This window comes from Coloeus monedula (genome assembly GCF_965178545.1).
Source record: "Coloeus monedula genome assembly, chromosome: 3".
In the NCBI taxonomy this organism is placed as follows: Eukaryota; Metazoa; Chordata; class Aves; order Passeriformes; family Corvidae; genus Coloeus; species Coloeus monedula.
This window is the reverse complement of record NC_138783.1, coordinates 61,411,229-61,699,445: the sequence shown is the minus strand read 5'-3', so window position 1 is coordinate 61,699,445 and position 288,217 is coordinate 61,411,229. Positions and strand designations below refer to the sequence as shown.

Genomic DNA, 288,217 nt, shown 5'->3' with positions numbered 1-288,217 from the left:
TAACCAAAAGTTAAAGCATGCTATTAAGGACATCATCCAAATGCCTCTTAAACACTGACAGGCTTGGGGCATTGACCACTTCTCTAGGAAGCCTGTTACAGTGTTTGACCATCCTCTCATGAAGAAACGCTTCCTAATCCAGTTTGAACCTCCTGTGATGCAGGTTTGAACCATTCCTTTCTGTCCTATCATTGGGTCTGAGGGAGAAGCAATCAGAACATCCCTCTCCACTTCCCCTTCTCAGGAAGCTGCTCCGGAGAGCAGAGGTCACCCCTCAGCCTCCTTTACTCCAAACTAGACAAACCCGAAGTCCTCAGCTGCTCCTCATAGGCAGCACACAAGGCACACAAGTATTGTGTTCAAAGTTCAGATTAAGTGTTAATATATGACCAGAGTTGAAATTACTATGTGTGTATGTGTGTATACCAGAAGGACAACACAGAAAACAGCAAGAGAATTAAGTCACAGAGCAATCCAAAGGAGAGAACTCAGAGTAAAATGTTATCAGGTGAAAGATGTGTCTCCTGTTTCCTATTTTCCACCGTATTCAGGAAAATAGGATTTCATGTACATTTTTCAAAAATAAACAAGATTACAACAAAGACATTTCTGATTGCAAAATCAATTTCAGGGGAAAATAAAACAATCTGAAAGGTCTCAAACTGCTTAACTTCTCAAGCTATATCTCTATGGAATAGTGTCTTGCTATTCTTCTTATTATAGACCTGTAAGAGAAAAGAAGGGTGTTATTTCCAAAACGTTATAGTTTGTGAGTTACAAACTGAAGGAAAAACAAAAATATATTTGTGAGGCAATGAAGGATTATTGCACATTCATTTAAAGCCAAAACATACAGTTTGTAATTTAAAAGTAAATCATTCTATATTTAAATGTTACATTTTTCTTATGAAGTGATTTACCCAAGCAAAACAGCAATGCTGATTTGTCATAAGAAAGCCATTTTGCCATACAGAAATGGAATATTTTTCAGTTATTTTGATCATTCTGTGATATAGCTATTTCTTCTTACATTATTATTTTTTAACTGTTAAAAATAATCCTGTCAGTGGTAAAGGAATAGAACAACTTTTCAAAGTTTACATTTCTGTTCTTATGAAGACAACATGTTCAGAAACAAAAACCAAAAACTGCCCAATCTCCTAATGCTAAAACAGGAAGTGTTCTGGACATTCTGCTAGAACATGGGGAGGAAGCTTTGGTCCTTGCTCTGAAGGTCGCTGGTGTTTTTAAACAAATATGGTTTAATGTGAAGCATTCCTGTTCAAGAAGCCTTGTCTGGAAATCGGCAATCTCTTCTCTCTTGGGTGATTCCTTTATCCACAAGCCTTTATTTAGGCTTTGCTTCTCCACTTTTCCACATGGTCCTTGTATGCTGAGCTATACAACAGTGCATAAATCATGATGTGATTGTGTCTGAAAATCAGGGTATATTGAGGGGATGGCTCGAGTCAAAGGAATGGCTGCCAATGTGGGGATTGCAGTGGAGCATGAAGTGACAGGCAGCAACGCACCACCACCAAATTAGAGTGTGTAAGGGATTAGACCAAGTTGGAATGGATGGCTGTGGGCAATATAGATGAATTTTAGCCTCATTTAAAAAGGGTTTAGCAAGACTGGATTCTTTCTGATCATGTCAGCATCCTTCAGATGTACCTATTGATGTCGATAGTCGCTGCCTTCTTCCCACAGAAAAAAATCTGTCTACTATTTGCTGTACAATAACAACAGCCAAAAAGCAGGAGTGCCCCCAAAAGGCCAGGTGATGAGGTGTGTGTCTTAGAGGCATTTCCAAGGCAGATTAACACTCCTGGAGTAAAACTGGCCCAGTTTTGACAAAGATTTTTCCTATGGAGTGTGGCGATGCAGCAGCCACAGTGAACAAACAGTTGCAATACAGGAAAATAACACTGAAACATCATCATTCAAATGTCACCAAGACAAATATCCCCTGATTTGGCAGCCAGAGACCACAGAGCTCTAGGTATGCTGTAGCAATTCTTTGGGACTTCTGGCAGTGGTAGGAAACAGCTCTCACCTTTCTCTCAAGAAAAAAATTACCACTGCAACTCCCAAGGCAACAGCTCCCAAGCTTTCTGAGAGTGAGAAAATCTGTCTCTTTACATCTGCTCTTCCGGCTTTGCCCATCAGAGGTTTCCTTTTGCATCAATGATGAAAGGTAGGAATGACATCTAGGTGTTCTGAGGTCTGTTTGGAGCCCCTCACCCCCTCCAGCACAGACATCTTTCTCGCCTCGCATCACTTCACTGTAAGTAAATGCAGGGACTCCACTTTTCAAACACCACAAAGATGTGAAAGAAAGAGCCTGAGTGTGGACCTATGTTTGTCAATCAGTGGAACAGATCACAGCACTGCTTAGGAATGACAACATTCAGGCTTGAATTACTGCGCACTTTTGAAGAATCTTCTAATCAAAATTAACTGTATCCAACAAGCAAAAATTTGGTTTCTTTCTTATTGTACAGTAAATCACTACAAGCTTTTATTCAGCATCTAAAACTGAAATGGAGTTCGGTTTCAAATGCAAGACTGTAATGAAAAAAAAACCCAGAGATATTCTTTGTGAAGACTGACAAATTTCAAAGAATGCGAAGTTCAAATATTCCAAATATGCAATTACATAAACTATTTCATTTTGCAATAAAGCCCAGTAAAACATTAAATTTTTAATGCTCCTTTACCATAGAATATACAAATCAACTTTTACAAGTCTACATCTTCCAACAATAGACAGCACTACAAATTCCTACATTCACCACAACATTAAATAATGTTATAGCATTTTAACATTTGCAAAACTAATCATAACTGCCTAAGTAATATATGATGATCAACTTAGCTCTAAAACACGTACATAGATTTTTTTTCTCACAGCAAAATGGAAAGTTACGATAGAAGGAGCAACATCTCAAAAATATTTTACTACTTACACTGATTTATCTGAACTCAGAACTAGGAAAATATTCCACTATTAATTACAATGGTGTAAATCACAATGTTCAGTGTCAAAGAATAAAATGTTTCTGTTTATTAGCATCCATAAGCACAAAGCCTGTTGTGTATTTATAGGAACAATAGTCTGAATTTTATGTTTCATTTAAAAATTAGCAAAGTAATTTTAGGCACAGGTGTTCCTTAGAAAAGTACAAAAGTTACTTTTAAATGGACACAAAGCTTGTTGATGTTTATTTGTGCAATAGGAACATGCCTGCTGCCTCAGGAGAGGAACCACAGGGGTTTTTCCTCACAGAACGGAGCCTCAGGAGCTGCTCATCACGAGGAGTACTGCAAAGACAGCTCGGTATCTGAGAGTGCTGCTGTAGCAGAGGAGGGATCTGGACTGTGGCATGCACACCTTAACACAGCCCCCGGTTAGACAAGCAGGCTGTTAGTTAGCAACCACAGAAGGCTATTAATCCTTGTATAAGGTGATATATACACTACACTCCCTGTGCTCTTCAGCAAGGTGAAGGTAGGATTGAAATCAGCTGATCAGCAGCTGGTGGGAGAAGAATAGGCACAGATTTTATACATCTGAAGTAATGTATAAAACTGAACAGAACAAAGAGGACAATTTACTTATGACATTTACAGATTCATGCATTAGCAAATCACAAATCAGTCTTCTTGTGCCTGTGATTTCCACCACAGAACAACTCCTTACTAGTATGTGGGTTATTGAAGTGTCTTCAGCAGACCAAAAGAAAAGGAGGAGAGGTACAGGAATGTGAACTTCACATCAAAGTAGATATTCATGCTCATATGAATGTGCAGGCGTAAGAGAGGTGTAAGAGGTGTAAGGAGAACACAGGGATGACTGACCTCTGTCTAAACTGGAACAGGCCACTCCACAGTCTACTTGCCATCAAATATCTTCCTTACTATAGATCAGCATTGGCTCAGATCATCACCATCATTACAGAGCACTATAAGGAAACCCATTTTTTAAAGATTTTAGGCAATAAAAAGATAACTTCAGAAATAGGAAAAGGAGTGAGGGAGCAGTGTCTGCTTTGGCATTAGTGGTAGCTACAGATTCAAGTTACTTTTGCCATTATCCCCTCATTCACCCATTACCAAAACACATGGTTGTGCATCACTAGTTAGCAACTGTTGAACCTCAGTGACAGTCTCTGGGAGGGAAATGCTATCAGGTAAGTCAGGGAGCCCTGCATGCACCTCTGAAATGTAGTCCTCTGTCTCCAAGTAATCAGGATATTCTGTTCCATGTACTGTGGCAAATCTCCAAGCATCACGCAGGGCTGAACTTTAGATGAAATTGGCATATTTGAAACAGCCGGGCTAAGTCAGTCTCATTGTTTGGATCAACCATTTCTAAACAGACCTTAGAAATAACCATTCAATTTCTCGTTTAATATCTTCATTTTTAATTGGCTTGATGCATTCTTTATATGCATTGAAATTCTAGTATACTAGCTCCCGTGGGAAAATAGTACTCAGCAATTTGAATTTGTTAGCTGCTCTGAACATAGGGGACCTGATTCTCATTTATGTTACAGTCACTTTATATTGCTCAGGCAGTAAATTGCATTTACACCCAGTAAATGAGCAACTGGAGTAGTGTAAAGTAACTTTAGCATGAATGAGAATTAGGCCCAAAGCCTTCCTAAATTTTTGTAGCAACTCTGTTATTCATCTCAATTGGTGAGATAGGGACTGATTGACAAACAAATAGCAACACAGTATTGCCTAGTTTGGAAAGAGAATTGAGCCAGGGATTAGAAAGCCCCAATTCAGTGAAGAAAATCAGACTGGCTATTAATGATGCCATGATGATTTTTTGCCTTTTCTTTTATACCCCTGTTGCACCTTTTTACAACTCTGTATTCCTAATGCTTTTTGCCTACATTCTTGGACTTGTTTCTTAAGCTAGGAGACTAAACATTTTAGAAGCTTCATAGTTAGGGATCAGTGTGCCCCAGACCCCAAGGTCCTCTCCAGAACACATTCTGTAAACTAAGATAGAACCATCCAGGGGAAGGTTCCTTGGGGAGGGGAGCTCACTTGAGCCTCTCATTGGGGAATCTTTGATAGATATGCTAATTAGTAAGATCTATAATGTTACACCAGATCCTTTGGGGTGTGCACTGCAGTGGGCATTGGGGTGCATTCGACCTGGACGTAGTGCACCTAAGGATCCTTATAATAAATACCAAGGTAAAATCCCTTTTCCCCTTCTAACCATGTTTGACTCTTGATTTTAAGATCAAGAAAAGGCATCATTAAAAGCCTGAAGTCCAACAAAGCACTAAGGCCAGATGGTTTCAGCATACATTTTTACAATCAGCTAAGTATAAAAGATGAAATAGCTCCCCTGCTGGTTAAAGTATTTCAAAATTATTTACAGATGGGAATTAATGTTAATGAGTCGTGTAGCTAACTCCCTACATACCATGCTGAAAATTTACCACCCTCAAGTTTAGTCCCAGCCAATGCACCAGAAAGTTTCATCATTTGAAAATGAAAATAGATTTTCCTTGTTTTACCACGTACAACTAACCACTTCAATTTCACATCTAAGAGGTTTAAACAAAAGTAGGATCATGAGGGACAGAGCTAATACCAGAAACGTCCTCAACATGAAGATTATTTTAATTGTAAATTCCCACGGCTGGAAGAGTTACTCATAAAATACAGCAAGCACCACGAGTGTGCTATGGAGAGGACTGATTTTAAAGATATATGCAAGAGTGGTTCAGGGGAATACGGAGCTCTCTCTCTGGGTGAGTGACTCAGAGGCATGTTAGGTCAAAATATAGATTTCACCATTTGATGCTCCCATGGGGCAGCCACTCACATGATAAAAGTGCTAATGGGCCACTTAACTGCACGTGTCAGTGAAACACTGAGAATATTCTCCTCTTTTTATCTGAACATATGTGTTGTTTGCATACACAATTTATTAGATCTAACCCAATCAAGAATTTTTAATAAATAATAAAGAAAACAGAAAACTCCCCCACTGTGGACTTTAGTCAGCTTACATTAATGCAGATTTTCTCCTGTGTACAAATTCAAAATCAAGCTTTTGCCTCACTAAGTGGCACAGGTGAAGTAGACTGGAACCTGAATGAGCAGTTTTAGATTTCTCTCCTCTACACAGATAAAAATCTCCCTAATCATTGCACTCCCTTAACAGACTCATTTCTCTGAGGTACACTAGCTTACCATTTGATCTCTCTTATCTCATTAAAAAGCAAACAATTTAAAAATACTCCTTGATCAAGGTCCTTTCAATTGCTCATTTTACAAATAGGGATAATCCAAAATGAATGAGACCAAGAATAAATTTCTGCTATTAGTCATATGTAATTACAGTCAGACAAATGATACCTTTTCATTTTAAGATTGCATTCAGGATCTGGGTTAGCATGGGAGGTTAACACAGCACTCAACTTTCAGCTTTTCCTTTGTTTCACTTTGACTTTAATTACATTTATTTGGCCTGTAATAGCAACTGACCTAACCACTTCTGTATATGAAGAAACTACTATTAGACACATTATTTCAATAGTCTGGGTTTAGAGGAAGATGAAGACAGGTACAGCTTCTGCAGAGATCATTAAATGATAAACCTTTAGCCCTGCTGAGAGAAAACAAACAAAAATGCTCAACAGCTAGAGAAACAGGTTTTAGAAACACATGTTCAGAAAAGGTAAGAGGTTTCCTTATGTTAAGGTCATTCCTTGAACAACCCTCTCCTGACTTTCCCTTCATTCAATTATTTTCCTTTTCAAATCCTTCTTCAGCCTACTCAAATAGCCAATGCTGAAATATGTTTGATGCTCTCCAATACAGGACAGCTGTGGATTTTCTTTTTTTTAGCTCCAGCAGTGCCTAAAGTGCAAAAACCATCCCCCCCCACCCCCCCACCCCACCCCCCCCCCAAAAAAAAAAAAACCCAAACAAAAAACCAACAACAAAACTGAAAACAAAAGCAAAGGGTCATTGCTGAAGGAAACTGGAGTTACTTTTGGAGGGAACCCCTCATCACGAGGACTTGTGGCAGCTCTGCTCTGTAGCAGGTTCCCACCATTCCCATGACTTTGCATGGGCTGCTCAGTGACCGACAGCAGCACTGCAGGAGGTGCTGGTGAGTGCCAAGTAGCACTGTCGGACTAATTATAGTCCAAATCAGCAAAGTTCAGCTAACAGCTGATTCCCTTGTAGTACATTCACTTGTTAGTAATAAGGACTGTCACTGAAAGCCTGGGGGCAATTTTCTACAACCCAGTTTATTATCCAGATCATGAGAGGTAATTCCTGATGGCACCAGCATGCACAGAGCTGGCAGTCATCTGGCACTAACTGCAAGGAATCAACACGTGCCACGCCTTGTGCACAATACATAAAGGCACACTTCTCAGAGATATCCACTGCCTGTCAGTAACGTACCCTGTCATTAATTCTTATTGCCCAAGTTAATGATAACAAACTCATACTAGCTATTGGGAAAAGTCCATTTCTACATCTATCTTTTCCGTGCAACTTAGCTTAAATATCCACTCTGCCCTTGCAAGAACCCCCCTAGAATACTGTGTCCAAATCTGGAGTCCTCAGTACATGAAAGATGTGGACCTGTTAGAGAGAGTTCAGAGGAAGGCCACAAAATTCGTCAGAGGGCTGGAGTATCTCTACTATGAGTATAGGCTGAGAGAGCTGAGGCTGTTCAGCCTGGAGAAGAGAATGCTCTGTGGAGACCTTATAGCACCTCCCAGTACCTGAAGGGTATTCTGAAAAAGAGGGACTGTGAGTTTTCACACAGGCAGGTTTTGATGGGACAAGGGGAGATGGTTTTAATTGTTTTAAACTAAAAGAAGAGGGATTTAGATTAGATGTGAGGAAGGAATTCTCTGCTTTGGGGGTGGTGAGGCAGTGGAACAGGTTGGCCAAAGAAGCTGTGGATGCCCCATCTCTGGAAGTGTTCAAGGCCAGGTTGGATTGATCCCTGAGAGACCTGACTTGGTGGAAGGTGCCCCTGCCCATGGCAGGATGTTGGGTGTAGGTGATCTTTAAGGTTCCTTCCAACATAAACTGTTCTATGATTCTGTGATTCTGGTTCTATGTACTACTGTCATCTCAGCAGCGACAATATATTGTCTATTTTCATGTGAGAGGGGATTTTCCCCAAAGCCATCTGAGTATACTCTTTGTCTGCTGATACCTTATTTTTCACTGAAAACTTTTTCTCTTCTCCCTGGACTGAGAATTCCTTTCTCTCAGTTCCTTTTTGAAGATTTTCATTAAAAGGATGAGAAATAATGGGTACACAAATACTATAGCTGATATATTTCAGTCTTGACATGCTGAAACAGATAGAGTTTGAAAGAACAAATTACTCTCTACAGTTTTCCTTATTGCATGTTAGGAGAAATTTAGATTGCTATATAAAGATTTAACAAACACATTAAGATGTAAAGACCATTACTTATTAAACTAAAACTGTGATAATGCAACAAACAAATTAAAAATACTGTTGCAAATAAATCAGCAAGTTGATGGTTATTTGATTTAGATTATCAAATTATTCCAACTATGAGTCAAACCCAGTTGTGAGGCTGAGACAAGAAAAAAGTGGGATTGTTTTTTCTAGTCCTGTATTGGGAAAGAAATTGGGTTTGTGTCTCAGTTTAATACAACTATTTTGTTCCCATTTTTTCCATAGTAATAGGGATTTTCTAACAGCGATTCAACTGTCATGACTGCTTTCACGGAGTTATGCATAGACTGGATATTCTCAAGCAAGTACAGAGCCCAAATGAGCTTCCTTAGATACATTTTCACTGCTGTTTTCCCTTTTCCTTAAATGTCATAATTGTTCTAGTAGCTATTCTTTTGCTTTTCTTATTACCTTCCCTATTGCACATAACAACATAAAAACTAAGCAACAGAAATAAAAGAGTGTTTACTGTGACAGGTTTCTACACAACAGTTGCTCCAGAAAGCACTTCTGTAACTTTGACAGCACTTACTCACATAAAAGACCAATTTGGGAGCTCATTTTAAGGTTTCAGAAAGTATTATCAGAAGTGTTTTTTTCACAAGCACATAAATTCATTCTTTGTGCTTTCATGAGCTGGCAGGACACGAAAAAAGTATTCCCTTAACACAAGGCAGGAAAAAAAAGAAATAGGATACACTTTCACTTCTTGACCTGCAGATCTTTGATGGATACAGGGGCTGCATAGAATAGCTGATACAGTATCTTGCTTAGTTTTTTGACACCTGCATCCACCTAATGGAAAGCAGAGGATTTGTCATCTGTCACACCCAGCTCAGACAGTTCTTGCCTGCTCTTGCAGAGTGTGCAGTATCCAAGACGAGGGTGGGACACTTCTTTTATCTGCTGTGTGTCCACCTTAGGTGTGCCTTCCATCACCCCTGGAGGTGATTCTCACATGCAGTCCTTGATAACAGCAGCAGGCTTCTTAAATATCGGATTAAATAGCACAACCTTAATACTGGGCTGCATGGCCTACGTACAGTTAATATAATCCAGTCATATTTCCCACTTGATAGGCTATAGGGCTGAGATCTCTAGAGGGTCACTAAGCCACCCAGCAACCACCCTTGGAAAAATTCTCTCTTTGATCTGGCAATGAGGTAAGCTCCAAAAATACTACAGCTGAATTCTCTATTATCTGGGGTAAATCAAGACAAACTAATGTCAATCCCCCAAAATGTGATTAGTAGGAAATACATTGCTGGGATACTGAAGAAGCACCACTGAAGTCAGCCAGCATTCAGCATGAGATGGAGCTGAGAACAGAAGAGACTCAGACTCCTTGCTGTGCCCTGTAGCACCCTCTGATCAATGGTTTCTGGCACACGGCTGCAGATCTGAGCTGGCTCTATCTGCTCCCAAAGTGCTGCTGAGGGAGTTAATAAGCCTCCTGGAATTCACTGCCCTGGGAGGAATGATGCAAAGGCATGAGGTTGGCTCTGTGGTGCTCAGCAGGGTGCTGGGACTGAGCCAGAGCAAATGAGCCCGGCTGATCTGCTGAGGGACAGTTAATTGCCTCTGAAACAGGCACCCCAGGACTCTCGGTTCACTCTAAGGAGCAGGCTGAGGCTTGTAGGAGTCATGAATTGATCAATCAGCCACGGAGAAGTAGCTAAAACTGCTTTTGACTTACTGATGCTGACCCTGGAAGCAGTGCAGTTGTGTTCATGCAATGCTCTGTCTGAAGCAACAGCCTCTGCACAGAGCCAGCTCCTGTGCCCCACTCTCCCTGTCGGAGTAACCACCAGCTGGACATTCACCCACTTAACCTCCTGAGCATTAAGTGTATCTTGCATGCAAACCCCAGGCACAGGAGGAGTGTTTCTACCTTCTCTTAACAAATAAACCATATTTGAATCAATTTTTAAAATGACTAATGACCTTGTGAACACTCATACTCATTCATCTTTTTATCAAGAGATGCCAAGTCATATATCCTTGCATGAAGGGAAATTAGGAAAATGTGTTGTAAGATTTTATCAAGAAGTATTTTCATGATCTGCCCAGCAGAAACTGCTTCTACACCTTCTTACACTAAATTCTATTTAACATCACTTAAATGTAAGGTATTTCTTTAACAGACAGTTTTCCCTCCACTCCTCATGGTCTCTCTAGCACTTGCATTTACTGCAACTGCTGGTAGCAAATTTAATAGAAATGCTGGCAGCGTTTTTTCAGCAGAAAGACACTTGCTGCAAGATTCCTCTTCCCTGTTTCCTTTCCACCTTTTCTTCTTATTGAAGAGGATGGCAATTTAGTATTTTCCCCCATGCCTTGCAGTTCCTTCTCTAGGCCACCTGCTGGATGTTATCACACCACTATTACCTCTATGACATTGATTTCTGATGAATCTGCCTTAAAAACTGTGACTACAGTTCTGTTAGATGGGAGTCATTCCACACCTGCAGTCTCATTGACATGAAATTCAATTAATTTTGCATTATGATCAGAAACATAAAATAGATTTGATTTTGCAGAAAGCTGACATTTCAGCCAGGAGAGATGTATATTATACTGATTTATGTGATTAGGGAAAAACACTGTGAGGTGTTTTTCCATTATGGTACCCATCTGCAAGAGAGAGATTCCTATTTATATGAGCAGAGGGAAAGTGCTTTGACCTAGGAATGAAGTAACTTGATTGGCCCCTCTTGCCATTGCTCTGCTGTATGTCTGTATATCTCAGAAAGCTCATTGTGTAGCTAAACCTCAGACCTTCCCTTAGAAAGCTGCCAACTGTCACCTCCCAATTCATCATGAAGTGGCACTGCACACTAACTCTTAGCTAACGTTTTGTCAGAGCTTGACAAAATCACTTTCTTTCAGGAGCCCCACTTGCTCAGGCAGAGTCCTCCTGGAATGAATGTGCAAACAGGATTTTGGATATTTGCTAGGAGGACTAAAGAGTATTCAAACTCTGCTGATAGCCTGGGAAAATGAACCCTGTGGTCATATAATAGGGATGTTTCCCTCTCCAGTTTCTTTTAGAGAATGTGTTGTTTAAGTTATGCATCTCTTGGGTAACTCTTAATTAAAAAAAGTATAATCAGTCAGTGATAGCATCATATACTAACAACAGACATTGCTGTCATTGGGGGATATATTTTTGGATGTGTTTTATATGTCTGCATCTGGATTTTCTTATTCACTATGCCATGAGATGTAAATTACTTCACTTTAAAAAGAATAGCACATATTTTAAGAAATTTAATCCAAAGATAAAGATTTAAAAGTTTTCCTCAAGCCAGAATTATTAAAAAATGAATACTTTGAATCTAGAGCTCTTCATTTATTTTAGGACTTCAGTTTTTTCAGTCACCTGTCAAACATAACTATTAAAAATGACAACATATTAAAAAAGAAAAGTTTGGAAACAAGTTTGTTTGATATGGCAAATAGTTCTTGGCAGTGAAGGAAAGAAGCTGTGATGTGAGCAGTCATCTTATTTTTGCTTGTTGTAATAAATGCCAACCTACAGATGGAATTCAAGCAGTAATTCAAGACTATTAAATTATCTACTTTAAAAAATGAATCAAGTGAGTCCTCCCTTTTTAAATGCTGTGAAAAAGAAATCATGGTTTTTTTAAACTTGCCAGTAGAAAAGGGGATAAGCGGGAAGTACAATTGATCTCATCTAAAATCTTACCGTTGAGAACATTTATTATGGCATAAGGCAGAAAGGGAGAGAGGCTTATAAATGAGATCCAACTGTCTCTCCAGATGCATTTTGCTGAAAGACTATTCAGAGTGAACCTTTATAACTTGAATTTGGAAAGCATAAGCCATGCTAAAATAATCTAAGCTGATATACTCATTTGTAACAAAATGAATGTGACACATCATGGCTATGACAATATGCAATTTCACCCTGAGAATTCGGTTTTCAGAGGTGATTTAATTTTCTTTAAAACATTATTGAAAACTACAAGACATGGATTAGAATAAATATCCTTGTCCCATATGGGTATTAATTTTGACAATGTTCACCCTACAACTAAAATACAATAGGAAAACCCACTATTTGCTAAGTCATCTATGGAAAGGGTTGGTACATAATTATCTAAATGCTCAGTAGGATTATTACTGTAATGTTTAAAGACTCTGAGCAGAAGATAGGATAAAGGTTAGGAAAATTAGATGACTTATAAATGCTTCATTAAATATTTTTTCATGCATTAACATAACCCAGAAGAAGGACGCTAAGTCAACCTACCACTCTGTGAAGTTTGTACATACAGTGTAAGACATGGTAGAGTCAGACTGCAGTAAGAGGTATGTCCATGGTATGGAGCTGTTTGATAAATGCTGTTGCAGTGTTTGTCTTAGTCCCTAAACTGTGCCTACTAAAGTCATTGGGAATTTTTTACTGCACCTAGAGGCAAAGAATAAGGCCTAGATTCTTTACATTTGCTTTTACAATTTGCTTGATATTCTCAAACACAGTGCCGTGCTCCCTGCAATCCTGTGTGTATTCAAATGCACACAGACATGCTCGCTATTAAGACCTAGATGTGGGATTGAATTGCCTGCCTCCACACCCACATGTCTACCAGAATGAGTTGCTGTGCACCTCTCATGTCTCAGGACGTACAGCCTTCATTATCCAAGCTGCATTAAAATCACAGCTCCAACATTGATCTAGCAAAGCGTTTAGTCCTGTGCCGGCTTTAAGCATGAAAGTAGTCCTGGTGAGTTAATGGTGCTCCTCACGTGATTGAACTTGAGCATGTGCTTAATTGCTTAATTTGGGGCCAGAGCACCGAGAACGCTGTGGGACGGAGCTGTGGGCAGGGGAATGTGCTCTGCTAAGGCACACAGGTAGTAATGGCTTGGTTCAAAACTCTTTATTTCCAACAGGCAAAAACTTTGAAGAAGCCAAAAGTTTTTGCGGTTGTTTGAAAGGATCATCATAGCTCAAAATTCAAGGCAATAGGGGGAGCAAGGTGGCAGTACGGACTGGATATAAAACAGAAAAAAATAGGATCAGAAAGAACAAGAAGATTATGAGATATAGAAAAATGTCAAAACTAATAAGAGGAGATTTCAGCTACCCAGACACACAGGAACAGGGACACAATGAGAGAAATAAATCAAGCAACAGTCATGTACTATATCCTCAATGTATTAAAAGGTGGCAAAAAAAGACGAAAGTTCTTACTTTCAACAGTGCAGCTGTTAGGAGACAGAGGTGGAGGACTCACTAATGACCATAATCCAGTTGGATTCATTACTGCAGACTGAACCTACAAGAGGAATAAAAAACCTCCAAGGACTTTGAACGTAGAAGAATGGGGAAGTGCTGGAGGCAATCCAGTGGGTTAAGCGTCTAATGGGAGGTGTGGGAGGAGGGAAGGACAACGGAGGAAATGGAAACTGTTCACAAAGCAATTACAGCATATCCAAGGGTGATACGTATTATCCAACAATATGTACACGAGGATGAGAAATAACCATAGCAAATAAAAACAGGATTGAGAAAAAGATATTGAGAGATAAATAAAAAGGATACATAAGCAGTGTAAAATTTCAGGTGCAGAGGGAGAACAGAAAATTTATACAATTAATTTAAGATCAATGAGCACAAAGATACAAAAAGTGCAAGCAGATAATGAAATTAAATTAGAAATAGGGTGATATCAGAATATATCCCTAGCAGATGTAACAAAAACTCTGCAAAGAAAGCAGAGGGTTTTCAGGGTGAAACCAAAGCAGCATGATACCATGCACTGGTTCAAGCCACATTCGTCATGGCTGAGCTTCCCATTCCTGAAAGGTTTAAAACAATTGGAAACACTTGTTTTTAGACAAAGTTTTCTCCATTTACTACACTCTGGGAGAAAGACAATCCTGCTATCCCCATCTCACAGCCACCTTTCCCAGTTCATCCCAGGTGAGTGAAAGGTATTGTGGCAACACATCATCCTTAGCAGACACTGCAAGATCCTCGGGCAGTTGCTTCTTTCACTGCCATTCCACCTCCATATTTCACAAACTGGAAATTAGAAATTACAAGAGGCACTGGGTTTGAAGAGATATTTACAGTTCTAGAAGGACTCATTTGTACTTTCAGGCCAGTTCAAGCAGTAAGATGGGAAACATACCTCAAGTGTAATTTTGGGTGTAATTTTTGGATAGACAGTTTGCCTGGGCCAAAAACATCCCAAGAAGCATCCTGAAAAGTTATAACTACATAAAGTTAAGCTACCATGCCAGAGAGTGTTCCCCTCTATTACGTCAGACTGTTGACATGGGCCCTTGTGAAGAACATTCTTCTAAGGAACACTTCTCTTTCTGTCTTCCCACTAACAGCTGAGAAAGTCTATGCAAATCTTCCTCCCCAAGCTGGTCCTTGGCCTCTTCCCTTCTCCATCCCCCAGCTAACAATCTAAGCTCATACTACCAAAATAAGGCAAGGTGGGGTGGTTCAGGTCAGAGGACTTTTACTCTCTTGGCGGTGTTATAGCTTACAGCATTAACAACTTACATTACAACATTAACAACTACCACCTTTCACATCTACTTGATAAAGTCTTACAGGACTTTATTAACCCATTTCCCAGGAATGGAGCAATTGGCTTTTGAGCTGCCCAAAGTGGTGTTCCTAGGGCCAACCTTTCCTATGTGTTTTCTCCATGGCAACATATTTTTGTCAGAAAGCTATGGCTGTAATTTTAAAACAACTGGAAAAAGAAACAAAACAATACACCAATAGCCAGCAAAAGCACACTACCTCTAATCAGTGAAGTCACTCTAATCACCTTAATCAGTGAAGTCCACAATAGAAAGTCTTTTGCTAAAAGCAGAAGACTACATCTCCTAATTTACTCCTGTATTTGAACCATAGTAATACATTGCACAGGACAGTGTTGTTAATCACTTCTGTTTAGATGTCTCATTTTGTGAGCAAATTTTATCACATTTTTTTCATTCAAGATTCTGTACTGTTTTGGAAAGAAAAATGCAACGCAGCCAAAGCCAGTAACAACAACGTTAAATGACAGGTGGCCATTGCTATACAGTTTGAGGAACTGGTCTGGTCAATCAAATGTTGTATTTGGAAACAACAGATAGGAGGGCAGGTACTTCCTTATCACCATTTGTAGTGGAACTGCAGCTCCAGTTCTGTTTGAGATGGCACAGCACACAGTGGGATACAGAAATAAAATAGTCAGAGAAGCTGCTTAAAGCCACAAGAGAAAGCATGGACTGGTTTGACAAAGATACAAAAAGCTCTTGATATTCATGAGATTCAGTAAGCACTGATATAAAACTTCTTCTGATACTTAACCCTTTATGGTTGTTTTTATTCTCACTGTAGTATGTGCTCACACTCCTGTGAGCTATTGGAGAAAAAGATGAGAACCATGTACACCAGATATCATAAGGTACCACTTCCCCTGCATGGTATAGCGCACTTAATTCCCTCATGACAGCTCCTAAAATGATGAAATATGTAAAATACATATCTAATACTTGGACATTTTTATTAGACTTGTTTAGTATTTTTCACAATATCAAAGTTGCAAAAACAGATTTCATGTGCTCAGACATCTCTGAGTTCACTCTGTTCTTTCAGAAAAATAAGCATTTATCTCAGATTAGAGTTTTCTTTATGACAAAACAAAACCTGAAAACAACACAACTCTCTTCATTTAAAATCCCAGTGTTAAGAAGAAATACAATCATGTCCTTTATTGATGGTTATACTAAATTACTTTGTTCTTTTGCTTACACATAAAATGTTAACCGCAGTTGAACACATCAAGCTATCTAATGTATAGAGAAGCTGTTGCTCTTTATACAGCTTTCACATGAAAAATATACACATTTAATAGTATAGCTTAGCTCTATTAATGTCACTTAATCAGCACAAAATACATTTGACTAGAGATACCTCTGTCTCTTGTGATGTGAGCCTAGAAACCAGTGTATGTATGGCTCGTCCTTTTTAATTCCAGTCAGTAGCACACCTACTGTATATAAATGTGTCTTGATTTTATTTGCTTTCAAGTTCTGCATCAGTGAGAATCTTCAATAACGGAAGTAAAGCACTTAAAGCTCTGCTCCCCTCTGCACCTTTCAGCAATAAATGAATAAGACCCCAGTTCTAAAGGTAAGGCTAACCCTTTGCTCTAGAAGGGAGACCTTATTTCAGTAATGTTTCACACAGATCAAGTTAAAGGGTAAAGGTTTAAATTACTAACTACAATAACTTGTCTTTTTTTTTCTTGCACCAGTCTCTTTTTTTCCCCCACAAAATATTTTGAATTTCAGAACATGGAAAACCAGGACATTTGACATAAACTTTTCATTTGGGGTTTTTTTTAAACAGCTGAATATACACTTTATGTTTTCAGAACAACAGTAAAGGAATTTGAAAAAAAATACTTTGCTAAAACTGTAATTAAAAAAAAAGATCTTTCCTAAAAGCTTTTTTAGATGAACTAAATTGTACTGGACATATATAAATAAAAAAGAGCAAAGAAGAACATGAACATATATTACTAGTGTAATTCATCAAAAACAGTTGACACTTCAATCTAATCCAGAAATGAAAACACAGAACTTTATAGAGTTATAGGAAGTAAGCAATTTAAGCGTACCATGGCACAAGGTCATCTAACAATGAAGACAGGAAGATGCTCTCTTTTTATTTGCTCTCCTTCACTCCTTTAATCCTTCTGAATCTATCAAGTACAGATTAATATAAATCTTTTTAACAGCCAGAGGTGATCTTGAAATCAGATAATTAATAGTAGTGGTTCAAGTTTTGTATAACAAGTCTATCTTTTTATTTTAATATAAAATGAAAGGGTACTTTATGTAACTAAACTATCGCTCTGGGAAAGGGGTTTTTATCCATAATAAAGTAATGTAGGTCTTAACTAATTAGTTCATCATTTTAAAATGTAATTTTTGGGTAAAACTCACTGAAATTGTTCATCTTCCTTAAAAGGGTGCTGATGTGGAAAAAAACAATTCTCAGAATACACTCACCACTGCTCATTCAAAACACTCACTTGCCGAGTCATTCTCCACATAGTTCAGAGCTAAATGTATGAAGCCAAGGAAATGCACTCAATTTGCTTTGAAAGTAAACCTCCAAGGCAATTTCATAAGCAAAAATCATATTCATGTCATACAGATACTGTGGTTTAGTTTATGATTCCAATTTGGCCCGGAGAGCTTTCAATACTCTAGAAAAAATACTTCACCAATCTATATGTAAATACTTCAGTAAAACCACTGAACAGTGATCAAGTTCAGTATTAATGTCACAAATTAAAGATGGCATCTGAAAACGTACTGTCTAGAAGAATGATCAGAGCTCACGCTGAAGAATAATCTGTGTTTTCAGCAGCCTATAAGCACCATGGAAAAAAAACGTGGTGTTGCAGTCATTAAGTTACAGTGTTATATAAAAAGAATACACTAAATACTGAAATACAGCCAGTGGTTTGGTGGCAGCAGGGTGGGTAGCAGGCAATCACCTGGAAATGCCAGCCTAAAGAAACTCATGGTAGGACTAGCAAACCTATGTTGTACAGTTCAAATTGGCAAATAAATATACTTTATGGGCTTGCATTTCTATTATACACTATTAAAGAAGAAAAAATTAACCAAGTAACCCAAATAAGCTCTCAATTTCTAACTATTTGGTTGTCTCAATGAAAGTGTGTTTATTTAAGCAGATGCAATGGCACATTTGTTTGCCCCAGGGGAGAGTGGGAAGAATTAGCCAAATATCCTGTTGAAGTCCTATCAAGAGGCAAAGAAGGAGGAAGGCACAACCTCCTACTGGAGGAAGGCACAACCATTCCCATACTTTCCAATGGTTTAGGGGTTTTGTAGCTCCAAGACACATTTACTGTCACTTGTTTACACCACTGCCCACCTCCACGTAGGCCTGCATTGCCCTGGGACTCAGCTTTCACACAGCAGCATGGAGAAAAGCCAGCTGGAAGGGGAAAGTCTCTCAACTGTTCTTGCTCCTGCTTCTCTCCCTTGGCTTCACTGTCTTATTTTGAGTCTTCTGGATGTGGGACACAGGTTCAGGCAGTATAACTCCTCAAAGCAGTCACTAAGTTGGCATGTAGGTTAGCTACAAGACATATGGGGCAGGATTCAGGTCCAGACCATAGATACCTAAATAGAGGTGACCACCTATGCACCAGATACACAAGGTCTCACTTCAGATAACAAAGGTTAATTTGGTGCCCACAGAAAGCTGCTCAGTTTCATTTTAGATGGATGCCCTAAGGTCTCAAAGACATCAGCCAAAGGTTAGCAGATGAATACAGAACTTACAGAAGATCCTCAATTGCAACTGGTATCAGTAATAGCAACTGGCATTAGAGCAGTATCCTACAGGTCTCAAACGACACTACAGGGCCACAGCAATGTCACATTTCCCTGCCTTTCTTTTATAAACCTTGTCACTGCACAACCTATTGCCTAAACTCTATTACAGAAATAGCATAAACAGAAGAAGAAATCGTTCATCCATCCACAATTCCTCATTGCTGGACCTTGTTGGACCAACCCAGCATAAAGAGCAGGAAGCATCTGAGACAAGTACTGTCTGGCAAGGCAATTTTCAGACAGAAATTCATAAGGGAAAGGAGGGTGCTCCACTTTTTAGCGCAAGGTAATTCCAAAATGGTTTTAAATTGCAAGGTGCTAAGAGTCAGAGACATTCTCCTGGAGAGATGAGCTGCCACATCTCTCACTGCAGTGTCAGCATGGAGGTGGGCACACAGGGAAGCGCTCTGGGCAGCTCTGCCATTTCAAACAGACAGGACAGGACAACTCTGCAGCAACAACCAAGAACAAAAACTTAACAGACAAAAGTAAATGATGAAAAAAACATTTTTCTGTTGCTTTTCTTAACGTGCATTAATGAATTAGATATTCCTCTAAATGCTGTTGTGTCTAGGCATTAGATATCTGCTGATTTTTGGTATGATGCATGAAAGAACTGAACTGGAGGAAGAGGCCATCAGAGCGTTCTGACCCATTTTTAAGAGTTATTCTGTATGCTGTGAACGACATGGGATTTGGCATGCAGTTAGCCTGAGAGGAAAGTAGGAAAATGGCTACTGCAAAGCCAGAGGGGTAAAGAGTAGCATAAAAGCCAATGAATATATGCAAAGAAAGATATGAAGGTTGCTGAGAAAGGAAATCTAAACTTGATGTGAAAGTCTAGTGTCAGATATCATGATAATTAAGCAATTCCTAGGAGACTGAAAATCTGCAGGAACCAACTTGCCTTGCTTGAATACAGTCAGTATAGGAGATCTCCTTTGGATCAGAACCAATCAGCTGCAACCTTTTCTCTGCTTACTCCCTATTTCCCATGCGGCAAAGGAAAGGTAACAAAACACAGCTCAGAAGGTAAAACAGTTTTCACCCACAAATACAAAGAGAAAGGAAGCCTGGTGTAGTCATTCTGTGATGTGGGTGAAGAGGTCTCTTCTCTCCCAAAATTTGTATCTGATAAACAAAAACAGGAGACATGACAGCAAGGAAGCACACTAAAGGTACTCACCACAAAGCACAAATTCTATTTACAATTATATTGTAACTGCTTTTAGCTGACTTCAATCCTTCCCAACTGGAATTCACCCAAACAATACATTACAGTACAAAATATTTTATAGATGTTATCTAGAACAGGAAATTGTGGCACCTACCCATGGCCAGTGTGCAAGGTATGTGCAACAGGGAGGACCATTTGTCCTCATGAAAATGATTTAATGATTTGATGTCAATATGTTGTAATAGTCTATGATACTGCAATTTTGTAATACTTTAAACAATGCCCCAGATTTGCCTATGGTTCCAGATGTTCATTTTTAACTCACTATTTTATAACAGTACAAAGGGAGTTTAACTTGTCAAGTGGCTGGCAAAGCTGAAAATGAAATATCGTAAGAAAATATGTCAGAGGTAGACCTTTTTGACCCAAACTTCTCTTTGGTCAGCAGAACAATTTGTCTCACCAGTCACTGTATGGGCTGCATCAGTCGTATAGCTGATGTTTTTTCTGGACTTGCATCAAACAATCTCAGCACATTGATCAGGATATTCTTAAATCTCTGTGCTTTCATGCTAAATCCAAGCGTTTCCTTTTCATGTGCACTCAACAAATAGACATTCATAACCTCAGAACATAAAAATATGATGGATTTTATCTTGAAGGACCTAGAATAATTAAATGCAACCAACTTGTTTCTGGTTTCTGAAAGGTTTCCCTTCAGCTCTGCCTCAAGGATGTGACATATTTGCTGTTTTTCTCAGTTTTCATTTCTTTAGCTTTGTCAGGGAAAGCAATGCTGCTATACATCACACAAAATAGTGATACAGTAGGGAGAGATGAGTGACAAAATCCAGCAGAGAAAAAGAGTTCAAATAAAAGTTTTCATATCTTAATCCCTACAGGATTTTGCCAATAACATAAAAAATGTTAAGACTTGGCAGATACTATTAACCAGGATTTGCTTTCCTTAAAGAATAGAAAAAAATTTCTTACCTCAGAAAAGGATGAGCAGTCAACAAAAAAACCTCATCATCATTAGGAATGCAAATTCAGGGTAAATTTATCCAATGACTTTACTGAAGAAAAACTGCAGAAGTCAAAGTCTGGAAGCGAAAGATCCAAAATCCATACTGCTGTCCACTGTTCATTTTTTACATGCATTTTATTTCACCCTATGCATCCATGTAATTCTGTGGTATCTGCCATCACTGTATCCAAGAACCTCCTAAGCACTTAAAATCCATTTTTTTTTCATTTCCCTGCTTGTAGAAATAGTTTGACTCTTTTATGCTCCTACATATATGACAATTTAGAACAATTAGGTGAAGGACCTCTTTTTAAATGTTCTGTTCTAAACACAATAATCTGCATGGGTAGTGTCTTGGAAGAGTGGCAAGTACAGGGTGCTCTCAGGTGACCTTGGCAGCACCAGGCCAGCCTGGCGAGCAAGGGCCTGGCAGCACAAGGCACAGCTAACACAAACACCACCATATTGGCTCATTCCGAATCCGTGCTTCCCAGTAATCCCAAATAATTTCAAACTGTGAGTGCAAACAACTGCAGGAGAATGAGCTATTTACACACACATCCCCCACAGGGAAAAAGACTACAAACTGTTACTGTTCTTTAGGAATTAATTATGGCTGTTTTGTTTTTCTCATCTCCATCAAATAGCAATATTATTTATCGTGTCATTTGATTCATGGTTGTGCTTGTCAAGTCCAGGCAGATGCCCAAGCTAATAAAAATTCCAACTAACAAGTAGAATATACACAATATCAGTTTTTAAAAGCTAGACACTCTTCCTTCGGAATAATTGCTCTGCTCAAGATCTCATTTTGATAGGCTACAATAGCTGAATAAACAAAACTAACTAGATTAAAATTTGATCATGCAGACACCACTAGATCATGATTACATTCTTCAGTGAAGGAAGGATTGTTTTAAAGAAAAATATGAAGACATATCAGATACAAAACCCCATATGAAGTAAAAACTATCTGTAAATACAAAGTAAATACTTTTACAAAACAGCAGAGAGATCCATTTAATCATTGGCATATAGCTGCTTCTGTAAATCCTGGGTAAGTTAAGATCATAAAATCAATTAAATTATATTACTGCTAATATCCCAGTTCCCATCGTTATTTCTGATATTCCAATTTCTAACTGTCAGCCACATTGAAATTCAAGGATACATACGTGGCATCCACACTCAGCTCTTATCGCTGAATACTGGCATTTGAAGCTTGGTCCTTTTTGTCATCAGAAGATGGAAAAGCCTATGGAGACCAAAGATAAAGAGATACTGCTAAGAAGATGGAGCCTCTGGATAACTGAATGAGGGGACAAAAGCAGTGTAAGGATTATGTTGATAATAGATCTCAGCCAGATGTTCACTGACTTTTTCTGCCTTTTAAAAGCAGTGAAGCTTGCCTAAGTGAGACATTTTCAATAGTACTACTGTACCTTGGGGATTCTGAATAAAATTGCTGCTTGCAAATGTTGTGTACTTGAGGTTTTTTTCCCCTAAGAATGACAAATTTAATAGTTACCCATTTTTATTTCTAGCCTGTATTTCATATTTTGTTAGGTTTCTTACAACTACTTTTCATCTACTACAGCAGTCTATATGTACAACCAACTGTCCCTTGCCAGGAGGAGAATGAAGCATCTTCAACCCCAGTTTCCTGCTTTGCTGGGATTCAGAGACATCATCATGAATAAACATACTACCCTGATGGGAAGTATTGAGCTCAAAATGGTAAAGAAAATCTGGGGTTCATCACAGTTCATAGAAAAAAAAAAAAAATAGTTGAGTGCAATATTCACAGAACCCTGTGCAGGGAACAGAGCAAAAATGGTGCTATTTAAAGAACAGACTGCACTCTACACAGTGTCAACGCTTGCCTGTTGATACTTGCTGTGACACACCACATCTTGTTTTTGTTGACCACCTAGACATATAAAATGGCTTTCTTTATGTGGAAGACAGGGCTTCCTGGGAGCACAGAGGCCTCTCTAGAAGCTTTGTTTTCCACTCATTTCCTTCATTGTATAGGAATGTTCATCCTATTTTGTTCCACTGGTGTTTGGATGTGTCCTGCTTCCACTCATTCAAAGCATTAACTTTTTTTCTCTCAAAACAGCATTCAGATTTCCTCCCAAATCAGAGATGCTGTCCCCAATTATCTTCAACCTGTTGGAATTCAGCAGATGAAACTGCCAGTATATCTGCAACTCAGCACTGCTGAGGCTACATCTGGACCATTGAGATCCCCAGTGCAAGATGGAGATTTGCTGGAGTGAGTCCAGTGAAAGAAAACAAGTAAGTTTAAGGGACTGGAGCATCTTTCATAGAGGATATGTTGGGAGAGACAGGACTGTTTAGCCCAGCGAAGAGAATGATCAGAAGAGTGTTACCAATGTATTTAAATACCTGATGGATGGAAATAAAGATGAGAGACAGGTTCTTCTCCATAGTGACTAAGAAGAGGCAATGGCACAAGATGAAACACATGAAGTTACATTGGAACACAAGACAACACTTTTTTTTTTTACTGTGAGCATGATCAGAAACTGGCATAGGTGGCCAAGAGAAATTATGAGGTCTCCATCTGAGCAGATATCTACACTGTGCCTGGGCACAGACCTGGGCAACTTGCTATAGCTGCCCCTGCCCTGAGCTGGTGATTGAACAGGATGATCTCGAGAGGTCCCTTCCTACCACAACTATTCTGTGACTCTGTGAATCAGTCAAGATTCTTGTTACAGACTCACAAGAGAACTGACATTGAACTAAATTAAGAGTTTTACAAAAATACGGAAAATGTTTATCTGAAATTCTATATTGTCTATATTTTTTACATACAGTAACTGACATCAACAGACATGCAACTCTTGTGTGTAAAGGCCTATGCATGACAGATAAAACCAGCTAAACTAGATGTGAGTCCCTTTTTCCTATATAGGCATCAGTATTTTTACCAGATATCCTAAATACTTTTCTTAAAATTGGGTTCTATCAAATAGAAGCTATTTATCTCTTTCATAAGGTTAGGCAAATAATCCATTCAGAATTAACATGCAGCATCTATCCCCAAGAATATTTTGTAGGAAATTATTTTAAAATAAGATTCAAATCTTTATAATTAAGAAGGGCAAATATATTAGTAAGAATAAAGAGATACATTTCTAATCTCCAAGTTATACTAATTACTCTGTGATTTTTGTAATTTACTTCAGAAGCAGCAGAACAATGCAGTTTTCTTCACATGCATGACCATCCTTCTCATTTATGTGCTTGACACATTGCAACTGGATATTTATTCTTACAGCAAACTTTAATGGCATTGAGATTGTAAGTGCGTATCTTTCATTTAAATAAATTCACACTTTTTAAACCACAATGTTTATAAATGTTTTTCTTTACAAATAACATTTATAGAACTCTCAAAACTCAGCCTATTATTGTTTGAAATATTTGTTAGATACATAATTACAGGAGATTAAGGGGATGACTTTGCTTCAGACAAAACTTCGTTATTTCCTTTTTGTCTTTGCTTTTTTTTGTCCACATGCTAAATATCATATACATTTGAACCCTGTAGTTAACAGACTCATCAAATACATTTTTACATCTAGGAGAGAACTGTATGAATTCAGTTTGTTACTGCCTCTCTTCACTCAGCTAACATAAGGAAGAACCACTTGATAACACCAGAGCTGTGCAATCATGGCTATTGCACAGTGTGTGTACAGCACACTGAGACTCTCCCTGTGCTCAGGTGAGGGATTAGACAGGGCATGCCCAGATTAGACAGTGCAGCAGCCAGCAGAGAGTCCTAAGGTAGCTCAAAACGAGATGAGGGCAAGTGACTTGCTAACACAGCCTCACTGCTTTAAATAAGCAGCTCCTTTGTAGTAGGTACGGGAGCTCTACGGGCTCCCTGTTTCCCTGTTTTTCACCCGGAACAGGTTCTAGCACCTCTCATACTACCCTACCAGATGCTGACAGGCGCATCTTGGAAAATGAGTCACAGCTTGAGACAGGAAAGAGGAATTTTCCCAGGGACCTGCAGGTGGCAGAGCAAGGAATTCTGTGGGGCTGCGGGCAGGGGAATTGAACAGCAGTGGGGCAGTGGGGAGGGATAAGCCGTGAAAGCAAGCTGGCGAGAAAGAAGAAACCCATGGGTGTCAGGAATCCTTTCAGACTTGAGTGAAACTGTGACAGTCATGAAACTTCGGCATTTTCTTTTTGCACTTTGTTCCTAACTTCAACCACTGCCTTCTGAGCGCTGTCCTACTCCCCATCTTTGTCGTTTGTCTTTTGTGTGCCTTCACTGTGCTACTTTTACAGGCTCCCCAATAGCATGTCCTCCTCAAATGCACTATTAAAAAAAAAAAAAAAAAAGGGAAAAGAAGCACAGTTCCTATGCCGCTACTTCCTAAAACTTACCAAAATCCCATGTCAATAAGCTCACACAGATTTCCATATTTGATGTCCACAATTCCCTTGGCTTTAGTAACTCTCCATTTCATATCCCCAAAACCACACCTATGTACTGAAGCAGCTGACTGATTTGCACTATTATGAGGAAACATGATTTGAAACTTTTCAAATGTAACTGATCTGGTGTAAAGATAGAAATATTGGAAAGCTTTTTCCTGTGAGGACTCACAACACTGTAGGCTACATTCTATCAGCAATACCAGTTTCCTGCAGTCAGAGTCAGAAACCTTCACTACAGTCACAGCTAATAGGCAGTATTTCTTCACACTGAAGGAGTACACAATTCTGCTTCTTAAAAGTACAGAGTGCAAGGGATGGTGGAAAGAAAAAGAAACCTCAATAAAGGAATACATTCTATATTCTTTGTCACAGAACTTCAGCACATGTGCCAGTGCCAAGAGCCACATCAGAACAGGATGCACAATATACACTAGGTTCAGAAATACATACTGGAACAGGAAATATGTTGCCCTGGCATAGCAGCCCTCATCTGTGTATGCTTTTTCCAATCACATGAATATAAGGGACTAGAGCAGCTTCTGCCTCCACTAATAATCTAAGCTCAGTGTCTTTTCAGACAGTGTCAGTAGAAGAGATTGACCTGATACCAATCAAGCAGTGTCTTTGAAGTAGGCTGAGCTCTGCCTGTTTTGTTTCACAGAGGCTTATAAGACAACACTGACCAGTAACAGCTTTTGTCTCATTCTGGCTGCATAGAGCAAAGTAGCAAAGGTGACAATATTTATGTCACTCAAGACATCAGTGTTTGTGGGCTTACTTTACTCATCTTCTCGAAATCCTCATTGATCTTATGTCATTGCCTCAGAAAGTCAATAGGCCATTGCTAGTCAGAACAAATAGCAATTGCACCTAAAAACAATTAATCTTGTGAGTGTCTTAAAATGCCTTGGGAATCATGGCTAAGTCGAACATTAAAAACAAAGAGGGTTCATCTGAATTGCAATGGCATCATTAATTAGTATCAATAGCTTGTATTAATTCTTATTAATAAAATAATTGTACTTCTCCTAAGTGGCTAAGCATTTTGTCAATAGCAAGATAAAAGACATTTACTAAGGGGCATATTCTGGCACATTTTTACCTGAAATATTTTCTTCCTTAAGTCTGTATTTGTGATATTGCTGATTGTTTAACAAAATACCTTCAACTCACTATCTATTACACTCACTACATATCATTTACTCACTGCATAATTATGAAGAATAACAAGGAGGTGCCACTTTACAGACTATAGATACTTAATGCCTGTGGTGCTACTGCAAGGGAAGTAACTTTGCATATCTTTTAGACAGAGCAAAAAGTTATGGATAGTCAATCAGTGACAGAACTAGAGACCATGTCTAATTCTGTCTTGTAGGTGTGGTGGGTCAGCAGTGGTTAACAGCCAAACTCCCATCCAGCTGCTCACTCAGCCCTCTGCTCAGCTGGACAGGGGAGGAAATATGATGAGAAAGCTCATGGGTTGAGATGAGGACGGGAAAATTGCCCCCCAGTTACTGACATAGGCAAAACAGATTTGACTTGTGGAAAATTAATTCAATGTTTTAACAATTGAATAGAATGGTAAGAAACAAAGACAAAACTAAAAACACCTGCCCCCCTCCCAAACCTGCCTTTTTCCCAGGCTCCACATCAGTCCTTCATTCCCAGCTCCTCTCCCTCCTCCTCCTCCTAGCATGATACAGAGGATAGGGAGTGGAGATTGAAGACAGTCCATAGGAGCCCCACTGCATGACTCCTTCCTCCTCACACTTTTCCCATGCCCCACCATGGCCTCCTCCAGGGGCTGCAGGAGAACCTCTGCTCCTGTTCTGGGGCACCTCTCTCCCTCCTCCTTCTCTCATTTTGGTGTCTTCAGGGCTGTTTCTCTCATGTTTTCCCCTTTATCCTCACTGCATGTGCAGCATTTTACCTGTTTTAAAGTATCTTCTCCCTAAGATGCCACTCCCTTGGCTGCAGGGCCCAGAACCGGCTGTGTCCAGGATGCAGCAGCCCTGGACACTCCTTGCAGTGGCTGCCCTGCAGCCCCTGCTGCCAGCAGCCCACCACAGACACCCAGTACAGAATGACACCAGCGTACGTGACAGGCATCTCTACTCAAGTGTAAAGGAGAGAATCAGTCTCCCAGCTCCCATTCCCTGCATGACCCATGGTGTCCAATAGTTCAGATACAAGAACAACAGAAGAGGGATTGAAAATGCAAAGCCTGCTCCACATAGATTCAGAGCCCTCTCCTTAAAATACCCTTCTTGGAGGGTCATCCTATCTCTACCTCTTTTTCTTTAACATCAAAACTTTTAGGAGGGTTGGATTTATTTTCTTGCTCCAATACTTCTAGCTAAACTGAAGTAGAAACATAGCTATGGTTCACACAAATTGACGAGCAGTAGATGCCCCGGGCTGATTCCACAGGCCCACACGTGGCAAGAGTCAACCTGGAACCATGTATGGACCAGACGAGTTCTATCCTGTGGAGAGCAGCACCCCTCTAACACTTTTCAGCTGGTGAGGATGGCTCTGCCTCCACTGGGAGCTATGGTGTAGACCCACACTTCTCTCCAAGTGTATGCTCTCTTCGAGTATCATGCTTTGCCAGGGCTGGTGCTAGCCTGTTTGCTACCACACTTACTCTGGGAGAAAATCAAGACTTAGGAAGTTTTTCCTAGTTGTTGTAAACTTCTGGTGGAAATGAACCCCAGTAGACCAAAGGTAAGATGTCCATCTGATGGAGACCACCCTATCACAAAACCCACCTTGCCATGTTCTCCTGCTGAACATGAAACACTTTTATATCTATGACTACAGGAAATAGCTTTTCAATCTCTGTGGCTCAGGTGCTTGTTCAGGTTCTTCCTCCTTCAGTTAATTCTCCGCATTTTGAATTTCTTCATTCTGCCCCTCACCCCACACCTGATTCTTACCAACTGTTCTACTACTTAACTTTTGTAATTAATTTTACAGAATGAAAAACTGCAAAAACCAGCTCAGAATCAGGAGATTTGCAACAACTGACTATGCTTATTACCTACAGAACTATAAATGCCCAAAGAAGATAAAATTCTCATCATAATAATGAAGAAAATGCGAGAGAATGTAATTTTAAAATTCCAGTACTTATTAACTAAACAATTCAAATGGGGGAATTGAAATTTACATGAAATAATTAGAAATACTAAGTATTCTTGAAACTCTCAAAATACATTTTAAGTGCAAAAAGTTCATGCATCCCCATGCAATATTACTATGAAAAAATGGTTTCAATATTAAAATCCTATCACTGCAATGCATATGTCATTTTTGTTGCTGTAATATAGATTTTTACAATGATCAATTCCCAATTATTAGCCTGAAAAGCATCTCAACAGACAGAAATAGAGATGAATACCTCATTGCTATAGAGCCAACATCAAGTACTTTAGTAATTTTTTTCCTTTTCTTTCAAAGGAGGAAATTAAACCTCTGCTTATAAGATTTAGTGGTCCTTCAAAAAACAAAGGCATTACAATGAGTGACACATGATCAAAAAAAGTGTATTTGGAGTGTCAGAGCAGTTAATAAGCTGTTGGACTTTGAGATATTAAAACAATAAATTTAAGATACAAATTCATGAACAAAAAGAGCTGTGAAGTGGTAGGCAAGTGCTCTATAGCATTCCATTTATTTGCTTTATGACAGTGAATCCATGTATATTACAATTCAAATCAAAATCCATAATGGAGACAGAGGGAAAAAAGGTGGGGGAGTGGGACCCTGTTTTAGGGGACAAACTGTAAGAGGGATCAGATAAAGTGAGGAAGAGAAAAAATGGAATTAAAGTGTCAGACTTCACCTTCATCATTTTACTTCTATCTTCCCTTATCTTACTGATTTGTATTTAACTGCTGGGGTAAGGATTAATCTTTCAACTTTGAATACATAAAATCCACCAACTATTTTTGTTACTTATTCTTGCATGTAAAAATCATGTAAACAGCACAAGATTAGCGAGTTATGTTGCTTACATTATAAAAATCAGCCACATGGCATTGTGTTTTCCCAATTCATTATTATTACACAGAGTCACAGATTATCACACTGGGAAATGCTATTGAAAAATCATAAACCAAAAAAAATCCAGAGGAAAATGTCATGTAAAGCTTTAAGAGACATGGATTTCTGGTGGATAAAAAGCTGGGCAGGGGTCAGCAATGTGCATTTGCAGCCCAGGAAGCCAACTGCACCCTGGGCCTCATCAAAAGGAGTGTGGCCACCAGGTCGAAGGAGGTGATTCTGCCCCTCTGCTATATCCTCATGAAGCCTCACCTGGAGAACCATGTCCAAATCTGGGGCAGAGGAAAGACATGGACCTGTTGGAGCAGAACCAGAGGAGGGGCATGAAGGACCTCTCCTATGAAGACAGGCTGAGTGAGTTCAGTTGAGGTTGTTCAGTTGGGAGAAGACTCTGGAAAGACCTCACTACAGCTTTTCAGTACTTAAAGGAGTTCATCAAAAAGGTGGAGAGCAACTTTTCACACAGGCAGACAGCAACAGGACAAGGGAGAATGGTTTTAAACTAAAATAGGAGAGATTTAGGTTAAATGTCAGAAGGAAATTCCCTACTGTGATGGTGGTGAGGCATAAGAACAGGCTGCCCAGAGAAGTTGTAGATGTCCCATCCATGGAAGTGTTTCAAGGCTAGGATGATGAACTAGGGCTAGGGACTATGAACAACCTGGTCCAGTAGTTGGTATCCCTGACCATAGCTGGGGAGTTGAAACTAGATGATCTTTAAGGTCCCTTCCAACCCAAATCATTTTATACTATGATATGGGCAATTTTTTGCATGAAAACTTTCAAACTATCAAAACAATGTTCATCAACCAAACCAGCAAGGTTCTAAAATGCAAGCTGTCCAACAGTTTTCACAAATGTGTAGACTTCATAGTTAAAGAAATAAATCTTTGGAGGAATTAAGGAATGTTAGTGAGCTGAATTTGCAAGTGTTACCTAGAAGAATCCCTTCTAGGGGGGCTGAGATAGTGAGAGAAAACACAAAGCCCTTTTTTGAAAAATTTTCAAGTAAATAATGAATCTAGGTATCATTACAGATTAGAAGAAATCTATGAGGGAGAATAACCAAGGCAATAGAAAAGAAAATGCACTAAAAAGTTAAACATGTTTGCTGAAAAAAAAAAAAAAAGGCAGTCAATTCCAAACCCTTCCTTTTATGCAACTGTATCTTTAATGCCAGAGATCCTTCCAGCAACACAGCAAGATGAAGAAGGCACTACGATCTGTGTTGACCATGCGAAATATACATTGCTTTAGAACCTGGACTAGGAGTAAGATCAATTAATGGGTGACAAACACACCTCAGCAATGAAGATCACAGAACTCAACTGTATAACACTGCCTCAGAAAAGGACTTCAAATTTTCTTCTTCGTCTTTGGGATTACAAGTGCAGGCTATCTGCAGTCTTTCTAATAAATAAAGCATCAAACAGAACACAATGAAAAGTAAATGGGTCAATTGCTGTGTGAGGTCAAAAAACCAGCTTTACCCATTGACTTAAACAGTATTGCACTGGGTGCAAATTAGGATTAGTATTTGAATAATTCTGTACCAGACAGTCAATTTGTATGATGAAAATAGAACTCGCCTACTCAATACTCTATTTACAATTGCAAATGAAGGATGAGATTGATAAATCATCCAATTTCTGCCAACTTCTACACAAATAAGTTACCTATAGGCCAGAATTAATTTGTTGCAATGACATTGCAAGGTCAGGTGTCCCAAGGAAGCAGTGTGCTAACCCCTCCACAAAGGGATGATGGCAGTCATTTATTTGTCCTCTTTGGGCTCAGAACTGATGTCTTTAGCAACTTTTTTTGACATGAAGAGGTGATGGTAGGTCATATGAGAAGGTTCTGAACCAGCAATTTTATAGTGACCTGCATACTGAATGGAGAAGAGCAGTAGTTGCATTCCCAGTATTACTGCTGGTTCAAAGACTGTGAAAATGGAATTTAGAGAGCAAATTTGCATCCCTGCATAATCTCTCATGCCAGGCTGTTGTAGGGAATAGGTGAATATAAAACTCCTATCTGCATTCTTCATATGTAATTTTAACATACTCTTTTCACCTGGGAAGTTTGGCTCAATGAATCACTTGTCTTATCTAAACTCTTCTGCCTTAAAAGTTTGATGAAGGAGTATGAAAAACTACAAAATCTCTCTGTGGGAAGAGGAAAAGCAAAACAAAAAGTTAAAGAAGAACTAAGCTCTTCCTTAGCTACTGCCAAGTATCAAATTAGTTTCTGTTCATTTGAAGACTCACTTTGTATTAACTTTTCTTCTGACATTATAGGAAACAGAACTTGCCTGAGGCTTCATCCTTTAAAGACTGTTTCTGAGATGTTCTGTAATTGTTGGTTGTCATGAGGTTGCCTTGCTCTTGGATCACAGTTTGTGAAGAGAAAAATCTGAACAAACATATTATTTTTAAAACCACGATGGTACAGGATAGCAAAATGTCATTCATGTCCCATTTCTGCATAGTGATCTTTTCTCTGCATTCGTGAGATATATACATAATGGTATGCTTAAAGGGAAAAATGTGTTTGAAAGAAAAAGACCCTGTTCAACAGTTTAAAATGCAAAACAAATCCTATTTACCAGAAAAAGAAATCCATATCAATGCCTATGATTCTCCTCGCCTCCAGATTGTGATGGAAAAAATGAGGCAGTTAAAACAAAAACAGAAAGTTGTTTTTAAGTTTGCTTGGAGCACTGAGATGGAAGGACACTAGAGTATAACTTAACAATTAATCCTGATTCTGTTCCTTATTGGACACACTGGCAAGTCAGTGAGGATCTGTTCATATAGCTCTTAACTGAATTTATGACTGGGTAATGAAATTGTTGACCCTGAATGCAGGTGTTTCTAAACAGTGCAGAGGAGCAACTGTTAGTAACCATGAACAGTAATCTTAGAAAACCATATTTCACACTGTGGGGAAAAAAAAAAAAAAGAAGTATGAGATTTACTCTGTACCTGTCACAAACATAAAAGTTAAAAGGAAGCAATATTAAAGTAAGTGCTCAGGTTCTGTCTCTATTCAATGGAGAGAAGCGTGGCCTTCAAAAAACTTCTAAAGGGAAATTTCAGGCACCTAATTCTGGTGTCTAAGTGCAAACACCCTTATCCTTCTTTATCTTGGCATTTTTTTTCCTGCTACTTTGGTGAGAAAGAAAGCCCTTTGTCATTACATCTCTGGAGACTGCTGGGAGTATAAAGGCCAAGGAAGTGATTGAGTTCCCATCCCTGGAGGTCTTTAAAAGACATGTAGATGCTTAGGGATGGTTTAGTGGTGGACTCGGGTGGGACTCGATCTTTAGGATCTTTTCCAGTATAAACAATTCTGTATTACATAGGTCATTGGTCATTACATAGGTATTGAAGGCAGGACCTTGTAACTCAGTTGCATAGTTTGAGAGATCTAAGAAGAGGAAGGCTGGAGGCTTTTTCTGCAGGAGGACATCCTAAGACAAACTGATCCATATACTTACTTACCATCCTTCTAGGAACATTTTCTCCAGAAACACATTCTCTGGTGAGCACCTATGGAACTGCATGACAGAACACTAATACAAACACAAACAAATAGTTGCAGCTGCAAATACAGTCTTGAACAGAACTTTTTATCTTCTTCCCACTGGAACAACCAACCAACTAACCAAATGTGCAGGTACCAGATAGGCCATGTCACTCCTTGGGCTTCAAACCACAGCAAACTCACAGCTGTGTTACTGACTCCTTTAGGCAGTTAGGGAACAATATTTTTGTGAGTAGTGCCAGAGTTTCCTCACTTAGAAGATGGTATATTACTATGTATCAGATATCTGACATAACTGATGAAATATTGAGGTATGGCTTTAGCTATCTTGCAGAATTAAGACCAATGAGTCTGAAAGTCATTCCTTTATGAGAGCTGTTAGGCCAGTAAATATTATGAAACATATAATTTGTTTTTATAAAAGCAGACCTCTATGACTGAAAAAAAAATAACTCTAAGTCTTGTATGTTTTAAATCCTAAGTAAGTTATTTGGGAAAGCACGTTTGAGAATGCAAGAACTTGTGCAATATCATGTCACTTTTCAAATTACAAGTTACGAATTTATGCTGCACGGTTAAACAATTTTTGTAGCTTTTCAGCCTGCCAGTACAAAGTGCTAGTTATACATGACATAATGAAGTCATACAAGACAGAAATGAATTATTCATGAAACAGGTTATACTTATTCTGAAAAATTTTGCATTTATTATTTTTCACGTATTATTCTATATAGCTGGAAAGAAAACCTGGGAACAAAATGGGTGGGAGGTCTTCACAGACAAAGAACCCCAGACGCACAAACTTTTCTAACTGTTACAATTTCTCAAACTGTTGCAGGTCAATCTCACCCCGTTAAATCCAGGTCTAATAATCTGCTGCTGTTAGGGGCGGATATAATGACAAAGTAGTCTCTTAGCGTGTTTGAGATGGATAAAACAGCAAAATACACTCAGAACCTGATGCAAGAACTTGAAAAAAGGAACACAATAGATTTTTTTCTCAGAGCTGCTGTGTAGGATAAAGAGCACCTACTGAACCTAACCTTCACTCTTGAACCTTATCATCATATTTTCTTCATCCTTCAAATGATACATTAATTAGGTGTGTCTTTAAATTATTATAAAAGTAAAAGAATATGAAATAAGTTACTCCAAAATTACTTTGCTTGGTGAAATGGTATTTTTAAGGTGAGCAAACAATAAATTTACCTTTTTCATATAATGTCAAAATTTATTATTTTTCATTATTGAAAGTAAGAGGTCTTTTTTCAATACAGGTGACTCTTCAATGACTTCTGTGCATGCATTCTTGCTCTCTTCCTGAATAATGTTTCATTTATAAAACAAAAAAAAAGAACTGTTTTATGAATTCAGTTATGACAATGGAGGAAAGAATGAGCAAAGCAGAATGTTAAAAGTAGAAAAAATTTCCTTGCAATTGGCAAGGCACTACAAATACACCTAGTGCACTTGTAAGTATGGGGATTGTTCTCTGTGATGAACAAAAATGCATAAAGCAATTCAGTCCTTCACAGGCCTGGATTTTGTCTTCTTTGATATGAACACTGAGACAAGTGTTTGGAGTGCTATTCCTGATAAGAAATAAAATGTAGTAGGAGAAGGCATTTGAACAGTGCAGGGATAGTCACACTTGTAATGATTAAACACAGTTTCATACAGAGTAATTTCAAAAGCAAAATCATTACAAAGGGAAGAAAATATACTTTAAAAAGAGCTTTATCTGACATGGCAGCACTATTCTAATGTTAGTAACATATGCTAGTTTCATAGTCTCTGTTTTGATTGTTTATGCAATCAACTATGTGTGCCAGGGTCCTAATAACTGCAAAGCTAAGCATCCCATGTCTCTGCCTTCTTGTCCTTTTTCGTTCTCATTGATATTCTCAATTTTTAAAAGTTTTGCTGTTACTGTGTTTACTTTTAACTTCCAAAGAGGAGGATCATGGATGTGTAGAAAGCAAGTGTGGCAAGGTTAACCTTAGCAGACTGAGAGGAAAGTATGGAAAGACAACAAACTGCGGATTTTTAAGGACCCCAGAGGACTAGGACACCACTCTAGGAAACAGGAAATTCAATGCGGGCTTGTTTCAAAGTTTTCTGAATCACTTTGCTCTTTTCATCCAATGTAATCGTATGCTAGAGATCTGCACAGTAAGATCACAGAGAAAAACCTCCATGCAACAGGACAGATAGGGCTGGAAAACAGCTCTGCAGAGAAGGACCAGCAGGGAAGCTATCTTGGTGCCCGTAAGTTCAATGTGAGACAGCCGTGTACCCTGTTGTGGCAAAGGTTAACCACATACTGGGCTGCACTAGCAAAAGCTTAGCCAGCAGGTCAACAAAGTCGATTATTTCTCTTTATTCAGCACTATGGAGGCTGCATTTGAAACACAGTGATCAGGTCAGGGCTCCCCCAGATGAGATACGTTGTCAAAATAAACTCCAACAGGACATAAGGAAAAAATTATTTCCAAAGGTGGATTAAGAACTGGAAACAGCCTGTCCAAAGGGGTTTTGTCATTTTCACCATGGAAACATTAAAAATCCAACTGGGGAAGGCCGTGAGCCACTTCAATGACCACTGAAGTGCTCTGCTATTATCAGGAGTTGGGACTAGATAACCTTCGGGGACTCTTCCTGAATTACGCTATGAACTATTAGGAAACCCATTTTCCTAGTTATCCACAAAGCAATTAAAATGTCATAATTCTGCTGTCATTTTTATGTAGCACAGGCCAGCTAAATAAAGAGATCCATTATGGTTCCCTTGCTCAGCCATTCATTTCCATCCTTATATTAACTCCTCACTTGTGCCAACATAGAAGGCAGTAAACTAGGCAGAAAAACTTGTCCAAGTCAAAAATGGAATATTTCTTTTCCTTGCTCCTCTGCCCTCACCTCTCTTTGTCCAGCACAGCTGTTTATGTGGGCACAGCAGCAGGAAAAGTAATCCAGGGAAGGCCAAATGCCTCTTTGTCAGCTTCAGGAGTTTAAAGTGATGGTTAAACTACAGCATAAATTTCTCTAGCTTATTCACAGCCAATGCCCTTCAGCTCTCTTGTAATAAACTGTTTCTGTGGGTATAATCTCTCCTTGTGGTTTCTGCTCAGTTAGTTCACCTCAGGCAGTAAGCTGTGACCTCTGTGGCATGTTACATCTGCTATGTGATATTAACCACATCAGAAGCCAAACTTTTTAAAAATGTCAAATAATTTTTCATCCCTCATTTCTTAATTCCTTATTTACAGGGCACTAAGGCCCTTATGTGCCCTAGAGGGTTTCCAGCTTTATTAACTACAACATTATGACAAGATTCAAACCCACTGAAAGTAATTTATGATTAACTTTTTTTTCCTTTAAGTGGAAGAACCTAAAAAGACTAGTCACTGAAAATACACCTCTTAATCTTGGTAGTCTATGTCTCCATAAGTATAATACCTTTGTAACTTTAAAGGACAGTGTGAGGAAAAAAAAAATGTTAGTTTTGGGGAGTATCCAGCTAAAGCAGTGTAACATAGACATAATGTTAAGCTGTTACAAGTGCTCACCAGTTCCAGCAGCTCCAGGCCTGGGGATTCCTCCCGCCTGGCCACTGGAGCCCAGCCCAGGGGACCCAGGGTCTCTGTCCAGGCTGAGGGACAAGGCTGATGCCTTCCTCTTTGAAGGTTCAACCAGCAGCAAAGCTGAGTACATATCCCAGAGACAGACAGACACACACTCATGTGGACACACACATTCACAGAGGACACCAACACAGCCAGTCACACAGAGAGCCACAGACAAGGTACTGCCCCCAGCGGCTCCCACATTCAGGACTCACACCAGACAGAGGCAGAGGCAGAATGTCACTAGTGCAGGACACACAACAGGTTCTTGGAATCACAGAATGGTTACGGTTGGAAGGGACATCTGGAAATCATCTAATCCAAGCCCCCACTAAAGCAGGTTCACCTTACAGCAGGTTGCAGAGGATCATGTCCAGGCAGTTTTTGAATATCTCTGGGGAAGGAGAACCCCACAACCTCTCTGGGCACCATGTTCCAGTGCTCTGTCACCCTCACAGTGAAGAAGTTTTTCCTCATATTCAGATGGAACTTTCTGTGTTGTAGTTTCTTTCTGTTCCTCCTTGTTCTGTTGCTGGGAACCACCCAGAAGAGCTTGGCTCTTTCCTCCTTACACCCTTCCTTAAAATATTTATATACATTGATAAGATCTGCCCTCTGTCATCTCTTCTCCAGGCTAAACAGCACCAGCTCCCTCAGCCTTTCCTCGTAAGATAGATGCTCCAGGCCCTTAACCATGTTAACCTCCATTGCTGGACCCTCTCCAGTCTCTCTTGTACTAAGGAGCCCAGAACTGGACACAGCACTCTACATGTGGTCTCACCAGGGCTGCGTAGAGAGGCAGGATCACCTCCCTTGGCCTGATGGCAATGTTCTTCCTAATGCAGCCCAGGATACAATCAGCCTTCTTGGCCCCCAGGACACACTGCTGGCTCATGGACAGCTTGTTGTCCACCAGGACCCCCAGGTCCTTCTCCACAGAGCTGCCTTCCAGAAGATCAGCCCCCAGCTGGTACTGGGGCATGGGGTAATTCCTCTCCATGGGCAGGACCCTGCACTTACCTTTGCTGGACTTCATTGAGTTCTTCTCTGCCCAACTCTCCACTCCAGGTCCCACTGAATGGCAGAACAGCTTTCTGGTCTGTCAGCCACTCCTCCCAGTTCTGTATCATCTGCAAACTTGCTGAGGGTGTGCTCTGTCCCTTCATCCAAGTCTTTGATGAATAAGTAGAACAAGCCTGGACCCAGTACTGACTGCTGCTAAACTACAGGCCTTCAGCTAGGCTCTGTCGCTGATCACAGCGCTCTGAGAGCCACCACTCAGCCAGTTCTCAACCCCCTTCACTGTCCGCTCGTCAAACACTTCCTTAGCTGTGCACAAGCACACACACATTTATGGATCCCCTGAGCACTTGCATGGCCCTTCTGGCCACCTGGCACCCCTTCCCACATCGCATCCCCCTTATTCATCCCACAGGTCCCTGACTAACTGGCTGGTCCCACTGGATCCTCACTGCACACATGAAGAACTCACACACTTGTCCCATGGGCATCCCACACTCACAGGTTCCCCCAAATACCAGCACAGACCTTCTGCCCACCTGATAACCCTGCCTGGACCCAGGGCCTCCTACTCCCCAGCTGGTTCACCTTGGAGTTTGCTGGTGACTACACATGCATACCCTCCACATGCACATGTGGTTTGGGGCAGGTATGGCACTTAGAACTGGAGTCTTTACTTACCCACAAATTGAGTGTGCAGCTGCTGAGAAGTCATTTGAGCTACTTTAGTCCTCAGTTCCTTTTCTCCAAGGCAGTGGTGAGCCCTCCTACATCACTGTGCTGTTCTAAAGTTTTGATGTTGTCAGACATTTAAATAATAAGGCCTAAAAAAAAAAAAAGGCAGTATCTTGATGAATATACAGAACAAAAGCTCCCTTCAAAGCAAAAGGAAGATTAAAAAACCTCACTAAAGAGGTTCATAGCAGAAAAGAGGAGGAGGGAATTCCTTTTACCCATCCTCTGTCAGGTGCCCACATTAGCAGAACATCACAGAGGTAAAAGGGAATCAACCTTCATGATGTTCAGAAGGCAATTTATGTTATGTGTCATTAATTTTTAGAGGCATTTCATCAGCTATGTCTACAACGAGAAGCCTTCCCTGGTCCAGGCATTCACTGACTATCACAGCTAGACTGCACACACAGACCAACCCTTCACCTACCACTGGTACTCAAAGAAAAGGAATGTGCTTTTGGGGAGGACAGACACAGCACATTTCAGTTATTCCCTTACCTAGAAAGCTAGGAATGATATTAAAATGAACCGCACTACAGAGGTGTAAACACAGCCTTCGTGACTGGTTTTTACAGCCTCCACTTGCTTTTTTAGAGTCACCGTGGATCTGTATCTGAGCAAAAACTGAATTGGGTCCTATATCCCACTCCAGTAATGTATTCATAGCCTTCACATTTAGAAAAACTAAGAAAACAAAATACTTCTAAGAACTTCTATTCTTAGTCTATGAAGCCTTGGTCTATGCACAAAGCTAAGCCTAAACTAGGATTACCGAGAAAATCACACAGACCACCTGCCTCTGAAGAAGATGAGATCACACAAAATCACAGAATCATAGAACGGTTGGGGTTGGAAGGGGCCCACTGGAGGTCATCTAGTCCAACCTTCCTGTTCAGGCAGGGTCCCCTAGAGCTTGTTACTCAGGATTGTGTCTAGATGATTCTTGACTTTCTCCATGAGGGAGACTCCCCAGCCTCTCTGGGCAATCTTTTCCAGTGCTCAGTCACCTGCACATTAAAAAAGGTTTGAATTCATATTCAAGTGGAACTTTCTGCTCATTGCCTCTTGTCCTGTTGCCTGGCACCACTGAGAAGAGCCTGGCTCCATCCTCTTGACGCCCTCCCTTCAGATACACACCTGATAGGCCTGGCTCTTAACCCTTCTCTAGCTCCCTTCTCATGACTGCTGTTGGCTGACTGTTCAGTCTGGTCTCTGCTTGTGAGTTGTCTACGATTTCCCTTCCTCTTGAAAGAGTTTTAAGAACTGCCTCATGAAAGGACAGGGGGCCTTGGTGATTAGCCTCCTTACTTAGCCAGTATGTCTCTCCAAATAGGAAGACAATTGACAAATAGGACTCCCCACTGTGGCTGCTACATAGTGACTACCTGTCATTAAAAGTGTCTCAGAAGCTTTTAATAAACTCAGACAAAAAAATCTTTACAGTGGCTGGTGTCTCAGAAGGCACAATGAGATTTATTAAGAATTTCTGCAGACTTTAGACACCTTGGTGTTCATGCAGTACTCAGATATATTCCCATACGGATTTATGATAATTTCCATTCAACCTAGCCCTTTGTCAAGGAAAAAAAAAATTTTTTCTCTTTGAGAAATAAAACTTCACATTTCCTTACCATGTAATATAATTAAATATTATTTGTTTCTTAAGAGTGTTAAGGTTGGACATGTCCTCCCAGGAGGTACCTCTGTTAAGATTATACACCTACACCCAACACTAATCAGCTCCACAGACTTTTAAAACATGTCACTTGGCTAACATTGAAGGCTGTAAAGGAGAACAAATCAACCCAAAAACCCACTTCATAGTCTCAGCCACCTGACAGTGCATATATGTACAGACAGATTTAAAGTTTTTAAGATTGTTCTTAGACTTTTTAAACTGCATTGGTAGTCTTCACTTCCTTTTTTACTGCTTTCAGCTAATTTTCTGCTGAACACTAAGAGTAAGCAGGTGTAGTAAGAAGAAACAGAAGAGGGCTCACAAAACAAATGGACTACCTTTTACAAAATTAGGCATAATCTGGTGTGTATGTCTAAATTATGCATACAGAAACTAAGAGAAGGTAACAGACTGTGTGCAACACTAATACCTGACTTGTACTGCACAGCAGGTATTTGATTCATGAATTTACTGCATATTTCAAATTTTGAGTGCCTAGTTTTGATATTTTATATATATCCATTTACTACAACAAGTAACAGTAATGAGTGAATCACTTTTACTCCTGTTGTATATTTAAAGGGTACTTATCCAAGCAAAACAGACAGACATTTGGACAACAGGAAAATGGCTGGTTTAGCTCCTTTCTATTCTATCTAGAGACATGTATTCCATAATGCAACAACAGAAGCTACAAAAACCAGTTAACACACTGGAGTATGAAGTGTTTTCTGCAAGGAAAAAAAGAAAACTCACAGACAGCTTGTTTATGACTAGAAGAGTGTAAACACACATCTATTTTATTTAACTTGCTAATCCTCTGACACAACTTGTCATGTGTTTGATCAGCAGGCTTCTTGTTCATCTTCCACCATAGAAGTATCTCGGCTTTCCTTGGGGGTATTGACAGCTGGCAGCAATCACAGCCATCTAACTGCCAGTATCTCATTTAAAGGGAATGACATTCAGCTACAGAACTGAAAATTGCTTTAATTCACTGTATTGTACTGCACATCTCAATGAAAAAAATGCAAACTCTCTTGGGAATTGAGACATTTAGACCCTTGTTTCTGGGAAGGGCTTTGTTCATTAATCAGTACTTCAGAGGTGAGCAGTGCATGACATCACTTGTTCTTGAGCAGGCCTCAGGTATAAGGCAGCTATGTCTATCATAATCCAATTTGGATATGTTGTCTTCAAGTTAAACATTAGGAAGCAATCTTCTTCAGAATTAATGTAATTGGATTATTTGTGGCCTTTCAAACAAAGGCAGCATATTTTTCAGCAAATCACACTTTCAGAATAAATCAGTCCACCTATCTGGCTTTTCAGCTCATTTATGGCAAGTCAAGTATAAGTTATCCTATAATGTGCTAGAGTGCTGAACTAGAGTCCCACGTAACTTCCTTCTATCCTGTCTTCTCCGATTCTCAAAGAAGGAAAGTCCAGCCAAAAATGTTTTTAATGACAGAGATGGAAGTTGAAAGAACTTTTCTTAAAATTTCAAGTGGTGTCAAGCTTTCTCAGCATCTTGTCCTGACTTTGAAAAATGTTAGGAGCTTAGTCTCCTAACCCACTATATATTAAATATCCTGTAACTACCAAGGGACAATTCCCAGCTTGTCTCAGTGTCAGGTTTTGATATAGCACAACTCCCTAGAAAAGTTAAAAGGACAAACTGAATGTCCCATGACTCTAGAGAACTTCATATATTGCTGTACTGATGGACTAATGGGAACCAGTGATGGGACTGGCACAATCTTTTTCTATGTCATCACTTGTATCTTCTGCAGAGTGGGGTCAATTTTGCTTCTTACTCAGTATGTTAGTCACTGTCCTGGTTACCAGAATATGAGCAGGTCTGTATCAAAATTTCAACCCATGCATGTCTCTATCATATGCCTATCATCTTTCTTGTCCTTCAAGTCTGTAGTTTCAGAGCATTGTAGGCTCCTTAAGCATAAATTGGTCGTCCTGAATTCAGTTCTCAGGAAATGCTAGCTATGTCATGCTTTTATATATTATTTCTGAATCTTCAGCTGTGTAATCCAGTTTCCAATTTCAATCAGGGTTTTTATCAGATGTTTCTTCTTTCCTGACATTTTATACATTTGGCTTCTGCATCACTAACAGATTCTTATATATTTTCCTAAACTGACTATTGCATCAGTTAAAGCCTACGTAAATCAAGAGTAGAGAGATTAAAAAATGTCATTAGCGAAGCCGTTTATTATTTTCCCCTTGGGGTGACATCAGATACAGAACCCTTGCAGCTTAAAACTGATCGAAGGTATATACTGCAGCAGATCGCCCATCTGGTGTGACTTCAGAATATTAAAATCTTCTGCAGGCTATCAGCGCAAGGACCAGTCAAAATCTTTGCAATTGCCCAGACATCTTATTTCACACTGCACAGATTTGTGTGATCTCCAATTAAGATGTTCAGAATCACCATTATTAGCTTGTGATGAATGTTGATCATATCACCCAACCACAAGAGTTCTGCATTTCAGCTGTAACTGTCCAGCTAATATGCAGTTACTGACACAAGGTTTTGTCTGTGATCCAAAATACTACAGAAAATCAAGAACTGTCATTTACAGAGTGTGAAATCAAACAACCTTCTAGACTCTGTTGAACACTGTCACTGTAGATTAACGTGATACAACTCCTAAGTGATTGCAAAGCCAGGATTTACGTAAGATTGAATCTGAATTAATATGGCTTGTATAAACTCCCAGTATAAAAGAAATGGTTATACAATGCACCTTTGGTTCTAGATACACAGATAATTTTCCAGTATTCCACCTAAAACATAAATTGACAATTACATCCATCCCCACCTCCCTCTCACAAGCCATACTAATAGACATAGGGATAAAACATTCGATTATGAGATTGTGCACATGTACAGTTCAAAGCTAGAAAATACCACAAGTCCGAAAACTCTATAGAACAATGTCATTCATAAAGTATGGATTATTTACTAAATATGGTGAATGTTTAGAAATGACAACAGGTACTTAGTTACTTCTAGTACTATTCAAAGAGTGGAAAGTTAGGTACGGAAAGCAAGCAGTGTTTTTTCTGATATATCTGTTCTGGCAAATTTTCTCATGTAAACACAGGCAGAAAGTAAAAGAGAAAGTCTAGAAATCAAATAGAGTTTAGGTGTTCTAGTCTTCGCATGTTAACATAAGTATCAAGCAGCTCTGTGTATTAATCAAGATGTTTATTATTGTAAAATGCCAGAGCTGTTTTGAATGAAAAAAAAGCAATGTCCCAAAAGCTTGCTGTCTCTGTAGAAGACAGACAGGAGATACAGACTAAATCAGGAGCAACACCCAACAGTGAGAAATGCTGCATTTAATTCTTCATTTCTGTGGGCAGATTGGCAAAGGAGAATTCTAAAGAAAGATTTAAAAAATAGCAATTAAGTTGTTTGTAGATGCTTACATATGACTTCTTCATAGACTGAATCCCATCTGGTGAGAAGGCACAAAGGTACCTGTTTAGAAAGCTAACAAATTAATGATAGGACTGCTGTCATATACTGATTAGAGAGCTAATTTCTTCATATTACAAAAGTTTCCAAGGCTGAATGTGAAGTTCTGCAAGTGAGAAAAAACCTCCAATATATTGTAGCAGAAAAGAGGAAAAAAAAAAAGACTAAACAGAAAGCTGGAAAAGATTTTGCCAAGAAAATGTGTTAGAACACTTAGGTTACTAGCAGCATTAATTCTTTTAATCACCATCCAAGTAATTCTGTACAACAGGAGAGTATATTTGCAACTTAACACTTCCCGCAGTTTTTGAAGTAGTTTAATATCCATAATGATAACAGCCTGCAGCAAAAGGAATAAGGGAACTAGTCATTAAACCTTTAAGGGAAAAAAAAAATCTGTCTTCAGTTTTCAGACTATCAAAAACTATTTTCAAAGACATACAGATTACCTTGAAAACGTGATTATTCAAAATGTTATTCTCTCAGGATCACAAGAGAATTTTATTGTTAATTCCAAGGAGTCATTAACATTGCTATTTAAATATATCTGTGATTCAGAATTAATATGAATATGTATAATAACATCTATTGAAAGGGAGTGAATTTATTGACTGAAAATTGCTGAAATCCCCAGAACAGTTTGAAAGAATGAGATTTACCTCACCTGCCTTCAGCATTTAAATGTACTCTTCTGGCCTAAACCAGGTATCAAAGCATCTTCTATAGTCAGCGAAGACATAAGAAGGCTCTCCAGAGGTTCTTCTTTCCATTTGTTTTAAATTCATATTTTAAGAGTGGATGAACTGCCTTTTGCAGATGTTAGTTTTTCTTCACTAGATAAAAGTGACAACTTCAGTTAAGTGCTAACTCCTTAATCATAGAAAGAGCCTATCTTAGTTCTTTAGTGATTATATTGTCCTTAGCCAGAGAGTATGGATCTCCCCCACACATAAATGCTACAAAACTCCCACATATTTTATTTTACAGAACCATAGTACTTGTAAATACTTTCTCATTTCAGTTATATTGTCACTTGTTCCCAGCCTCATTAATGACTTGTAACATGAAGAGCCACAGAAAAGTCACACCACCTAAGCAGGACTTGGAGTGATCATTACAGAGACAAGGAGTCTTAGAATGAGTAACACCGTTGTTGGGGAAGGGGAGGGTGGGTGAGTCAAGCTCATGATACGCCTAAGCAGTGCAGTTTATTTGGGACAGGTACATTCCGATGCCCAGTTCTCAGCAACATTCCACACATAAGCCTGCCTGCTGCTTTTGCTGATGAGCTCTTTGCCCTGCTCTTGCTCCTGTGCATTCTGTTCTTTCCAAAATAATCTTTCTTGGTGCTCATTTCCTGCAAAGAGTGAAAAAGAGTTGACTGCTACACCACTTTTAATCACGTATACTTTGAACCACCTTCAGGGCAACATTCTTCCTTTTTCCATGCTGTAGTTCACATAAAGAAAGCTGTTTTAAAGTATGTATCATCCACCCAAATGCTGTAGCTGGATTATCACAGCTTGGCTGCCTTTATTAATCTCCCAGCATCCTGCAAGACTGTGCAGATCTTCATATTCCCTCTCTTTCAATGGGACAAAAAGAGGTCTTTGTTGGTGCTTTTCTAGATGGAAAACCTGCATCTGTCCAACGTCCGGATTTGAAGCTCACAAAACACATAGCAAATAACAATTTTATGAGCACTTAGTGGGGTATACGATTGACTTCTTGGTGACTTCCTGCTTGACTTTAAAATCTTGTCAAAGGCTATCGTAACTTCTTCAAGGAGATTTCCTCTTCATTGGTACCAGCATGACTTTTCAATACAAGGGGAAATGAACTCATGAATGAAAATGAATATAGTTTTGTAGATGGATGGGGATAAGGAATTACATTACTTTTCAGAGACTAATGGGCACACACAAAATACTTTTGGAATTTTTTTTCTCTCAGGTTAATGGTGGTTGTAAAAGTACCAAACAAAGCTCTTGAGCCTCATGAGGTTATTCATGGGATGCAAACACATGATGGATTCCTGTGTGTATCACACTGTAGGTGCTAAAAAAGCTGGCAGAGAAATTTTCCTATTTTTTACAGCAGCTTGTGAAAGTCTCCTTTCTCACACAAGCTAGCTGTCAACAGTGTAGAGGGTTTTCTACACCAAGACTTTATCTCACAGGTGCAAACTTGTTATGCACAGTCTTGTTTTCCACACTGAAGAACATATTTGAAATGGGTGTCATAGCATTCAGCCAATCACACTGGGAGGTGTATGGTCAAGCACCCAATAATATTATATCACTCTTGCAAACAAAGCTATATAAACGAGTCTGTAATTAATTAAATAATCCCATTTATCCTGGACTTGGACTTCTGTGTCATTTTTCTCACTGTCCCCACAGACAGCAGCGACATCACACCATGGAAAAGAAGACAGCCTTTCACTCTGCCTGATATGAACCTATGGGGAGAAGTAAGATTGGGTGGTGAGCTGTAAAACCTGCCTGCAGAGGCACATGGCAGCACAAAGGAGCACACGGTGGCGCAGAGAAGCTTGTCTCCACTGGACCCTGGGGGGAGGAGGTGTCACAGGGCAGACCCCTATGGAGAGGAGCCTGCTGGGAGCTGATGGACAGGTGAACAGCGAGTGATCATCCCACAGAAGGAAGTGTGCTGCTGATGTGGCAACACAGGATAGGTCATGTAGTGAGGATCACCATGTAAGGAAATACTGTGCCTTGGAAAAGTGTATAAAACCAGCTCATTCCTTTGAATAAGCGATTCAGATTCCCTGCCGGTCTGGGTCTGTGATTCAATCGCCGACATGAACCCTGTTGATCTCACTCTGTATGTGACTCCCAAACTTCACGTCTCATCACTGTGGAAACACCCAATCATCACTAGACCCTTCTTCAGGAACTGTTCCTGACCCTAACCGTTGGCCTGACTTCTTCAGACCTGCTTCATCATCACAAAGTCACCTGACAGTCTGGACTATTGGTAAAACCTGACTATCACCTCTGGACTGGTCTTTCTTGCCTCGGTTGCCGTCAGTGGGATGGGCCCTGGCTAGCAAGACCCTTGTCCTGCTGGCCATGGTATCTTCCTCAGCACCACATCCCTTAGGGAAAGCTGGTGCTCACCGTGCCCTGACACTTAAACAGGGGCTGAGATTCTGCTCTCCCTAAATTTTCCATTTATAAGGTAACAGAAACTGTCAACTGGCCTCTACTTTCCTTGCAAATACACCTTGGTTTAATAAGTCTCCATTCTGGTTAGATTGTCGTACAATGAACCAAAGCCATCTTGAGACTCTATTGCCTATGGCCAGCTGAGGAGAAATCCTGTAATTGTTACGATACAATTTCTTACACTTGCCTCCCTCCCCTCAAACACATACCTGAGAGCTAATTGCATCCCTAGGTCCTACAGGATAACCTCTGTATCACAATCCAACATAATCATCTCTCCGTTTCTGCAGAAATGCGTTGTAAAAATAAGTGAAAGCATTCACTTTCCTTAACCAACAGCTTTCATTTATTATAACATAAGTCAAGGAAGATGGAAACTTATGAACTTCGTTCTGATTCACACTGTCATAAAACTGCCACTTAAGGAACTTCCTAGAAAAAAACCCTAAGCTTAGCTGTGCTGCACTGGAAGAGTACTTGTGATGCAGAGTACACCCTCCAATTACACTTTTCATCTTCCTATGACAAGAGATGAAGATACTATTTAACATAAGAAAGGCAGTGCATTGCACTCTGTAGAAATTTAGGACTATGCGTGTTAAAGAGACATTAAAAATCAGGTTGTCTGTTGAAACTTGCCAAGGAACAGAGGATCAAAAAATAACATGATGTTTGGATAGCAAGAGAGTGATGTCTGCTACCCATAAAATTGCTGTTTATGTTTCATATTGAATGTATTTCAGAAATTTCCCCAAATGATATAGATTGTTTTTTTAAAACAAGAGGAAGCATTTTTCTTAATCTACATGTACGTACTTACTGTATCTGAAAATTAAGTTGCAGTAAGCATAATATGATTATATCCACTACTCTTCAAAGAGGAAAAATTAGACTGAGAAACTTAAAGATGGATTAGAATAAGAAAATCAGCCAAAGAGAAATAAAACCTATATAAACAAATTATAGTCAATTTTGAGACTTCACAATACATAAACGACTCATAAAAAGCATTATATATGCACATACATATACGTGTTTATCTCTCTTTTCCCCTCCCTCTCTCTCTTAAAATGATACATCTGTCAAAAGAAAATAAGGGATTTCTGAAAGCAAACTGTATCATGCCCTAGTAGAAAGTAATAAAAATTATCACAAGGAAATATGAAAGACAGAATCTTAGAAGGAAATTTGGAAAGTGAATCATAAAAAAAATACAGAAGTATATTAAAAAAGGAAAGCTATGAGGAATTTGGAGAGTTATCAGAAAGTAATGGAAGATAATTACATCTCAGAATTCTGACAGAAAGCTTAAAATCTTTGCAGAGAATGCCCTGAAAAAATCACTAAGCTTGATCACACTCCTATGGACCCTTATATTAACAAAAAAACTTCATCATGATTTTATCCTTTGAAAACATATTTATTTTCTCTTGGGCAAAATTAACTGTTTGCAATAATTTTACTAGGAACGCTTAATAGTGTAACAGTAGAACAGACAAGGTTTGAACAGCTCATTTAATTCTTTAGGCGGCTCTGAAAATCCCACACGAAGTATAAAATTATGTAACACAGCCTTTATTGTGCCCCATGACACTCAGACCATTTACAATTTATATCACCTGCCAGGCTTGGCCTAGTCACTTCAACTAAAGTTAGAACTGAAGATAATTTGGCCCATAATTAAGTTACAAACCTGAACTTTACAATAATGTAGTATGCAATGTATCCTAAATAGTGCCACAAATCACATCTCAAATACCCTCATAAAGATCAATTTGATGAACTGTGTAATGGACTTCTTTACTGATTTTTTCTCATCTAGGCAGTATCTTGAAGGAGGTATATTAGATTTCCTCAGCTGAATTAGAGGCTAGCCTAAAATATTTTGTGAGAAATTATTAGCAACACGTAATCCACAATAAATAGATGAAGCAAACTACTTTCCTACTTCTTAAATCTTCATCCTTTACAGAGTGACTTTGAAAGCTTCAAGAAGGAAAATGGTGCTATTTAGACCACAACTACTTCTGAAAGTCCTTAAGTTCTAACTAGAAAAGAGAGAAAATGAATCCATTGCATGTAAAATTTTGTTTGAAATTTCAAAAAGATATGACTGATATATCGAAAACAGGATTGTGACATACACTGTCCTCAGGGATGCCTCAGTTGTCTGTTCATTCTGGAGTAAAGACAGCTATACAGCCGTACCTACAGGATCTGCTAAAACCAGCAGGATCTTGCTTTGTTGTTTTCTTCAGTAACAACTCTCGTGTAATACGAAAAAAGGCGTAGAAGTATTTTAGACACAACTCTCAGTAGAAACTTCATTTCAGCTGGAGTCCTTTAATTACATCTTTTTTAAGTGCCTGGAAATTACTACCATGCAAACCTGAAGAATAGCCCTGAAGTTCTTTGTGCTTCTCTAAAATCTAAGTATTTTTTCTAACTGTTGCAAGATACATATTCCATTGACACTTAGCACTGATACCATTGTGCAAATGTGACTGTCCAAGACTCCTAGCAATAAATAACTGGGATGGAAATCAAGGATATTCTGGTTTCCAAAAGTATTTCTGCTGGTAACAGAAAAGAATTACAAGAAATACGACCATAATACTTTTCTGAAATACAACCATAGTACTTCTTTTTTATAAGACAGGGAAGAAAGGAACTGTTTTTAGAAGACTCTAGAACAGATACTTTTAAGAAACACGAAATATATGTGCCAAGAGAGGTCTGATGAGTTCAGCTTTACTAACACTATGATCCAAATAGCTCAGAGCTGCTTGTCTTTACAGACAATTTGACATACCCGGGAAGACAGTGTTTTCTTTAATTATCTGTCCTGTCATAAATCCCTCTCTACTTCCACCTAAAATATTAAAAACAATATACAAATATTAACTAGCACACACTACTTGTCTGCCAGGGTGCCAGTGAATGATGGCAAACAATTGTTTCGAGTACTTCCAACTGTACGTAGCATGCTGGGCAGTCAAGTCAGATGAGAGCAAGAGCAGGGCTTTAAAAGAGATGCATCATAAGATAAGGATACATTCTTAAAGCACCACATCAGAAAAATGATCTTGTTACCAAAAAAGAGCCCAGGGAATACCAAATAAAAATTACCTTTTTTTAGCATTGTCTTGGTTTAAGACAATTTAAAGAAGTGCACTCTCTAAAATGAGTTACCTCCCCTCAATTTCAATAAATCTCTTTCCACCAATAAGGAACAAATATAAGTGAAAAAATAACAATTTACTAACACGCAAGACAGCAACAGGCAAAAAATAACAGTGAAAAATCACTAGACAGAAAATTGCTAAATCTCACCAACCCCAGGGGAACAAAGAAAAACCCAAAATGTTTCCAAATGTCTTCCAAGACGGTGACCCCCACTGCCGACCGCGTGTAGGGAGACAAAGGGAGAATGGCGTCATGTTACACCCCAGTCCCTTAATTCCAGGGTTTAAACAAGGTTCTTTTGCTCTGGGTAGACACAAAGGGGAAAATCCCAACCAGATATTCTCAAGAGGGAAAAAACACACAAAAGTTTACTGGCAAACTACAGGAAATTAAGGAATATTGGCAAAAGAGTAAATGCATCACTTATCACAGCATATACTTAGCCCACAAAACACAGAAAACCTTTAAAAATACTCGATGTTATGTTCTGTGAGAAGAGAGTTAGAAGAAGAAAAAAGAGAGAAAAACAGAAAGATAGGAAAGATAAAGGAAAACAGACATAGCTCCCAACTCCTGGGTTGCAGCGATATAAAACTCCAAAGTGAAAGCAGGGCTACAGGACAACGGGCTTGCCTTGCGGTCAGGCTCCTAAAAACCTTGGCCCATCCTGGGCCCTCCTCCCAGGTGGCACTTACGGTCTCTCGGTCACTCAGGGGCTCTGACTGACGGACACTGCGGGGCGGGGGCGGTATGGGGGCAGGGCACCACTCACCACCGCAGGGTCTGACCCACCGCCTACCACACAGTCTAAGCTTCCCCAAATGTCTTGAAACAGATCACTTTTTCCAGTCTCTGACAGCCCACCACCGGTGATCGCGTAGTCTGGGGAAAAAAAAGGGACGAGCTGGTGGCAAAAAGACCTCTCCCAGGAAGGTAAGAGCTTAGGCAGCAGCTCTAGCGGCCGATGAGGAGTGCGGGTCAGCTGCGCTGGCTCCTCCTGCTGCCCACTGGGTTCTGCTGGTGTTGGTGCTGCTGTCTGCCCGCCACGCGTGTGCAGCGGCAGAGAGAAGCGGTCTGTCCGCACCAACGCGGGGTGACCCAGCCCCAGGAACTGGCTCACTTTGCAAAGTTCACTCCGAAACAGTTTTTGATTGCGAAATGCAGTTTTTCTGAGTGGCTACTATTGCAAGCCCAGAAAAACAAACAGAAAACCAAACAAGCAAAAAAGCCAACTGCCCAAAACAGCCGCCTCTGAAGCAGAGCCTCTACCTTCACCAAACATTTCCAGGCAAAAGAGCAGGTTGGCTCAGGTGCCTCAACCTTGTAAAAGGACCAGAACCTCCCAACTGCCCTTCCAGTTCTTGCCATGCTGGGTCTTAAAAAGACAGCAGCAAGTCTGGGGCACAGATAGATATGGAATACAATAACATTCTGGGTTACCCATGACAAGAATTTAGCCTATACTCAGTTCTCAGAATCCCTTTAAACAGATTCAGAACAAACAGAAGTTATCTTGATCATGATCGCAAAGGAAAAAATCAATCCTTTATGAAAACGATTAAAACCAAAACTCCTTTTTGTCACATTTTAGTAGACTTAATAATTCTGTAGCTTTTTACAACTAAGTTCATAACCATAACCATATATCAGAAAACACCTAATACATTTTTCCCTTGTAAGAACTTAAGGTTAGTGCCATATTAGTCAGCAAATTTTCAGTTCCTTCTGTTATCTGATTATCATGATCTTCTGGCATAGTTTTAGCTATGGGTTTTAATTTTTTGTAGTGTCTGCTAGAAACAGAACGTAGAGATGACATATACTACTACAGTGGCAGTGACACTAAGTGACAATCAAATTATGTGCAAAAAAGCCAAAATAATTCTGTTTGTTTTACAGGGAAAAAACTAAAGCAAATTTTCTTCAATAAAACTTTGTTACTTGAACAGAGTATGAATTTTCTCATAACTGTAACATAAATTTGTTCATTTATTAGCATGATAAACTGGCTAACAGCCACGTTCCTTAGTAAACTTAATAGGCTAGATTAGATGAACAACTTGAGATTTTATCTACCCATTATCTTAATAATGGAATAATATGTTTTGTGAACCACCCATGCTGTGAAAATTAAGTAAGATCTTATCCACAGGTTACATTTAAGGATATTACATTGCAATACATTTAAAATATTAATGAGTGTTGTTGCAATATAAAAATACAACTGTTAAAGATTTTCTCAGATAAAACAAGCATCAATTGCCTCTATAAGACATGAGGACAAGCCATGTTTTTCCAATGTAATTTTTATTGGCATTATGAGTTAACAATCAGGTATCTTTTTGTAACTCCTTTGAATAAGATGTTGGGAAAGGTAGAAGATACATATTCAGTTGGTACAACTTACAAATAGCTATGCAAGTTTGAGGGATTTGGGCTAGAATTGCCTGTTTGGGGCTTTTCATGGGAGAAAGAAGAAGCCATTTTCCTGAAAAGACGTGCCATTTGCTTGCCTCTGCCAGGCCACAGGAGCTGTGGCTAAGAAGGTTTTCCTTGTTAGTATACTTAAATAGGGTAGTATTAAATTTGTATGCTTGCTTTGTAAAAACAACAACATTGCTGACAAAATCCTTCATAATTTTTATGTGACAGTTCAAAAGGCTGGACCTCATGAAAGAACAGTTAATTGATTGTCTTATCTTCTTCTCATAGGAAGGAACTAGGTGCCTTCAAAGGAAATCTGGACAACTGCCTAAACACAGTCAAAGGCCAGCTTTGAAATACTTTGCCCAGGAATGTATTTGAAAAACTGCCTCCCTGGAACAAGGAATATTAGGAGGTTATTCTTTTGGTTTTTTAAGTCCTGAGTCACAGTATATTTAAAAAAAAAAAAAAAAAGAGAGAGAGATGGAGCAGAATGTTAAGAGCATAAATAAACCCATCAATCTAAAGGACTACTTTTGCAAATATCCATGGTTAACTTTACACACTCACTTTGTCTCAGACTTTTATATTTGAAAACTTCTCATTCCAGAACAAAAATAATGCAAAATGACCAAGCTATTTGCATGCCCCAGACAATATGCATGCTATGACTAAGTAGAATCTCTGCACAATTTTAGTATTACTGATGCATTTCTTTCTCATGATTTTTTTCCTCTGTCATGATTAATCTTGGTAAACTGAGCTGTTGCAAGAGTGTATTTGTTCTGTGAAACACCTAACGAGCACAAGAGGGGTAGTATAAAATAATAATAATAGATCAAAAGTACCAACATTTACTTTCGGCTTAGTAAAACTGTCTGATAAATTATTCCCTTCAGTGTTTCTCTGTTATTGCAACACAGTACCTTGAAAGTGATATATTGGCACAAGCCAGTGTGTACCACAGTGCAATTAGGAAGTCCATTTAAACAGCTTTATCATACACACACATAGCCTGATTAATTTTCTAATCAAATGTTCCAGAAAATCTTTAACCATGACATTAAACAGTGTTCTGCTAATTATACTCTCCACAAAGAATTCCAATAATAAATTTACAAAACATCTATAGAAAGGTGCCAAAGGATGAACAGTATAACATATACAAATAATTACGGCATCTACCCTGCGTGGCCCCAAAGTTCCCTCACCCTGCAAAGGTTGAGTCTGGGGCTGAATTCTGCTATGTTTCACCAGAACTCTGTATATTGGCAGATGTTACATTTTGTAGGTCACTGCCTGTGTAAGTCATGGTGAAGGACTGCATGACAGAAGAGAAAAGAATTTTTTCTGATTTAGGAAATACTCTGGAGATATAAATGCTGAGTGTTAGCTTTCCTTTTCTTAATGATCCCTAACACTGAGATTTGGAAATTGATTTTCCCCTACATAAGTCTCCAGTTTGCATCATTATTCTAACTACTCTTAATTTAAAATAAAGATAAATGCAAGGTATTGATTGTAGTAATGAGAATTCAATTGCCTTGTAAACCATACGCAATTTGCTAATTTACAACATAATGAAATCTCTATTTATGTATTTCCCCATAAACCACAGAGTCTTGCAGGTCTTTCAGTGATGGAAAACAACAGATTGCATTAAACAAATGCAGACTGTAGGTACACCTGTTCTTTTGGCCTTGGCAGCACAGTTAACAGCTCCTCCACACAGACAGTCCATCACAAAACAGAAACACGGACACAGGAGGATGATGGAAACACTGCCACTGTTTTGGATAGGGATTATGTCTTTTCTCTGTCATTCTGCTTTCTTAGCCCAATATCACCAAGACGGTATAAAAGTAATATGAGAAGTATAATTATATATAATATATATGTATATGTAAGTGTACGTATATATGTATATATTGCTCTCTACAAATACCAGGACAGAGGTTCTAGTGGAGGTGGGGGCCGGTCTCTACTGTGACTGCAGTGACAGGACCAGAGGAAATGGCCTTAAACTGAGACAGGGGAGATTCAGATTAGATATTAGAAAATTTTTTCACTGTTCAGATGGTCAGGCATTGGAATAGGTTGCTTGGGGAGGTGATGGAGTCACCAACCTTGGAGGTGTTTAAGAGGTGTCTGGATCTGGTGCTGGGTGATTTGGATTATTGGACCGGATGATCCTAAAGGTCTCTTCCAAACCCGATGTTTCTACGATTCTATATAATAATATATAGTTACATATGAAAGTCAGTACTCTAATTATATAAAAAGGTCACATAGAAATAGATGAACCACTTTCCACCTGTCAAACAGGGGCTTGAGGAATGGAATCGGAATCTTTAACAAAGCCACTTGTTGGAAATCGCCATCTTAGGCCAAACAGGTGAGGCACCCGCCCCGTGTTCAGACGCTGAACAGAGGGGATCCAGAAAAGACAGATTTGCAGGGTAAGGAAACAAACTGTCCCTTCCTGGGTGTGTGTGTGTACCTCGGAGGCGGCGGTACCTCATCCCGGCGGGATTGTCCCGTTCCCTGCGGGTGTCGCCCCCGCGCTGCCCGCTGGCACGCGCGCTCCGGCGCTCGCGGCGGGTCAGGGCGGGGCGGGCCGCGGGGCCGCGAGCGGACAGCGGGGCCCGGCGCGCGCCGCTGCCCCAGCGGAGGCGGGCACAGCTCCCGCCAACCGGGAGGCGCCGCTGCCGCCGCGCGGGCGCGGATTGGCCGTGGCGGGCGCGGGGGGCGGCGCCGGCAGTGGCGGGACTGTTCGGACGGCGGGACGTTACCGGCTCCGCCAGCCGCGGCCGTTGGGAGCGCGCGGCCGCGCGCGGCTCGGGCGTGGCGGGATTAGGGGCTTCTCCTCGCTAAATCCTGCGCTGCGGTGAGGCTGCGGCTTTAGCGCTGAGCCCCGCTCCTCCCCCCGCGGCGCCCTGCCTGGCCGAGCCCAGCTAAGCCGCGCTAATCGCAGGCGCCCAGCTCGGCCGGGGCGCCGGGCCTGGGCCCGGTCGCGGGCAGCGCTCCCCCCTGCCCATCTCCCTTTCTCGCCCGTGCGCGGCCATGGAACCGCCGCGGCCGCGTTACTGTGCCTCGTCCTCGCCACCGGGTCGTGGCGGGCGGGAGAACAAGGGGCTCCGTCGGAAGGGCCCGCCGGGGACCGGGAGCGCTGCGGGCCCCGAGGAGGCGGCGGACAGCAGGAAGCCCAAATTCGTAAGTACGAGCCGGTGCCGCGGCGGGGGTGCCCGAAGAGTGGGGCCTGCCAGGCCTGTGCCGAGGGGGCCCGGCCGTGCGGTGACACCCCCGTGTCCCCCCGCCGCCGTCCTCTCCAGGGCCAGTCACTGCCCCGACACCGGGGCACCGAGTGCGAATACGTGGCGCCGTCAGGTTCAGCTGGGCTTCGAAGGCTGATCCCGCTTGCTCCAGCTCGCCTCTTGCTTGCCCGCGTGAAAGGATGCAGCAAGTTTTCAGGTCTCTTCCGAAAGCTTCTTCACAAACCTTCATTGCCTTACTTGCTGCGTGACAGCTATAGGCGCAAGGGGAGTAGAACAGACTTCCAGCTCTAAAACGGTGTTACTTTTAATAGGACTGCGGTGGTTTTTTGTTTGGTTTTTTTTTTTTTTTTATTTAGTGATATAAAGTCTACAGGGAAAAACCAGGTCTTTGAATTTAAAGGACATAGTTCTCTGTAGGCTTGCTTTTACAAGCTTTTGGCTAGTACACCAAGGAATTGGGAATCTTGAGACGGCTTATAATTGTTCACAAGATAATGTGTCTGTAAGATGTGCTCTAACTAAAGAGTATTCAGAAATAACCAGTTTGTGTTTGAACGTCATGAAAATTCCAAGCATTAGAGCTGGGACCAACATATATTCTACAGGCCTTGTATCCACAGAATCAGTTGGGTTGGAAAAGACCTCTGGAATCATCAGGTCTAATCGGTGACTGAACACCACCATGTCAACTAGACCATGGCACCAAGTGCTACATCCTTAAAGAAAAGAAAGACACCAAGTGTCTTTCCTTAAACCCTTCCAGGGATGGTGACTACACCGCCTCCCTGGGCAGCCCATTCCAAGGTCTAATCACCCTTTCTGTGAAGAAATTCCACATAATGTCCAACCTAAACCTCCCCGGTGCAGTTTGAGATTGTGTCCTCTTATCCTGTTGCTGGCTGCCTGGGAGAAGGGTCTGACCTCTGCCTGGACACAGCCTCCTTTCAGGGAGTTGTATCCAGCAGTATCTGCCACATGCAGAGGAGATGCAGCCCATGCTCATATTTAGGTGATGCACGTTGGTCTTTGTTCAGTGGTCTCTGAGCCCACCTACTCTAAAATGTATTTATTATGTAATTACAAAAGAGATGCCATAATACTTACATTAGACTCTTTATTCTAAGGTGTATTTGTGTAATATTCAATACTTGAATGTCTGGCACTTGTGCACAGGTTCAAAAAAGTTAGCCAATAAGCAGTATCAAACAGGCTGGCCAGACCTGTTCTGGAAGGTGACAGCTTGCTCCTGGAATATTCCTGTTTGCTGCAATCTTTTTGTATTGTGGCTGCAGAGATTGCTGTTTGAACCATGTCCCTGTGCCTTTTTCTACCTGTTAGAATGGGCGTATATGAAACTGTGACCAAGAGCTATATGCTTGGCTTCGTAAATGGCTGTGTGTCTACTGGGGACATGTGTTTTAGTCATGCAGGTGACATGGCTGGACATGTGTAAGGCCCAAAAAACCTCACTTGGTGAGGCTTTTGAAAGGGCTTATGGTTGTTCCTGTACTCTGAGTTAGATGCCTGGGAGAAATACCAACAAGATATCCTCAAGAGGTCAAAACAACAAAAAAGACATTATTGACAACCTCAGAAGATCAAAGAACTTTGGCGAAAGGTTTAGTGCGACATTCTGTCAACATAAAGCACTTCTCAAAGCATTAACTTAGCCCATTTGACTTGGCAAACTTTAAGCCCGTTTGATTTTGAGATACTCAAAAATTCCAAGAACAGGGAATTAGAAGAACAAAGAAAGAAAACCAGAAAAGATATAGAAAAGGACACATATAGCTACCAGCTCCTGGGTTCCAGTAGTGTTCAGCTGACAGAAATGCCAAGAGGAGTTGGGGTCAAGACGTGCTTGCCTTGTGTTCAGCTTTAAATATGCCTTGACCTTCCTGGGCCCTTCCCCAAGGTGAGACCTCTGTTCATTTGGCCACTCAGGAGCTGGGTTTGGGACTCCAGAGGCAGGTGTGGAGCATTGCCTCAGCTATGGCAGGGATTGGCCGCCACTGTGGGGCTGGGATACAGGCGCCAGGAGTGGGGGTGTGTGCGGAGCAGGGCATCACCTCACTAGGGCAAGGCCGAACCTGCCCCTTTACCCACATGTGTGCACCCCAAAATGTCTTGGGACTCCAGATCTTCCCAGTCTCTCACAACATGCTTTATCATATGATCTGTGAGGAGAAACATATGATCTGTGTGGCCTGGCCATTGTAGAAGATTGAATAGTGTTGTTGGTGTATAACTTGAGGGTTGGATTATTCCTTTTGTGAGTGAGAGACATGGATTTTTGTGTTTGAGACTGACAAGAGCTCTGAGTCAAGAGGTTTTACTTATTACCGATACGTTAACTGCCCAGTTCTTATGCAGTTAAAATAATTGTAGTGGTTTTCATTTTTTCCTCTCACATTATGTGTTAAAACAGAAGTAGTGTGTTGCCATCATGTTCAGTTTTGCTAACCATGTGTTAAAATGGCAGTACGGTAGTTTATAGGGATTGGACTACTGACAGAAATGTGATAAAAGCCATTGAGGCTTTTTTACTTAGATGAAATCTCATCTTTTCAGTGAGAGAAGAGCTTTTCTTTGGTGCAGGGGAGCTTGTTTGGCACATATCTAGGCTTCCTAGGCTGTGCAAGGGTGATTTTGATAATGTTTTGATATAGGCATCAGATGACTTGTTTTTTTGAGGTCATGGTGTTGAGGTCACAGCTACAGAAAATAAAGGGGGTCGAATTTGGGGTTCTGACTCAATTTTATAGGGTATATAATCTTGTAGGTAGGTGTGGGTTTTGATAATTTTTTTTTTTGGCCTCTTCCTGTTCACCTGCCCAGTTTCTCTTTAAACAGGGATAGATGAGAATGTCCTTAATTCATGAGAATGCTTTGTCAAACTGTAATTTTCAAAAGAGTTTCACCCTAGACGATAGTCCTATTTTTCATCTTTAAATAATCTCTTAAAGCAAAGATTTTATCCTTCGGTGTTGATAAGGACTGAAGAATTATGGATTGAACGTGGATTGTGTATTCTAGGTGTGCCATTAACTCACTGGGTGACCTTATTGCTCTCTACAACTGCCTGAAAGGAGGCTGTAGTGAGGTGGGGGTCAGTGGCCTCTCCCTAGTAGCAAGTGACAGGGCAAGAGTTCAGGGCCTCAAGTTGTGCCAGGGGGGTTTAGATTGGGTGTTAGGTAAACTTTCTTCACTGAAACGGTGGTCAAGCACTGGAAGAGGCTGCCCAGGGAAGTCTCATAAGATGTTTAAAAGATGTGTAGATGTGGCACTTAAGGTCGTGGTTTAGTGATGGGCTTGGCAGTGTTTGGGTTGTGGATGGGGCTTGATGATCTTAGAGGTATCTTCCAACTTGACTTGTTTGCATCTAACTCTTCCTGTAATACGTCTTCAGTGTAATTTTATTAGTTAAGTTAGTTTTGTGTCAGAATGTGTAAAGCCTGCCTCTCACCCCTTTGGGCTCTCTGTAATCCAGTCTTAGATTTAGCCTGTGCCCTTTTCTGTGTTTGGAACACTTAGAGTGCCATACCTCATGTTATCTCAGTTATGTTTCTGTCTGTTGTACGTTTGTCAAATTAAATTAGCTGTTAGATTTATTGACCTCAAGTAATACAGATTATGTGCATGTAATATTTCTCAGTGTGCAAGGCTTGAAAAGAAGTTCCAGTCAATGCAACATATTGATCTGTCATAGCAGATATGCTAATCTGAAAATTAATTTGATTCCCTGACAAACCTTGAGGTGAAATTGGATTGCTGGTTGATAAAGGTGACATCATTAACATGTACCTCCTTTTAAATTTTTTTTTCCCTTCTAAAGAATTTTTTTTTAACTGAGGAAAATACTGTTTTTTAAAACCCACTGCATTTGAGGGGTGGAGAGGGGAGAAAGAGGTGTTGGAATCAACCACTACAACTGTTTAGTGCTGTCAAATGAGACCTTGAAGGACTCTTTCTGAATAAACTAGCTTCTCAGAAGAAGTGAATGAGTTTTAAGCCTCAGTTGTCTCGGTTCTTTTGCAGAATAATTTTAAATATATTTTTTAAAGGAGTGGTGGTTCATTTTGAAGCACATAACAGCGTGACTTTGTTCAGCAGGACTTTGTTCAAGTTTTTAGAAGAGTGGGAGTTTTAAAAGGGTAAAAAATTTTCTGTGGTACTCTGGTACTTCAGCTTATTAAAAGCTTGTGCATCTACTCTTGTGGTTTAGGACCTTGTAAAAAGAGGAAATCTACTGAAGGATGGCAGATACTATACCTGTTCTCTATGTATACATTGGGCAAGAAGCTTCTGAAATCTGCTGGGGCAGGGTGGGGTAAAAAGCAGTTGTTTTCCTCTTCCTCTCCTTGATTCCCTCCTCGCCTTAGAAATGTTTGGAAATCATTACAGTGAGTGCTAGATTATGTGACTTTCAACTGCACTTTACTGATACTACATCTTACAGACACTAGTCCTCAAAAGATCAACTTCAATTTCTAGCTCAAATTAGAGGTGTTTCTATTAATTTCAGTATACCATTGACCTGACTTCAGTGACTTTCAGGTTACGTTTTTGATTAAGTTCTTTATGAAATTTATGAGTCAAGAAGGGTTTCTTGTTTACACCAATCTGTTAAAAATAGACAAATTAACAGTTGCATTTAACAGTGTCTATAAATCAAAGAAAGATGTAGTTAAGAGGAAAAGCACTTCCATTTCTCTGGCATAGAGTAGAAAGGTAAGACCAATCTGTGTCAATATCTTTAATTACAAAGTGACTGAATTATTGCTGCAGTTATGCTGCAGTGTAAGACCTTGAATCTAAATTAGTCTTTTAAAGAAATGATTGCTGAACAGATGTTACCTAAAACACTTCATCGCAGCTTTGTAAAATTGTAAATTCTTCATGCTGTTATTTTTGTTGGCATGAATTAACACTGTGGGTTATGATATTAAATTTTAGTGCTGTGTTCTAGCACTTTGTTATATGGTCTTACCTGTAAGCACCAATTTTGAGTTTAACTCATCAATGCGTAAAGAATATCACTGTGTAGAACCTGTCATGTTAAGATAGTTTTGCCCCTGATTGCTTTCCAGATTGCTTTCCAAGCAGCAGAGAGAGAGTGTGTGATAAAGCCATTATCTAAATGCTGAAGTAGTAGATTGGAAATTAAAAGCAAGAAATGCTGTGCAGTTTGTAAATTGTGCTTTCAGACTGAGGTAGCAAAATTACTGAGGGAATATTGTTACAAAGGAAATCCTAAAGTAATAGCATTCACTGTAATCATCCAATTAACTTTTCTCTGAGTCTACAGGTTTCCTTCAGTCTTTGATTCTGTCTTCTACTTGTGTTTCTGCTGGAGAATATTCTTTGGGGAAAAAACCAGCTAGTGTTGAATCTTTTTTTGGTGTTAAAATTAGTGCCAATGTGTTCTTGCTCACTTTCGAATTTACAAAGGTGGAGAGGGGATTATGTGATTGCATGTACATCCCTAGTCTTTGTCTTATTTCAGCATTCAGGCATAAGCTGGCTGGGTCTTCTAAAACTCACCTTGCTTAAGCCCTCCTTTTTTCCATTTCTTTTTTTCTTTTCTTACAGCCACATGCAGACTGGAAGCTCTTTGTAATGTATCAAAGAACCTCTACACGTGCATGGTGTTTTGGAGGGGGGTGTTTTATGTGGATTCGTTTCGTAGTTTTCATCTGCAAAAAAGGCAAAAATGAAGATTGCAAAAGATCTGGACTGTGAATTTTTAATGTTTTTGTAAATTGAAGTGCTTCAAGGTGGTGAAGGACATGCATGTTGAAATTGTTTAGTTGGCTGACATCCTGTTACTTTGCATGCCTAAAACCCCTCTCATATTGGCAGGGGTGTATGGCAGGATGCTTGTCTGTCTTCTACTTCCATTCCAAATCATATTTTGTTGGTCTCTCTGTCATACTAGCAATGTCCATCCCTGCCAGGCATGATCTGAGTTCAAGCACCAAACATTGTGTTTAAACAATCTGCTTTCATTCAGAAAGTTAGATGAGCAACATCGTTTTGTGCTTATGCCACAGTTAAAAGACCACTTGTGGAGAATGTAGATGCTGCCTCTTCTGGTAGAGTGCCAAAACTCTTAGATGATACAGACTATACTCAGTATTGTACTAGGGTAGTCTTTGCTGGTTCCAGGCCACACTGACCTGTAGTGCTGGTGGAAAAAATGCTGAAGACATGAAATCAGAGTCCCATGTGAGGTGTCATTCTGAATTCTGATCCTGTTTGCCTGAACTGCTTGTACCACATCTAGAGAGAGTGTAGTCCGTAAATATGCATATGCAAAGATAGGGAAATAGATGTAATGACACAAAAGATCAGACTAGTACTGTTGATCCAATTAAGTGGGATTTGTCATTGCTTTGCTTTGCTTCACTGTCTCTACCTGGACTTGACTGTGGTAATTATATAGGCAATGCCTCAAGTTACTAAATTCCATCTTGCAGATGAACTTCAAGTATGTGCTGCTGTTTGAATCTGCAGTATAAGATCATAATCTTGTGTATGACTGTAAGATTCTTTGCTGTGAATATATATGAAGCCAAATAGTATTTGGCTTCGTTTAGCTGGGTGGTGTGAAAGTTGCATCACGCATGGCTTCATCATGTGTGACCTTTCCAAGAGATACAGTACTCTTTCTGTCTCAGGAGCAGTCGTCTTGTTGCTGTGCTTGTGTTGTGAAACTCAGCCCTTATATCCTGTACCTTTCGGCTTCTGTTTAAGGCTCTCACTATCCTTGGAATTTTTGAGCTCGGGCTTTTGCCAGCTCATCAAGAACACTGTACCATATGTGGCATGTGTGTATATCCCTCTGTCTTATGACACTGGTTATTTAACAGTATACCTGAGGGACATCATCTCCCATAGGGGTAATTCTGTCAGATTGCTTCCTTTCTTCAAAAATTATACACCTATGCATTTGTTTTTCATTGGACTTAGCTTTAAGCAACCTGCTTCTACTCAATTGCAAAACAAAATGACCTCTTCCTCCATGTCCCAGACTAAAAACTAAGTTACCTTGAAGAGTGCAATTTTAAAATTTAGTTTTTTATAAAAGTGTATAGCTGAAGACTAAGCAATGGTGTTACTTCTACTTTTCTAACTATAGGTGCTACTGATAAATCTGTCCTTCTGAACTGTCCTAATTAACTCTTTAATATCTTCATGCTTTTGTATCTCTCTGACTAGAAAACATAATGTCAGCATATTTAAAATATTGATAATTTGTTTTTCAGTTTTGCATATCTACTTTCTACATCATAGCTAGAGGAATACCTGTACATAGCTGCTATGCTTTCAAAGCAGTAATTTTGTTATTGTGGAGTAGTTCATGGAAGGCGCAAAATAGCATGTAAATATTTTCATCCATTGCAAAGCAGTATTCTGTAAATTTACTTAATGTTTTTAGCACTGACTGAATGTTACAGGAATATTTCTTAAGCCATATTTATTTACTTGCTGGCCTATGTTTAAGGCAATGTGTTCACTTGAGCAGAATGTGTCTTTTGTGAACTGATATATCTGAGCCTGAAAATAGAAATGTGTCCCTGTGGTAGTACACCACTCCAGCTTTTACCTTGTCTTTACCTGATTCCCAGTCTAGTTATTTTTCCTCTTACTAGAAATGTGTTTTGTTTGGCCTGTCAAGAATAAAAATATGCTCTTGTTCTTGAGTTACAGCACTCCTCTAAATGTAATGCCATTAAAAGATCCAGTGTGGTAAGTTTCTTTGTTGTTAAGACCACATGTAATGTTTCACATCTCTGTATCCTTGAATACTATAGAAGACCAATAAAGCTGTCAACTGATTTTACTTTCTACAGCCTTGTCAGAAGAGAAGGACTTGGTGAGGGAGAGGGAAAAAAAATAACCCCAGTACTTATGTTTTAACCAACTCCTCTGACTGGGAAGCATTATAACATAAAGTTCACTACATAAGTCTTTAGAGATGTCTTACAGCAAGTCATTCAGCCTTTTAATATTGGAGTGCTGAAAGAGCTGAACATTAGGTTGTAGTTCGCATGGAGTTTCTTCTCCTTTATAAAGAAAGTCTCTAAATACATCACCAGTGTTGATATTTAGTCAAACTAGACTCCACAAACTTCTATGAAAGAAACGCTGGTATTTTTAGACTCCCGTACTCCAGGTATCCAGTAAGACGAACACTTTGAGAGAAGACTCATATCTGTATATCAAGTTTGTTATACCATTATGGTGTCCTTAATTGGTTGTGTGGTAATGTTTTTTCACTAATTAGTCAGATGACATGCATCAGTGAGGTATTCTGATCTACAAAATGGGAAATGTTTCACCCTTTATCATAGTAAATTGCATTGCTGAATTTCGCAACTTAAATGAAAAGTAAGGTACTGGCTTGATCTATCCCACTAACTTCTGTCTTCTTCGAGGAACAAAACCTGAATCTGAAATTGCCTGGTTACCTGCATGATGACAGTGTCTTGTATGGAGGAGTTGCAAAACATCCAACATCTGTTCTTAAGTGGAAATTAACCTGATGTTGTTGCTTCCCTGCATTTTTTTAGTAACAGGAGTGTACATTAATTTGACATGAGTCTTGAATTTCCACTCAAAGCTTAGAATGCAGGTTGTTTTCATTCTAAGCAGATTATGTAATCTCCTGCCATGTTAGAGGAGCTCCTGATGGTATTTGTGCCTTGCTTAAGGCTTAGTGATTTAAGTCATCTGTATGAAAAAGGAATACATTTTTGTGTTCTTCACTACCTAGTTGCAGTGTCAGACCATATGTTAGTATTTTCTCTTGTAGTTTAGCTCACTTAAGGATAGAAGTATTATACCAAACCTTGCTAAATGCAAAGTCATGAGCTTTTGCAAATGACACCAGTTAACACTTTTACTGTCTTTGTAGCTATTTAGCAGAATGGGAAAAACAAGTAATAAAACCCAGTTCTATAGCAGTGTGTGGGGCAAAAGTGTGATCTACACCTGTGGCCGGAGAACACCAGTTAGAAGACTGGGATACAGATCTTCAGTTTCCTGGCTGGACTGGAAGATTTTCACTTAGTTGTAGTTTTCATTTATTACAAATCCTCACCTATCAGAGCATGGAATGGAATTATAAAGGTTCAGTAGTGACCTAGCTCCTTTTTAAACAATTTTTTTTTTTGATAGTAGAACTTAGTGTGTCACTGAATAATGTGTTTCCTTGCACCTCCTTTGATTTTTAACTTCATAACCATTCATCAGACACTTCTTCCTCAGTTTCTTGACACTATTCAGACTAGACCTCTTGTGTCATAATACTTGATTTAACACAAATTGTTCTTTAATTCTGAGGTATGAGCCAGGGAAGATGTCAGAAGTACTGATCATAGAATCATTAAGGTTGGAAGCCTCTGAGATTGTTATCATTAACCTAGCACCACCACTTCCACTGCCAAACCCAAGTGCTACATCTCTGCATGTCTTTTGAACACTTACAGGGATGCTGATTCCATCACTTCCCTGGGCAGCCTGTTCCAATGCCTTGCTTCCCTTTCAGTGAATAAATTTTTCCTAATACCCAAGCTAACCTCCACTGGTGCAACTAGAGGCCATTTCCTCTTGTCCTATTGCTTGTTAACTGGGAGAAGAGACCAACCTGCACCTTGCTGTAACCTCCTTTCAGGTTGTTGTAGAGAGTGATAGCCAATTATTGTTGACTTGGTGAAGAGTTTCCAAATCTGGTTAATTAGGATATAGTCACTGACAGTTGCTATAGCTGTTGCCAAGCTGTGCACACCAGGCAGAGAGGGGAGTCTTAAGGAAAGGGTAAGAACCTGTCTCACTAAGTATGTGACTTCACATTCTTGACATTTCCCTGTCTAGTCTGTTCTCAGCCTCTTCATAGAAACAATACATGGGATCCCTGCAATGCTGACTCATCAGTCGCCAATGATCTGTGCTGCTCTTTGGTTTTATGCAAGAGCTGTATGTCCTAGCACATGCTGTGTTTGTAAATGTGCAGTGGAGAGCAAATGTTGGTCCAGGAACTGCTGTTTTGAGTGATCTACAGATTCGTTGGATATTACTATTATTAAATGCTTAGTTCAGTTTCTGCTCACAGCTTTGTGCTCTGCTTGCCACAGAGGCATTGCATGAGACTATTCAACAGTGTGAGTAGTTTGAGTGTTGCAGCTTGACAGATAGTTTTGAACTTCTGAGGAGCTCTGTGCTCTTCTGCTGAGTTTGAAATCTCTGGATGATTTGTTGTTGGTGTCCCCCCAGGTGTCTTGAGAAGACACATGTCTAGTAGCTGAATTATGTGCAGGTCAACTGTATATTTAGCTATAGAATATAATTTAGTTATGAAATACAATAAAACACAACTTGTTTCAAGCTATGCTTGGTTCATATTCTTCTGATACTCTGTTGGAGGATCAAATGGAAGATTTTTTAAATCTGTATAACTTGCTGTGCATTGTAAACCAGGAAGGTACAACTTGCTGAGAAACTTGCTTTATTTCAAGTGTCGAGATTTAACTTGCATGTGATTTTGAATAAAAGTAGCTATAACTGAGCTTTTCTTTTTTTTTTTTTTTTTAACTGCACAATTTTGACATGACTGCTTTCCTGTTTGATTTACAGCATTTAAATATCAAGACACTGACAGATGATGTGGTAAGACAACTTAAGTTTTGCTTTGGCTATGCTAAGCAAATAACCTTACTGCTAATGCAATAGAAATAACCTTACTGATACAAGAAACTATCTTAACTTTGAAGATAATTTAGTTAATTGGCAAAGTCTCACTGAACTGGTAATTATCTGTAACGTAATCAGTACGAGTAGCAAAAATGTATGGATGGCTTTGAAGTATGCTGTAATCACAGCTAAATGAGCCTGACACAGGTAATTGTGCCAATCTACATGCAGTATAGTTAAGATATCTGTGATTGCATGTTTAATATTAAAGTTACTTAGGCTGCATGGCTAGCTTAAAATAACATGTTTAACAAAGTAACATTTACTTGTGAAACTCATTAATGCTTGTTCAAACAAGGTTAAGTATATTCAATGTCATGCTTAACAATGTGTTTCTCAAGTTTGATCAGAGATGAGGTTCTGTATGTGACCACAAACCAGATTTTTTTCTTGCTCTTGAAGTTACCTATTTCACTGCCTGTACTGTTCTGTTGTAGGTAATAATATTTTTTCTTAAAATACATGATTTTACAAAGTCTTTGAATTTGCCTAGAAAGTAATGTTTTGTCATCACCCAAAGATCAGCTGTTACAACTTCAGTGTTATACAGAGTTCTTGATGAAGTATTTCTGTGTGTAACTGGGAGCTGAAGTGCAGAGAGATGGATGCTGGACAGTGCAACACATACTGAGAAACATGGCAGTTTGCCAGCTTGGGAACCAGCAGCCAGGTTATGTGGATTAGGTGTACAAACTTAGTAGTGTTGAGCATATTGCCTCTGCCTGTCTTTCCTAGTTTGACTTAAGTCATCTGTTTCTATTTCTTTAGCAGAGCTTCATTGGATGGAAGTTGTTATTAAGAAATTTGAGTCTGACTGGCTGATAATACAAGTTTGATTGTATAAACTTGTGTTTATCTTAAAGAGCTAAGGAAATGCTATCAGCCCTCTGAAAGCAAAAGTGTTTTTTGGTAACTAGAAAACAAGTTTTGATAGTGTCATGTAAGGGTTATAGTTGGGGTGCACAAGGTATTGTGGTTTGTTTTTGTGAGATGCTTTTTTTTCCAGTTAAAGAGGCTAGACTGCTGCCTTATTGCACTTGTCCAACTTGTAATTGTAGCCCCAAGAAGTCAGTGGGTTTATTGTGGATTTTTAGGATAAAGACAAAAAGCCTGTCAGCTCTATAGTAAAAAAACTTTTCCCCAACTCCTTAAATTTCTCAGAGTATAGCAAACATCCCTTAAGAGAGTAATGAAACCTCTTTTGCAGAGTAGTACCAAGTTGTTTATATTAGCTATTTAGTAAAAGGCTAACAGTAAAAAAAATTACAACACTGCAACATTTGAGATCTTTTAAATAGTTTTAAAGGTGGATATTCTGTTTACTTGCAACATCATCTTGGAATGAGGGTATGCTTTCAAATGGACACTTTTTATCCCTCTATTTCAGTTTTCTGTTGATTTACTCTTTCTGTGTCTGATTCTGGGACAAGGACAAAATTTGTAGTAAGAGAAGATAAAGAAATTGAAGGTTGAAGATTACTTGATTTTGTAGCTTTCAATGAAATAATATATTTCCTTCTCGTGGGCAATCATTTGCATGTTAACTTACTGCTGCATTATGCTTTATAAATTATTTATGTTTTATTACACCCAACCCATTTCTTATAAATACAGTGTTGTGTGTCGGTGACCAGGAATTTTTTTTGTTTTTAAATTCAGGTATGTTAGCAACATGTTGAGAATCTAAAATGCAGACTGCATTTCAGTATTTAAATTGTATTATTTGTGAGATGCTGACGAATTGTCTACTTTTAGTGTCAAATCCTCATTAAATTCAGGAACACCTTGCTTTTTACACATGCTTCTTTTAGCTTGTTTGTTTACTAACTGCAAAGATGGCAGTCGCATTCTTGCTCCACAGAGGAGTGGAAAGCAGGTACCTGAGACGTCAAATTATCTCTCTCATGTGCTCCACATTCCAAGAATCACAGAATCATCAATGTTGGAAGACACCTTCAAGATCGTGTAGTTCTACTGTCAGCATAGCACCACCATAATCGCCCCTAAACCGTATCAAGTGCCGCATCCAGATACCTCTTGAATGCTTCCAGAGATGGTTAGTCTATAATGCTCCTGGGCACCTTATTCTAATGCCTAACCACTCTTCCAGTGAATTTTTTTTTTTTCTGATGTCCAATCTGAACCTCCCCGGGTGCAACTTAAGGCCATTTCCTCCCATCCTTCCACTTGAGATGGCAGAAGAGGCCACCTCCCACCTTGCTAAAACTTCGTTTCAGGCATTTGTAGAGAGCAGTGAGCTCCCCCTGAGCCTCTTCTCCAACATAAACAGCCCCAGCTCCCTCAGCTGCTCCTCATAGGACTTACATTCTAGACCCTTCGCCTGCTGCATTGCCCTTCTCTGGACACACTCCAGTGCCTCAATGCTTTTCTTGTAGCGAGGGGCCCAAAACTGAACACAGGATTCAAGGTGCAGCCTCACCAGAGCATCACCGGGGGAATGGTCACTGCCCTGGTCCTGCTGGCCACACTATTTCTGATACAGGCCAGGATGCCATTGGCCTTCTTGTCCACCTGAGCACAGCTGGCTCACGTTCATCCACTGTCAACCAGCACCCCCAGGTCCTTTTCTACTGGGACATTTTCCAGCCACCCTGACCCCAGCCTGTAGTGCTGCAAGGGGTTTTGTTCAGGATATGGCACTTGGCCTTATTGAACATCAGGCCACTCTTCTCAGCCCACTGTCTTGGGGTGACTTTACGATGTATATCCCATATCGCTGCCCTATGCCCAGAAATTAACTTTGTGCCTTTCTATGCCTCTAAATTGAGCCTGGGAGGGGGAAGGAAAAACTGAGCAAAACTTTTTCAAAGCAGTTTGCAGCTTGTTCAAGGTCACACAGAGATAGCAACTTTTGCCCAGCTGCAGCAGGGGAGCAAGGAAGCATCCAGCTTACTTTTTCCCCGAGTCAGTTTTTTGGGCAGTTGTTCAGCTGCTTTTTCTCCAGAGAGAGACTGAGAGTTGAATTTTTCCTTCCCTGGAATTTTGGATTTTCTCCCTTTTCTACTGGACTGCTTGATTGCTTTAATATCAGAGCACATCGGGAGGACTTTCCACCGGGCACAGAGGGACTGGCCCTGGGCCAAGCCCCAGCTCCGAGGAGACCAAAGGGAGGACTCTAACACTTTCCCAGGTTTTTTCTCCACAGCAAGAGATTTTATTATTTAGCATTATTATCCTTTTCCTGTGTGTTTAAGTAAATAGCTTTTATCTCTTTCACTTTCTGTCGAGAAAAATTTATTTTCCCCGAACCTGGTGGGGCAGGGGCGGTGACCTGCCTTCTCTCAGAGGATATATTTCTAAATTTGGCCAAACCGGAACACCCACTTATCTAGCCTGTCCAGATTCCTCTGCAGAGCCTTCCTGCCCTCCAACAGATCAACAGTTGTCACCCAACTTGGTGTAATCTGCAAGCTGACTGAGAGGGCACTTAACCCCTTTATCCAGATCATTGATGAAGATGTTAAGCAGGACTGGCCCCAATACTGAGCCTTGGGGAACCCCACTTGTGACTGGCTACCAACTTGATGTAGCACCACCATTCACTACAACTCCCTGGATTCGTCCATCCAAACAGTTTTTCACCCAGCAAAGAATGCACCTGTCCAAGCCATGAGCAGCCAGTTTCTCCAGGAGAATGCTGTGGGAAATGGTGCGAAGTGCTTTAGTGAAGTCTAGGGAGGCACCATCCACAGCCTTTCCCTCATCCACTGAGTGGGTCGAATGGTCATAGAAGATCACGTTGGTCAAGAAGGACCTGCCTTTCCCAAACCCGTGGTAGCTGGGCCTGAATGCCCTGGTGGTCCTGTACATTCTGTGTGATGTCACTCAGGATGATCTGTTCCATGACTTCTGCTGGTACCTAGATTAATTTGACAGGCCTGTGGTTCCTTGGATCATCTTTCCAATCCTTCTTTTAGGTGGGCCTTATATTTTCTAATTTCCAGTCAACTGGAACTTCTCCAGATCATCAGAACTGCTGGTAAATATTTGAAAGTGTGTTGGGTGAGCTCTTTAACCAGCTCCCTCATTATTCTCTGGTGCATCCCATCCAGGCCCCTAGACTTGTGGGTGTCTGATTTGCAGAGCAGATTACTAACCATTTCCTCCTGAGTTATGGGGGCTTCACTTGGCTCCCCATCAGTAACTTGCATCTCTGGGAGTTGAGTTTCCTGAGCACAACTGGTTTTGATATTAAAGACTGAGGTTAAGAAGGTGTTAAATACCTCAGCCTTTTTGTCATCCCCGGACATGATGCTACCCTCTGCGAGCAGCAAAGGATGGAGCCCTACTTTTCTGGCAATGTATTTATTGAGACTTTTGTTGTCTCTAACAACAGTGGTCAAATTAAGTTCCAGTTTGGCTTTGACTCTTCTACTTTTTCTCCTAACATAACCTTTCAACATCCTTGTAGTCCCCCCAGGTTATCTGATCCTCCTTCTGGAGGTGATACACTTTTCTTCTTTTTTCTTTTTTCCTCTCCTCTTTGCCCTGAGTTTCAGCCTAAGTTCTCTGTTTAGCCAGGCTGGTCTTTTTCTCCTCTGGCTTGTCTTACGGCATATGGGGACAACTTGCTTCTATATCTTTAAAATTTCCTTCTTAAAGTATGTCCAGCTTTCCTACTTCTTTACCCTTCAGAATTGACTCCCAAGGGACTCTGTCAGTCCATGTCCTAAAAAGGCTAAAGTTTGCCTGCCAGAAGTCTGAAATGACAGTTCTGCTGGTGCCTATTCTTACTTTATTCAGAATTGACAACTTTATCAATTTTGTGCTCGTTGTGCCCAAAATGGCCGCCGTGCACCAAATCACCCACCACTCCTCTGGTCACAAACAACAGATTTGTTGGAACAGCTCCTCTGGTAGCCTGGGAGGGGATTCACCTGCCGCCTGGGCAGGGCCCTACCTGCATTTTCCCTGTCTCTTAGGTCCCCTCCTGCCTGTTGGGGAGAGGATCTTCCACTTCCTGAGATGCAGTTTGCTGGCATGCCAGCCTCAGCATTGGCAGAGAGAGAGAGCGTGAGAGTAAGACTCAGAAAGGTTTACAAAACCTGCATATTAACAGAATTTTATTAAAAGGTATCTTATGAAGACAAAAATGAAAAGCATACTGAAATTCCTTATAGCATAAAATTAGACTGATTGCATAGCAACTGCTTTAAAGATTAGAAAGGCTGTATAATTTTCAGTATATAGAGAAATAAGATTCAGAGTGAAATATTGTCTGCCCATTTAGGATGTGATTGTGCACATGCCTAAATTCTATAAATTTTAGATTGGTAAAATAATCTCTGAGATTTGAGCGTATTAGGAATAAGAAGTCATTTTATCAAAGGGATTCTTCTGTGTATCTCGGTTTATCCAAGTCTTGCTCTTCCTATAAGCTCTACTGCTAGAAGTGGAATTTCTCACATATTAAGAAGTTAATCTTGTAGAGCAATTTTACTGTCAAAGAAAGAATATATTTTTTAATCTTCTGGAGCTTCAAGGAGGAAAAAATATGTTAAGAGGTCTTTGACTCAGAGTCATTGAAAGTAACTTCTTTGATCTTCTGAGAAGTATTTCTGCTGGTAAGTGGGTTGCTTTAAGTTCTGAAGATACTGGAATAAATTGTTGCAACCCAGTTCGTTGTGTCTGTTTCCTATCCAGTAGGAATAGTAATTACTTCAGGTGAAGACACAGGATTTGTTCCACTTTGTATTCTTCTTTTGTTCCTTCCTATATTGTTAATGTTCCTCTAAGTTTTGTTGCGTGTCAGCATCAGGGTTTTACAGCATGACTGAGCTGGTGGCTTCTGTGACTAAAATGACTGGCAAAATGTCTGGGAGACTGAGCTATGCTGCAGTGCTTGAGCAGATTTTTCAGATGTGAAAATGTGTTTACTGAGTATATAAATAGCAGGCAGTTAAAAATGTGAACTTGAAAATAAAGGGTGGCTGCACTTTTTGTCCTACATGTCTATAAGGCAGAGTGAGAAGAACACCTGGAGAAAGAGCAAAAGCTGTAAGCAGTACTCTTGGCTTTATGCCTTCACTCAGGAAAAGAATATTTTGTACTTGTATAATTTCATATCAGAACTCTGCTAATAGATTCTGCTTAGTGATCACCATCAGTGTCTTGATGGTCTATATATATATATATATGTGAGTGTGTTTCTTTATGAGAATGGGAGTGGAAGAAAGAAATCTGTTCAGTACTTCTAGTAACATATTTTAGGTTAAAACATAATAATTCTGTGGTGCTATGTCTTCATAATGAGGTATCAGAAGTTGTGTACTCAGAAAGACAACCTATGGGGAAGATACCTTCCTACATCTTTCTTCCCTCCTCCTTTCATTCCTTTTCCTCCAGGCTGATTACAGTAGCCTTTGAGAACTTTCAAGATGCTGAACATCCTTTGAATACCCTTGAAACCAACCTGATCCTTTTTCTGGGGGCCAGAATGTTGCTGCATATGGTTCAGGTGTTGTTTAAGATCAGAGTCTTAATTAAGAACATCACCCATACATTTGCCCAAAAGCTGGATAGTTTGGGGTGGAGTAGTGTGTGGGACTTTATGGGCCAGTACCTAGGGCAGTGGTCTGTGTTTGCACTTTACCCATAGCAGGTGGGTAATCCAGAAAAACTAGTAAAAGTTTTGGCCTTGGAAAAGGTGTGCTGGCAACCCAGGAGGGCCCAAACCACTGCAGTGTATTGGTGCCTGGCCCAGGCCTACCAAGACATGTCCAGGACTGCAGAGTGCCCTCAGGAGGGAAAGAAGGTCTCTGAATCTGACAGTGGGACACCAGGCCCTACAGCTGCTCCAACCACGGTGACAGACACTGTGGTTAGTTCAACCCTGATGATGAGCACTGCCGCTGAAGCAGAGAAACAACATGGGGTGGTGTTACTTGCCCCTGTACACAAGCAGAAGAAACGTATATGAAAGTCATCCTTCAAAAAAGCTTTAGCAAAAGCTGTCAAGGAGATCAAGGAGGTTGGAGAGGGTGGAGATGATGAAGAAGCAGGGCCATCACAAGGGCCATTTTCAGTGGTATTACCAAGACCATCACTTACAGTGATACTGAATGAGTTTTTATACATGCAAGTGCTGGATTTCATTTTTGAGGAATTTCTTAATATAGGAATAGGTGATTTGATGTGTTAATTAAGGGGGAGATGAGGGAGGCAGGGTGGCAGTGAAGTGACACCTTTCACTCCTGCCTGCATAGCAGCTCTGTTAGGAGGTGATGTCTTGATAAGCTGCAGCACCAACAATTAGTCTAGCAGTAACTGATCCATTAATTCCTGCATTATCAAGTGTGTAAGTTCAATATATGCCATTTTCTTACAGAGAATGGTATAAGAAGTCATCACTAAGATCAAAATGAGAGCACAAATAGATTTACTTTCTAGGGACCTGATCAGAAAGGGTGATGAGCCGGAAAGTTTGTATTTTGGATCGGTGTGTGACTTTGATTTTTCAGGGCCGTGGTGTGGGCATAAAATCACTTTCTTATTTCTTGGCCTCTCAGTGGAATAGTAGTGGGTCTATGAAATAAACAAATGAAACTTGGCCATCTATCCTCTATGGTTGCTTCATTTTGGCTCATACAGATATTATTCTTATTGTCCTAGAGCACTCTTCCTGTATGCATCTATATGTATTAATTGGTAAAAGAAATACCAAAAAATAGAAGAGATACAAGGTTGAACTTGCTTTAAACTATAGTGAAACTTTGTATCAAAGCTAAGCTTAGGTATAGCCTGTTGGTTAGCCTGATTTAAAATGGTTTGGTGTAACATGGAAGATTATTGAACTTTTTTTTTGTTATTTCCTCTTCTATGCACTTGGATTGCCAGCAGCATCAGTGGTAGATTTCATTACATCCAAGCAATGAAATTTCTATTCTTTCTGTAGAGTGCTTTCTGTGGACCATGAAATTATTCACCTGTATGGAATACTGAGAAGTATTAACTTTTCTGAAGCACTATCAATGTATAATTCAAAAGGGAAGAATATCTGGAATATCCACACTGTACTGCTGTGCAAGTCTTGTTGTGAATTCCCTTTTATTAATGTATGGGAATCTTCTTTTTAGACTGCATTGTTATAAATTATTTAAACTGATTAGTTTGACACGTGTTTAAATGTGCTTATAATCCCATTATCTCAATTTGTCTTACATGTTCTGCCTGATCAAATATATTCTAAGATGTGCTTTCCTCCTCTAGGATGAGTGGTGTAGGATTTGGTGAATATGGGGAATATGAACATTATAGCATAATGTATAATGATGGAAAACATCTACTATAGATTCAAGAGAAGTTAAGGCAAAAATATAAACTAAAAACGGGAACAAGTGACATACCTCTTTTCAAGGAGGAATAGGCTCTTTTCCCTGAATAAGGGCTGTCTGTTTCTGGTGGACCTCTGGGGCTGCATGGGGTATTTCATGATGAATCTGCCTGGCCAGAGCTGCTCTTGCTGCTGCTGTGTGGAGCAGGAGATGGAAGAGGAAGCACTTGGGGAGCACAGACTGTAAAGAAGGGACTGAGATTTTATAGGAGATACTGGAAAAGGAATTTAGGGCACAGCTGTCTTAAACCTGATTTGTTCTCTGTTCATTGATTCAAGGGCTGAAATCTGTTATTTCAGCCCGAGTGTCTTCCCTCTACACCTGCTTCAAGTCTGCACATGAACCATCTGCAAATACAATGGCTTGTGTCTTACGTTATGCATTTTATAGTGACAATGTGGGGGCATGGAGAAGCTACTGGCTAACATTCTTTGGAGCAGGTGTGCTGCCTTTCATCAGTGCTCTGTGAAAGGCATTGCTTGAAAAGAAAAATCTCATATAATGGGATTTTTTTACAATTCCAGTCTAGTCACTTCAGTTCAAAGTCTGGCTTCATCCCCCCATGCTTACTGTAGACTTCTGATTTTAAAAGCAGGAAGGGAAATTGCTTTCTAGTCAAGATGTAAGATGGTTTTTGCCACTGATGACTCTCCACTTCCAGTGATGTTAGCCTCCCTTATGCTTTTGTTGCATTCTTCTTCTTCCTGGGTCTTGCCTATGTAATTATTCCTGTAGAGTATGCTCTTCCTCATTGCCTGCTGGTTTGATGTGACACAGAAGGGCCCCATCATCCATGCTGAGCTCTTTTGTGTTTATGCTATATTAACTTTCTGCTTTTGCATGTTCTATCACCATCTGTGAGTGGCTTACAATCTATTTCTCTGTTCCAAAAACTGTTTCTTTTCAGTTTTGAGCAGGAAGAATTAAAGTCTTTATATTTTCCCTCTAAACCTCTCTTCATGGATGTCTGATAGTCAATTCTTGCTCTGACTAGAGTGGAACACTTGTACCCAATTTTTGCTACTGATTTCCTTTGCTCTCTCTGATCTTAATTCCACAGATGCTATAATAATTTTACTTGTCATTTAGTTTGGTAACTGATGTACTTGTCTCAAGATACTTATCTTAAAGATATATTGAAGCCTCAGAATATTTTTGCATAGCATTCCAAGATAGAAGTCTGTTGATGTGGTTGAAATCTTGTCCAAAATCTCTTATGCATCAAATGTTTCTGTAACTTTCTTTTGTGTTGACAAGTGTGATTTTGCTGTTCATATCTGTTCAAAAGGGTGCTACAAAGATGATGAAGATGTAGTGCATCTCATTATGTGTCAGCTGCTTTTGGGTTCTGTTGATTCTTGTCCATGTACCTTAAAACACACAAACTCTAGCACTGAAAATGTGTGAAGTTTCACTTAGTAACTTTTGATCAAAAAGTTGATAAATACCTAACCAGGTAAAAATCCCACTACCCAAACCACATTTCCAAAGAAGGTTTTTGGCTATTGAGAGGCTAAAGAAATCCAGAGCTATTGACGTGTGCTGGGGATTAGTCATAAGGATCATTCATGAAATCATAAATGTACCCTATGTAACTTTAATAGAGGAATCAATGGTTTTGCCAAAATGAATTTCTTAATAACTGGAACAAAGGCACTAAATTTTGTATAACATGATGCAAATAAGAAAATAAATAGAACCATGTCTTAGTTATGCTAACTTGTCTTTTAATAAAAAGTAGTTTCTTTGCATATCTATATATTCTATAGCCACGTTAGGAGTACAGCTGTTTCTGAGTAACTAAAACCACTGTAAAACTAAGCTTTTGGTAAATAAGCCTGCTTTCTCGTATTCTACATGTAACGCTTGGAAAGAATTCTTCATAAATTGGTTTTGTAGATATCTATTCCTCCAAACTTTCTGTAAAATTCTGATGTTCTGCATGATTTCTCTCTAATGTAATGGGATTCTGGTCGGTTAACTCCAGTGCTAGGCAACTGACCGTCATATGTATCTTTAGGAAAACCCTTTAGAATAAGGCAGTTAAATAACAGGTAAGCTACCACAGAAAAATAAGGATGTTTAACTTCCAAGAGCACCCATCTTAATAAGGGGTACATGGAATGGAAGCAGCATGTGATATGTTATACCTTTTGTGTTTTCAGTTGGATAGATTTGCCAGTATAAGAATTCCTAAAAGTAAGAAAGAAAGACCTCCTCTGCCACATATGAAGCAGTCACATTCTACAGATTGGTCATCCACACCCATGGACCCAGAGGATTTTGCTCCAAAACCACTGTCAGAAAGAGAAATCATAGCACTGTTTGAAAAAATGATGGTAAGAGTCTCACACTTTCTTTTACTTAAAGAATGACAACATGGCTAAGTGATAGGTGGAGCGCATATTCTTCACTGCATGTGTTCTAATCTTTACCTGAATTGCTAATGTTATTGTTGTTAGTTGTAATTATGTGGTTATTAGGGTTTTTCTCAGGAAATAAAGTATTGGAATTATTTTTTTCAATCTTTTGCTCCAAGTGTATTTAAAATAGAATTTACAAGCAAGCTTGTGCAACACATTTTGAGGAGGAACAAGAAATGGGGGATCTTTCTTCCTTTCAAGATTATCTAAAACCTTTACAAAGAGATTTTATGCCTTCAAATGTCACAGCTACATTTAGTTCTGAATTTATATGCCATGTCACTCTTGTACAAAAAAAGAGACTTGCCTCTAAAGCAGCATTTGTCTGCAAATTTGCTTCTTTCCTTAGCTGGCATTGTTAGTGCACAAAGAACAGTCACAAAGATCGCGTGGCATTGGTAGCACCTCAATAGGTTGAGCTTTTTGTCGTGATGATGACATTTTGGGCAATTGAAAACTAAACACGGAATGGCCATGAGAGAAGAGTGACGGAAATCTGAAGAGCACAAGAGAACATTAACAAGGAGAATGATGCCTAGATTATTATTTCTTTCTCTGCCTCACAGCAAGTAACAAGTAACTCTTGAAACACAAAGGGACTACCAGGGACTGGCATGTGGAGAAAATGAAATGCACTGTGAGAGAAGTACCTTTGTGGAATTTGTACTTCCTAGTACTCAGTGATGGTAGCTTAGTTTTGAAGAAGGTTTTGTAGAAAGAACTATAACTGAGAGATAACATTCAGGATTGTCATGGTTAAATTGGTGAATGAAAGGAATAATTAACTGTGTTACCAACTTTTGTATTTATATATGTTGCCAAATGGTTCATTTTTCTTCGTGTACTTTGATATCTTGCTTCTGTTAGAAGTTTCACTGTAAATGATAGTTGCTCAAATGTTAGGAAATGGGAGAATTTTTTTAATAAAACTTGAAGGTGTGCCTCCTTCCACATACCCCTGCATTTAGATTGTATTTCTCTGTCATCCTGCAGACATTCTGGTATAGGATAGTCTGTGATGTTATACTATGGCGTAAATAAATGGAAATTTTCAGTAAATCCTCAGAAACCTACTACTGCATGTCTAGATAAATATAAATGCTTATATCCATGGATCCTGAAATAATTAATTCCAATTTTAAAGCTATGTTGTGAAAATATGTTAAAGTAGTGATGACATCTGGATAATTTGAAGGCTTTTCTAGTTTAGTTGAATAACAAAGTACTTAAACTTGTATTTGATAAGCTACTTTATCAGTGTTGTTTTATCTATAACATGTACCACAGAAAGGATTTTTTAGATTATCCATGTGTGAATGGGCTGGAATAATGCTGGTTTAGTCACAGTAGATTACGTAGCTAATTATATATTGTAGCCTCTAGTTTGCTGTTCTGATCAAATTAAGTGATTTTAGAGGGGTGGATTGGTGAACAATTTGAATGTTGTAGCCAGACTTCTAGAACTAATTTTGCACAAAAAAAAAAAAAAAAATTCAATGTGTTAGTACTGAAGGGAGAAGTTTTTAAAGTCTGAGGGTTTACTGAATGTCTACATTATACTTGGGGTTTTCCTGGATGCATATGGCTTCCTTCTTCCAGTATTTTATGTCTTGTGTATTTTTCATGGGAAAAATTATGAAAGAACTCATAAAACCAGACAGTTAAAGATAATAATTAACTGTTATTTAGCTCCTTTTATTTTTGTTAGTGCTATTAGGAAAATATACATGTGAAATGATGTATTCTTTTTTTCCAAAGAGGTATTGCTGACCTATAGAATATATTTCAATTATTTAAGAAATAAAAGGATGGAGATTAAATATTTTATTAACTAAGCAGTATCTGTTGTGCCCATTGTGTCACTGAATACTTCTAATCTGTATAAATTAATTGTTTTAATGATGTTTCATTTGTTAAAAACAAGAACAAAGAAATTACTTTTTACTGCACACACAGACACAATAGTTCCCATAAATTAACCTGCTGTTTTATCTAGGCTTATGGAATACAGTTTGTGTTGACAGGTTTCTTAATTCTTGGATTTTTTTTTTTTTTGTATTTAGAAGTTAGATACTTTTATTTAAGTTTAGAAGCTACTTTCGAGAAAAGATAAAAGAGCAAGTTTGAAGGAAACTGCTTTAAATAGAAGAATGAACTTTGCAATACCTACTTGATAATGTGAAAAGGTTGTTTTTTTACTTTAGGTTAAGTTCAAAATTAACCCTATCCCAGCTGAAACCAGGACAGGGGTCAAGCATTTTCTGCAATAACTTCTTGGATTATAATATAATAATATTATAATAGCTTGGATTTATAGAAAAGTGTAAATGTTTCTAGGAACTGTGCTTGACTCTGTTCTTTTCAGCATGAAAGCTATTGACAGACAAGAAAACTTAGGTTTTGGTGCAGTGTAAATTCTAAGGCTTGTCTGTGCTGTTTGTCTTTGATTTCTGACTAGGTGAAATAACTTTGATATCAGGACGGTTACGCAGTGATTTTGTAGCATTGCTCCTGCCAAAGCTGGTGGGGATTCACCTCATGAGTCTCAGCTGAAAATAACTGCAGTAATTCTTGCTAAGCTTGGGTAATGCACATAGTAATGTTGTATGTGCTTTATACATGTGTGCCAAAATTGTTAATTGTTCCCTAAAACTTTTTGTTTTCCTTTTTCCTTTTATTCTTTAACCTACACCATTATAGGAAATGTCATTTCTCACAGATGTGCAACTGATTATAGTGACCAGGGCATTTCTTGGCTAGAGCAGTAGAACTCCCTGTGTCAGAAATGTTAGTGACATTCAGAAGTGTCACTTGTGGGGTTTTGAGTGTAGGTCTCTCTCTGCTCTTTTTGACCTCTGGATTTATGTTGGAGTGAATGAATTATGACGGGGTTTTGATAGTAGTTGGAGGTGTTGTTTTAATCTTTAAGGATTTGGGCTTCGCTTATTGCAAAGGTGATTATTAATTTGTGAACTACTTTCAGTGCAAACCACATTCTGCTGCCTAAGATGAAGCATTTGGGAATGGAGGAAGAGAATTATGGAATAAATTAAAATTTGAAATGGAAATTAAAAATATGCAAAATACTGATTTGAGTACATTTATAAATGTTTTGGGAAGTATTAAACAATCCTTTTCTGTAGTTTGGTGCATGTGTATGAGAAACTGTAGGTCTTTTCTAAGAAGAGAAAAATGGTTGTGATGCACTTGTTAATCCCAGCACAGTTGACTGTTATTTTTTTTTTTTCAGTCTGAGTTCAGAGGGAATATGGATAATGGTTTTTATGGTTTTGATTAACATCTTATGAAAAGTTGTTTGCCTAACAGCATTCAGTTGTCTAAGTTCGGTATTTTTGTATCTTTATTCTTTATTTTATTTAAGTCAGTCTCTTATATTTAAATAATTCTGTTGCTGTATGACATTTAAGACTGTTTTTTCCTTTTTTTTCCTCTCCCATTCTAGGAAGATATGAATTTAAATGAAGACAAGAAGATGCCATTGAGAGAAAAGGATTTTAATACCAAAAAAGAAATGGTGATGCAATATATTAGCACTGCTTCTAAGTGTGTAAGTAAATGACTAAAAGCTTACATTGTTTCCTGTTGGACAGAAAAAGTGATTCATACATGTTACATTCCTTTGACTAACTTCTGTTTCTCACAGTGTCCTTTAATAAAGTTTGTGTCTGTCTTATTATTTTACAAGATACAGTGGCAGATGGTCACTTGAAATGTGTCTTCTATACACAAACCAGCATGTCTTTTTGGTAAAGGTAGGTCTAAGAGTGGAGAGGGAAAGATTCAGCAAAAACTTATTGCAAAATCTGGTGTGAATCTTTTTCTTTTCTAGCACTGTTTAAAAGAATTCCTCAACTGGTGAGCCTTTTTCATGCCTGACTTAACATAGAATTCGTGTTTGATGCTACGTAATAGCTGATAATGAAAATGTTGTGCACAAAATCAGTTATTGTCCATATTTTACCTATAGAGATAATGACTGGTTGTTTTAAAGCAGTGCAAGGAGTTGTATGTAAGTGCCAGATTAAGGATGCAGTTGGCATAAGAAAAACGGCTTAGTTTTTGCAGAGTAGGAACTCCCTCCCGTGCTAAAGGCTGCATGGCTAATCCTGTCCTCAGATATTCTGAGTGTTTTAGAATTCATATGTTTGAATCTTTGACTTTCACTGCTGTATGTGACTAGAGATAACAGTAAAAATTGCCTGTATGCAATTTTACCTAAACACTGAGAAAATAAAACATTAAGTATAGTAATTTAACTGAGATATTTATCTTACTGTCTACTTCAAATGATGTACCTTATTAGTGTAATGCTCTAGCACTTTTAGGAAGCTAGGTATGCCTAGTGCAGGACTGAACTTCCTGGAGATTATTTAAGATTAGTTCGTCAAAGCTACTAGTCCTTCTACAGCATAACAGGACCTTAATATCAGAAGATTGGGTCTAGCTTGTTTTTAATTTTTAGAGATATTGCATGGGAAATCAAAAAACTTCAGACTAGTAAATCCTACAACATTCTTAAAGTTTATCTACTCAAAATAGTATATGAGGGTTTATATATCATTGACACTCCTAGCCTCCATATGTATTTTAAGACCTCAGTTTTTTGATCTAAAAAGCAATGTAATAATAGGACATGACTGGCTTTGCAGAGTTGCTGCATTCACATCTGTTGCTGGAATTGTAGCATACTGATGGTGGTGATGTTAAGGCTCTCTGTCAAGAGAAAGGTTTTCATGTTTTTGCTTCTTGGCACTTAAGACTTGCAAAGAACTGAAATGTGTATAACAGAGTAGGTCTCATTGATCCTTCTTTTTGAGTGCCATTTGCAATTTTTGTTTTGTCTTTGGATGTCATCACACTTGTGTTTTGGCAATGGAGCTTCTTGCTCTATGCCCAACTCTGTATAAGGTACTTTGTTGAAGAGGACAGGTCTCCTCCCCCAGGGCAGTGATTTGTTCCCACACACTGTTGTCTTGTGTGTTTTCCTAAAGCCCCCAACAGCATTTTCTCCTTTCTGTTCCCTTCCTCTGCTGCTAGCCCACGTATTCCCCTTTCTGCAGTGGGAGATGACTAAAGACCAATCCATGCAAGGAAACTTGTCTTTCCTGAACTCTCTTTCTGCAGTTGTGTCCTTACTGGAAGTGACATGCACCTGTTTTGTACTGGGAGAAGCTGTTTCTTTGAGGCACAGGTTCAGTACTTTGATATGGTAGTGCTGCAGATGATTTCAGATTAGTGCTGGAGTTACTGGGATGGGAAATTCCTTTCCTTGCCATTGAAAACTCTTTGTTCCTGGCATGCTCTTTTCATTCCTCGAGTTTGTTGTACTGCCTGAGTGCCTTCTGAGTCTAGAGAGAATAGTGCACTGCACTCCAAGGGTACTTGGCTAACTTTTGGTGTACCTTGCCACATGAAAGTGTCATACTTTTTCAGAACAGTTGAAATGCCATGTAGCACCTGACTACTGTGTGCAACTAATCCTGTCTCAGGCCTCTTTCTAGGAGTGATACTGCAGTAACTTCTTTTGATAGTTCATACTTCTTGAACTTTAAGGAGATGGGTACTAAGATATTTTGCCTTGGGAAAGATACCCTCATTCACAACTGTTTTGGAGAGGACTGAACATTTTTTTATCATTGACCACAGCGTCAGGATTTCTCTTTCTGAGAAGTGCACAACTCCTTTCCAATAATCACAAAACACACCTCTTTGCATAGTAATACTTGCAGAAAAGGAAAGTTTTGAAAATAAATTTCCATGTCAAGTGGAAATAAAAGCAGCATTGCTATCATGTTACTGTACCATAGGTTTTGCTGTTTTACATGTTCAAAACACACAAACTGGGTTTTTAAAGTGAGTTTTCTTTTCAAGATTTTGTTTTTGTTGTTCACATTGCTCCCTTGTAATGTTTTAACTAGATTAATTAATGCTGACTTCATGCTGCATCTGCTCACAGACCAGTTGTTTTTCAGTTGAGCAATTAAGTTTCTGGAGGCACTGATGCCTCAAGGTATTCCCTCTTTCTCAGTTAACTTGAACATTCTGAACTTAAGCAGCTTTTCCCATGCTGAAATACAGCTAATATAATCAGTTGCACAATTAGTACCAAATGCAGCTCTTATTTTATTTAAGCACTGGCAGATGTATCATATTCTTGTTATGTTGCAGAACTTTGGCATAACTATGAGTAAGTGGTACTTGGCACTGAGGTAGTTTGTTGTACAGACATTCACAGTTTACTGGTTCTTTTGCGTAGGGTAGTGTTCCAGTGGGGAACTGAGTCTGAAACGGGATGACTGGTTACTCTGTGGATGTTGATGTGAGCCTCCACTGCTTGTGACGCTGTTTTTGGACGGGTCACATGAGGCTTTCTGAAATGTCATTCTGGTGAATTCCTCTAGTCTGGCTGGGCTCTTGTCCCATGTGACCTTTGCACTTCACACATTGCTATTGAATATATTAAATTCCTTTCAAAATATCTTCTTACCATCTTAACTCTATGTCCTGTCCATATGACTGTCCTATATGACTGTGCATCAAAAGAAAGCAGTTTTACTGACAACTTATAAGTATTTTGATTGCATCAGTTTTGTCAATTTTACAGCAGGAACTGCTGGGAGAAGTCACTGGAAATGACAGATTCTCCACACAGGATATTAATCCATATGCTTAGGCATACAAGTAGTGCTTATCAAGCAGTCTATGCACATCAGGAGCTGCCAGCAGAATTTCTGAGACTTTTTGAAATTTCCAACTCTCTTGTAACATTTAGTTAAATACTTTGTGATGAAGGCTGCTGGGGGTTTGTTTGGTCATTTTGTTTCTAGTCAGTCTGTTATCTCATCTATGCAGAGTCCGGCTAGAAAGATCCATGAAAGAAAACTGAAAATACTGAGTTTCTTTTTGTTTGTGGGAAGATTTATTGTTAAGGATTTTTTAAAATTTTCTTGGGGTTTCCTTGATCTGTCTTTCAGATTCTCACCTCAACCCTCATCCCTTGCTGTACATCTCATCTACTTTTTTTTGTGGAACAGAGTTATTGGAAGTTTCCCTCATACTTAAGCAAGTAGGGATCTCCATCAATTCAGAGGCATGTTCGGAATTATATCCATGTACTACATGTGATGTTTCAAAACACAGCATGAGATGCTATATTTTTGGGATGATTCCTGACAACAGGTGTTTTTTTGTTTGTTTGTTTTTTGGTTTTTTTTTGGTGTCTGGATCTGTTATCAAGTCCAAGGAAATATAGTTGGAGTAGAGACTTCTGTAGCCCCCAGCGTTCCATTGTCACAGAGTCATAGAATAGAAAGAGACTGGAAAAGACCTCTGGAGATAGTCTCATCCAACTTCTTATCTATTCCATTTTTAGTATCTGTGATAGAGGAGACTATATAGTCTGCCTGAGCAACTTGTTCCAGTACTTGACCAGCCTCATGCTTAAAAAAACAGAGGGAGGAGGGGGAAACTTTGTGTTTGTCTTATGTTTAACCAATTCCCTATATTTCAGTTTGTGCTTCTTGTCCTTTCACTGACAGGGTTCCCCTGAGCCTTCTCTTCCTGGGGCTAAACAATCTCAGTTCTACTAGCCTCTTTGTGTACTACAGATTCTCTTGTAATTGTGTATACAGCCCTTTCTGGACTCATTCCAGTATGTCCATGTCTCTCATGCTGGGAAGTAAGGAACTGGAAAGAATTCTCCAGATGTCTCACCACTGCTGAGCTGAGGGGAAGGGTCATCTCCCTCAGCCAGATGGTGATGTGCTTACCTGTGATCAACTTGTCATCCATCACAACCCCTATTTTCCTACAAGCCTACATCCCAGCTGGTAGCCCCAACACATGTTGGTGTGATGCCTTTTCCTGGTCTTAAAATCAAGAGTCAAACATGGTTAGAAGGGAAAAAGGGATTTTACCTCGGTATTTATTTTAAGGATCCTTAGGTGCACTATGTCCAGGTCGAATGCACTGAAGTGCACACGCAGTGCACACCCCACAAAGATCTGGTGTAACATTGTAGGTTTTCCTAATTAGCATATCTATCAAAAATTCCCCAATGAGAGGCTCAAGTGAGCCCCCCTCCCCAAGGAGCCTTCCCCTGGATGGTTCTATCTTGGTTTACAGAATGTGCTCTGGAGAGGACCTTGGGGTCTGGGGCACACTGATCCCTACCTACGAAGCTTCTAAAATGTTTAGTCTCCTAGCTTAAGAAACAAGGCCAAGAATGTAGGCAAAAAGCATTAGGAATACAGAAGCTGTAAAAAGGTATAAAAGGGGTATAAAAGAAAAGGCAAAAAATCATCATGGCATCAGTGCATAGGATTATTCCTTCTCAGGTTCAAGATTTACAGTTTTCTGTTGTGGAACTTCCTGAAATTCCTCTGCCCGTTTTTCCTGTCTGTTGGTGTCCCTCTGAATGGCAGGTCAGCAGCCTGGTCTGTCAACCATGCTTCCCAGCTTTTAACTTCACTTCTTTGCTAGAAACTATTTAATCATCTTCTAATTCACAGAAGAAAAGATAATTTCTCAATATTTCCTGAGGATCTAACAAAGGGAGAAAACATCATCTGCATGAAGCTATCTATAATAATATAATGAGACTACCTCACTATTAACAGTGAAAAATTTCAAGTTGTTATTGTATTGTAAGTCTAATTCTCTTCAATTCCTGACTTAAGCCACTAGTTAATCAAGAATTATTTATTAAATCTCTTTGTGCAACATGACAATTGTGCTTCTGTTTTCGAAAAAAGGAGTCTTGCAATGAAATAACTCAAATCTTATACCTGCTTTTTTGTGTTTAGATATGTCTTGTAGAAAATATATCTGTCCTTCATGTGAAATGGGTATTAAGTGGACAAGACATCTTATTTTTTAACGTCTACATGAATGTCTACTTCTGCAAGAGCAGAAGTTACTGCAGTAACACACTGAGTGTTCTGGTGTGCTGCTTCTTTGCTTTGTATTCTTGTGTGACTTCAGTCACCCTTCTGAACCTGTGATCTCTTCAGAGGATCTCAGAACTGGGTTTTTCTTCTGTTGAATATTGAATATTAAGATGTTTGCAATGCATAAACAAAATCTATTCACTACAAAAATTTTATTTCACTGAGCATACGTGATAAATTTGTACAGTTGATGCCTGCTGCTTTGTCTACTGATTATAAATGTGTTCATAAAATGACCAAATTTAGTCAGGATTTGGCAAATAACTGATAGGCATCAGTTACAAGTTTACAGGTCTACATTATATATTTTTCAAGGAACAGAAATGGTTAGCCATTAATAATCTATTTAAATTCTATATGCACCAAATGAAAAACAAATGTATTTTCTGTGTTTCAGGGAAGTCTCAAGAACAGTAGGAAGATTTCTCCCCAAGAATTTATTCAGGATTTAAAATCTGGGTCAACGGATGAAAGACTAGTCACTTGCTTAGAATCTCTCCGTGTGTCCTTGACTAGTAATCCTGTCAGGTAACATCATTAACACATATTGAAGAGATTAATCATATTCTAATTTCTTAATGGATTAAAATTAATGGATATGTAGATGTACATGTTTCAAGGTTTTCCAGTTAATGAGTGTATGCATTAGTGAATGATTGCAACTTTTTTTTTATCATTGATTATGTATCCTCTGTAGGTCTATTATTTTTAATAGAGTTGGCTGGTCTATGCAAGGTAATATTAAGAGAAGGTAAATTAAATATGGTGCAGAAGCAGGTCCCTTTGTTATCTGGTGCTAAGTAGTCATTTTTTTTGCATTTGTATTTTTGAAATATTTCTAACTCTTTGGTCTTCTAACTTATTTTTGTCGGGGTGATAAATAACAGGAGTTAGGCACCTTGGTGTAAGTTTGTTCACCAGAGAAGACTTACATTTTTAATTGACTCCTTCTGTCCAGTGTACTTAAAGCTTTCTTTCTTCCTGCCTTCTGGTATTTTTTTCTGTATGTGTAGGGTTTATCTCTACAGAAGAAAGCACAACCTTTGTTTACCTGTGTTTTATTGAAGAAAGGTTAACTCTTCAGCAATCACTGATCAGTCTTAATTTTCATTTGTTCTGTGCAGCTTGGTTTGTGAATGCTGACTTTATTTTATGAAGTTGTATTTTTTCCTGTTCTAGTCTATTTGCATCCTTTTGTTTTAGAGTTTAGAGTTACCATTTTAAGACAATGATTGAACACATGATTTGGGGAAACTCTTTGGGTTGTAGTTGAAAATAATGCAAATGAAATGTTGGGACATGATTAGAAAGGGATTGCGCATCTTTTTTTCTCTGTGTCTGTCTTGGCAGAGTGGCTGATGTCGGTCTTCTCTGTGGGTATTTGCTTCTTTCCTTCTATTAATTTGTTTCTGAATTGGATTGTCTTTTCTTATTTAGAATATGTCATGGTTCATATGGGAGGAAACATGCTTTACAGTAGCCTGACTTATTCTGATGAAGGGTTTTACGGAAGATGTAATTCCTCCCTGAATGGGAAACTACTTTTAGATAAAAAATTGCTTCCCCTTCTTAAAAAAGACCCCAACAACCCACAGCCTGAACTTTGCTTGTTGGTATATGCTTGGAGAGAGAAATACAACATCTATGAAATGTGTGACATTCTGTTTAGAGCACTCTATTCTCTCTGTTCTTGATACGAGTGGATAGTTTCATCTTTTTGTATGTCATTCCCTTTGCTGCTTCTTTCCTACACATCAGGAGAGAAGTTAACTTCCCCTTCCCCAAAAAACCAAAACAAACCAAGGCCTGTGATCCTGGTGAGGTGCTAGTTAATGGATGTGTGGCCTAAGAATATGTCTGAATTAGAGAGCCTAGAATTGGAAATAGAGTGACTATGGCTTACAAAAACACCAGAGAAGAGGTATTTGAATAGACAGCTGTTTAATAAACAATCTCTACTACTTGTCCATGAATGTGTTTTAGTCTACAAATCAAAAGAAAGATCACAACCATTAGAACATATATGTTCTGAAACGGTCTTCTGGTGTATTTAGTGGTGCTGAAAAAGTAGTGTTTGCATAGACCTCACTAGACTTAAAGAGAGCATTTTAAAATAGCCTTATTAAAAACCGTAAGTTCTTATGTATGGTTTATATGTAAAAGCAAAAGTAGAACAGCAACACACTGTTTTTCATACTAAATGTTTGTGGAGTAAACATTTTGAAACAATATTTCTAACATGTAGCAACAGTTGATGTTTTTTGGATGCAGATATTGATGACCTTGATTTTCCTGCCAGTAGCCAGATCTTTGAGTAAGAACTTGCTTTGACACAAAAATGCTGACCTCTGGTCCAGCTGCTATAAATCCACGATTATTTAGACTTCAGCTTTGTGTGATATGGACAATGAGAAATAATGGATGAAACTTTGGGATTTTATTTTGTGCATATATATTAAGAAAGGATGAAGGTATTAATACTGAATTTAGCCTGTCATTGTGTATTTTGACAATATAAAATTTAGGGTTGGGTTTTTTTCTGATTTTTCAGTTCCTGTACTTTAATCAACTTAACTGTTAAATCTTGTTGACATTTCAGTTTCTAATTCAAGAAGTGGTTCTACAATGTTGTTTTCAATTAGTTTTTGTTGCAAAATATATTGTTAGTTCACAGAGAAGATCTGAATCAAATGATGCTGAGTAGTTTGATCCCTGGTACTTAGAAACAGGTGTTGAAATCTATGGCTTACTGCAAAAAGCTGTGTTTATTTCCCATTGCTATAAAAAGAAAGCCTCAAAAAGGACAGTCTTGGTGACTAATCTTCGGGTAAATAATTTAGGTGTTTTGACCTCACAGTTGCCAGCACAGTTCATCAAGTGGTCAAGTGATCTAGCTGTACATAGCATTACAGGTAACTAGTTATCTGCAACTATTTCTTCTCCTTTTGTATAATAGTTGCGAGAGATTGAATTTCATTAAGAGGACATTTTTAATACATTGAAAACAGAGGCACTGATAACTTAGTATTTCATCAGAATGACAAAAAAGTGAGTGTTTTCTTTGGGTAGTGTAAGTAGATTTTGTTCTCTTATAGAAGCAGAGGTAAGGGCAGTAAGAATACATCAATATTTTAGTTAATCATCCCCAGCTGTTGGATGTACAGCAAAGTGGCTGCTCATAATTCTGCTAATACAAAATGTTCAAAAAAATGAATCTTGTATGATTATCTTTAGGACAGATATGGCCAGATCTGCCAAAAATAGTTGCCAGTTATTTGCCTAATCTGTTTCAGAATAAAATACCCATCCAAGAAAGAGAAAATCTATTTTCATAATATATTTACTTTTAGAAGAAAAAAAATGAAGTATCCAGTTTTCTATTACTATAATTATAAGTGCTGCTGCCGGTGTTCCTTTACTTGTATTTGATATCAAGGGGTTTTGAGCAATACTAAACAGGACCATGAAGCAGCTGTCTCATGTAGAAACAACCGGCCAAGGGTTTAACCTTACCAGAAGATGCCTTTGGTAGTAGCGGAAATTTAAAATTTTTGTTGTGTTCTCTTGGAGATATTTTGGGTTTAAAACCATCCAGTTATGTCTGCTTTTATTTATGATGACAATTTTCTTTCACTGTGGTTAGTCTTCTAAATGTCAATTTTTTTAAATGTCTTTTTTCTTTCTCTCTAGCTGGGTTGAAAACTTTGGCCGAGAAGGTCTGGGACTGCTGTTGGACGTTTTGGAACGATTGGTTGAGACAAAAAAGTAAGGCTTTAATATAAAAATGTTAGCTTTTCTTAATATTTAAAGAGCATTTATTTACACTAAATTTTTGATTTATTCAGTCAGGACAGAGTTGTGAAGAGGAGTCAGCATAAAGTTATACAATGTTTGAGAGCCTTCATGAATAATAAGGTATGGGATTTTATTTAATCTTGGTATCTAAATTACTACAGTTCGATTAGATAAGATACGTGATGGGTGTAAGTCTGTGCAATTTGGTGAAGTGGTGGGTTGGTCAGTTGTGGTTTGAAGTTCTTTCTCTCTGCCAGAAGTCTGCCACTTCCTCTCTGCAGAAATATTCCAAGAAAATAATGTGAAATTTTGATGCTGATACATGCCTTTCTTACAGAATAAGTGACCTATCTGGAACTTTTCTCACAGTTAATTTTTTTAATGAAGTATTTCACAGACTTAAATGTCATTTGAAATACTTACTTGAGGGAACCATCATTGTCATTTCTAGATATTTGATAGTCATTTGGATTCTCTCCCTTACAAATGTTCTTCTGTTTAGTATGGGTTGGAAAGAATTTTGGGAGAAGAGAGGAGCCTCTTGTTGCTGACCAAAGCAATTGATCCCAAGCAAAGTAACATGATGACGGATATAGTTAAACTCCTATCTGCAATGTGCATTGTTGGAGAGGAAAACATGTAAGTACTGGATTCAAGCAAGAAACACTAAGGTAATTTTACAGTATCCCAAACTATAGTTATATCTGAATGAAATGATAAAATTTTCAATTTAGGTTTGAAAGTAGTATCTGTATTATATTGTCAGTTTTCAGAATACCTTTGTGATTTTTTAATTAAAAATATAAATAAACTCATTGATATGTGGTCATATTAATGAATTTTCTTTTTGACATGTGGATGTACTGATTAGATGGAAATAGTTGTGCAGCAATTCTTTTGCTTAATATTTATTAGCATAATTCTCTTAACCCTTGTAATCCAGTAAGTCATTCTTTGGTTACAAGAATCTGTAAAGGAAACAGGTATTGCTTACAAGAAATTGTTTACAAGAAATTAAGGCAGGTGAATAATTTGGCAACATGGCTTTTCAGATAGCAAATGAACAAGTTTAAATATCTCTGCTGAGTGAAATGATTCTCTTTTCTCACAGCCTTGAAAAAATTTTGGAAGCTGTAACAGCAGCAGCAGAGGAAAGGAATGTTGATAGATTCTCTCCTATTGTAGAAGGTCTTCAGGATAGCTCAGTCCAGCTGCAAGTATGTACTTTTTTTTTATTTTAACAAACCACTGCAACAAGTAAAAATAAAATTGCGTATTTTTCTGGACTGAACAAGTCATTACAATAAAAAGGAGTAGGGATACTGTTTCAAATAGGGGTCAAATCTTGGAATGTTGTTTATAATTTTGTCTTTTAAAATGTGCCATTGGAAGATTCAGTCCTGGAAACACAGGGGTGTTGCAGGTTAATTTGTTGATTTCTATTCACTCAGATCTTACCTTTGCAAGTTAAAAGACAGTATAAACTTAAAATAAAGGATAAATCATATGTTTGGGTGCAAGAAGATCATCTCACTTCTGGCAATATTTATTGAAACTGAAGATTAATAATAGAAGATTAATAAAAAAGCAAGCTTTTAGGCAACTGTGTTTTATAAGTAATGTATTAAATCATTGGGAGGTCTATCTCTCATGCTCAGTTTATGATATAATAAAATTGCACTCAAAGTCTGAGGAAGGAAAACTTTCACCTTATTTTCAATTTTCTTCAGTTGGATGTAGAGTTTACTGCAGGAGGGCACAAAGTATTACACTGCATTTGAATGATCATTATAAATCGTTGGTCTGAGAGTGTGGATGTGAACTCATTGATATTCATGTAATCTAGCTGAACTGGAAGCTGTTCATGATTATAACTCTTTGTGACTATTACAAAAATAGTAGAAGATTAATCTAAAGATTGAAAGAAATGTTTGTGTTACTCAGCTTTTATATTAAATAGTTCATGTCTGACAATAGAAGTTGCTGTTTGTTTCATCTGTCTCATAGAAAAGCTAATCATAAAGGAATATTTGGAAGTGGAGAATTGTTTGTAGTTTGGTTTTGCCAGTACCATTGGAATTCTCTTGTGAAAAATTGTCCCTTCTTCGTTACCCCTTCTCTCATCTAATCATAGACAGGTATGGGTTGGGTAAAAGACCATGTGCTTCCAACCCGGCTACCAGGTTGCTCAAGGCCTAGTCCAACTTCACCTTGAACACTTCCAGGGATGGGACAGCCACAATTTCCCTGGGCCATCCATACATTTTACGGAATTTCAAAGAATTTCTGAGATACCAAATTTTCTCTGAGATACCAAATTTCTGAGATACCAAATTTTCAATATTAAAAAAAAATTATAAAATATTTTGATTTAGAAGGGAGAAATGCTTTAGCTCACGAAAATTCTTTTCCAATTCCAGGATGTTGTATCTAAGTCTGTAGAACGTATAAGGGTTTGAGGACTACCAGGTTGAAATTAGGAGGATGTTGTTTTGAGTGTTAGGCCTTCAGATGTGATGCTGAATTTTCAGGGCTTGTGTATATTTGCATCTGTGTAGATTTAATAAAGAAAAAATTTGTAGCTTCCTTTTCTTTATAGTTGAAAATGCATGTGAAACTCCCCTAAAAGCAGCCCATTAGTTTATTTGAAGCATCAGGCAAATTAAGTTAGTCCTTTGTACCTCTCCTTTTACCAATGATGGGTACCCACTTTTTCAAGGGGTGCTCAGCTCCATTAGCAAGATACCACTGGTGAGGTAGCCAAATCAGTCAGATTTGGCTTCAGGTAACTTCAGCTGAGTTACCTGTGCAGTAGCAACTTTTTTTTTTCTGGGACTGCTCTTCAGATACTAAAAAAGTTTGTTCCTACCAGTTATGCCTTCTCTCAATTGGGCTATACGTCCATCTGGTGTTTTGTTATACTCTGATATAGAAGATAGAAGCATTGTTAAAAATGAGAATTTGTGTAAATGTTACAGTTGCAATACTTTTGCTAAAATACTTCTGCTAAATATGTTCATTTAGCTTTGCTGAGGGTGTTAGCCTGAAGTTCCTGCAAATAGGTAATGTTTTGCTGTTTCATTTGCTGTATCTTGTGTAGACATGGAAACTCATGAAAAGTTCTTTTTTGGGTTTTTTTTTTAGTTAAACTTTCATTAGAGTATGTTCCTTCTGCTAAAAGTCTTTTTGATATTTACTTTTTCAGACTTCATAAATGCTTGCTAGATTTCTTTTTTTTAAGACCAGAAAAATCAAGGTTCCTCATGTGAATCAGCTGTAAACTTTTCTAACAATGACATTGACCTGGTGGTTAATTTGACAGTGTTTTAATGAGACAGAAGTTTACAGTTGTCAGTTACTTGGCATACTTGCCTTGATTGTCTGTTTGATGTATGTATGCTTGCTTTGTGGCAGTTCAATTTGACACTAACAACTGACCTTTTCAATTTTGGATTGACTTAACATTTCTGTTACTAGAAGACTGAATACATAAAAGGCCTCAGTAGGGCAATTTTTGTATTTGTAGTGAAGGCCATGTCTATTTTTTGCATTTGTTGAAAGCAAAAGATATTCTCCCTTTATCTTTCATGAAATCCAAAATTATGGAAAGCATACTTAACTAATTTCATGATTCAAGACAAGATTAGTGATCTTATTCTGAGAATATAACTACAGCCTGGAGTAATATTGAGTTTCTGGTTTTGTAAAGTAAATGTAGTTTAACATCTTAAGTCTAAAATGAATACAAGGCAGTCTGGTACCTTGTATATTTATGATGACAACTGAAAAGTCTAATACTTTGCTTGTCAAGTCATGGAGGCAGGAAATACAGCTTTTTGGGCACAACCCATTTTGATATGTAAGAAAGTGATGAAAACAACAACTTGTTTGTTGCCTACTTCTCATTCTTCTAGTAGAATCGAACGAGTGCTTGTGCTCTCTAATCATCGTCTTTCACCACTGCTTCTCAAGCAGGTGGTTTAACTAAGGAAGAGTGCTATTCTTCCATGCAGATCTAGTTGCAGATGCCAGCTCCTTCTAATTTTGCAGTTAGGACTGAGAAGAGGTATGATGGTGAAGCAAAAGTGCAATTTTTCCTTTCCTGGTTAAGTTCCTGAAAAATGAACACTGCTTATCCCTGTGGAAATGTGCAGGTTCATGGGTATCCTAGGAGAAACATTTTTGTGACAAAGTAAAAGATCTTAGGTATTCATCAGTAGCCTTATCCTCCCAGTATTTTCAGTTGTCAGGGAATACCATTTAATCTTTCTTTTTCATTTAGTAGTATGAGGATGTGAGATTGCTGTGACATTTTGGTTTGCTGAATAACTTGATGATTCTTGGTTGCTCTGTGCTAATGAGGTCCTTTCCATAACTGCATATGTAATAGGGTCAATCAGAACAAAGCTTACCTTACCTAAATGTCAAGACTGAATGAACTAATTTCAAATTATTGTGATCTTGTGTGATTTAAGTATTTTATACTAACTGCCAGGTACTGAATTAGTTTCACTTGGAGCATGTTTTAAATGTTTGTGATCTACTATCAGATTCTTGCTGTTGCCTTTATCATTAGTCCTTTAAAAGTTTTTAAACTTAGAAAAAAGATTTTGTGATCCAATTTACTCAAATCTAGATGTGTAAGCAATGCCTTGCTTAGACTTGTGTTTCCTTCCTCTTGTATAAATTTTTCTCATTCTCCTTTTTGTAGACTTGTGTTTGGGACTTTCACTGTTACTTTGTATTCCTACACAAATAAATAGTTTGCTAATATTATCCAATGAATCTTTGTCTTGTTTGTTCCCGGAAGGCTAAAGTATGTTCTTGTTATGAACTGCAATTGAATTCCCACTTGATTAAATTTGATTAGAAGTACTTTGAATAGCAGTACTTCTTACTGATGAATTTCTTGCTTTTCATTGTCATATCTGGCTCTGTTGCATTTGAATAGTGCATGTGCACGTGCACTGTGTTGATTTGGCAAATTAAAAGAAAATAACCCTTTTTTTGGAAACAATTACATCTGTAGATATCCTTTCATTGAAATTGCCCTGCCTATCTCAAAGATAAATCCTGATCAAGAGCAAACTAGAGTTTTTCATAGTAGTACATTTTCAATCTCTGACTGACTCTTCACTGATAGTTTAAATAATCTGCAAGAAATGCTGTTTCCTTGCTTAACAGTCCATTCACATAGAGTTTAGCAGGAAAACATACTGTGTTTTAAACTGCTGATAACAATGACAAAGGTTCCAATTTATATATAATCAAACAACATGGAGTTTGACTTATTTTGAAATGTAAATGTAACCTTGTAGTGTACTGTACTTTAGTACTGACTGTATGGTAGTGTTGTCCAGTGAAGTCTACAGTCATTGAAATGCCTCACTGATGTAACAGGAGAACAGATGTTGGTGGCAGCTGTCAATGCACTGAATTACTGTTTTTGAATGGCACAACTAATTGAATCCAGAAAATGCAATTGAGTGAAAGATTTACTACCGCAGAGAGATGAATTGGAGATGGCATAACTTGTTTCAACTAAATCAGATCAAAATTAGGGGAAGTAAAAATTTTCATCTTGGCTGCTGAAGGGGAAGACAAATACTCATAAAGTGGACCCATACCAAAACAAATACAAAAAGCTTTACGAATAAAGCCCATACTTAGAAAATAAGACAATATATTCTGTAAGGTTTAATTGCACTAAATTTAACTGGTTTGGTTGCCTGCGTTTTCTACCATTTGTTGCATCCAAATTCTTCTGTTGTGACATTGTAATGTGCAGTTTGTAGGCCTAAAGAATACACCTGGTATTCAAAACCAAGGTTTTAATTTTACTCTAAGTGAAGTCTTAGTGGTCTAATAAAATTGCTCTTGGTAGTGCTAGCTCATCTCCACTCCCATTCCATGCCTATTCCTTTCTATGCTGCATTTTATTTATGGTCATATTCTATCCACTAGTTACAGAAATGTACGTAATGGTAAACTTTATGCCAGAGACTTGTACAAGGCTAAGAAAGATGTACAGCTAGTGGGGTGATAGTGATTCTGTTACTAGACAAATCTTGCTGCAACTGAATAAGGCAAAGCTGAGCTCCAGACAGGCAAGCCAAGTCTCGATAAAGCCTGAAAGGTCTGGAACCATCTGGTATTAGCTTCATACAAAACTTGTAGCCTGTTAATAGCAAAAATAAGTGGGCTGCAAGGCCACGTGTCCTGAACAAGATTGTACAGGACTACAGACAAATATTCAATATGAGGAGCTTTTTCTGTGTCCAAAAGTACTTGGTTGTGCAGCAGTACCTGTTTTCTCTGTTGGGTGCTGTTGAGACAATTCCTGGAAGATTTTATTCAGTCTACTTTTGGGAAGTGGACAGGGCACCTTAGGTGGTTTCAAAATTTTTGTTATTGTTGTGTCAGTGTTTAGATTTAAGAGAATTATATTATTTGTATTTATCTTTTGGTAGTTGTAGTTTCCTTTTCTGGGGTTAACACCCTTCCTTGTAACGTAGTGTGGAGTGATGCTTTGGCAGTCACATATTAGAGTAACTCTTAGGAAGAAGTACTTGAGCAGAAACAAGCTTCAAGAGTAATACAGAGGTTTCGTTTGAATTTGAAGAAAATAATTGGTAAGTTAACAAAGTCCTATTTTCCCTTAAGTTTCTAAAATACTGTAGACATACATACAGAAGTAAATTGTATAAAATGAAGGAAATAACACATTTCAGTGAGGAGAAGTATCCTAAGAATTGTTCTGACAGGCACTACAAAGATGAAGAATCCACTGTGACAGTTAAAGGCTCAACTTGTTATCAATTTAGCAGTTTTATAAGAAGAGAAGAATAACCAAGGGTTGTTTCTTATTTATAACTTTTAAGAAGCCTGAAATTGGAAAGATCTTTTTCAAGGAAACATACTTTATTTAAGGCAATGTAATGGTATTGTTAGCTATATTCCTACTTAACTGAGTTCTTTTCAAACCGAGTGCTACTAATGTAATGCCAATACTTTTCTGAAAGAAACACCATAGGTATAGTCGTCTTTGATACATGAGGTTATTTATTTTTACTCATCAGGTGATGATCTAATTGCGCTCACTGTAAAGAATATGGAGAAAGGACTGGAACAGGCTTTCATTGCCTTGCGGTGTCTGTTAAACACTTTCTTAATGAAGAATACAAAGGCAGACTTACACCGAGACAGGGGGAAGCTGTAAGAAACACTTAACAGACTTTAATACAACCACATAATTTTTGAGCCATAAAAACTTTTTAAAAACAAATTTAGTATTATTTAATACTGGTAGAACTTTTGATTTCATCTACTTAGTATGCTATGTTCTACATTTTTCTAAGTTGTTTTGACATTTTGCAAACTGGTTTAAATTTTTGAAGTCCAGACTTAGGCTGGAGCATTCTTGCCTGCTCCTTGGGCCTTGCAAACACCTTTCATTGATTCATGAAATAGGACTTTGCTTTATAAAGTCATTTATATATACTGTCCATTTATTCATGTTACATTTTTTATATTACTCGTTTTGTTCTCAACTATACAAAATACATTTGTACTGTAGAAAAAGTCAAGCTTGCTGATCTGTAGTTGTCCAGATCTTCCAGAAAATGGCCTTTTAATTGTCAATATAATTTCTGCCATCTTCATTTTCTTCAGTGTCAAGATACATTTCAGTATAAACTTGGATGTAATAGCAAGTAAAGTTATTTTGTCCTCAATTTTTAAAAAAACTTTGAATGTTTGAAGAGTCAATGTTCTTTTGTTACTTCTCATGTTAGCTTGGCTCTCTGAGTTCTTCTCCCACCCTTGAGCTGTTTCATCTCTGTTCTACTTTGTGATCTCCTTTCACACACCAGTAGAACACTTGACAAAGTGTTGCTGTTTGTGTTGCTTTGTTTTCTTTGGGCACTCCTTTCCACCATGGTCTTTAACTGACCCTACAGATTCTGTTGTTGTGTTCCCTCTTTTGTTACCTTTGAGGAGTTAGATCTGTTAATCGTAGATGCTTTTTGCAAATAGTCTATCAAAGTCGTTATCTCGCTCTCTGTTTCTGTTAATACGTTTTCACATTTGATCAGTTAGTTTTGATTCCCCCTCCCCCTCCACTTGTGTTGTTTTATTTTGTTTAGATGATGTAACTTGATCATTGTCTGGAGTAAGTTACAGAAGTCTATCTTAACACTTACGCAGTTGATTTAAATAATCACTTTGAATCCTGTATGCAGTTTCGGGCACCACAATACAAGAAGGACATCAGACTGTTAGAGTGTGTCCAAAGGGGGGCAACGAGGATGGTGAAGGCCCTTTAGAGGAAGCCATATGAGGAGCAACTGAGGTCACTTGGTCTGTTCAGCCTGGAGAAGAGGAGACTGACAGGAAACCTCATTGTAGTTACAGCTTCCTCGTGAGGGGAAGAGGAGGGGCAGACACTCTTTGTGGTGACCAGTGATGGGACCCGAGGGAATGGCCTGAAGCTGTGTCAGGGGATATTTAAGTTAGATATTAGGACTGGGTATCAATTTTTCACTCGGAGGGTCGTTGGGCACTGGAGCGGCTCCCCAGGGAAGTGGTCACAGCACCAAGCCTGTCTGAGTTCAAGAAGCATTTGGACAATGCTCTCAGACACAAGGTGGGATTTTTGGGACTTCCCTGTGCAGGGCTGGGAGTTGGACTTGATGATCCTTTTGAATCCCTTCCCACTAAGGGCATTCTATGATTTTATGAATTTAATTTACTGTGCTTTTCCTTATTTATGTCAATAAAAAATGATAGTTTTCTATTTTATTCTTATGCAAATCTAGATATTTGCATGTACTGAATTTCATAGAAGTTCTGAGGGAATAGAAATTAATTTCAGCTCTTCCTTCAAGTAAGAAAAAGGAGCAAAGCTTGTTCCTTCCTTCTATTACTGTTTTAAAGTTATTGTTGATGCAAGGTATGTAGTATGACAGAGTAATATAAGAATGGATGCCGTTGTGGCAGCTTTTATCCAGGACAGGTGTTGGATGCATTAGTACAGTGGTTCCAACCATAGCATCCTCCCTTGAACATTCTTGTCCTTTCAGACATCCCCAGAAGCTGAAAAGATGGTCCCAGCTCCTAGCGCAGAGTTGGGGGCCCTTGAGGTTCTCTTTTCAAGTGACTCCAAATACCATAATTTATGGGATTGGCTGGAGAATGCCTCATGCTTAATTGGGTCATTGTAACGCTTCGTCCCTAACAACCTTCGGGAGCTCACAGTCTGATTGACTTGATTTTCTCGGCAGGTTCACAGGTCTCACATTAACAGGTTGTTTACATTTATTACATCTCTGTTCTTAAAACAAAGCTGTTCTCTTCTAGAGTGTTAGCTACTAAGTTCATCTACATAGACTAACACTGTAGTCAAACAGGCGTAAATTATGCTAATTGTCATTCACCTCCGTAACAGTTCAGCTGAAATAATATATAAAGCTACTTTCATGCTTACATTGTTCACAGTAGGATAAAGGTAGGATAATGGTTGTGGTCTGTGCTGTCTTTTAATCTTAGCATGTTCCTTCTGGAAACCTAATGAGTGCTGTTGTTTCTCACAGTCTGTATCAAAGTAGCTTGTACATCTAGTTGTTCTTGTGACCATATGTAAATTCAGTACTTGGAATTATGCTTACTTAGAAGATGACCAGTATAGCATCTTTCCAGTATCGCCTTTTGCCTATGGCATAATGTATCATCATTTTTTAGACTATAAAAGGCTTTGCAGCAAAGTATTTGAACCAGATTGCTTTAATTGTTTACATAGTATTTATGCTCCAAATACAACTCTAATTGTCTGTTGCTTTTAAAATGCCCATAAAATGCTGGAATTACTTGAATAACATATTTCTTGTACATTGAAACAAGACGTGCAAACAATAAAGAGGGTAAAAAAAGGAAATAGTGGCTGTTTGCATCCTTATTAGAGATAAACAGTAAGTTGCCAACATTCTAAAGGCTCATGAATCTGGACAGTGAATTCCTGCTGTCCTGGCTATGGGTTTTCAAGATGAGTCTTTTGATTTTTTAGAAGAGGATCTGCTCACTAGTTGGCCTGACACTTTCTTTTGAGCTGGAGGAGTCATTCCCATGAAGTATTCTATAATGCTTAGTATGTTTAAAGAGTGACTATTTCAAAAAGAAGTGGAACAAAACCCATTCTGTTCTTCAGACTCAGTTTAATTTAATTGGCATTTAAAAAAAATATGTTTCACTCTACACAGACATTATTATGTCACTAACTTCTTATATGTATGTATAGATTTTTTTTTTATGTTGATAATTATGCTTTATCTGCTACAGTTCATTGGCTAAAGGAACTTGCTGTTTGTATAAAATGAAAAAATTCAAGAGAGTGAGAAAATATTTAATTTTTATGAAAATTTGTGAGCTAGGGTGATATAGCTCATGTGGATGATCAGGAATTTAAGTAGCTTAGTTACAAGATTACAGTAGTTTTATAACTGGAAATGATGTAATGTCTAATTACTAGTTTGTTGTATCTTTTTGATTGTGATGCATATTGAAATCTAAGAAATAAAATAGTTTATTATTTATTACAGGTAGCTTGCATGCAGCTCATCAATGCTCTCGTTACATCTCCTGATGACTTGGATTTTAGGCTTCACATCAGAAATGAATTTATGCGCAGTGGATTGAAAGAGATATTGCCAGTAAGCATCTCGTCATCTCTCTTTGCATTGCTATTTAAATTTTTTAATTATTTGAGCTTGAGGGGGGAATGGGAGAGAACAAGTTCTAATAAATTATTCTCAAAGGCATTTTATTAAGTTTGGGAGAGACCAGTCAGATACGGGAATCAGCCTTAAAATAAAAATGAAAACGTGAAATGTGCTCTCTGAACTTTATTCTGATTCCTCAGCATTTTATGACTTTGCTCAAGAACATGTGACTGATTGTTAAGCCAGCCTGAAGTCGTGTTTACCTTTTCAGTTTTTAACTTAACTCACGTACTCTTGTAATTTTAAACTTTTGACTAACAGACTTATGGAATTGATTAAAAAGATAAGGTTTATTTCCATATGGAAATGCTAATTTTGCAAGCCTTTCTACTGTTTCTTCTTCGCAGCAACTACAATGTATAAAGAATGAAGCACTAGATATTCAGCTGAAAGTGTTCAATGAGCATAAAGAAGAAGACATGATGGAATTCTCTCATCGTTTAGAAGATATTAGATCTGAACTAGAATATCCTTTTGAAGGCCAATATGATCTTTGCTTGTATCAAAAGTAGTGTGGCCAGCAGGAGCAGGATCATTCCCCTGTACTGGGCACTGGCGAGGCTGCACTTTGAATTCCGTGCTCAGTTTTGGGCCTCTCTCCCACAAGAAAGATAAGGAGGGGCTGGAGCGTGTTCAGAGAAAGGTCTGGAGCACCAGTCCTATGAGGAGCAGCTGAGAGCGCTGGGGTTATTTATTCTGGAGAAGGATGCTCAGGGGGGCCTTGTTGCTCTCAGTGACTGCCTGAAAGGAGGTTATAGTGAGGTAGGGATCAGTCACTTCTCCTGAGTAACAAGTGACTGAATGAGTGAAAAGGGCCTCAAGGTGTGCCGTGCAAGGTTTAGATTGGATAATAGGAGAAATTTCTTAGAGAAAGTGTTGTCAAGCCCTGGAACAGGCTGCCCCAGGAAGTGGTGCAGTCCCCATCCCTGGAGATAGTTAAAAGATGTGTAGATGTAGCATGTAGTGGCATGGCTGAATGGTGGACTTGGCAGTGCATGGCTAATACTTGGACTTGATCATTTTGAAGGTCTATTCCAACATAAATGTTTCCATGATATCAGCAGGACAAATATGAACAAAATAAAGCATATAATGGATATTTTTCTGCTCCAGTTTCTGTTTAAAGAAGTTATCAGTCAACATTCGACTGAGACATTTTGTTCTTTGTTATTATTCTCCTTAACACTTTTACTGAAGTAAATGATGTTTACAACATGGTGTGGAATACAGTTAAGGACACTAGTGCTGAAGGATATTTTCTTTCTATTCTTCAACATCTTTTGCTGATAAGAAATGATTATTTTATCCGGTATGTTTAATGCTGTGTTAAATGTTAATTATAGATTTTTTTTTTTTATTATTCAGTCATTAATAGAATATTTCTTCCATAAATTTAATGATAGGTTTTAGTCTTTCTGTGTGGATTGTAGTTTGTGAGCTCATGTTTGAAAGTATCAACTTTGAATCAGTAATGCCATCTATATGTTTTTGTCTCTTCTGCTTAGTGTATGATTGTATTTTATAAATATAGAAAACTGTTCTTTTTAGGATCTGAGCCTCATTGATTGCAAGTATAAGATGATCAGGAGAGACATCTTAATCAGTTATAAATCATGGTAGTAGCACTATAAGTTTGTGGTGTATTTGAGTCAAAGGGCAAAACCAAGTGTGCAAAGAAGTCCACTTTATATAGAAATCTGAACTTATGCTTAATTTAGAGTAACTTTTGGGTTGGAATTGAGTACTTTAAGCATACGTTATAGGACAGTGTAGACATATTTGTGTCTCCTGGAAAATTCATCAGATAAATTACAGGGAAACAGTTAATAAAACTTTAGGTGTTTGAGGCTGACAAACACTTTCCTTCCAAAAAGGAATCTGCTTGAGTTGTCTTTGAGGAAACACTGGAGGAATGAGGTATGAACTGAACAGGGGCCATCTGTTTTCTGCACAATGTTCTGCATAACCTTGCTTTTCAGGCAAGGTCTAGCACAGATGTACCTTTAAAGGTTAAGGGTGCTTGCCTGCTTTGGGTACATCTGTGCTAGACCTCTTCCACCTGAAAAGGTTTGAATTCACAGCTTGCATGTTCTGGGCAAGTGACGCAGCTGTCATACCCCCTGGCATTTTAGAACAAGGTGTTCTTCATTCCTCATACTGAAGCAGGGCTGCAATGCACTCATACTTAGAAAGGTCACAAAACTAGTGCAATCAAGCTGAAGGAAGACCCTCCTCTTTACTGAGAGGAAGCAGGAGGTGGTCTTCCCTCCCATAGGGGGAGAGATGTAGATTTTATAATATAAGAATTAATTATCTTTAGGTCCACTGTTTTTTCAGGCTCTTTGTAAACTGTTTTTGTGTAATAAACTGCCAGATGTAATTTTCCTTTGAGACTGTAGGGCTTTGCACCTACCTTTCTCTGGAAACAAATCAGCCCAAAGCTTTTGATGCCACTTTGTTCATAGACAAAATTTTAAGTATAGGTTGATAAATAAATATGCCATAAAATAGCTCATCTCTGTCTTTAGTCCACAGTATTTCAAATTAATTGAAGAGTGCGTGTCACAGATAGTGTTACATCGAAGTGGAACAGACCCAGATTTCACATATCGTAAGAGATTAGATATCAATTTCAGCCACTTACTAGGTAAGTACTATGTTTGGAAATGATTACAGCATCATACTTCCTTATATGAAACTATATATGTAATTAAGAAGAATCTTGTGTTCCCTGCATATGTGTAAGTGTGCTTGTTGATTTTTTCAAGACATTTGTGTAGATAAAGCAAGATTAGAAGAATGTGAAGAGAGGGCTTCTGAACTTTCCAGAAAAGTAAGTAATTTTTACATCATCTGATCATAAGATGGACACAGGATTACTTAATAGATTAATGAATGGTGTAACTGGATAGTTTTTAACTTCAACTCACAATTAGTTCTGTGTTAAAGTGGCAATTTGGGTGTTCCTTGTGGACTAGGAAGCCAAGCGGTTTAAAGTAGTTAACCTTAACTGAGAATCTTTCTACTATTTAAGTTTTCATGTAGAACTCTGCCTAAAACCAACTGAATACTTTATTTCAACAGTTATCAGTTTCCCTAATGAGATGAACAGTGGGAGAATAAAAATTGACTCCTTCATATCTACAGACTGTATTACTGTACATCCATGACTTTTAAGCTACTCTGTGTAATGCTAACTTAATATACATTAATACTTTATGCCATTTCCTATCATAAAGACCTGTAATGGTGATGCAGATGGTTCTTCCACCCAGCAGACACATGGAAGTTAGACTAGCAGACATGTCCTTAGTATTGTTATCATATGAGTTTTAACAAGCACAAAAGGAAAAGTTGGAATTTAAAGAAACTATGCAGAACTGACTGGTACCAACAATTTTCTTTTTTTCTTTTTTCTTAGTTTGAAAAAGATTTTGTAGTTCATCAGGAGACCCAGGCCCTACTGCGAAAAAAAGAGGAGAGAATCAATGAACTTGAAACAGAATTACAAGCTTTTAAATCACAGGTAAAAGACAGTATAAATGAATGTATGAAATAATGTTTTTGAAAGGAATTTCCTTTTGCATCTTCTTTGGATTCTGATAGTACAGTTGAGGGTTTTTTAAAGAATCTTTGTTATCGATTATTATTGAATGTTAGATTCCTTTATTTCTGTTTTATACAAATAATTGTAATGTGACATTAATTAGCTGTAAGTTCCCAGATGATCCTTTTATGCCTGAGCTCTGTTAATTAAACTAGTTTCTTAGGTTTCATTGGGGTTTTGCTTTCAGAGTCATACATTTCCAAAGTAATTAACCACATAGGGTAATAAGTCTTATGCTTTTAGATTAGCATTCATCATTGTGATCTTTATCCCTCCACAAGAAATTGCTCATTATGCAGTTTGCTATACTGAGGCTTTACCATGGATATCCAGCAGTGAAAGAAATAACCTGTGGCTGGATAAGAACATTTCTTGATAATTTTTCAATTTTCAAGCATAAATAGATGTTTTAAAACATGATGGAGAGGAATAGTGCAGATTTTTTGAGAGTAATACTTCAGTTAACTTGTAACTACTTCAGCTTTTAAATCTATGCAAGGAGACTGTGTGACCAAGTGATTTTTCTTGTGTCTTATTTCCTGGAATAAGAAGCACAGTCTAAAAATGGTAAATGGTTAAAGAAAGACAGCATCAGAAAGACATGCTTATAGGGGTTTATTTTAATACTTCTGAGGGATTATTTTTATATTTATTGGCTTCTTTAATTTTCTTAGTGAGGAAAATTAATTTAGCTCTGCTTTGGTCTGTTTAGAAATGTCACTCTAATTCATGTTTCTGGTCAAAATTAATTGTTAATGTCAAAGTCAAACATTAAACAAAAGCAATTACAGAAATTGTTGCATTCTAAAAAACCAAATATAGTAAGAGTGGCATATCATTCATTAGGAAAGTATTTTTGTGTGTATGTCTTGAAAACATAGTAAAATACTTTTTGTAAGTGAAATCTGTTTCTTCCCATTTTACTTTTTCTGTTATTTACTGCATTAAGTATAACTTTTTTTTACATGCAGACAGAGAGCATAAAATAGGATTCTGCTCACTGATTTTCATACCGTGAATTATCCCACTGTTGTTAAAGGGATACATTAAAAGTTTTGTAAATGTCAGGTAATTGATTACTGCAATTTGGTACTTTTAAATCTGTCTAAAGAGGAAACTTTGGCTTCCATATGGCATCAGTTGCTACTTAGCATGTTGACTTCTACCTCTAATGACTGTTTTTCCCCTGGTCTCATTCCTTTACTCCCTTCTTGCATTTGGTATGTGTTGATGTATTTCTTTCATTTCTGGAGCCTAATTGTTCAGTGTCTACTTGTCAGTGTAAACAATGCTTATGTTCACAAATTCAAAACATTATCAAGCTGTCGTGCATGCATTTATCTGTATTTATTAATACTCAGCTATTTCCTTTTAGAAATTTTAAATCTTTTGCTTATTGTATTTCCCTTTATTTTCTAAAAACAAATGGGACTGTTTCAGCTCATAGTTAGTTAAAAAGGTAATTAGTGCTAGCACCAGTAGATAAATATTTCTTATTTATTGTTTTGTTGTTTTTGTCAGATACATTCTTATTTTTGTTTGCAGGCACATGATAGAAGTTCTTCAAATAGTAGAAGTAATTTTATTAGACTTGCTGAAGTGCTAATCCTATTTTGATACATTATAGATGTCATTTCTATATGGAATAAGAAGCTGGTGCGTAAGGAAGCTTTATTTTTTGGAAGGACATTTTTTCATTATTGCTTCATGTTTTCAATTCTGTAGAATGAGAATGCTCCTATATTGGAAGATAGCTGTTTTTCAACAGAATTATTTATCTCCTCAGATTCTGCTGTTATGTACTTGGAAAGTTCCTCTGTAACCTGTAGGATAAGAACAAGAGAGACTAGGATGTTACTTTTTTTTTTTTAATTTCAGCTAAACCATGATAGTCTAGATAAGATCTAATCAAGATACCTATCGTATCCTTCTTAGCTCATGATCAGTGAAATATGACAAGTGGGAAACACCATTTCAGTTTGTCATTTTTGGTGTGCACCCCCCAGGTCTGAATGTCCCCTTCAAATATTGACACTTCCAATCGTGAAATCAAAAGCACATTGGGCTCATTATCATTCTTATTTGACTGTTCTATACAAGACATTTCAACTGGTTTTCTGGATTTAATCTATAAACTATGATTGTTATATCATTTTGTTGATAAAACTGTGAAACTGAGTAAGAATATTTTCCTTATCAGTATGGCTCTGTGCCACGTGGTCTTCTGCCGTCAACTCGAGGAGATGTGTCTGTTGTTCCACTGGAAGGTGCAGGACCACATCAATTCCCACCCCCTCCTCCTCCACCGCTGCCTTCTAATGGAGCAATTCCAGCACCACCTCCTCCTCCTCCTCCTCCACCACTTCTGAGTGGCTTGGGAACTCCTCTGGGTTTTGGTGGTGCTCCTCCACCACCGCCTCTACCAGGCCTGCCTGGAATACAGTGGTCTCCGCCTTCACGTGCTTTGCCTTTTGGAATGAAGCCTAAAAAAGAGTTCAAACCTGAGGTTACCATGAAAAGACTCAACTGGTCTAAGGTAGTGTTGATTAATGACAAATACTTGATGTAAAATCTGACATTGAACTTGGGGAAAATAGATTGTCAGAAGTAAGACTAGATAAGCAATTGATACATTAGTTAAAATTATGTAAGACATGAATACCTGTCTTTAGTTTTTCATTGTTTTGTGAAAACTGTGTTTCATTGACCCATGAATCATCTGGGCAAGTATCTGTTGACTTTATGTGATGCCTGGAAAAGTCAATTCTGGTCTAGAATAAAACAACCTTGACAGCAGCATGCTTCTTATGCTTTCTGGGACTTGTCTGAAAAAAACCAAGGCATAACACTTTATGTTGGATCAGTCACTGCACTCTACTTATAGCTATACAGTTTCCAAACAAGTGTCTTGCATCTATCTAGCCTGGGCTGGAAAGAAGAAGTGCAGGTCTCTCCATTTGTCCATAGTATAAATGTACTGACATAAATTTAATGGCCGGCAAAATACAGACTCAGTTTGGAGTTTGGTTGGTTTTGGTGTTGGTTTTTTTTCCTTCTCCATTGTGACAAGATCAAGTATACCAGTCTACTGAGTTTGGAAACTATAACTATTTAGATCAAAATAAGTCAGTAAAGAGATTTTCACAATTAATGAAGTAATCAAAGCTACATTCTGAAAAGTAATGTACTTAGCATCTAGTTAAACCAGCTGTGTTCAGAGATTATTTGAAGTTTGCCCAAGTTTTAAATCTAGAACAAAGCTAATTTGCTCGGTTTAGACCTTGGATAACAGAGTGTGTTTTCTGCATTGTTAGAATCTGTTTGTCTGATCTCCCTTATTTGAAGGGTTATTATTTTCAATGAGAAATATATTAACAACTCTAAAGATGAGTTGTGTACTAAAAGTTCACATTTTACAGAGCTCTTAAATATCTAATGTGCTTTAGACTCTGCAGAACACAGTTTCTTCATAGTATCAAAATAATTAATAAAATTTTGTTTTGTCTCTTGCTCATAGATCAGGCCTCAGGAGATGACAGAATCCTGTTTTTGGGTTAAGGCACAAGAGGACAAGTATGAGAATGCTGACATGCTTTGCAAATTGGAAGTTACGTTTTGTTGTCAAAAAAGGGGTAAGTAGTTGATGGATTTGATTTTCAGCTTTTGGACACCTATGAAATTCTTGGGACTTAAATAAATATATGAAAAAATCCTCTGAACATAACATCAATATTCTTGTTTCTAAGTGGGATGTATGAAGAAAAAGGTCTGAAAATCCTACACTGCTTAAAGCAGTAATATTGAGCTATTTTACGTAAGCATGACAAAAATTGTGTGACCTGTAGGAAAACCTCCCAGAAAAAGACCCAAGAAATTTTTCTGGAGAATACAGATATCATTTATTGTTGCTGCCTTATCACATTTAAAAAAAAAAAATTATAAAATTTTATCAGAATACCTTCATAAATTACTGAAACCTAATCTGGAGCCCAGAAGATGATGTGTTTACCCTCAGAACTGATATGATAATTGATGTGTGTTGGATCCATGCAGGACGACGGTCTTTCAGTGATTTTTTTTTTTTTTTTTTTTACTTCCTGATAAACCTGTAGAAACATTAATCTCCTTTGATATTTTCTTAGCTTTTTGAGCTTTTAAAGCACTGTGAAGGAACAAAATATTTGAAAGTATTCCTGGCTTTAAAACTTTAGTCCCTTCCTTGAAAGTAAGTAGTTTTAGTAGTAGGTTAGGTTCTTCTGTCCCATATATAAAATGCCTGTTACTTCTTGACACATCTTTTTCTCCCTTCTTTTTTCATATCAGAGATGTAGTACTTTAGAGCAGCCAAAGGGCTGTAATGTTTAATTTCTTTGCAAATTGAACAGGGGTTATTGTATTTTTACTTTGTTTTAAAACTTTTATTTTGATATTTTTGTTAATAGAGTGGCATGGCATTCTCAGACTTCTCCTTCTTTTTGGGTATTTTTTTTTTACCATAAGCAAGAACTTTATTCCACTCTTGTCAAAGCATGATTTTTATGCCTTAGCAGTGTTTCTACTGATTTAAGTGTTATAGCTTATTGCTGCAGATACTTAATAATAGTAAGAGTGTTGTACAAAGATAAAAAGGCAAGAACGCCTCACAGACCATAGACATGTTTGCTTGAATCTATTAAAATAAGTCTAGAAGCTAATTATGGTGCCTTTATAATGTTAGGAGAATTCCCAAGAATGTTCCTTGAATTAATAGTTTGGAAGTTTTAAAAGCCACTGGAGGAAATAATTTCCTATGTGTAATTAAACAGTAAAATTTGGGAGACAACATGATGTTCAGACCAAACATGTTAATGGCTCAGAAGAGGATTGCGAGTCCCCACAGACAACAAGAACATTGGAGTTAACAAGATTAACATCCCTCAAAATTTAACTGAATGGACTGAATACATTGTTTTGTCAAAACTTAATAGAAGAGAGTTACTGGATCTACAGTTGGAAAGTCAGTGAAGTACACTTTCATACCAAACGTGTGTCTGTCTGTGTAGCAATTTAAAGACTGTGGCCTGCAGGGACAAATTTCTTTCTTTTTTACAGGTGAGGCTTACTGCTTAATCTGTTTTATTTTTTAAGTTTTGAAATCTCTCTCATCCCACATGGATGATATAAGTGTGCCATCATCTTAATTTTTCAAAGGAAGTGGAGACACTAAAGATTTTATTTAGAACAGCAAGTAGGTGTTTAAAGGGCAACATGGAACTAAATTTCATCTTTGTTCAAGTGAGTGGTTTACAGAACTTTACATGAATGCTTAAGTATGTTAGTAGGCAGGACCAGATCTCAAGGTCTCTTGTTGACAGCATGAATTCCAGTACAGAGGACAGCAAAGCAACTGCTTTTGTTCTCGTGACCATGGACGGAGGGGGTACTTCTTTGTAGCTTAACTTACTGATTATAACAAAACTTACCAAAGCAATTAGAGACATACAGTTTTCTTCCCAGTCTTGAGGAGATTTAACACCAGGCTCTCTAAAGTAGAATCAGCAAGCTATTCACTACACTCAAATTGGAAACAGTCCTTGACTATTTCTAAAGCTTTGTCTCTAAAACCAGAAAGATGAGAAATTGAAAACAATTCTGTAGCCAAATGATGGCATGCTGGTTTCCACTCTGCTGGAGGGTCTGCTTATGCACTCTTCTCATTAAAATCTTTGCATAAGAAGAGGTATCTAGTTGAGGAAGCAGGGATCAGAATGTTCAATGATACTTTGAGTGAATTTTATTCTCATTAGGTAAAATCAAATTGAGGTACTGAAATATTCAGTTGGTGCATTTTGCCATCTAATATGCCAAAAGGGTATTAGTGTTGATCTAGAAAAGGAAGTCTTATGTCTATGTAAATAAGCCACTAAGGAATTTTTGCTAGAAAAAGGAATACAGAACAGTATAGAATAGATTTGAACATTCAGCAGATGTTTGTATAGGAGTTACAAATTATGTTGATTCTGAAGCGGCATTGAAGCAATTGAAAAACAGAAGATGTTATGGAGGTATGAAAGAAATGCTACTGCAAGAATAAAAATGTAAAAGAGGGCCTAGCTTCAGACTGCGGGATACCTTTGTTGTGTGTATCCAGAGACATTTCAGAGACATGAGCCATGGAAGAAACCCCTGAAGGTCGTCTTGTCCAACAACTTTTTGTAAAGGGGCCAGTCTAATTCATGTTGCTCAGGACTTTCTCCAGCTTAGTTTGAGGTATTTCTAAAGATGGAGATGTAGGGACCGACAGCCTTTCCCCATGTTTGTCATTGTGGTGAATTTTTTTTTTTCCATAATATCTTTTGGAATATCTTTTGTTGCAACCTGTGCCTATTTCCTCTTGCTTGTTGTGCACCTCCAAGAATTCCCTCTTACTTCCAGCCTTCTGTCAGGTCATTTGAGCCAAAAATATGTGTTCCCTTGTCTTTTGTTACCCTTCTCAAGACTGGCAACTCTTTCAACGTTTCTGTCTGCAACTATGTTTCAGCATTCTAATCATCTTGATGATTTTCTGCTGTACTCATTCCAAAATACCTATATTTTTTTTGAACTGGGGAAATCCATACAAAATACTCCAGATACTTCTCCCTGACAGTGGGGAAGTACCTCCCTTAGAAGGGGAGTAGAGGGAAGTAACCACTTCTATGACTTGCTTCTGTCAGCAGTCTTGGTACTTTACTGGAGGAAATGTTCTCACTGTGCTGCTTGGTGATGGTGATAATGGAAAGTCCACAGAGTCTATGGGTGATAGAGGGTATTTTTTCTTCTTTTGCATGTTATAAAGCTGGTTTTGTCACTTTTCAACCATTGAATCATTTTGTGAAAGTAACATGTTTTATAAAAATAAAACCTTGAGATGAACACTGAGAGGGATCAAAGCATCAGTTGTTGATGGTATTCTGGTAGCAACTTACTGAAGATGAACTGTGATTTTTTTTTTCATTGATTCCGAATTTACTCAAGGGCATAATGGCAAACCAACTCCTTTGTCATAAAGGCCTGAGCGAGAGGGCTCCATGTGCGTCAGAGCATGAGTGCATGCTTTGGGTCATTGTTCCTGTCCATGTCATGGCAATATCCCTGACTGGTACAGTGAACCCTTAACCTGTGAAATGTCACTGGATTGTCATCATGGTTACCCTTGTTGTGGGTTTGTTTTAGTCTTTGGTTTTGGTTGTGAGTTCTTACCTGAGTGGAGTTGGTTTTGTGTACCTGTGACAGCTCCATGACTACTCACTGGCTAGGGGGGAAAGAAAAGTAATTGACAAGTTCTGAAAATAAGCTGATGAATGTGAATGTTTTGCATGAGTCATCTTTGGTTATCTGATACATTTTAAAGGCAAAAAGAAGGATGGGTATGAGGGGTGGTTAGAAGAGACATGAAAGAAAAAGAAATAAAAAGAAATATCAAGAGTTTGAGAATTACCAACCAGGATTATCCTCATGATCTCAGACCAGTGAAGAAAATCTGTGTCAAGCCTTTCTGGCAACAATGGTTTTAAAGGAATCTCTTGCTATAATTTTTGGAAAACATTTAACTAAATATATGGCTTAAAGTTAATTGATATGTGAAATACTGAATAGCAGAGCTGGAGTTTACATGTGCTTCTTATTATCTTAGTCCTAAGAGGTAAGATGAACAAACATAAGTGCTCATTGTTGAATGACAACTGCTTTTTAATGCACTGGAAGCCTGATGGAAGAATAATCACTGGTCTGTGATGCTAACGTGCTGCTAACTTTTCTGGAATTATTAGAAGTACAGGCAGGAAGGTGACACTTTGCATAAAAGATAGCATGAGCTCTAGAATCATGAAAATCTTGTGGGGGGAAAGAAACCTCCTGTGCAAAACCTTGTGAATGGAAATTCCTTCTAATAATATTATATTGTATTATTAGCTCTTGGATCACATGATGTATGTGATGAGAAAATGTTAAGATTAGAGAAGCTGAAAATTTTGTGATAATAAAGTGGGAGATTTAACTATATCCAAGATTTGAGTAAACTTTGTATTGTAATACAGAAAAAATGCCAGCAGCTAAAGCTATGGGGTAAAAAAACTGCATGTGACTTGATAGGGAAGTTGAAGATAGTATTGCAAGAAAAAAGTTAGCATTAAAAATGTAAAAGTATGAAGATATTGGGAAAACTCATTAAATATATCTCGATAAATGTGAACAGGATGTTCTTCACATACTCATTTTGAATCTTGAATTTCTTGCAACAGACCCTTCAGCTAATTTTGAAGTGTGTATTTAATTTTTTGAAAATGAAGTTAGCTAAGGAATTGGTGGGACCACTTGGAGACAACTCAAAAGTTCAGCAGGTTCAAAGAACATTAGAAAATTTCAGGGGCATACGGTCCAAAAGAAATAGGAAAGGCTGTATTTGTAGGAAGGAACTTTCTCTTTTGCTAAGTGAGGAGAATGGATTATAAGAAGTGGTAAGGCTGGCATGATGTCTTTTCTAGGAGCATCTCTTATTGCAGTTTTTGTTTTTTTAATCATTGGTGTGAGTGCCAGCTTGCTTGCAGTAGCTTCAGACTACTATGTTCAAGACTTGCAATACTGAAATAAAGTGAATTTTAATATGCAAACACTTGGTTTGTGGAGATACTTTGAAGAGTACTGGTGTAGAGAAGGTTATAGCAGTAAGTTGCTGAAGTCTGTGAGTAAGTGTAATTAATGAGGAAAAAAAAGTGAGACGGTAATGGTTAGGCATAATGTGGGACATGTGTTCAGGATAACAAGAGAGAACCAGCTACATATTGCTTACAGTAATCCTTTGGGTGCCTGAAGTGATTTGCCAAGGTGATTCCAAGACTTAAGACATTGTAGAGTACACAAGAAGGCAACCTCTAACCAAAAAAGAAGTCTTGAAGCATTTTAATCCAAAATGACAATTTGGACATCTCATGTATGCAAAATATAAGAAAGCTGGTAGTTTCATGAAATATGTGCTTTGTATTTAATGTGCCTTATTTATAAATATCCTACCAGTAAGTTGATTTGACTTGATCCAAAGACTCTTATGTTTAAAGTGATGAAGTCCAAATGAGGATTAGAAATTGCACATCAAACATACAAGAAAACATTTGTAAATTCTTCATTATTTTGAGCACTATGCAGATAACTGCAGTTAATGGGAGATGGCATGAAAAAATTAGAAATGTACTCTTCTTTCTTTTCTAGATATCAAAGGGAATTGATCTAGTAAACTCTAGAGAGAAAGATTGCATGATCGCTGTTTTTTTTTTTTATCAACTGAGACAGATTTTCATCCTAATCTTATTGGAAATGGCAGTGTCTGATCCCATCACACCAGAGCACCTGCCAGACTTGATTATTCAGAAATAAAGCACTTCTGTGGGAGTACTGTCTCTGTTGGCACTTGTCTTGAAAAAGGTCAATATAGTTCTAATTTTTTTTTCTCCCCTGTATACTTTGTAAGAAAAATCAAGATCTAAGATGCTATAGTGCCAATTAAGTCTCAAATATTTTAAACCAGAAAAGAGAGTAAAGGCTAGCCAGAAGATCAAATTAACAATATAAATCAGTTTAGTGCTGTGTTTAACACGCCACAGCTACCTTGCATAAGCAAGAGAACATGCTGTCATCCATATGAAAGATTAGGTGGAGCCCACTGTTCCTTGTATTTTCCTCCTCTGGAGGAGGATTTATCAGAGGTGGCTACAAACTGTACTTCTTGTAGAATCTTATTGTTACAAACGTGTAAGACTGCCAGCAGTATAGTTTAGTAACTTCTGCTGTAATACAGCACTGAGTAACCTGATTTACCTTTTAATGTAACTGTACAAGTAAAAGTAAGGCCTGCTATGCACTTGTTTGGCTGCCTTTCAGTATCATCCTAACTGTCCTAAAAGCAAATTTTTTTCAAAAAGATTGTGTATATAGAATGAAATAAGGATGAAAAGTTTCTTTTTGAAGAAGTCAAGAGTAACTTAATGAGCATTTGCAAGGAGCAGCAACCAAAGCACTGAAATGTCAGTGGTATCTTGCAACTTGAGTATATCATCTTCACATGGAGAGTGGATGATATATTTAGTGCTGCTTTGGTAGTAACTGTATTAGTTGTTTCTGTTGTTAGCAAATAGAATGATATCTGCTCTTATTCTTTTCAAATATTTGTACCAAATCATATTTGTTATGCAGAGATTGATGTGTAAGAATCAGTGAGTGAATATACTTCTGTTGTGCATTGAGCTTGGCTGGCTGCCAGATGCCCACCCAACTGCTCTCTGCTAAAATGGAAAAGTTTGTGTGTTGAATTAAAAACAGGGAGATCACTTACCAATTACTGTCACAGCAAACCAGACCCAATTTAGAGAAAATCAATTCAACTTTATTTTTTCTGATGTCCTGTCATGGATAGGAGAAGCATTTAGTTTTTCAGGCCGTTAAATGTATTTAAAGAAGTGGGATGTGAATAACTCCTAAAACCTGACTTTGGTATCCTGAGAGCTCCATGAATGTGTGGCAAACAAAAAGTAGAAAACCTGAAAAAAAAATTAGCACAGCAGTGGTTAAAATAGCCTGACAATGGCATTTTTTTTTGTAGTTTGATTCTTTTTGAAGCTAGAATTGTGGCATGTTTTAATCTTTAATCTCCTTCTTTGACAAATTCTTAGGATGAATTCTCCCTTGAATTAATTAATTATTGAATGACTGTGTCATCAGTGCCCTAATCTATGTCAGACTAATCATGAGTAACATCAGATCATTCTTCTTGTAGGACTGTAGAAAAGAGTCAGTGTGTCAGGAGATGTTTTAAATAGGATTAGAAAAACTTCTATTAGATAAGGTACTTTGATTTGTATTTTCAGTTAGGAACTACTTTGTCAGATAGTGAAAAAATATTATTGAAGAGTTTGTTAACAGCATTTGTAAGCATCTACATAAGCACAGTATTAACTATACCTTAATTTTAATTTATTTTACCTTTTTTTTTCCTTTCTGACAGAATTGTAGTATGTGCTGTTATTAAATGACTGTTTCTTACCTTCTACACACAGATTATTATTTTCTGTCAGCTCCAAACCAGATTGAGTGCTTGCCTTTTCTCCTCAGTGAAGTGCCTGGACAGAGTAGTTCCTTTAGTTCACCTTTACCTTTTTCTTTCAAACAATTGATTCTTCTTTTTTTTCAGTAGTTGATTTCTACACAAAATACAATATCGGTGTGCAGTCACATCATGTTTGATGAAAATGTGACAGTATATTCAGGGTAACAAAAGCACTCCACTCCCGTTTCCCAACACTGTGATAGGAAAAGCCTTTGAAAGCTTCATGTTTTAGAAGCAATAAAAGTGTTCCTTTATTGATTTCTACTAGAAAATGTTTCCACACTGAGAACGAGTAAGATCTTAGAGGAGATAGATATTATTTTCATGTATCCAGAGATCAAAAAAGTTTACTTAATTTCATAAGGCTTAAACTATAAATACCAATGGAATAGAAAAACACGTTTGGAACTTAAAATGCAAGTTATGGAAACTCATCCCAGTGCCCCTGCTCAGTCTAATAATTTTGTTTATTTAATGGAAAATACTCTCTTTAAGAACTTGAATATAATTGTCACTATACTGGCAACTATGCTGCATGAACTAATGTGCTAATTTTGTATCACACAGGAGGTGTAAAACTCTACACCTGGTACAAACCTATTTTCATGGGCTTTTACCTCCTATTTAGTTTTGCTACATGTTTATACACTACGTGCTTTTGATGAACTTCTAATGTTGCAAGCATTTATATCTGACTAAAGGTAACACTATATCTGAGTGTAATAAAATCTTCATTACAGTGCTGCTTTTATTGTAGCCTTTTTTCATCATGAACTGAGCAAAATAATTTACATGCAAGAAATGTTGAACAAACCTTATTTGGCAAACCTTCAAAGTCACTGTTGATGAAAATTATTAGCATTTAAATTTCCATGAGCACTAGTTTTTGTCCTTTAGAAAATCTATCATTTAGCTTTTCAGTGAATGGCTTGTTTCAGAGGAAATTCATTTCAAGGACAATTCATTTTGAAAAGCAAACAAAAAAATAAAGGAGATTATGTGTTAATGGAGCAGTGATGTCCAGTTAGGCAGCTGTTAGATAGTATTTGGGTACTGGTATGCCATGCAGACTTGAGCAGTGTTATATTTTAAGTTATTCATATGTAAAAAAAAAAAAGTATAGACATTTTCTTTCCTTACCCACTAAGATTATATACTCTTCATTATCTACTGACTTTGTGTAAATATGACCTGGCCTTATCTAATACGTAATTTATTTTCTTAATAAAGTGAGGTCTTAATTAAAAAAAAACAGTAGGTTGAATGCTTCATATGAGCTTTTGTGAAACAGGCTTCCATTATGGGCTGCTGTTCTCTGCATGATCTCAATGTGGTAAATTTCTCATATAACTTCCTCATTCTAAATAGATTTTTCTAGTCTCTAAATATCTTGCCATGATAGTTTGCTGACAGATATTTTAACAGGGCTCTTTCAATATTTTTTCTGAAATACACATCACCATGAAGCACTTTTGTAACTGTCCTGTAGATGATGTACCCCATATTAAGAGCAATCAGGTTCTGAAGGTTATGGAAGAATTGAGAGAATTTATTTGATCTGAAATAGTAGGATTTTTTTGGCAGTTAAATCAGAGTTTTAACAAAATATTCTTTTACATGTGATATAATCTAGTTCCACATTCTGAAAACTTTAATAATAGGGCAGGATGTGTTTGCAGTGTTGTAGTTGTTGGCTGGCACAATACTTAAATATTTACAGTGAAATAGTTGTGTTTTCAGATATATTCTTCTTCCGGATCAGTTTGTTACATTCAAAGTCATTTAAACTTAAGAGAATGAGGGCATGGACAGCGTATCCTGTAGCTTTTAACAACTTCATATTTCTGTTTTATGGCTTTGCTGCTCCACTCTTCCTATTTTTTACAAGTTAGTGGAACTCTTTTTTTGAACTCACAAGATAGTTCTTCTACAACCTTACCTCTAACATCAGTTGAGTAATGAAACTTAGAAATTTCATCTGCTCTATTACTCAGCTTAACTGTTGTAAAGACTAAATGTTTCCTGCTGTGCAATCTGACTTGTCCTTTGATATAGAAATGCCTTTTTCTAAAATCGTAAATGCATATGTATAGCTGGCAAGGATAAGAAGCTAGCAAGAGCCTGCTTAGGTCGACTGCTTATCTTTGCAGTTCCTAGACTGTGGGGTGTAATGTCTTGTGGCACTTAAAATTTGGCTGCAATGTACTTGATATATATGAAACAGAATGTTTTTTCTTGTTGCTGGCATTTCAGTGTAAGATCTTGAGAAATGCTGGGTCATCAATTTGTAACAGTGGGAGGATGGAAATAGCAAATTGGTGTTCAGCAAGATTGTTTCAATAAAAGCTGCTACCAAAGCTGACAAAATGGAAGGCAGCTATAGCTGGAATGCATGAAGAGAAACTGGGATTCAAGGCATGGTTGCACATTGCAGCAAAAATCTTGGCATCTGTATTTCAGCAGATTTATAATGTTGATGTGAAAAGAAACAAATATGGATAGATGTAGCTAAAACCAAACCAGGTTAGATCATCTTAACTGCAAAAAGCCAAAAGAGAAAGTTTATTTTCAGTACTAATCTAGTAGCGTGAACTGAATTGCTGTTTTAATGCTCTATAGAAGAGAAGCAGTAGTGATAAATGGACTTGTTCAAACTTTAAAAGGAGAAGATAGAATCCATTTGCTGCTAGCTGTTGACTCTCAGAATGTACCTGGGATTCTTCCTTATTCAGCAAAATAAGGAAGAGGTAGTGATCGAGTGGGGACAAATGGTGAGGTAAGCTGAGCTGTGCAGATGCATGCTTTATAATAAATGGAAAGAATCTCAACTTCTTCAACAAAAACAGGTTTTTGAGAACAAGATACTCATATGCACTGGAAGTAGACAGTTCTGATCTGCAGGTTTCTGTTATTGAGAACCTGGGAGTGCATACCAAAACTCAAAGTAGGAAGCATTATTTGGAACTATATAAAGCCCTCCTGAAACTACAATGGCAGAAATAAGTCAGTATGAAAAGAATAAGAGAAATTAGGGAAAAAGCGTTCCTTGTGTCAAGGAGCATTATAATGTGTCTGATTTTTCAAGAAAATAATGTGAGTCATTTTGCTAGAACTCCTGTTTGCCCTTAGGATGAAATGTAAATTGTGTTATGCTTAACTTTCTTAAAAACAGTAACAAAAATTGTTAATTTGTACCACTCTTGGTGTTTGTTTTGAACTGTCTGTATAGCTCTTGGTCTTCCAGACTCTGAAGCTAAGTCTTATTCTTTGATCACCAGCTGGAGTTTTCTGTTTACTCAGGGTAATATTTATATTCAGTCTTGGGGGGGAAGTCATATAGATTTAATCAAATTATTATTCTACTGCAGGACCCATATTTACATATAATGATACTCAGGTCAAATAGAATGAATACTGTTTACTAGTAGAACTACTAAGTAATTATTTTGTATCCACGATTAGCCTAATTCCTCAAAAGTCTGCAAGGTCTAGTGACTAGGTAGTCAACTATTATGCATGCATGAATGTAACAGGAAGAGAGGGATAAAATCCTATTCTACAGCATCTGGAGATGCTAACTAAACAATATGAAAAAGAGTCTAACTGGTGCAAAACAGACTTATTTTTCCCTTTTTGTCATTTTCCAACATTTAAAAAGTTGTGGCTAATATGAAGATGTGTGATGAGATAGTGAAGAAATACTACTATTATTGTTCTGATATGATAATTTATATTTTTTTTTCATAAAAGATGTGTGCAATAATCAAATCTGCATACTAGACTAATTATGCAGAATCTCTTCAACAGAGACTTCATAATCTTCAGTCTTGTAGAACTCTAGCGCAGACTTTGAGAAGCAGGAATTCAAGTAGCTTTAATTATACAAATTTTGTTTGTCTGAATTGCTGGAGGAATGAGAAGCTTTCTGGACAGAGGTTTAAATGCATGCTAATTAGAAAGTCTTTTAATATTTAGCTTAAAACTATATTCACAGTATATTTGTCTGATATTCCAACGTAGGTAGATACATTAGATTATCAAATAGCTATTTTTAATGCAGAAATACATACCCTTTTTAACATAAGATAATATGAAGTTACACTCAGTTTTATAGGGTGATGTGGTATTAATGTATTCTCCAGCCAACAAAGACAAGAATTCTCTTGCAATTCCAGCATTTCTCTTGTTTAGCTTCTGTCCAATAGTGTGTCAGATAGAACAGCATTTCAGTGAGAATGAATGCTGCAGATCTCTCCTGCTTGCTTTTTAATAAAATACTGTAAAATGGTGAATATTCTTAAAGCTTGCTTGCAATGAATGCTTTCTGAGTTTGAATCTTTCTCTGTTTATGATTGACTCATCACTTCATTCCTTAATGTACCACAAGAGTGTCTCATAGTACAGTGAATGATCTGTATTACTGAGTAGGTATTACAGGTTTGGTGAAAGAGGAGAGAAAACCCTAAGAAATACAAACGTTGGAAGTAATGTCAGTTGCACATCTGTAATAATGCAGAAGAAATGTGATTCTGTAATTGGAAGATGCACAACCTTGCTTTTAACTAGGCGACTCTTTTACACTTTTTGGAAAAGTGAAGTCAGTGTTACTTCCTGCAAGATTTATTTTCATTGAAATAGCACTTGTCTTGTAACCCAGAATCAAATTCCTGATTGACTTCTGTTTGTGTCAGTTTTTCATATTTATCTTTCATATTAGAGAGAGCTTTTAACAGAATATTTTAATTTAAAGAAAGTTGTAGCATTTTTTTTGCTATTTATATGGAATAGCACACTGAATGTTAAATCTTGGAGTATATTTAAATATTGCTAAGCACTTACACTGTGAATTAATGGGAAAGATTCTTTTGTGGATTATAAATAATGTATCTAAATTAGTAAATTTACTTCACTCTTTGTATTTTTTTTATAGTAGTGATTAAAAGCTTTTAATGTGCAAATTGTGAAAAACTGTTCTAAGATTAGAACACTGATGTGTTCTTGGAAAACTGTGCTGCAGATTACCATGTAGTCTTCAGTTATACTCTCCAGTTCTGAGGAAAAGGTTAAGGTGATTTACACGTTTGGTGTGCATTCTGTTTACTTTCCTACAGAAGTTGGAACTTTTTTGTCTCTTTCTAAATAATGTATGTGTTATAACTAAACAAATTAATTATATTTCTGATTTGAAATAAATCCTCATATCCTGTTTCAGAGTTGAGAACCACATAACTCTTCACATTTTATTTTACCTCACATCTCATGCCACTGACTACAAGTAAATAATATGTGCCTTTTTATACAGTTTATGTGGCTCTAACTATTAAGTGCAATCACAAAAAATGCACTCTAAAATATGAGGAAACTTATGCAAAGGGAAAGTACAGTATAAATGCACACACAAAAAGCAGTGACGTTTCTTGGAAATATTTTTACCAGGTAGTTTTATATTGCTAAATAGAAGCGAAGATAAGCAGTAGCTGGAAAAATCACATTATCTGGTATAGATTATAAAGTTTTTAAATGTAGATTTCTGGAAAGTGGTAGGAGGAAGTAAGGACTATTTGCACAAAATCGGTATGTGGATGTATGACAGCACTGCTAAGTTAAACTTCCTTTGAGAATAAAATACATGCTTTTGTTTCAATATCACTGCAGTATAGCAGACTTGAAATAAGCAAGTTTTACTGGTTTTATTGTACAACCGATATTTCAAACTTATTGATTCAGAGAAAAAAAAGATACAAAGTACTTGCATCTTTCAAAAAGTTGGATAGGTAGGTGCATCACTATCAGAAGCAGCACTGAACACTATATGTTACTTTCCCCCTTTTCACTTTATTATTTTTAAAATCTGGAAAGAACAGATGTTGTTACTTACTGTAATTAACCAGATCAACCTAAAACCCTCTCTCTGTTTTATATTCAGATATACATTAATAAGTGTATTGATATGAATCAATCATAGTAGTTCTAATGGCTTGTTTTCCTTATAGATTGCTCTTGAAAAATATTGGTTTATGGTATTTAATAAGTCTTCAGTAATAAGAAGCTATGACTTACTTACTGAGCATTTTTTGAGAGAGTCCTTGGATGCCTAAGGAAAGAAAATAATCTGGTGTCTAAATAATCTGGTGTCTAGAGGTATGTGATGCAATTTCCTTGTACTGTGGATACCTTCATGAGTATGTTATGAATAGAGCAATTTTATCTGTTAGAGTTTCTGATAAATTCACTTGTGGCTGCAGTTCCTAGATGTTCCTTTCCTGCTTTGGCTTTGTTAGTGTTCTTCTCTTTCAAGACTTATTTCAAGAGAAGCAGAACTTTAGTCGATGGTGTATAAAGTCATAAAATTAAATAAATGATCATTGCCTCATTTTGTATGTTTTTCTCAGTACTTTTTGTTAGATATTTTCTGTATCGGACCTGTCCAAAATCAATAGTTAAAATGGGCAATCTTCTGAACAGACTTGAATAATTTCCTTATTACAGGGTATATTAAAGCATATAATCTAAATAAAGGTATGCTCCATTTACCTTTATTTGCAGTCTCATTATGGCTTGAGACTATGAGAGTTTAGTGTTTCGTATGACCAGCACACGGATTCTTAGCTGTGTAACTCACGAGCTTAGAGGGAGTACCCAGTAACAGTGTAATCTTTTGCTTGACACACAATGTGTTGCAACTTCTAAAACCTCATTTACTATTCCTAATGTCTTACTTTAGCTACTCTTAATGTACTGGGCAACCCTTAAATGTGTCTAAAGTGATCCTACAATTTGATGTAAAATGTAGAGTGTTAAGCAGAAACTTCTAATCTAGAATATGTTGATAGATTCGTTGTATCCAGCTTGAATGTATGAGGTCAGTCAGATCTCTTGGCCTGTAGAAGACTCAGAAATTATTATGGTTTCTTAGCTGTTAAGCACCCCCTCTGACAAAAAGAAAATAAAACAACTCCTCACAAATGACCTGCCTTTCCTTGCCCTCTGGAACACTTAATCTCTTTCACTAGTTAATTTTCTAATATTTTTTAAAGACAAACTTTGGAAGTAAGTTGAAATTGTTTATCAGACTTTTTAGCAAAAATTATTACAGAAATACTTAACAGTAACTTCTGATGTTTATAAGCTGAAGCCAGCATTAATTGTATGAACTATCATTTAATTTTAAAAGCATTTCTTTTCTTCTAAAATATTTTCAGCAATGTTAACACACTGGAAAGAGTGTGGAGGTCAAGGTGGAAAGTAAGGTTTGGGTGACTGAATTCCCTTCATTTTCTGCTGAGGTTCAGTGTACTTTTCAGTATGAGTGACTCCTTGAATTTAAAGAACATCTCGTAGATTAATTGTTAGTGTTTGGTCTGATGTCCTCAGGCTGTTGTCAGAAAGCTACTTTTGATATTCATTGTATGACTGAAAGCCTAGTATTTGTGATGGTTAATAAATTCCTACTGCAAACTATGTAAGGCTGTTAATCTAGCCTATTGAAGAGTTGCAGTACAGACTTACGCATGATAGTTCTTTATTCTTAATTAACTTTTTTTCTACAGAATGTAGACTATGTTGTTTGTATTCATGTATTAATAAGTTAAAGCTGTTGATAATACCTGGATTTATTTATTAAATATGCAAGTTTAGCCATGTGGAGATTTTGTATGACCTTGATTAACACTGGCTTTAGTTATAGAGCTCTGTAACTTGTTTATCATGCCAGTACTCCATTGTGCTCTGGAGATTTGATGTTAAGTACCATTTGTTTATTACACTTAAAAATTGATTAATTTGTTACTTGCTGGTTTCTGTTAGTTTGAAAGATATGTTAATGCTGCTTTCAGTAAGTAAATCATCTGGTTCTTTTAGATTTTCTCAGAAACTATTTTGACATATTTTTATTAAGTGGAGTGTTCCCTTGTGCAACTGAGAGCTCACTCACCTGTAGCAGGATTGCTAGGTATATATTAAGCTTCAAATGCCAGGTTGAGTTCCTTCACAGAGACTTTTCTCAGAAAACTGTGCATGCATGCAATTATAGTCTGTATTTCAGAGAGAAAAGATATTTTCCTATTTCTTGGACATTCAAGACTAAAGCTCTAAGATGCTCATAGTACAGTAGCTATGCATTTTGTGCATCTACACTGTGAACTGTCTGCTCACTCCAGTTTATATGGTGTCTGTTTCCACAGTGCTAAGTAGTGTAGTTTAATTGAGATGGAATGTAGCTTTCTTGTAGGGAGACAGATATGTGAGTTATGGACATTGCCTTATTAGAGCAAACTAAACATTCTTATAACTTACTTCTATTGTTCATCTCCATTTACTTAATTCTAGTTCGTTTTAAACCTCAATCTCTTACTTTGAGGATTTACATAGACTTGTAAGAACAGGTAAATCAGAATTATAGCTGTTGCTATTACTCTTGCTATTTGATGAGAAACTAGTGTTTAAAGATGATAGTTCAGTTGCTTAAGTATAAGACAATAAATTTTCTGAGTTTTAGCGTGTTTAAATCTGCCTGATGGTTTAATGGCTGAGATAATTTAAATTAAATAAACACTTCTGTCACCTTAGATCTCAAATGGTTTAAACTAAATCAAGCACTCATTATTGAGTAATGATTATGTCATATCAATATAATATGATTTTAAAAAACTTTATGTAATCAGTCTTTTTGTAATCAACAAGATTACCCTTCTAACAAAAACTTAATAATGATCACGAATTATAGTTTTGCACTGTTATTTTCTAGAAATAGTAGCGATCTGTTAAATGTCTGACTCTGCACTGCTTCAGATTTCTCAGTAGGTTTTCAATGTATGTTTCTGTCTTTGTATATGTTTTTCTTTAATTTTGCATGTATTTTGGGAAATCAGTGTAATGTGTTACATTCTTGCACCACATCTTTTTGTTATGTGTCCAAATACTTTTTAGAAACTATTTATGCATGTCTTTTTCACTTTCTGCTTCCTCCTGTCTTCACCATAGCAACTATATTCTTGAATCTTTTTTCAGCCTGTATTATGTCTTATATTACTTTGACCTTTCTACATGTAAAAAAAATTCCAAACTTTACTTATCTTACATTCATACTAAAAACAAGTCTTAACATCATATTGGATAAGTTACTAATTTTTGCTTCTTTGTAAACCTTGCAACCTCTGGGTTTTTTTATAAAGAGATATGTATGCTATGGCTTTAGAGATCAGGAAAAAAAGAATCTTTTTTAAAATTTTCCTTTCGTTTTGTGTTGCAGTTTAGAACTGTGATTTAAAAAAAATGTTTGGTTAAAAATACGATTTTTAATGTGTGTTGAAAATAATGGCTATGCAGCTTTAAGTGTAGGGGTTTTTTTTCCCAGTCTGCAACAGTAGCAGTTTTTTTAAATGTATTTTCTATTACGATTAACTTGTGGATATATATATACCCATAGAGATTTACAAGAATTCTACCTTTATAATTTCTAATGAAGAAATGTCATCTTATACCAAAGTGTCAGTTTTTCTTGGAAAAGGCTTTTATACCAATAGGTTTCAAGATAAAATCATATAGTATTATTTTGTAAATTTCTCTAATACATAAAAAAAGATTTTTTTTTCCACCAACGTTCAGATAAAATACAGGTCATAGCTTAGAAATAATTATGCTTCTAGAAATGTACAGTATTTTAGTGTAAATATAAACAACAATAGATTTGCATATTTATTGACAGAATTAAAATGATGTCTCTGAGTGCCATGTATAGTCAGTCTAGATTTATATGTTGATTTGAAGTTAAGTGGACACAAAAAAAAGAATATTTTAAAAGTTGAACAGCTCAGTTATTGTTTTTTGATTTGTAGCTTATGTGTTGCATTTTTTCTCAGAAAGTAAATGCAAGAAGGCAACTCTGGATCATTTTTGTGTGAGATAGCTTTAGTAAGTAGAATTATTGTGCAGAGTCTCAGTGTGTGCTACTGAAAGCTTGGATGATAGTAAGGGAAATTGTAGCTGTCAAGTGCATGTCCCAATCGCTTAATAATGAATCAATTATGTTGGTACTGCTGATCAACAACAACAAAAACATCAACATTATACAGCTAGAGTAAGCTCATGTATTTCTAATCTCACTGTCATATTTTTGCAAGTGGATAGTGTAGAGAAACATTGCTATTTGGTTTTACTTGGTACTGAATAATTTTGAACATTGAAATGGTACAAACTCGGTATTTTGGGACCTAACTGTTGAAACATTAGGCAGTCTTTTTTACTTATTTGGTTTACTATTTCAAATACTTGAAGCAGTATGGAAAGAAGTACAGCTAAAAGGGACTGGAAAGCTTTGGAAGAAGAATTTCGCCTTTCTTCATTGTCTAATAAAGTGTCTAATACAGCCCTGGTTATCTACTGTGTTAGTGTGAGCAGTTTTAAAGTAGTGATGAAAAATTGAAGGCTCTACTTGGAAGTGGGAAGCTGCTGTATAACCTCCCTTCTTCCTCTTACAGAGAAATGCATATATAGCCACATTTTTCTTCAGGTTGACTGGGTAATGGCATTTTGGGTTCAACTGATGAATAATTTAAAAAAGACAACAGCTTCCTATTTTCTTTCTGAGGAACAAAGGCTTAATTTTTTAGAGTGGGTAAAAAAGATAGAAGTTGAAATTACTGTCCTGATTCTGAATATTGATCAAACCAGTTCTTCTTAAACCCCCCACCTCAATTATAAAACATGACATTATGAGTATGTTGTTGTGATACAGTATGTCTTTTTCTGTTCTTAGTCTGAATTTAAAATCACTAAGCCAAGTTTTGTAAAGCGTATTATAAAAAAGAAACTGGAAAAGAGAACCTTTTCTCCAGAGGTTCACGAACTGAAGTATGAGCATCTCCACCCTGAATAATGAAGGAAGATCATAGTATTTGTCTATGGACAGAGCTCAGACCACTTCTTTACTGGAGGTGTTCGGTGTTCGTACCTCTAATAGGGGAAAAGAGAGAGAGAAGGGCAAGAGCATAGCTGACAAAGAACCATCAGCTATGATCGCATAATGTTTAGAAGTCTTGATTTCTCAAGGCAGAAACCAGAAAACGCTCCCTATGAATATATGGTATTTTCCCATTCTTGTACTTCATTTGGGGTAAAATTAAGTTGCTGTATCGATACTGCCATGACATTTGTTTCTGTTTTTATATGCGCATATCCATCCAGAATGCACAGACACTATATATATATATATATATATATATTTCTTTTGGCAGTGGTTTTTTCTGCTGTAGGTTTTGGGGTAAAATTACCTTCCCAAAGTTTATCCATCTAAAATTGTGGTGGATATGTGTCTTTGCATCTTTGGATGCACTTGAGGTCCAGTAGAGCCCTAGGAGAGAAAATAACTCAAATGGGTAGATAGAATTGCATCTACCTTCTCTTTCCATAAAGTGCTTTCATAAAGCACTGTTAACTTTGACTTGTTCATAATCCAATTTTCCAGAGTAAGTATGGGAAGTCCAAGAGCTTTTTGAACTTACTCCTTCCAGAGTACGTGTTGAAAGTGTGAGAACTATAGACAAACAATGCTTAAGTATATAGTAAAATGTTTATAAAGGACAATTTGGGGAAAACAAAACTACCACCACCTGCCCACCAGCCCTCCCAAAAAAAAAAAAAAAAAAAAAAAAAAAAGCCACAGGCAAACCACAACCAACAGCACCAACAGCTCCAATAGCTTTCTCTCCATTCTTGCCTTGCATTGGTCTAGTTGAACCAAAACAAAACATCATGTTTGCAGCCCATCTGTTGTGTGTCAAATTCTGTATTGTAGAGGCCCCAAAGGCTTCATTTGCAGATGCATCAGGCATTGTTACAAGGGAAATGGGTGGGATTTAGGATGAATAAGCATTGATTGCTATATGGAGAGAACTTTATAATAGTAGTATGGTTGCTGGTTGCTTCAAATGCATTTATGATTTTACCAGCTACTCTCTTGCTGATATCTCTAAGCATCACATTTCTTTTAAAAGAGTGGTATTTATTATGTAAACTCCAGGATGCTGATCAGGTATGTGAGTAGAGCATAGTGTGAATGCCTGGATACACAACTGTTAAGAGACAGAGATTGCTTGACAGTGATTGGAATTCACTGAGGCATGTTATCCATGTGTACGGATGTAACTTCTTCTATTTTGAATATACAAGGTTGAAAGTAAAGTTCCTGCGCCGTGTTTGTATGGGAACATCCCCAGCTTTGGGGAAGACCATGATGACTTAATGTATGCCTTAAGAAATGGCAGTGGCTCAAAGACTGTGGTGTACTTGTGCCCTTACACAAGAAACTATAACTGCATTTGTTCTCAGTGCTGCTTTTGGGAGGTAGGTGCTACAGAAAACAATTAATTGATTAACAGCTGGTTTTAAACTGTACCTGAAATCTTTCCTGCTTCCTGAAGGCTCCTTGCTTGTTTGATGCAGAAGAGTAAGTCTTGCATTATCTTTGTTTGTTTGTTTGTAATGATGCTTGTCCAGCATTCTGTTTGGAATAGATGCAGTGGTCTGTCTCCATGCTGTCATTATGTGTGGTCTTTTCCTAAGGCGGTGGAAAATTTTAATTTAAGTCTTGGCTTTTTTTAATTGATTTTTTTTTTCCCCTTACACGATTGCCTTCTATATAAATTGACATTACTAGCTGTTGCTGGAGTCCTCTGTATTTACTTGTTTCAAATTTAAGTATTTGGTCAGGAGGTAGGTTTCTAATGGATCTTCAATGCAGTTTCTTTTCTGCATCTAAAGTCAGACTTTTTGTTGAAAATCTGCTTTCACTTTTATAGCTCTTCTTTCATCACCAAACTTTACTTTTTATCCTAGTAAAAAGAGTGAATAATTTCTGCAGATATCTGTCACTTAATAATAACAGTAAAAACAAAACCCATTTTTATTATGAAGGCTGCCTTCTACCTATGAATACTTTTTAAGAAATAATGTTTCTCTAGATATGGAGATTTTTCTGTTACTGAAATGGAACACTTTCATTTCAGCAATTTCCTGGGAAACTAGAGATAAATGTAGAGGAAGTTATCCCCTGACTTCCAGAAAGGTTGAGTTTTGGGGCAGCAAAAGCAAGAGATAATGCAGCATTGACGTGATTCTTCTAGAAGAGACAGGGAACATTATCAGCACATAGCAGTTTATTAAGAGAGTTCGACATCTGAAAGATTTTTTTAACATTATTTTATAAGTAATCTTGTTAGGTTTTGTGGTGTTGTGATTTTTTGCTTGGTTAGGTTTTTTTACTATCGGTACATTATTATAACCATAGATTAGGTAGATATATAGCATTTTGTTGCAGAAAGGCATATGTATTTTGGATTTGGATTCATTGATACTTCCTTTTTCAGTTACAGCAAATCCTATTTGGAATTTTGGGTGAGACTGGAAGATTAGGGGATAGCTTTTTTCTTGCCCAAGAGAAAGAACGATATTAAGAAAACGAAGCTCTATTTTCCCTTAGCTTGCTATGGAATACAATTACACAACTCTATATACAGTTGTTTTCCTTAGTGATTTGTGCTTGATCTGAATTGTTTTGTTATATTCTTAAATATGGCACTGATCTTGCAGAGGAGTACAGTAAAGTTATCATCAGAATTTTGTAAAGGTGATTTGAGATTTGGGAGTTGTAGAAATTTTTTGTTGTTTTATTAGCATTTAAATTAATGAATGACCAGCTAAGCTTCAGTTTATATCACGTGACAATTTGATAAATAATTTTGAGCTGTGAGCTCACATATTTTGATATTTGTCATGTGTTCTGGAGAAATTTCTATCTTAGAAAATACAAGGCAACTGGGTCATCAAAGTGTAAAATACGCTAGGATTTCTTTAGTCTTGAAAGTCTTGAAAGCTGCTGGACAGGACAGGTGACTCTTAAAAATAATTGTAATTCACTGAGGCACACTCTAATCTATAGGAAAGTTCACCTCTGCACTGTTCCTGTCCAGTTGTTGTCTCAAACAATTATCAGCAAGTTATTGTTCTGGTATGAGCCGTGTCATGCTTGAAAGTGAGATGAAAAAAATTAATGAGGGTGCATAAATGCTTGTTAAGTATATACAGTTCAGTTATGCTCAGTTATGCTCTCAGCATTCTTCACTATGACTGTTGAGATTGCGGCAATGTACTCTAATGAGACCATACAAACAAATGTGCTGATAGACAGCTCTTGCTTTAGCAATAAAAAATGTTGGCTAAATTCATATTTTGTTTCAGCGTAATGCTTGAAGTGCTTGTGCACATAAGGACCTTGAATTTGACTTATACTGTGGACCATTTTTGTTTTTTTCTTATTCAATGATGCAAATCCATTTCATTGTTTTTATTAGAAACAGTTTATATGATTTTTAGTGATGATTGCAAAGGAATCGTGCATCATTTAGTGGTTATAGCAAGGGAATACTGAGGAGGTTTATTTTTTCTGGGAAAAGAAGACAGGACCTTTTCTATAAGTTAATTTCAAAAATGAAAGAGGACTTTGTTTCGTAGATTCATCAGTCCATTATCAATGATATGCAGAAACACTGAACAGGTTTTCTACAAAATTATAATCAAAGAGAGTTAGATTAAGAAAAAGGATGAAGTGTATGTCAGATTCAGCATATGAAAAGTAAAGAGAGTTGATAAAATTTTAGTTCTTTTGAGAAGATGACAGTTCTAAGCAAAATAAATATGAGCAGTTTAACCTCTGGACTGCAGTAGGATTGCCATTGTACCAATATTAATGAAAAGTTGGATTAGCTGCAGACTTGTAAAACAGGTAATTTTAAGAGGATGTGGGGAATATCGGAAAAGGGTGCGTTGGACTATGAGGCTATTAATAGAGTTTCTGAAGGATCAGTTTTGGGAATAAATATTTATTAAATAGTCTCAACGATTTGTTGCATATGTTGAGAAAAGGCTGAACTTTGTGATGGCAGGGTTTGTAAGTGTTTTCAAATTCAAGAAGGGTAGGATGTTACAGAAGCTGGATGAGTAGAAGAAAGACGCATTTGAGAACAAAGCCAAGTACTTAAGAATGATGGGTAAATTTTATGTTATTTTAAAGTCCTGTTAATTCTGAAAGAGCTTGTTCTATCCAAGTGCATTTCAAGTAATCTCAGGATATTTATACTACACGTAGGATCTACAAAATCAGAACCATAGGACTTCTTTCATACAAAACCTTTAACTGTAACTTCACTTATTTGTTTAAACAGAACTTTTCTCACATAACAGAGAAATGTCAACGTATTCAATCCCTTGTTCATGTTGCTAAATACTACTGCCTTTGCCCAACTGGTATTTACCAGCGCGCTACTGAGGCCCCAGTGTGTATGTGAAGTTTGCAGGGGGGCCAATACAGAGCACAGGATAGGAAGATAGGTAGCAAAAAAACAAAAAATTTTATCAACTCTCTAGCTTTGCGTGGCCTTGCTGGCATTCATCTGCTAATAGTGGGTTATGGAGACCTGTAGTAGCTGACTGACTACTTACAAGGTGGTGGAGTATTGGTGGTGTTTGGGAATGGAGAGTGTGAAGTGCAAGTGTATCAGAAGAAAGCAAAGAAACCTGCTGATTAAACACCTGAGAAAGAATCGGTCTGAAACAACCTAACATTTCTCCAGTCCATTCTGATGCATTTGATATTGTGTAAGAGCATGGCATAGAACTTGCCTTCACTTGTGGTCAGGGAATCAGAACTTAGTGGGAGGTGCTTATGCCTGAAATTTAACAGTGTGAACACAAACTTTGGATTAGCGCTAGAATCTGTGATTTTTACTTCAGTTTATGCCCATATGCGTGTTTATATATATGTATGTATTGGTGGTTGTTTACAAAAAAAAAAGTATATGAAGGTAAGGGAAGAAGGGCAGAACATCCTGGATTTCACAGAATTGTTTCCAGTAGGGAAGCACTGTCATTAATATGTTTACAAGTCACGCCTTGTAATGTGACTTTCAGTTCTAGTGTCCCAGACTCAAGGCAGATTAAATCACAGATGCGTAGAAGCTGCTGGTATCATCAGTTGAAGAGATTAAATGGATTTGAAATATTTAATTTAAAAAAAGCAAAGATCATGTTGTAGTGCTAAGATATTTTCTTATTCTTTTAGAAGAATGTTAGAAAGGGAAAAGAATGGTTTCAACGAGGACAAATAAGTAAAAACTAGTCATGAATAAATTTAAACTGCAGATTGCTTCCAGACAAGTAGTTCAGAGACATTTGGGCATACTTACTTTGTGAATGCCTCTTTAAGAAAAAAACCTCAATATTTTCAAGGTAGACCTAACAAAAATATGAAAAATGTATATGCTGTGCTTTGTTTTAGGAGTGACTTGAACTTTGGACCATGAGTTCCTATTTTATGTTTATTAGATGACACAGTAGTTGGTATTATTCTTGCAAAAACTTAAAAGTAAGGGATAGATTTGCATTCCTTTATCTTATCTCTCCCTCTCCCATACACCACATAAGGTAAATGTTTATAAGCAGCAGGTTTATCAGGGGTGTGTGAGGAAGAGGGTGGGTTGCAGGATGGGAAATCCACAGTGATTTGTCTGTTTTTTGGCTTGCCTCACAGATTTTCTGGCTCCCAGGGGTTGTAACAGGGAGTAAGCAGTCTCACTCTGAAGGTTCAAACCCAAGTGTTTGACCTGCAAGGCCACTGCTATTTTCAGGCTGCCATTCATCTCACGCCATCATCCTGGAGATCTAGTCACACTGACTGGTTTTATGCCAGTGTTTCATATCTTAGGTTGGTATAAGTGTCCCATCCTGATCTCCAGACATGCTTCAGGTGCTCTGAGGTATTTCAGGGGCTGGCGTGGGAATGCTATTTATTATTTCTGAGACCATTGGTCTCCTGCTGCCTTTGTAATTTGGCAGTCCACTGTTTACTGTGGCTCCTCATTCCGTTTCAGTCAGGATACACCTGCTCCTCCCTAGTAATCCCAGTTCGCTATTTTCGTCCATTTGCCCTTTCAGTTTGGAGTCCCATGTACTGCTGTTTCTTGTCACAAGTTAATGATCAGTCCTTTGTCAGGTTGGTACTGCCCCCGCCTTAGTGGTTTGTGAGGCACTGACAGTGCTATGAGGTGACAGTGGTAGCTTAGTAAGTTTTTTCCTCCCTCTTACGTCAGGTCATTCATTCCTGCCCTTGCATTACCCCATCTATTTTACTTCCATGTCTTGGGGTTTTTTTGTATAGTCACTCAAAGAATTAGGTTGAAAACCTGATCCAGTGTTTCCCTGCTGGAAATATCTTGGATTGTTTTAAGTTGATATCAGAGGTTAATAAAAGAATTAAAAAATAACATCAGAATACATAGAGTACCCTTCATAAAACTGTTCAGCAGCAGTACTTACAGATGAATAACTTATAGTGCAATGTGTTCTGCAATGAAATTACTTCTACATAATAACTAATAAAATTGTCTTTATTATGCACTGAGGTATTGTTCATCTGTAAGGATATTTAATAAAACTGATTTTGACAGCTGGGTGCTGGTAAGGCTGTACAACACTCACACAAGTGAAATAAACCCTGTAGTTTAAAGGAAGGAGATGAGATCTTGCTGGAATAATTTTTCTGTCAGAAATGCATCTCCAACCTATGTGTACATTCAGGTGATACTTGTTAACTTTACATCTTACAATAACAAAGATCAAATCAGCTATGAAAAATGTCTCTCTTATCAGTTACAGTGTACTATTCTGAGAGAAATGACCCTTAAAAACAAAGTATTAATTGAAAATGTGTAATTTTTGTTTATAATTTACATGATAGCAAATTTAATGAATTTTTTCTGTGCCGTATTTCAGTGACGGGCAAATCTGGTTCTGCTAGATGGGGGGGGTCCTGTTCTCTGTCTTTTTTGATAGTGTTTACATGGCTGTGAAGGGAAGTGGCACAACTGAAAACTAGCTTCTAGAATTCACTATACAGATAAAAATAATGTCAGGAAAATGGTGAACAGTTTCTTTCAGATGCATTGCAAGCTTCTGCTCAGCTGGGATCACAGGGTGGTGCTCTTTGAGCAACAGAACATGTCAGTTCATTGACACTGAAGGGAAGAGGCCTGACTGATGTCTTCTGCCCTGCTGCTGGTTACATGGTCTGCCCCGCAAGATGATTAAACTTGCTACTTTGATAGAAAACTTTTCTTTTCCCCTCTTAATTTTTCGGTCATTTTTGTGAGTTGAAGTTTTTAAAATACATTGATTATTATGCTGGCCTACTCATAAATTCTAGGAATATGCAAGCAAGAGAAGAGCAACGTGTGTAAGGGAAGGAATAGACTCCCATCTATTAGCAGAAGTGGTCAGCTATGTCTTCATACTGTGACTTTTGAAATCGTAGAATAGTTGGAATTGGAAGGGACCTTTAAAGGTCATCTAGTCCAACTCATCTGCAATGGGCAGGGACATCTTCAACAACATCAAATTGCTCAGAGCCACATCTGACCTGACTTTGAATGTTTCCAGGGATGATGCATCCACAACCTTTCTGGGCAACCTGTTCCAGTGTTTCCTCACCCTCACTGTAAAAAATTTCACCTATATATCAAGTCCAAATCAACTCTTGTAGGCTAAAGCCCTTGTCCTGTCACAACAGATACTAATTTCTATAAGCCCCGTTTAAGTATTCAAAAGCTGCCAGAAAGTCTCTGTTGGGGTCCCTCCCCTGCCGTGTATCCCTGGCAGAGGGGCCCTGAGGGCACAGGCACGGGGTTTCCCTGCCCCTGCTCACCCTCGTTCCCATGGGTTGGTTTGTGTTCCCTGCGCGGGCAGAAGGACCCTCGGGTCCCGTGACTGGAACAGTTCCTTGGCAGAGCCCCGGCCATGCAGCTGGGGAAATAAACATCTCTGAAACATCAAGAATCGGTCCATAGATATTTCTTTTCCACGGGCCTCGTTGTCTGATACACGTGTTGCAGTATCTGCACTGTAACAGGTCCCCCTGGAGGTTTCTCTTCTCCAAGATAAACAAGCCCAGCCCTCTCAGCCTGTATTCACAGGAGAAGTGCTCCAGCTCTCTGATTGTTTTTGTGGCTTTTCTCTGGATCTGGTCCAAGAGGTCCATGTCTTTCCTGTGCTGGGGACCCCAGAGCTGGATGCAGCACTCCAGATGGCATTTCAGCAGGGCAGAGTGGAGGGGCAGAATTACCTCCCTCAGTCTGCTGACTGTGCTGCTTTTGCTGCAGCCCAGGATATGGATGGATTTCTGGGCCACAAGTGCCCGTTGCTAGGTCAGGTCCAGTCATTCATCTACCAGCACCCCCAAGTCCTTCTCCAAAGGTGAAAAAACTTGAATTACTATATGTTCAAAGACTTCTAGTCTTTGAAACTCAAGGGCTGGAAACATCTATATTAAATTGAAAGTTAAGATTATGATGGAGCAATTTTGACAGTGTAGTGAATTAAGTTATAAAAAGGAAAAAGATTCTACTTATTCTTGTAAATAAATAATAAATACCAATGTTTTCAAAACTTGTGCAGTAATAAGAATTAAAATTAGCTTGTACATTGGACTTTGGTCCAGAAACAAGCCATGTCCAGCTTCTAGAAGCTATTTAGTGAAGTTTAAAGAGTTTTGATATCAAATAAAGTAATGAATTCTTCATTAAAAGCTTTAAAAAAATTAACTAGTAGACTCACCTGAAAAAAACCCCAGACCCTAGTTAAGGAAATACACAGACTGCAGCATATGAAACATATTTAACAGATCCTACATAAAATCTATAAGCAGCAGAAGCCACGTCTTTGAGTGACTCTTTTTCATGCAGGTTTCACTTAAGAGTACATGCTTGTATTTTAATTCTGAGGACTTCAGTAGGTTTCTGATTGTAAGTGCTTTGCTGATTTAGAGCTAAGGCGTTAAAATTTTCTTACTATTGAATTTTGAGCATGGATAAAGACTTAATAAAAATGCTATACATAAGTGTGATTTACTGCTTCATATCTGCCTTCCAAAGAGAAAAAAAAAGAGTAACACCCCTTTTTGCCTGCTTCCAAATGCTGAAGCTCAGAATTATTTCTGTTTGACCAGTAATGAATTTACCTCCAAGCTGGACTTTGGGGGGTCACCACATTGAAGCAAGAAGCACAGCTTCCATGGTCAGTAGAGGAAGCTTTAGAATAGATCAATAAAGTGGACAGTAACAGATTGCTAAGACCAGCTGGTATTCACCCTGGACTTCTAAGGGAACTGAAGGATGAAACAGCTGAGCTATGAACTGTGCTGTGTAAACTATTACTTGAACTTATGCCAACATCAGAGGAAAGGAAGCAAGGTGACAAATGTGATGACAGTTTTTAAAAAAGCTTGAATATTTACAATTGCTGAACTTGATACCACTGGTGGACATATTATAGATAATCATTGGTAAATGGCAGAATTAGTTAATAAATAAATAACTGATACACTGGCAAAATAGGTTTTTGGGAACTGTTAGGAAAGGAAAACAAAATAATAAATAAAAGTGTCACTGTGAAAGTTCAAGCTGTGCCCACATCATGCATACTTTGTGTCGTTTCCTTTCCTCTTACTAATAAAAAGTATAGTAGAGGTACAGCAAAACTGATCAAGATTATAAAAATAAAGTCTTTCTTTGTACAATGCATGATTAAGAATTGGAACTCCATGTGGAAGGACTCAATGTTTAAAATTTATTAGGTTTAAAAAGCAATTACACAAATGTGTGAAAGGACAGTCCATCCAGGATTATTAAATGAAAAGATTTTGCTCTGGAATTTGACAGCGTCTGAAAGGCATCTACTGGACACCAAATAGTGGAGGTGAACAGTTGCCATTCCAATTTAAAATCACTAATGTTGTGGTGTTTCTTGAATCAACTGTGCTTACTTCAGGTACAAGTGCACTCAGTTCTGTTACTCAGCTTTTGATGCCTTTGACAAGTAATGGATCAGCTTTGTAAGGCCCAAACAGCTAATCTTGATGGTAGGAAGCTTCCTGGTCTTTCAGGGTCCAGGCATTCTTCCTACTTCTGCTGGCTATGCTTTCTAACTTCACTTTATGCTTGTTTTTATTAAAAAAAAAGAAAGGAGGTATTTTCAATGGTATTGTAAAATGCCTTCGATCTAGTTCAGAATTTCTTTCATATTGTAAAGCAGATTGTCACAAATAACTGTGCTGGTGAACAAATCAATATGAAATGTGTAAGTGGAGCTGATGGCACCTGTGTAGTATCATGGTCTAGGTAATGGGCTTCCTGGTAGCCTTTTTTTCTTTTTTTCTTTTTTTTTTTTTTTTTCTTTTTTTTTTTTTTTTTTCTTTTGAGACTAAAGGTTTGCTTTTTTTTTTGTTGCATATCATACTATGGGATGGTAATCCATGAAGCTGTTAAAACAATCCAATCTTCAAAAGTTTCTGTCCAGTCAGTCAAAAGACACATTCTTTGTCCAGCCTTTGATTTCAACACTTTGATGAGGCCACACCCAGAATACTTTGTCCAGCTCGAGGCTCCCCAGTAAAAGAGAGACATGGACATAATGGAGTAAGTCCAACAACGGGTCATGAAGATGGTGAAGGTACTGAAGCCTCCTTCCTGTGTGGAAAAGCTGAGCAATTGTTTACCATGGAGAAGGGGAGGCTCGGGAGGGTCTTGCCAGTTTACATAAATACCTGAAGGGAGGGTGCAGAGGATGGAGTCAGACACTTCTCAGTAGTGCCCAGTGACAGGACAAGAGGAAGTGGGCATGAACTGAAACACAGATGGTTCCTCCTGAACATCACAAGCCACTTTCTTATTACTGTGAGGGAGACTGAGCATTGGCAGAGAGTGCCCACAGAGGTTTTGGCCTCTCCTTCCATCCCTGGGGATATTCAAAAGCCATCTGAATACAGTGCTGAGCACCTGGCTATAGATAGCCGTGGGTGAGTAAGGGCGTTGGACCAAATGACTTCCAGAAGTCACTTCCAACCTCAGTAGGGGTTTGTACCAAGGTACTCCACATTTTAGCCTTGAATAACTAAGTTCTGCAGGATTTGTTATTTAGCTACAACCTCATTTTCTATTAAAAATCTCTTCCTTTGTTTCCAGATAACTTCTGGGAGATACAGACTGCAGGTTTTTCAGTTGAATACCCTGATATATGGGACACAAGATACCATTTACTTTTAAGAATTAGAGTTCTATAGAGATGAAGTAGGCATCTGCTTTCATAATGACACTCGGTATAGGTACATCCTTTGAGTCCGTGACCCCAGGTTTGTTCTTTCATTTTTCAGTGAAGAGAGAATGCAAGATGACTGTTGTCCTAGCTAAGAGGCTAGGAAGATTGTAAGGTCATGTGTAATCTGTATGCTCTGTTACTTAGTGACCAAATTACTCCACTTAGTGATGAAATAACTCCACTGAATGTTCTGTGTAACGTAGTTTTCAAGTTTCACCTGAAATAGGAATTCAGACTTTTAAAAATAAATGTTCAGATCTAAATGTTTGGATATATTCCTTTTGAAGCTTGTATTTCAAGGGTATTTTGCTCTGGGTTTTTTCACAAGGATGATGTATTTTAGAAGATTTTTTTTCTTTAGCATACAGATGCACAGATGCGATTTTTCTTATAAAGATTGTGGGTAACAGATTATATCAAGGCCTGTGGCAGAAATAGAAATGTGTATTGCAATTCATGAATGTAGATTATTTCAGTGGCACCTACCAAGAATGTAATTGTTTCAGAGTTCTACAGAGTAGCTCCATAGGATCCAGTCCACAGTGTTATGAAGTGCTATTCTGTAGGCTTCCAACTGAAATATTTGTAAAACAGTCCTGTCACCACTCTTTTCAGGACCTTAATTTCCGTCAGGTCATTGCCACAGATGGAGGTAGTTGACTACATTTGAATGTGTATATGGATCTGAATTTGAAGGAGATAGTAAAAGCAATCTGTCCAGTATCTAAAACTCCTCTGAGGTATTTGTGTGTGTGTATGTTAGCAACCACATCTGTTAATTTTAGAGTCTTGTTAATAAGGATGTGGGGTGGGAAGAGGAACTGCTAAGGGTGGGGGGGTGCATTCTGTGTGTTTCAAAGTGCTCTAGCACTTTGATTCTCAGCCTGAGGGCAGAGCAGGAGCATCTGGTGAGGTACTACTGATGAAATATTGTCCAGCTCAAATGCTAGGGCCATGTGTATGTTCTGCAGTGGGACAGATTTAGCGTACAGACAGAACTTTAAAGGCTGTGTGATTTTCTGTTGAATAATAGCTTTAAAAAAATGTAATTTTGAAAAAGTTAATGGTTTAGTAAGATCAAACTTCAAGGGCCGTGAGAACTGTCTGTGTATTTTGTGATCCCCTGATTTGATTCTTCTCTCATTAGCATGGTAACATCTCACATCTATTTCCTTCAATAGTCTCCTCCTTTCTGCAGCTGCCCGCTCCCACTAGGCTGCTTTCTTTTTTTCCACTGTAAGCAGATGTTCCCATTTTCTTTCTTCTGTATACTTTCCCCTCTATTCCAGTACTCTCCACAAATGAAAATTTGACTGCTATTTTCTTTGATTTCCTTTTAGTCTAGATTCTTACTTCACCTGTTCAGATATTTCTATTCATTCCCCTCTGCTGTGGGATTTTTTCCCTTTTTTCTTGATGGAAATAGAGAATAGTTATGTTTATTGGGATTTTGGGGGCTTTTTTTTTTTGCCATGTGTCATGGTTTAGGAGCGGCACTCCCTCATTTAGTGCCTCCCTGCCACCTTCAGTGGGACATAAACGCAGAGATCATGGGTTGAGATAAAAGCAATTTGCTGGAACCAGCAGTGAGATAAGAACAGTAGCAGCAACAATATTAATAACAAAAGTTTACACAAAGAGATTGATTTGCAGGTAAAAATTGCTCACTGACTGGGACAGTGAACAAAATGGTGGACAGACCATCTGCCCCCATGTTTTTCCCCCGAGCCCAAGACAATGAAAAACATGGCAGACAGACCATCTGGTCGGGACCAGTGTTACCCCACCATTCCATTTGTTGCTTGGTCCCATGGAAGAGGAGTGCTCCCTCCTTCCCCCTCTTTTCCAGGAAGCAAGAGAGAGACCCATTTTCCTCCTCCCTGGCCATGACGTGAGATGGGATCGAATAGCACAGTGTCTTGGCCATGCCCACATGGCTCCAGCCTTCACCCCCTCATGGCTCTTGTAAAAAATTATTGGTGTCCTTGGCTGAAACCAGGACATTAGCAAAGGAGGTAAAAATTTCTAGAAGCAGTAGGAGGTATCAGAGTTTTCAGTGGGAAGCACAACAATTCAAACCAGCAAGAAAAGTAATATGCATCCTTTGCTTCTTACTGCTGCCAACTACATAAGGACATGACCTGAATTCTGCTGAAGAAGTATCATGTAAGTTTGCAGTAATTTAGTTTGTTGCATAATTGTAGAACTCTGCATACAATTCCTGCATGAGTTTCCTAGAGTAGATACGTTCTATGCTTACATGTTTTTCCTTAGTGTTGCAATGCCTTAAGTAGAGCTATGTAACATTGTGCATAACCCCCTCCTGGGTGAAAATTCCCGAGGCTATTAATAGCCACTTCATTTGCAGCATTGTTTCTTGATTTAAGTAGGGGATGAAGTGGTGCATGTTTAACTGTTAAATTTTTTTTGCATGTTTGTGTATCTCTGTATTATCTCTAAGACTTGTAATGAATAAATTTTGCTTTCTAGTGCTGGAAGAAGCAAACTTTTTTTTTTTTCTATTTCTGCCCCTATTAGTGTCCAGTTTGAGGCTGTCAGGATAAGTTTAAGCAAATTAATAAATTTAGATAATTTAACTTCTTTTTATTGTAACTAGAAATTATTTTCTTTCTTGTAAAGTTTTTGCAAAGTTCCAAGGTAGCTATAAAGCATTTTACTGTATTTTCGTTAAGGCATGAAAATTTATTGGAACCTGTGCTACAGGAATCTATAGGTCTTCTAGTGGAATCTGCAATTCTAGTGTTGACAGGACTGAGGCAACTCAAAAGTCATGTTTTTAAGAGTCACCGTTTTCAGTGTGTAGCTGAAGAAGTTAAGAAATTTGAGAGGTCTCTTAAAATGTGTAACTGCTGGAGAAAACAGTTACGTGGTTCTGGGATCTGTAGCCCCTTGACATACCCTTCTGGGTTCAGTAAGGGCTCTTTTTCCAGCGTAATCAGAAAAAGTGCACCTTTAGTGGTAACCTTCTTTTTATCCAGTAGCTTTAATGTCATTCTATTCCTTTGGAACCTGGGCTACAGAGTTCTCACATTGGTGGTGAAAACCTACTTTTGCTGTCACATGTGGAGTAAGCAGGGTGTGTAGTTTTTCCTGGTGCAGGAGAGTGCTAACCATTCTGTTGAATCTGTGCTAAAAGAATTTGAAGGCCAAGTGGTTTTGTGGGTAGAGTGGAAACAGACAAAAGAGGAGGATTGTGGCTTTGTAACCCATTTTTCAGGACCCTGGATATCAGCCCTTCTTCTAAGGACTGCTTTATGTCTTAGCTTAGTGATTTCATTTGTGCAAAATACAGGTTCCTTTCTGCACTGTGGCACATCCTCAGGAGCATCATGCTGCCTAGCAGATGTAGAGTATCAAAAGTGATTTAGAAGATGGTTCAAATTTGTGTCTCTACCTACTCAGAAGGGACTTGAATCTGTTTCTTCAGTCCCTGTGTGAGGTCTTGAAGTCCTTATCTCTTCGGTTGTATCCTAGGTAACAAAGCTCAAAGACCTCAAGAGGTCATTTAGTCTGTGTCCCAATCCTTGGCAAAATTTATTGTGCTTAGAAAAGCATTTTTTTAGAATGATGTAGCTCTTAAATATCTCTCTTAACATTTTCAGAATTAATTTCAGCTTAGGGAAATCCTCTTGATAATTCATGCTTATGTCTAGTTTTCTCAAGGATCATCACTGAGCTAGAAATTTTAATCCTATGTCTCCTTGACAGGACTTCTCATCTATATCTATCTCCTTCAGGAGTCAGTAGCACATTATATTATTGTAGCATATATTCTACTCTGAAATATTTGAAGCATGTATAACTTAATTTGGAGCAATCATACTGTAAAAGCTTGGAAACTAATTTCATTTGTGAAACAGTATACAGAATTAGATAAACAGTAGCAATACATTTGGTAAATAACATTTGACAGTGAAGATTTGTTCTGGGGGGAGGAAGAAGGAGAAGTTAAAAAAGGAGTACAACGAGATTGTATTTAAGGAAAGATTTGTGTGGTTTTTGCTTCTTAGTTTGTTTGCATAATAATTGCTACTAATACCTTATCAAGCGTATGTTGTTATTTTAAGTGAAATTCTTATGACAATGTGTGAATAATGAGAAATAAGTTCAGCTTACACAGTGTATTCGGGAGATCCTATCTGTATGAATTATTTTCTGAAAAGAAAGAATAAGCCAAAATCTCCAGCATTGTTAATATATGTTTATAAAATCACTTTTTCTTTGTGGTATTTTTAATAATGTGATTCCATCACATATTTAAAAATACATCTTTTTGAGGGGGGAAGGAAAATACATCTATATATCTATATCTCTTTATGCTGTATAGGTATATAACAACTTGTCTATATTCTAAGGTAATGTTTATTTTTTAGTAAGCCAGTGACTTTTGATAATTTTAGTGCATATAGTTAGACAAAAGCAATCACAAAAATAGATAAATGTCTCAGTGTTGAGACGTATTGCCATGTTTTTTAAGATTTTTTATTGTTAAAATATAGTTCATAGTCCTAGCCTGGCCAGGTTAACTGGAGCATGTTGCATGATATTTTAAATATGACTGAATTTGTACAATTAACATTAGCATGTTTATTCATGTCATATGTATTAAAAAAAAAAATCTAGAAGGCTAACAAGCTGACAAATTTGACTGAAGAGCAAAAGTCTTGGAATACAAGCAATACATGCAAAACCTCTCTATATTTTGTCTGTTTTCTATCATATTTTCTCTGTAAATTGACTATGCTTGATAGCAAATACGCTTTCTGAATTCATGAATGTTTTTCTAAATATTAAGAATTAACCGTGATTATATTTGTGTTTACTTTGTCAGCAAAAAGAGAGGAGGAGGATTTTGAAGAAAAAAAATCCATTAAGAAGCGAATCAAAGAATTAAAAGTTTTGGATCCTAAGATTGCACAGAATCTGTGTAAGTAGATACTGGTTTTTTTTTTCCCCCAGAAAGTAATATACAAATGTTCCATAAAAGTGTCTTTCTCTGTTGTCTGATTGCCAGGTAACCACTTCTTGTTTAAAATGTGTTTAAATATGTGGATGTTGTTTTTAAGCCCAAGCATGTGAGTTGATACAGCCGAAGCACTTAAGCAGACCCCAGAAGCAGTTAAAGATTATTCCTGTTCAAGGCTGTATATATTGACGTGCAAGCATACAGCTATGTATCTAATCTGTTTGTATGTCCAATATGTTAATCAAGGAATACTGGCTACCCCCCTTCCCCTGAATTTCCCCAAAAAGAAGGATGATAATGTGTGCAGGATGTCTGGCCATCTCATGAACTTTATAGAAAGTAGGCCATACTTGGTACTATGGAATAGTATGCAAAAAAAGAAGATAAAGTTTTGGTGGACAGAAGTGCTAGGAAGAATAGATTCCTAAATGCCATCAGAGATTAAATAAGAAATAATTGGATTATGGTGAATAAATAAAGAGTGCTTATAGGAGCATTTTGTTTTCTGGTTCTGTGGTTTTGGTTTGTCATGGTGCTTCTTCAAGGGAAAGCTCTGACAAGACTGTTGAAAAAAGTTGTAATTGTCACCTCAGCACAAAATACTGTAATAGCAGTGATTCTTCTGCAGAGTAGACTTGTCTCTGATCACTTACGGAGGTCTTCTGTGATGCTGGATGTTGTACATAACAAATGGATATGGAGAAGGCTGGAATTGAAAGAGAACAGTAATTAAAAATACATTAAAAATTATCTCTTACCTATATTACTTGACATAGGCTTTGTTAATCTGAAGATGGTATGACCTGTTTTGCTGCTGTTTTTTAAGTAGAAGCGAGATAGTTGTTGTCTTGCTTTCTTCATTATTTGTGGAATCTTTGTTTTAGCAATTTTCCTTGGATCTTTCCGAGTGCCTTATGAAGAGATCAAAATGATGATATTGGAAGTAGATGAAATGCAGCTCTCAGAGTCCATGATTCAGGTAACAAAAATGACACTTAAGATCCCAATATTTCAAGAGAAGCTTCTCAGTAAATAGAAACCTGTAGCTAAAAAAGCCTCTTAATGTTAACTTTTGGCTAATGAATCACTGCAAGAATCCTCTTGTCCTATGAACTGTAGATTTTTTTAAAAATTGTAATGCTAATATTTTTACGAAAGTAACTTGTGTTGTTTTTGACTGGGATTAAGTTTTTTCACTGTGGCTGGTGCGGGGCTGTGTTTTGGATTTGTACTGAACACAGGGTTGATAATACAGAGATGTTTTTGTTAATACTAGCAGGGCTAACACAGAGCCAAGGCCTTTTCTTCTGTTTATACTGCCCCGCTAGTGAGGGAGCTAAGGGTGCCTGGGAGGTTGGGAGGGGACACAGACAGGTGACCCAAACCAACCAAAGGGACATTCCAGACTGTATGGCGTCATGATAAGTATATAAGCTGGGGGGAAGAAGAAGGAAGTGGGATGGAGTGGTGGCGTTTATTTTTTCAAGTCACCATTGCACACGATGGGGCCCTGCTCTCCTGAAGATGGCAGAAAATACCTCCCTGTCCATGGGAACCAGTGAATTAATTCCTTGCTTTGCTTTGCTTGTGTGCATGGTTTTATCTCATCCCATGAGTTTTCTGGCTTTTACTCTTCCAATCTCTTCCTGATCCCACTGTGGGGAGAGTGAGCAAGTGCCTGCTTGGGACTTAGTTGCTGGATGGGATTAAACTATGACACAGCTGAATTTATATTCTCAATTTTCCATATTGTCCACACCTAAATAGAGACTTCTTCTTGGGTGCGTATGATGTTTTGTTTCTTCCCTACTTACCAATTTCTCCTTTGCCTTGTTTTTACCTCTGTCTTATCTGCACAAATCTCTGTTTTGTTTGTTTAGTTTGGGTGGGGTTTTTTTTTGTTAGAGCCATAGCAATCCAATATCTTGCCCTAGGGCATTTACAGCATTCACCGCTTCTCTTCCTTGGAATTTATTTAGGTAGTGTCTTCCCTTTCAATATCGTGTTTTTAAAACACAAAGCTAGTATGACTCTTACGTGGAGCCAAAAGAAAATGGAAGTTCTTCTATATACAGTGATATTCTAGGGTTGAAAAGCTGAAGATTTAATGAAGTAAATACAAATGAATCATTTTAGAGACATGGAAAAAATAATTTGGAAGGGGTGTCTTGAAGCCATTTGAGCCAAGGCTCTGCTCGAAGCCAGGTCAACTAGAAAGTTTGATCAGGGCCTTTTCCATCAAGTTTTTAGTATCTCCAAGGCTGGAGACCCCATAGGCTTTCTGGACACCTTTTCCAGTATGGAACACGTGTGGTGGAAAATGTTTCTTTGTTTATCTAACTGGAATCTTTATTGTTATAACTTGTGACCTTGGTCTTCTATTGCACAGCTCCAAGAGGAACTTAATTGCGCCTTCTTTGTACCCTCTGTTGGGTATCTGCACACATTTAAGTGCCTGTGAGGCTTGCTTTCCTGGAGTTCCACAAACTGACTTCTTTCAGTCTGTCCTTGCCTGTCATGTGCCATATTCCTGAGTCATCTTGATGGGCATCAGTAAATTTTAAAAGATCTGTCTTTGAAATAATTATCTGTCTTTTGAACATGACTCTGGCATACTGTGATCAACTTCGAATTATTGCTGTTGTGGCTCATAATGTCAAAACATAATATATTCAATAATTGATAATTACTATCTATCTACTGGTAATGTGGTGGAAGTTTTAGATTGCTAATCTCTTCAGCATACTTAAAAGTGTGTTACAGACTTGGGTACCAGTCCCTATTGAAACATGAAAGAAAGTTGAAGGTAGATTGGTTTTTTAGAAACATACTCTTTTTGCTGGAATGTTGATTAGTTGTAACAAATACAGGTATTAGGATCATAAAATTAGGTTTACATTAAGGCTTACTGAAATTCAGATGTGGCTTGTACTGCAACACATAGCAGCTCGTATTCAGAGGTCAGAACAAGTCAAATCTGTATTTGTATGGTTTCCCTACAAAATAAATTTCCACCATATCGGAATGTCAAAACAACATCCTACTGAGGACGCTGTGCAATGCTAAGCATGCCCTTTTTCTTCCTGCATGCAGTTTTGCCCTCTCCTTGTCACTTGGATTTCAAAGATAATCTCTCTTCAGCTATTTGGAGTTCACTATCCCTTCTTCATTGAAGAATGAGATGTTTCTCTTGAATATTTGAAGGAGCAAGCATGAACCATCATCTCCAGTGACAGTATATATAGTCATTGTATAATTCTCATTCTTTTGTTCAATGATGCAGTTAATATTGGCACTGAAACTATTACTTTAAGGTTATTAGGATGAACATAGTTTACACTTCTAAATTGTTTTTTTTTAGTCTAGTTTGCACTTAGATCACTTTTTCAAGGTTTTCTTCATGCTCAAGAGCAGCATGATGTGTATCTTTATTTTATTTGGTATAATAGTAGAAATTCTCTACGGTAGCATGAAAAACTGAGGGATGGAATATGCTCTGCTGTTATGTTCAGCTTGAACTCTCAGTCCATGCTTGCTCTGAGACTCTCTCATGCTATTTGATCTGTTTTCAATGGTTAAAATTTATCTTGTTAGAAAAATTAGGTCCTCAACAATAATAGGAAGCAACCTGTATAAATAAATACTATGCATCAAGATTATGAAAAACTGTCATTTTGATAATTTTTGTGTGTATTATTTAAAGAAGGCAAAACTTATTTTTGCATTTAGGCTCCAGGGGAAAAAAATCATCAAACCATTAATGGGTAGTTAATTAATGATAGTTAATTAACTTCTATGTGAAGTTGCAGTAAGCTGAGAAAATTTATTTTCATGGATAATTTTTTTTGTTTTTCTATCATTATTTTTAATTTCTTCTGTGGACAGTTGTTTTCATTATAATTGTATATGCCTTGGGATAAAGAATGCCTAATTTTCCATATATTTAAAACATCTAACACACCCTAGCCCACTGGAGCTATGCAGTAACAATATAATAGGAGATAACTTTTTGACACTCCGCTGATAATCTTTCGGCTCTATTAACTGGTATTAGCAGTAAAGTATGTTGAAAGTCAGTGTATCCAGTAACCTCCCTGTGTAGGTGGCATCAAAATTGAGTCCAAAGTGATTTTGACAGTGGTTGAGCCCTTTTGTGTTTGCTTTTGGAGGGGAGTGAACAATTTTATTAAGGAAAGGGTAAGAGAAGTTGAAGAGCCAAAAGTGAGAAATTATATCCTGCAAGTGTACAGTAATGTTAGCAGCTGCTGTGATTGTGTAAAAGTCAGTGGAAGGGAATGCAAATGATCATACTCACAATATCCTGTACGAGCACAGTCATATAAATCACTCAGGAATATAGACAGCATTTTTTTGCCAAGTGATTAATCACTTGAAGACCTAAATCAGGTGGAAAACTCAGTAGAACTTAGGCTTCAAATTTAGTTTGAAAGTTTGGATGTAATAATATTTATCAAATGATTTCATCCAAGTTGCTAGTTTCTGGGTAAAACAACCCTATAATAACTGAAAAGGGACTGAGTTCAAACTTGAAAATGGACTTAAGACACTCATCTTTCTTTGAAAGTGGTAGAACCATGTGCCTTGTTGCTTCAAAAAGTTGGTATCTGCCTGCATATATACTTAGGTTACTAAGTAAGTATCCAGCTGTCCGTCTCTATTTCTACCTTCGAAATATTTTTCAAGTATGCATTATGGCCATGCTATGATAATATGTTCTGTGTATTTCATCATTCTGAGAAGACAGAAAGCATATATAGGTTTGCAACCATATGGCTATTTTTCTTCTTTCATATAAGTTACCTTAGACAGTATGGTACTTCTTTCTGGGAATTTCTTGCTTTCAAGCAGGTTTTCTTGTTTAACTGTAAGTGTTGTTCAGTGTGTCCTAATATCACTCTTTCTGAAGCTGGAAATTTGTCCTTAATCCAACTCTTGTTATGATTAAGAAATAAAATGTATTTTCTCTCCATCTGTCTCCATCCCCTCCCCCCACTCTGCTTCATTTAGAAATTAAATGTAGTGCTGAAAAATGTAAAACCTCCAAAAGTCATGTTGTAATCCCAAAACTCATTGACTAATTACTGAAATGTTTCCTGTAACTTAGTAAAAATTCTTTCTTCTGCTTATTCTCTGTTTGATATTCAAAATGTGTTTCATCTGTAGCTGTTCAGAAGCTTTATTTGAACACCATAAAAGCTGCTTTGGTATCAGCTGCTCCTTCAGTTTTGGTTGCTTTTTTTCTTATTTTCTGATGCTCAATATTGAAAATATTCACCCAATGCTTGACTGTTTTTGTTTTTTGAAAGTTTTGTGGACAGTTTCTCTACATAGGAAAACTATTTCCGCATCAAACAATAACATTTTAGTTTTAGTAAAGATTAAGGAATCGTATTATATTTAGAGCTGTTTATGAGAGTGTTGCATATCAAAAAAAGAAATAGGTGTGTTACGTTTTTAATTTAAAATGTATCTTTTCACACTTTGTACCCTTTCATTTTTGCTCAGTGTTACTGATTTAGTGCCGGACAGCTTCATCCATAATTAATAAATTTAGTCTTTTTTACAAAACTATTTTCCAAATGTAATAGTGGTAAGGATACATATGACTGCTGTTCTGCTAAAAACCAGAAAAATATGTGTCCAACCACCCCATATGGACTTCTGAATTCAGCTGAAGCTGAATCTCACTTCTGATTTACTACTTCTAGCAAGTTTTCAGGCTAAATATTAGTGTAAGTAAGTAAGTAAGTAAGTGTAATGGGTTTAAACTTCTGTTTTGAAATGCTAGAAAATAAATTACTCTTTTCAAAATACTTTTCATCTAGCATTAGTAATTCTTGCCATCCTTTGGATGGTTATGTTACACTTGAAATTCTTGTTCTGTTTGCTTTGAAGTGTTCTGTTTGCAGAACAAGTGCCTATCAAGCATATTTTCTTTAAAAAAAGTTTAAAAAAAAGACTACAAGAAGTGTCTGTAGAATCAGTATCAGGTGCTGGCAGTATTGTATCACTTACCTTTTACACTCAGTTACTTTGTGTGTTGCTATGTACATTCTGGTGTCTTCAGGGAAGAGTTGTCTTAGGAGTGTATGGTAATGATGCACATGTAAACTCATTTGTTTACAGTAATACAGGCAACACAGAATCTGAGATTTTTAAGGCTATTTTGTTTTTCTTTATAGAATTTAATAAAACACCTCCCTGAACAAGAACAATTGAATGCATTGTCCAAGTTCAAGAATGAGTATAACAATTTGTCTGAGCCAGAGCAGTTTGGAGTTGTGGTGAGTTCTGTTTTATTATCACCTTTTGTTTTGGTCCTTTCTTGAAATACAGTTTTAATACAATGTTATAGAAAAAAATAGACAGTTGCTTCTTCCTAAAAGTGAAGGGGTTCCAGGCTGGGAGAAAAGTGCAAGTGCTGCCTTTCAATTGGACTTTTATTGAACATATCCATGCATGTGGAAGGCCTGATTATTGAAATATTGCTGCTGGAATGATTTTGAATTCTCTTTGTTTAAAAAAGTAATTTACTTTTGCAAAAGAAACCAAGCCAGAACCATAAAAACTTTGGTGTTATCTGTAGCAAAGTTTCACTGCGAGATACAGAGCTATATTTGAATTTCCATAGCTAAAATAGTTTGGCCTTACTTTTGTTTGCATTAATAAATCTCAACTTTTTCACTGAAGTTTTCTACACTAATATTTTTTTTTTCTATTCTCATTCTGTAAATGACAAGAAAATAATGTCATAGCCATCATGTTAACATATTCTGCCTCCTGCCTCCTGTGTTTTATACCGTGTTCTGTCAAGAGTTACACATAATCACTTTTTCCCTTCCCACTGGGAAGATATGTTTGTAATACCTTCCAGGTGGAATTCACGAAGGAAGACTGGAAGTGAAAAAAGGAAAATGCTGATTCAGTGCTGGCAGTTGATGCTTTTTGTGGAAATACAGTTTGCATATAATTTCTGTATCACTCATAATTCATAATTGCTAATTACTTCATCCAGATAGAGTAATGCTATATAGTTTCCTGGTGCATATGTCTATACAATTCTTTGATTTTTCTTGTCCATTCCTGGAGGTTCAACCTAAGGTGGTTATTGCTAAGATTAGTCTATCTGAGGGAATTTCCCGTGAGGGAATAATACTTATTCAGTTGGATGGAACTGTCAGTTGATGAGAAGAGCTAGACCAGCAACAGTGTAGGTAGAGTTTTGTTGTGTGTAGCCCAACTTTTCTGACAAATTTGTCTTGAAAAGTTGAGGCAGTGTGATAACTCAGAAAAATAAAATAAATGGACAAAATAATAAGAGGTCTTATATCTCAAAAATTTGTGGAGCTTCTTTTCTGAAGGAACAACCATTTTTCCACTGGAAAGTGCAAGTCCATGCTTCTCCTGGTTCTCCATGCAAAACATTAAAAATCAAAGTCCACAAAAGACCAAGTCCCATCATTAAGCACAGTTTCTCTCACACCTGTCACACCTTCTATGCATGTAGTAGAGCAGTTCAGAGAACAAGCTACAATGGTAATTATAGGAAACAATTTTTATTTCTGTTCAAGGGGGAAAATTTTAACAAGTCACATTTTTTACTCTTTGAATATGGAATCCTATCCATTTGCTTTTCATCAAAGTTCTTCAAGCTCCATCTGGCTCTCTTGCACCTTTTATTTTATTGTTGGCAATAAGCAATATTGTGGAATGGGCTGAGAAATTCTACTCATTTCTTTAGAAGCCACTATTGCTGCTAATATGAATCTTCACATTATTGCTGGTTTTGTTGGTTTTGTTTATCTTTCCTTAAAAATGTTGGTTTATGCCTCATTTTTTGCTGTCTGTTTTAAAAGAGAAGAATCAAACTTAAATACGAAATACAAGACTTTGTCTTTTAGATGAGTAGTGTTTTATAGTTATGTTTTTTTCAGAGAATTAGGAAATTCCATGTTAATTTGCTCTAAAGTTGTGATTAAAGGAACAATTGAACTATTCGACTCCTAAGGAAGAACCTAAATAGTGAATAAATGGCTAATTACTACTTGTGTGATAAAATTTTTTTTAACATGGAAACCCATTATCTTTCAGGCTTTGAATTGAAAGTCAAGGTTTGATACTCTGAAAGAAACAGCAAGACACTTAGTGAAATACTGGCTTGCTGTGACTGTTACAGTATTGTATGTTTAAGCAAAGTTAATAAACTTTTGTTGTTGGCTTAAAGACATTGAGGGCATGACTCTAAACAGTTCAGGTTCTCTTCATGTGTGTGGCTTGTGGTTTTGGAGTTTTGTTTAGGTTTTTATCTTATGGTTGTGAGGATTTGTTTTCTTTGTATGACTCTATGAGTTGCTTTTGTGGTTTCTGCCTTCTCTTTTTTAAAGTTATTTATCATTTTTATATTTTCTGTTCATTCAGCAGTAAGTATAAAATAAATCCTTTATTGTCCTTATCTTTTCTTCCAGACTTTGAGTTTTCTTTAGATAAACGACTTCATTTTCCTTTAGGTTCTTTCTTTCACTTACTCCAGGCTGGTGTCTCAGAGCGCAGATATTATCACCTATTACTGTGGTGTTTGTTTTTTGTTTTAGGGTTGTGTGGTTTTTTGGGGGATCAGGGGGATGGGGGCAGAGAGGGGCTTGCACAGATTCATTAACTATTCTCTGAAAATTACATTAATTCTGTTCATCTTATTAAAAACTTAGCTTACTATTGTTAACTTGATGTTTTATTGAATGTTGTATTTTCTTGCTCAAATTCTTGATGAAGTATGCTTGTGCTTGGCAAAAAATAAATACTCAATTGCATTTTTTTTACCATAGTTGTTGTTTTATACTTGGTTTTACTTACTGCAATAAACTTCCTCTAAAAGTTTTTTAAAACTTCCTCAACCTTCCTATTAATTTCTTGGAGGTTTCATTGATTACCACATAATCACAGAATATTTTCAGTTGGAAGGGACCCACAAGGATCAAGTCCAGCTCCTAAGGGAATAGCCCATATAGGGATCGAACCCACAACCTTGTCATTACTTGCACCATGCTGAATCTTCCATAAAACTTGTTAATGATGAAGATTATCTTTGTGTTTAGAAATGATAGTCCTGTGACAGCACACCAGCAATGTGAAACCCACTGGAGATGGAATTTCATCTAGATGTTTACCTTGGTGACTGTTGACAGAAGGTTGTGTTTTGGTGGTTTTTACATTTTTTACCTGGTGCTTTCTTCAATGGACAGTATAAATATTATGTTGCTTTAGGACTTTCAGCAGTGTTGATTTGTTTTGTGGTTAGTTCTTTCCTACTAAGAAAAAGGTATTGTTTTAGAGACTATTTTTTCCTATTTTTTGGTGTAGTGTCTGTCATCATATCAAAGAAATATTTAAGGAGTAAATCATTTAGTAATGTTAACCTCATTTGTTTTCAGTGAAGTTGTTAAAATAAGTATTAGATTTATTGATCAATTTATTGATTTATTGAGTGCAGTAATCTGTTTAATGGATTTTCATTGAACTATTACCATACCACTGGTAAATATATTATTCATAAGGAAGTTGTATACAAACATCTTTCAGCTGTTCAGAACTTGAATGTTCTGAATTTTCATAGAATTCCATTCTATGATTTGATGTACACTTGTCAGTGCCTGTAATTCTTTGTGGTGTAAAAGGGTCCTGGACCGTATTAAATTTATTATATTGTTTGAAATCCATAAATGCAATTCCATTTAAGAAATTACAGTTTTGATGTTTTTTATAAACATTTCTGATGTAAAAAGTTTCTAATACTTGACAGGATTCTATTAGCAGACATTTGACCTCAGGTGTAGGCAAGTGTACTAGCATTCTGACATATGAGAATACTGTCTCAAGAGCCACATGTGATAGCTCCTGCTATATTTCTTCTCTTATAACCCAGGACATTTGGAAAGATGTTCCCATATTGTCTGGTCGTAAAAAAAAAGGAAACAGATTTTTCCTTGATCACTTACATTTGCTCAAAGATAAAATTGAGGGAATTACAAAATATTGTTTCAGAAATAATTAATGCTCAGACCTTGTGAAATTCACTGACAGCTAACCCAAATAGAATTTGGCGAGCAATCCTCATGTGGCTTCACAGCTTGTTCATTGATGGATGGGTTTTTAATGAGTTTGTACCAAAGGAAAAGATTTCACTAGAGTAAATTGAAGATTAGAGTGAGGCCTGATGAAGGCTAGTTTGTCTTAAATAATTCAGCAGACACTTAAATTGATCAATTCCATATTCAGCTAATAGTTTCACCTGTATGTTCTCACTGAGGATAACTCAAAATGTATTAATGTTTTTTCACTGTTTGGAAAATATCATACTATCACTGTTTCTGCAGAGGTATACTCTGCCTTTCATAATACTTGATGCTTGAACACAGCCATACCTAGTGACATTTCAGTCTGTTTAAAATTCTGAAGTGTTGAAGTGCATCTGGGCTGTGAGATATTTTGATTCTGTTAATTTCTATCTGCAAGCGTTATCTTCCGTGTCTTCTAGATGTCATGTGTATCTGCTGCTCTCCCTTGTCAGTGTTCTATATCAGTATTTCCAGCCTTTGCAGGAGTGTTGCCAAAGATTAACTTTCTATTATGTGCCATCTGTGAGAGTTAAAAAATCTTTATGACAAATTGCAGTCAAGTTACCTATGTTGTAGAAAAGGAGAACATTAACTCCTGTAATGTTGATGTATTTCAAACCTTGAACCTGGGTAAGGGTGGAGAACAAAGCTCCAGAAATACCTTCTGAAAGCGACCATCATGATCTGCACTGGTCTGACTATTTGCACTTGCCATTGGATTGGCTTATGTTACTTCCTTTCCGTCAGTGAAAGATTGTGGTGCCATATTATAGATGAATGCTTCTGCAAATGCTTCAGTACCAGCAGGTCTTACTCTTATCTCTGTTTAGTTCCAGTAAAACCATTTTGGGTAGTTAATCTAAAGAACAGTTTAAAAAATTTGTTTTACTGTTTCTGATGTTAATTCAGATGGCTAGAAGTGGGTGGTTGGTTGTTCTAGCACACACATAGGCTATCTCAGTTTTCTTCTTGGAAGATATCTCTACAGCTTCAGATCAGGAATGTTATTTGCCCGGAGGGTCCCCATCTTTTGCTTCCAGCCATTCACTTTGCACATTCTTGTAAATGTTTTGAGAGCCTGTCCTGAGTCTGATTTGATGTTTTTCTTCAGTAGTAATGTAAGCAACCCTCTAATGTTCATGTCATGCTTTACACATCATAAGGAAAACACTTCTGTTTTGAGTAAGGACCATGATCCTGCCATTTAAACTCAGCAACTTCAAGGGTTTCTTGGAATTCAGTCACCTAAATTGAGTGAGATATCCAATTAACTGGCTAGTGTAGGGCAGCTGTGCTGAAAGGACCTGGAGGCTGATCAGTACCTCTTAAATCCCTAGAGCTTGAAATTACTGTGCAGATATTTTACCTGTTGCAGCTTTAGACTTTAGAGCTCAATGGAGCTCCAAGTGCTTTAGGATTTGCTTTCCCTGTGATCATTTTGTAGAACTGAGGAACTTTCTCCAAGACATGCAAACTGTCTTCTGCAGCATTCACTTATGTAACATTTCATGTCAGACTGTTTTTGCCACAGATTAACTCTGGTTCCAAATAGACCAAATAACCATATGGACAAAAATTCCGCAGTCATTACTGACTTCGGTATTGACAGGACTACAGAAGCTCTACTGTGGAATGTTTTTTCCTTACCAGTTCTGTCATCATTCTAGACATGTATCTTCCTTCTTAGGAAATTAACTGGGACACTCCTTGTTGGGTCAGTAGAGAAGATGATAACAGATATAACTTGCTGGAGGTCTGAGCTTTGGGGTCATGTCTGTCACATCAAAGATGTCAGAATCAGCTGCTAGCTGCGTAACATCAAATTTCACTTTTATGTGGGAGTTGTTAATGGGGTTCAACCTGATGGGAAGTACTAAACTTGCTGTCATGGTTTTGAGACATTCTCATCCAGACCTTGATCATGTGTCTGTACCTTCATGACCTCTATTTTGGGATATTCCATATAGTAGACTTACTTTTCATTAGGAGATGGATTCCTGGTAGCAGCCAGACAGAAAATGAGGCATTTATTTTAAAGTTAGGCTTATCAGATTTTTCCATCTGTAATACAGTTACATCTGATTTACTTTTAGAAACTTTTCTCCATTTGGTTTGATATTATATTATTTGATTTTAAATTCCTCAATGACATATGCCCTTGACTTCTGGTGTTAATTTATTTATTTTTGCTACCTGTATGAATTAGAGGTTTTACAGAGGATTTTTACCTATATTAAACTCTTGGTTTCCCATGAGGAAAGCTTTTCAGTCTAGTAGCATCTGCTCCATATGTGTCTTTTAATGAAAATAGCCTTTCAGACATCTGCTAGGCCTGCTAAAAATAGAAGAATTTTGGAAATTTGGACCCTCCCCTTCTTGGAAGATTCCTTTTTAGGAAAATATCATTGTCCAGTTTCAACTTGGAAAAACAAAAAGTGTCTGCATTCCATACTGATCAAGTTGTCAGTACATCTAATTGTATTTTTTAGATAAGGCAAAAAACAAAAGACTACTTTCTTTTCATGGAACTTACCTTTCTGTGAATTTCAGCATGAAGACTGTAAGCTCAGCTTATTTTGACAGCTGTGTTGTAGCCCCCATTGGCAATTCTGAGATCTGCTCACTGACCTTGCTGGTCCATCTTTGTTGAACATAATGCAATTCAAAACGGTACCAGGGATTTTCTGCGCTGTGAATCAGTGCACTGTCATCCACATGACAAGAGAAGGCTGCCTGTGTGCAGCTAGGAGGTAATTGATTGGTGTTGTCCCTGTGTCACTTAAAATACACTGCCTTCTATTCTGACCTGCATATCCTTTAGGATATTGCAAATCTTGGATTTGCAAGAAACTTAGTCAGTAGTAGAAATTCAAGCTGTTTATAATTCAGGCTGGAGAACCAAAGTAACAGGCCATGCTCTCTATCACTGCTAATAAGGCTGAAAATTCATTAGTTCAATTATTTGCTTGTATATATATATATGTGTGTGTGTGCGTGTGTATATAACGACTTGATTTCTCTTAAGTAATTTTAATTTTGTGTTGGCAGTTCTTGCTTTTTCATCATTTCCTTGAGGAAAAAGAGTGTGTCAAAGGTGAAGATAGATGTACTATTTCCACATATCCATAAAAACATTTCAAGAAAAACACTGGTTTTTTATTGTGAATTGACCTCCCATACTGCAAAATAATGTTTGATCTTTCCAGAATGCTGCTGTTTTTCACTAAGATTTAGGCATGTTGGCTGTCCTTTTCAAATTGAGCAGGATGTTATTTTGTCTTCTTTAAACATGATAAAATGTCTGTTAAGGTATCAGTCCTTCCTTATTTGATTTCTTTTTCTGCTTTTCAAGTGCCTGGGTCTAAAGATAAGTGTCAGGAATTTCCCCTTTTTACCTCTGCACTCTTTAGAGTTCACTGATGCTGCAGTGGTGAAAGCCATACATTATCCACAGGGAATGGTGTTCCAGTTTGCTCTCTTTAGTCAGCTTTGCTGTAACAGTTATTTTACTTTTTGGATGGGAACATTTTCAGGTGGTCTGACAGCTTCAGCACTGTTGCTCCTTTTAAAGAAGGTATGAAACTGAAGTGCTTGCAGTGTTTTTCTCTATGAGCTTGTGACAGGAATGAATCCCCTTCAGTGATCAAAATGTAATGTCAGTGGAACTTCTGAGGTGCTTTCCGTTACTTGACATCAACAAAAAAGATAGTGAAGGTACACATATATCAGACTGCACATTCTTGTAGTTGCTTTGTGATTTATGCTGTATTTGAGAGAAAAACCTGTCTTTGCTGTTAGATGTGAGATCTGTGAGAGCCACTACCGAGTAGCTCAACTCATAAGTCAGTTCCCATTTGGACATGCTTGTAGTGAGACTCTTCTTGTGGACTATTACTTAAAAAGTAGAACAATTAATTACCTGTATGCTGAGTTCTCTGACATGTATAGCATGTATGGGTTTCTTCTTCAACTTCCCATTTTAGTTATTTGGATTGTTAGTTTTCAGAATTCCACTATCAAGACTGAAGTAAACTTATGTCCTTATTTGCTGATTATTAAAAAAATATAGGATGTTAACATAAGCTGGTCAGCATTGCAACACTTAAATTCTTAGCATCTGTTGTGGTAGGGTGTATGGATTTTACAGTTTGAATATAACTGTGGACTACATGTCACAAAGAAAGCCAGATATTACTAAGGGAACTCTATCTCTTCCCAATTATTGACTTAGCAAACAGGTAAAGAAATAATACCAACAACATGCATTGTGCATGGATTTCAGAGTATTTTGAACAACAACAACAATAATAATAGTAGTAGTAATAACAATAATAACAATCCCAGTGGCATTTCTGTTGTGTTTCTGATATGTGTTCCTGTTTCTAATTTTCTAGATTACATATATCTGCATTCATCCTTAAGAATTACATACTTACATACTGGGTGTCTTAATTTCTTATAGTTCAAGTGGTTCTGATGAAAACTGCCCCTTTTATGCAGATGTGCATGCTCATGTTTGTGCAGCTCATCTTTGTGGTCTAAAGTGCACATGTATTTCAGTTTCACGGATCTGGCTGTCTGAAAAGCCTAGAGTCCATAAATGATGCATCTTCTCGTGATTCTATAGTATCTTGAGTTTAGTACTATTTAAAATCAATGCAACTTACACTGCATTTTTAAAGTTTCTATGGTTTACTATTAATGATCATCTCTGTTGCACCCTGAGTAGGGTATTAAATATTAAAATTCTGGATAATTTTAATGGAGTGTTGTGATTTTTTTTTTTCTAGTCTAGTCTCAACTTTTTCCTGATTAACTTCAGGACACAACTTAAAATTAAAAACATTGTTCTCAAGATGCTGGGAAGTAGTAGTACATATACAAATTTAGTAAGATAATTGAGGAAGAGTTAATAGTGATTCTTCCTGATAGAGCTAGGAGAGTGAATTTGTAGCACTTGCTTCTACCCACTACCTTAACTTTCTTTTAAGTAGTTATTCTTAAATTAGGTATAAAGTCGTAAGAGTACTGTGTTAATTTCATGTGGAATTTAGGTATTTCTCTTTCTATTTTGCTGCGAGTTCAAATTCAAGTTCCATTATCATCTGTTCTTAAGTAAGAATTTTACCACACTTGTAGGATAAGAACAGAATATCTGCCTACAGTTGGTACTGAGCTAATAATGTTCAAATTGTACATTTTAAGTGTTTTACTTGAGCACCAGGCTGGAGGCAGTCTGTGGACTAAAGTGCAACAGCTGATTTTCAGCCTAGTTTAATCTGAAAGACATCCTGATTGTGTGCTCTGCTTTATGATGAAAACCAAAGTATGGTTAGTGGAAAGGATTTTGTATTTTATATCAAGATTTTTTACCTGATCTAAAATGCAAATGATATGTTGACTTCAATGAGACATCATTGAGTGGCTGCACAGCTATGCAGGCATTTCTGAAATGGCCTAGTAACATAAAATGTTAACTCTACCTGATTTTATTTTCTTCTACTGTCACAGTGAAACCAATAAAATAATTGTAAATTCCATCCTCTTCTGCTTCTATATCAAAGCCTTTGGATTAGACAGCCTTCAGTTTCACTTTACACTGAAAATGGATGGAGTGTCACCATTATCCTTTACACTGAGTCTCTTGGGATAATCAGTACCATATGACTTATGAACATTGCACTGTCAGAGGAATTTTCACATTGATAGACTAGGTCTGTGTTGAGAAGTAGTCTGTAAAACCTTAGGTATCACTGTGGTTTGGAGGGAGATATGTCCAATTTAAAGGCAAAAGTTTAAGGCCACTATATGAAGACTACTGCTTTGTAGAAGTGCCAATATAATTGCTTCTTTCTTGCATTGAGAAGTACTGATAGCTGGAATAATGTGTTCATTTTTAAGAAAGAAAAAACAAAAAACCAAAACTTAGTTTAAGATTTTGGGAATTGTCAAGGTATTACTGTCTTGAATCTGGCCTTGAGAAGGAAGAAGACAAGGATGAGGAAGGAGATCTTACGGAATTAATGAAATTGATGAGAAAACAGGGATAGGGAAAATAAGATAAGCAACTCATGGAATAATTTTTTAGTGTTTCTAGTGTGGATGTAGTAAACAATGTGCAAAGTATGTCTGGAGTGAGAATTCAGTGACCTAGTATATAAGAAGATCAAAATTTCTGTTGAAAATACATATCAGTAAACCATAGAAAAAGCCAGGTATTTTGTATATGATCTACAGAAGCTGTTTTCCTGGGAGCATTCAGCTGCACCTAATTAACTGTATTAGGTTAGTATACAGAAGTGTAGGCGGTATGAATACTGGTATATATTAGTGTATGCTATATTAAGTGTTTCATAGCTGAGATTTTTCAAAACTGTTATTTTCCTGCAAGTTTATAATAAGCTCTTATTGACGTCAGCTTTCAAATATTTGCACCAGAAAATGAGATTTGTCTTGTTTTGGTACTAGAGTTAGACAAAATTTGTGAACTACTTTCATTCCTTTGCAACTACTGGGTCATAAACTTGGATTAGTTTTATAGGATTTGGTATGTGAGTTGACAGATGTGATACATGATGACACTTTATCTTTTATTGCTTACACATACTAGTTATTTGGAAAGGATGGGGGCAGTTCCTATTAACCACAAGATGGGATTTCAGTTGCTTACCCAAGTGTCCCTCATTCATTCATTCATTTGCTATCAGTTATAGCAGATATATTGCTTCTTCAAGCCTGTCACACCAATAAATCATTTCAGAGCATATGCATTTGTACAGTGCCGAAGTGTACTATGAATTTTAAAGGAAATCTTCTATTTTTCTTTTCAATCAGATGAGCAACGTGAAGAGACTACGGCCACGGCTCAGTGCTATTCTTTTTAAGATTCAGTTTGAGGAGCAGGTGAACAACATCAAACCTGACATCATGGCTGTCAGTGCTGCCTGTGAAGAGATAAAGAAGAGTAAAAGCTTTAGCAAGCTGCTGGAACTAGTATTGTTAATGGGAAACTACATGAATGCAGGTTCTCGGAATGCACAGACCTTTGGATATAATCTCAGCTCGCTATGTAAAGTGAGTTTTGAAATGTCCATGTTGAGTATTACACGTTTTGGTTTTTTTTTTTAAATTTTGCTACTTTAATACTCTGGTTTTGATGTTTTTCCTGAAGTTAATTATTTGCTTACTATTTTTTTTCCTTATTATTAGCATTAGTTGATAGTTTGAACAGTACAGCTAATCCATGAATAGTCATCTTGAGACTGTCTTGCATTTAATCACTTTTAAGTGATTCTATTTTGAGGGAATAATAAAAAACCCAAACTAAATAAGGTTATGTAAGGACCTTATCACTGTGATCATAGTAGTTTTGTAATTTTAACATGTCTGAGCACTTCTAAGACATCTATCACATTTTAGTATGTTTTAATACAGTTATGTTTTCTTTTTTACGTGAATTTGCTCCTTACGTGATTCTCTTCTTATGTTGCTGAGTTTCATCAGTTTCTTACTTCTTCTAATTTTTCTTACATTTTCATTCTTTCAACTTTTATATAAGGTATATACTAGAAGGTGTCTATACTTTCCTGAGTGTTAATTTATAATTCATTCTAATGCTAATTACCTTTCCCATATTTACTGTTGTTATTTTTTTTCCTGTGCTCTCTGGGAGTTTACTGCAAAATCTTCAGAGTTCACATACAGTTCTTACAAGCAAGGAGTTATTTGAAACTTTGTGTGTAGTCTTTGTCTTTCTGTTTCTTTATCTTTTTGTACAAGAGAAAATACAGTTTGTTAACTTCTACATTCATGAAACTAATCACTGTTACTCTGCTATATTTCAGAAGAATTCTTTCACTGTGGTTTTTGAGTGTTGAATGTGATACCTGTGACATAAATACTTAACCTAGTTTAAAGTAAACATTAAATATGAGTCATCCACCTAGAGTTAATACATTGTAGATGAAGTGACTGAGTTAGAGATACAACTTGTTGAGAAACATATTCAGAAGGAAGATACTAAAGGTTCTTACTCCAATTAGGTGCATTTACTTAAGTATGGTTTTACAAGAATCTGTCCTAGGTGTGGTTGTATTCTCTGTATTTTTAATGTACAGGACAAAAAATATATTTATGAAAACAATGTGAAGGTAATTGATATAAGCACTTTGCAGAGCAGGAACAAAAGTCAGAATTTATCTTGGAGACATAATTTATTAAGATCTAGAATGTGAAGATTTTGAAGATAGCCATGGAGTACTAGAAAAAGGAGAGAGGACTGATGTGTATAGATAATGAAAGTATGGAATGAATGACTGTAATAGTTCTTCTACACCAAAGAGCAGCCATGAGTATTCTCAGAAGAGGGATACGATATTGATATGTTAATACTCAATCATTCATTAAATACTGAAGTATTAAAATTATATGCATGTTTATAACACAGGTTCATATTTATAGCTAATTTCTGTTATATATCACAGAGTATCACATATGTCACAGTGTCACATTGTAGAAATTTTTTGTGGTGTTATTGAGACATCTTTCACTGAGATTCCCAATACAGTGGAAGTAACATATTTTATAACATTGCATACAGTAAGGATCCTGGAATACATTTTTGGGTTTTGATATATATATGTGTTCTGTTTTCTGTTTATTTGGAAAACTGTGTTTCATATTATTATTAATCCATTTGGCTGAAGGAAAACATGCACGTTCTGGAAGAGTATATTTCATCATAGTAGAATTTTGAGCTATAAAAACAAACCAGACTTTTTACAGTTAATTATGACATATCAATACTGTGTTAAGGACTTTGTGCCTTGATATTCGGATGTAGAGAAGTCTATGTGCAATTGTGGCACCCCTTTTTGTACTCATGCTTACTTTGTGCCTACATGCTTGTATACTTTTCCTGCTAAGTTTTTTATGTAGAAATAGTTCTTAAGTAGTGAAGAATGTGATAGTTTCATACATGATGTCATTTTCTATTTATAAGAATCTCTTTGATTTAAAACAACGTCTCAGTTGGAAGACTACAGCAGAAGTGTTTGTCAGTTGTCAATTGTTAGCGTTTTTGCATGAGTAGCTGCAAGTTTTAAAGTGGCCAGGCTTGAAAATAATTTTATATCTATAAAGAGTCCAGAAAGAAAAGTTTATGCTTAAGAATTATTGAAGTTAACTTTTTTTAAACAATGAGACCTATGAACTCTTATTTACTGTGTTAAGAATTGATAACTAGAAGAAGAACTTGTATGCATTGAGGTTGTATAGCTGCCACTATGTAAATATTTTTAGGCTAGAGTTGATTTCATACATAAGGAAGGAAATCATGTAATGCAGTGGATATGTGCATTATATATAGTCAGATTTTGCTGATCAACTTTGATTTTTATTTTTATACTTTCATGTGCTTATTCACAGTTTTGCAAATATTGCTGTATTGTTAAAATAATTACATTTTTGAAAGAAATACGTGTACTGTTTTTGAATACTGACCGCAAATATTGCGTAGATAATAAATATTTAGTGTGATCTTTCTAGGGATTTTTAGCAAGGGGAGAAATTAAGCAGGCCATTGCTGTCTTGAAAAAAAATGTACTACTCTAACAGTTTGTTCTTTCCTTTCCTGGATGAATAATTGCTAATATTTATTAATTATTAAAATGGTCAGAAATAAAGTTTTTCTCAGTGTTTTTACATTTCTTTTTCTTTTTCCTGCCCAGTTGAAGGACACAAAATCAGCAGACCAGAAAACAACATTGCTCCATTTTCTCGTAGAAGTGTGTGAAGAAAGCTATCAGGATGTCCTGAATTTTGTTGAGGATTTTCAGCATTTAGACAAAGCTAGTAAAGGTTTGTGTGACTAACTCAAGTTTTGATTTTGACACATTACAGTGTCTTGTGTGTGAGATGATGCTTATCTTTTTACTAGCAATATTTAAAAATTAGATATTAATAGTCAATATCACAAATCAGTAATTTGAGCTGCTGTGAATGGTCTTGAACCATACTTATTGTTTGGTCCTCTAACATTTACTACAGGACTTCCCATTACCTTTTTTCTGACATATCTTCTAGAACCATTTTCCAAGTTGAATTTCTTTTAAGAGTTCTTTTCTGTTAATAGATCTTAATTCCAATTTTCAATCTTTTGTATGGTAAATGTATCACTCACTGTCTTCTAATTCAGACATGCAGGAAGGCTGTCATGGCATCACTTAATTTTATTTTATTTTTTTCAAAACATAGAATAGTTTTATCTTCCCTACATGTATGTTTTTCATGCAACAGTAGCATTTGAAGTCTGGAAAAATTCGTACTGTTTCATCATGCAATACAGAATATGGGAAATCTTTGTATGAACAGCAGCGGAGTTTTTTGCAATTAATTTCTTAATTAAAAGTGCCTTTTCCATATTTTATCAGTTTAAGTAATTTAAACAGACTAAGCATGAAGGTAGAAATTGATGCTACCTCAGCACTGTCCTACTCTTGAAGGAAAAAAATGATTGGATGGTCTGTTTCAGTTAAAATTTTTTTAGTTTATGTCAGTTCGGAAATTATCACAGTTTATCTATATTGCTTTGTAGAGTGTCACTCTCATGCCTCAGTCAGTCTCCCTGCCACAAATTACAGCTTTGCAAAACCTGCCTCTGATAGAGAACTTGAGATAGTGGTTCCTTACACAGAGTTCACTTTCTGGTTCATAAAGTTTCCAAGTTTACTTGATGCATTATAACCTGTAAAATTTAAATTATTTTTAAATAGCTGTCAAATGCTTCAAACCCTTCACCTACCTGTTTGTACTGGTAATAGAAACAGTTTCTGCTGTGTATAAATTTAGTGTGTTTGGCATTATTTTCACTGTTAACTGGTCACTGTTTTTTTTTCATTACTAATATATTCTTGTCTGTATTGTGGTTGAATTTTTTATATCCTTATTAGAAGGCATTATTTTCAGTGTAGACAGTCTTCTTGTCTGACAGTGCTGACTATTTTCTGGAAGAATTCTGAGACCTAAATCAATGACCATTCAAAGAGTAGCCAGTAAAATTATCAGCTAGCCCAGGCTTTCTGTTCTGTTTTAGGCATCTGCTAATGACTAGTTGAGTCTTTGATCTCAGTATGAGGTAGGATGGAAATAAATGATCATGTTTTCAAGTTTATATATTGAATTTACTACAGTGTATTATGAGATGCATTTTGCATTTCAGTTTTACCATATGAAAAAGACAAAGGCTTAGAATAACTTAACGGAGTAGTGTACCAGTGTGTTTGTTTACACTTGTTTCCCTACCTGCAAAACTCCACTCTGTTTTTGAACCTTTTAGTACTCCTGCAAAAGTACATTTCTATGAAGCAAGTTGATTTAATATGCACTGACTTTTGTACAGTAAATTTTTAATGAAGTGGCTGTTTTTGCTTGGGCTTACCAAAAGGTCAGTTAAAAAGAAAGTCTGTGAATCTCTTCAGTCACATCCACCATAATGGTCTCATGTAACTGATAGGCTGATGAAGTCTGACAAGTTGACTAAGAGAGCTGGGAAATCATAGCAGATACTACAAGCAATCATTATGACTACTAGGAGCTGAGACAGAGGAGAAGTCATCAAAAATCTTCTATGTAGTCAAATATGTGTATTCCAGAAAAAAATACTTGTTTTAGAACAGAACTTTGATACTAAGGGCTTAGAGCATTTCCTCCATCCCAAGATACTGTAAATTAGGGTTTAGCAGAAATAATCCATCCTGATTTGCATTTCAGGGAGGCAGTTTACACTTCTAGTGAATCTGGAAAACCGCTGGATCCAAATGTTAATCTAAGGGTTACAGGCTGCTGATAGCACAGAAGGGAGGAAGTCAGCCTGGGTTTCTCCTGTCATCCAGTAGAAAGGTTCTATTCACATATATGCTGATTTGTTCCTCAAAGTTGTTGGGTGAGGAGACAACATCGCTCTTTTCTGCTTTTGTATCATGTTAATATAATGTTCAATTTTTCCCTGAACCACAGAGGTTGTATTTTGGTCCAGTACTTGATTTTAAATCCTTTTCTCTAGCTTTTGTCCTGGCAAAGGTTAGGGCTTTGTACAGGTGGTGGAATTAAATTCCCTGCATGGTTTTACTGAACTTTGTTTTCTGAAGTAATTTTTTAAAGTAATTCCCAAGAATAAATCAATGAAGTTGGATAAGAATATTTTATTCTCCTATACCTTTCTTGCAAGCTAGTTTTTATTGAACTGGTTTTATTAGCTGTCTGCATATCCATGTCTTCAGATTCAATAATTTCACATTTTATATCTGGCATGAAAGTATTATTTGCAGGTGTCCTTTAAATTATAAATCAAAATTAATGTGGTAGAAAGATGTGTAAATGCCATTTGAACAATATTAACAGAGAACTTGAACATACATATTTACACATAAAAAATGGAACTATGCCGTTTTGGCTTGATCACCTTCAAGTAATTGTTCAGTCTTCTACAGGTTTCTCAAAACAAGCTACTTAAAGGATGCTTTTTTTTTTTAGAATTTTTCCTTGACATGACTGTCCTTGTATCACCCAGCCCATTTGTAGCATGCCTTGTATCTTTTTTTGTTTTGTACTTGCTCATTCTTAAAACTTCTCTTTCAAGTTATTTCTTATGCAAAATGGTGAGCATTAGAACATTGCAACATTCAGCAACTCATTTTCATTTTATCCTTTTCAGACGAAACATTCTTGCTTCTTTCATTTCATTAAGTATTGTCCAGTGATCGTACAGTAAGCTGTTAAAATAGCTTGTAAGACTTCAAGAGCAGCGACAAGTGACTGCGCCAAGTTAATGGTGAAGCTAACATATTTTCTAGTATTTTATAAATTATTAAATATTCACAGTATGTAAAAAAAGAGTATTTTTTAAAATTTTACTTTGAGAGGCAAACAGTAAGGGACATGTGACCTGTGCAATTGAAGTTTGCTTCAGGGTATTTAAGATATTTCATTTGTGGGGTGTTTTTTTCAATTGTGTGCTGAAGTTTTAGTTTTTACTTTTGTAATACTAGAAGTAGATTTAATTCACTGTTACAGTACATGAATTAAAGATACCTTTTTACTTTGAAGTATAACAAATCCTGTTTTCTAAGTGCTCTTAGATCAGCAGGAGGAACTTTCCTTGCAGCTAATGAGCTTACAGATATGACAGTTCCTGAAGATTTATATAATTAAAGCTGTCTTTTCTTTCAAACATAATCACTTTCCTGCTTTTCTGTTAGTATTCCAGACAAGAAATATTTTGGTAATTCAGTACAATTTACTAATTTCTTATTTTATGGTATTGTAAAGATTTATATTGCATTTATCCAGGCTGCTGTTTTACTTGATTGACTCTAATTTACAAAGACCTTACAGGTAATAGAGTTTTTCATATTGTAATAACACTATAAAGCTGCAGATTTTCCTTTCTCTAAAAGACATTAACCCATCACAGCTTTACAACTAACGTATTCATTTTCTCTTTTTTGAAACTTTTTAGTTTTTTTCCATAGATAATTAATTTCACTTCAAAATAAAAAAAGCTAGGAACCAAATTGAAAATGTGAAGTTTAAACTATATTAATGAAAAATAGGACACCTCCACCTAAAACACTTAAAATCATTAGGACAGCATGAGAGACAAATATTAATATATACGCTGTAAGCATTCTGTATGTCATAAGGAAAGGGGTTTTTTTCTTATTAGAGAGTTTCTAAGTCAGTGGCAAATTTCTCAGTACTATTAAATAATATATTTATGCTATACGTTGCTTGGGTTTTTGTTTTGATTTGGGTCACAAATTCACAGGCTCTTATTTTCAGGCTGTCAGGATTGTTGTTTTTGTTTGGGTTGCTTTTTCTATGCTTTCAGAAAGCATTGCACACTTCATGAGTTACTCCATACTCTTATAGTCTATCAGCACCAAAATCAATAGATGGTTTCACTATCTTGCAGATGACACAGATTTCTCAGTTCCTATAGCAGACTTACAGTGTGAAATAGACTCAGTGCAGAAGCTGAAAGCAGGGTTTGAGAGAACAAAGAAGCACCCTCTGTAAAAGACTGGGCTCACAACCATTTAAGGAACCTTGAAGATGCGTAAGTCCATGGGACCTGATGAGGTACTTGCATGGGTCCTGAGGGAACTGGCCAAGGAAGTGGGTAAGCCACTGTCCATCATATTTCAGAATTCATGGCAGTCTGGAGATGTTCCCACTGATTGGAAAAGAGGAAATATGACCTTCATATTTAGAAAGGCAAATAAGGAAGACCCAGGGAACTACAATCTGTTGACTCTCGCCTGAGTGCCTGGCAGAATAATGGAGCTGATCCATCTGGAAACTAGGCTAAAGGACATGGAAAATAATGAAGTGTTTGGTGACAAACAACATGGCTTCACTAAAAGCAAATCATGTCTGAAAAATTTGGTGGCCACCTATGATGGAGGTTACAGCAGTGGTGGATGAGGGAAGGATGAAAGATGTCATCTATGTGGTCTTTTCAAAGCATTTGACTGCTGTCCTGCACAACATCCTTATCTGGAGTGGAAAGACCTGGATTTCATAGATAGACCAGTCAGTGGATAGAAAATTGGCTCAATGGTCACACTGAGAGAGATGCAGTCCATGGCTCAAGATCCGTGTGGAGACCAGTGAGTGATGACTGGTGTTCCTCAGGAACTGGTATTGGGACTGGCGCTATTTAACATCTTTGTCAGTGACATGCACAGTGGGATCAAGTGCACCCTCAGCAACTTTGCCAGCAACATTAAGCTCTGTGATGCAATTTACCGTGGAGGGAAGGGATACTATCCAGAGGAACCTGGACAAGCTTGGGAGGTGGGCCTTTTGAAGTTCAACAAGGCCAAGTACAAGGTCCTGAACCTGGGTCAGGGTAATCCCAACCACAAGGTGTAAGCTGAGCTGCATCAAAAGAGGTGTGGTGGGCAGGTCAAGGGAGGTGGTTCTGCCATTCTACTCTGCTCTTGTGAGACCCCACCTGGAATTCTGTGTCCAGCTCTGGGGCCTCCAACATAAGAACATGGACCTGTTGGAATGAGTCCAGAGGTGGACCATGACGATCATCAGAGGGCTGGAGTACCTCTCTTTGTGAAGACAGGCTGAGGGTTGGGGATGTTCAGCCTGGAGGAGAGAAGGTTCCAGAGAGACTTTTATTGCACCTTTCTCTACCTAAAGAGATCTCCAGCAAGAGAGTTGGAGAGGGAGTTTTGACAAGTGCCTGTAGTGACAGGACAAGGAGGAATGGCCTTAAGCTGAAAGGGGGCAGAGAGGTTGTGGACTCCCCATTCCCAGAGGTGTTAAAGATCAGGCTGGATGGAGCTTTGAGCAACCTGATCTAGTGGAAGGTGTCCCTGCCCATGGCAGGGGTGTTGAAACTAGAAGATCTAAAGTCCTTTCAAAGCCATACTATTCTGTGATTCTATGGAATCGTAGCCCATTCAGAAATCTACCTCAAAAAATGTTTGAAGCTAATAGGGAAACAGTTTTATCTTACGTTTTTTTTGTTTGTTTGAGAATTCCTTTTTTAAAATGCAAAGTTAATTTCCCTTTTTTTAATGTTTTGTATGGGATTTCTCTACCTCAGATGATAGTTTTCAAGAATGATGGCTATAAATTATAATCAGGAGTCTTGGTACCAAACCAGAAGTCCATTTTGAGAAGTCCGCTGACTGGAAAATCACTTTATTCCTTGCAGCTTTGAGAACTTTTAGTTTCTTGTTCTCTAAGCCACTTGGCTGCATATCAAGACACTACCCAAGAAAAGTATCAAATGTGTCTTATGCTTTCCTTTATATGGTAAGAAGCCAGTGTATATTTTCCTTAGCTATTGAATACTCTTATAAGTTAGTCTAGAGGCAGCTAAACAAGCTAAGCATTCCTTAAAACAAGTGAAAAAAATGTGTTTTTGTTGGTGGAAAAAAAAGCAACTGTATTCTTAAAGACAGAGATAGATTGCTCATAATGATGATTGTATAAATGATGCTCAAAATAGAAAACACAAAATTTTACGGCTTAAGAAATAAACAGTAATAGGTGTTGAGTTGATTTGGCTTTCAAACGAGAAATATTAACTGTAAAGCCTTAAAATAAATACTGAAGTATAGCAAAGTAATGACGAAGAATTCCATATGGAAAAAGAGGATTGAGATACTGCTGTTTAAAAGGAAGAAAAAGTTTTTGGAAGTCATCTCTTTTCTTGCTGTTTGATGTCAAGACTGAGAAAGTACGTAATGGTTTTAGTCACTAATTTTGCAATATGATAGAGTACTAAGCAATAGAGGAAGTTACAAAGTAAATATTTGTCCATTAATGCAGTTCTTAGGTTAGAAGTCTATTTCAAGCTCTAAGTTGTGTGGAAGAGATTCTTTCATAAGACTGAAAAAGCTTGTTATTTTGTGGCTACTGTTTTTTTTAATTATTTGAAAAAAAGTTGGCTTTTAACTTTGAAAATCTTAGGCTAAAAATTCGTATCTATTTACAGGAAATGTACCATTTAAGACAAAAATATGCCACTCCAATATTTAAGATAGCATATCAGGAGCATTGGATATTTGAAAAGGGGAATTCAAGGTGATGTGGTTTAAAGTAAACCTTTAAATAGTTCTGCAGTTTTGTATTTATTCATGGTTTTTTGCAGTGCTGTCTATACTTGTAATGGATCAACAACTCTTGCTCTGTTGGGACACAAGTCCTATATCAGCACACTGCAGATTTGACATATTCTTACATATTCTAATTTGAACCATTTAATAATAAATTTAACTTACTGAAAATGAGTAGTTAAACACATCTCCTTGTACCTTGTCTTTTATTTTGGGGGGTTTTTTTGGTAAATGCATTTCCTGATATAAAAAATATAGCTTTAAGAGCCAATGGAACATATGCAATACTGTTACGTTTTGTAAATAATCTCTTTAATGTTTGTGGCTATAAGTTATGCGCAGAAGTGTTATGTGACAAGTAATTTTGAGTTCTGATTATGCCATGAACTCCTAAAAAGTAAGTGAAATACTCTGTTTCTTTAAGGCATAGAAATATATGCATGTTTTACAAGCATTAATTAGCAAATCAAATACCAAGCAAGAGCTTGAATATTTGCACATTTTTACCAAAATAGTGCTTCAGTTTCTAATATGATATTGAAGTATGCCAGTAGTCTGTGCAAGTAGCTTGATTTCTCTATCATCTTGTGGTGATCCTGTTAAGTGGCGGATCAGGGCCAATATCTGGTGCAGTCCTTGAGCCATGTGTTATTTAAACATGGTGTAGACAGATATGTAAACAGTCCAGTATTCAGATAAAGCTGTTCAGTACTTCTAATTTCATACTCAGTCAAGGGGGTATATATGTCTGGATGTTAATGAAAGTTTTCATTGATGTTTTAAGTGATAATGAGAATAAAGCAAAATTATATACTCTGTAGGGGAAAAATGTAGATATCTACTGAAAGACAAAAAATATCAAATGGGTGACGCAGAAATCAATTGCAAGAGGAACCTTAAAATGGTGGAAAAGGCAATTAAAAAAATGTTGAATGCATTGTGCAGGTGTATAGACACTTGAAGGTAAGAAAGCTTAATCTTAATGAGTAGGAAGGTGCAAAGTGCATTTAGATGGACATGTAGACTTCTGTCTTGCTACTTCTGTATCTTATGGAGTTAAAGTGGCGAGGTTGGGTAGAAGACTGATAAAAGTGACCACTTTTAAATTTTTATTTTAAACACTACTAGACTGATCTTCATTGCCCTTCATGCTAATAGTTCATTGTGAATCATTATTAACCACTCTCACTGCATATTCAAAGCAGTTAGTTATTCGCAATTATAACCTAAAATATCTGCAAGTGTACAACACACTGCAGTCAGCTCAGCACTTAGTGGTCTGAGTCCCCAAGGAAGTAGGTGAGGAGGCTCAAGAACTCTTCAGCAAGGGAAGCTGCAACTGATGCAAGGGTCTTCTTTCTGCTCCCTCCTCTGAATTTCATTTCTTTTATAAGATGGTTTTGTCTCTTGACAGATCTTGGTCCACCACTGTACCGTATCACTGTGTGCTGTGCAACGCTGGGGGACCTTGATCCCTGTGCTCGGAGCTAGTGCCATATCCTGTTGCTTGGCCATTTTTTCCTGCTTGTGTTAGCAGCTGCTTCTTTCTTTCGGTAGCAGCTGAGTGAGGAATAACTGACAGCAGTGAATTGTCATTCAGGTGTTTCTGTCTTCAGCTGTTTCCCATATTTACAAGTTCTGAGCTTAAACCGTACATTATAAAAAGAGATGTGGTGTCAGACTGCATTTCACTCAGGAGGTTCTTGAAGTTTATAGCAAGTCCAGCAGGCCAGAGCTCTTGTGGAGGTAGTAGAGGGCATAGCTGCTGTAAGATCTGAGGCCTATTACTACTGATGATAGTAATATTATTACTGTTGAACTGTGTACAAAAATGCTTCCACAACATTTAGCAATTACACTACGTTAGTGTGCTCATATTTGAATTCAAAATAGGAGACAAAAATCCTACTTAGCTGCTTTTTTTTATGTGTGCAACTGAAGTCTGCTCTGGCTACAGAAGGGAAAGACTGAATGCTAAAGAGCCAGTGGCAATGTCAGGACTTTGAGGGAAAAAAGATCTCAAAAAGAGTGTTGTATGCACCTTAGGCACGCACATGCACAAAGAAGAAAGGGGAAAGAAAGGCAAGAAAGCCAAGAAATTGCTATAGAGACAAGGGAAATCATTATTTTGGGAGAAAAAAAGCATAAATACGGTATTTTCAGTGCTGTGTGACACTGAGTATATCTGAGTAGATCTTATGCTACTCTTAATGGATATTTCAGATCTTTGCTGGTGTTTGCAGAAACCCTCAATACTTTTCCTCTGTAATATTTCTTTGTTAGTGCTCTAAATCCACCTGAAAATATGGGTGGGGTTTTTCTTGTTCGTTATTGGGCTGCTTTGGGCTATATTTTGTCATTTAATTTCACTTTTAAATGCTGCATTAATAGTATGAGGACAATTTTAGAGAATTATTCAGTAAACTCAATCAGTCCGGTGTGATTTTCACATGGCAAAACCAATAGTATATTTCCAGATTTTTTTTAAATAATATGGTATAATTTTCTCTATCAGGCTAGAGGTCAGTTTGTTACTCTCTCAGAATAAAGGGGCCATAATAGCACAAGGGAAGCAAAGTACCTGTAGGCAAGAGGAAGAGCATCATGATAAGGAGATAGCAACAGCCAAGCAAATTGTCATACAGGATGGGCACGTAAGATTTCTGAAATAACAACTGATGCAAAAAGTAGCAAAAGGTTTGCAGCAATAGGAATGAGAGACCATGCAAGTATTGCTTCACTTTGGAGAATTATTTCTAGTATTTAAGATAAAACAGGTAAAATTTCAAAGCTAGATGAAATATTGTTTTAATTTTAAGCAAGTATAATGATCTGGGGATGGGACAGAGTGGAGCAAAAAGTCTCCACAGAAATTTGTTGAAAGAAAAAAAATCAGAGTGCTGTATTCTCATACTGTAAACACCAGTTTCATATTCTGCATCCTGAGGTAACTGAGATAAGACTAGAAGTTTAGTAAGTACATTTCTTACCAAGTTTTGCTGTGGCTGTAGTAATGTCTTACTGTAGAATATTTAAGAAATTGAAAAAAGAGTGATTTGAGCAATTCCATATCGCTTTATCTGACTTTATTGATATGAAAGTTACAGGGGAAAGAATAATCCACAATAGAGGTTAATCAGAGTAGCGTAAAATAAAATTGAATTTATTGCAATCTTTGGTTACTATTTTTTTTCTTTTTTTTCAATCCCATGAAATCTATGTTGACTTCAGTAAAGCACTTGGTATTATGTACAAAGGGAGAATATTCATTAGAATAAAAAGTAGAAGAAACAAAATACTGTCTTAAAAGGAATGTGGCCAAAAAAATATATATAAAATTGTGGTATTGCACCAATGACTGTGTCTGACACAGGGTTAGATAGTTTGCCAGATGAGATGGGTATTGGGTTGTCATCATTGAGTGATCCTGAGGAAGCAGAATAAAAGAAATTAAAATCAATAGCATGAAGTACAAGATCATGCATCTTGATACTGTAATAAGGGCTTTGGCCAAGAAAAAAAGGATATTTTATTGGAAGTTAATCAGATAAGGTATTCCCAGAAGAACTGGAGAAATTGTAATGCAGAAATTAAAGGGCTGGTGAGTCATCACCTGAAATACTGTGCAGAAATATTTGAAAAGAGAAGCAGTTGAAGAGGCTTCCGGAATAATTGTAATATTAGGAAAAACAGATTCAGAAGAGGAAGCCCTAAGAATGAAGTTGTTTTAACCATAAAAAGCAGATTGTGGGAAATCTAATTATTGCTGACAATAGCAGGAGCCATTTTGGAAGAGAGCTTTGGGAGTTTTGGGGGTATGATTGGGTGTAAGTTAGCAGATTGTTTAGGCACACATGCATTGTATTCAGTGAACAGCTTGGTTTTGTGGGCTCTCTAACATTCAAAACCCCAGGGTTTGACTTTGTTTTTTAACTAGCATATGAGTTGTGTACTTCAGTTTGGCTTGGGTTTATTTCTGAATCCTTCCAGGATTAGGGGTTAAAGTTAACGAGTTTTTTTCCCTTTTCTGCCATTCTTCTATATCCCTTCAGATTTTATACCATGCCTTTCAGAGGGACACAATAAAAGGTTGGCAAGTATTTTATATGATCTTTTTTTGGACGAGCTGATTATATTTAGAGGTTTGTTGTTTTTTTTTTTTTTTTTTTAATCTGTTTTCACTAAATTGAAAGCTGCAAAGACAACAGTACCAAACTTAATAGCAGCATATTGTGAACTAGCCTTTACTTGAGGCTATCATTAGAAATACAGTCATAAAAGGAAATATATCTAATAGTTTTACACTGCTAAAAGCAAAGATTTGCTGAAATCTTAAGTTCTAAAACAATTTAAGATCATGACAGAGGAAAAAACCTCTTCAGGACAAAATACAGATATAAAGATTCTTGATCAAATATGTAAATGTTCAGTGTCAAAAAAACTGAAGTACTAGAGTGAAAAACTGGCTTTTCTGGAAGCAAGAGCTTTAAAATCTCTTGTATAGAATCTATTAATCAGCTCTAGGCACTGAGTTATTTTGCTGGGTTTCTCATCTGGGTAAAATAGTGTAGCTGTTACTCAGCTGCCGCCTGCAATTGGTGTAGAGGAGTTTTTGGTGGGTTGGGCTTTTGTATTGTTTTTAAATCTCTGTTACTTGCCAGCTCTCATGATTTTGACATTATGTACTATATGTACTATAGGTATATGTCACACTAATTTATACTATGAACTCTTTATGCAAGATAAATGGTCTTGTGAAGAGTCCTATCAATAATTACATTAGGCGTAAGTTGTTGTAATTGTGTTTTGTAGCAGCTTTCTAAGTAAATCAGTGACTTAAAATGGTGTGTGCCAAACCCTCAGATGCTTCTCATGACAGCAGAAGTATGACTTTCTATTAAAATCAGGTTTGTTTCTGGGACCAGTGAAGACTGAAACTTGTCTTAGTCAATATTGTCAGCTTCTAATTTTAGCTATGCTCCCCAAACAAAGCAGTTTTTTTAATTACTGAAGCCAACTGGCCTAACTGGTGATGATTTGGGCTTACCAATTGCTGAGTGAAAATCTGTAAGTCTAACATACAATTGAGAAACTGTTTTTTGAGTAACCAGAGACTTTCAAAAATGGTGATTATGAGGCAATTTGTCACATTGCCATGGATCATTTTAGAGTTGTGTTAACCGTTCTGCTATGAATGGGATTGTAGTTGCTATGCAGCATTTTACTCTGGTCATTTGGGGTCTCTGTCAGGCTTTTATCAGAGAATTGTGTTTATACTATGTATTTTATATTTTCTCTCACATAACTATTTGGTAGATAAAATTATGGATCCACTACAGATCCTAGTAACGTAGGGACACAGACTTTCTCCAAGGAGGTTTTTTTTTTTAAGATGAAGATGAAGGTAACGATACCTTTACAGGTACAGTATATTATGAATTAAATAAATAATTAAAAAGAGAAAAACCCTCATTAGACTAGAATTCACAGTGTGTTCTTACATCTTTATATATTGCTCCTATCAAACTTAACTAAAGTTGACTTCATAAATAATCAGAATTAATTTTGAACTGATGGCAATAATATAGACCTAAGATAGAATACATGCTAACAAGTTATCTTCGGATTACTCTGGTCCTGGTCATCTTGATATTTCAATCAGCTATTTGCAGATCAAGCTTTCCACTTTACATGTGTTGCTTCAAATGGATGAAAGTTGTAGTTCTCTTTTCCTGGCAAGAAAATTTGCACTTTTTCTACATCTTTCTGTAAATCCCCGATGTTTCAGCTCCACTCCTTTTTTTTACCTAAGTCCATGTGTTGCTCTCTTGTACCCCTTCAAGTGCTTGGCAAGCACTTTTGCTCTGACAAATTGTTGAGTTTTTTATCACACATAGTGGTAGAGAATTGAGGTTTCATGCATAGGTGTTTAATAGCCCCATTTTCTGTGTTTGAGAATCTTACTTTCTTCATGATCTTCCATACAAATGTTTATATTTTCTGTTCTAACAGAATGAGATGGCAAAAAGCTTTGTGGTTCTTCGAATATGTTGAAAACTTGTCCTTTGGTTAATCAGAAGAGACAGACTGGCATATGTATATCTCAGGTTATTTAAAACGGAGTGTTAATTGCAATGCAAAACCTTGGGCATAAAAACAAATGAAAATACAGCATTCAAACAGCATACATCTAATCAGAATAAGAAATCTGCCTAAGTAAGGGGAGCTGAACATTGTAGCATGACCTCCTCATCTTGCATTGTAATTTGTTCAGTGTGCTTTTATTTCAGAATTAACTGAATGCTGACTTGGGTAAGGTTTTAACTCGTGTATTTTGAAAACTATGGTTTTTGTTTAGTGTGTTAACAGAATGAATGTTGTGTATTTTAGTCTCAGCAGAAAACCTGGAGAAGAGCCTTAAACATATGGAGAGGCAACTTCAGCAGCTTGAGAAGGATTTGCAGACTTTTCCAGTTCCTGAAGATAAGCACGATAAGTTTGTAGCAAAAATGTCAATATCCTTTAGAGCACTCTTAAAAAACAGAACAAAAATCCCTAAGTAGTTTAACTGCATTGCTTTAAATTTTAAATTTCTTTGCATAACTTCTGTCTAGTTTGTAGCATGTATTTTTGAAAAATATAGCTTGTTTTTCCTCTCAAAAATTAAATACATGAGCAGTCCAATTAAAGGGTTCCTCTGAAGTGGAATGAATGAGGAAAAAAATGCTTACTGTCAGGTTTTACACTGTATATGAATTTCTTAACTTAGTGAAAAGAAGTTATAATAGGAATGTTAAGCACCCTAGTGTTACATGGTATTTTTATGTCAGAGTCTCTTACAAAAATGTCTGTCACCCTGTGTCTCTTTTTTTTTCTAGTGTATGCATTACCATTGTGAATGTTTTTATACATGGAACCGCAGAACCAGAAAATTTCTCTTATTTCAGAAATGAGATTCATAGCTCATGAAAACTGTTTTCTGGTGTTATTTTTGAAAAAATTCTTTTTCTCATTATTTATTCCAAATCATGCAGCCAACTTTACTGCCTGTCTTTCATAAGAACAGCTAGTGACATGAAGGTAATAATTTAAACAGGAAAAAACCCATTCTTTTAGCAAATGTTGGCCATATATGCTTAGCACCAAGACTAATCTGGAAGCAGAAATATGAGCAGACAGGTTGAAATTTGCTCTGCAGGCATGGTTAGGTTGTTACCTTGCTGGAAGACTGCTTTGTTATGTACAAAGGCTGGGGGACTCAGGACACAGTCCTCTTGATTTATCTCATCCTATTACACAAGACATGGCAAGGGACCCTGAGGCTGAGTGCATGTACTGGTTCTTCCTGTGTTAGGGACAGTTCTGTCTTCATTAGATTCACTGCAACCTAAGAGTTTGCAATTTAGCTTCAGGCCTTCTCTGGCCACTGTGGGTTATCTTAACCTTCCAGTGTTGGTACTAATTTTTTGTAAGGTTGGGTTATTTTGTTGTTGAGGTTATTCTATTTATTGTTGGTGGTGATGCCATTTTTTTTCAGCTCAATGTGTTTTTGGGAGATGTATTGCACCACCAGGATGGTGTGTCTACAGTACGAAACGTAAGTTTGGTCCCTGAAGAAACAGATAGCACAACAGGAGAACTAGGATATGGGTCCTGAAGGCAAGAGATCAGATATTGCCAGGAAGGTAGAGGAAAATACATCCATGCGAGCTTTTGGACAATATAGCTAGGACTTAAAAAGTCTGTGTTTTGTTTGGAAAATTATATTTAGTCTAGGAAGTTAGGAATGAGAAGCACTTTTAAAAAGTCTGAACTATGAAAAAGGAAAAAGGACAGGCCCTTCTGAATCTGTTAGAATAGAATAGACTATTTCAGTTGGAAGGGACCTACAACAATCATCTACCCAAAATAGTCATGATGCAGGCACTTCAAATACCCTCTTAACTTTTTGCATTTTTTAGCTAAGGACTAGGTTTTGAAGGAACAGAGAGTATACAGCTTTCCTTGGACATGTAGTTATGAAAAAGATAAGAAATAAATTAGCAAAATTCAATTGAGAATGAGTGAATCCTCCCAAAATTTAAGAAGGAGAGCAAGAGAAAAGTTGATGAATTAAGATGTACTTATATGCTAATACCAAACATCTAAAATCCAAAAATGATTATGTAGGATGCCTCATTTCCCTTTGTGTTACTGACATTTTGGGCATTTATGAAACTTCCTGGCAGAAATGACTGGAATACTGTGATAAAAGGTTATAAATTGTATTTAAGACAGAGTAAGTAGACAGACCTTGTCAATAAACAGCATAATTTTTTCGGGGATTGAAATTCTATTCCCATATATGAAGACCATTAGAGCACTTTACTGATCACTTAAAAAGGATAGCAATCATCTTAGGAAATGCAAAGGAGGATCTACACTTCGTCTTTTTCAGTCATCTCAAAAGCTCTAATCCTGCCAGAGAAGACATGGATTATCAATGCCTGCCAAGAAGATAAGTCATAGCCATAAAGTTAAATTTGTTCTTTGCATCAGTTTTCTCTAGGGAGAACTTCAGTTGACCCTACTGTGTAATATTTTAAATGGAATAATGATGTTAAATGAAGGAATCAGTAGAATTCTTTTTCTTAATAGAAAATAAATAGCAATAAATGCCCAAGAGTAAACAGTGGTCACAGAACACTTGAAAAAAATTCAAAATTAACTCAAATATAAACTTAATGGACTACAGATTCTTACATGAACTAAGCTAGCTGAAGACACAAAAGAATCATAGAATTGAAGAATCGTAGAATAATTTGGGTTGGATGGAACCTTAAGGATCATCTGTTTTCAACCCCCCTGCTGTGGGCAGGAACGATTTTCACTAGACCAGGTCAAAGCTGAAAAGAAGCCCATAAGTTTTTTAGAAGGGCTACAAGGAAGGTCTGCAAGTCATGCTTCTCTACCAAGAAAACTGATGAAGACTAAATACAAAATGAACATGTATTTATTTGAAATAAAATAAAGAGAAACCATCCTTTGCAGGTCTATTGCAGCATGCAGATAAATATAAGAAGTCAGTAGAACATAACTGAATTTCCATCCTTGTTTCAACAAGGTGTTTTAACAAAGACTTCAAAGGAAAGAAATTTCTTAGGTTAAAAAGTGGTTTGATTACTTTTTTTTTCTGGATTAATGTCTTTGAAAAAAATCCTGTTGTTAAAGGGAGATACTGGCAGATGCTGACAAAGCAGCAAGTGAACTTCAGTGATTATAGAGTAATAGATCTGAAGAAGAAACACTCTATTGGAACAATCGGGAACAAATGCAGTTGAGAGCAAGCAGAAAACATAAACAATAAGATACTATAAAAATCAGCAATACTCTTCATCATCAGTTCTTCCATTACCCCATCTCAAAAAGTGTAGTGTATATCTACTGATGTGGCAGAGAATGGGGGCAATGTGCAGCAATTGGCAATAGGTTATGCATATGGGATATTTTAATAGAGTAATACTCAGATGGTGGAAAATCAAGAAAATTAAGACAATACAGTAAAAATACTTGTAATTTTGTGTCCCCTATGGAAGGAAAGAGAGGAGTATATTCTTTGTGTCCCATGTGAAATACTGTCCAGCTGCTTAAAACATACTAACAGAAATGTTTTCTTGGACAATGGACAATTAAACCGAAGATGTGAATGAATTTCATATAAGGCTGAGATAGGTAGCTGAAGAATGTACATCAGGAACTATTAAGCACAGCAGTCCAGAGTAGCTTTAGCTCAGAAGAAGGACTAACATGCAGAATGCTAGAAACTGAGTACTGCACCACTTGAATTATCATGCTGTATTTGCCAAGTTTCCTTTCCTCCTTGTTTTCCCTAATTGTTGGGTATTGACTGCTGTCAGAAACAGGCAAAATAAATATTTGGTCCTACTTAAAATAAATCAGTACAGGTAAAACCAACTGTTACGATCTGATTAGCGACCTGAGACCATATGCTAAAGTCAATAATACACATTTTATTTGACAGTAAAAGAGGGTGGGGGGGGGAAGGGAGGGAGACATAAAGCAGGAGATTGTCCTCACACGTCGATCCAGTGGCATGCTGTTGGTCTTTCTTCGCCCTGGGTTTCTTGGTGGTGGTGTGTCCTGAGGTGGTTCAAAACTTTTCACTATTTTTACATTTTAGCAAACAAAGGAATTAATGCTCATTGGCTACACAGTTCTCTTCCTGTATTGGTTAAATGATTCCTTTGTTTCTAATGCTAGTTAGTCTCGTGCTGTCTTTCTCTTCGAGTCAGTGTGATTCTTGGTTCAGTGGGTTGTGATATTCCCCTGCAAAAAAACTAATTACCTTTTACCCAGTCAGAGCTGATTTCAGCACAGTTGCTGAGTTGGATTTCCTTGTGGACCATAAATTCTGCATTCTTTGTGTCCATTATCAGTGATCCATTTTTCTCCCCCAGCTCTCTTAACCCACCCCTAGGTCTGAGATAATACTCAGATAATAGTACCGCCTTTATCTTACCTTGAGTTCCTGTCACAATGGCTTAATTTATTAATCCCTAGGAGGCATATCTGGGGAGGGGCATCTTCAGTGGTCACAGCTGCCCATCTGTCACATAACTTGGGGTGATCTTTGTTTGACCAGTGATACGTGTATTTGCAGTTGCTTCTTTCCACAGTTTGCAAGTGGGAATTTTTGTCTGGATGTGTTAACCAGGATGTGCCACCCAGATCTCACCTTTGCCAGGCCTGGAGTTGGAAACGTCTTGTTACTCCCTTCTGTGCTTATCTCATGGCAAAGTCCTTCTGTGGCCTAAAGAGTGTTTGAGACAGGTAACTGTGCTCTATCAGTCCTTACACCAGCCATACTGTATATTTCATTGTTTTAGACTATTCAAATACAGTATTTTGAATAGTAAATATTATGAACAAAGTAGTTTGCCCTCACCTACTACCTGACCCAGAAGACAGACAGCAATTTCTAAACAGCATAGTTGCATATGGTTTCTAGTCATGTCTGTGAACACACTAATTAAAGCAGCTCACTTTTAGAAAAACAGGAACTTCAATAAATTACGAAGCAGAAAAGGTTTGATGTAAAGGTTAGATAATCCTGCACAGCATGATGAAACCTGGAACTGTCTTTACTTTTATTCCTATGACAAGGAAATCTGAATGGTGCTGATGTCTTGAAAAGCATGCAGCTCATGAAAAGAAACCAGCAGGAAATCTGAAAAAGGAAGGATAGTGCTTTGTTGAAAATAATTTTTCATCCCGAGTACAATTAAGCTCCATGGACAAGCAGGCTATTACATCCTGTCGCTAAATATCACAACCCAAAGCCCCCTAATGAACTGATTAGCATTCTTGTTTCTTTAGGAAGTCAGAGATATGCACAGTTGGTTCACTCTTTTATTGACAAAATCTGTAATTATGAATATTTCTCCTATATATTAGATTGCGTTAATTTGTGAGCCATCATGTGTATGCTAGCTGAAAAGAAATAGTTATTATTGCAATTCTTCTGTTTCCTTTAATTAGGAAAGTCAAAGAATATTGAATTGATATTGATCTAACGTATTAAATCCATCAAGTTAAATGTTCCATAAAAAGCACAGTGAACAAAATACACTTGTATGTTCAAAATAAAAATTTAGTGGGTTTATGGAGAGTATTTAAATTGCATATTAAAACTTTAATTAAGTGATTCAGTCAACATGCTCTTTATCAGTACAACTCCCATCTTGTGATTTTTCAAGCAGCAGCTGAGAAAGTTTGAGCTTAGTGATAAAAGTAGTGTTGATGGTGTTCTTTTACAGAAACTTACGGAACTAATACTTGAGAGACAATCAGTTGATTGCTGCCTTTCAGCTAGGAAAAAGGTTCTTTCTTTTGATCAATTCGCTGTTCCTTTGCTATTTAATTTGATTTGTTGACATTGCAGAAAGGGAAGGAAGAAACAGGACTTAAATGAGTCAGAGCCTTCACTACCAAGTGAGGTAGAAGAAACCCATTTCAACTGCAGGGAAGGGACTACTTACTACCTCCAAACTGTTGGTTACTTAATTGACCTCATAGTTTGAAGTTCCCCCTGTGCAACATAAACTGAATCTGTAAGATGTCCTTGCATCCTAAGGACTTTAAAGATTACAGGACCTTAGCTCTTCAGGTAAAAAAAGGTTGTATGTCTCTCTTTGAGAGAGCATCAAGATGTTTAGTGTGTGGACAGGTAATGAGATAGAGCTTTTGGTAAATTTAATTAAAGTCTACAATTCATTTAGTATCTGGACTTAGGGCATATATTACAGCTAGCACTGGTTTTACTTGTAATATATGATATATACACAGTGAATGCAGCAGCTTTGTGTGATACAAATACCTGCCAATTTGTTTTAGTATTATAACAGAGATAAGTAGGAGTGAATCAAAGAAAAGGTATTATTTGACAAGTACTCTTCAGAAGGTACTAATTTAAAAATCTAAACATTTCTGTGTGTTTCTTGAATTATTATATTCAGATGCAGAATTTTTCTGTTGAACCTTGCTTATATGTATATAGAAAGAAGTCTCTCTGACATGTATTTTTCAGACAATTGCAACCGTTTTCCCAAAATGTGGGAAATCCTTAACAGAGCCCTACGGCATTCACACCACTCGTTCTTAATAGAAAATCATTTGTTGAAATGGTTTGAAGTGACCTCAAAGTCTTTTTGCATCAGTCTTCAAAAGGTTTGCCATGTTTTGTGGAGATTGTTGTCATCTAGTATAGTGGCGGTCTCAGTTCCCTTTTGAAGATTCTGCTGAAAAAGAAGTGGTGAATATTGGGGTCTTTTAAAGAAGTGTTCGGTTGAGATTAACATTATTCATTATCTTTTCTAGGGTAATAGCTGCCTTTACTGGGCTCGATATGCTGCACTGTATTAGTATTTTATATACCACAGTATATTAAAATCAGTATAAATTTCAGAGAAGCAATTCACTGTGAAGAGAGCTGCCAGAATACGCAAGACCAAACATACAGCAGTTAGAAATTTTGCCACAGATCTTAAACTTGTCTCAGCTGTGCATTAATTAGCTGAATGATCGGTAGTCCAGTGGTTCCAAAAAGGCAGTCCATGAAGTAAAGCCACTTCAGAAAAAGTTAACAAATACCAAACTTGTTGAGTTCATTTTCTTCCCACCTGTGTTGTAGCTCAGCTGTACTTGTGTTTTCATTCATCCAAAACCAATGAATTGTGTAGTTGATAATGCATATGTATCAACCTGTTCATAATAATTACAGTTGGGATTGCAGTACTCAGTAGTATTCCCTGTTGTTTCCAGTTTAGCTGGAGCTGGCTAACAAAAGCCATATTTAAGGAGAAAAGGAAGAGGAGTTATTAAAAATACCTAAATTGAAGCACAGTCTCAGTAGAATGCCAACATCTTAGGGGTATCCCATAATGCACCAGATGGAAAATAAAAATCTCAGGATTCATTGTGTCTGGCAAAACATCTTGCCAGAGTACTGTACTTTGTGTTTAAAATTATGCATCAGATATTCAAGGGGGGGTCAGTTTTTAACAGTATAAAATTAACCAGCTTATATGGACTCTTTTAACATACCTGTAATTTAGCTGTGTCTTGAAGAATATCAGAAATTTTCTCTCACCTCCCCTGCTCCCCAAGTTTTCTTTTCAGGATACTGTCTGGAATTTACAAGATGAAGTCTACATTTTGCTGATAATTTCATCCTTTTTTTTTTGGTTGTTTTTCTTCCTAGAAAACTGAAAATACTGGAATGTTTAACATTTGGCATTTATACATAGAGACAGCAAAACCAATTTATCTGATTTTCCTTTACCCTTCACTCTGTGGAAATAAGCAGCCTCATAATTGCAAAAAACTATTTTTTAGTAAGATCTGTTAATAATCTAAGAATCACAAATAATAAGTATCCTAAATTTTAGGATCAAAAGTAAACCAGATGTAGGAATTATTTTTTCTAGTTTCAGTCCTTTTTTATTGTTTTGGTTTGTTTGTGTTTTTGTGAACTGGTGACATTTCTTTTGATGGTCTTAGCTTGTGTTTTGTCATGTCTTGTTTCTCATAATCCTTTTTTATATAGTCCTTGTGCAGCATTTAAAGACAAACCTCTCATCAACTTTCTTCGCTTTCCTACCAATAGCTTTTTATGAGTTTTAATAGTTTTTAATAATCTCAGATCTAAAGATCAGTTTTCTGTGTGCTATGCTCATCTTGGGAGCTAAGTAAAGGAGATTGAAACTGATGCAGAAGAAAAGAGGGCTGGCAACATCAGTTCTCTTTGAGCTGTTCCCAGCCAGTCAGCACAGGCAGTCTGAAGCTGCTTACGAGCTGCATCTTGTGAAGTTACTAAAAGCATGAAAAGAAGCTTGTACTGGCACAAGAGCCATGTTGAGAAAGTCTGAATTTAGGTGGTTGAGGGGTGATGGAAGATGTGTCTTTTTAAATTGTTGAAATCTTGACTTTCGTTAGTTCTTTTTTACAAGACTGTCATAGTGGAGGCTGTTCTGCACTTACAGATTCAGCTAGTATCCACTAGTGACTAATCAGAATATTGTGAAAGTGCATTATTTCTCCCTTCCTGCACATATCTGAGATCATTATTGTGTGAATTTCTGGCCTGGATTTTAAATCACAAAAAGAAAACCACGAACTTCTTACTTGCTATTTTAAAAGCGGCCGTAACAAACCAGAAGGGCACTTAATAGTGAAACTGGAATGGAATTCAGCCTCTAAACAAAACTAAGAAGAGGAGTGCATTGCAAAAAACCTGAAGAGTGAAAACAGTCATCCAGCAGTAAATTGTTAATAGGTACTGGTCACTAGTGGAGTTCCCCAGGGCTCAGTATTGGGGCCTGTCCTGTTCAGCATCTTTATTGATGGTCTGGACAATGGGATTGAGTGCACCCTGAAGCAAGTTCGCGAAGGACACCAAGCTGGGTGGGAGTGTTCATCTGCTGGTGATAGAAAGGCTCTGCAGAGGGATCTGTGCAGCCTGGGTCAATGGACAGAGGCCAGTGGTGTGAGGTTTATTAAGAAAAAGTGCCAGGTCCTCTGCTATTCTGTTGGTCTAGATTTTCATGCACTTGATTAAAAATTCTGTGCTTCATAAAATGACCATAGTGTATTTAATCTGTGATAGAAAGTGTACAAATGCAGTAAATCCTCTTTTGCAGTAGTTGAGGTAGACAATTGAGAGTAAAGATAAAATGGCTATTTCTTGTCTTTTGTAGTGTGTACTACAGCATGAAAACAATGGAACATAAATATTTGTTTAGCTACCATTCCATTAAAGTACACACATCCTGAAGTTGCTCAACATAAGGAAATGTCTATGTAGAGTATTTTGTCTTTGAGCTTCTTTGGCAAACTACATTTTTGGAAGTCCTGAATAAACATAGGGGCTTTTATTTCATTTGTTATGCAGTGTTTTGATGCTGTTTATAAACGGTTTATCTTTTATATAAATAGTTTTATTGTTTTCACCTCTAATTCAATTAAATTGTATTGACATTGTAAATAACCTTAGAAAAAGCATAAATACCTGATGCAGCCTCCGGGAACATAAGTAAATGCATTGCTGTTATGATGAAGTTTTTTATCTTTCGTGGTTTTTACTTTTAATACTGTTTATCAATATTTCTATTTTTACTCTAATTTTAGTAGGAACTAAGGTATTTATTGATAAAGTATTCAGGTTAATTATTGGTATCTGTACCTAAATTCCATGGAAATTATAATTTATATACCTAGGCATTTAGCTGCAATAAGGAGACAGTGATACTAGATAAACTACATGGGTGCTTGAAGTAAGATTAGTTACATACATTTCATTTCCATTTCATTTCATTTCATTTCATTTCATAAGAAATTATTTAGTAATTGAATAATCTTTAAATTTAAAGTGGTTGAGATATTTTGATGAAAATCCCTGAATTCATTCAGAGGCCTAGTATACACAGTAAATGCTAGGAATTATATACAACATGGAAGGAATTTTTTTGGTCCTTATTTGATGAAACAAAAAATGTGTATGGCACACAAATCAATGTTAAGTAAAAGCAGTGTGTTTGACTGGATTCACTGAGTATTCTTGCAGCCTTAACAGCAGTGTACAGCTTCCTAGTTCATGCCAAAGAAGATTTTCAGAAACTTTCACGGATGCATGAGAACATGGAAAAACTCTATCAGAACGTGATGGGATATTATGCCATTGACCTGAAGAAAGTTTCAGTGGAGGAGTTTTTAACGGACTTAAACAACTTCAGGATCATGTTCATGGTACAATATGTTTATTTTATGCCTAATGTTTCTTAGAAGTTATATTTTGTAGCCTTATCTGTATGTATGAATTTGGATAATAAGCTGATTTGTGTCACATCTGGCTTCTTATGATTACATAGCTTAACTTACTACTACACTCCTGCAGGAATATTGTATGAGCATGAGTTTTGTGACAAAATCTGGAGGAGTGATCCAACTAATGCCTATAGATCTGTAGAAAGAGTCACTTAGTCATTTTGCCACCTATTCCTCATTGCAGCCTGACACTTATCATTACAACACATTTATTAAGGTTTCTTGCATGTTTCCCAGTCTTGTTTGGTTTTACTTGGTTGGTTGGGTTTTTTAATGATTTCAGACAGGTCTGAAGATATAGGTAGAGAAAATTACTTCTTTCACAGGTACTGAGAAACACTTTGAAATTCATACGTCCATCAGTTGTGAGGAAAGGACTTAAACTGGAAGCCATATTTAGCAACCATTTGGAACATGTAATGGTTACTAAGCCTGTGCTACTTCAGAGTTTAACAACTAAAAGCCTAGAAATTATTCAATTTCAATAATTTTGCTTGGCAAGTTACATATGTCAGATTTTTCAACAGGGGCATTGATTGTGTTTTCCTAACTTGATCAGTGCCTAATATGAAACTCAGTAGTCTGATTTTAAAATTAATAAATATTACAAAATAGTTGTATTACTTTAATTTCTGATGTTTAAACCATACCTCCCATGTAAATGTTGTAGAATTCTAAATGCTTAGGTTCATGTTGAGTTGGAGGCTCTAAGGAAGTGGTTGTGCTTTGCATTAATTTTCCCATATTTCTTCTCTGTGTCTGTAAAATTAGCACTGATGCTAGCCTCTACCTCACAGCAGTGTCATAAAGATAATTAATGCTTCAGAACAGGTATTATTGATGAGCATGATAGAAGAAACCTTGAGGAAAATTAATAATTCTGTCTTGCAGAGCACAGTTTGAAGGCTATATAAAAAAGTTGTGTAGGTAAGGCATGAAACCGCCTATCACTCAATGACACTAACCAAAATCTTGAGTAGTTGCTCAGTTTTGAGGCTTTTCAGAAAAGATTTTTGAGATGCCTAGCGTGAGACAAATGAGCTGATTTTCAGGATTGTTTAGTATTGGTCTTGATTACTGACAGAAACTGAAGGTGATTGTTATCTTGGAAAATTTACAAGTTCAGAAGACTTGTAAATTTAGTGCTGAAAAGTCATTGGATTATTAAGAAGCTCAAACTAAAAGACCACTCAAACTAAAAGATCACTCATCCCAGTAGGTGTGGGAGATTGAAGTTCAGTCAACTTGTTGTGCAAAGTTGATGATCTACATGACGTATTTTCCTACTTATAATTTTTTTTTTTAATTCTTTATTAATGAAAAGGTATTAAAAAGTTTAAAAAATCCCTGTTTAAATCTGGAGCCCTAGACTTCAGTTTCATAGCTAACTTTGAACTGCACTTCGTATTTCAGTGTTATTTGATAGCTGTGACAACTATTATTTGCACTTTGTGAGCACCAGATTTAGAGTACAGTTACTTGGCCAGATCCAGAAAAAGGAGTGAAGCATCTTGCCTTCAGCTTCTGAAGCCAAATTCCTGGTACACTCAGTGGAACATCTTAGGTATCGGATATGTCTGTTAATCTCCCTCTGTACTTTCACAGCATCATGGGTACTGCTAACAAGCTCATTCCTTTCCTTGGAAGGGTAGTTTTCATGTTGAAGAAATTGTCTAATGGTTAGAATTTTCATCCAGTTGTAGGAAAGGGAGCAAAGACACTGTGAGGCAACAGCTCTTCTGTCCAAGAGTAGGCTAATCTGGCTAATCATAGGGTATAGAAACCCCTTGCTCCTATCGGCACTAGGTTGGTCTGCAGCAGAGACATAACTTCAAGAACCAGAAGAAGAGCAACCAAGTGTTCCCTAGACTCTATTTTTCCTTTATGTGATGCAAATACTTAAATGAAAATTAGAAATGACCCTGGAAATCACAAGAGAGAACCCAAGAATGCCTCCCTCTTGCAAAATCTAGGTCTTGGCATTTCACTTACCTTTCGTGTTGAAAACACATGGGACATGTAGGATAGAATTTGGCCTTAGGGCATGTCTGTATGTGAGTTTGAGTGTCTAATCTTGTGTTTTAGTCAAGGGAGATGCATATTTAATTCATTTAATTAATTTAAGAATTTGGAGAGCTGCCTACCTGATGTCTCAAAGGAGACAGAACAGAGGCACCTAGTATCCTGGAGAAGTGTCTTAAATAGTACCCAAGACATCATCAGCCTGAAATTTTTAAGCTGTGACATCGAATTTGTGGAAAATCACTTTCCTGTTACAAAAAGGCTGAGGGCAAGGTGTGATACTCCAAAGCATCCAATCCACACTTCATCTGAAGGTGTGAGCTATTAAGTCAGGCCCACTAGTTCAGTGTGATTGGAGAGAATAGACATCTACATTTGAATGACTGCAGTCAGAGGCTGAGTCCTACTGATACTATTTTTGGGGAAATAGTAGGTGCAAAGTAGAAATTTCCTTGGTCACTCTGTTAGGAAAGTGTGTAATTTCTGCCAGTATTGTACTTGTCAAGTACCAAGTCTCATTTGGATTGTATCCAGTAGTTTATTCTACAGAATGCCCAGTCTGAAAATCAGCAAGCAATTTGTTAAAATTAATTCAATCAAAAACTTTAGCATTTTGTAGGAAGCTTCTACCCTCTTCCCCCTGTATCAAGAAATTTCACAGAGGTGACTTTGGAGTAGTCACTGTGAAAGTACAGTTTTGCTTTGTATAAACAATCCATTTCATTGTTGTGTTTTCATGATGGAAAATTTATTCTTCTTCAGTCATCCAAGACAAGTATTTCTTCACAAGCTTTATGTGGTATTTTTCTTTCCCCTTCTTTTGGTCACTCTCTATGGCAGTGATGCTGCAAACAGTGCCTGTGCAAGTATTGCTGTAATCCACATTCATCTGTACTGTATAAAACTCGTCAGTCCATTTTTTTTTTCAGTGCAGCCTGGATATTTTCCTGCTAACAACATTAATTATCCCTGCAAACTTGCAGCTTTTGCCTCAGACCTTGTGAAGATGTTAGCCATTATGTAAGAGGGGACGACAGGGTTTTGTGTAACTGTGTTCTTAAAAAGGAAACCTTCTGCGATGAAGAATAGGTGCACTTTACATTTAATGCAAATGTAAATTCTCAGAGAACTGAGAATTTACCACCATACATAGCTAACACTAAAATAATGAAAATGTAATCCTAAAATACTTTTGTTAAAAATGTATGGAATGTGATACAGTTCTTTTGCTTAATGTCTGAGTATGCAAAATTTTTATTTCAAAACTCTGAAACTCATTGTTCTGTTTTAGCTTCATTGGAAATTTTGGAGTGCATATTTATAATTCAAAATAAATAATATTGTACGGATATTAACCAGAAGAAAAGAATTTATTAACCTAATGAAATAATGCATGTCTTGATAAGAATAAGAAAAATGCAACACTGTTACCCAGGCAGCATTGTTTTGCTTGGTGTAGTGGCAGCATGAGAAAGAAGAAAGTGTTGAAATTATTTTAGAACTACAAATGTTAACATACTATTTTGTAGAACAAGGTGGTTTAGACATTTTGAATTCTTCCTACATTAACATGTATTCTTAAGGTGTATTTCTTGCTGAATTTATAATCCTCATTTGGGGGCAATTAGTATGCTTTTAAGGTATTTATTCTGAATTTGCTTACTCTTCTGAATAAAATGTACAAAATATGGAATGTAAAATACTTATTTGATTTGATAAATTAAGGTTAGGGGATATGGTTTGAAAGCTTTTTTCCTTTGTTTTTAAGGTTCAGCTTTGTTTTTGCTAAGACTTCCATTTTAATGGAACTCTCTTACTTTTTTAATAGCAAGCAGTAAAAGAAAATATGAGAAGAAGGGAAGCAGAAGAAAAACAGAGACGTGCTAAAATAGCTAAGGAGAAGGCAGAAAAAGAAAAGCTAGAGAGGCAACAAAAGAAAAAACGCTTGTTAGAAATGAAAACAGGTAAGTGATGTAGAAAACACATTTTACCAAGCATTTTACTGGAAATAAAACTGCTATTTTTTCATTATCTAAATGTGCTATGAGAAAAAAACCAAAATACATCAATGACTTTTCACTGATTAAAGTTTTCAACAAAGAGGTTTTTAAATTTGGGGTTTTTTTAATGAACTTTCCTAATTGCTTGGGGGTTTGAGTTATAAAATAACTCAAATTGCTGCTTTTTGGAATATATTGAACCTTGTGTGACCAAGTGTAAGTTCAGTTATGCTCAGAACCCCTTATGTTACTTGAGAAAAGACCTTTTCCAAATCAGAAAGCCATTTTCTTTAACTAAGGTTATATACCCATTTTTGTTCTTTTATAAGACTAAGCCCATCCTGAGGTACTTTGTATTTTTCTGTCAGTTGTTATTTCAACAGGTCCCTATTGAAACCCCTCAGAAACCCCTTCAGCCGTGTATTTTAAAAGTTACTGGTGCCATATTGTCTTTTGTACAAAAGAGATGGCGGATGCTATGAGTTCTCTGTTACTAGGAGAGGTGTCTGATGCTCCTCTATACACCTGTATTTTATCCTAGACTGAGCTTCTGTAGTCCTTCAGAGTGATACATGACTTACTGTGTAAATTGCCATGACCTACTCTTTTTTTTTCTGAGCAGATCTTGTTTAACAGTTCCCTGTCTAAATCCTGTTTGGCACCTTTGGTATAAATGATTATCTGTCTCTCCCAGTTTTCACTAACAGCCAGAGTAGGTGTGTTTAGTTTCAGACATGCTTCAGACCAAAAGTCTTTGATTTATTTTTATAAGACTATCCATGTTTTCAGGTGTGAGTCTAAAGCTTTCTCATAAGGTGGGAAATCAGGCAGCTGCTCTCTGAACACAGCATTTCTAATTCTTTAGGACAATTCAAGACCCAATCAGAAAACCACCAGTGACAATCTTTTCAAAGCTCGCAGAATTTAGAGGAGGCTGCAGAAGACTAGGAAGGGGTAAAAGTGGTGTCTGTATTTATGCATGGTTGGAAGTGTTTCAAAAGAGATTTCTCTCAGACACGTTGTATGTATGACTGATAGCATTTTGGATGGAAAATTGATAGTCTTTTAGTCAAAGCTAAAGCTACTCTTAAGTCCTGTTCCTCATAATGTCATATTCAGGCTTCCCAGAATACAGGTGCAAATACTGGCGACTTACTTGTTGAATACACTTGTATGTAGGCCTCTGGTAGTGAACCCTGCCACTTCAGCTAATGTGGCAGGGAACTAAGTACTTGACCTCTCCTTGTCTTTAAGTAGCCTGGGGTTTTCATATCATGGGAGTGTATAGAAAGATATTTCTTGGCTTGTGACTCACTTAAGGTTCAGTTTGGAATGACTGATCTAAACAGCAGATAGTAAAAGATAATGTTAGGATCACCTCAAGCTATAAATGTTTTGAGTCTTATATTCACTAAATTGGCCACTGATGAGTTGTAAGGTAACTTGTGCCTGTTTGCAACATATTTTTAAGTCTACTAGAAAACTCTAATTCTGGGAGTGGAAGGGGAAGCACGTGGTGTAGATTTGTTTGTCAGGGAGGACAACAACAAATATATGAAAAGTGGGGTTGTTTTAGTTTTTAATGATGATAATTGTTATTGTTATTTTGACAGTCTTACCAAAATTTTATTTACAGTATATTATTGGAGGCATAATGTTGCTCTGATTTTTTGGAGTTACATAAGCAATCAAAAGAACATTTTTTTTTCATTTCCTCTCTTTTTTTCCTAGATATAATTTGTTCATCTAAAGGCTGTCTTCTCATTAAAAATCTGTTAATCAGTCACAAAATGCTTACATCTGATCTGCTCAAAAATTCATAATCAGGTCCTCTATGTCAAAATGCCAAAACACTTACCTAGAGTGTGACTGTGGAGTAACTGATTTTTGCTGCATATTATTTCTTTAGATGGTGACTAGATCAGATGTTAGATTTGTAGGAACATTATTTCAAATGTTGCTTGAATAAAACCCATTGATATCACCAATCCAGAAGTTATTTTTGGGATTTCAAAGAGGTGCATACTTGGAAGAACAGAAGAAGTGAGAATATATATGCTAAATGGTTCATGAGTATTTTTTTTTTCTCGGTGGATAGATCATAGTGTACTCTACATCTGAACTCTTTTTTTTTTTTTTTTTGAGTAACATGGCTTTTTAGCTGAAAATTATTTGAAGATTAGGAATGGCTGTGTATTGCTGTACTATGTGCTAGTTTGCAGTTTCTTAACTATTTCCCTTAAACTTCTTTTTAAAAACTCTAAGAATCAGCAACAGCAATAAAAAATCAAAACAAACTAACAAACAAAAACAATAAAAAAAGAATCCAATCCCACTTTACTGGGCTGACAGTCATTAACAGCACTGGTTTTGCTATTGTCTTACCCTTGTGCATTATTTGTCACTATCACTATAATTAGTTCTTAGTACCAATCAATCACTACCTCTGCATAGTCAGTCTTAACATCTGTGTCCTAAATTTAATGTCAATATAAAATCCCATGGAGTTGATACAGCAGTGTTAGTGATGGTGGCTACCAATGATGGTCCTAGTTGACAAGCTGACATACAGAAATTTGAGAGGTTTTCTGCAAGGAAAGCTAGAACAGAAATGGATAGTTTTTTTCTACTCTACCATCTCTCTTTCCTTCCCCTTGCACCATTTGAGACCCTATTGTTTTATAAAATGGATGCATTTCTAGATCGTTCCAATCCTCTTGTCTATCCCTAGGTTAGAGGATGTAAAATGCTTCAGGGTGTGTTAATTCCCCAGGCCACACCAGTGCTTTTGATTTTCTCTTGCTTAGCTGCTGCTTCTTTTCTTAAGGTAAAAGCAATCTTTTCACAGTGCTTGAGGTTGTGCTTTTTTTCAGTGATCGTTACTTAGCCATTAGTGATTACTTTATTATTCTGGAGCTTCTCTTTTAGCCTGTACTCCATACCTTTCAAGACCTGAGCTGCTATCCAGTGCTTAAACAGGATTTGTATCATCATCCTAAGCTTGTCTTGTTAACCACTGGTCTCATTTACAACACAGACATTTAACCTGCCCTAGATTCTTCTTTGTTCTTGAAGTCCTTTTCTTTGGGTTTCTTCTTTCATCTGCTTTTGGAAGCTATTTGAAGAGCAGGGTTTTGTTGCATATCGTTCTACCTTTGGCTGCACAAGGTGGAGGAAACTGTGATTCAATTGTTTGCATAAAAGTAACCTACATAATACTGCAGAAGTTTTCAGTTATTTGGGGGGTATTTAGTGACTTCTTTTGCACTGATGAAAACTTAATATAGAATCACAGAATAATAGAATGCTAAGGGGTTGAAATGGACAATAAATCCCCAACCCCTGTGCCATGTGCAGGGACACTTACATCATAAAGAAATATGTAAAAAACCACAAATTTTATTAAAATATACCCAAATATGTTACTTGAGTCAATAAGTTGCATATAGCATGTTAGGACTGTATTTATACCAGTTTTGAATGAACTACAACAAAAAAAAAATGAACACCACAAAGGTCATAGTAACCCAAAACTAAAATGAATCTGGATTTAAGGTAACTCCTGAGTTTTAGTTTAAATTAATTTCTTCAGGATGAAAACAATAATTTCATTAGTAGTAACACATTTATAGCAAACATGAGTTCCAAGGTAGTCCTGTAATATATCAGCCTTCTCACAAACTATAATAATCTTTCTTATCCTGTGTTGTGTCTTTGATATATAGGTGACAACTGAGTCATCTAGATCACAGGTATGCTCTGTCATCCATACCTCTATATCAGGCTGCTTTTGCAATACCGTTGCACCAAATTGTGCAATACCGTTGCAATACCATTGCAACCAATTAAGTTGATGTGCTCATTTTCTAAAATTAAATAAATATGTGTACTTTGTGATAAGTCTTCATAAAGTTTTAAATTCAATTTTTTTATATCTCAGATACAAATATATCAATATTTTATAGTTTGTGAGGTGTGTAGTGTTTTATGAATATGCAGTACAGCATGTTTTAGAAAAACCTTAACATTTTAGGTAGGCTTTACATTATAAATTTTGACCTCTGCTAATAAGAGCATAGATTTCTATATGAAATCATTTTATTTGCTCTCTTGCAAATTGTTTTTGAGATTTGGACCTGAACCAATGTCAGATTTACACACACCTCTAAACTGTAGTTTGCTGAAAGTCTCTACTTTATGTCTCAGCAACACCTACATGTCCTAGGGGTCACAGCTCAAATAGTTCACTGATAAAAAAGGCTGCAAGTCTTCAGTTTATGCAGTAAAAGTATCAGCTTGATATTTTCCTTTCAGCTCCATCCTAACTTGAAAAGTAAGTGGAATTCAGTAAACATGTTGACTAAGTAGTGAGTGATACTTAGCATTTTGAAATTTATGTTAATAAAAGCTGTCCTCTAAATACTCTCTGGACTACAAATTTTTATTAATCATAAGATACTTTACTTGCTTTTGTGAAGCCAGATCAAACTATCACACCCTATCCTTCTAAAGGATAGCCAGTAAAAGGGGATCTTTATGTAAATGTCACTTGTCTGCATATTATTAACATTCAAATACATACTTTCTCATGCTGTTCAGATTCTTAGTAGAAGCACATCAATCAATTATTTTGATCTTATCAGAGTGTAAAGAATTCTATAGCTGAGATGATAGCAGCTAAATTTATTGTAATATAATTGAGAACTCCATCATTGTGGCATCTTCATTGTGTCTTACTTTGAGTATTAAGTAACAAGCCACTTTTATCAGTGGTTATTTACAAAGATTGCCCTTTTCTTGCATAAAAGCAGTGAAGTAATGCCAAAATGGAACATCGAATTTCCAATATAGAATATTGTTTTCAGTTGTATCATTCAGTTTCATTTTTATCATACTGATCTGGTTTTAAATAAGTTTTAGTTCATTTAAACAGTTATGACCTTATTTGCAGTCAATTTTGCGGCATTTATTTTTGCAGAGGTTTTATATTGTTTATCAGGTTTTGGAAAAATACCCCCCACATTCCTGTCTCACAAACTTGCTGAGAGCATTTTAGGCTTTGGTTCTTCAAATATTTACTACTTTATTATTGTCTGCTAAATTGAGCAATATGAATATTTTCATCAGTTCTATAGCGTTCTGCAAAACAAAAGGACACCATGAATCCCAGTAGTAATAATTTAAACAATGAAAGTAGTAAATGTAATTCGGTAATTAAAGTTCAGATTCCAACAGATAAAATAAATTCGAAATAAATTTAAAAATCTCCAAAGCTATTTGTATTAGTAGGTACGCTCAAAGACCCTACTTTGCCTGCTTAGATCACGTTTGTAAGGCTTCCATTTTATTAATTTGTTCTCACTGGGGTAAGAGATTCAATACTTCTCAGGAGTATTCCTTTCCTCTGAGGGCAGTGAAGGACTGCAAAAGTCACTCTAATGACATCATTAGTTTCTAACATATGTTGGTAATGTGTTGTTTTAAAATGTCTGCTGGGCTAATATCCTGAAAAAATATAGATTTTTGGACAACAGTAGGTATATTACTAGCTTTTGGGAATTTAGTAATATGTTTCATTCAACTAAATTTACTGTAAAGGGGACAAAAGATCTGACAATGATATATATGAAGAAGTCCTAAAGATATAATATTAATATCCAGCAAGCATTTTGTGTAAGTTGTTTTCTCCAGGGAGTTTCCACTTTTGGAATTTCAAGTGCTCCACTCAAGTCAGTTCCTCCCTGGTGCTGATAACTTTTTCTTGTTTCCTGATTGCCTCCACTTATCCTCAAATTGGACCCTCTTCACCAAGAGGATTCCTGAGGTCATCTTCTGTTATTTGAATTCATTCTTAAGAATCAGTTTTATTAGGAGGCCAGTGGGAAATAGCTCTTTTCCATACCTGTGAGGAGTGTAATCTCTTCCTCTTCTGTTAAATTACAATGGCAGAAGGAACTCTGAGACCTCTTAGAGTTGCTTACTCAGTACTTACTCACATTAACACTTACTGGAAATTGGTATTAAGCCCATTATGAGTTTGGAGAGTAGATCTAATTTTTGCATAATGTCTGTTTACAAAAAGAGAAGAAAGTCATACATATGAGAAAGGAGATGTCACTTGATATTTCTCTAAGTATGGAGGTTGTTTTTCAGCTACAATTGTATTGTTTTGACAGTAAAGTATAAATCTGGGTAAATTACCGAGAACAGATGTTCCCTCAAGAATAATTGGCACATTCATGCTTGAAAAAGGTTCCAGAGAATGACAAAACACAGGTATGTTTAATCAAAAAAACCTAAAAGACTCAATGTGATACATCTGATGTAAAACATCTGAAGCCACAGCAAAAGATGAGATACAGCAAAACCTTACCTGTTCACAGAGTTGGATGTTTTTAGTGCAAAAAACTAGGACTAATTTGAATGTATATTAATTTAAATCAACAACTAACAGTCACAGGTTATGCTCTAACAAGGTGTCAAAGGTGCTAAGTTTTCTGGAACGTGGAGGTTCATGCACTTATTTGCAGCCCATGGACTCAGAATGCAGCAGATGCTATTAGTTTGTACTATGTAGTAGCTCCAAAAGAGCTAGTTGTTTGGAAGAAACAATTATTTTCCTTCTGAAAATTTTACTTAGAAGTGGACTCTTTGGAAATAGCAGCCGAAAAGCGTTTGTGAAACTGAGGTTTACACAAAGCCCAGGGAAAAATAAATAGCAGCTGTATTTGGAAGAGAGAAAAATAATCAGAATGAACAGAGCTGTTGAAAAAATTATGGGTCAATAAAATGTTGTCTGTAGATGAATATTCTCATAAGGCTTGCCTTATATGTTATAGCAGTAAAATTTGTAAACAAATGTGAAAACAATGCTGCAAACTTAAAATGGCATTACCATGAAAAGCAATTACAATCTCTGGAGACATCTTTGGGATTAAGAGCTCTAACATTTATACAGATAGTAGGTTTTGATTTGAGTAGGCATTTCCTACTCCAAATACTACCTCACATCTCTGCAAGGAGGTAGACATCAGAGTCCTCCTCTAAACTCTCACTCCTGCTGTGTGATGCTTTTATTCTCTCTGGTTTTTTTCTGTATCATCAAAAGTTTCTTCTTTCAAGTTGCAGAGGAAGGGAGGAATAAATATCCTTACCAAAGCACTGGAGGATATGCTTTATTTTTACTTTCCTCAGTCCAAGGTTGTAAAAGAGCCAAGAACCTCCTCTGTAATTGTTGGAAAGCTAGCTCATGGGAAGGTCATGTCTCTGACTCTTCCTTCAAACTGAGTCTGCAGCTGCTTCTATTTCTATGCTGTTTGCATTGACGCTTATCTTCACTCAGCACTACCTCAGTGGTTGTACAGAAGTACAGTCTTGTTACTGCATACCAAAATATTCTTGCTCTGAAGCTTGCTGACAAAAGTTACTTGATTTCTCTGGCAGCTTCTCTATTGAAGGCTACTAAATTCAAATACAAAGTCTTGAATCATGAACAGCTGGAGACCAAGAGAGCATTCTAGAAATGTAATGATATATTTATCCTGTCCTTTGTATAGATGTTTGCTATTGACTACTAGTGCACAAAGGATGCAGGGGTAGTTGGGCTGTTGATCTGATTTTCCTGGGTATTCTTAGGCATTTATAGCTCCCCAACCTAAGACCAAAGGGTCTTTCCCACCCCAAGCTGTCCAGAAGTTTTCCTTAGAGTAAGCTCAGTCATGTAATCCAGTCAGAAATTTATCACTTCACTGGTGAAAAATTATTTAATTTGAAAATTTCCTTGAGCGCCTCATCTCTGTAGTACATCTTTCAATATGAGTCATCATTGTGTTTATTTTCTAATTTATTGTCTGTTTATAAATTTAAATGGAAATAGTACTGTGCTAAATAAGCTCCTTCAGAGGCACACAGTAACCAAGAGACAAGATGTTCACATATACCCACACAGGTGTTTTATGTTCAGCTCCATATCTTCTTTTAAGAAGTTATGTTCAATTAAGAATGCTCCTATAGTTGTTCTTACTGCTTTCTAAGTGAAATTGTAATTAATTAATCTCAATAATAGATATTTGTATTTTTTCCCTCTGTGAAAAAAAATGAATGAAAATGTTGAATTTTCTATTTTTGTTTTACTCTGTCTCGCGAGTTCTTTTACTCAGAGTTCAGATTAAAACACAGAAGATGCAGGGTTCTTCTTCTAATTGATGTTTATTATTTCTAATCTATAGCACCGCTGCATGGGATATGCCTCTAAGTTAACAAGGTGGAAATTGCCCCCGAGTGCTACCTTCCAAGGTCTTTTAAAGTCCAATCTATCCAATTAGGGAATGCCAACTAATTTATTTCTACTTATAATCTAGTAACTAAACATTTATGATCCGCACTGCAGGTTTTTTGAACCAGTACCAGAACACCCAGATTTGTGAAGAAGAAGGAGGAAAGAAAAAGAACTAACCAACACTCAAAATCCTCCATATTGTTACTATATCCCATAAACGTAATTTTTCTACATCTCTACATATCCCACCCAGTGATATAACTTTAATTACACAGCAATAATCTCAGTGCTATCACATAATTTGAGAAGTTTTTCCCAAGGCCTCAGGTCAGATGCAGTGTGCTTTTGAGGATCATTGCCTGTCAGCATTGAAAGACTGAAATTCTCTGAACCCAGGGTTCCAACATGAAAATACTAGTTTTTGGCTAGTTTAGAAGGCAGATTGATTGTATTCCTGTCAGTGTCATTGGAGTTGTGATACATAAAGAAAATGAGAAACTCATTAATAGTAAAACGTGTTGACTGACTTTTTCATATGCAATCAATAGTTCTTGCTATTAGCTGTCCTTTCAAATCATAGCCTTAGATATCTGAGTGCTTAAGGCTGATGTGTTTTAGTTATAAATGGTTAAATACAACTAAAAGAAACTTAGCATTGTTCTCAATTTAGCAGGCTTTTTTTCCCACTAAAAAGGCACAGCATCCCAAGTGAATAGGAAAAGGGCTATAAAAGGATTGAGTCTTCAAACTGGCTTTTAAAAGTATTATCAGGTAATGCAATATAAAATGCATTACTAGAATATCCTGTATTGTTGAGTTGGTGAGAGAGTAGGTGTGTATGCAAAATTCAGTGGACTTCAGTGAAAAGGTAACCTCTTTGTAATCAGTTTGTGCTCTTTGCCTACTGTTCTCTCTGGGCATCTCTAAGATTAATCTGGCACAGTCACCTTTACACCACACACAGTTCCCCACAGGTGTTTATATATATAAGATCCCCCTGAGCCTTCTCTTTTTAGGCTGAATGGTCCTAGCTCTCTCAGCGTGTTCTCATATGAGAGATGCTCTAATCCCTTTGGCATCTTCGTAGCCCTTGAGTTTGCTTGGATATGTTTGTGTCTCTGTTGTACAGGGGCATCCAGAGCTGGACTCAGCACTGCAGGTAAGTCTCACCAGTGCTGAGTAGAGGGCAAGGATGCCCTCCTGTGACCTGCTGGTAATGCTTTTCTTTGGTCATCTTTGCCACAGAGGCACAATACTGACTCATGATCAATATGTTGTCCACCAGAATCCCCAATTATTTTTTTTAAAGATGCTTTCCAGCCAGTTAGTCCCCCACCTGTGCTTCTGTATGAGGTTTCACCTCACCACATACAGATCTCTTGTTGGATTTCATTAGGATGCTTATGTGCCAATTTCCCCAACTTTTCAAGGTTCTTCTGAATGGCAGCACAATCATCTGTTGGGTCAGCCATTATTTTGAATTTTGCACCATGTTCAAACTCGATCAGAGTGTACCCTATTCCATCATTCAAGTCATGAAGGAAGATGTAATAAGTATTATCCCCAGTATCTAGTCCTGGGGATATACCACTTCAAAGGCTTGGCATTCTGTTCATTCTTTTATAAGTCCAATTTACCTGGATCTGTCTCAGAAACACTTGTTCTTACAGTCATTTTACTGGATCTGGCACCAATATAAATAAAACTGGATAGTCTCTGTGGAAAACTCTGTGAGTTTAGTGGCTTTTTTCTGTTGTCATAGAAAGGAGTTACAGACTCACAATGAACATCAGAAATGTTTTAGTAACATTTTTATTAAAAAAGCTCAATATTAAGATGATTTCACTCTTAGTCCCATTACTTAAATAGGAAATTGTGATCCAGCTGAGATGGAGAAATTGGTACCTTACACCACGGAAGTATTTTTGTATCTCTGGTACAGAACCACCTCTTACCACAGCTTACCTTTTGGTTTTTTGGTATGAGCTATCTTAAATTAAATTGGTCTAGATAACAATTTTAATTTCAACAGCTGATTTAAAAGGGACTGCTGTCTTTCAGAGTTCATGAAGGGTGGAGTTTTAGTTTGAATTTAACTTGTTTTAAGCTCTATGGAGCTTGGGGCCCTCTTTGTTCATATGCTTAGAGTCAAAATGTATCTATTTCTAAACCATAAAAGCACTTTAGGAAAGCTCAACAATGGACCGATTTATCAAGAGCAAACAAGATGGCATGAAACCTACTCTTCTCAGCTAGATTTACGGAGTGGGTTCATCAGCCATTAGGAGAAATCATACCTTTTTTAGAGTATACTTGCCAAGGGCTCTGAAGCACTATCAAAGGCTTTCTACTTTGTGTTGGGCATAAGTAAGAAATGTAACTCTTCTGGTACTGGACTAGAGTGTTGATGTGAAATATGAGGCATGTGCATGTGTTTTATTTTTGGGAAGGGTTGTTATGTGTCTTTTGCCTGAAGTCACTGCAAATAGTGATATTTTTCTGAAGCTGGATTTAATACTTCTAAATTTAAAAGGAGCTGTCCCTTCAGCCAGTCCATCCAAGGCACACTTGGCATCTGTTTCTGCTTTGTAACTGTACATTGGGAAATTTTCTTGCTGTATTACAAGGTTCTTCCAAAATTATATCAATATCAAAGGAACCCCTTTGTTCTGGGTTGCATAGTCCCGTGCTGGCTGGCGGTGTCCTGGGGACTGTGCAAGACTGCTGCTTGCTCCAAGTCCGGGCAGAGGAGTCCGTTCCCGGGCGTGCGGGGGAGACGGGCGAAGCCTTAGCTCAGGTTCACCTCACACCCCGCTGGCTGATGCGCGCAAGGAGGAAAGATAAAACGCAGAAGCTCCACGTGGGGGAAGAGAGGTTTGATCCAGGGTCCGCGTGGAGAGTGCCAGAGAGCCCTTGTGGCGCCGGGGACTGCAGTTTGTACCCCAGCCAAACAGGCATGGAAAACATGAAGTAACCAATAGCACATCTGCCAGGGGGTGTTAGCGGGGCAGGGAGAGGGGGTTACAGCCAGTGGAGGATGGGGTGGGTGGGCAGGGGTAACAGAGACCAATCAGCACAGCCTCCGGCGTCTCCCAGCCACTTCAGGGGTCTTGGGCTGGGCAAGCAGCTGGACATGGGGGAAGGGAGACTTGCAGCCAAAGGTAAGGCATGGATTTATGTATTTCTCCCAGCCTTATGAATGCTCAGGGCTTTTGGGGCTGGCCCTGGGTCGTGGTTCTAGTTTGTGCACTGTTATTGAAAATCAGACTGATAGTCATGTATTCCTTAACTCACCTGTCAATTAAGATTATCTGGTTGCTGCTATGGCTTTTACCAGAAAAAGTTCAAAGCCTTAGAACAAGTTCAAGTTGCAGTCTATATATCCTGTTCATTTTCTGGACAAAGTTGGACTTACCATCCAACCACAATTTCTTTGTAAAATTGTATCTGAATGTCATTGAAATGAAGAGTGGTAGTTTAGGTAGTCATTGCTAAACATGTTACATTAAAACATTAAGGTTGCTTTATATTTTTATGTTTACAATGTAAAAGCCTTCAAAAAGACTTCTGCCCTGATTATATGTATGGCTGCAAGATCTAGAAGTTGTTCATGTCAGCACTATGAATACTTCACAGAATCTGGCTGCCTTACACTGAGACTGAAAAGATGGAACCCACATCCAAAACATTGGAGCTCACTGCTGCACTCATGGCTTAAATGATCTTCCTCTTTGTGACCTGCTGTTCTGCTTCCTGGAGCCTAAGTCATTCAAGACTACAGCATGGCTAAAGCTTTCCTCTTGTGATTTTGTTCAGAGAATGTTACTTCAAATTTTACTCAGATGGAGACCTTTAGTCAGCTGAGCAGTGCTTTGTAGGCTGTACTAGTCAAAATCAATCCTTCTACAAACAAATATAAAGGACTTTTCATGATGTCTTTAAAGAAAAGATACAACATTAATAAAGTTAAAAGATTTAATTTTCTTTTTTTCTTCCTTGTGAAAATAGTCTGGAAACATCTCAGCTGTCACTGTCCCAAGCCTGGTTAATTATTTGCCTCTGAAAGTTTTGTACGTAAGTGGACAAAACCTGGAAGAAGACTGTAAAAGGCTTACATTTTAGTCAGTCAAAAACTGGGTACAGTATATCCAACGTGAATTATGTCCTGAGCTGAAGAGGAAAAAAAAAAAGCAGTTTGTATTCTAGCAAACAAGAGTAAAAAATTATCAATTCTGGTACTTGCTGAATTGAGAGCAAGTCTTAATTCTTGAGATGAGGAAAACAAATCTGATAGCTTCAGTACTCCAGGTTTGTTTGTTAAATTATATAAAAGCTTGAGTGCTGGCATGGAGTTTCATCAAAGATGATACAAATATAATTAAACTTGGCTATCCAGATAACTTCAGAAGTAGCCCTTGAGGTTTTGCAGCCTTTTCCTTCTGTTACAGCTATGAAATCTATAGGGTCTCTTTTTAAGGTATATATTTGTCCAAGTTGTGTGGTTTTAGTTTCACATGAAACTTAGTGTGTGGATTTAGAAGCTGGTCCTTCTCGTTACAGTATAGCAAAAAGCTGTATGTAGATGCCATAAATAGAGGCAGGTGGAAGATGGTAGTCAAAGTTCCTGTAGCTAAATCTCTTTAAGTGTACAGAATGAGCAAGCAACATCAACAGAAACCATGCTAAAGAATCCCTGGTTTGCCTTTTCTGAAACTTCTGAGTATTGTCTTTTGTGAGAGGAGTACCTGAATAGAGCTTTGATTCTGTGTAAGAGGAAACAGGCATATTATTATGTTTTCTTCTGGTAAAGTGAACTTTTGGAGTCCTAGTGTTCTGTGATTTATTTTATATTGGAGAGGTTCAGGGGAACTGTAAAAATGAAACATTTTTCTTTCAAAATAATCTTGTTACAGCACTCTCTTTATAAAACCATATTGCTAATGATACTTGTGATTCTATCATATCAGTGGACTACTGCCCCTGGAATTATGGTATATATAATTTGTTCTTTAATAAGTACATAAAACACAGGTGTCACTACTAACTTCAGTATTTGTTGCTGTCATTTTAAGACATTATAATGTACATGTAAAGCTAATGATACTCAGTGCACTAGAAGAGAAGGGTCTTCAATATTCTTAACATTTTAAAAGATGTAATTATGAAATTAGGTAGTTTATATCTGACTTGGCACTGAAATGTCAAGGGCAAGACTCACTGGCTACTTTGGGAAGTTTACTTCTCCTTTAGATGGTATTTAAAAGACAGTTGTATGAGTTTTAATTAGGTATGATATTAAAAAGTGTTTAAATCTTCTATTCTGCAATTGAGGGAAACGAGATCATTTAAATCATAAAAGGATATTTTTCTCAAAGGAATTACTGTGGACTATGTAGCTATCTGCAAGCCAACTACAATTCCTAGTTCCATGATGTCAAAAGATTCATGCACTTGACTAATTAGGAATCCAGCTGGGACTGGTGCCAGTCATCTGCAACAGCTTGTGAAAGCCGATTTAAAGGTCCCATAGGAAGTGTTAATATTGAACAGTATTTGTGACTCCTGTACTATCATGGTTGGAATGTTGTATACAGCTCTCCCAAGGTAATTCAAAAGATTTCTCAAATACTGCATGGTAGATTCTCATTTCTTAATCTTCCCATCATAGACACTTCAACAACATTATTAATAGTGTGGGTACTTATAGTTACCAGCGTAACTTGATAGAAGTTGTCACAGTCAGCTGCTGATGTAGGTATCAGAAACCAGAATTTGGAGCCTACTGAAGTTGTAGGAGTTTGAAAACCAGGCTTTCTACATGTTTTGGGTACAAAGATTGTTAACTATGGATGTTTTTATTTGCAGTAGTTAGCTTGTTTCAATACATCCATGTATACAGGATAACTGTTAGAGTTTTTTAATTCAAGTTTCAATCTACTAAAATTTATTCTTCTAATACTGTTTTGCATGTCAGTGGATGCACTAATCTGTAATCCACTTTGTGCCTACCAGAATATTTCAGATAAGTGTGAAAAACAGATAGTACCCATAAAAATGTTACAGCTTTACTACAAGAAGTTCTGGTTTTGCAATATTTCTGTTTCATTTTTAAATCTTTTTTTAAAATTTATTTGATGAGCCTTTTTATAGTAACCAGGATTTTTTTATTACTGAAGGTTGTTAAGTTTTTGAAATGACTGTGAAATCCGCAGTAGTCTTGGACAGACTTAAGAGGAAACAGATGATGTGCTGAAATAGCATTGAAAATTTTCCTGTTATTCCTACTTCATAAAAAAAACAAAACAACTTATGAACTCTTTTCCATAGATGTTAATGGTATCATTTTGGTGACTCTGATACTATTCAATCTTTTTTGAATTGCTGTTATCCAAAATGTTTATAAGCTTTCCTCCTGCATTCATGTTCCTTAATGTAACTAATGACTTGGCTCAAAATTTCTTCAGGCATCACATAGGTTTGAAACTATTCACTGACTATATTCATTCCAGACATTAGTATCTTAGAGAACTGCATGACATCCAATGGAGAAAGGAAAGTTAAACAACTAACAAAAACGCCCCAACCAAACCAACAAGAAAAAAAATCACAAAAAAAAACCAAACCCACAAAGCAAAAAAAAGCAAGCCAAAAACCAAACCTGAACAAACAAATAGGAAGCTGAAGGCATAGTCTGAGTAATTTTTTTATAAGGTATGTTCCAAGTAATAATAATAGCTGTGATAGTTCCTTAGTCATAAGGGAGCAAACTTCAGTGTAATAAAGCATGTTATACCAAACACAAAGCAAAGAGAAAAAACATTCTGTATTTCAGTCTTCATGTTTATTCTATACCTGCCATATCTTCAAATGTTAAGCAAAATTATGATTTATTTGCTAATTTTCAGTTATTGGGTTTTGTGTATAGTACTTCTGTCTGAGGTTGAACACTAGTCTGGTACTACAGAGTATAGAGAAAAGAGAAGAACTAAAGGTTACTGTTTCCTGGATAAAAAGCTGGCTGGATGGCTGAGCCCAAAGAGTGGTAGTGAGCAGAGTTACATCCAGCTGATGGCCATGAGTAGCCTTCCAGAGGGCTCAGTGGTGAGCCCTGTCCTGTTTAGTATCTTTGTCAATAACTGAGTGCCCCCTCAGTCAGTTTGCAGATGACACCAAGCTTGGTGGCAAGTGTTGAATTTCTGGAGAGCAGAAAGGCTCTGCAGAAGGATCTGAACAAGATGGATCACTGAGCTGAGGCCAGTTGTATGAGGTTCAACAAGGCCAAGTGCTGGGTCCTGGATGTGGGTCACAGCAACTCCCTGCAACACTACAGGCTGGAGACAGAGTGGCTGGAAAGCTGCCCAGTGGAAAAGGCCCTGGGCTTGCTGGTTGACAGCAGATAAACATGAGCCAGCTGTGCTCAGGTGGCCAAGAAGGCCAATGCTATCCTGGCCTGTATCAGCAATGGTACGGCTGGCAGGACCAGGGCAGGGATTGTCCTCCTGTACTCGGTATCTTGTTATATGCACCAGGTACTTTAGATCCTGATTTGCATATTCACTGTCAGCAGTACTTGCTGACTCTATCCAAGATGTGTGTTGAGCTAGGGAGTTTTGTGCAGTGGGGTGTAATGAGATTTCTATCATGGAATTCTTTATTCCTCTGTGGAGATTTTTTGTTGTATAGTTAATCCCTGGAATTCTGTTCTTTGTCCTCCCATGCATACATACCATGGGGTAACGAGATTCAAAAATCTAACACTTTCTGATGTGTTTATTTAAGGAAGTAAAGATTGTTTAATACTTGCATTTGGTTATCATCTCAGAGTAACGTTCATAATTCTTTTGGGGGTTATTATACACATGGGTATAATATTAGGCATTATAAGCATGTAATTTGATAAATAGAATTTTCCTGAACTACATCAATTATTTAATATTGGCCAGAGGTTATTAAATGTGAATGGAAAATGGCTTTTGATTAAAGCTACCTATGGATATCACTGTATCCTATCCAGTCCAGTATTGTTCACTCAGCTTCCTGCTGCGAAACAATTTCAACTTTATACAACAATAACTGAATGATCTTTTGTCTAATGTAGCAAATCATATAAGGGACAGCTCTTGAAAGCTGACATGAGACTGATTATTTGCAGTTATAGAAGGGTACTGAAATGAAAATATGAGTGAAATGACATTTCACTTAAAACTGTGCTTGACTTTCTGTATAAAGAAAGAGGAATGTGAAATGAGCGGAATAAAATTTGGCCTAGTTCAATCTGTAGAAGACTGAATCAGTTGTGGTTAATTACAAGAGAGCAATTTGTAAATATTAAAGCACTGGTCAAATTTTGAAATAAATAGTTTTAATAATACCATTGGTATCCATTATTATTGGTTTTTGTCGGTATTATTCTTTATGCTTTGATATTGCTATGGTAACCTAGAGGGTTTCTTCTTTCTCCTTTACAGAAGGTGAGGAGACTGGAGTGATGGATAGCCTGTTGGAGGCCTTGCAGTCAGGTGCAGCTTTTCGAGACCGAAGGAAAAGGACACCAAGGTCAAAAGGTGAATATTCTATTTTAGATTTTATTTTCCAGAGAAAGTTAAAAGCATTATGGGTCCAGTGCTCTAGAATTTAAATATTGTCATGTTTATTTCATTCATGCAATGACTGTTTTCAGGGGTGTTCGGACTGTTGCTTATGTCAGTAAGACTGGAAATTAATGTACTGAACTTACTATAGCCTGATCATTATGACAAGACTTTTCAATACAGCCATATGTACTTTAACTTTTTAGGGTTTGTAGTTGTATGGTGGAAGTAAAAGCTATCTTGCTTCATAGGTGAGTCTGAGTCAAATTATTTCTCTGGTATATAACTGTCATTTAGTCCAAGAAATACTTAACTTCTAAATGGTTCTGCTTTGTAATGTTGTAATACTCTGGTAGCTTTCAAACAGGTGTTTTATTTCCATTGTTTCTTTGCTTTTGCAGACATACCGCAAAATCTCAGTCCAGCCACACAGCGGCCTGTGCTGAAAGCTTGTAACCATGGTAATGAACCATATTCATGAATTGCATGCACTTCTTAGCTTAGCTTATGTAGTTGATCTGTGCTTTCAAGAATGCTGTGATTATTTTTTCAGTTTTGTACATTAATGGAGTACTAAACCATATCAGAACTTGCTTTTTAAGAATCGTCTGAATATCGCATCCTGAAACTATACTTACTGATTACTCTGCAAAGCTCTTCTATCATTTGTGGGATTTTTAGTTATTTAAATTTTGATTATGTTTTTAAACTGTAGCACTTTTATAAGCCTTAAGAATTATTATGCAGGTTTTTTAGGGCTTATGGAACTGTAGTAGAAAGCAGAGATTGTGTAATGTTCTAAGTGTCACTAAGTGCTTATTATACTGAATCAGAGAACTTTTGATATTCATTCTGTGTTTCATTCTCTTGGTTTTCTTGATGCTATAGCTGGAATGGTTTAAGCTATCATTTACCAGTATAGTTCCAAAGGGGTGTTGTACCAACAAAGTTATAGTAAATGTTTATTTGTAAACTGCTGAACTATCTCACGGTAATCAGTAGGACTTGTTATACAAGAAAAGTTACAATGCAGGTGTGGGTGCCTGTTAACTTTGTTAGATAGACAATCTACAGAATATTACTATATTAGCTGTGTTTTAATTAAGCTTCAGGAGTCCAGAGTGACTCAGTTGCTCATGACTAGTGGTCTCAGGAAAAAGTTTGTATTTCTAGTGCCTCTGTTAAAGAGAAATTTTAAATAGGGGAAAAAAAAAATCTTCTTTCTTAGTTTTTAAAGCAGAATGCATTGGTTTTTGATATTTAAATGCACTGTGGGTTTTATAAAGCATATATCATAAAATTGATTATATTAATTATACCTCATGTTTATTTCTCTAAGTGACTCTAGCACAAAAAAAAACCCCAAACCATTGAATTTGGCATTATAAACACAAAATTGAAGAAAATAGAGCTGGAAGGACAGTTTGTAGATAATTACAGAAACTGGATCAAAGAGAAATCACGTATATTTGACAGGTACCTGTCTAGCACATAACATATTGATATTTCAGTAATGACTATAGACCACATCTGAATTTATCCTGCAAGTGTTTCTGCTTGTATGAGCAGCTGTATTGAATACTGCTTCTTATCAGCACATTCCATCTAGGTAGCTGTCTGTGGACAGACTGTAGTTTCCAGTTTTCAAACTAACTGCCTTTGGTCAAATATTATGTCCATGTTTCCGATTAAAATCAAAACAACAAAAACAAACAAACACTCACAACTCACCAAAATTTTAATTCTGAAAACTCTTAGTCTAAACCATGGATAGATTTGTACATCACATGGATGTAATTGGTGCTGAAGTTTGAAGTTCAGATATCTAATTTGGGGAGAAGAGTAAAAGTAAATGCTTGGATTTTTTTGTTCTTTTTACCAAAGTCATTTTTTCCATAGAGCATTTTGAGACACTCTAATTCTAGGACATTTTAAAATGAATTCAGCATTTCTTTCATCTGTCTTGTTAGCTCAAGAACAGGATAGTAAAGCTCTGAGCTTGCTTTTAAGGAATTCATTAGCATGTTTTTGATTTGTTGACACTTGTCACAATATCTACATGTTACATCTTCCTATCTTGAGCCAAACAGAGCACTAAACCTGGTGTAGATTATGGTGAGTTCAAAGCCTTTTTTTTCTTTTTAGTAGAAGTGTATGGTCACTTAGGTTACATACTGTCTAGAATGAATGCTATACCCTGAGTGTCAAAGTCAATTTTGGGTAATAATAGTAACCTTAATGAAGTTAATGTGGTCAGTCAAGACAGGAATTATTATAAAGTTTCTTTCATTTTCTGTTTCCTAGTTCAACATTGTATATGTCAGTATTTTTCTCTGTATCATTTTTTCTTGCACTTTATATCTGATATATAGATACATACTCAATAGCCTATTCTTTCTATGTGTATAATAAGTGATGAATGCTCTATATAATGGTCGACTACATATACACCATACAAGCAAAAAGTCTGTGACTTCAGCCAACTTCAGAAAAACTGGGATATGTCATTAGACAGAAGTATTGGCTTGGTTTTTCGTTATTTTTTTCCCAACCTAAAACTTCAAATGGATGCCAAATTTCATATCATGGAAAAAAAGCCACTGTCTTACTGTAAGGCTAAAATATGTGGAGATTGCTGAAGTCCTTAAGTAGCAATTCAAGCACTTTCCTGTTTGCTTCTCTGCTGGTTTTGGTTGGTTTGGTTACTATTTATTCTGCTGAGACTAATAGATTCACTTAATGTAGATATACTCTATTAATGCACACTGCAGATTCATACCTAGGATTCATCATGCAGTCAAAAACAATTACAAGCCATGACTTGAAATGTCTGTCCTGAATCCTTTAGAGTGTAGTAATCTCTGTTGGGCAGATGCCATCAACATTAGATAACTAATCTCTTCTGTTTCAAAACACAACCAACCAAATTAATAAGATCTAGTTTACTCTTTATGATTAAAGATATTTCTCTTTAAAAAGTGGAGGCCAAATCAGACCCAAGCGTAAGTATTGTTATAAGCCCAGCTGGCAATTAAGTACCTCCCAGCCACACGCTCTGTCTTCCCTGGTGGGATGGAAAAAGCTAAAACTCATGGACTGAGAAAAGAACAGTGTAATAATTGAAATAAAATTATAATAATAATAATAATAATAATAACAACAAGGAAGAGGAGGAGGAGGAGGAGGAATGAAAAGTAGAGGGAGGGAGAGGAATGGAACACAAGAGAAACAAATGATACACAACACCGTTGACCAGTGCCGAGCCGGTCTCTTCCCAGCAACCAACATCTCCTGACCAACTTCCTCAGTTTGCATGCTGAGCCTGATGCCATATGGTATGGAATATCCCTTCGGCCAGTTTGGGACAGCTGTCCCAGCTCTGCTCTCCCCCCAGCTTCTTGTGCCCCTGGTTACTGAGCAGGGCACATGCAGAGCATGTGAGCATCCCATCCCACTGCTGAGCAACAACTAAATCATCAGTGTGTTTAGACTCAGTTCAAAACAGAGCACTGTAGCAGCTACTAGGAAGGAAAGGAAATTAACTCTATCCCGCACAAACAGGAAACTGGTTCCATGTCTCACAGGGCATGACTAGGGAGAGAAATACAGCCTGAATGCACACTTTCTCCATAGCTGTCATATAAATGGAAGCAGGACGGTGTTACAGTGGGGATACTGCAACACGTGTATCAGACAACGAGGCCCGTGGAAAGAATATCTATGGACCCATTATGGTAGATATTTTCGGAGATGTTTATTTCCCCAGCCGCATGGCCGGGGCTCTGCCGAGGAACTGCTCAATCACAGGACCCGAGGGTCCTTCTGCCCGCGCAGGGAACACAAACCAACCCATGGGAACGAGGCTGAGCAGGGGCAGGGAAACCCCGTGTCTGTGCCCTCAGGGCCCCTCTGCCAGGGCTACACGGCAGGGGAGGGACCCCAACAGGAGGGAAATTTTTCTAACCATTACCAGTGTCACCCTCAGTACAATGTTACATAAGATACCAAACTGGAATGTGCTTTTCAGGCTTAGCTAAACCCTGTAGAACAGAGTAATACAGAGGAACAAGCCAATGCTGCTTAGGTCTAGAACGGAGAACTGAAATTGTTTCCTTTAACTAAATAGACAGCTTAAGGGAAAAGAAAAAAAGAAGAAGAATAAATTTAGTGAAATGCTAGCTATTGCATGGGCCATTTTTCTCTTCATGATCTGTTGAGCTCCCCTGAAAGCTCTAGTAGTGTTCAGCTGATACTTCTGATTAAAAAGGAATACTGGTTTTCATGCTGCATCCCATGATAGCTGAACGTTTCTTATTTTATTTCCAATCCTACTGCATTATTCTGTTATTGAACAGAATGCCTCTTTCTAACATGATATATAGGTTTTATCAAGTTTAAATCTGCTCTATTTTTATTGTCAGAATTACCAGTTGTATTTTTTATGCTTGTGACAAGGCCCATCAAATCACAGTATTTCTTGTGGAGTAGAAGTTCTGCTGCATAACTAACAGAAATAATATACATTTGGAATTGCTAAATCTTAGAAATGTTTTAATGCCTTAAAAATGCAAATAATATATACTAGATTTTAGTTGACATAGGATTGGTATATTATGTTGTATATTTTGTATATAAAATGTTTTGTATTTTTAAATTGCCAACTGAATTGCATTTATGTGCAAAACTACCTGTTAATGCTACAGTTTGCTTTAACTACAAAGGGCCAAAGACTGCAGTAAATATTGTGGTATATGCTTTTGCTGTAATTCCAATTCAGAGCACTGTTTGACACAAGCAGAGTATGGGTGTAGTTTTAGTGGTGTACTTAGGATTCAATAGCATCTAACAGAGGAGCTCTTTTATTTTATTTAGGGAACAGAAGAAAGCACTTAATTTTCAATGATCAGGATTTTGTGCATTAGAAGATCACTTCAAGCAACTAGTAACTATGCCTGATCCAAGTTTGTCAATTATTTACGGCAAGAGTCAAGGCATATTTGCAGCTTGTATGTTTATTTCAAGCTACTGAAGTTCAGATACATGGAGCTGCATATCCAAGGCAGGGCAGAGCCCACTGCAGCACAGAAAGCTGCATTATTCACTAAGTTTTTGGTCAGGTTTTTCAGCCTGCATCAAGTTCTCTGCTGCTATGGCTACGCATTTATTTGCAGTAGCATTAGCCAAGCTAATGCTACCTGAATTGCATTAATACAAATTTGAGATGCAGCTTTGATTGCATATAAACACATACGTCAAATGCAGCAAAAAGAGCTTATTGTTACAAGCAAATTGTATTAAAAATGCTGTGAGTAAAGAAAAGCTATAATAAAATGCAAGTAAAAAAATACAGATTGCTTTTTGAGACTGCAGAGATTGACAGAAATCTTTCTGTCACAATCAGTAATTGCATTGTGGATTACATTTCTAAAGGTGACAAAAAGGCCTTGTTTCTATATTGAGGTCAAACTTCAATGGTAAGAGATGGTTGTAATTGTTGTAGCTGTTTGTTAAGTAAATCTATACACAATAGAATAATTTTCATGTCACTTGTAGTCTGAAGCATTTTAAAGACTTTTGTTAAGTAAAACCCTTATGTAGCAATGTCATTGTGTCCCAATTAAGCATAAGGAAACCTTTTCTTCATGTTGTTGGGTTCTTTTCATCTCATATTTATAATAGAACTGTCATCTGATATTCATATTAATGTCTCTGCTACCTTATTTTTGACAAGCAGAGCTGACAGAGAGCTCAAGCTCATCTTAGTTCTTGAAACAGTGTGGCCACGTAGGGGTCATTTTTATTTCATCATTTATATGACAGCAAGCTATGATTGGCATTTCAACCTAATTTTTCCTTAAGTCTGTGTATGTTGCTGTCTTTTCTTCAACTGTATGAACATCAGGAAGTACCTAACAGTGAAGAAGCTACCCATGAAGATAACATTTTCCCCAGAACATGGTAGCAGTAAAGGCGCCCTCTTGAGCATTAGCAGTCCTTCACAGTAGATACTGCTTTGAAGGCACTGTTCATGTTTAGCCGTGTGATCGCAAAATATCAGTACCTCTGGTGGAGAAATTTTTTGTAAAGCTTTGTGAAGTTTTATTCAATAGACAAGTTTTCTCAGCAGAAGACATGAAATAACTGTAGGCGCTGTTATGAAATGAAAACATTTAATAGGATTTGTATTAAAAAATGGTTCTCAGTTGTCGCCATTTTAAGACCAAATATTCACTTCAATATTGACTTCATAGGTCAAGTAAAATTGCTGCTTATTCTAACAGAAATAATTCCCCTGGAACCATCTACACTGTTGATAATAGTTTTTTTCCTAGACCATACAGCAGAGTTCAAAGAAACTGACCATAAAAGTCAATTTTGCATGTGTGAGAAAAAAAAAAATAATATCCAGACAAGGAAAGTGAATTTACACATTTTTATTTCTTTCTTTTGAACTACTTCTGCATTTTCACAGTTGCAAACACATACCATCACAAAAATATCCCTGAAGAATTTTCTTTCCAAAATATCTAGGAAAAAGATTAATTTTGATGCAGAGTTTTTAGCAGTCTCTCACGCTCATAATTTAATGTTAGAAGGAAGAAAGTTTCCAAGTCAGAAGGGATGGCAGCCAACAAGAAGAGTTTAGAATGAAAAATGAGAAATTTTTTTTTGAGTCTTTTTCTAACAAAATGTTCCTTAAAATAAAGACTGACATAGAGGGGTATAAACCACTCATTTATTTAATCATTTATTTATTTTAAAATGCGGAATGCTGAAAAATGGATGGAGATTCTTTCAAGAGTGGAAAAGGGTACTTCAAATTAGTAGTAATTGCATATTATTACTGTGAAAATACTGATCTAGACAAAAAAAATGCTATCTTGCCCTTAGTATAAACTAAACATACACTGGCAGCCTGTATTTAGAAAGGTGAGGAGGAATTGTAATCCTACAAAAAATCCCTATTTTGTTAAAGTCTTGTGAGATTTCCCTTATCAACTCTCATGAGTAAGGTTGCACACATATCCTTCACCCAGTGTCTTATCATAAAGCATTATATCTGAACATAATGTGGACAAAAAGGAGTACCCAAGCTTTGTCAGAGTAAAAATTTTAAGTACCACCCTGAGACAAAGTGGACCTTATAATGGGGCTTTTTCTCCAGAGGCTGGACAACTTCATTCCTAAAACGCGACCCTTTGAAGATGTCAAATTAGACACTCAGAAGAGCTAATTGCTATTGTAAATATTTTGCCAGTGTTCATTGGTATTAGTTGAATAAGGTCACGGCTCTCAAGGGAGGCAAGGACACTCTCTGCAAGATAAAAACAGCAGCAAAGAGGTGACATTTGAAAGCAATGGTACTGTATATTCCATAATTGCACATACAGTAAATGTCACCTTCATAAATGCCTAGGTAGGTAACCAGATTTCCAAAAGCTACAGCAGGCAAGTTATATAGTCAAAGCAGTCAGCTGAAGATTTGTCAGTGAAAAATCTTAAATCTGTAAAGGGAGTTGTCAATTACCAACACTTTACCCATATTTGTGTTTTCATTTTTTAGTCACACAAAACTTCCCATTCGAAGACAATTGCCAAGTTTATATGTGTAGCAAAGAGATTCTGCCACTTCTCAGAGCACTTTTCAAGTCTCTTCCATATTAGTTAAACACGATTTTAGGTATAAATTTACCAGTCTCTTTCACTTCTGAATATTTTCTGAATGTTAAGAACAAGTAGTATCTGAACTCCTGCCTCATTCTTCAGAGGCTTTTAGAAATTTGATCTGAATAGCAGATTCACTGAACAGCAACCATAAAACTCTTTATATTGTGGGTTTTTTTAAATAGATAGATAGATACACACACACATATATTTTCTTAAAGGAATTATCTTTTGTAAAGAAACCACAAGTAAACCACAAGTAAATATTAGGTAGGAAATTTTCATCTGCTCCACATTAAAAATGAGTTTTCTCTAGTTAAAGACTTCACTAGGGACAAAATCTGAGATACTAACAGATTCCTGACAGAACAGGATCTGAGTCTGTTCTGTGGCTCAAGTGATGTCTGGTTAATGCAACATTGTTTAGTCAGTAATTCAAAAGATTTAGAGAAAGCACAAAACATTATTCATTAAATTTTTCGAGCACTTCTCTTAAGTAATTTTTTTGATGTGTGAGGAAGGGAACGTGATTCCTTAATGTTCTCGGATTTTTTCCTTTTTTGGGAGAATTTTGTTTCATTTTTTTAAAGTGTTTGCTGTAACAGAACAAAAATGTAGTGTAGAAGAAATACTGGAGTTATGTTTCTGCCTGACTTTTTTCATTATAGTCAATGCTCTGCAAAGGTGCAAACATACAGAGAAAACAAGGGTGTCTTCAACTTCTTCCTATTGTTGGGGTGCCAAGTGGGGAACACTTGGAAGATTTACTTTTAATTTTTGAATACTCTAAAGGGAAATTAGCAGTTAAGTTGTATCAGAAGTAGTGCTTGTGCCTGTAAATTGCTTGATAAATCCAGTATCTTTGTTTCATTCAAAAAATAGATGAATCTTATGTATTTCCATCATACATGCCTAACGCAATATCTGCACCAATCACCAAGCAAAATATTTTGAAGCCTCAGAAGGCCTTTTGGTGGCTCAAGCCTGGAGTTCATGAGTGATAAAGGAAGGAAATGTAGGGGTCAAGTGCAGCCCTTGCCTGAATGTCAGGCTTCCACTGAATGATCTGGGGTAGTGTGAACTGGTTGGTTTGCAAATCCTCTTTTCTTATGGTGAGATAGCTTACAAATCCAAGATGAGAAGCTGCAGTTTAAGTAATTTCAGGAAAGAATATTTGGATTTTGGAAGATACTGGGCTAATCAATCTATTCCCTTTCAGCATACACTGTGAAGTAGTTTGGCTCTTATCCTTGGCATGGTAATCTTTGGGTTTGAAAAAAAAGCCAACAACTTTTTAAAGCAAAATTGTTTTAACCAAAGAGAAAAATTATGATGATATTACTTCCAGTATATACTGGATAACCAGTGTATACTTCTTTCTTTGAGAGCCTATAGCTGTCTAGTTAGAAGCATGGTGTTTCTGTTACAATAGTTTGTCACGATGTCTTCAAAAGAAGACTTTGTTTGTAATAGTGAAGTTTTTTATTTTCATGGGGGAAAGAGTTTTTATCATGCTTTTTTTTTTGTCTCTTGATATTATCTAACTCCATATACCAGAGAAATAAAATACAAACTGTTACCTGACCCTACAAGCTTGACGGTATTTACCGTAGGTTTTAAAAAATCTAAAGACTGGGATTTGGAAAACGAAGAGGGAATTTATTCTACACTATTTAAACTTGCTGTTCTTGATTTTCTCCTCCTTGTAGCATAGCAAAACGATAAAATAAGAAATTGAAAAGATAACATCAGGACTACTTAGTGTCATAAACAGGGAAATGGAATGAAATCTCAGCAGATTTTCAGCACAGGCAAATAATTATTCCAGAGGTTTTTCTTTTTATCTCTTTTCTTATGCTTTAAGAAAAGAGATGAGTGTACATGGTGCATTATAATACAGTGCACATAAAAATACTTGAATTAGGTCTAGACAGTCTACTTTGTGTACTTGAGGCAGGATAGCTTTTAGGTCAGGAACAAATTTGGATATCACAGCCCAGTTTGGGGGTTTCAGAAGATATTTTGGCATCTCTGTACTACACGTAATTGAGCTATGCAGTTTCAGAACTATGTCCAAGAATGTGGCAGGAATCATTATCTATCCACATCCATTATGAGTATTTTAATCACTAGACTGACTAACATTATGTTATTTATAGTATATCTAGTTATATATACTCTGTGAGCAAAGGGGCTAATAAACAGAAGGGAACTTTCCAGGGATACAGAAAACATGGTTTAAATCCTCTCCTTGAGGGAAAAATAATTCTTGATGAACCAGGGTTAAACACAGCTGAGTGAGAGCTTTCATTACCCAGCTTAACTTTGGCTCTTAAGTTTTACTGGTCTTTTAGCTTGGTAACTTAATTTATTAACAATGGAAGAAATTCCTGTCAGAGTTGTGTACCTTAGCTGAAAGGCAGCTGTTTGAGTTACTACAGATACATGTTAGTCAGAGAAATAAGTCTTAAAGGTAGTGATCTTCCCATTGTTTTCTCTAGGCTTCAGAGAAGGGATCAGAATATAAAACCTATTAATACATAAAGGCTACTGCTGCTTTTACAGCTTTTTATAAGGTTGGCATTTTCTGGTTTTGGTTGCTTTTTACTGTAGTCATAATAACATTTGGTGATTATTTTTTTAATGTTGCCTTAGGTTCAAAAGCAGAGAATAGTCCCCAAATTATCTTTCAATTCCTTGCCAAAATTACTTTCTTTTCTGTGCCTCAGCACAGAAACATTTACCTGAGTACATAGTCTTATTTCAATGGGTGCATTTTATTGCTGTCACTACCAGAGAAAGGAGACTGAATATATTTTTTCTTCCTATGTTCCTTTGATCCATCTTTTCCACAAGAAAGTGAACATTATGGTATCTCAACCTTCACTCTGCCATCATTAGCTCAAGAGCTAGCTGAGTCAATCTAATGTTTCCAAATCTGCTGATTAACTCATATGAACGCAATGCTAAATTAGGGAATTAGGCTGAGGGAGGAGCTTGTGGAGGACATTGTTACATTTTTTAAGTGAGATAATAATAAATGACAACTATATCAAAATAAATGCCACAAGCTGATAGAGTTCCCTACCCTTTCCTCTGATCCTAAACCTTCTTTTTTTATTTTTTTTTTTTTTTTCTGAGGAGGTGAGTGGGAAGTGGCTTTGGTTTTGGGTTGTTTGTGTTTTTATACAATCATTAAGGTTGAAAAAGACCTCCAAGATCATTGAGTTCAACCTTTCACTGAACACCACCATGTCAACTAAACAACAGCACTGAGTGCCACATCCAGTCATTTCTTGAACACTGCCAAATATGGTGACTTTACCACCTCCCTGGGTAGCCCATGTCAAAGCTTTGCCACTTATTCAGTGAAGAAATTCTTCCTGGTGTCCAACCTGATGTTACCCTTATGCAACTTGAGGCTGTGTCCTTTTGTTCTGTTGCTGATTGCCTGGGAAAAGGGGTCAACCTCCACTGTGCTACACCCTCCTTTCAGGTAGTTGTAGGGAGTGATAAGGTTTACCCTGAACCTCCTTTTTCCCAGGATAAACAACCCCAGCTCCATTGCCCTTCTCTGGACACACTCCAGCACCTCAATGTCTTTCTTGTTGTGAGGGGCCCATAAACAATCAGAAGACTTGAGGTGTGGCCTCACCGGTGCTGAGTACTGGGGAACAATCCCTGCCCTGGTCCTGCCAGCCATACCATTGCTGATACAGGCCAGGATACCATTGGCCTTCTTGGCCACCTGAGCACAGCTGGCTCATGTTCAGCCACTGTTGACCAGCACACCCAGGTCCTTTTCCACTGGGCAGCTTTCCAGCCACTCTGCCCCAGCCTGTAGTGCTGCAGGGGGTTGTTGTTACCCAAGTGCAGGACCCAGCACTTGGCCTTGTTGAACCTCGTCCAACTGGCCTCAGTCCATTGATCCAGCCTGTCCAGATCCTTCTGTAGAACCTTCCTACCCTCTAGCAGATCAACACTTCCTCCCAGCTTGGTGTCATCTGCAAACTGACAAGTGCATTGAGGGTGCACTTGATCCCCTCATCCAGATCATCAGTAAGGATATTAAACAGGACTGGCCCCATTGCTGAGCCCTAAGAAACACCACTAGCAACTGGCTGCCAACTGGATTTAGTTCCTTTCACCACCACTCTGAAACACTCCAGGCAGTGTTTCATCCAGCAAGGGGTGCACCTGTCAGCTTCTCCAGGGGAATGCTGTAGGAGACAGTATTGATGGTTTTACTGAAGTCTGTGTAGACTACATCCGTGGCTTTTCATCAGTTACCTGGTCATAGAAGATCGGGTCGGTCAAGCAGGACCTACCTTTCCTAAACCCATGTTGGCTGGACCTGATGCCCTGGTGGTCCTGTACGTGCTGTTTGATCACACTTAAGGAAATCTGTTCCATAACCTTCCCCAATGCCAAGGTCAGGCTGCCAGGCCCGTAGTTTACAGGAACCTCCTTCACACCCTTCTGGTAGAAGGGTGAAATTTTGTCACAATTTACATTGTTTGATTCTTAATCTGAGATCTCCAGGCTCTGCTTTACAGACATCTACAATTGCACTGAAAGGAAGAATCAAAGCACTAAACACGTAAAGTGCTTTATAATGTTAATTGCTCTGGGATATGAGGTATTAAGCATTTTTAACTGACCTCCAAAATTAATCTATGTATTTAGTCTCTTGAAAAAATAAAATACCTCATATATAGATGCACAGTTTAGGGTGTTTAGGCTCCTTGTAGTGGCTAGAGAGAGGCACATACTCATCCTATACAGGAGTTAGCCTATATAAATTGTTAATAGTCAATGAGTTCATGCCTCCAATTTAAAGTGCTTGAGGCTGACAGACCTGATAAGCATTGTTCACGTTTTAGTTCTCTGTCTCTGTGTATAATAAAATTAATAAAACAGGGCACAGCACACTCGATACTGCAGATGAAACAGTAGCTTAAATAGCCACTCTTTAAGTTAGTATTCTGTCCTAGGCAATGGAAGATACAAGTGCTTCTGAGGGGCAAAAAAATAGTTATTCTCTTACATGCATACATACAAAATTTACATTAAATTTGGATAGCTAACTTTGTCATGCTTCCACATTCTAGTATCTTGATATTCGTCTCTTTTCCTTTACTATAGAGTATGTTTGTGTCATTTGTGTTACGCTGCTAGTGCAATAATAATATTTTTGGGTCTATTCATGTTTTATTAAACTATCGGCATTAAAAGTAAATAGATCAGTACTGTGGCTTTAAGTTTTGCAGCCTTCCTGTAATGAAAGGTGAGTTTGTAATTTCAGCATAAAGAGTAAATCAGGATTGATGTGTGAGTAGTGGCAAACTCTGTGTTGGCCATTCAGCACAGAATAAAAAGTACTTTGCTATCAGGTAATCCCTAGTTTTGTAATTGTACTGTAGATGGTAGTCTTCCCCTTTCTCTAAGAAATATAAAATCATTTTAATTCTGTGTGATCCATCATCAGGCAACTACTCAAAAAAGTAACATTCTTAAATGCTCTCAAATGTCCAGTAGCAAAAATAAATGAAGGGCAGAGTGCATTAAGGGATTTCCAGTTGTGTCTCACAGGGCAGAGAAAACTGCTGTGAGAGAGCTCCTGGGATAGCTCCTACTCTTGCTGCCTTTAGCAATAGCTTCCTGACTAATCAGTCTCCAAGCTTACCCCAGTGCTTTAAGTCTGTTCTTTCTCTGTTGCCAGCTGCTGACTGAAAACAGGACACAGCCAATTACTCTCTGCTGAGCTTACCCAGTCTCTGTTTATCCACCTAACAGCAGTTGCTCTGAGATCATTTTATTGAAAACTTGTTATGTAGTGAGATTTGCTATTATAAAATCTTGGATTTGTTTCAGTGGGGTCAAAAATACATGCATCTTACAGTCCAAGATTGGATTATATTATTTGGAATAGTTGCTTCCTATGGGACAGGAAACAAAGCATGCTGAAGTGGAATTAATTTCTTCCTTTTCCACATGCCAATGCTCATCAAATAAAGAAAGTGTTATCTTTAATATTAGAAATTAAAAGATAAACTGTTAAACCTTTTAATTGTGGATACTACTGACTATATCCTAATTTCACAGTTTGGGTTCTGATCTTCCGTCACAGATCTTTTTTCTTCTTCTCTATTCACATCAGAAACCATATGAATGATACGTAATGATGGGGCTTTTTGTCCCCAACCACATCTTGTAGCATTCTTATTTTAACCCATCTTCCTTACTCATTTATCAGTCCTACAGCGCATTAGCACATTCAACAGAACCACTTATCTCTAGTGTTTAAAACATTTTACTCCTACTTCAGTCTTTAACTGCAGATTTATCCTAATAAAAAGGGCATTTTTGACCTGTGCCAATAAACTATAAAATGTACTATGGTCTAAAAATGAGAATGTTACTTATTATAGAAGTCTTTTACACTCACATTAGTAATAAAGCTGTGGTGAAATTGTGCGTGTTGAAGGGACTAAGCAAACAGAAAGGCTGCAAAGAATCTCAAGCAGGTGTTTTCTGGGAAAGCTGTAGTAATGCAAAATATACTTTTATTATTTTTCTAGTAACTGAAAGTCCAAAGAGATGCATTAAAAATAATTATGTCCTGATTACTGTAAGCTAAATGAGAGACAGGTCAGCACTATCTTAAAGTAATGTGCTGTCCAAAAGTCATAAAATATTTTTAAATTAAATAGCCATACAGTTTACATCTTTTTGATGATCTGGGGAAAAGGTGATGGGGTGGCATTCAAACATTGCACACTTAGATCTCCCATCCAAAACTGGGTGTCACTCAGAATCTGGTTTTGTTCAGATATTGCTGCAAGATGTACTTTAAGATCTGCTTGCTCTGGGGTTGCACCATACCATCAAACAAGGTTTTCTTCATCTGTACTTCTACAGTGCCAGTGCATTGAGTAGTTGCAGGGTATTTTTTCTTATATTTAGTACCTCTTTGCTTTTAATTTAGCCCATTTAAAAAAAAAATCACCAAACAAACAGGAATTACTTCTTATTTTTAGTTTAAAAATCTTTATACCCTTAGCCTTCATTGACATAGTGAAAGTTATTTCAGTGTTTGCTTTTAAGTAATAAATTTCTGCAAGTGATAAGAAAACTTACTTGGTCAAGAACACTTTTTAACAAAAGTATTAACTGTATTTCATATGGAAATAAAATTTGACTAAAATTAATCTACCAGGGCCTGGCTTTTTCAAGGCTAAACCAAACAATTTAGGGAGAACAATAGGAAAATATGAGAAATGGGAAAGCTTTTCTTAAGCTGCCAGTGTGTATGCTAGTAGAGGGTGCACTCCACTGCCTTATGTTCTTGGCTTCTGTTGCAGATTTCAGCCTTAATTTTTTTTTAGTTATTAATGTAGATTTCTCTTTACGTCAAATTATCCACCTTCAAAAATTGAGTGCAATAAAATGTTACAATCTGTTAGTTTTCTTGGAATATGGTGAGCAAGCTAGTGGAGAAGTGCTCTTAAAGGTGCTTTGTATTTGGAAAACAGTGCTGGAGCATTGCTGTCCTAAACAAGATTTTCAGGTTTTGGAGCTAATGATATACTTTGTACACTTGCATGAGGTAAACTGATGAAAAAAATATGTTGACCTTGAATCGTGAATTGTATAGTGCTTCTCTGCAGTATTAAGTTCTGCTGCATATCTTTAGGACAAAAAGAGCTTGATAGTTTTCACACTGCATAATACTAGAAATATCATAATTGGTATTTCAGTTTCTTTTAACGTGTTCTTGTTTGGTGTATCAAAGACATTAAATTTGAGCTTTAAGCTTATGCCATTTTCAGTACATGTTGAAATCCTCTGTTTAATGAAAGTAACATACTTTAACAGATGTTTCACCTGCTGTCTTTGAGGAGTTACTTGAGGTGAGCAGTGGTGGATTTGATGTTTAGTTCTTAGACTTGCATAGAAGTGGGTATGTGGAAGTGAACAAATTCACCCAAGAAAGCTGAAATATCTTTCAATTTACTCTGTAAATCAGTCCAGGCTTATTAAGTCAGCCTAAGAATAGAACTTCTATCAGCTAAACTTTCCACTGGGATTTATGATTGGAGTGCATATAATAACTCATTACTGATCAATGCACGAGAGATGCTCTGTTGTAATATGTATTCATGGGTAGTATCTGTACTCGTTTTCCATTTTACATTTTTGTAAATAAAATCCCATTAATTATTAACAAAAAATTGAGTCAACCTTGAAACTCCCTGGATCACAGTGCATCAGTCAAACAAAAGCAGTGATTTTTCTGGGATATCCTTTATTTCAAAATAGGTTTCAATTAATTATTTCTTCCTTGTTGGCAAATTACATTTTCAGCAGTTTAAGGTAACAAATACTGTGGTCTAACCAGTATTATTTGTCAAACTAAATTAATGCGTAAAGCAAGTTAATAAGACCATTGTCTAAAGCAATGACAAGATAATATAAAAATTACCCAAGTTCCACTACAGACAATTTTGATAAAAAATTTTCATATTTCTTTATCACAATCTGAGTTTACCTGAAAGTTTAATTTCTAATACAATAGAAATAATTGCAAGTAGAACTTGGGGCAGAGGTCTATTAGTTTAAAGAAAAAGTGTTTACAGGGGTTTTTGTTGTTTTTTTTTTGTTGTTGTTGTTAGTTCTTAGAAATTGTTTCATTTGTGCCCATTCCTTTGATACTCTTGAATATGAAGAGAAATATGGAAATAAATTATTTCACACAAACAGTGGTGCTAAAAATGAGACAGTGTTTTATCTTCTGAGTCACTTTTTAAAACCTACTCTGATAATAGTCATTCTTCCCATGTTAAAAAAGAGAGAAAATAAGTACATGCTTTGCAGAAAGAAATCAGTGACATATCTACATTTTTTACTCTTTCCCTACATACAGGAAGCTATCAAAAAATGTTGCAGCTGACATCATAGTCAAACTGACTCTTGGAGTCTTGAAGCATACTAATTTCTTGGGACGGGTATTTGATCACTAGCCAGTTCAGTGGCCCAGCTGCGTTATCATGAGTCAGCTGCAGGACTGCTTATAGCCATTATTCTCAGTGGAGTTAGCATTTGATACACTCATAAGCATTGCCAAAAAAAAAGTTGTTTTGTTTTTTTTTTATGTTTTCAAAGGTTTAACAACTCACAGCAGCTTTTTGACTTAAATGTGTGGCCCAACAGGAAAAAGCAGCTTGAAGTTCACTGTTTTGTTTGGGATAAAAGTTTTGAAGAGTGCTTCTGAAACACTTTATTTACATGTTTTATTTTCTGGTACAGTATTTTCAGTTAATTCATATTCTGCTCAAATTAACAACTCCGTGTGCTTTGGGATAATTAAATTACTGTTTCCTCTTATCTTGGCTCACCATGCAGACTACTGCCCACCCCTATAGCTGCTTTACTCCATTGCTGTAGCAGCTCCGTTATTTAGGGATAAATCTTTTCTTCTCCCCATCAGTTGTTGTGAAAGAAATATAAGCCATCTGTGACAAAAATTAGCATATTTGGACCGACTTCTTGTGTTTGCTTGTCTGGCTGTATCCAGGTATTTTTATGTCTGTATAAGGGAAGGAGCAAAAAAAGGTGTTTCAGCTGTTCCTAGTTAATAAAATTGACCTGGATGTTCCATGAACTGGGAGAAAGGGGAACAGAGGGATGAAGAAAACCAGGTTCTTATGAGTTAAAGTGGAAAATGAAGGGGGAGGGATGTGAAGTGCAGCTGAACAGGGTGCATGAGCCCAAGCCACGGCTGCCGTGTTGGGAGAATCAGCCGCCACATCGTCCGGGCAACCCGGGTTGCCATGGCGACGGCAGCAGCGACCGAGAGACGAGTACCACTCCCACTGCCCGGCCCTCCCCAGGACTGCAGATGCCAGATGAGTGTTAGAGACTCCCCAAACCTTGTTCTGGCAAAACACCTTTATTCCCAGCTGAAGGGAGGACCAAACAGAGCTGCTGCTGGGTTTACAAAGCTCTTGCACATTCAGCAAAACTTCACAGTTGTGGGTGTTTCTTTGTGGGGGTTGGTGAAGAGAAGTAGGGCTTAAAAGGTAGATATGGAAAACAAACACTGGTTCTACTCCAGGGAAACTTGCAATTAATTTTTTTTTAAATTATTATTTATGTAGGAATACAGATGACTACTAATAGCACAGGCACTCTAATTGCCTCCCAGGAATACGACATAAAACTGATGTGATCCCTCTTATTTGTTATATAAGAGGGTATTGCAGAACAATGCACTTCGATAGTAGAAGAACACTTCATTTTTCCTGCACGAGTGGGCATTATCTGTAGTTTCAAATGCAAGTTGTATTTATTCACCTCTAAATGGGGTTTTTAAGCCATGTGTCTTTACATACCAGAAAGAATCCTTAAAATAGCCAATTACATTCAACCTTTAAAATTTCATCAAAGAAGGACATAATGTGTGTTTGTTTCTGGAAAGTTAAAATTGCTCGCAGTTAAAATTGGTTACAGTGTTTTTAGATGACCAAGATTTGTATTACCATTGTACCATACCAACTAGCTTAAAACACAGAATGTTTGTTTTTCCGCTTTTCTGTCTGTGCACATATACCTATTTATGACATCCAATTGTCTCACTCGATTATTTCCTTTAACTCCAGAAAAATGTTTGAAACTGCCTAAACCCTTTAAGTGAGGGTTTTGTTGAGCTTAGGTTTGGTAGTTGGGGGGGGGGGGGGGGGGGGGATTTGCTTGGTTGTTTGGGATTTTTTGGGGGTTTTTGTGTGGTAGGGAGGATGGGGGAGTATTGTTAAAGTTGTAATGCAATACCCAGAAAGATTTAGTAGAAATCCTGGGCTGAAAATAAATGTGGTAAGTCTTCCATAAGTGAGTCTGTCACTGAACAGCAGGCTGACTGCCATCAAGAAGCACTTCTGACACTGTAGATGTATTTTGGGAAAGGGGGGAGTAATGGAATGGGTTATTTGATGGGGAGTTTGAGAACGTATTGCCTGAGAGAAATGTCTGGGGCAGAGCTGTGCATACCTACTCTTTTTTTTTTTTTTTCCTGGTGGTAAGACAAAGAGAAAAAATAATTTTTACCCCAAATGTACATTTTTCTGCATTGTATTGAAAACCGAAATTTCTTCCCATTTGGCATGAAATATTTGCTTTTCTGAAAGAAAGAAAAGCAACTGAGAAAGAAGGAGATGGATGTTACTGCCTTTCCTCAATACCCAGATTACTTCATCATTTAGCCAGGAGATGAAAACACAGATTCAGTTTCGTTCCTCTGTGTGAGAATGTTTGTGAATTTTCTAGAAATAAACAAATCACCTACACACCAGGCTTAGCTGTTCTTTCCCAATCACTGCATGCTCTTAGTATCTATGAGTAGTGGAACAGTCCCAATGGATTAAGCCTAACTTAGGACTCAGTGAAAAATGGGTTTGACAGAGTTAATCAAGACATCCAGCCACTGCATTGGATCATCAGCTTACTTTTTAGGTGAACTTGCAAGGTATACGGCCTCAGTTACTACAATGTAGATAACCCTTAGGTCAGGGTATAAAATCTAAGAAGATATAGATTGATCTATGGGCCTTTTGTGTGAGATGCAGGATTTTCTCTGTGGATGATGCGCTAGTAGAATCAAAAGAAAACATGCCTGCAGCCTTTCTTTTCACATCTTTTATACAACCCTTCTTTTTGTAATAACCTGTGAAAACATGCCACAATAAGTGGCAATTTCTTTATCTGCCTTTGGAGAAACAGAATCCCAAGGTACCTTCCCTGAATACCTTGGGAATAAAAGCTACTGTGTTTGACATCGTTCTCAAGATCATAAGACCAACACTATTTCTTCATGCTTTTTTCCCCCTTTTTCTTTCTTTTTGTTTGGAGGTTCACATTTTGCAACAGGATTAAAATTACAACAGTGACTTCTGAAAAAAGTTGCTGTTCTAATTTCACTTCATATTTTTCCAGATCATCTCCCTCACTGCCCTTTTCTGGGGCCTTCGCAGGAGAAATTGTTTTAAAAAGATGATGAATCAATTTAGGCAGAAGCAAGATAAATTCTCCTACACTTTCAGGAAAATGTCTCTTGTATTTTTCTGTCAAATGATCATCAATATATATTAAGGTCTGGTGTGCAAGTACTAACCAGTCATTTCCTGGATATTTCATCTATTTCTATTTCTTTCTTCATTTTTTTTCCATTAGTTATGGTTAAGATAAGAATTGAAGAGCACAGTATATGTTTGTCATGTCCCTACCATATTTTCCTACACTAACAGAAGGATATAAAATAGCATTTGGGTTAGGGTTTCATCTCAAATGAACATGTCCTTCGTGGTCTATACATTTTATGAGAAAATGAATTCATTCTTTCCTGTGTTTTACATTGCTGTGTCGGCATCTTCTATCACCTCATCAACCTACCCATTTCTCTAAATGCATTCCTAGGATTCGGTGCATCTATCAGTGATACATTAAAAAACAAAAAAAACCAAAACAGCAACAAAAACCTCCTACTCTTTTGGACTTGCTGCATGTTAAAGACTGAAGGAATTGGTTGGCAGTGGTTAGGTAACATTGTAGGCCTTGTATTCAACAAGGCTGTTGGTAGATATCATTTGCCCTAACTACCTGGAGAAGGAAAACCCAGAAAGACAAGTTGTGTGGAAACTAGTTATAATCTCATAACCTTGGAATAAATAGAAATGGAAGATTCCAAAAGATATTCAGTTAAGACAAATTAAAAAAAAAAAAGTGGCAGCACTCAGAGGAACATCAGAAAGGGAGTTTCAGCCAGCTGGTTTGTGTGGCTTTGGTTGGTGTGGGTGTTGTTGGTTTGCTTTTTTTTTAGTAAAACTGGATGTCCCAAAAACTGCCAGGAATCAGTCTTAGTTTTTTTGTTGTGTTCTTTCATGAATCCTTTACACTTTAGCACAGGGAATCCTGGGAATGTCACGTGATAGTGTGAGGTTTTTTTACAGGAGGAAAAGTGGAATTGTATGTTGATCAATTAATATACTCCCCAAGAAAATTACATTTTTTAGTGTTCTGTTCTATAAGACTTAGGTGCTAATGGAACTATTTTCTCTGATTTAACTGCCTAATATTAGTACTATGGATCAGAAATAAATTTTCTAAGTGATTTAAATAAGGATTTATTTTAGTTAATGAAAGTATTACCAATTCAAATAATTACATTACTATAAAGTTCCACTATAGAAGTATGTTATCCAAAGTGGAAATATAACATGGCTTTCATCCCAAAATACAGATACAAACCATTAAAACAGCATTCTCCTCCAGAAACATGTGAACAATGGTTTGCTGGAAAACTGAGTGTGACAGACCTTTATTTCTTAAGCATACACTGTAACCTGATACATACCATGGTATAGAGCTTCACACACACCATAGAGCCAAACCATTCACCAACTGCTTTAAGCAAAGGAAGATTACAATTGATTTACTGATTCAGTTCTTTTCAGATCAGCCTTGGAAACTTTGATGTGAAGCAGATCCACGTGTTAAGATATGTAGCATCTCTGTTGCCACACAGTTCATTGTGCCACTCAGTATACCAGTGAATTCTGTAATAGAATACAAACTTAGGTTTGTAACTGCAGAGGATGTTTTAAAATATTATAATCATTTTAAAATATTATAATTATTCTTTTTCATCTTTGTAGAACATTGAAGATCTCCTTCTTTTATAGTATTAAGATCCTAGCTGAGCATGGTAGGAAGAATACAGAATTATCTATCATCTCATGCTTGGAAAGGCTCTGTTTCATTTAAATGATTCGCTATTCAACTTTCAGGTATAATTACTGTAAGGCCATAATAACGGGTCAAAAGAGCAATTCCTTTTTGGATCAGATGGTAGTATTACCTAATAAAGAGAAAATTCCCAGCAAAGCTAGGTGTCAATAAATTGTTAAGATTACAGAGCATGGTTCTCTTGGTTCCCCCTCCCATCTTTAAAAATGATTGATGCTTTATATTTTCTAAGTGTTGCTCTGATGCCAGTGTATAGGAGATTCTAAACAAAACCCGTTTTATACATTAACCTTCCTGAATAGTTTATAGTTAAAAATTATAACAGTAAAGTGAAACAAGATGGACTGAGTAGAGTTGACAGCACCTTTCTGAGTGATGAAATTGCTATTGATTTATGACAAATGCCAGTAAAAGCAGGCAGGGACTGTTTTGTTGCTGTCAGATGAGAACTGAAAGTAGGCAGGTTTTGTTATCAATCATTTGTTGTCTGTGTAAAACAGTGGCAGGCTGGTATAATTGATTTGATAGCTCTGTCTGACTTGAGCTCCAGTGGCCACCACAGATCATGGCAATGCAGCAGTGCACACAACTGACATGAAAAAGAAGTGACATGACTCCTCAGAGGCCAAGTTGTATGATTTAAAGGTGTATGTTTGTCAAAACATTTTATAAATCAGAATTTTCAGACTGAGAGGCAATTTATTGGTAGCATCCAGTTTTGAGGTTAGTCTGGAAATGGGCTTATTTTATATTATGGCATTAATTTAATAGATGTTTTATGACCTAAAAGGATTTGCATGGGTAAAGAGACTTCTTTTTTCTCTTTCCTTTGTCTTGAAGAACAGCTTACATGATTTCATTCAGTTTGGTCTTTTGATGAAACTTTTCCCCTGATATAGTATCTGTCCCAGTTATGCCTAGTGTGATTGTAGAGTATCACTGTGACACTTTGATCCTCTGTAATAGCCTAGGTTTGTGTTTTAAAGAAATAAAATAATGATGGCTACTGAAGACCTAATAGGACTACTGAATAAAGCTTTGGGGACCTAATTCTGAGGTAACCCCAAATTAATCTGTAATATAATGTCCAGAAAACCTTACTTATTTCTGTGTGAATTTTTGATTTGTGAACAGTTTCAAGTTTGGTTCCAGCTGAGTTAATTAACAAACAGATTGTCTTCTTTGCCATTTCCTGCAAGGGTAAGGATTATAGAATTAGAAAACACACAGCAGAGAATTATCTTAAGAAATATGAAGTCATGGATACATTCTGCCTCTTCCTTTTTTTAAGCATTAATTATACCAATTAGAAACAAACTTTATTCCCAAACAAAACCATGTAATGATGCTTATTTTATGTATGTGACAAGAGATAAGAAAGCATCATATACTTTATAAATAGAGGATTCATGAGCTGGGAAGGACTTGGGCAGTTAAGTAAGTGTAAAGATCAGGCTTATTTTTAATTCCACTGCTGTGCATCTGTACAAAAAGTCAGTAATTCTCTGTCTGGACCAAGGAAAGTATTTTTGCAAATAAAAAGTGAGATATTGATGCCCTCCACCAGTGTTAAAAAATAATTAATTCAGCTAAAGTTAATGTAGAGCAGGGTTGCTAGGTTAATACAGACAAATAGACTATTTAAAATTAAGAGATTGAAACAGCTTGGTTTGTTTAGTCTAACAAAATGAAGGCAAGAAGAAAGTGTACGTGTACATAGATATGTGTGTGTGTAAAATACACACAGATCTGTATTGCATCCAATGTAAATATATACAATTACAATATATACAATATGTTGTATATGTTGGAGAAAAAATGTTAACAGCATAAACACAAGAGCAAATGGAGATTAGTAACAAGTACAGTTTCGAAAATAGCATTCTAGTAGGATGGATAGTTGGTCCCATTTACATTGAGACATTTTAAAATTTCATCTATTAGTCAGCAAGTGAAACTTTATTAGCATCATCATTGAATATAATAAAGGAACTGGAATCTCTTAAGTCTTATATCCTATATTTTAACTGTGACTTTCTCCACACTAATTTGTATTTTTCCCAATTAACTCCTGTTTGCTTAAAAGGCTTTTTTTTAGATAAAATGCTCTCTCAAAAAGAGATGTTCATCAGTTGTGTTTATATTACAGAAAAAAAATTGTAACATTTTTACACTCCAAATGTCAAATATAGCTAGATCTTTTAAATATATATAGCTTTCCTATTTTTTTTCAATTTTATTAACATCTCCATGTCAAAGAAAAGCAAAAAATGTTTATTTCATTTATGCTGACGGATATTAATTGCAGAGTAATATTATAGATAGGATGAAGAAAAAAAAGACAACTGATGTATGTAAAGGGAGATCATATTTCATCCCGTTTCTAAAAATATTCCAATTTAAAGAGAGTATCAGGTGGATAAGACATGGAAAGCTACTTCAACTACATGGATGTTTTGATAAAATACATAAAGGTAAGATTTAAAGACAATACAAAAGGAGTATTGAATGCTACAAGGAACCTGAAGAGACTAAGAAAATTGAAACAACTAGGATTAAAGATGTAGGTAAAGGTATTATGGGAATAATCTTGAAGACTTTGAGTTTCTACAACTGGAAAAAGTTGTAATGAGTCCCTGTTCCAACTCCTAAATGTTAGTCTAGGAACAGATACCCAAAAACCCTGTGAGAAGAAATTTTCTGAAGAACTTGGATCTAAATTATTTGCACTTTGTACAGTATGTTTATCATCTTAAATTTTACCTAGACACACTCACCGCAAGGCATCAGAACACAGGCGTAATACACTCCTGCAGATTACTGAGCAACTGCATTAAATGTAGAAATACTGACTAAAAACCCTGCACAATTATCTCATAGAAAATTATGCATTTGATTGCTCTACTTTTATGCCATATTTATATTAAAGAGTAACACTGTAAATCCAGTCAATTTAAGCTGTAAAATACCCTGAAAGATCTGTTCCACAAGAAACAGGTCTGAAACTTGCAGAAGATGATCTGGGTTAATTAGCTGCAGCCTTTGAGACACCATTCCAACATGCTGAAGTTCATGGGTTTTGACATAAGTGGAGGACTGAAATATCAAAACTGCTTGTGTCAAAGGTGATTGTGCTTAATGATGTATCTCAACTAGTGGTGCCTCTGCATCCTTGTCTCACTATTTATCTGCCTCACCTCATCATTAATGCTGATCTCTGTGCTTCCACAAGCAGTGTGTTTCTGTATCCCGTGATTTGTTTAATACACTAAGTTCCCCAGTTGAGTGGGCTGCTTGCTCATTATGGAGCTGGCACTGCACTGGGGACTCTTACTGAGACTCAGAGTTAAAAGTGGCTGCTCTGCACTCTTGGTATGCTCATTACACAATTGGTTTCTAACCTTTACCTCTTGCCTTCCCCTAAAAAAGTATCTGAAAAAATCATTTCAGTTATTAAACTTGTATTTCTCTCCACCAGTAATCTGCAATTTTTATTTTCTATGTGCTTCTTTAGACTCCTGTGTCCTCTTAATAAAATTTGAAGCAATTCACTAGAATGTAACATGAGTACTCTAGCCTCTAATATTAAGGGTAAAAATTCTGGAAATTTCTTATCTTTCCTTAGATACTGTGAGCCCTCTCTTTAGCCACATAATAATAATAATATTTTCTAAAAAACTTTATTTGTATTAAATAGATATGAAACCATTGAAAGGTAAAATTTACTTTTATATATCCTGTAAACTATGTTTGAGCTTAGTTACAGATGGATAAACTGAGTAGCTTGTTTCCATACGTATAATTTCACTACTTGGGAAAGTTGTTATGAAGCGAATATATAGCTACTGATTTTTCTTAAGTGTACTAATTCAGAAACTCTCCTTCTGGTCACCTGGATTAGACCATTAACATTTCAGAGAGCATTTCATTAACATTTACATAGCATCTCATCAGACTGTTCTTTGACTTGATATAGCATGAGACCAAATCACCTCTGAGATTTCCCAAGGTGCTTCTTGCCTCTGAAGCTGGTATGTCAAAAGCCCTTAGGAACTTGCATGTTTTTCAGCTAGAATATAATGATGGGACTGCGATTCAGACAGAGCTTTGAAGGAAGTGTACCAAAAGACACCAAAGGCTCCCTATTTATCTTCCCATTGTAGAAGAATATAAAAAGAATAAATAATTATGTATGTAGTGAAAAATCAAAACTGGTGGGTGAGCTGGATGACCTGAAAAACTTCAGAACCCATTTGTATCCTGCCCTCAGTGTCCTCTGAGAAAAGTTCATCTACTTCATCCCCTTCTATTCTACATTAAGAAACTTGGCTGAAGCTGAGCATGTTTACTTCCTCAAGCAAGAAGCAAATTGCTCCATCTCCAGAAACTTGAAATTCAGCTGCCCTGCATTCGTCAGGGGATAGTAAACAGCCAACCTTTCCTCCTGCTGCTGTGATCTTTTCACAGAATGGCTGTTACTGCACCCATGCAGTGAACTGTGAACAAACAAACTTCGCAGATATTTTCTATATAATCCTTTACCTAGACATAAATAAAGATACATGGAATCACTTCAAGGTGTTCAAATGTTATCTGATGTTTTTCTGGGGAGGGGAGCAAAGAAAGCTTTCAGTGTTTGCCTCTGCAATGTTGCCATGCATCTTTAGGTTAAATTTTCTTTCTTTCTTATAAAATGTTGTTATTGTTAGTCGTTCCTTATTTTTTAAGTTTTACTCCCCCTTTTCCTAACTTGAAGGATAAGACCAGACTATACTGCAGTAGATTATATATTTATAGCTAATACTTGTGTTTGGAGTTTTCAGGGAATACATTTTAGCTTGAAATTTTAATTGCATGCATTTTTACTTAATTGTGTATGCCATTTCTACTTTTTGTGGCTTTATTATTATATTTTTCATGGTTTTCTGTCCGTTATTGCTTTGTGAAAGTGCAATGCAAAAGACGAAATGGGTAAGCTAAGCGAGATAAATAATGCAGAATGTTCCCTTATAGAGGAGAATTATTCCTTTATTTTATTTCTTTGAACTGCAGTTGGGCAAATGTGATTTTTAAGTTGGCTGTGTCCTTTTTCTAAAGCACTTGAAAACATTTAATCAGATACTGATGGCTAGCTAAATCCTACTGAGATATGAAACAATCTCCATTATTCTTTATCTTCGTAAAATCTTCCAGTTTTCCCTTTCAGCATTTTTTTCTGTTTTCCTGAAAGAATATAAGCAATGATTCTCCACTCTTGCACTGTTATTTAAGATTCTGTGTTCTGAAACTTTGCAAGCCTAAAAATTCCAACATGGTGATCACTTATCACAGGAGTTTTACACTAAGACATTTCACCAGGCCAGTGGACTTTTCTCATCCGCTTCTGTGTGTGTGTATTTGCGTGCACTTAAAACATACATTATTGCATTATAAATATATCTATATGTTAAACTCTGCCCTTGCCGTGCCAAATTATCTGTAATTTGAGATGCCTGTGAGTTAATGCTTCAAGTATTTGACTGTATAATTCATTATCAGCTTCTGCATGGGTTTCAGTGCGTTAGCGTAAAGCATATCTGTGTGTGAAAATATTCCAAATGAAAAGAAACAGCTTTAGAAAAGTGTTGTAGGTTGTGGTACCTAACACTGCTGTGAGATAATATAGTGTGTATTTGTGTGTTGCTAGAAAAGGGTCTGAACGTACTGTATGGATAGTAAAAAAGAGGGAAGGGCTGTTTCTTAGTGAGCTACTGCTCAGGCATCTGATCTACAGAGAATATACAGTTAAGAGTCTTAATTCAGGGAGGAAAAGCTGAGGGAAAACCTACCAGAAAGGGATAATAATTATTCAAAATAATCCTGTTGGAAATTCTGAGGAGTTAAGAAAATAACCTGTCATTTTTGATTGAGGCTGGTAATTTTACTTTAAGATGGCTAATCCTAAACTATGGATCAGTCATAGACATGTAAAAAACAACTGTTTGAGAAACTATACATTAAAGTATTGTAGTTTGGAATGGAAGTGAATACATGGTCTGGTTTATAGATTTAAATGCCTCAGTGTTTAATTAATGAAACAAGTGGTTAAATATAATACTTAGAAGGAAATTCAGGAGCCAGGAAGAAAACTGCAGGGATAAAAGGGAGAAGTGTTATCACTTCTGATAGGCGTGACTGGCACAGTAGTAAATTTTGTACTTGATTTTTGCATACAAATACATTTTAAGCTTATTGTGATAAAAATTCCCATCGTTTTAATTAGTTTCCTTGTTTTTTAAACTCATTCAGACTTTTAATGTGACTATAGCAACCATTTCCAAATGAAATCAGTATTTTTTTTTTATATGTAACTCAAGTTGATTTTTAGTATTTATAAATACTTAGAATATCCCTGTGTCTGCTTGTTCTACAATTGAAAACATAGATTGTATTGACTGTAAGGGTTAAGGAGAGCTTGATCACGCTTTCACTGGGATGCTGCAGTCCAAGTCTGTTCTTATGTCCTTGTCTTATATCTAATCAACTTCCCAGAAAAATTACTTTTAACTAAGAGTTATCTGATTATTTAAAAGATATAAATAATTAGAGTTGTATCTCTTACCTCTGTTTGTTACCGCTGTGAAATTTCTGTTAATGAGTGCCAGAAGTGTGTTTACTTTTAAAAGCTGGTTCACAATTGTAATTTAACTGTTAGCCCATGCTCTAGCACATCTTCTCATTGATACTTTAACAAGAATAACATGAAGTTTCATGTTCCATGTGACAGATGAGCTGCAGGGGTTTTTTTCAACAAATCCATATATAACTTCTTAGCGCTCTTGCTGTACTCCTTGGTTTTTTTCCTTGATTTTGAGTAAAATAAAATATGGTTATATTACTCAGGAGAAATAATAAAATCATTTTTCACATGGCAGATAGCTCTCCTTCCTTTCACTACATTTAAGAATCGTAAAACTTAATGGATAGTTAGGAGTTTATTTAGTCTATTTTCCTTTCACATTATGAGTTCAAGGATACAGATGTCATTCTTGATGGATGACATTTTTCTATGAAAAAATTAGACAACCACGTCCACACTGGACAAAAGGAGCAGCATCTTTTTTTCTTTTTTGCATATTTGTTTCATTTTTGCTTCTTTATATATATTCGGAAAAAGATTTACTGAATGGAGTATCCTACTGCAGAGAAAGACATACAGCACTGATCTTGGCAATAAGAGGCTTACGCTGACTTTTGAAGTGCCTTTATCATCCCATGTTTTCCTTGGTATTTCGTTGTCTGCAGACATAACAGCTCGATACCTTTTTCTGTCTGTTCTTGTAGATTAGGATTTTCAGATATCCATGATTTTTATTAGTCTCTTGATATCTAAAAGGAAAAAGTCAGCTTATTTCTTGTAGTTCAGTGTCTAAAACTGGACAAAATGCTGAAGTTGATGAACAGGAGAACTAGGGTATGATTCATGTTTTTTAAAAGGTGATGTTCCTGTTCATACCTCCTAGAAACAGCCTGGTATTTTGACTTGTGTTGAGCAAGTCTCTGACACTTCTCTCCTTTGTTATTATTAGAATTATGACTTCTGAAGTTTTTCAGTTTTCTTAAATCAAATCTCTTCTGAAAAATTTATCAAGTGTAGTTGCAATTTGCTTTGAGGTTACTTTAACTTTTACTTTTACTTTTACTTTTACTTTTACTTTTACTTTTACTTTAATGCCTGGGGTCTGATTTTATCTGAGTTGGGGTTTTGGGGGAGTTTCTTATAAAAAAATCAGTCAGCTGTGCATTAGTGCTCTGTCACATGCATTAGTTATATTCAAAATGCAAATTTAGTGAATACTGAAGTAAAAGAAGTCATTAAACAATATGGCTTTGGTGGTCTCATCCACTCAAAGCTTTTCTTCCCTTTTGAGTAAGGAGCCAAGTCTTTATTTGGAATCCTCCTTATCAGTATATGTATAGAGTGATATTTTTTTTTTCTTTCTTGGCTAGTTGTATCTCATGCTGAGTACTGATGTTATTATTTTGTCCTTAAGCAATTGCATTATTCTTTGTATATATTCATCCTTTTTAATTCTCTCCAAAGACTGTGGTTTCTGCTTTTCTTTTCTGAATTTCAAGTCATAGAAGTCTTTGGGAATTAATCAAGTTGATTTCTTACTACTTTTTCTGTACTTTCTCTGTGTTGAGATAATGGGATTTCATTACTTTTATTGTTGGCATTGTTAAAACATGCCAATATTTTTGAGTCCACTCCTTCCTAGTATTTCTTGCTGTGGGAACTTTCTTCTGTGCAAAAAATAATGTGGATAGTGTTTACAATAAAGCTAATAAAACCTGTATTTATTTCTCCTGTTTTAAAAGCATTTCTTTTGAGGATTTAAACTGTTTCTAGCATTAATCTAAATTGGAATGTTGGTGTTCCAACATATTCATATTAATAAGCAGCAGTAAGTAGTGATTCCCCTCTTGAAAACTGAGCAAAGTGCTATATCCAATGACTTGAAAATCTTTTTTTCAAAGGAAAAATATGTTCTTCTGGAGAAAACAAGTTTTTATTTCATTTCTTAGTTGCAACTAAGAAAATAGAATAGATAGGTTATCTGACACTAGGTCAGTTTTATGGAGTATTTCAAAATCCATTTTCTGGTAAGATTTCTGCTTGATAAATTTTCTCATTTCCCATGTCAAGTGGCTAAGGTAGGTAGCTGTTCATACCAGTCTGTTTGGCCTTCAGCTAGACCCGAATTGAAGGTAGATAGTACACTTAAAAAATATTTTTTAATATATCAAATGGCAAAAGTGGTGAAAAGTTGCATTTTTGGTGGCATTTGGGAAATGCAGAACATTTCATATGATTTGAGTCTGAGGCCATTTTAGTTAATGATTCATGTGAACACCAAAAGACACTAAGCTGTCTTTGATTTTGACATATTATAAGACTATCTTTGTCCTATAAAATTTAACTTACTTCTTGAAGGTAGTGAAGAATTTCCCTATCCATCTTTTTTTATACCTTTATGGTATTTTTCTACACTTATGGTCCTATGTATTCTAGAATATGTGCAATACATTGACAGAAAGAGATTGTTTGCTAGGGTTTTTTTCCTGAGCTGTATGTGATCCTCTAATGTTAGAGAATAACTATAGTGGTGTCAAATTGGTCTCACTGTTAGTACAAAGTGCTGTTATGCAATAATTATGAAATATTTTCATTAGAGAGGAAGATGTAGTATTCTTCATTGAAGTTACCTTATGAGGGTTTGATAAATGAGCAGTTAACCATCTTCACCCTAATCCAAACCCTAATGCTGACCAGCATTGACACTGTGGTTTTCATCTTCGCTGGGTGGAAGATGACATTAGTATTCAAGAGAAAGTCTGTAGATTGTGTCTATAACTTTGTCAGATAAATATTTCACATATTTAAAAGAATATAAAAGAGATTCTGAGAACAACTTCTGCCATGGAATTAAGTGGTTATGTTGCCAAAGAGATTACATGGATGTATTGTAGATGCCACATTTGTGATGTATGGTTCACAATGCGTTTCGAGGCGAAAGAATCTTCCTCAAGGATTGTGATGCCAACATGTAATTGGGAAGAAAAGCAGACAGATGACAAACTAAATAGACCTAATATCACATCCATCAAATTAGAATTGCTTTCTACTTGCTGAAAGCTAATAGCTGGGAAAACCTTTTCAAGGTTTTTTTCAGCAGCAGCATGGGTCAGGAGATATTGAATACAATGCTGAATTTGAGAAGATTAATATGGGCTTAACTAGACAGAGAAGAAGAATATGCTAAATACAATAAAACTTGTTTGTCTGTTCATTGAAAATATTTTTATATTTGAACAAAAGAAGTTTGCTTTCTTATTTTAGGAAGGTTGAAAATGAATTTTAAAAAGACCATTGTTCCTCTTTTAAAGAACTCTGTTATCTTATTTCTTTTTTGTTGACTCAGCCTCATTTGTAGACATTTTTTCATGTCTTTGTACTTTTTCCCATTATAATATGTAAATATTATTTTTGAATCCTTGTAATGCACTTGATAAACCTTTTTTTCTTAGAATAAATTAGTTAAAAGGTGAAATACCTTTTTGTAACTGAGTTTAGACTGACAGCTGGGTTTTTGCAAAGTCACTGTTTCAAAGTATTGGTGTAGATTAACAGAATTTTTATTGGCATTAATAGTTATACTAAAGCCTGTTGAGTCAAGAAATCTGAATGTAATGTATATGCATGCATAATATCTGCATGTGTATAAAATGTCTAAAGACATCATCATTTTTATATGTATTTAATGATATATTTGTTAGAATCCCACATTAATTTTTTAGTAGTACCAAAATTAGGGTTTTCAAGAATATTAGTAATGAAAAATATTCTCTGTAATAGGTGTTGTTCAGTGTAGATATGTGGTCTGTTTCTTATATTTCTCCAACTTAAGGAAAACAGTTTGGTTTCCAAAAATAGTACATTAAAAATTTGTAAAGTTTTTCACTTTTGGTTGATAAACACACTGACTTTTGTACCTAAATCACTCACTAGAATTCATAGGAGGTCAGTTATGTCTGAAATTCATTGACTTTAGATTGACCTGGCTAAAATAATGTGTTTAATAGAAAACTGTTTTACAAAGGCTCTCTACTGTCAAACAGTATTTCAGATAACAATTGTTGTCTTCTTTTTTTTACATGCTAAAGTGTTAAAGAAGAAAATGAAGCTTTTTAATGAAATGTTACTGAAAATATATAGAAAGTAGTTGTGTATTATGAAAACAATCCTGTTACTGATGAATATTTATTATTGTTCATATTTGTGATTCAGATTTTTCCTAAGCTCATTTTTATGCATATTTACAGTGCTAGTTCATTTTCAAGCAATAATCATATTTTAAGCTTTGAATATCAGTTTCCTCTTGTGACAGTTCTACCAGAAGAGAAGCCTAGTTTGCAGAGTCTAATTACAGTGAAGTTCTGATTCCCTTAGCCTTGTTATTGGCAAGAATTTTGGCCATAGTGGAATTATGCTGGTGGTAAATTTGTATCAAAAAACCTACAAACCCAAAAACTTTCAGATTTGGGTTTCAGGTTTTTTAAAGTAAAGTCGTATATTAGGCACTACCAGGTTATTTTTCAGCAAGTGCAGAACAGTCTGAATTATTACAGTGTGAAGTTCTAGCTATTTACTATAAGAATGTAAATAACGTGGCACAAAGCCATATTTATAATGACTAATGAAAGCTGTTACACTGCAATCAGAGTGATGCAGAGCAACAGGGCAATTCATTAGGAGCAAGCAGTTAACAAACAGCTAAAGCATGCCAGTTTGGACCTTTTCCTTTCAACTTCAAAACATATACTGTGCTCTTGGTTTGTTATGCTAAATAATTATTTCTAAGGTAAAGTAGATAAGGAAAAGTAAGGTTATCCCTGCCTGCTGATTCCTGCTAACTCGCAAAAACGCAAAGAGAAGGTGTCATTTTTGGCTTTGTTAGGAATAGATAAATATTCTTGCCATGTTACGCTTGTTAAACATACTGTACTTGTGATTTGTTGCAATGGGATGTTGATTCAGCACAGCATATAAGCACACACATAAGTCCCTCCTGACTTCAAGCACCTCTATTTAAATTCAGTGTTCAACTAAACTAGATCAGGGAGTCAGTAATGTAAATCAGGCAATCTGGATTTAAATTGTATGCTTCTAAACTACAGCTTCTGTAGTATTAACAATGTGTCTCTCAAAAGCCAGTGCTGGCATTTGTGATTGATTTTTCTTTCCATTTTCTGTCTTTAAGACACCATTATTAGAAATAAAAATTATAAAAGCTGTATTTAATTTCTATTTCTCTTTTATACAAGCAAGATATCTAGGGAAGAAGGCAATTGTCATAGGTGCTAAATGATAAGCTTTATAGTTTTTAAGACAGGCTTCATCTGATCTTTTATTTTTGAAATAGTGTGAACCCAAAATTCAGAGAGATACGAGTACTTACATAGCACCTTGCTGTATTTATATTTGATATAGCATTTTGTACAAAGTAATTTTACTGAATGCTATTGACAAAGGTATGTGTCCTTATCTTTAAACATTAGCAATATTACATACTGAAATCTTACTGTGGTTTTAATTGTATTTGCCCATAAATCATCATTTCCTGTATGTTTTCATCGAATAGCATTTCAGGAAATGTACTTTATTAGAAGGTGAAACATTTAGTCAGTAAAACTATAGTTTGCTGGTACAGGAGAAGGAATAAAAAATAGCACCAAATGAACTGACTGCCATATTTCCATCTCTTCTCCAGACAAAGCAGGATCTTACACTTACATGATGCTGTTCAAGAAAAGGCCTCTTGTTGACAGGTTGACTGAAAATTCAAAACTCTTTGGCACCTACAGTTATTTGTAATCCTGTTCTATTTCTGTGATATGCAAGCAAGTATATTTATGAAATACGTGTCAAACTTCTCTCTAATTGTCAAGGCTGTTTTTGTTAAGTATGTTCAAATTCTGCTCCAGATGAATTTTACGTTTAACGCAAAGGATATAAACTTTATGTAAAACATAAAGTAACTTTAATTTCCACAACTTGAAATTACCTCAGGTTTGTTACAGTTAGGACAGTTTACCAGTAAGAAGTTCCCTGCTAGTGCATGGTAAGGTAGAGTTTCTGTAAGTCTGGTTTTACAGATTTATGGTCTGTCACATGCACATCAGCCTCTGAAGAGCAGAGGTGCTTATGCTTTTACAGAAGCAACGTTTTCCATTAAGTTATTCTCACTTTTGTACTTAAATAAGAAATCCAGACTTCCAGAATCATGCTGAAAGTTGTGAAGCATTAAATGAACAGCTAATTGTAGAATCATAGATTGGTTTGGGTTTGAAGGGACCTTAAAGATCATAAAGTTCCAAACCCCCTGCCATGGGCCACTCACTAAATGAGGTTGGTCAGGTCCTCATCCAACCTGACCTTGAACACTTCTATATGTACATGCACAATCTCTCTGGACAACCTGTTCATGCTTCACCACCCTCTGAATAAAGAATTTCTTCCTAACATTTAATCTAAACCTGCTGTCTTTCAGTTTAAAGCCATTGCCCCATGTCCTGTCACTTTCTGCTTGCATAAAAAGTCTCTCTCATTTTTTTAAGCCCCCTTTAGGTACTGGAACACTGCTTTAAGGTCTCCCCTAATTCTTCTCTTCTCCACATTGAACAACCCCAGCTCTCTCAGCCTGTCTTTATAGGAAAGACATCCCAACCCTCTCTTTGTGTTTGATACATACACTGATTTTCTGTAAAATTTCCAAAATATAAAACTAGCTTTTATAAAAAGTGGGGTTTTTTTGTTCTAGTATAGTTTTAAAGGAAAGTTTTAGATGTTTGAAAATTTGAAATCAGCATTGTACAAAGCAGTGTTGCAGACCAGACCTGAAATTGTAGACTGGAACTTGAGCAACTTCTGTGAAGAGTGACAGTATTTGAACTAAGCTGGGGTGCTAAATTAGGTTGCTTCTTTGATTGTGTTTCAGAAATAACTACAAGTTGGGATGAAATTATTCTTAGCAGCATTTGGAAGATGACCACTAATTATCTGAAGAAACATTGTTCCACAGGGGTTGCGTTAGCTATTAAATAAATAATCTTTGAAAGTTACAGGTATGCAGCGGATTTTCCTTTTTCTTAGGCCTAGTCAAGGAAAATAATCACTTTTCTGTAGAAACCCTTTGTATGATATTTTACTTAAATTGGTAGGGGAATAAATAACATTTGAACCTGCAATCAACATGGTTCTTCTAAACAATCAGTTTATAAATTTATAAATTTAGGTTCTTCTAAACAATCACATTGCTTATAAGTGATGACCATACCTAGTACATTTTCAAGCAACTCCAGAAGTAACTTTTTATGATTGTCATCCTCTAAAATTACTTGTCTTTACATCCCAAGATTTCATTTATGTTGCAGAATCTATTCAATTTATATAGTAGCACCTAAATTTAATAGATTTTCTTCAACTGAGTCAGTTAGAATTCCAGAATTTAATTACTAAGCTATTTTTTCTTTTGAAAATTGCAATAGAAAAACTGCACATTCAAAAAAAGAAATAAGTCACATAGGGAAAAAAAACCCAAAAGATTTTGCTCTGTGAGTTCTGTTGTTCATGAAGCTTGGTTACTATACATTTGTGTTCATTAGTTGATAGGCTCTTTAGGTGAAATTTACTTACTGCTCTGCGTAGATTAATCATTCTGTCCCACGTGAAATGGATGGGCATTTTTTGTGTTATCTTTGACTCCATAATTCAGGTGATGTGATTAAACGTCACCAAGGTTAAATTATGAATCTTTAACAGTCTATCTTTTGAAAAATTTTATGATCCAACTTAATAACTGTATCTTACTTTGAAGCTGGATTTGAACAAGATGACCTCAACAGAGGTCTTCACCAACCTAAGCTTTTTTATTATCTGAGAGAGCTATATCTCTTTATTAAATTTTGTGAATTAAAAAACATAAGCAAATTTTAAAGTTACTGCATATGCAAATGTCTTGAATATAAAGGACTTCTTTCCATCAGGAGCCATGTAGAAGTTCTGATCATTAATTTTTAGTAATATTTTCACATCTGTATAAAAAATTAGAAGCTCCTTGATGAACATAAAAAGGCATTTGTCTTGCATTCCTCAGATTTAGGTTTTAGTGAGGCACCAGACATTTCAGATAAGTGTCAGGAATTTTTAGGGCACCTATTCTACAGTACGTAAATCTTCTGTACTTGTGCTTCATGTCAGCAACAGCCTTGGTATTTTTGCACCCTCTTTATTAGGGAAATCTGAGGCTTAAAAGGCTTTATTAGTTTTTTTCTGGCTTCATTTTTAGACTGATAAACAGAATTATACATTCTTTGGACTTCTTTATGACTGTGATTTCACTGGTCATGTAACTAAACAACTATCTTTACATGTCTCCCTAAAATCCCACTGGAAAGTTACTTATTAGGAGATCACCTAATCCTAAATTTTATTTTGTGATGTTTAAGGAGAATCTGTTTACCTTAATGGCAAGCTGAGCAGTTCTGGAAGCAGTACTACTGTGGTTTATCTGCTGAGGATTGACTTGCACAGCTTCAACAGATCACAAATTTGATGGCAAAATTTAGCGACTCTGCCTCATGCTTTGACCACTAAGAGATTTTCCCTAAAGTACATATTGCAATAGTTACAAGTTTTATCTAGAACGTCTTTTTTCATAGCAATAATAGGCATCTCAATAAAGGTGGGAAAATGCTTTGCATTGATGGAATTAAGCTTACTGTAAATGCAGTAGCCTACCTTGTCACATTCAAATTGGAAAAAGGAAAAAAACACTGTCAAAAATTCAATTTAGCATTACAGAGATTACTGCGGTATAACAGCCCTTTATCTGTAGTAGTGTATAAAAGCACTTCTAACAGTGCATCAATTTTCACAGCCATTTAGTAGATTAGAAAGCAATTGTAAACAGAGTAAAACCCACATTAACTCCTGTCAACAGCCTGCCTTTTTCTCAGTTATGGATTTGTTTGAAATAACAGTGAAGTCTAAAGTGATTGCATCAACATCACAGATTGTATTATAAATATGAATGAACCCATTGTAATGGACTGTGTAGTAATAGATGGCAAGAATTTGTCGTCCCCCTCCCCAAAGTAACAGCTTTTGTAAGGGAAGAATAGCTGTGGCATAAGGAAACATGTCACTCTACAAGAAATTACTGCTCCTGTTGTGAAACAATAACTGCACCAAATGACAGATTTTTAAACTGCCCCTATTTGAATATTTTAGCAATGCACCATTAATAAGTGTCTGGTATTTCTTTTAACTGAAATCAACTGAAAGTTATTTAAAAACCCTAAATCAAGTATTTTTAAATGAACAGTTATTTAAACAACATTACTTGGGGTGTTATTTGGGGTGTGGAGAAAGTAGCCATGCATGGGTTTGTTTATTTTGGAAAATTGTCTTTCTTTTAACTGCTTAAAAAGCAATAAATGCAGTGAAAATGAGAAAAATACTATTTTTTCCCTCATCATCAGTTAGCACAGTGGTGGTTACAATAAACTGATTCATGGCCAGTGTGGTGAAAGCTGATCTTGAAAGATTTGAAGATTCTTCATACACAACATCATGCAGAGTGGGGTGTGTTTTGCATTTTTTTCATTTCTCCAGGAGATGTCTAATGTCTCTAACTAACACTGGTCACTAGATATTTCCTAACACCTCTTTCTAAAAGGTGTTCTGCTGCATATCTTGTTAATTGCTGCTGTCCATTTAGCTATTCTTATAGACTTAAATAAGGTCTACTACTCAATCGCTTCTGTTAGAAAATTGTGGCTACCAGTGCATTGTGATAAATCTACCACAGTCGTAATGATAGGCATTATAAAATAAACTATAAAATAGTGCTTCTCTGAAGTAAAATGGACAATACTGTACATTTGAGTTCCAGCTTATCACGCACAGGATATTAAACATTAAGGACCAAATTTTCAAATGAGGACAAGTGTAATGTTTCGTATTCATAGGAGTCAAACCTGTTAGTGAAGTAGCTACAAAGATAAAAATACAATTTCCTCCAAATTGAAAGAATGAAATGCGACAATATTTAGCTTTTCTCAGCTGTTGCATTTCATTGTTATTTTGTGAAATATGGCAACTACTCAATGAAACAGTTTGCTCAAAGACTTCATTTTAAAAGTCTTTTCATTTTGGCTGAGAAAGCTAGTGGTTTTCTCCATGGAGATAGTATGTTTCTTTGATAACCCATGTATACTTGTAGCTTTTAACCTTCAAATTTTTACGTTAAAGCAAAAGCAGTTTCAGGAATGGTGATTTCACATTAGTGACTTTTCTGCTTTATCCTGTTATTTTTATATTTCATTTATATTTTGTAAATACAGCAAAAAAAATTTAATTAATGTTTTTGAGAATAAAATGCTTAACCAATGCTATATCTAGATTTATATTATTTCATCCAATTAAAAAAATCTCATGCTTTGGTAATAATAAAGGACATTTAATGAAACTTAAAAAGAAATAATCATTGGTAAAAAAATACAAAACATCAAAGAGATTGTCTTACAGTCGTGTGATTTCTTAATTTATATTTTTCAAAAATATTTTTTTAACTTTTTTCAACATTTTTTTGTCTTTTCTTCAGAAAGTGCAGGTGAATGAGTGGTTTCTTAAATTGGACCCAGCATCCTAATGTAACTTCCTATTGTTAAATGCTCCTGTTTAGTGGATTTCATGACTCCAAGTCAAATAAGTGCATAGAATTCAAGTGCTGTTCTGTGCCTAGACTAACACCGTCATAAATTTGGTTATCTGGCCTTTCCCTATCCTTCCTTTACCTACATGCTCTTGGGTGAAGCTGAAAATGTTTTTCCAAAACTCTCTCATTCATCATAAGTGCTCAATTCTTTCTAAGATGCTTTCTCATCTAATGCAAATTCACATGTAGTCTATGTTTTATATAAATAAAATCAACTGTATCTTGTAGTAATTTTATTACTGGTAGCTTACTAACCTGTCTTTTTAAAGAAGACTTAAATGCCATTTACGAGCAAGTGAAACTACAAAGGAAAGCAGCTGGTATATAAACTAGAACTGGTGAAGGTCCCAGGGCTAGAAAGCAAGCTATCCTCTCTTTAGGACCTGCCTTACGAGGAAATCCTCAAGAAAGAATTGCAATTGAAACTACCTGATTGTTACAAAACTCAGAAAAGAAGTACAGTCTCCTCTTACTGATGGTCACGTCACCCCTAAAGCAGTAAAGAATCTGAACAGCAGAATTGTCTTCTCAAGGCAGGTGAGGACTCCCATACCAAGATTTACCAGTCTTTCTGGCTGGGAAGTCACATCAGTGCACCCTGTGTAGCCAGCCACCTGCCCACAGTGCTGTTCTTACAGGCGTCTTTCTCTCATATACTCTGTTTAGCTACTTCAGCCCACTTCTCTTTCCAAGTTACACCACTTCTATTTGAAAAAAACATCTTTTAAAGACTATTGGTGAGAAATTACTGTTCAAAGCTGGCAGTTCTCAGACACGTGTAGACACACGTAAAGCAGGTAAATAAACTTTATGTTCAGATGTAGATATAGTCCACTTAATTACATGGGATCTGTTTTGCTTGCCCTCACTATCTATTTTAAACTAATCTAAGCTAGGCTCTCTCTCTAATCGAAAGAAGCCAATAGATACCTAAAGTATGTGCTTTTAATTGTGCTCTGAAGATTGCCTTTTTCCCTTGACTAGTCCCTTGACAGTGCAATCTCTTTGCCATTATTGTTCTGCAGAGTCAGGCATAATGATTCTGCACCAGGACTACCATGCTCTACAATGATTTCATTATAGTGAAATACAGCACTAGTGGGTACATAGGATCCATAGATAACATTCCACACTTTGTATTACTCTCAGAAATTCTGTATTTTGTGTAATTAGTACAGTACAAAACAACCTCAGCCACCCACAAATAGATTTTCCTATAAATGAGTTGTCTCCTAAATTTGAAAAACCTTTCAACTGGATCTTCGTGTATCACAGTCCTTCCTATATGCACCAGTGAATATGGAGCTGTGTATAATCTGATGAGGAAAATGGGATTTCTATTTTAATTCAGATGGGCATAGGTAATTTGGATTCATTTCTGAATGAATGATGGAATATATGTTAAAGTCTGTTAAGCAATGAAAAGATCGATGAAAATAGTCTTTTCAAAAGATTGAGTCTCAAGTAATGGCTTGTTTTTGTTTCATACCAAAAATAGCTTTGTGTGTTGGCATTTTATTATTATTATAATAAAATTCCTTTTATTATTTTCCCATGTTGAAACCTTAATGCTTTTCTTTACTAGTTGTTTAGCTTTATGTTTTATGGAATAATTCAAATTTAACATAATATTTAGTATGTTGTACAAGTAAGAGACAAATATTCTGCAATATATGCATACAATATGATTATAAGGCCCAATGAAAATATTTTATTTACTGCTTATTTTGAATGGCAATGAGACTATATGAATTAAAGTAGGTGCTGTTATAGTTTTTGTCACTGCATACTATTTTTATGCCTTTTTTTTTTAACTTTGTGAGTACTGCAGAAGCATGGGTGTTTTAGTTTTTGGGGGGTTTTTTGGTTTTTTAGAGAGAGTTCATAAAACATTTTCATGGAACTCAAATCACTTTTCTTTTAATACTTTCACCTACTAATCTATCTTACTTAACAAAAATGCATACAAACAGAACTAATCTCTAATAATCACAGGGCTGCCTTCCCATTTAAAGTATCATCTCTAAAGACTAAACTTAAACACTTAGTCCTCTGTGGATGTGAAATCCTTAAATTTAGATGTACACAACTAGAGTTCTGTAAGTTTTGCATGGCGAGGACTAAATCTAAGCCAATTTCAGTTTAAAGCAGTGATGATTTTCACATGAAGGGTAGGATTCCAAATACCAATGCAGAAATAAAATTTATTTTATATGCTAGTTTTAAATCCAGAATATATTTCGAGCTTGTCAGAAACTTGCAAAGCTATACAAAAGTTTGGGTATCACAAATCTGTCAGAGAGAAGTGCCTAAACAACTATAAGAACTATGTCTACTGGAGATAAAGGTTAGTGAACACGAAGGGTGTTTGAAAAGGAAAAAATGATGATAGGTAATGACTGAGCAGCATACTTAATAATGGTCTTTCACTTCTGCAGTTCCTGTCAGCATATTACATACTAAACAGAGTTCCCCTACTTATATCCAAACTGTTCACTGTAACAACCAGAATATAATTTATTTTAATTATATTCTTCATGTAGCCAGAAAAAGCTTTGTGAAATTTTATAGGTTTTGTTAAATAAGTGGTGAGATGGATACTCATAATGGTCTGTCAGGCCTTAAAATCACCAAATCTGTACCCTGTCCTCTCTCATAGGGAAGGTATGAACTCAACAATCTCTTGTCTCTGTCCAGGCTAGGAAATCCTTCTTCTATGCAGACTTTGCTGCAGTCAAAAGTCTTTCAGATACAGAAGTTACTTTTAGACGTCTGCAGTGTGGGCTCTCTTTACCTGTTTAAAGTATCTACATTAGGGTGAAATGAAGTACAGTTTAGAAGTGCTGGTTTCTACTCATTGACTATGAAGGGAGCCTGAGGCAAGCAGCACAAATTCATTCAGTCCAGTTAATCTCACACTGGGATCAAGGGCCTTTGGTCAGGCACAAGGACGCACAGGACTTTGCATGCTCTTCTTACAAATAATTTTATACAACCCTGATGAAAAGAGTCAGGTTTGTTTCTGTACCTGCATTACGTATCCATAGTCAATGAATTATATCTATTTTGTAGTTGTAGCTATAATAAGGCTGGTTAAATTTGTAGCTTCTTGATTTAAATGTAACTGAGAATATTTCAAAGTATTCATTACCACAAAAAAAGTTAGTTTTTTAAAAAAAGGAAATGCATCTACACAAATGTAATTGAACTTTTTGCTTTAAGCCATATTCTGTTACATAACCAAAGAGTTATAAATTTATACATCTGCTTCAGCTTATTGAAACTGTCCTGATTTTAAGCTTAATTGCTGGAAAAAATCTGTTTGGCTAGTAAGCTCATAATAAGCAAAGATTTTGAAGAGATGTAAGATAAATTATCGAATGCCATAACTGAATTCTTAGAAATAGAGGATATTCTCCCTTTGCACTCCCTTCCCCATAGTTTTCCTCAGTTATATTCCTGAAATAAAAATACATAAATATCTAGCTTACTATTTTTGCTGCAAAATTTTTACAAATCTCTTTGGAGTCAGCTGAATTGTTATTCTTAACACTGCTGGCTAACATTCAGAATCTAGATAATAATACCAGGTGTATGTGGTATTATTTTATGACACAAAACTGAAAATTATATTTCTTCTATAGGATGTTGCTTTGAAATTAATAGTAACATGCTTGAAATTTGCATTTTAATAAATTTTCTTTAGATCACAGTGAGCTGCTGAACGTTGTGAGATTTTTCAATAGCATTTGCCTTCTTCCTTAGCGTTCAAAGCTACTCAGGTGTAGCATTTCTCTTGAAATGAGCACTAATGAAGGTGCTAGAAAGGATTTGAGAATATACCTCTAGCATGTTTAGTATGAGTGACTAACTTAATTGATGAGCTAGCTATGAGTTTACAGAATATATTTGTTCTAGAAAGAAGTATTTTAATAATTATTATGTATATTGTGTTTCCTAAAAGGTGTTTCTATCATCTCTTTAGAACATGGTGTGAGAAAAAGAATTTTCTTTATTAGAACCACATGGTGATTGTGCCTGTGTATGACTGAGAGTAACCTACAGACATTCTGGTCCGAATGAATTTATGCTCACATAAAACTCTGTGTGTACCTTGTGTTCTAAAAAATCTTTTCAAGTATTTTGAGTGGTCTTAAATCTTTGAAGAGTATCCACTGAACTTCTCCTGGCTGTCTAGTTCTAGTTTCTTCAGTTACATATGGAATAATGGAGGGGAAAAGTGAGGAGATTTCTGAGCAGTCAAGTGATTTTCATCACAGACGGACTTGGATCTGGAAATAAGTTGTTTTATGGGTTGCGGATTTTTTTGTCTACACCAAGTTGGTATCTCTAATCAGTACAGTTGCAAAGTAGTAAACACCAGTGATTCCACCCAAGTGGCAAAGCTCACCCCCAAACAAGACTGCCAATGGCTGGTTTAAAGGCAATGAAGTGTCTGCACATCCACATGTGAGAAAGAATTTTCATTGCTTAGATGGGATCACATAGTAGGGACTTGGAACTAAAGTCTGGGCTTGGAACTAAAGTCTAGGCTTGTAGTGGGATGCATGCCAATATAAACTGATACAGTAAACAACTGAACAAAAGCCTAAAGAGGAAAAAAATGGAATTGTGTAGAAGTTTGCCTTTAAAGTCTGAAATCTGTCATGTGAACAGCTTCCTGATGGAATTTGATAATTCATGTATGCAATGGCAACTGAGTTTCTACACTATCTCCAGTTTTACTGGGTGTGCCAGGGTTGGCTTTTATGTTCTCCACGGCAGCCCATAAACTGCTGTGCTTTGTCTTAGCAACTGGTGATGCCACCAAACTTGTGTTTTGGCTGTTGCTGAGCTGTACTTGCACAGTGTCATGGCTTTCTCTCTGTCCACCCACAAAACACACAGAGCCATGACGCTCAGGGTGAGCAAGAGGTTGGGAGGGGATGTCCGGCACAGCTGACCCAGGCTGGTGCTCTACTATATGATGTCATACTCAGCAATAAAATCTCAGGGAAAGGAGGAAAAGTTCTTTTTGAACATGTTCCCTTACAACCTTAACCCTATTTTAAAAGGACTACATTTTTTCTCAACTTCCTTCAGAAAGCCCCTTCACAGATTTATGCTTTTATGTGTCATACTATGAATAATATTTAGTCGAACGCCCAGAGTAATTGAAGAAAGAAAAGCGTTCATGCTAATTCAGATAACCTTCAGTGGTCTCTGCTGTAATGTGTTCTCTGAATTCTTGCACTGTTCAAGCATTTACATTTAACATGAGAATGCATTTGACCATGCATGCTACAGAGAAATAAGTTAAGCATATGTTTTTCTCTTTCCGAGTGACTGAACTTGTGTATTATTATTTTAATTACCCCTCAGGCAGTCTTCTGATGTGTGATTGTGTGCAGGTCAATGTTCTGAGAGTCCTTCAACATGACAGTTCACAGAATAATAAGCCTGTCATCACACCTTGATTCATTGTTACATTGTTTCTTGGACTTTTTCTCTTACTCGAATTTGCTTAGCAACCAGATCACAAGTCTCATACTTATTATTCAAGTAATCACCCTCTGCAGCACATAGATGCATCAATTAAAGCTTTACAATGAAGTATATTGTTCTGTGTGGAATCCTCAGGTGTCAGGAATTAAAAATTGATTTTAAATGTTTCAGGCCGTGTTCAAATGGCTCATCTGTGTTTATGTTAAACAAACAAGCATGCTAACAATTCTAAACAATAGAAAGTGGTAGGTCAAAATCATTAGGAAATGAATGATAAAATTATATTCTGTTCTTAAAGCACTTAGTCTTTTAGAGCTTCACCAATTAAATGCAGTTCTAACATGTCTGAGTGCCGAACATTTATTTTAGCTCTTTCTTCAGATGCAAATCAATTTAATATCTGCTTTATATGTTCTTACCTATATTCTTTGTAAACATTTTCTGGCTAATTTTCCGATTTGTATAAATTTCACAGCAATTTATTATTAGGATGAAATTCAAGTACCCAGAAGCTGTCAGGATGGTTCAGTGATTTAACGTTGGCGTCCTGCAGCTTTGACTGTAATCAGCAGATGCTCTGGCATTACCATAAATGTTTTCTTAACCGTCTCTGTCAAAAAAAAAAAAAAAAGAGAGAGAGAATTTTTCCTGTTTGGAGTCTCCTGTTTCTGATTAAATTTGGTTTGGGTTCTTTTGCATAATTAATATACCATGATGATCTCTAACCACTTGTTTTTAATATCACCTTTTGAGCTAAACACATTTGCAAGACTGCTTCATAAGTCAAAACAGACAAAGGAAAAACAAGTCTATGTTTAAGAATCCTCTGTTTCCATGGCTTGGGAGGTCTTACTGCCTTCTGCCTTGTTGTCTCAGTGAGTATAAAGGGTTCAGGTTTTCAGTCTCAGTTTTTCATGTTCTATGTAATATTTCAAGTTTCTTCATGAGCAAGAGTTTTTTTCCTGTATGTGCAAAGATGTGCTGCATTTTAGATTTTTGGAAATTTAAAAGAAACCCTCCTACATGGCAAGATTAACTTTTGTTAGCTAGTTATTTCTAAATAGTATTTGAGTGCAATTGATTAGGAAAAGAAGGAGGAAGCGCTACAGTTAGCTTATGTTGTTTTTAACATACCAAAGTGGCTGCTGAGTGTTTAACTGGTAGAATATAGGGCAGTAAATATGTTCATGATGTGAAAAGTGAATACCATTAATGATGTTAAACACAGCATTTTGAATTTACAATGACTGGATTAATTACCCATGATAATGTAGCTTGAATCTGTCTTGTGGTATATGGAGGAATCAGTAAAAGCCATCTTTAATTAATAATTCCTCTTTTAGAGACTGTTGAAATCAGTGTCCCTTTTCAGAGCAGTTTGTGAAACTTGCAGAGTACGGTTGTTGGTGTCAAATACACATATGACTGGATCTTGTGCAGAGTAGAAACATTATTTTACTTCCCTGATTTTTCTCTCCACACATGAACAAGACCAACTTATAGTCCATCCCAAAGAGAGGGAATAATTAAGTGAAAGCACATAGCATTAATTAGAGCATCATATAGAGAGAGAAGAATTGTCAAAGGAATAAATTTATGCAATCTTGTAGAGTGAGGGAGAGATGAATCACTTTTCCTCTGCCTTTATTTCCCCATATTTACTTTTATGTGAGGATCTTCTTGAATATGTACTATTTCCTGCTCCATAGTTTGTCTGATGGTTAGAACACTTATAACTATTTTCTGCAGAGCTTTGTCAGAGGAAAGTAAGGACCATAATAATAATTATACGAAAGTTACATCAACTAAGATGATTCAGCTTCATCCCATTTCCATCCAGTGTATTCATGAAGGCAATCTTGGATGTTGGTTTACGCAAGTTAAACTTCACAGTCAGGTCTGCTTCTTTCCTCTTAAAAAGCACCCATGCTATAAAGAAGCACAGATTAGAATTTGGAGGTCTCATAAATACTTGTCCAGGTTAGTAAATCACTACACTCTTCCCTGTCATAGCATTAACAGCATGCAGTGCTCTCTGTTGCTTTTCTTCCAGAGACTCTTTTAAAAAAATGTTTAAAATGAGAGGCGCCTGAGAGCCGTACGCTGTTCTTGAAATCTTTTGAATGATAGTGAATGACAGCCCACTGTGACCGTGTCCTGTGTGGGCAAGAACTGCCCCAGGACATTGGTCCTGTGCCTCTTACAGCAATGTGAGGAGATCGTGTTTCTATTCAAGTTAAAACTAACGCCCACCTAATTTACTTTCAGCTCTAGCCTCTCCTCTTTGTGCCATTCCCAAAAGTATTTCCAGGACTCTGTAGATCTCCCTTTTGCTTAGAAATAGTTTAATTCCTTAGGAGAGAAAAGCAACAGATGATGAAAGAAAGATAGTTTTTCTTGTTGGTTTGATCTGATATTACAAAGTGTTTGTATTCAAACTTAAGGCAATGCAACCTACCAGTACTCTTGACTGCTGATATAAACCTGGGAATGGAAGTTTGGGATAAAAATAAGAAATAAAAATCGTATGGGTTTGTAACAGCAAGTGGAATAGCTAGGGAATATCTTGTAAACATTTGATATCAAGAGTAGTGAATAAGAAATAATGATAGTATTAAACTTTTAAGGCAATTACTAGACATAGATACATAGAATCATAGAATGGTTTGAGTCAGAATTGGCCTTAAAGATCATCTAGTTCCAACACCCACTCCATGGGCATGGACACCACCCACTGGATCAGGTTGCTCAGGACCCCATCCAGCCTGGCCTTGAACCTTTCCAGGGACGGGGCATCATTTTTGTGGGGTTTATGGGTTTTGCTTGTTTAGGCTTTTTTTCAATGTGTATGCTGAATAGTAAATACTGAACAGAAGCAACAACAACATTTAGAACTGCAGTGAGTAGAATCTCATAAATATAAGGTCAGTCTTTTAAGTTTTGCTTTGTTGTTTGGATTTGTTGGGGGTTTTATTTTCCAGAGGTGGGAGGCTTCCTACTGTGTTTTTTTTTCCGCCACGGTTGGTTAAAGAAGACAAACTTGTGTGTTTCTTTTCCATTTCAGTTATTTTCATCAGCATGTTGTTTATCATTCCCCATTGCAGCTGCTAGTGGCTTTCCTTTGATGGCAGCAGTCTTTATGCATATTCCTGAAGTTTTCCATCAAAGTGCACCTTGAAAGCAGTATTCATCTATAGCTAGGTGGTTTGCAGATAGGTTTGGAGGCTACACATGTCTACTGCTCAAAGGCAGTTTAGTTTGTGGGATCTACATTAATTATCATCAGCCAAATAGAGGGTAGCTCTAGACTATGGACCTCTGTGTATCTTGTCACAGATCACTAACTTATCATTTTTGACTGTTAACTCTAAAGACGATTTGGAATGCAAGCTGCAATATACTTGTGAACAAAATAAAACAAGTAATAAACTACATTCCAGGAATTTAAAATACTCTAAAACATGTTAACTTCCAGTTTTATTATTATAATTTCCTGGTTATTTCTTGACTTGAAGAAGAGAAAAAGTTGATGTTTGTCCTATTTGTACCTTGAGAGAAATCCTGTAAACACCTAGGTTGTGGATTTTTTCTTCCCACTGAGGTCTGAAGACCCCATGCTACTGGTATTCATGTAGATCAATATTTATCGTTTAACCATCTTTGCCTGACATAAATAATAAGATTAATTTATTGGTTATTAATACTAAAGTTATGCCATATGATTTATCCATTTTGAAATTAAGATACTTAGAATTTAGTTTTTCAAGGATGTTTCAAACCATGTGCTCTAAAAATTATTAATGACCACAAAACAGATTTCTGTTTTGGAAATTTCCATTTTTCAGTTTCCTAGAAACTGCCAAATGTGCCTTCTTTTGGGGAAAAATGCATGAAAAGACACAGGAAACCAACTGTAATTCAGGGTGAAATAGGAAGAATACCAAACTCCTAAGTCTGAAATACTCATCTTCTGAAGACACCTGCAGAGGTTTCTTCTCTCACTGACCTTGGACGATTTCTGTCAGCAGCTTGATCCACACTCTTGTTCTCTTATCATCTTGACGGGCACTCAAGACTTTTATTAAAATCCCAGTAAATTAAAGTTGTATTTCTTGTAAAAAAAAGTCATTGTCTTATCACAGGTGAGAACATATTAGTTTAAACAGAGAAATTGGTTCCAACTCATTGCAATTGCAAGGTATCTTTGGAAAAGATAGGTAAAAGTTTGAAGGGAGTGATCAGCATGAACTGAAAGTAGTCTTTGAGAAGACGTAGGTAGGAAAGGGATTAAAAGAATTTTTAAAGGCTTTACTTTAGGGCCAGGTAAAAGGGAGCTGGTCCAGCATAGCTCCTCTCATCAAAAATTAGTTTGCTCACAGTTTGTAATTGACTTACTTTGAAATTTAGTTTCTATAAATTCTCTGTATTAGTCACACTGTGTGCTGACATACTCTCTTCTTGCCTTTGAAATGCACATAGTGCATATTCACTATTTTAAAAAACTGTCTCATCTAAATTGAGCTTACTGATAGTGTTTATTCCTTATGTTTCACACCTTTTTAATGCAATACTCAAGAACAGCAGCAACTATTAAATGAAATATGCATAGTTTAAAAAAGAAATGTTCCAAATATCAGTAACACTTTTTCATGTCTCATGAATTATTGTCTGCTTTAGATTAGTAGAGTTGTGAGCATTTACTATGAAATACCAAGGTGCAAGAAATTACTTATCAAGCAAAGGTCTTTTAAGTACAGCTCCCACTCCTTTAGGTGTTAGGGCTGGAGCTGCCCAGTCGAACTGAAATAAGTCATGCAACACACAGTGCTCCTTCAACCAGGGACATTGTTCAAGCCTACTCTTGTCGGTCAGAGACACTGTTGAAAAAACGTGAAATCAATAAAAAGTATTTAAAATATTTTCCATTAAACTATCCAGAAAGGAGCTATCCCATTTTTTTATGAGTGATCTTACATAATACAGATGGACCTTATAGCTATAGTAGTCTTTCATATTATGTCTAAATTCTGATTCTGAGGGATAAGGCAGACTTTGAGAAGAATCAAGAAGTCTTGTTATGTTCTCACACCAGGGCTAAGGTCTGGGAATGGATTTCAGAAGGCCAACCTTGGGCTGTAAAAATGTCATTAAGGGAAAATTGGGTGCCTGAAAAATCATGGGGCTCACAACTGTCTGGTGTCTGGGGCTCTAATAGGGGTTAGTGCAGGAAACAAGACTGTGGTTTCAAAATTGAGAGGAAAACATGAATTAATGATTTTCTTCTTGATGTTTCTGGTAGTAAGAAGCCAAGAGTTTGGAATCTGTTTATTTAGATGGAACATATGAGGATATACCCCAGTATCCTTATGACATCCATGGTGTGTGACCATTGTCTAAGTACAATGTCACTTGTTAAGGTTGCACTGGGACATGCATGATGGTGTGGTCAGTGTAATTTGTGGGAAATGGACAGGACTTCCACACAGAGACTGGGTTGCGACAAGCATTTCAGCTTGTAGGAATGCTATACAGCTGCATCCAGAATTAGCACATGGCACTACTGTCAAAAATACATTTTTTTTCCCCTGATGTTTTGCTGGGAAGATACATGAGCGCAGCATGAGCATGGTGTAGCTTTTCCGTGAGTTTGAGTTCCATGCATCAGGGATGGAGAACCAGAGACAAGCTATGGCACCACACTGGGGAGCCAGTGATAAGAGTTATGGCTAGGGCTGTTACTTTCTCCAAGCCAAAGCCATTTGGCACAGGAACATTCCTTCAGAGTATTGTCTAGGACAGGCAAGTCATTATGTAAAAATAATTTGCATTGCCAGTAATGTCAGTACAGGTGGGCTTTAGAAAATGTTGACATAGACATAGCTTCAGGAATATGATGTAGCATGTGGAACACAAGTCAGCAAGATCAGAAATATTCCACTGGGGTTTTGAGCATTTTTCCCTGTTAACTTGGTAAGAGATGTAATGAGGTTGTAACTGCAATTGTTCTTTTTGTGTTACAGTTTTGTCATGCCCTACTTTGAGATGTATGACTGTAATATGAGCATATAATGCCATGCAATGCAGTTCTCCTTATTGTATTTGCAACTTCATTTTTCAATCAGTCTACAAGTATTTACATAAAACCGAAATATGTCCTTAGTATGAAGACTTTTACTGAGAAACTACGTGATGAAATAAAGCTTTTCAACATCCTTTTTAATTTTAAATATTTATTAGTTGTTTTAAAAAAATCTATGTTGACTTTAGTGAGTCTCTTGCAATCATTTTTGTTCTCTATTAAAGGTAATATATAACACTATTATGCAGGATTTTAAAATCTCCAACTGATCATGTTTTTCTTCCCCAAGTTCACAGCAGGCAGGTCTCATACTACGGATTTTTTTTTGTTCAGATGCTAGCGCACAATTTCCTTTTTCTGAATATGAAGTATGTAGCCTTTAACAGATTATAAGCATACCATTATAAGTTGTTCTATGTTAGGACACCATTTAAACTGTGGAAAGCTATGTCAAGCACAATTTTCTGTCAACTGAATTTCCTGAGCATTGCTGTTAAAAGTTTTGTATCTAGATGATTGTAACTATTTGGCTTTAGGTTTTGTGAATACGGTTTTGGAAAGCTTTTGACTAACAGCAATGTTAAAGCAATTAATATCTGCAAAAACTGAATTTGAATAGGTGCGGAGGACCCACAAAAGTTCAATATTGAACAAGGGAAAGAAAAGATTTAAATGTCATGGAATCTGGACACTTGAGACTTTTGTAGTGTACAATGTGATCTCTGCCTAACCCGTGCCTTGAAGCATCCACTAGCAGTAAAGTCAAAGCCATTATGGGTTATCACCGAGCATTTAGAAAACTTAATCATGAATTCTAAGTTACTGCTTTTTTTTTTTTTTTCTTCACCTGCATAGTGGTTGTTATGATACAGGTGAATGACAGATTTCGATTGTTGAAAGTGACCAAATAGTAGAATCTTGTCTCAGCTACTTCCAGTATATAGAAGAAATTAGTAAGTTCTGTCCTTATCCAGTGATTTTTAATGTCTGATTTCTTTTTGTCTTGCTACTGCTGGAAGATGCGCCTTGCTACAGTAGGTGGACAAATAGTGCATCTCCGGAAACGTAAGCTTTCTTCTTCACAAGAATTCATGCAGAAGTGTCTTTCCATGAGTAGTTTTCGTTTCACCTTCTGTTTGTTTAATTATATTCAATTCTTTAGGAGTGTATTTGAACCAATACATGTGTGTAAATACATTTTGTTTCAAATAGTTGTCAAAAGGCACAAAACAAATTGATGTATGTCTGTGATGTAATGGTTCAAAGCATTTTGGGGAAAGTCTGTTAATACCTATATGGTTTGTGGATTTTCTGTGTGCTCCCTTGTTCTAGAAACGTAAGTGGCCATTGTCACTAAACCATCTCCTGGCTGTTTGGGCAGCCATACCAAATACTGTCTTCAGAAACAGGTCAAATTCCTGCTTATGACTGGTTATGGTTTCTTGCTCTCACATGTATATATGTGAATTCCAAAACTTCATTATTCTGCTGGCTCAAGGTTTTAATGTCTAATAGCAGTAAACTAATGGCTGTTTATCCTTGTACTTACTTTGTTAGTTAATCATGACTTCCGGCTTTTCTTGCAAGTAAATAACTATATACTTTATACTTTTTCGTACTGAACTAAGGAAGTACAGCTTTTCCAAAGTTGTGGTCCAAGTTGCATGCTAACCTGCAGCAGTTTGCAGCCACGTAGTTCTGAATTCACAGGCAAGATGCACTGGCTTTTTTAAACCACTCACTTCAACAGTGACAGGTTAAAAATTAACTTCTTTGGTTTTACCACTATAGCACAGAATTTGAGGGAGGTGAGGTTACAATCCCAAGTCAGGGCAGTGGAATGGATCTGGTACCAAATCACCAATGCATGCAAGTTTTGAATCAGTGTGTGAAGCAGTATAGAGTGTTTAAGAGTTTGTTTTTAACACAAATAATTTTATGCTGGCTTAAAATAAAAAATTGAGGAATTAGTGAGACTTTTTACCTTGATAGTGGCTAACTAATTTTACACTTTGATTTAAAGAGAAGTGGTCTTTGATAAGAATGCCACAAACAGCACATGTACCTCAAGTATCACGGCAGTTAATTATTTAGATGCACATTTACTGAAGTGAAATCTAGGGCTGTAAGTAAATTTGTATGCTTTCTGAGCCAGGTCTAGCAAAGTTCAGGGTTTCTGAATGAAATTCACAGCAGCCAATTTGCTAAGCAGGGAACTGCCTACCTTAGCATCTGCTAATACTGGACTTGCACTTAGGCATAGCAATGCTATGTGAAGTTCCTCCTTGATTGAAGTACATAAATGGTACAGATGCCACCTGATTTAAAAAGCAGCTGAGATAACAACTTTGAGATGGTAATACTGGATTTAGATAAAATACATGTGTCCAAGTAGTATTTTTTTTAGTTGACTCTAGCTGCTCAGTATTATTTGTAGCATAGCTGAGACCAAAGTGTTCTCATTATTAAGGAAATGCTACTAATCACTAGCATGAGACTTTGTGATTTTTCTAGTGAATCTTGATGTCATCATTGCTAAGGAGATGAAGCAAGAACTATTCATGTAAACTAAAAACTTTCCTAATGCCATTTTTCGTTGTTGCAGAACCCTTCAGACCAAAGAGAAAGGCTGGTCATTCAAGTTGAATATTCCACTCACTAGTCTATGCCTAGAAGTTCACAATTGCTGTTAAGAGGGAAAAAAAAAGGCACAGCTGTCTTCAGCTTTACTCTGTCCTATCACTATGCAACAATTCCAGATTGTAGGCAGCAATTTATGGGACATGCTAAAGTGCAAGCCTCAGTTAGTTACTGAGTTTCAAAGTGGTAAAAGAGCTGGGATAGATCCCAAGAGCTGCTACTTACTAATAGCTAGCTTGCAGCAGCTCCTTGCTTTGACTGCAGTTGTGAGTCTCACTCTAAGGCACCTCTACTCTGTCCAGTATACAGGAACTGGGGATTTTACTGCTGGATTTTACTTTGATGCCTCAGTTCAAAACTGTTCCCCACGTGTGTTATACAGTCTAGTTCACCACACCTAATTCATCCTCACATTTTGGGGTGAACTGCAAAGTAGTTAAAATTTGGTTGGTACATTTGAGAAGCTTACTTTCAGTTCCTAATTTCTTTTTGACTTTTTAAAAATCCAGTAGCTATGCTTCATCTCTGATTATATGGCAATACATTTTCTTTTACTTGAAAGTGTTGATGTTTAAAACACCAAGTATTTTTCTTGCTGCCCCTAGATTGAATGTAAACAGAAAGGTCTGTGGTACAGCTGGTAGTTTGTATATTGACACAGGTAGAATGCTTTTATCAGCTTGCAAATATGTGTTCAGAATCAATAAGCATAAACATTTAAGCAGAATGGGGTATTTAAGAGTGCACATACTGGGGATATTTTAATTATATATGATGGGTTTATTACATGTAATTATAAAGATGTATTCATAACCAGTCTTTGGCCTCCTGTGATTCAGGAACACTGTGCTGCTGCATATTCAAGGTCAAATAATTTTCCATAGTGTAAAACAAAAATTACATTTTTCAGCTAAGTGTCAAATTTGTCTTAAGAAATTTTAATTAAGAATTGTTTATCTGATTCAGAAGATGATGGAAAGGAGGTATTTATTTTACTCCACTTCCCAAAAGGTGATCGTACTTACAAAATTTGCTGAGATTGTCCAAGGAAGTGTGTAAAATCCTCATCCATCACCGAGAGCCCCTGGTCAGGGAATGACAGTGCAGTAAATATCTTCAGCAGCTGCCTTTTAATGTACAAGCTGTTTTCGGTAGGAATTTTCAGCACTCACATAAAACACACTGTCATGAGTGACTGCCTGTGCTCCAAAGTCATTACTATTGGGATGATGGAACATCTTTCAGTGAATAACCAAAAAACTTTAAATGTCATGTCAAGTGTGTTGAAGGCATTTTCAAGCCTTGCTCAAGGTTACATGAATATTGAGTAGGCCTGTTTTTAAAAAGTTTGAGATCTATGAGAGGAGCCACTCATATGCTGGTTTGGAGAGCAGTCACTTGAGCTGGAAGGGGGGTGGGGAACAACAGAAAAAGAAATCTGTCTTAATACATGCCAAACCTGCAAAACTCCTGCCTGGATATTAACTGAGTGCAACTTTGTGTGACAGGCAATGCCAGTGATGTTTAGCAAAAAATAGTGAATGACACAATTTCTTGAAATTACTTAGCTGCCTAAAAGTTCACAAAGGAAAGAAAAGGTATTACAATGGATAATTAAATTAAAATAGATTTTTAAGTACATTTTAAAATTTGAACAATTAAAAAATACGTAGGAAATATAATTAACCAGGTCAAACCTTGGAAGATACTGAGAGGTGCTAGGTACTCTGTTTTCTCTTTGACTACACTAAGAAAGGAGGATCCTGTCAGGCTATATCCATGATTTTGTAAGAAATATGGATGTTAATCTGATGAAGACATGTAAAGTCTGTCTCACTTCCAAAGGACTGAGTCCACTACTTTTGAAGTGATAATATATTTTGTCTTGCCTCCTTGGCAATCATTACTCCTTCTAGTATGTAGAAGGAGTACATACATCATCTGCATGTAAAATTTGTCTGATCAAGAGGTCTTTTTATGTTACAGAATATTGAAACTGAGTATTTTAATAGTGAAACAAAGTTTGTTTGATTTGTCTTCTGCAGAGAACCAGAAAGGACAGCCAGAGAAGCCGTGTTTGCACCACAGTATCAGTTTAAACTCGACAAGAAGCCCAGTCACCAAAGAAGTTACATATGATGTGGAAACAAGTTCTAAGGTGTTGAGCAAGGCTCTTGGGAGAAAGGAAGCCTGTCATGGAGAAGGCAGCAAAGAGAAGAAAATAGATCGTATCGGGTCCCCTTCTAAGGGAGAAGCCATTCCAGAAGTAGAAGCTCTCTTGGCAAGACTGCGAGCACTATAGAATAATCATATAAAAGATTAAATAATAGTTAAAAACAATAGCCTACACTACATCTTTAAAGAAACAGTAATTTTGTATTATTGATATTACATAGTTCTGAGTTCCTAACTTCTCTGTGGATGAATGATCTACTTCTAAACTTTGTTTGCAAGACTATACAAAACAATACTATAGTTTTGCATAACTGCAAGATGATTTTTTATTATATGTTTTTACTTAATAAGCATATGAAAAGTATCAGAAGAAAATAAACACTAAATTATTCCAAAGCACAATCCTTTTAGTGGACAGGCTGCTGACCACCTGTTTTGAGTGCTTCTGAAAATAGGAATATCTTTTGAATATTGTTAAATCATCATGCCTGGGAATAGGGTCAGTAAATAACAGAAAAGGTATTCTTATATTTGCTACTGTAATTTCTATATTTAGGAGATTAAAGCAACAAAAATGTATCATTATAGTGTCTTTTACAATTACAGTAATATACAGTATCAGCCATATTCCAGTTTGAGCTCATCAAAGAGCACCAAAGCTTGCTGAATTATAGATGTATTTACCAAATGATAATCCATGAACAGTAAACAAAAAATCTATGCAAATAATATACTTTATATGTAATTAATATATCACTGCTTTTAATGTTATTATGATTATTATATCAAAATAATATATACAATTGCTTTGATTGCAAGGTTTTGCAACTGTGTCTTTAGTGGGAGAAAATGTCTTCACAGTTATTTACCAGTGAAATTTTTGATCTTTTCACGTGCGAATTAGTATGTTTCTATAAAAGGAACATGTAATGGAGAAAGAGTTTTTCAATTGGTTTTTCACAAACTCATTTTCCAGTAGTCCATAAAGTCTTACTTGCTGGCACAACAGGAGTCTTGCATGTGATTGCATCTCTTTTATCCCCTGTCACTGTACAGCATTGCGTGCTCGTGATCTTATTTATTAATTGCACATCAGAAAGAGTTGCTACCAATGTTACCGAGTAGGAAGCTACTGTTAGTATCTTTGCTCCATTATTTAAAGCTTCCTTATTATGAGAGTGTATTAAGAATCTAATATCTTTCTTCTAAATTACTTTATTTTTCTTTACAAAATGCTGAGAAATATGTCTTTCAATAAGTCAGTTACATGAAACCAGTGTTTAAATGCTCCAGTGCTTTTTATATCCTTGTTTAAGTTGCCTTTGTACCTCGTGCACTAAACATTAATAAAGTTAATTAGAACTTGAAAACTGGGCCTGTTTATACACACAGCATAGGGGGGTTTTCAGCCATCATGGGAATAAATCTCATGTTTCTGGGACTGTTGTAGCTGTCATTATACACTGATTACATTTCCTGCCTTACCTGAAAAAAAGAGGTATAAACAGAAGTCAGGGAAGGATTCAGAGCAGTCCTGTCAGACAGACATTTCTTCAGCTCCCCTTGCAAACAATGGGCACAGCTGTCATACAGAGGCACCTTTGGTAACTTGAAATATATCTCGAATGGATAACTCAAAATACAGTGACTGGTGGTTGTTCCACTAAGGTCTTCTGCAGTATTAAGCCTTACAATCCCTGTTTACAGGGTGCAGTAAAAATTGCTATCTAAAAAGTCCAATATTATTGACTACATAAAATGACATTTCAAACACAAAGAAAATGCCTGTTCAAGGGGAGGAAGTTAGCAGTTCACTGAATCTCTGCAGTTGCTGGGGATGTACTAAAATAAAAGTAGAGAGCTATCTCTTTAATATCAGGAGGATGACCTACCAAGGGTAGGGGGAAGTACAACTTATTTTCATGAACACTATAAACTTGTTCATTTGAATTAGTGGGTGATACTCCACCACAGAAAACTGATAGTTCAGGACACTACAGCATAGCTGATCAAGCAAAGAAAAGTTAAAAAACTATCTACTGAATTTTGCAATGAACAAATGCTGCTAGAAGCCTAGCATCTCCTGATTTTAAAATAAATATTTGTCTTTAAAATTACAGAATTTAAGCTAGTTCTTTTTGCAGTTTGGGAAGCCTTTAGAAATGTATTTCAGGGCTTTTAGTCCTTCTAAGGTGTTGTGTTTCTGAATTAATCCTTTCAAGCAGCCATCAAGTTAATTTGCAGAGGATTTTTTTCTGTAGCAAGGTGAATAAAAAGCTGTGCAACTTCTTAGAAATCAAGTAACTATAGTATCCAGTTTTTTTCCTCCTTCTGTGCTTTGTACCATCGTAACTTAATCTACTCAGAGTTAAAGTACATGGTCCAGTTGAAGTACACAGTAAGTTTTCTTTCTACATTTTATCTTTCTTTAATTTCCATTAGACACAAACAAATATACAGAACATTTTTGATAAGAAAAATGCTTGCATTGCCTAATGAGTTCAAGGAAAAATAACTTTGAAAGTATTACAGCTGTATTTATTTTTATGGTTTTATGTTTTTATTAAAGTATAAAACTTAGATTGTAAATTATATAGAGTAAATTGCTTTAATAAAATTTTAAAATTAATTCATTTATTCAGTTTAAAATTTAAGGTTAATTCAATCTCAAAATACTTTGGGTAGACCTTTAATGGTAAGTGCTAGTCATTTTTAGTAAGCCATTTTTAGCAAGTTTCAAGTCTACTCCTACAACTGAGCAATTGAGCCATGAACCACTTGTGTTAGATATAGACAAAGGTTTCATATACTGTGCCACACCTTCTCTGTAATTCACACCTGAAAATTAAATCCTTATGAAAAGAGCTTCCTGATTTCTTCAAACATGACTGTTCAGATAAAAAGCATTTGAAGTAATCTTGCAAGCCACATTCCACTGCTCCTTCCCTACCTGAGCAGCAGACAGAAGGCACAAACATCCATGACTTGCCAGTACAACTGTAACGATCTAACACATCTTTTTGATTCTTCACATGCGTTTTGGATGACTTTTCACGCAGTAAAAGAATTTTGATTACTACATGAATTTTTACTTCCTGTAGACACCGTATTGTTCATGGTGGTGGTCTAAATTTGTACGTAATATTCTAATGTTTTGACCTTAGCAAAGCAGGAATGTTTGGAGCAGTCTCTTCAAGCTGCATGCAGCCAAGCTTGACACCTGACTCGCGGGCTGTAGGTAATACCCCAGTGTGTGTAAGCCCAGGAGGAAAAGTGGAGGAAGTGCCTACATTACAAAAGTCCAGGAGCGCCAGGATGTGGTGACTGGCATGAGATGTGATGCTGCGCTGGATCGGGCACTTCGTTAAAGAAGCACGGACCAGCAACCTGAAAAAAACTACTTCTTTTTAGTTCCCAATTACTATGGCAACACTCATGCTTAGGAGATTGAAAGGACCACATGTAGGAAAAAATATCTCAGATGCAGCTGTTACAAACAGTTTTTCTCCAACACACAGTTTTCCCTCCTACAACCATTCCTCAGCCTGGTCCATTCAAAGTCACGCTCTCCAGAACTGCATGAGTTAATGCTGACCAGCTTGAGGTGCTGCAGCCCTTCAGGCTTTTATAATAAAAGCTGAAAAAGACAACATTTACTGCTAACATTTTTCCACATCCATTTCTAATGAGCAGGACCAAATTATAATTTTTATACTTATCTTTCCAAGCCTTACAATACTCAGTAACTATAAAACAACTGGGCAACAAACAGGGGTCAATAAACCCCAAGCTTTGGCACCTAAAACATTATAATAAGCAAGCAGGGTCAAGTGAAAGAGCTCAGCAAAAAAGCAATTACACGACAACATTGTTTTCTCCAGAACAAAACAAAGCATTACTACACCATTTTCTAATTTTTTTTTAATGTGATGTGTGGGTTTTACACAACGGAACTGCAGCAGAAAAATAACTTTTCTTGAGTCTGAGGAACTGTTTCTCTAGTTTATGGAATAAAAAGAATTAGACAAATTGTAATTTTTCAATTTTTCAATCTAATTTTATGCCAAGATTCCTATATATAAGAAATTCTAAAATTACCATCTGCTATTAAATTAACTCTAACACCAACTAATGAACTTGGTTTACATTTTTTTTGACACATGAAACAAGTACATATTCTTCCTTTCCAAATACACTTTCTCCATTGCACTATTGTGTGTTTTAGCTGAAGTACAGTATTTAGAACAGGGCTCTACATCTCACTGTAAAAACATGTTTGATAAAGCATTCTGGTCACTCTGACAGCCGTGAAGAATAAACAAGAGGTTTTCAGACACAATTTTTCTCTCCCTCCCAGCTGCAGAGATAGCCATTAAGTTTCATATGTTAGCTGAGTGCATTTAAACCCCTCTGTGCTTCTACTTCCATAATGCAGCTTTTTCTCTTCGTGATCCATGCGATGGCATACACTGAAGAATTGTTAAGGGAAATATTTTCTAGCAGCATACCAGAAAGACACCGAGCAGATGACTTGCATGCAACATCAGCCCTCTATGCCATAGGAGGCATAACACTTGAAATGTAACCCACACAGGCAGATAAGGTATTTCATTCCACAGAAAGAAAATGGTTCCTTTCATCTAAATGAGCTTATTCCACTGCTGATACCAGAATTGTGTGTATTTTGGGAGGATAATGTACCCCTATTTTTAAATCTGTGTTACATTAGCCAGAAAAAGTAAACTATGGAAAGACAGAAGTGCAGAGAACTGGGAAGCAGAGTTGATTAATGTGCTGCCTGATTTCACTTCTGGGACCTGAAATTGCATCCAGTGCAGAATGAAGGAACTGGGGGGGAAAAGAACCCAGTCTCATCTAACATTTATAAAGGTTGTGAAGGAAATTATGGTGGGTGATCCAGAGTTGGAATGGCCACAGGTGTCTTGTCTTTTCAAAGGCATATATCAGAATATCCTCAGAATAGCAATGCTGTTGGGCTGTTAGTTCTCAAAGCCCTCAAATGAATAAAAGGAAGGGAAAGTCTGGCAGAGATAGATATAAGCTACCATAAAACCTGAGAATATTTTCATCTTAAATCCAAGCCCTGCTCCCCTTCACTTTGGCAGCTAAAAGAAGAGCATGAGGAGAGAGATGGGTCCACATGGTGGCCATACCTTCCCTGTGGCCATGCCAGACAATGCTGCTCTTGGCAGTTGCCCTGGCTGGCACAGCAAAGGCAGTGCAAATGCCACTCTGCCCTCCTGGTGTTTCAGGCTGTGGAAAGACACAGGAACCATGGCCAGCAAACATGGCCTCAAATCATAGGATAACCATAAAAAGTTCTAGAGCCACACATTAAGTATAATAACAAAGTTAGTCTTCAAAATTATCCAGGTGTCAAAACAGCACCAGAATGTGCACGTATTCCTTATGCCTCCTAAAGACAGCTATTACATCCACTCTCCGAGTCTGATGACTCCATGCAAGCTGCACAGAAGGAGCTTCAATCCTCAATTATTTTGGCTTCTTTGTTATATAAAGTTCTGCCCTTAATTGAAATTTTCAGTCCAAAGCAAGCCATATAAACTTCGCAGTCTATACTTGTTGGTTAAAAAAGAGGCTTTTGTAAAAGGTCTGTTTAATTTTTTGCATTTTAATGTGAGGGTTGTTGCATAGTTGAAAACATGGACAGCAACATGACTCTTTCCAGTAACTAAGACAGAAATGGCAATTATGCACTCCGTTGATCGAATTCCTTACTAAAGAAGGGTACTTTCTGCTAATGGATAGAAAAACAGAGCAGTCCAGTCAAACAAGTCACCTTGATAGTGGAATGCAAGACCCATCAATTTTACTCACAACTTCTTCAGTAATGAATCTCGGAGCACAACCCATCAGCACTGCTCCTGAAAGACAATCACTGAGGTAGAGGAACCACAAAAAGTGGTTTGAAATGAAAAATGGGATGAGAGATTTCCACCCCTTTAGAAGGGGAATTGATTATGATGAATTTATCTCTGAGGTGCCTGGGCACTGCATTAAAAATGCTTGGACAGGAAAAAATACAATCCTGCCATGTAGTCGGTGGCACTTTGCCTTTTCATGCTGCAGAATCATGACAAGATAACCAGGGCCCTGTCTTCATCTCCATCCTGGAATCCACTGCCATTGTGGAGAATCAGAAGGAACAGTAACCATAGCAGTATGAGAATTTTTTTCACTTGGGATGTAATGGGTTCCAACCTGCAATCCCTCTCTACAGATTAATTGCTCAAGCCTCTGGATGACAGTGAAGAGCCAGCTTTCTGCCTGTCCCCCCCAGCAGGGGACGTGGGGCACTCTTGTCCAGAAGGAACAGAATGAGCTCTCATTAACTTCTGCTCCAGAATACAATTTTCTATTCCTTGATTGCCAAATCACCAAGGAGGGATTAGATGTTTTTATTTTTCTCAGAAGGACTGTGCTACAGTAAATCTTTCCATTATCTAATAAACAGTTAAAATTCAATAGCACCTAGGCAGAGAATCAAAATCAGCAGGCAAGAACAAATTAAGTCCTTCATGAAAGAGGCTGTGCAGGATCATTTCTTCCATTTCCATCTCCAATATCTTTAATACTAAATACACAAACCTATATTAAAGTTAGAATTGCTTTTAATTAGATAAAACCAAGAAGATTCGGTGTTCATCTTATACCTTTTGCACTGATGCTTTGATTAGCACAGTTTCAGCACCTTGTATCAAATAATTAACCTGTCCCATTTTCCAACTCAGAAGTCCAATATATGAACACAGGTGCCCAAAACCTAATCCTGTGAGGTCCCTGGCACGTCCTCGCAAGTACTCGTCATTCTCAGACTGCATGAAATTACTCTGATCAAAGGGTGACTGTAGCCTTTCAGGATCACGCCCTAATGAATAAAATATACAAAGGTGACTTGAGGGAAATCCTCTCCAATGTGCTGACAAAGGTAAAATAAAATATTCCCCTTAGGACATTTTCCTGGCAGAACAACTTGACCCCTGTGTGTCTGGCCTTCAGAAAGAAATGGATAATGCTCTAGCTAACTAACTCATTCACTGAAGTTTTGGGCAATTTTTTGCCAAATGATTGGTGTGTTCCACCATATATACAGCAGATACATCTCAGAGTGCCATTAAGTTTTAGATGAGTATATAATACATTTTTAACTTCAAGCCCCTTGCATGCAAACTGCACTGTTAAATTGCTGTGGTTTTTATTTCTAAATGCTGCCTATTTTCCAACCACGGATTTGGTTTTTTACAAATCTCTCCCATGCTACACACCAAGCATTACCCCAGAAATTCAGCTTTGTCCTTGCCTGTTGATGAAATTTTACTATTATGTGGTAATTGCAGTGCCCTGAACTCTCATCCCCCTGCAAATTTTATGTTCCTCCAAGGAGAATGTTTCTTCTTAAAGTGATATTATGTCATCGGTACAATGTGGCTCACTAAGCTTGCCTTTTGCCCCCTTGTTCTTAGACTTTAAAAGGAGACTGTAACAGTCTGATCCAGCACCTACTGAGAAGAAATCAAAGGCTCCTGTTGACTTCAGTGAGTGCTGGAGACAGCTCCTAAATAGCATGACTCAAAGTGCAGCTCTAGCCTGGAGGCAGCTATACAGCTGATACTGTGGGGCTTTATTGTCTCATTGCTTCCAGCTCTAATCTGTGCAGTTTTTGAGTATAATTATAATTTTCTTGTTGCCAGCCCAATAAATATCATGCTGGATAGGACAGTTGAATTGCTGCCTGAAATTTTAACCAGCAAAAATGATCCCTTAATCAGATATTTTATGTCATGCAGGAGTCAGGATTGCGTACGGTTCTAATTTTCCTTAAATGAGCCATGATCATAAAGACCACTCAGCAGAAGACACATGGTCTGCAAGGCAGTGTTCCAGTCAGTGGCTGAACCAACTGGGGAACAAAGCTACAGGCAAGCAATTTTGAAGACCATGTCCTAGAACACATGGTCTCTGTGTTGGCTGTCATGTCACCCCACAAACTGTGCATGGGTGTATTGGCATAGGTGAAACCTGGTTTAGGGACAGATTAACAATTATATAATGTGGGGGATAGTGGGCCAATGCCTCAGCCCATGCTACGACTCCTTGTAGAGTACTGTTATACTCAGAGACTTTGTGAACTTGAAATCCACAATCTGGTATTCTTATAAAAACAAAGTATGTTAGCACCACTTCTCCTGTCCATCCGAAACTAACTCAGGCAGGCTGGTAACAGAAAATTCCCCTGCATCACTGAGATTAGACACCCTGGACAGAACCAACTCTTACCTTTAAGGTAGGTCACGTTAGTGCACGGCACAATGCACCTCACTGAGAGCCCCGCCAAATTTGTGTGCACGCAACAGCCACCGCCAGTGGTTTCTGTCTTTGGTCACCACTACCAAGGGGAAGAGAGTTAATTGTGGTAAAGTTAAATTAACATGAAATGCCTGACTTGTCTCATTCACATTCTTTTGACAGTAGCATATGTTCCTGCTTTACACATGAAAGCTTAATTACAGCATTTCAGGTGGCAAACCAGTTAATTATATAAAAATGGGGCCCAGAAGTCTGTGATATGACACCTCTCCATGCTTCCCTGGGAGATGTCATAAACAAAAGAAGATGTTTATTGCTAGCAGCATCAGGCTGAGGGCTGCAAGGGAGCACTGCCACTGAAGCCTGGGGTCCCTGTGCATAATATGGCTATAATGGAGAGCAAAATGCGTTTTATCAAATTGCTCTTGCTAATAACAAAAGTGAAAGGAAAGCTCTTTTTTGCCTGGAACAATACACAGTCTCTTGTGCAGGCTTCATATTGCCTCACTTCAGATGTTGCTGATGTAAAAATCCCCAACAGAGATTATCATTCATCTCGGCTTTTCTTTATCACTCATCACGGCTTTCCTCCTACACAGAACAAGCCAATCTGAACTCTCTCAACTGCCTATGCTGGGAAAAGAGAAGCCAGTCTGCAGCCATGTCTATTCCCTCCTTCAACTAGAAAGAGAGCCTGAGGGGACCAGTTTGGGTGTGGGCAGATGAATTTGAACATTTGCAAATGATTAGAGAAACCAGTGTGCTACCTAAATCTAGAGTAAAGGGAAGATAGAGCGCCTGCTCAGCCTCATGTCATGAACTCCATGTGCTTTGTTCTTTCTTGCCAGGCTTGAAACAGCAGATGTCTCTCTCACACACAAAAGAAGGAGGTGAATCAAGTCCTCTTGGCAGAAAATTCTCCCCTTGAATGGTATTAGCACAAATTTTTTCCTTTTAGAACCTAACACAAGTACCCAGACAATTCTTTTCCCCGGGGGCCTTCTGTCTGCCTTTCAGTTGATGATATGCTGGATATACAGCCCAAAGGCTACCCTAAGCATGATCCCATAGACTTTATATTTTAGTCTGGACCTTAGCCCTGTGGTATTGCCTGTTGTCCCATGGATTTTCTGCTCAGTTTGGACCTTGAAATTAAATTCCCACCTTTGACCCATCCACCAACAGTTACTCACTAAGCCTATGGCAAAACAATGATTCACTTAAAACCAACCCACCAGCAAAGCAGCAGGTACGGCAGGTAAAAAAACCCCAGCATCATAAATTTGTAGCAATCACCTGAGAAGAAGGTGTCTTGTTTTGTTCTTCCTCCTGTGTGTTTCTGTGCTTTGCATCAGACTGTGCTGGTGCAACAGCTATTCATGGCCTATGGTATATTTGGAATTATCAACTTCCACAAATGTCTTGGCATTGCACTTGCATGCAGTCACCTGTTTTCCATCTCATATTCTGCAGCTACGAAAATTCTCTCTTAAAAATAATATATCTAAAATGTACAATGGAAGGTTTTATTTTCACCTCAGGCTCTTGATGACAAGAATAACTCCTTGAACTCCATCTTGCAGGTTTATAATATGACTCTAACGTTTTTATAAAAGCAAAAAGAAGGTAAAACTTAAGTGTTACACATGTTACACAGCAAAGGACTTGCTATCTGTGTTTTTAGAGACTTTATCTCAGAAAGCCCTGTGAACATAATAGGATAAATTACTTAAGCTTGCAAAAACAAGGATATCTCAGAAGGCTGACCTCCCAGTTTCACCTTTATCTCACCTAATTATATCAACATGCAGAACTGCATAATTCCCTGCTACAGTATTCCAAGATGCTTTGTAGATCATAGGCGCAGCAGCCCACTGAAAGCCTCTGGATTTATGGCAGATTTGCACTCTTTCAGGAAAGGCAGAGGGGGATTGTCTAGTGTCATGTTCCAAAAGGATGAAGAGTGCTACTTTTGCACAGAGGGCTTCTGAAAGGCACAGCTGCTATCAGATGGCAAAATATCTAGTGTTGATACGTTTGCTTCCTTTTTTTTTTTGCAGTAATGGGAAAAGCAAAACACACAATCCTCCAAGACTGCCGCAGTCGTGGTGTCAAGACAAAAAGCAATAAGATTTTATTCCTAAGCAAAGATCGCTGTGTTACTGAAGGCAGAGAAACCATTATGCCAGCAGCTCACAAAAGAAACCATGAGATTTTCTAGAGGTAAATGAATACTGGTAAAGGAACATAGCAACAAAAACAAACCATTCTGATCCCTGAAGGGGAATGCAGGGATTTACCTGTGTCTAGCAGTTGGAACTATGTGCTATGGAAACGATTCAGTCCTGTAAACATGTCTAGTACCCAGCTGATCTCTCTTTCTACTGTTTTTCCAGTCATGTAAACATCTCTTGTACACAGTGTCCTTTGGCAAGGAACTCAACTCTCTTACTCCCCCTTGGCATCTCCTTTTGTTTATTTTGAACCTGACTCCTACTGACACCGTGTGCTGGAGCTAATTCTCATGTTGCAGGTAGAACGCCAATCTCACTGGCAGTTCAGGAAAAGCCGCACACTCCAAAGGCTCAGCAATTCATCATAATTTTCAGGAAGAAGCAAAAGAGCAGTGGTGGTGATTGCTGCCTCTTTCCTAAGGGCAACAGAGGACTGTATCTGTCAACCAGACATGGCATCCAGTGAAAGCTAACACCAACTGCTCCTGTGCTGCTCATCCGTATGGTATTAATAATACTGACAGGAATGACCATGGCAGAACAAAAGTGACTACAAGGAGTTGGAGTGTGGGTGGAAACTCTTGCATGTGACAATTGTTTCTAACAAGAATCATGTTTTGGGTAACAGTAGAAGCAGGCTTCTGGGGGTGGCACTGGAGTACTGGCTTCTCATCTGTGGGCTGTTGCTTAATGAGCAGATGGTAAGGATTAAGGTAACTTAATAAGTGTGTTTGTATTTAATAGATGATAGTGAAAAGAGGGAAACCTATCCTGGAGGATGGCATCCGGCCCTGGGGTCGTCAGTACAGTGACCTGTTGGAGCGGGTCTAGAGTACAGCCATGGAGGCAAGCAGAGGGCAGGAACACCTCTCCTGAGAGGACAGCCTGAGAGCTGGGTCTGTTCAGCCTGGTGAAGAGAAGGCTGTGAGGAGGCCTTACTGCAGCCTTTCAGCACTTAAGGGGGGCTTATAAAATTGAGAGAAACTTTTTAGCAGGGTCTGTTGCAGCAGGACAAAGAGTAATCATTTTAAACTGAAAGATTCGGTCTAGATACAAGGAAGAATTTATTTAATGAAAAGGGTGATGAAACACTGGACCTGATTTCTCAGAGATGGGGTAGACAGCCCATCCCAGGAAACATTCAAGGTGAGGTGTGTCAGGGCTCTGAGTAACCTCATGCAGTGGAAGGTGTCCCTGCTCATTGCAGAGGGGTTAGAGCTGGATGAACTTTGAAGGTCCCTTCCAACCCAAACCATTCTATGATTCTACAAACAAACTGTCCTAAAAGTGAGGGGAAATCCAGATATCCCACAGGGTCCATAGAGGAGGATGTTAAACTAGTCAGAGCAGTTCAGTTCCTGTATTCTACTGCAAGTACCTGGACAGGAGATGATGGAAAGGTAGATAGATGATCAAGTCTGTAACTGAATCAGTGTAACACATGTGGATGGATAATGCTTACCAGAAGAAGGAGAATAACAAAACAACATGTACGGTTTTGGGAGGGAGACTTCAATGAATTCAGATGTTTGCATGGTAAAATCATCTGTGATTCTGATCCAAAGTAAATAAGTGTTAAAGATAGCATTTCCTAAGAAAATATCCCACCAAAATGAAACAAACAAAACATGGGAATAGGTACCTATCTGTAGAGGAGAAGGTTATCAGATACAAATATGAGTAAGTTGGATTTGAGGGTCAGAAAGGTTTCACAATCAGACAAACATAACTCGGTTTCAAACAACAAAAAAAGAAAAACATTCAAAGACACAGAAGAAAAAATAAAGATGATAGCAAGAAAATGCTTTGTAAGAGCGCTGAGGTTACCACCAAGATTAAGAAAAGTGGTTGGTCTGATATGCAATGGAGAAGGAAAGCAATCAAGAGACATCTTCAGGAGAGCTCTTTAACTTTCTTGCATGCCTTTGCAGAAAAGAGAAACTGGTCATGTGGCTGCCATTTCATAGGTGTGAGTAAGGGACAATGCTGCATTTTTTTAGCAGGGAAATGTAGGCTAGGAAGCATTTAAGGCACAAAGAAGTTAAAATCTGTCACATCAGTTGTGTCTTAGGAGTTTTATTCCAGTTCATACAGTGACCATCCTTGAGAAGTCCTAAGGGTTCAGGAGGGATCGGCGATTGATGCCATGAAGATTTTTTGCCTTTTCTTTTATACCCCTGTTACACCTTTTTACAACTTCTGTATTCCTAATGCTTTTTCCCTACATTCTTGGACTTGTTTGTCAAGCTAGGAGACTAAACATTTTAGAAGCTTTGTAGTTAGGGATCAGTGTGCCCCAGACCCCAAGGTCCTCTCCAGAACATATTCTGTAAACGAAGATAGAACCATCCAGGGGAGGGTTCCTTGGGGAAGGGGGCTCACTTGAGCCTCTCACTGGGGTATTTTTGATAGATATGCTAATTAGTAAGACCTATAATGTTACACCAGATCCTTTGGGGTGTGCACTGCGTGTGCATTTTGGTGCATTCGACCTGGATGTAGTGCACCTAAGGATCCTTAAAATAAATACCAAGATAAAATCCCTTTTCCCCTTCTAACCGTGTTTGACTTGATTTTAAGACCAGGAAAAGGCATCAGATCAGGATAGGAAATCATGATGCCTAACAGAAAAGAAAGTTACAGCACAACCTTAGAATGTCATTTACCCTGGATTCCACATAGCATTTTGCATCACGCTCTGGAGCATTCCTGCAGAAAAAGGTGACTATGCAAAACCAGTCCAAAATGGTTACAAAGCTGGTGAGAAAAATGTATTTTGTTGTAGGCAGAAGTAATCTGTTGTGCAAATAGAGAGAAAAAAGAAACTGCTGTAAGTGTGGCTATGTTGAAAAACATGGTGAGGGTTTTTGGAGAACCAAAGCAAGCACAAGTGAACTTGAGTCATCACACTGCCTCAGAAGAAAGGTAATCACCATATTGGGGATTATAGATATTTGTACAGCATGGCATACTTTTAAAGTAACCAACTCGTTTTGTCTAGTCCTGTTAAAACATCCCAGGATAGCTGCATCCAGTTTTCCAGCACTGCATTTCAATAATAAATCCAGGCACAAATCCTAAGAAGATCAAGGACAATAATCAGAGACCTAGCAAAGCCTACCTAGAAGGAAAGATTGAAAGATTTGGGGTTGTTTACCTAAACAAAAATGAGGAGGGATGTAAAATAATATGTGGAAAATGATCACAAAGAGGACTATTCAACTATTCTGTCCTTCAAACCTTTGATGGTCAGGACAAAAGTCCCAGACAAACTGAAGTTACACTGCTTCAGACAGACAATAAAAGAGAATTCCTAGCCATATGGAGAAGGGCAGTGATTCCACCATACATCCCACTACCATCACACCCACCCCTCGCTGCAGAGGATGTGCAGTCCCCACATTGGACGTCTTTTAACTGCTTAGTGGATCATCTATCAGGATTTCCATAATTAGAGCTGAACTTGACATATGGCAGGGTTATGGATTAAGTAAACAATCTCGCCTTGCCCTCCTGTCTTTTTGTCCATCTAAGAAAACAGGGCTTTCATCTGTCTCCTCCTTCATGATATGGTAGACAGAATAATCCTCTGACACCTAAGCTGGTCTGCTGGTACAGATCACCCCCAGATGTGTGTCCCATGTTGCTGTTCTTTCTCTGGAACCAAACCACAATATTTGACTGCCCCGTGCTCAGCAGATGTGATGCTAATGCCTGTCCCTGGCATGTGGATACTGGGAGGAAAATGGGAACAGGGGTCTGTTTCTCTCACAAGAGGCAGCACATGGTGCTGCACCCCAATTACGGCAAAGGCTTCTACTGAATTCAGTTTAAATAGGTGAAGGTGAGGGTGGACATTTCAATTTCCGTACCTAAGTTTTGCCTGCTAGAATTCCTTTCCTTTTCTTTGCAAAGCTCAGTATGAGCAGACGGCTGCATGAAAAAGGGTTTGTGTGAAACAAAAGAGGCTAAGGATAAGACAGCAATAGAGCTCTGAACACCACCTAATCCTGCTCAAACAAATCTGCTATTTTGGATATTTAAAGAAAGAAGCCTGTCTACTTGACAAACCAGAGCGGTTCTAAAGAAACGATTACAACCTGTTGCATCAGGTCAGACTGAAAAGACTTTCTATACAGCCAATGATTCTATAAATTACGTTTACAGTCACTTCACTTCCCAGCCTGAAGTAGTGCAAACCAGGGCAAAATGAACAGTGACAAAAGTGTGAGGTTTTACGCAGTGGGATTGTAAAGAATAATATGGAGATGGGAATGAACATGATCGACTAGCAATGAAAGATTAATTGTGTGATGTGTGAGTAATTGGTTAATGGGGCTGGGTCAGCACCTGGTGTCTGATGGTTTGAAAAGAGGATAAGAATGCAGCTTCAGCTATTTGAAAAAAGGTTTTGCAGGCCAAAATGTTCCCAGCTCTAACTTGCAGAGTCTGGGAAATTAAATAAATCTAAATGTAAATTACAGACTTGTCTGAGGCAGAAAAATCTCTCTTCTTTGAGACTGATATTCATATTGTCAGGGTCTGAGACACAGAGAGGCCAGAGTGGGCATCCAGAAGGGAAAAACATGGCTGGGGCAAATGAACCTGAATGAAACGTGATGCATTAACCTGGAAGTAATTATAAAGAAAGGGCAGGGGGTAGCCTTGTTAGCGACTCCTCAGTGTGTAACAGAGAGCCATTATGGTAATATGGGACTGTAAAAAATGAGGCCTTGTCTGCTCTGCAAGGATATTAAAGAATGAGTGACACTTCTCTCATGAAAAGAAGGATTGCCCCATTGTCCTTCACCAACATTTTCTCTGTCTTGTCAACAGCCTGCCTGGCTATTGCCCTTCACTGCAGGCTGGCTACATCTCAGCTGTGCTATACCTGTGTGTTTTGGAAAGGTAACAAACTCACAGCAACTCTAACAAAATTATAATGTAAAGATTATTTCAGTTGGTATTTAAATAGGCAAATTTTCAAGATTGTTCATGAAAATATTTTTCTCTCTCTACTATGATATGATACATCCACACTGTATTTGTAGGAAATAAAAAAAAAAAAAATCCAGTTTTCTTTAAGCATTAAAGACCACACTCATTGGGATGTTCAGAGAAAATGTCGGTGCTGAAGATTTCCATTTCAACATCTTGCAGAGATGGGATTTTAACTCTGAACTTCCATATTTGCCTACAGTAATAAGAAACAGCACTCTAGTTCTAGAACTACAAGCAAGAGTCTACCACTTTATTTGATCATACCAGTATTAAGGAAGCAGAAAGGCATGCAGGGATAAAATCAGAACAAGTCTTTTTACAAGGAGCAAAGGACATACAAGGAAACGAGAAAAAGATTCAGAAATAAAATAGAAGTGTGAAAAAGACAACAGAGTATACAGGCTGATTATTCAAAACAGAGGAGAGCAGTAATTAATGGTACAAAGTTTTATGAAAAATCTCTTGCACCAGTCTTCATAAATACTATTGGGTGTGATCAGCTACTTAGAGCAATGGTTTTAGAAGGAAACAGAAACATAAGCTAGGAGAGGAATAGAATAAAGAAATAACACTTAAATAGTTTAGATGAATTCTTGTCAGTATTCCTCAAAGAAATGCCTGCTAAGGTACTGAAGAATTGAGACAAAGCAGACTCTGTAATCCTCATGGTCTTCAAGAACTTGTGGATTCAAGACAGGTTGAAGCGATAAGAGGAAGGTAGATATAGCCCCTGTGTGGTTAAACAAAAAGAGCCCAGGCAACCAAGAATAATTAAAGTTTCATCCATGATGACACACAAGAACAAATGACTACACAGCAACTGACTAGCACTGGAATAGCACTCCTGACCCTTTTTATCTCCTTGACATGTTCACAGAGCAGGTAGATCTGGGGGGAGACCTGGCAGGCTGGATGCTGGGGAAGAGGACAACAAAAACTGTGGCCCTTTAAGGACCAGCTGCCAACCATGGACCGGCTCCATCCCACTTACAGTGGTGTCCTGGACCATGAGCAGTTTGACAGATACTGGCCTGAAGGTTGAGGCTGGGATGGACAACCAACAGAGAGCTGTAAAGGATAAACTGTGTGCCTTATCTCATTTCTCTGACAGGATCTGGTGGATCAGAAGGGGTATGTCTTTTGAGATACTCTGATTTTACTAACGTTTCTGATGTTAATCTAGATTACTTTTTTATAACCAAACCCCATGTAATTTTGTCTAAGTGCAATTGCCATGTGGTACCTTCATAGATGCTCAAAAAAGGCCTCACCAGTGAGCTCTAAGTAATTCACTGATAAAATGAGGAGAACATTTTTCACCAGATACTGAGAGACTGACCGGGGATCCACTTCTATGCCAGGTTTACTTTGCATCGGTTGCATTATGGGAGTGGTTACAGTTGGAAAATGTACAGGTGGTACCTGGCCATGAGGCCTTGCAAGCATTTGGAACAATGGGATTAAAGTTTTAAATTATTCTGTAAATTGGGGACATAGTATGAAATAAGCATGATGCTATTCAGTAAGAAACAAAGAGTAATACTTAAAAGGATTAATATAACAATAAAAATGGGGAAAGCTTGATTAATACAGTAGTGTACTGTTAAGAAATCCTATTTTGAGACAACAAATCACCACTGTAATTTGCCCCTTTTTTTGCATTTGGGGATGTATTTACTTATAAATTCACTCAGATACATACTTATTGTGTATGTATATACTTTAGGATTTTCTTATGCCTACACACACACACACGAAGGGACTAAAGCCAGTCATTGTCCAAACTCACTAAAGGAAAAGTCAAGGTCAGATTCACTCAGGTCACAGTACAGCAAACGTGGATTTGAATATCACCAAATTACTAGGTATGGCAGAAGTGCTGTAGTCTCACTGTGCCCCCACACCAGAGTAGCTGAGGGAACAGCCTGACCTTAGAGACAAACCATGAGAGAACATCTGTTCCTGTGGTACCTTTTTAATAATAAAAAAACGAGAATGTGCTGCAGGGCACTGACACAATCGAACATATGTACAACCAACACTTTTGCAATGCACCATGCATGGAGTGCTGTAAATCTAAGAGATTTTAAAGACAGGTGTGACTCTTCTGTGGAGAGAAGCAGCTAATCCTGAAGCATAGAGGTCTTCTACTAAAAAGAGGGGAAACAGGAGGCAGTCTGCATCTCAGACCATTAATGAAACAAGAGGTGTATTCCATTGCTAAGCTGAATTTTACTTCACTTATAATCTTTTCTCTTTCAGCCTGTGTATCTATTCCTTTGACATATGACAACTGGATAATTACACTTGTAATTTGTTCCATTACAAAGATGGCCTAGTTTTATGGGATGAGCCAAATGTTGTGGGATGAACCAGGGGGGAGATGATAAACTGGGAAGCACTGCCTCTGTGGAAATGATCATCCTAAGGCAGAGATTGGAGTCCTCAAAAGTTTCAGTGGCTGGTGAATACACTTCTCAGGGAGCCAGCACAGGATGATTGTGCTGCAAGTTGTCATCCTTGGAGATGAAAAATATCAGAAAATGTATAGCCAACAATTACACCTTCACCCCAAGGTATGACACCCATCATCAATGATTTTCAAGGAAAAGGTTAGACAAACACCAGTGCGAGGTACTCAAGGGAGGGTTGGCTCTTCCTCAGAGCAGGAGGATGAACACACTTCCTAACTTACATTTATCTCACTAATTTACCGTGTTACAGTGCACAGGACTGACAAAAACACCTCCAGGGGTTTGTACCAGCCCAATGCTTCCAACAGTCCCCCAGCTTCCTCTGTGGTCCTGCCTGGCCAATTTCTTTCATTTTGTGCCCTGAGAGGGTCCTTGTTAAATGAAGGAATTCACAGCCAATTAACAATAATATGTTTTTATTCCTAAGTGCCATCCACTCAACCACACATGGAAGTGACATCCTGTTTCCCAGCGAGTCTGAATTGGTCTTTAGGTCATTTCAACTCTGAGGGCAAAAATAATTGGTCTTGTGGTTAGATCTCCTCCTGGATATACACTCCACATTTTACACCCGGTGAGATCCATAACTCTGCTTGAATAAGTGATTGATCTGGTGCTGACTGTTCTCACACTGTGAGTGTGAAGAGGATGCCAGTCCAGTTCTCGTTGTTGCAACCAATCTCTGCCTTTCCCCTTGTAATATGCTTTTATTTTGCCTTTTTTGTTACACAGTGGAATGCATGTATCACCAGGTTTTCTAACATATATGCAAAGAGTGGAGTTTTCAGTCCTGCTCTGCACTGTTACAGTGCATCTTCACAGATCATACCAGCTCACATCTGCTGTGGGGGTCGTTCCGCTCCACTGGCACATGGTAATGCCTCACTTCCATCCTCTCTGAGCAATGCAACATGTGCATTTTGTTTTCCTCAGAGCCATCTGATTTATCCCTCTTCCAACCTCGCTCCAAAAAGTGTTTGACAGGGGCTTTTTGCCTTTTTTTTTTTCTTTCCTACCCCTCCCCTGCCTCCAAAGTGTCCAATTTTTAGTCATTTTGACCATTAATTTTGTTTTCAAAACAGTTGATGATCTCTTCAGAAGCATAAATACTTGCCAGTCAGTCTTCGCATTGTGTCCGTTTGCATCATACTGCAAACAGACATTGTAAAACTTAAGTCTTCCAGCCCTGTCTGCATTCCAGTGCTGCTACCAAAGCAGAACAGCTCAGATCACATTCCCTTCCAGCAGCTACTTTGCAAGAGTGCTCTTACTTCTGGATAACATCGTTGAGTCCATTTTACAGTATTTCCTTTATGCCAGTGATTTTCGTACAGCTTCTCCCTGTCGACCACCATGTCACTGCTGAGGCTGGATCAGCACAGCACAGTACACCTCCAAGTGAAGCTGGTACATCTGCAGCAAGAACTTACATGCTGTAGGAGGATCCCGCATATCATTTCACAGAAGAAAAGATCTCACTGAAATTCTCTGAATGCTGCAGTCAGCATAATATAGAAACTATCACAATCTAGGCCATTACCATTTCTGTATTTTGCAACTCCTCCTGGATGTTCCCCTGCTACCACTGGTAGTGGAGCCCCACTTCTCATTATTCATAGAATCATAGGATAATTCAGGTTGGAAAAAGCCTCTAAGGTCATTGAGTCCAATTGTAACCCTAACACTGCTGAAGTCCTCACAGCACCCTCCAGCCCAAGCAGCTCTGCTGCCTGCCGTGGTGTGTCAGCCACAGAAAGTAAAGGACAGGGACATGAAAAGAGACAGACAGAGTGCTGTCAGGCACTGCTCAGCCCACAACAACTACAGGAAAAGACAGTGGGATGAGAGAGAGAAGAGGAGATGGTGGTGAGAAATTGGCTGTCGGTCCAGTGCAGACTGAGCATTCCTCCCTTCATTGGTCAGGATTCGGAGTCAGCAGCTCTCTCTTCAGGAAAGGGAGGAGAGTGCTGTGACAGCAGTACAAAGGTACTGCACAAAGGTCTCACTTCAAGAAGATGGGGAGGTCCTCAGACTCAATAGAAATAAATGTAACTTCCCCTAGAGGTTTAGTCACTAGTGGGGTGTTCTCAGCATGTCTCATAGCTGGCATTCTGTGCAGCCAGAGTAGCAAAAGGCACTAGATTGGCTCATGGACATGAAAAGGCAGTCCAGAGTTAACTCAGGGCATTACACTAGATAGGGAGATTTTGGGGTCTGCTCCTCATTTCATGGTATGACATAAGTGCAATACATAAACCCCTGAGCTGATTTTTATCACTATGGCTAGGTGTCCTAGGCACAAGGCAGGCTAAAGAAGGTCTTCTCATTTTTTTCCCTGGGGTGTTTGTTTGTTTGTTTTTTGTTTGGTTGGTTGATTGGTTGGTTTTTTCTGTTTGTTTTGTTTTGTTTTGTGGTGTTGTTTTTGTTGTTGTTGTTGCTGCTGTGGTTTTTGGGTTTTGTTGCTTCTGTTGGGTGGTGGGTTTTTTTGCCAGCTATACAAAGGGCTCTCCTGCATGCCTGGCTGTACATTTAACAGAGAGCTTTTAAGTCTTTTCCCACCAAATGCTCCAATGAAGAGCATTCTCATAGTTTATCAGAGATTGGTGTTCAACCTATTTTAGGCTGAATTAAGGTTAGAATGAGGCTTGCCTATTACTTGTGTATGTTCTAGTCATTGATTTCTGAAAGCATAATTTGTGCACCACCTCCTCAGATGAAGTTAGCTGTACAATCAGCCATGCCTAGGTTTTGGAGTTGTTTTTATTTTTCAGGTGACTTGGTTGAGGTGTTTATCCATTTTTCCCTGAACTCATGATGATAAATGACAACTGCATACTTGTATACCCAGAAAAGTTAATGCTGAGAATTTACATCATGTAGGGTGACATTTTATTACTCTGCTCTGTACAGGGCTACACAGTCCTGAAACACTTACGGTGATTTTTCATTGCTTGAGCCCTAACTTGAGTAGAGAGTAGGTTCACAGTTGCTGTGTATGAAAGCAAGGGTGAGTCATGTCCTAAACACTCCAAAAGCTGTAAAGAAATAGAAATACACCAAAACACAATTTTATTTGTAAAGTAGTTTTAAAATAAAGTTTTATTTTGTGTATTGTTTATATGAATACAGCCACATTGCACCACTTTTGTACGGTAGCCATGCTAACACTTGTGTGTTAGATTAGCTCCAACACAATGTGAATCCCTCCTTCACCTTCTTCACTCACTCTGCTTATATTGCTGATGAACTACAGGTGGCTTGTGGTGGAATATCTGGTCTCCATGACCTTTGCTGGTTATTTTGTGATTACTAATCCTGAGCTTAAATACTTCTTTTGTTGTGTGTGGGTGCTGAACAATCCTTAATGCAGCAGCACTTTACTCCTTCAAGCGTTGCCTACCTCCTGACTGTGGCCTCAACCATGATCCACCTACCTTAAAACAGCTACTCACATGCTGGAAGGCATCTCATGAAAGAGTTTCTATCAATCAACCTTTAACAACCTTTCAAACCACAGATGATCCATTCATACCTATTCCCTGGAGCACCTGTGGTGTTTGGAAGCAGGCAGTAGTCTTGCAAATAAAACCAAACCTACCAATTTAAGTAGGTCAACGAAGCCTTGGGCAAATACAGCCTGGGATCAGGTCTCTGTAAACAACTGCAGAGTTGTCATTATCAAAAATTCTTAAGTGAGCTGGAAGATACTTGATTTTCCATAGTAAAACATACCCGGCAGCTTGCAGAACTCTAGAGTAATCCCAGCCTTGCTCTCCAAATCTACACTTGGTACTTTTCACAGGTACAGTTTGATGTACAACAGTTTTTTTCCCTTGTTCAAACTCTTGTCAGCTGTTACAAAGCCAAACTTGGGAGCTTTTCTGAAAGTAGATTCTATTAAAAACCACTGCAGTTTGGAAAGTTCAGATAAAAATTTGGGAAGTTCCACTTTACATTACAGAAATACCAATCTTTCAAAGAGTCCCACAGACAGAAGTGAACTCTACAATACACATATTTCTTAAAAGAAAATGTAGATCAAGTCCAAAATGAAGGTCCACATACTGCAAAATCAACCATTTATTTCAATACTGAATCAACCACAGTTCACACAAGTAAAAATATTTTTGCCTGTGTGAGTCTCATTAGATGCTCAAATTGAAAATTACTGTTTGGCTCAAAATAAGTCAAGGTAATATTTCCAACAAAGTTTCAGCAAGATTTTCATTTAAGATGAATGAATCCCCACCTTCCTTGTAAACAAGAAATGTGAGCTCAATGAATTACCTTGTCACCACTATGAAGCAGAGAATTCTTGCTACCATCCTCTGCAGGGGCGTGCTCAAATACGTATTTTTAAAATTTCTCGAAGACTGTGGGATACTGTGAGTAAACTGCTGGCACGGAAAGCACTGGAGAGAACCAGCACATGGGAAGTAATTGTTGACAATAGTGGAAAGAATGAGGGAAGCAATGACTGCTAGCTATGCTGGGGTAGCAAAATAGCTCTCTGGACTGAGAGCAAATCTGAGATTTCATCCTCCAAGAGGACCCAACACACAATGCCATGCTTTGTATAGGGAAGCACACAGACTGCTGATTCAAATTTGGCAGTAAAGACTAGGCTACAAATGATCTAATTTATCTCAATTCGTAACAGCTTAGCGAATTTGGAAGAGTTTATATGAAAATAGGTAACAAGGGAGTCACAAAAGCACGGATTTAAAAGTCTTTAAGCAATAATGACTTTTCATAATGCCTGATCTTTTTAATTGATGTCCCTCTGGTAAACAACAAGGAAATCATGAAGAACAGAATGGAATTTTTGCTTAGGAAAGGTAAGAAATACAAAAAAGCAGGCAAATGGGTTTTGTAGTTCTTTAACAAGAGGAAAATAGCCTACAATTTCACTGTCAAGGTGAAATACAAAGAATACCTCTGTGCATGTTTACAAAGAAAACAGTAATCAGTCAATCATCAGACATAGCTGATTATATACTTTGATATACAAGTATTAAACATAAAGCTAAAATGCCATAAAATGACTCTGCTGACATCATTTGCAGAAACAAAGCCCTTATGGCAACAAGAATAATTAATACAGGGAAAAAAATCTCCAAAAAATTTAGTATTTTTAATGCAAAAGCATTTAAACCTCAAGAGAGGCAAGAAATAATAAGTAATGTAGATAATGAATAGTGGAGAGGAAAATAATTGCTGTCTTCTTCCTTCTTTTCTCCATAAGACTGAGATGATACCCAGATACACTGAAAGACAACAAGTCTAAATTTGAATAAAGAACAGTTTGATTGAGTAGGCAAACCGGAAAAGTGTGACCATCCTGTTAAACGGACTGTCACAGGGCCCTCTTGAGATTAATAAACCAGCAAAATTAAAGCAAGTCTACACATAATCCTATTAATAAAATTGTCCAGCTAAAACATCAAGCAGCAATGCCAAACAAAAATAAAGAGGTGGAATTTAGAGTTTCAGGGCTGATCTGTAAGGAGAAAACATATCAGGAACCCTATGATATCCTACCATCATTTGGTATCCTACAAGCATTTGGTAGTAGCTGCTATGTGGTGCAGATTATTCTCTAAACAGAGACACCTACAGCCCAAAATCGATCAGTGTCAATACCCTCAATATGACAATTCTTAAATCCATATGCTGTGTCTACATTCCATTACAGTTTACAAGTTATTGTTCCTTATAGTTGCATGCAATGTAATATTTCTTAAAGACCTATCCAAAAGAAGGGTAGGGCTTTGTGTGTGTGCGTGATTTTCTTGTTTTTTTAGTTAGAAGGAAATCAAGGAAGGCCCTTGTGGCAAGAAGAGCACTGGCAGGAGACGGAGGGAGGTGATCCTTCCCCTCTGTCCAGTCCCTGTGAAACATATCTGGAATGCTGGGTCCAGTTCTGGCCTCCCCAGTACAATACTGACACAGACATGCTGGAGTGAGTACAGTGAAAGGCCACAGATGTAATAAGGCATTAGATAGACCTGAGGATGGTTTGCTTGGAGAAGACTCACGGCAAAACTTTAAACAAAAGAAATGTCACAAAAATTGTTGATCTAGATTGTTGAAATATGAATGAGCCTTTTTATAAACTAGTGTTGTTTAGGATACACAACTGCCTTAACAAAACTTAACACATACCAGTAGTTACAAACCACTGTCTTGGATACTGAAAATATTGTTATTTCAACAGTCTATACTAATAATTTGTGAGAGGTTAGTTTTTCTTATGATGTCCATTTGTTTTAGACTTTCTACTATATGCTGTAATTTTAAGGAAGGTCCCCTATTTAATTACTTCTAATTGAGACAAAAAGACTGCATGGACTTTAATTAATCTCCTGGAAAAACAGAGTTTAGAAATGACAAACTGCATACAGACAGCTGCCTGATCAAACCATGTGGTTGAGTTATTCCCAAAGAAAAGCATCCCAGGGACCTCATTCATTAAATGTTTTCTCTCATTCCACCAGTGTTTCTGCTGCAGTCTCACTATTTCCACAGTATAAACCTCTGAGAGGAACCTGAAGATATTTCAAAATTAGAATCTGGTCCAGAGCATAGAAAAAGAAAGGTTATGGTATTATTTATGCACTCAAAATTCATTGAGTCTGTAGCAAAACAGAGCTGAATAAGAAAAGATACAGGCCCACAGGACTACCTTAAGCCTAAAACAAAGATCAGAGGGTTGCTTAGGGTCTTATTTCTCTGTGGGCTTTTTTTTTTTTTTTTTTGGCACATATGATGCAATGTGGTGTGTGGCCTTGGACTGCCACTCCCTGCTTTCTATTATCTTCAGATTTATTGCTTGTTTTGCACTTAGACACTTCTCTCATTTTTCTGTCTGAGTGCATTTGTAACATGGCTAAAGTTGTATGAAGAAATTCTCATTTTGTCCTTATTTTTCTGAATACCTTCCCTCTAAATAGCAACTCATATCCTGCCTTTCAGCATTCATTACTGTTACACCGTAGATAACTGGCCTATGTGAACTGACTTACTGATCTCAGCCCCAGCCTAGCAAGGTGCAGAAATGCTGTCACAACTGCTCTGGTTGGCACCTTATTTATAGACTGCATAGCATATTAATCAGTATCTCATGGAAAACTGCACCACAACTTTCCCTTTAAAAAATGTCAGTAGTTTTCCAGTAATGTGGCGGCACCACGTAATAGGTTGTCAAAGAGTCATCTGATATTGCTTCAGTGGTTTTATGTTGTACTCCATAAAATATAAGAGGGACCTCCTAGGTTATTGCCCTGCTCATGGATAAGAAAAAGATTTTAATTACCTTCAGGGTAACTGGATCTCTTACTTTGAGCTTTTCTGTAAATGAATGCTGATTTATGGAATGCAAGCAAAAAACCAGGAGTATTATATGCTTTCAGAAAAAGAAAATTCTTCACTTTCTTGACAAAGCTAGGCTGTGTCTCCACTGATCCCAAGATCATTTGACCAAATCTATGGCAAACCATCAACCAACACATACTGAAACTTAGGAAACCATGCAGCAGTGTGTGACATATGGCCAGACCTGGTGCACACTGTGAGCAATGTGGGCATCACGGGAGTGTAAACCACACTGGCTGGGTGGGCTGACAGGGTGCCAACCCCTTCACCACCTGTAGCTGTTCCCTCACACCTTAACACTGCTGTCCATCTCCCTCTTTGTAATGTTGAGTGTGTCTGAGTGGCCATGCTGACATGGAAGTCAGGAGAAAGAGCAGCTGAGATTTAAAGAAGTTTCCAGTCCATGTTGGGTGTTTTCTTTTTAGCCTGATGGTTTTGATGCTTTAGGTTACAGTGCAGCCCCAGTGAAAGTAGTGTTTGCAAAACTGATAGTCTAGTAAGATGTAGAACAAGTGCCTGGGGACAGAGGTTCCTTCATCTGTCTTTGTTACCAGCTAAAAATTGTCACTGGGCAGCACCGAGCATCATTGTCTTTGGGAGATCTTCCCTTTGGACTGTTTCCATCTTTCTTCCATGTACTCAGTGACCAGGCCACTCTCTCAAAACATGAAATCTGAAATGGATCACTGGCCAGACATTCCCATTTC

At 37.1% G+C, this 288,217-nt stretch overlaps 1 protein-coding gene across 1 annotated transcript; it reads left to right on the top strand.

The window, feature by feature from the left end:
• Positions 1-55,662: 55,662 nt before the first annotated feature.
• DIAPH3 (diaphanous related formin 3) lies at positions 55,663-262,205 on the top strand (the record flags this gene model as incomplete). Its single annotated transcript, XM_082279267.1, has 28 exons — positions 55,663-55,812; positions 66,513-66,545; positions 77,149-77,322; positions 80,870-80,974; positions 86,773-86,903; positions 90,066-90,140; positions 90,221-90,290; positions 90,673-90,809; positions 91,282-91,387; positions 100,763-100,873; positions 101,290-101,422; positions 102,140-102,251; positions 103,471-103,589; positions 103,711-103,775; positions 104,364-104,468; positions 106,750-107,085; positions 108,067-108,181; positions 142,715-142,810; positions 143,734-143,828; positions 149,053-149,154; positions 159,817-160,056; positions 162,711-162,840; positions 176,013-176,139; positions 185,762-185,924; positions 189,853-189,988; positions 206,771-206,866; positions 207,295-207,354; positions 261,949-262,205. The coding sequence occupies 28 exons, from the start codon at positions 55,663-55,665 to the stop codon at positions 262,203-262,205; spliced, it is 3,579 nt and encodes a 1,192-aa protein (XP_082135393.1).
• Positions 262,206-288,217: the final 26,012 nt, after the last annotated feature.